A 284,609-nucleotide genomic window follows, 5' to 3' on the forward strand; every position below is an offset into this window, starting at 1 on the left:
TATCTTGATTTGTCGCCCCCCCTCGTCCGTAAATCAAAATCTGCGCCGTGCAGTTCAACACCTGCAGCAGAAACCGACAAAGCAAAGCGCTTACTTTCTGTCCCTTCAACGGGAAAAAAAGTAGAAATATTCTTAGTGTAAAAGAAAAATATCGATTTAACTACTAAGAAATTAAAATGTTATTTCTGTGTCCAAGGTAAATTGCCATTGATGGTTCCAGTAAAAGCTCCAAGAGCATTGATTTGTTTAGACCTGCAGCCTCCAGCGCAAACACTTCAACAGAAGCTGCACAACTCCTGCCATGTTTAACAATGTAATTAACAATCGTATAAACAGCGTAATTAATAATCACATAAACAGCTGTTTCTAATGGATCTATATGACTGCTGAAAATCCAATTCTGATTTTCTTCTTGCGCAATAGGAAAAACTGAAGGCAATCCCGACAGCCCCAACAATTCCACCGCACTGCTGAGAGCTTTGTCAGCCTTGTGGCCAAGACCACTGGCCGGGATTTCCCCTCACCTTGCACAAAATACCACCACATTTTCACTTTAAGTTATCCTAAATCATCTGTTTTCACCTTTCAAACTTCAAGCTGCACCTGAAACCTGTATTTTTCCCTTTTCCCCTCTCCCTGTGTGTGTCTGTGTCTGCAGCCCCTGTGGCAGGACCCAAACACACGATGTGGTTCCCTGCTCTGATAAATGCGTATTTAATTATTGGCTTTTTGCAAATATTAAAATGAATATTATATGTGTTATGTTAGAAAGTTATGCTGTATTCATTTTTTTAAGTAGTGTGTTACATATAGTTTTAGGTTATAACATAAAGCTAAAATAGAAAGTATGTATGTGGGATATTTTTTTAAGAAAGGAATGAGGTACTCGCACCAGATGGCAGCCACAGGACACCTGAATCTTTCAGAGAAAGAGAATTTATTGCTCCATTATCAGAAGAAATGAACTTCTTCCCGCCTTGCTCAGCCATGAAGATGCTGTCAGGATTCGGAGGAAGAAGTTGACTCTGACCAGACAGAATCCTGTGTTTGAATGGAATTTACGCATCATGGTTGAGGTGTATGAATATGCAATAGTCTATTGTTTTTAAGGGTTAATCCTCTGTAAACGTGGGGCCTTTTTCAGGCTTATTTTGCCCAGAAAAGCTACCCAGACTGTCTGTAACTCTTTGTTTTTATTGTCTCATATTGTCCTAATCCAAATTGTCCAAATTTTTATTACTCTAATTTTATTACTATTTTTATAACCATTTTATTACCATTAAACTTTTAAAATTTTAAAAACAAGAGATAGGCGTTGTTAGGAAAATTAATCCACAAACACCAGAGGTTTATGTCCAAAAAGGAGACAGAGGAGTCCTTTGGCCTTATTCGAATAAAGGGAGAGGCCATGGGACATTCCCCTGGGGTCTCTCAATGTTTTGGAGGACGCAGCCTCCCTTTTTATCCCAATTTCCCGGCCACATTTCCCTTCTCTCTTTCCCTGTTGGCTGAGGTACTTGAGAGGTTCAGACTTCCCAAAACGCCTGATACCGGAGATTTCCTTCTAGTGTATAACCCTCCCTTTTAATTTTTAATTCTTATGGAATCTAGGGGTTTTTCTTCTCCATTGTTTCTTTCATCTTTCAAGGTCTAATTTCACTTATCAGCAAAGCTAAAGTTTCTTTGTAAAAGCAAATATCTTTTTCCATTCATCAATCAGTGGAATCCTTCCCTTGTTTCTTTTATTTCCCAGTGCTAGTTTTATCTACCAGCAGACCCACAGCTTGTTTGTAAAGACAAATCCACTATTCCTCTCAGCGTTTTTCACACCTACCCTGCCCTTCCCAGCTATGGCACTAATTCCGAGCCTTTCCATGCCCGGAGAATTCCGTTAAACTCAGCAGAAACGCGGGCACGGGCGATGCCCAGCACATGCTGCTGGCGCCCTTCCCTTGGGAGGGAGCATCTGTTTGTGCTCTTCAAGGTCATTATTCGGCCCTTTCTGAAGGAACAGGGAAAATTCAGCAGCAGGAGCAGGAGCTGGGCGCTGGCAGCTCAGAAGCTGGCTGTGTCCTGGGCTGTGTTCCCAGGAGAATGAGTAGCAGAATCTTCCCCTCTGCTCCAGTTTCCTGAGACCCCACTGGAGTGTTGTGTCCGGCTATGGAGCTCCCAAAATCAAGAAATGGAGCTGCTGGAGCAAGTGCATAGGAAATGATGGAGATGCTGCAAGGGCTGGAGCCAGGCTGGGAGAGCTGGGGGTGCTCACCTGGAGAGGAGAAGGCTCCAGGGAGAGCTCAGAGCCCCTGGCAGGGCCTGAAGGGGCTCCAGGAGAGCTGGAGAGGGACTGGGGACAAGAGATGGAGGGACAGGACACAGGGAATGGCTTCCAGAAGGCAGGGATGGATGGGATATTAAGAAGAATCCTTGGCTGTGATGGTGGTGATGCCCTGGCATAGGTTGCCCAGAGCAGCTATGGCTGCCCCTGGATCCCTGGAAGTGCCCAAGACCAGGTTGGACACTGGGGATTGGAGCAACCTGGGATGGTGGAAGGTGTCCCTGCCCATGGCAGGGGGTGGAACAAGATGGTCTTTAAAGTCCCTTCCAGCCCAAACCATTCTGAAATTCTGTGGTAGCCGTAACAGGCATGAAACTGCAATGTTTTTGCTGACTAATTTTCATAAATAATTACTACCAAAACTAAATGGGCATTTGCTATAGACCCCATCCCATAAGGACACAACCACCTGCCCTCTGAATTTAAATAAAAGCCACGGAAATTTTGGGCTGACTTCACAGCTCTTTCACAATTGCCTTTCCGAGTCCAGGGATTACTGGGAGCTCCTGTAGGAGCAGCCATTTTGGCGTGGCCTCGTTGGCAGAAATGAGCAAATAAGAATGAACTCAATCCTCCTCCCAGCTGTGTTCAGGGCACCTTTGCTTTTCCACGCTCCAAAGGGCAGCTCTGTGGGTGCTGCTGCCGTGTCCTGGGCTGCCAGTGGACACAGCAGGAGTCCCCAGAGCCTGACATTTTTTCCTGAGCAATCTGGTAGTTAGAAACCCTAATTAATGAGCAAACATGCAGCTGACAATGGTGGTGATGTCTCACTTTAAATATCAGACTGGGACTGCAAAAGCACTTTTAATCAATAATCTCACCAGCCAACCTCGCTGAGCCTCACGTTAGGATCACTCAATGTGCAGAAGTAGAAAATTATGAATTTTTGAACTTTCCCCCCTCCCTTGGGCAAATGCAGCTCTTCAGCTGTGTGTGTGGATATGCTGAAGGCTGTAAAATTAATCTCAGAATGGTTTGGGTTGGGAGGGACCTTAAAGACCTTTTTCCAACCCCATGCCATGGGCAGGGGCACCTTCCACTATCCCAGGTTGCTCCAAGCCCTGTCCAGCCTGGCCTGGAACACTGCCAGGATTGAGGCAACCACAGCTTCTTTGGGCACCCTGTGCCAGTGTGGAATTTACATTCAGTTAATTCATCTCAGTGCCACGAATAGGTCTTGGGAAGGGCTAACACCAAGCCCTGGCCACATCCTATTGCAAGATGTTACTTTGCACACTAAATTATGTAATGAAAGAAACATTGGGATGAAACAGTGAATTTAAATTATTCACAAGGGCTGTTTGGTGTAGTAATGTGAGGGCAGTTCTTCATTTCAGGCCTGTACCCTGCCTGTGTGCTCCAAGTGTTGGTCACTCTGTTTTTAGCTCAGCTTCATGTAAATATTTGGGTTGGAAGGAAGCTCTGGTCTAACCTCTGTCTCAGAACAGGGATACTGTCAACCTTGTCTGCCTGAGTTCTGAGTGTCTCCAAAGTCAGAGATTGCTCAACCTCTCTGGATGTTCCATGCCTGGAAACAGCCCCTGTGAGAGCTGCCATTATTCCCTGCATCCTGTCAGACTTTCCCTTGCTGGACTTGTGGCTTGTTCTCCTGGCACGTACCTCTGCCCACTCAGTACCACCCGCCTGGATGGCTGGAGGCTGCCATGAGCTCCTTCCTAGCCTCTCTCCCAGCTCAGAAATACAATTTCCACAGCCTTTCTTCATGCTCTGGCCCCCAGCTGTGCCAGTGGCCCCTGCTGAACTCCCTCCGGTTTCAGCATCTCTCTTGTCTTTCAGTGACAAAATTGGGCATAATTGCCTGCCTCAGCCTTTGTTTTGGGGTAAAAGACCAACAGACAATACTTAAATTGTCTGATTCGGTACTTTTCAGGGACAATAGCACAGATCTTGAGCTGTGACAGGCATCAGAGGCAGGGAACTTTATCACACCCGGAGGGCTGTTCATGCCGTGAACAGTAAATTCAAAGGAACAATAACAATATCTTTGTTGTACCTCCCTTTTACATCAGCCAGTCAGGAGGAACAGCACACAGTGCAGGCATCACTTTGCTATCCAACTCAGAAAAAAAAGGGTTTTTTTTTAAATCAAGTTTAAAATTCAGGAATATAACGTCAGCTTTCATTAAGAAAATGCCAGTCTCTTGCTGATGGGCTGGAACAGTGAGATATAAGATATTAATCTTTAGTTCCAGTGTTGATTCTTACAGGGCGATGTCACTCGCTTTTCAATTCATGCTTCAGTGTGCTCTGTGAACATCAAGCACTCTGAAGAATTAGCTGAGCCACCCTGAAGCTAGATTTTAAAGGATACCAGATGGTATGTTCAGTGCATGTGGTAAGCTTTTATATGCTTTTCCCCTATGGCCAATCACTGACTGATCATTTATTTCAAAACTCTCATAAAATAAATCACTTTGAAAACGACGCTGTCTCTAGTTAATAAGTGCTCTTCCTCAAAGCAGGGGCTCGTTGCCATGAAGATAAAATCATAAAACTGGTTCAAAGTGCATGGGGATGGCAAATTCACCCTATTGAGGAGAGGAGATAAACTGGATTGAACTGGAAAGGAAGCGTAGCTGTCTGCTTGTTGTGAAATTCTGAGCAGGTGAACTGTCATTAAAGGCACTCCGACAGTCACTTTGGTACTAACACATGAGCTCTCTGTGACAACGAGTGAATTTTTTGGGTACATTTTCTTCCCACATTGGTGGATATGTAAAGCCTTGATCATGTGTCAAGTTACTGTATGAGTTTGTTTTCAGGTTTTGGAGTTAGTGATTATGTCTGGCAGCAGAAAACAGAGCTCTCTTCACATTTTTTTTCTTTTTTAGTGAATAAGAAGTAGGAAACTCCTCTGTGGGTGACAGCAATGGAAGCCACCCCATCATCTGTCCTCTCAGAGAGGTGTTCGCCTTCTCCTCACCCCCAAATTGGGAACCACAGTTTCCTGGAGTGATCCAAACCTTTGTCACTACTCTCTGTCATGCAACCACAGAATCATTTAGGTTAGAAAGGACCTCCAAGGTCATTGAGTCCAACCTGTGACTGTCACCTCCCTGTCACAACCAAACAAGAGCACTGAATGCCACATCCAGTCATTCTTTGAATGCCTTGAGGGACCGTGACTTCATCACCTCCCTGGGCAGCCCTTTCCAGTGTTTAACTACCCTTTCCATGAAGGAATTCCTTCTGATATCCAAAATTCCTTCTGATTCCTCCTTCTTGCCCTTCCCCTTTGCTCCACATGGCCAGTCCCAGAGCGTGGCTCCCAGCATGGTGTTGCAATCCTCACAGCCTCTCAATGAGTGTGTGACATTTGCTGCCTGGCTGGCAGCCATGGCTCCAGCAGGCAGATGATAATATAGAATTATGGCCCTTCGTTCTCTGAAGGATCATGTTTTCAAGTGCTCAGTGCTGTGCAGAAAAAGCTGGGAAATTTCTTTATCCAAAACCTTGAAAAGAAGATAAAAGGACCTCTTATTTTATTTCACTCTGATGTTGCAATTGTAAACAAAGTTCTCTTTTTTTGGGGAGAGGGAGGAGGAGGAGGTGAGGAATAACTGGATGTGGAGGCTTTGCCCTGACAGTGAGGGCAGAGTTGGTTTTCCCCGTGGCCCAGATGCTCTGGCAGATATAAACACACAGGCACATTCACACATCCCTGGGGGAGAGATTTTAGAATAGTCACAGTGGGACAGCCCAGAGGTCCAGCTGGCCTCATGACTGTGGGCAACACCACCAGGTCCTCAGGAAGAGGAGAAAGACAAGGAATGTGGAGAGATCCTCCCCTTGCCAAACCTCCAGGCCCTGGCACTTGGCACTCTGGGGTTACATCTGCAGCAGCAGCCGTGGGAGACCCACCCAAGGCAAGGCTGTGGGACAGTGCCATTTGTGCCATGGGATGGCTGCTGCTGATCCTTGCTATCCTGGGAGCAGCTCCCAGCAGGAAGGATGTGCCTGGATTGCTAAAATCTCAATCACTTCCCCGTGACACCAATTGTGGCTGTGTCTTGTGTCTCATTTTTATCTTTCTGTGTTGGGATCTGTTTGCTCACTGGGAGAGGCTTCCCTGCTCAGGCACTTTTCTCTGCAAAGCTCTGAGGTCTCTGGTTTAGCACAGCCACTGACACAAGCCCTGGGGACGTGGTTTAGTGGTGAATTTGGCAGTGGTAGGGTAATAGTTGGACTCGATGATCTCAGAGGTGTTTTCCAACCTAAACGATTCTAGGATTTTGTACATGACATTAAATGATCGATCCCAAGTTGTTCTGCCTGGTTCAGATGTGTATTGATGCTGTGGCCTTACTGGCAAGGTCAATGATCCACTGATGGGTGCCAAAGAACACATTTACAGGCAAATGGCTTGTAGTAATGCAGGGAATGAGGCACGGAAGGATCGTTTGAGCTCCTGAAAGATCTCTAAGTCATTGATGTGACAAAGGTGCTGCTGAAGGGCATGTGATGAATTATCGACAAGAGTATTGAGTAAAAAATACTCTGTGCAAAGTGTTACATCCAGAGCTGATGCAGGGGAGGGGGTGGCAGCGTGGGCTCAGCTGCATTCTCTGCTTTCCTGATGTTCTGGTAATTTCAGGAGTTTTACGAATCTTTCAGGGTGGGAGAATTTTTCCCCAAGATTTCTTCGTTAAACTGGGGTGGGCATTTACCAAGAACCAGGTGCAGCTAAGAGAGTTTATTTCATGCCAGGACTGAGTTTTGTATCTTACCTCTCCTCTCTCTGCTCGGGCCAGGGATTTGATGGCTGCAATTCATTTGCCAGTTTTGGGCTACCTCATCAAAAGAACCCGAATTTCACCCACTGCAACTTCATACAGTTAAATCTTGTCCCTATTAGCCATGTAATGCTCCAAGAAATTCTGTGGGAATAACACCCATGCTATTCCTCCTCCTTCTCCTCTGCTTTCAGGCCCTGATTAAGCAAATAGCTTAAGTGCCAGGCTGAAGTGGTGCCTTTTAGTTGCTAATGCCATGCAAAAATGCCCTGAGAATAAAGCAGTTTTCATGATCACTGTTAAGAATCCACTTCCTTCTTTGGGTCTTATTTTTCCATCAGCCTGCTGGAAGAGTACAGCCAGAAAACAGATTAGCCCGGGACAGACTTCTCAACTAATAAACAAACCACAAATACACTTCTTAGTCATATTTTAGGTCAAATGGATTTGTCAAGTCAATAGTCGCCCAACTATGAAGAAGTCCTATAAATAAATGAGACTTATATATTTTTAATATCTGCCTAGAAGAGATCCTTTAAAGTGCAGATAGAGCTGGAATTAACTGAAGTCAAGATCATTTCCAGAGTCATTAAAAAAAAGAAAAAAGAGAAAACAATAATTTGAACTTTTTAACCTTGGGCTTGTTTCCAGCTACATCTCTCACAATGATAATAAATTCAGAAAATTCCATGAAAATCTTTATTCTTTGGACTCTTGAGGCATTTAGCATAATGTTCTCAGTTCCTCTTTCTCTTATGAAAACAGGAAGAAATTATGCCGGGTAGTAGCTGTTTAAATACTAGAAATTCTCCCTGGGGAGAATGACAGCCATTTCAGTGATAAATTGCAAGTGAGATAACGGAAGGTTGGGAATGAGCCTGATCCAAACTTCATTGCCAAGCTTCCTTACTGATCTCAGGGCTTTTTGGATGAGGTTTGAGACGAGAAAGTCTCAACCCTGCTGAGTTTGAGTGGCAGGTTTGTCTTACGCTGGGGAGTTCTTGTTGAAGCAGGGCGAAATTATGTCAGCTCAGCACTGGATTTTTTTTTTTTTTTTTTTCATGGAAATCCTACATCTAGAATTCATCCCGAGCCTTCCCAGCAGCCAGGCTGCTCTTCCCTCGCCGGAGCAGAGCCTCCCAGCCCCAGGCTGGGAGTGAGCATCATCCCTTACCTCAGCTCTCCCTGCCTGGGGGCCGGCACTCCTCCTCCTGCGAATGTTTGCAATATTGGCTGAAGGAACAGATTCCAAATCCCCACCGTCAGCTCTTTCCTCCCGCCAGGGGCGAAGGCATCCTAATTAATTAGCGGGAATACTCCTCTCTGCAGCCGTTTAGAAAGCAAAGGGACTGACTGTTGTGATAAAGTGCACGGCAAAACATCCCGGGCTGAGCTCTAACAGCATCGCAGGGACGCGAGGCCATAATTGCCTTGTTATTTCCGTGCTCCCCAGGGCTGTGCTGGAGGCACTTTAGCAGAACGGGCGCTTAAAAAGTGCCTCCAGCAAACTCCGCTCCTCGCTGCCTGCTTTCCCAGATCCCTCGTTGCCTTTGCTCCGCTTGGCAGGAGCTCGTTCTCCTCCTCCTCCTCCTCCTCCTCTGGGAAATTCCCGTGCTTTGGTTCCCCATGCCGTGCCTGCAGCCCCGGCCGTGGTTAACGCTGCAGAGCACCGCTCCTGGAGCCACCTCTTGCTTCCCACGGCGAAAAACGCCAATCACTTGGTTTTTAAAATTTTAAAAGTTTAAGAGTAATAAAATGGTAATTGTAAAAAACGCTAATCGCTTGGTTTTTAAATTTTTAAAATTTTAATAGTAATAAAATGGTTATAAAAATAGTAATACAATTAGAGTAATAATAATTTGGACAATTTGAATTAGGACAATATGAGACAATAGAGACAAAGAGTTACAGACAGTCAGGGTACCTTTTTCTGGGCAGCAGGAGCCCGAAAAAGGACCCACGTTAACAGAGGATTAACCCTTAAAACAACAGCCTGTTGCATATTCATACACCTCATCCATGATGCATAAATTCCATTCAAATACAGGATTCTGTCTGGTCAGTGTCAACTTCTTCCTCTGAATCCTAACAGTGCCTTCGAGGCAGGAAGAAGTTCATTTCTTCTGATAAAGGAGCAATAAATTCTTTTTCTCTGAAAGATTCAGGTGTCCTGTGGCTACTATCTCGCTGCGAGTCCTTTCTTTTAAAAAAGTATCCTACATAGCATAGTTTCTATTTTAACATTTTTTATAACCTAAAACTATATTTAACACACCATTACTTTCTAACACAACACATCTAATATTCACTTTAATATTTGCGAAAAGCCAATCATAAAATACACATTTTTCACACCACTCGGAATTTCTTCGTGCCGTGGAGCATCTCCTTGGTTGGGTTGGGTTTCGAGGTCTGCAGCACGGAGCGCCTGTTGCAACACAAATAAAGTGAATAACAGCTCCTCGGTGATGTTGCAGCCCGGTGTGACAGTGCTCGGGCCGGCCGGTGACCTGAGAAAACCAGTCTGGTTCGGGACCCGGGCACACTCCTCCCTTCCCTCGGCGCTACTTCAGCACAGCACATTCTAGGAAAACAACAAGATATGCTGCCAAAATAGCAGAGAGCACCAACTCCCCAAACAGGAGGCCTCCCCCGAGCTTGAAGCGCGGGTTTAATGAAGTAACAGGAGGTAAAAACAACCAGTGCAGGGCTCTTTAAACTTCTGAATAGCTCCTAATCACACACATTGTCTCTGAAGAACACGTAGGTAGGAGCAAGGATTGCAGGATAAGACTCCAGCGAAACCATTATGCTGAAGTGCAGAAAAAAAATCAAAGGCCTCTTTCCCTCAGCAAAGATTTCACCGAGGTTAGGTCAGCTACTGCTAGGAATGACCTTTCTTTTAGGCAATGTATACATTACACGTGTGCTAAAATGTATTTTCATAGTTAAAAACAAGCTGTAATTAGCAAATCAATTTAGTGCACTTTCGTGGAGATCCCCTCTCATTCACTCACTGATTTCCAGTCACTTGTTTGCAATGACTCTCCCTGCTGACAGAAATTCAGACACTTTATAACATTTAGCCCATAAATGCAGAATCACAGAATTGCAGAATCACAGAATTGCAGAATATCCTGAACTGCGAGTGACACAAAAGGATCATTGAGGCCAAGTCCTGGCCCTGCACAGGACAGCCCCAAGAATCCCAACACGTGCCTGAGACTGTTGTCCAATGCAAGAATTCGGTGTTTCATTTAAATAATGCTTATTTTTATTTTGAGATGAGCAAAGCACACATTGATAAATTGGGCTGGGCACTGCCTGAGCTCCTCTTCCTTGAGCCTTCACTTGTGGCCGCTGTGGGATACAGAGGACTTGTCCACATGGACTTTTGGCCAGCCTGGCATGGCCATGGACATGTTCTGCTTTTAGAGAAAACCAAGTCTTGTCTTTGAGTACAAGAAGGAGTTTTGGATGCTCATGACAGCGCTCCAGCCAGAAGGTGATAGAGGGAAGTGTACATGGATTTTTTGCTTTACTTCCTCCCACTGAGCATTTCAGGTTAAGGTGAATAAGACCCACTTGTGATTTCAGCTGTTACAGTATTAAATTTCATTTGCTAATGCCATATGTTATTTGTGGGCTAACAAATGTGCCATTTTTAGCTCGTAAAGTGCTGAATGAATTTATCTGGAATAATTTCCACCCTAACGTGGCCAAACATTTGGCAAACAAAGTTCCAAAGTGAGCTTCTGGGAGTTGTGTTTGATGACAGTGTGTGGGCATCGAAATAATTAGGGGAGCAGGCTGGGGGAAGGAGGACAGAAGATTACAGAGCTGGGACACAACTCATAGCTTGGGAAGCCCTTGGAAAGAGGTGACTCCGGTTCCTCAGTTTCCCTGCCTCCTCTTTCTGCCTCCTTCCTCCCCTTCCTTTCCCCCTCGATAATCCTGCCTGTCTGGAATCAATAGAAGGAGCACATCAGATAAGGCAAGGGGTTATTTCCTTATGCTTTTGCTATTATGTGAAGCACAATATCAAAGTATTCCATGAATCCTCCCAGCTCCTTGTGAAAGAAAGGCTCCTTTTATTCCTTGGCTGGCCTTTTGTCTAGCCAAGTATCTGCCACCCACTCAGGTAATTTGTACCAACAGATCATACCTGTGGTAGCAGAAGATCCTGTCAGGAGGGAATATCCAGCAGAAAGCAGGCATTGCTCATGTGTGAGGAAGGCTGGCTGGAAAGGGGAGGAGAGCTGATTTTTTTTTTTTTTCAAATCCTTTGGAGAAGGGGAAAACTTGGGAAGAGGCTTTTGCTCAAACAGGGAACTTTTTTAAATCTTACCTTAATAAATGTGTGTGTTCCTAGTGAGATGATGAAGTGCCTCATCTGCTGAGTGCTCAAACTCCCACCCTCCCACTCAGTGTCCCCTCGGCCATATCTTCCCCAATAAAATATTCTCTTATTTCCCCTTCATGGGGAAACACCAGATTCCTGGTGTACAAGGACACCAGACCCACCACCATCACACTGGGATATAATTTGTCTCAGAGAGTATAAAAATGACAGGAGTGCAGAAGAGACAGGATGTCCCCATGGCCAGCCCTGTGGTACCGTGGTGGTGGTGACATCTCAGGCAGCTCCCAGCCTGATGCCAGAGTTTGTGCTGGGAAGAGAGGGACAGAACCAGCCTTCAGCTTGTCCTCAGCTTCCAGCTTGCCAGGTCAAAGACATCAAAAAACCACCAGGGTGGAGGTTCCCATTCCCACTGCTGTGAGGCCATAGCCAGCACAGGCTTTTTGCCTTGCTCCAGCTGTTAACCCAGTTCCCCTCTCTTGCTCCTCTTTATCCCAGTCTGGTTATCCTTCCTGCTCCTGCAGACACCCTTCCCTTAGGCTGACAGCACCCTTGGTGTGTTTGTTGCATGAGAGGCTTCTGGAATAACACTACAATGCTGATAAAGAAATTAAGTTTGGGGGCATGTGGGCGGATTAATTTCTAGTATGCTAAAATCATCCAAAAAATAGCCACAAACATGAAATTACCTCAATTTGCAACAGTGCAAATGTCATATTCAATAGAGGTGCTCCCTTTTCACTGCCCCAGTGTTCATAAAGACCTTTCCTCCTTCCCCTGAGTCAGAGGATGAGAAGTTTTGGATGGGTCCAAACAACAGAGCCAGTGCTCAGATTGATTATTCTGGACTAAATTTGCTTAATTTTTTTTTCTTTTTCTGGCTTTGGGTATCAATTAAAAGAACACAACTCTTTTGTCTTGTGTGTTGCTCCCCTCAAAATAATGAACTGTTTAATACACCAGAGGCAATTTCAAATTATCTAGTTTAATGAGGAAGGTTGTGACGGAAGATTTATTACCCGTTCTGATCTGCTAATGTATTTTCTCAACCATCCCAGCAGAACCAATCACTGTATTTTCATTATACACTCTATTTTCAGGGGTTCATTAGTTCTAGACTAAAAATAACAGTGAAGGTCTCAATCTGAAAGCTAATTCAATTTTTTTTAAATTGGAAACAAAATTTGATCAGACAACTTTCTAATCATAACAGCATCAAGCATCAAGACCCTTACTAGGTGTTTTGTCCAATTTGGAACTTCATTTGGCTACACATAAAGACCTGACCTAGAAATACAATCATGTAACTGCTAGGAAGGACAAACCCAGCCTTTTCCTGAACAAAAAAATCCCACATTAGCACAAGCCATGGACTGTGGTCTAGTCCAATTGACACACATTAAAAATAAAATGTCTGGCAATGAACCTGCTCATCCGAAACAAACTCAAGAGATGCTACTGGCTCAACATCAGGCTTAAGAAGTAACTAAGACTTTTTTCCTCCCAAAGAATTAAAAATAAAATTAAGGAAAATAAGATGGAAAAGCTTCTAGATAGCCAAATTATCTCCTGCCTTCATTCTGGATTCAAATCTTTGGGTTGGCATTTCCCAGCAATGTTTGAATATAGGATATAACATAGGCCCAGTGTGCTTCCTTCTGCATCATTTTGATGTGCAAGAACCACAGAAATAACAAGAGGACAGGGAAGAGGGATCCACATTCCCAAGGCCCAGTTTCAGCAGAGGGACTCTGGCTTTGGCCCTCTGCACAGGCCAGACATCCTGGGAAATGATGGTAATTATGTTCTGGGAATGTTCCTCACAGGATCATGGAATGGTTGGGGCTGGAAGGGACCTTAAAGATACAACATTCCACCCCTGCCATGGGCAGAGACACCTTCCACTGTCCCAGGCTGCTCCAAGCCCTGCCCAGCCTGGCCTTGGACACGTCCAGGGATCCAGGGCAGCCACAGCTGCTCTGGGCACCCTGCACCAGATCTCAAACCTCTCACAGGGAAGAATTTCAGCCTAATATCCCATCCAAACCTACTCTCTGTCAGTTTGAATCCACTCCCCCTTGCTCTGTCACTCCATGTTCTTGTAAGAAGTTCCTCTCCATGTTTCTTGTAGGCTCCCTTCAGGTACTGCAAGGCCACAATTAGGTCACCCTGAAACCTTCTCTTTTCCAAGCTGAACAATTCCAATTCTCTCAGCCTTTCCTCACAGGAGAGCTGCTCCAGCCCTCTGATCACCTTGTGGCAACCACAGGAGCCGTGCTTGCTGCAGGCATCCCTCAGGCTGGTCCCAAACCCACTCTGTTCTAGGGATTCTCCACAGCAATAAAATATCTGGATGCCCACACAAGGCCATCCAGAGGGCAGCCATTCCTAAAGGATCCCCACAGGAAGATGCTTGCAATGACCTGCCTGTGGGGAGGCTGGGCTGAGGATGTGTTTTGTCCAGATAACACATCCCCCAGACACCCAGGGGATTTTTAAAAGGGATACAGGGAAGTTATTGCACCTCCTGCCAGCCCCACGCTATAGATTTCAGATGCATAAATTATATATTTACGTTCAAAACTCTATTATTCATAGAGTTGAGTAAACAAGTATCGATTTTTACACTGCAGCAGGGAAGAGTATTTGCAGTGATGCAGAGGCTCCTCTTTCACCCTGGCTACCTCTGACCTCATCGGTGCTTCCTGAGCAAGGAGCATCCTTTGGTGAGGATGATCAAGTTTAAAACCAGCTGGCTGCTGCTGCTGCTGGGAATGGAAATCAATGTGCATTTCCTTCTCAATGGACACTTCTCCCCCACGCCTCATCACGTGCGGCTGCCCGGGATGCGGGGCCAGACAGAGGCGGGCACAAAGCGAGGGAAGGGAGGATGTGTGAAACCAGCTCAGCTCACACAGCAGCCTCGGCTCTCCCGCCTCCCGGGCACAGGCTGTGTGAATAGAGCAGGAAAAAGCAGCCTGAATGCATTTTAAAAGTGATACTACTGCAGAGATCACCTTAAACCCTTTGTGAAAGGTCTTGTGTCAAGATTTCTCTCTATTAAAGATTTCTCTCTATTAAATATTTCTCTCTAATAAATACTTCTCTCTAATAAATATTTCTCTCGATCAAATATTTCTCTCTATTAAATATATGATGCCACCATGCACATTTAGGGGTGGCAGAAAAAAGAAGAAGTCCTCTAACTGCATTTTCCAGTGCTCCACTGTTTCAAAGGTTAACCAAAATCACTTACTTCATGGCTAACTTTGCTATATTGAATCAATGAACAAGTTCCTTATTGGATTTTTATTGCAGATAAAATTGACAGGGAAAATCACTGGGATATACTTAAAAATGGGAAGGAAATGTACGTTTACAATAAAAAAGGTCTCTGAAGGTCTCTTGTTTCATAGGAAGGAAGCTGTCTTTATAGTGCATGAACTATAAAAAATGATTAAAACTGAAGAGAGACAGGAAGCTGATAATTTGATTTATCATCTTAATGGCTATGATTCATGAATAAATAATATAATGGTTTATGTCTCTCTTGTAAAAGAAGTAGAGAAGAGCAATTTGTCTAATAAATGACTTCAAAAATTACAGCTGAGTCTTGTTTGCCACGTTTGTTCTATTTAAAAAGAATGAGCGAGTATCTTATTTCTTATTACTTACTAGGACATTTGTTGTATTATTTATAAGAGTCAAAAACCTTAACTAAAAGCCACTCATCTCTGACCACAGTCTCCCATTAGCTTTAAATTCAGGAAAGAGAAAAGGATTGATCACTAGATCAATAAATCTAACCTTGGATCTGACTAAAAGCTTCCTTTAACCTCCTTCCTCCAGCATCCTTTTTCAAAATTAAAGTATCCCCGTTTTTAATTATTTAAGAGCATGTCAATTTTATAGTAAGGCCCTGTATGACTGCATCATACAAGGATTTCTTCTTTATGTTGGAAGCCCACCAACATCTTTAAAAGGAAAGCATTTAAATCATGATAATTTGTTAGTTTTTTTTTTAAGTTGGATGTGCTGCTATAGATACACATATCCTGCTCCAAATACACAAATTTCTTGATGAAATACAGTGGATTCCACCAAGACAAATGCTAGAATAGGGAAATGGAGAAGAAATGTGTATTCCCAATTATCAGACACACAAAGTACCCCAAGCCCATCAATGGCTCTGCTGCAGCTGAAGTTGTTCTGTATCGATGGCCCCGGGCCAATGAGTGACATTGGTACAGACCTGCAAAAAGTCATTCCAGGCAACAGCAAACTCCAGAGGACACAATTAATGGAAAAAGTGTTTAATTTTTTCTAAACCATCCCATAAAAATTAACTTGTATATGAAGTTTGCCCAGCATTCATCAAGAGCCTGACCATTTCCCTCTCTCTTATATCAAAATAATTTAGGAAAATCAGATCTTTTTTTTAACCAGAAGCTGCTCACACCAATTCAATACACTCTGTTTCCACTGTGCTGCTGTGGGACAACCTTCAAAACAATTCAAAGCATATCTTGCAGACACAATTCCTGATGCAAAGCTGGTTGGGTGACCCAAAACAGGGAGCTGTGACCAGAGTCACCTCTGGGTTTACGACCTTGCTCATCCACTGGCCTGCTGCATAATCTTGAACACGTGGGTTTGGGCACATCTCTGCACCTTCCCTTGTTCCACTTTAAATCTTCATGCTGAAGAATGGGGGATTTCTGTCTTGGCAGGATTTGGGCTGAGAAGAGAAGCTGTGGACTCCTCATCCTGGGAAGGGTTCCAGGCCAGGTTGGATGGAGCTTGGAGCAACCTGGTTTAGTGGAAGGTGTCCCTGCCCGTGGCAGGGGGTGGAACTGCATGATCTGTGAGGTTTTTCAACCCAAACCATTCTGAGATTCTAGAAAATAGAAGTTCTTGCCCTGTTTTTAAGGCTAATTTTTGAGAGCGTTTCAAAACTGAACTCAAGACTTGCTTGTCTTTGGGCCAAGGTGTTCTAAGGTGATACTGGAATGAGCAGCCCTGGTAGGACTGATAATGACAGCAGTGGGAGGAAAACTTTAGGGTGACAATTCTTGGCATATTGTAAAACCAGTCCTGCCAGGTTTATTTAAAACAGAGAGGGAAAGAAGAGAAAAAAAGGTAAATGGATTGAAACAAAATAGACCTTTTGAGTTCTTCTGTTTCATAAAACAGGTACAGTTCATGGCATGGATCTTGCATAGACTGCACGTGTGACACAACTCAAGTGTTGTTAGGGACAAATGTCACACAGGTGGACAAAAATCAGGAAAAATAGTGGGAACTATCACAAAATCCCATTTATCAATACTTTCCACACATGATTTCTCTAAACTAATGCAATTAACTGCCCCCCAGTCCAAAGGCACTATTTTTATGTGCCACACCTTCTTCCCCCAACTGCTGTATTATATAGGTCTCCTAAATTTGGAGTGCTCAAGATGTTTTTGGGGTAAGTGATGCATCAACTCATGTCAAAACAATGTAGGCTGAATCCAGAATGACACTGAAACACAGTGTGTTGGGGAATGATACCCCAAAAAAGGTTCTCTCTTGGCCTGTCATTTTGAAAGGACAAAATCTTTGCTGACTTTGAAAATGACAGTGGCCTTCACTAACTTCTGAAGCACAACTTTTGGTCAAAATCTAATTTTTGAGCTCCTGCCATAAAAATAATTCTACTCCCTATCTAAAATGATGAGCTTTTTTCCCTAATTAGGAGTTTCTGAAAGAGAATTTTAATCAAGCAGACTGCAAATATCTCTGATGTCACTCCAGATCTTGATCCAGAAACTCTTCCTTCCTACTGCAGCCCCCCAAATCCCAGCCCACCATCCCACCATGATAGGCACAGCAGGCAGGAGCAGAGCAATGATGATCCCTATGTTGCATCTGGAAAATGGCACTGACAGGGTAAAATAGACTTAGCAATACAAAGCTGCCCTTGATAAAATACAGTTTATGCAAAATGCGATGAATGGAAGCAGCACAAGATAAAAATTACAGAAAAAAACCAGGGTGATTTTTCTGCCATCAGTCCCACAATTCCATTTGGATATGGAGGAGGGAGGATCTCAGCTGGGATGAGCCACTAGAAGTGTATCAATAAAGCCACACTGATTTATAGCAGCTGAGAATTCGTCCTGGAGTGCGTTCACCCGTGTGCGATGCCACGGATTGATGTGTTAGCATTTTCTCCCTGGAGACTTTGGTTCCAAACCTATTTAAAACCCAGGGAAAACAAACGGGCTGGTCTCTAGGCAGATGTCCCTGGAAATCTGTTTACATCACCACAGCGGCAGCAGCTCGGTGGAAAGGGTTTTATCTGCTCAGGTTGGGGGTAAGGGCAGGGTGGCAGATCCTGGTGGAGTTGCATGGCAAAGCTCCCTTGGTAATTCCTGAGCAGCCACCTTGCAGGATGGATTTGATATCCACAAATCTATAGTAATCCATACAAGGTGAAATAAAAAGATCCAAATAGAAATATTGCTTAGTCTGAGTCTGCAATCTTGGAGCCAGACTCTACAGCACTGTGCTCTACTGCTCCTTGCCTGCACACAGACTCCCAAGGGATCAGTGATGGGTCCAGTCTTGTTCAGCTTATTCACCACCCTGGATGAAGGGACAGAGTGTTCCCTCAGCAGGTTTGCTGGTGATACAGAACTGGGAGGAGTGGCTGACACACCAACAGGCTGTGCTGACACTCAGCCAGACCCAGAACAGGCTGGGGAGATGGGCAGGGAGGAACTCAAGGAAGTTCAAGCAGGGTGCCCCTGTCCTGGGGAAGAACGACCCCATGCACCAGTCCAGGCTGGGGCTGAGCTGCTGGGAAGCAGAGTTGTGCAGAAGGACCCGGGGTGAGCCAGCACTGTGTCCTTGTGGCCAAGAAGGCCAATGGGATCCTGGGCTGCATGAGGGACAGTGTGGCCAGCAGGAGACCCTGCCCCTCTCCTCAGCCCTGGTGAGGGCCCAGCTGGGACTGCTGTGTCCAGTTCTGGGCTGCTCAGTACAAGAAATACAAGGAATTACTGGAGTGGGCCAGTGGCTGTGAAGGTGCTGAGGAGACTGGAGCATCTGTCCTGTGAGGAAAGGCTGAGGGAGCTGGACATCAACTCTGGAGAAGTGACAGCTGAGAGGGAAACCAACCAATCCATACAAATACCTAAGGGCAGGTGTCAGGACGATGGGAACAGACTCTTTCCAGTGGTGCCCTGAGACAGGACAAGGAGCAACAGGCACAAACTGAAACACAGGAAATTCCATCTGATTATGAGGAAAAACCTCTTTACTGTGCAGGCGATGGAGGCCTGGAACAGGTTGTGCAGAGAGGTTGTGGAGTCTCCTACTCTGGAGATGTCCAAAACCCACCTGGATGTGATCCTGTGCTTGAGCAGGGGACCTGGATGAGATCCTCTCCAGAGCTCCCTTCCAACCCCATCCATTCAGTGATAACCTCACCCACAGGTCATTGCTGATTTTTTGATAGGATCCTTCACATACATGAAATTCAACACATTTGTAATTTGACAGGCTTGGGGCTCAGTTTCAAAAGCATTTTGAGAGGATACAAAGGCTCCCTGTAGTCAAAGGAGAGGAAACAATGTGGTTGTTGGAGTTACAATTTCACCATCTCACATTCTTTTGGCGGAGGAGTTCTGGGCCCAGTTTGGGAGAGGAGATAAAGCAGGAACAGGGATCAGAGCTGCAGGTCACTGCTGCCCCTCCTGCAGCTGCACCCCGAGGCCAGCCTGGAGCTTCCTGCCTGAACCCACATCCACTGAGCCTCGTGGGATTCCACCAACAACTCAGCAGCAGATCTGCCTGTCCATGTAATGTAAGTAATGCTTTTAGGAGCATTATCCATGCAGGGTTTTCCCGTACATGGAATTTGGCAGGAAGCCATTCGACCGAATGCTTCACATTGCAAGAAAATCAGCAGAGTTGTTTTCTTTTTAAATTATACTTATTAAAAAAAACAACCCCCCTACTAACAAAGTAGGAAAGTTATTCACCATCACCTCAGGCTCAACCATGCAGAATCAGATGGTTAAATATGTAGATTTTAAAGGAAATATCTTCCTTCCCACCCTCCCACCCTTGCGCTTTATCATTTAAGCAGCGGCAGCTCCTACAGCAAAACCTGGGTATTTCATATAATGTAACAGTAACATAGAAACAGAGTTCCCAAGTCCAAGCCTCATCTATCATGAATAACTACATGATTATCTCTTCCAGACACTGATCAAATCCCAGTTTATGAGCAGTTTGCTTTTTACTGCTATTACACAAAATGAAAAGCTCTTCCAGAACCCTGCTGCTCTGACGATGATGAGTCTTCCTCCTCTCCAACCAAAACCTTTCCAGGACCAGTTTATACATGTTTGTTCCTGCACTCAGTGTTGTCCTTAACTTGAATTGTTTTTCCTCTCCCTGGTATTTAGTCCCCTGATATATTTATAGAAAGATCATATCCTCTTTCAAACTTCATTTTGCTTGGAATAGTAATGTTAGAAATAGACTGACGAATTTACTGCAGTGGATAGGGACAGACAGACACACACACACAGAGGCTAGAGCACTCATTTTAAAAGAAATGCAGAAAATACAGATGAGTCAATCTTTAGTTAACAGTGCATTATTTCAATCATGTCAGCAACACGTGTCAACTACAATAGAAAAGACAGATCAAGTTCAAAACTGATTTTCAGGGGGTTTTAGATCTAACGACTATCCATCTATAGAAATACCAGAAAGCCTACCTGGAATTCCATAAAACTCTAGCCTAGGGACAGTACCAAAAGCCCACAATGAATATAATTTCTAAAAAAGAGAGCTGTGCAGACTCAAAAGTACATTTAAACAGAAACTAGTTTGGGTGGTAAATAATATTCAGAAAAAGAAAAAATAATCAAGTCGCTATTAAAAAAAACCTAGAAGGAAAAGAGATTGAACATACTATTGTCTGTTCGGAGAAAATTTCTTTCACAAAAATATTTTCTAGCTTTGCTGCTCTGGTACATCAATCCTGAGCACTCTAACTTTTGACTTATAATGATATTCCTTCAGATACAGCTTCACCGAGGGAGGAATGGGAAGTGCATCGATACCATCATAAGTTGTACAGTTGCAAATGACTGTTCTACATATATGCTGGAGAGAGAAGGGAAAGGTCCTGTTCAGGGGAGTGGATAAAAGTGGTTCAAAGAACATACAGGAGCTTGGATCTTTGTAGTGTTCTAGGAGTCCCGTGATGTCAGGAGAATGGAAGACACAGGGATCATGGGCATCAAAGCTGAAGTTGTGATTCCACTGCTCTATCCGGGCGTGGAGGGAGCGACTGTAGCGGCGGAAGCTCACGGAGAACAAATAGTCCTCCTGGGCAGAGTCTCGCAACAGGAACGTTCCCTCTGGCTTCCCTTCCAGCAGCGCCTCAGCTGCATATTTATCCATGACTCCCCAGTAGCAGGGGTTGTTATTGATCTGGAGGAGGTCTGGCACTAGGCAGTGGACATAATCAATCTGGGTGTGGTATTTTGGGGGCGTTTCCATCCGGAGCAGCTCGTCATCCGTTTCCCACTTGGGCTTGTTTCGTTTCCGAGAGCTTGTGCACAGGGTTATGACTTCATCATCGGAGTCCATGTCGCTCTCATCTCTACTGCTCCTTGCCACCTTACCTGTCACCAGCTCGGGCCTCGGGTCACCCCGAGAGGAGCTGCTGTCAGTGAAGTCACAGGACTGGGAGGGAGAGTCCATCCCCCCATTGGCAATCTCCTCGTCTCGCAGCTGATCCTCCCTTTCCTCATGCTGGGATAAATCAGCAATTATCCATTCCTCTGCCTTTGGACTTATAGGGGCCGTGTGCCTTTTGATCAAGTGCCAGCGGAAAGCCAGCTCTGAGCGAGGAGGGAAAGGACACTTATCCAGCATCAGCTCACTGATATGGATCTTCCTTTTGGATGGCAGTCCTGAGGCGTGCCGGCTGCTGCAGTTCTTGATGGGAAAGCACTGACCCACAGCATCCTGCAGCTTCTGCTTGAGAGACCGCCCCAAAAACCTGTGGCCACAGGACCGGTCTAGATCCAGCTCGATGGACGAGCAGCTGTACTTCCTCTCTTGGCTCCTTAAATTAGTCCCTGACCTTCCTGCAGCGCTTGCTGTTTCAGGATCAGGACAATGCTCACTTTTCTTGGACCAGGAGAGCTTTTTCCCACTCCAGACATATCCATCCTTTCTGTCTGCACTCCTGCTCCGGCTGCTTTTGGGCCTCACATCTGCGTTTTTCGCACTGCTGTCCTTGTTCTCTGCCATTGTGACAGCTTTGCTTCACGAGTTGCCAGGAAGCGCACAATGTGTTTCTTGTGGGCTTTTTCTACATAAGGAAGCTTCCTCGAGGCACTTTCTGGAAATATCTAGGGAAAAAGAAAACACAGCTCAGTTAGCTGCTATGCACACACACAATGCAACAATCGGGCTGGTGGGTACAAGACAACAGTGACAATTAATAGCTGGCCACATAAAAATCATGGGATCGAGGTGAATTCTGTAGCACACCCCACAAATACAAGATCCCAGAAAAAGCTCTCTTAACCCTTCCTTGGGAAAAGCATCCTCCAGAAAAAAAACTACCTTAACGTATTTGTTGAGTTTTCATTCTGATTATGCAGCAGAGCAGAACGTTTCAGGCGTTGGCAACCCCATTGTGCCAGGGCCCATTTCAGAAGGAAACCCTTCCTGGGGCAGGTGATACTGCTTTAGCTGTTCATGGAGCAAATCCTGCATCTCTTCCAAATAACCTTTCAAGAAGGAACAAACCAGAACAGAAACAAGTAGGTCAGAGTACAAAGAGCTACTGTACCTAGATGATATGCCTGTTTGCTACTAATCCACAGGATGGGATGTCAGAGATCTTTTTCTTAACTGACACTTTTGGGTCACTTTCGGGATAAAAAAAAAAAAAAAGAAACAAACCTAAATTTTATCAGTCACAGATTCTGTCAGTTTCTGAAAGCTGTTTTCCTCTGCCTTTTCAAAGGAAGGGAGCTAGGAAATACTGAGGCCCTAAGGGATTGAAATATCTGGGGCTTTACATACTGAAAAGGATTAAAACAATCCAGCCCCTTACTAAAAGCAATTTTAAAAGGCCGTGAAAGATGGAACTGCTTATTACTCATTAGAGAAGGAAGTTTACATTATTAAAATCAGTGCTGCTTTGAGACCTACGGTTGCTGATTTCATTTTCTTTTGTTTCCAAAGTTATATTGAATTCTCAAATAGATAAGAGGTTTCCTTTTGACTGCTGCACTTTGAAAAAAAGATGAAAAAAATCCTCTTTTGATTACTCAGTTGAAAGTGGAGCAGGATTTTTTCAAGATACATAGATAGCAATATGGTATGGATGCTGTACCCCCTGAGGCATGGCAGGATGTAGAAATACTTCCCATCACTTATCATAATCAGGATATTCTATGATTCTGTGATGCTTCTGCACCAAAACCATGCACAGCTCCTCTGTTGCACTGGGGCTTTTTTTTCAGCTGTGGGTTTTTCTGTGTTTTTTTGGGGTTTTGGACTTTTTTTTACAGCTAATTGACATGGTAAATACTAAGCAGGAAAAGAAAAGGGCATCCACTTCCTCTCTCCATTCAATCCATTCTCATCATCAGGATTAGGCAGCATGACACAACCTCTCTGCAGTCCCCCGGGGCTGCTCTGCGCAGGCTGAGTTCGAGCCTCTGCTTTCAGTAAAAGAACAAGACAGCCTTGCCAAAAGGCTCACATGCAATCTGTGGGCCAAATGCATCCCAGATGGAACTTTCACCCAGGAATTTTTCACATTGCATTCCTTATTTAAAACCTACAGACCTGAGAGCTGTGAGGGAAAGGAAAAAGGCAGGGGAAGGGAGGAGATGAAGAAATGTAGAAGGAAGGTAAGATAGGTTCAATATTGGGAATATGCTGGGAAGGAAAATGGCATCAGAGCAATGCAGATGAATATCATCTCACTGGTACCAAGAGGAATCACAGGAAAGGATCCATATTTCAGCAATTACAAATCAAAGAATAAACTAAAGATTAATTTTTCTTCTCTCAGGGTTTGGCAAATTGCTTTTCAGTGAAAGCATGGCGAGACACAATGAAGACAGGAGAAAGGAAACATGTGCATATGAGACTCAAAACATCTTTATTTAGACCAGGATTGATTCATTGATTGCTTTTGGAACCTTGATATTTTTCATCCAGCAATACCTAGAGTGAAGCACTGAATTTTCTCCACAATTCAAAAAAAAGAGGGGAAAAAAGCAATCTCCTTTACCCTGGTGATAGCCTGAAGTCAGTGAAGACAAAAAGTTTTTAGATTCATCCTGTAGTAAAACACATTAATTGTCTATATATGGGATTTTTAATTGGATAGAGAGATATCACTGAGGTTGCAAAGTCAAGTACTTAAAAATTAGGATGTGACAGTTTGTAATTGCTTTTGAAACCTTCAATTATCTCGTTCTGCTCATCCAGCCCATATAAGGAATAAGAACACGCAGATTTTTGGCTTTTAATTAAAAACTGCAAAACATACAAAGCCCAGAAGTGCCTGTTATCTCCTAACTTCAGCCTTCCAACTGAAAGAAGCTTGGGTTTTATGGAATTTCTGGGCTGCTCTTGTATTGAGCTGTAAAGCCACCTTCCCCTTTGTACCTTTCTCCTGTCATGAATCATTAGTGGTACCTGAACCCTGAAAGAGAAGCTGGGGAAGCAGCACGTGATGCTGCAAAGCCACGCACCATTAGCCAGAGCTGCTTCCCTGGGGTTTGAAGGGCTGCTGGAGCCCAGGCGCCGCTTCTGCCACGTCAGAGCAGGAATTGCTAATCAGACAGAGCACTAGAGCTGTGAAAAGAGCAGGGAACAAATGAAGAAAAAAGGGATGTCATCCTACTAAAGCCAGGTTTGAACCTGACCGTGTGTTATAAGCTGTGTGCTGTGGGAGAGCTGCCTCCCAAATCCCAGTGTTTGGCATTACAGTGAGGGATCACACCTTCACACCCTTCTGGATCAGTGATTCACAGCCCCACCAATAAAATGGGGAGCAAAAATAATTAAAGTGTCAGGAGGAGAAAGGCATAAAGGGCAGGGAAGGCATTCAGTGCTCTATTACCACTTGGGGCCATCCATCTAAAGCAGCTCTTCCTTTCACTGCAGCATCCAAGGGAAATGCCACTACCTCCATTAACGGCCGGAGCGCTGCTGGAAGAGCAGGACAGGAGGGCAAGGATAAAAGAGAAGGAACACTGAGTGTACTTTTCCCTAGAGGGGAAGGTTAAGTGGAGGAGTCCAGCACTGTGCAGCTCACACACATCAGGTCTGAGCTCTTTTTTGGGAGAAATAATGAGTGTTCTGCTTGCAAAAGCCTCCTCCTGCATGCGGATACCTCAGGCATCTCCAATGATGGCAGATTTGACAAAACCCTTATGCTGGGGACCCTTTCCCCTAAGGAAACAGCGAAGATAAAAACACATGGGGGGATGAGCAGAGTTCACTTGGGGCCACAGGACCCGGCTGGTAGTCCAAGGTTACCCAACACTGTCACAGCTACAGTCCCTGAGGACAGGCAGAGAGCTGGGTGGCTTTTGCTGTTGGTTTTGTGTTCACTCCTTCAGAGGTTCCTCTCTCTTGTCTGCGGACAAAGTGCTTTTTCTTTCAGGAGCTGCTGCCTCTACCCTGAGACTTCAAGCCCAGACTAAAACCAATATCCAGTTGCTGTTTGGAGGGATAACAATATTCCCTCCTAGCCGGGATAGGCTGCAACCCACAGCTGTGATAAGACAGCGACAGCCTCACCATATGCCTAATCAATAAAGCCAATACCATACATGTAGACAGCCTTTTTTTTCATTTATTCAATAAATACTTGAACACTGAACTGCTTTAACCAGATACTTCTGTCCTGAGCTACTGGATCCTTGCCTCTAGCCCAACAATCCTCTTCATCAAGCTGCTTCCCTTTCTGTATAAAGAAGGAGCAGATGGTGGGGGGTCTCCAGCCCACCCTCCCACTTGGAGTGGGGTTGCTGCCAGTGTGGGCTCAGGGGAGCCATGGCACGGCCTGTCCATGTCCTGAAAAGCTCCCAGGATGAAGGTTCCATCACCTCTCTGGTGCTCCCTCGCTGCAGAGCACCCTCCTAGTGCAGGAAGTACCTGGGAAGTTTTCTGCCCAAGCACACAAAGCGTTGCTGTATTGTTCCTCTAATTAAACAACAAAAGAAGGCTCACAAAGAACAATGAATCAATTTTGGAATTGTTATGGAAGTTGATTTTGTAGAGCTGATAAAATCTTGAGAGAGAAGAGCAAGCTGCAATAAACTGGAGTACTTTTTCTTTCACAACTTGCATAAAAGTTATTTTAAAACAAAATCTCACTGGTCACAAGCTGCTTTCATTAATTTCACCCAATTAAATTTTGGCCACAAGACCACATTTTAAAACGTGACCTTCCCAACCTACTAAGGATAACAATAAATCTCAATTCCTTTGTCTTAAATTATTTTTCTTCAGTTCTGGCTTTCCTTTGATTTATGATACCATCTAAAAATACCTAAGCTTGACTACAGAGGCCTTTACAGCAAATTAAAGCAATTATCACACATACACACAAAAAAAAAGACTTCCTAAAGGTACAATTTGCAACCTAAATATTTCTTCCTTGAAAATACCTTTGATTTATCCCCAGAACTGTAGGAGGAGGGGGGCCATGCCCAGCTAACCCCAACACGGCGGATATTTTATTCACTCCCAGGAGGTGGAACTGAGCTGGCAGCAGGTGCCAGAGGTGAGGGCTGCTCCTATCTCCTGCCTTAATGAAGCTCTGCTCATTAAGTGTGGCAGGAGAGATTCAGGCAAAGCTCAGCAGCCTCTCCAGCACTAAATCAGTGAAAGCTTTATGGTCCATGACCAACACTCCGTGCTCCACCCAGAAACCGAGGGGAGAGCAGCAATTCCCGGCTCGCAGCCACTCACACCTAATAATCAAGGCAGCAGCAGCCCGAGTGCCCAACCGGATTTAAACTCTTAACTTTGCATTTGGTGCCCTGTCACTTCGGACAAAGCCACAGCGCCTGCAGTGCCCTGGATAAGTGACCACCCCTGAAAAACCTCCCCCTGAAAAACCTCCCCCCGTTTTCCCTCTGCTGTTCAAAGAGTGATCCCAGCAGGCTGCACCTCCAGACAAGGAAATTCGTTGTTACATAGAAGCGAATGTTAAATGGCTTTTATACCGCAAAACACTTTAAGCGCTGTTTCTATCAGAGACTCCGAAAATTAAAGTGATTAGGAAAAATAAACACATTTGACAGGCATTTGTCTCCATCCCAGGCAGCGGCTTGCAGCAGGAATAGCTTGGGCTTCCCACTCATCTGATAAGCAGTTCAGCTCCGAATCATTTCCCTAGAACACATTATCCTCGCCAGAAATCACGATTTACTGAAATATGTAGGATACACCCATGGAAAACATGTCTCTACACAGTTTCCACGAGGTTTAATAATGAAATCTGGCCATATTTCTATAATTTTTTTAAAGAAGTGTGCCTGCTTTGTAATCCTGCCACTTATTCATTCATGAAACTACCAGCAATGTAAGCGTTAGAGAGAAACACATTTCCAATATAAATAAATCACTCTGCTCACCCCAACAACCAATAACCCCGCTGCAGAGCAAAACTGAAGATAAAAGGGCTTTTCCTGGAAGCAATTTTTTCTTAGAAACAGGAATAAACTGGGCCAGATCATTAAGGCTACATAAAGGGAAAACAGATAATGCTGTTTTTCCCTCTTCGTTTCAGGTATCTTCAATTCTAGCATTTTTTTTAATCCTTCAATAGATCAGCCAGGATGCTTCCTTCCTATTTTTCAGCTAAAAAAAAGCTGAATGATTTTTGCAGTGCAATCGCAACCTGCCTGACTACCACTGCTGTCAACTCCACCTCGCACAGGCATCAGGATGGCTGGAATTCCAGAGTAATTCCATAATGACCATAGGGATCTCCAAAGGGACAGGTCCTGCGGCTGGGTGAGCACAGCCCCTCGCTGTTATGGGGGTGCTGCCCAAGGGGGGCGGAGGGCACAGCCCCTCATTTGGGCTTTTCCCCCGTGCCTCTGGAGGAGCTGCCATTAAATCCATACACAGAAGGATAAGCTGCTAATATATGTGCCCCATTTGTGTTCGGGTACACACGTCGGGCGCGGGGTTTTTCAGAGGGGAAGCACACAGACCGAAGCCCCCGGGGACAGAGCGAAGACCCCGGACCGGATCCCCCCGCGGTGCCAGGAGACCCCGGGCTGAACGCCCCCGGTGCCAGGAGACCCCGAGCCCCCGGGCACTGACAGCGGCTCAGACCCCGGGGACAGCAGAGCCCGGACCGAGTCTCCCCCAGTGACAAAGCTCAGCTCCTTGTCGAGTTACCCCGGTGACAGCAGAGCCTGGACCGAGTCCCCCCGGGGCACAGTGCTGACCCCGCTCCGAGCACCGCGGTGACAGAGGGCGGACCCCCGGCCAACCCCTCACCGGTGACCGGAGACACAGTCCGAGCCCTCCGGGGACTGACAGGGCGCAGCCCCGAGCCCCGCCGGTGACAGGAGACCCCGATTTCCCCGGCTCACCCCCGCCTGCCGCCCCTCAGCCCCGTCCCCGCCGGCCCGGCCCGGCCCCAACTCACGGTGGTGCGGCGGGCGCTGCCCGCGGGGCCGGCGCTCTCTCTCTGTCCCCAGCCGGGTGCCGGCGGCTCGGCGGGCTCGGCTCTCCCAGCCGCGGCCCCTCACCCGGCCGCCGCCGCCATCCCCGCTGCCGGGGCCGCCCCGCGCCCGCCCCGGCCCCGCCCCGGCGCTGACGGCTCGGGCCCGGCCCAGCGAGGGCGGAGCGGCGGCGGCGGGCGCGGGAAGGCTCGAACGGGCGGCGGGGCCCGCGGTGAGCGGCGGGAGGGACAGGGAGGGGAGGGATGGCGGGTACGGCCCCACCGGGACCCTGCGGGACCTCTCCGGAGCGGGGACAGCCGCGGGGAACGGGGGTCCCTGCCGGGGTCCGGCGGCGGCGGCTTGTCCGGCCTGCCCTGGGACGGCCGAGGGAGAGGCCCTGGCGTGCCAGGCCCCTCCGGGCCTCGGTAACCCGGGCCCGCATCCCCGCGATGTCCCCATCCTCACGCCCCCTATTCTTGTGTCCCCATCCCCACGTTGTCCCCCTCCTCACGCCCCCTACCCCTGGGTCCCCATCCCCGCAGAGTCCCCATCCCCACAGTGTCCCCATCTCCCATCCCCGCAACATCCCCATCCCTGAATTGTCGCCCTCACAAGTGTCCCCATTTCCTACCCCGTGACCTCATCAGCGTGTCCCTCATCCTCGCAATATCCAATGTCCCCATCTCCTACCCCAGGTCTTTTTCCCGATGCCCCCCATCCCTGTGGCTCCCCCTAACCCCGTGTCCTCATCACTGCGATGTCAGTGTCCCTATCATCCTACATCCCACATCCTTATCATCTCTACAGTGTCCCTATCTCCTGCCCCGTGATCTCATCAGCGTGTCCTCATCTCCCGTCCCCGTGCCACCATCACTGTGATGTCACCATCCCTGCAGTGTCCCCTGCTTCCCTCCCAGTAGTATCTCCATTCCCATGTCCTCATCCCCACAGTGTCCTCATCTCCCATCCTGTGTCCCCATCCCCTTGGTGTTCCCAGCCCATGTCCCCATCCCCGCCGGTGGTTGGATGGGTGGGTGTCCCAGCAGCTCTCACCTTGTCCCCCCCCATCTGATGCTCTTCCTGAAGTGTTTCCCTTTAATTGATGTTATTTCTCCTCTTTTTTCCTCTCCATGAGCAGACAGGTGGGAGCAAAGATGCCATCAAAGCAGAAGCCAATGCGGTACGGCCACACCGAGGGACACACCGATGTCTGCTTCGATGACACCGGCAGGTAACAGCCCCGTTCCAGAGCCAAGAGAGGGCTGGGCTTGTTCCTGTCTGATGCTTTCCCAGCAGTTTGGTATTAGGAAAATTTTCCTCTCTAAAAGAGTGATCAGGCACTGGCACAGCTGCCCAGGGCAGTGGTGGAGTCCCCATCCCTGGGAGGATTTAAAAGCTGTGTGGATGTGGCACTTGGGGACACAGATTGGTCACCTTGGCATTGCTGGGGGAATGGCTGGACTGGATGATCTTAGAGGGCTTTTAAATCTGAATGATTCTGTAAGTTTCTGTATCAGCCACTGCTGTGTGAGATGCTGGGATGGATTTATGGTTCAAGAAATCCTTTGGGTTTTGCCTGTGCTGACAACTGGCTGTGTGACATATTTAGGTGCTCTGATTTTAGAAGTGATTGATTTATAACTTAAATATAAGCATATATATATATATCTCCCCATGTGTATATATATATATATAGTAAGTATTATATATTTAAAAACTCTATGTGCACATTTTATGAGAGTGACTTCATAGATTTTAGCAGAAATCAGTGTAGTGTGGGAGTAAATACGTTTATGTATGCACTAAGAAATTAAAAATATAGTTGAAGGAATGCAATATTGGGATTGCTATATTTTCATCTCTTCCTTGTGCTAGTTCTTGAATGTATAAATACAAACTATATATTTAGTATTGCCTTTTTATAGACTAAAAAGTAAACTAAAAAAACCTCAAACCCTCTCAAAACAAACTCAGAGGATCCGCCTTATATACTGGTTATGGTTAAAGTTCATATTATTTTATTTCTTTCTTAAGTTCATTATCATTGCAAAGCCAATTCATAAGAGATGGTCTGATAACAATCCCTTGAAACCACAAAAAGCCTCGTTTGGCATTCCAAGCAAATGCTTTATAAAGGATGCAGATTCCTGGATGTTAACAAATCCTGTGTCTGTCCACAGCTGCATTGTGACTTGTGGCAGTGATGGAGATGTTAGGATTTGGGAAAACCTGGATGATGATGATCCAAAGTCCATTAATGTGGGAGAAAAGGCCTACTCATGTGCTCTAAAGGTAGGGATGTTAACATAACTCCTCACAGTTGTGGATCTTCCTCCACATTCTGGATCTTCCTCCAGACTGTGGATCTGCCAGCTCAGGGATGCCGCCTCTGTGGGTAACAATAAACAGGAATTACCTCTGACAATTCATTCTACCCCATACAGCTGTGAAGGAATTATAACTTACATTAAACTTCTCTAATGCTTTTTTCCCCTCTTCTTTCTTCACATTCAGTTATATTAATTTCTGACTTTGATCTCCTTTCTGAGAACCAAACCCAGCAGATTAAGCTAATTATGCAGTGAACTTTTTAAGCTGTTTCAGTGTTTTCTCACCATGTGAGTTGCAAGAATTTTCCCAGCATAGGATGTGATCATCAAGTATTAGGAAGAAAGCCAAGAGGTTGTTTTATGTGGGCCTGTGTTAAAGTAAGTCCAAGGAATTATAATCTGTATTAATCAAAACTTGCTTTCACAAAGTGAATAATGGTTTGGTAACACTTTTTTTAATAATTGGTTGATGTTTCACTCTCAAAATTGTTGTTTGGCCCAAAGATGCCTCTGACCCAGTGTCCCTGAAGTGAGGAGAAGATTTATATAATAGAAAATAATTATTTTTACTATGCATGTTCATGTATTTAGCTTGAGAATTGTCACATTGTTTCCTTCATGGCCAATTTTTTTAATATTACATTAATCATAGTGGGTCTAAAATATTGTCTGTGGGGCAATTTTAGAAGGGAAGACTTCCAGAAGCCTTCATCAGTTCTACAGATATTGTGTATTTAACCTGGCAGTGATAAAGAGAAAATTTAAGATAGTTTTTCAACTACTTGTGATTTTGTAGAGGAGTATGAAAGAGGAAATAAATGAGTATTAACATATTTGTATTGTATTATAAGAATTATAATTTGAAATCTTATTCAGAATTATTGCCTTAATTGAATCCTCTTTCTTATGTTCTTTTTAACATACCTCATGTATCTATTCCTCAATACCTGTAAAATCTGTTTTCATCATTGATTTTTAGGGTATTTTGCTGTAGATTTCCCTCACATTAATTATTGTTTCACAAACCAACCACATGACTTGAATGGATTCTCTTAGCAAATCAGTGGCAGAGCCAGAAATTGGTAAATCTGTTAAAGAACAGATGAGAAAAAATCCTGGGAAAAATTTAAAAAGGTGCTCCTAGTTTTGAGGGATGTTTTATTTTTAAGCAGTGGGAGACTTAAATGTCAGGAAATCCTTTTTCAAAAATTACCCGTCATTAATGAAATGCCATGAGGGGCTGTTCTGAGATGTTGTAATCTAGGTAATAAATCTAGTTTATTATATTTTTAGGTTATTCACTACTGACTGCTGCTTCCTCTACTTTCAGGATTTTTAGTATAATTTTATACACCTTAGCAAAAACCCCAACCACAATACTGCCTCCCCTCCAAAAGCACACAATAAAAAGGAAAGTAAGGCATTTCTTTATATTAATTTTAAAATTTTACTACTGTGTACAACTGAGGAATAGTATTGTCACTCAAAGAGGTATTATTTTCCATGTATGGGATAATTATTTTTGTTTTGCACTTTTTAAAATCTGGATTAATTTTTAGTAAACATCTGCCTTCTGTTTTCTGCAAAGAACTGAGCTGTAGTTCATGCACTTCTCTTCTTTCTCTGATGGTATTTAACTGAGAATTCCAGTCCAAGAGTGCCCTCTCCTGATGCTGCAGCAAATCTAAATAGCATGCAAGTTAGTTTGGTTAAAGTGATAAATTATTAAAGTTACTATGCTTGTCTGTATTTTTGGGTGGAAAAAATATAAGTTAAAGAGTATTTCCTGTACTACTTTTACTATTAGACCTTTTTGAAATGAATAAAGAATGAATAAACAAATGAATGAATAAATGAATGAAATGAATATATAAATGAATAATTGGACAAAATATTTGGGACATCAGAGTGGGATTTTTGTCTCTGTGGCATAAATGTGTTTTAAGTGACAGATTTTGTGACTGATTTTGTTGTCAGAATGGAAAGCTGATCACAGCAGTCTCCAACAACACTGTCCAGATCCACACATTTCCTGAGGGAGCTCCAGATGGGATCCTCACTCGTTTCACCATGCCTGTCAACCACGTCACCTTTAGTCCTGATGGCACCAAAGTTGCTGCTGGCTCCAGGTAATGTGTGAGGAAAAGCACTGCTGCCCTTCAGAATCTGGAAATTTCCTCACAGGCTGGTTGTTACCAACGAGGTCATGAACCCACAAACCTCTGAGGGCTGGAAAATGCCTTCAAGGAGGGTGGAGGGGAAGAAAGGAATGAAGAGGAGTTTAGGAAACAATGCTCTGGGAGATACTTGATCCACCAAGTAGTTTTATATGGGAGTCTGGTGTTGTGAAATCATTTCTTTTCTCTAGGAGGCTTGAATGTTTTCAGCACAAGTGTTCACCCTTGTGGATGTCTCCTCTCAGGGAGGGTTTTGTCACTGGGAGCTGAGGACGGTGTCCCAGCTGCTCAGGGTCATGGAGCTGCAGATGAATGTGCACATCTAAAAGTTAGATTGGTTCTGATTTGTGTGAGAGCTTTGAGTCATTCTCTGGCATAAGCATCACTGATCTGCCAAATGATAACAGATGACACTTTCAAGACTTGCCTGAGGGGAATTTAATATGTAGTTTAGTTCTTTTCTTAGGGCAGCATGTGTGTTTTTACAGAATATACTCTAGTCCTTTAACAGAGAAGGCCAAATAGCCAAATAGGTTTTTTGTGGTTTTTTTTTTAGTGTATTTAAGGCTCAGGTGATTCTTAATTGGATTTAGTGAATTCTTTGGGCGGTCATAGCTAATTCAAACTGCCTGCTTGCCTCTCTTCTGGAATTTTGCTCCACAGGGGAGATGGCAGAGATCTGCTTCCTGACTCCTCTAAGTGTGAATTGAACCAGAAAAGCATTTTGGATGAACGTGCTGGACTGTGAGCTCTGGCAGCAGCTCCACCAAAACTGGGAGGCTGGGCAGTAACCACTGTAATCTCCAAATCTGACAGGGATCATGGCTTTGGGCCCTCTGCCAGTGCTTGTTTCTGAGAGAACAGCTCTGCCCCAGGATCCAGCTTTGATTAGAGAGATTAGGCAGACAGCAAACTCTTTGCTGCTTCTAAAACTTTTATAACCCCCCAGAACTCCTGCAGCCTGGCTGGGGCTCCCACATTTTTAGGAAAAAGAGCTCACAAGACTGTCAGGCCACCCCTCAGTGAGGTCTTTGTGCCATACTAAAGGAGAATGGTCAAAGCCATGAAGTGAAGGAGTGCAGCTGAGAAGAATTGCTTTTATTTGTCCCAGATTTCTCTGTTTTTACATGAAATCTTCAAACTTCAGTTGTATATAAATTTAATATCCAACTGGCTGCCAAAGTTCTCATGAGCTACATGAAAAAGGTTAAAAGTAATGGTAAACCCTATAGAATTAGATCCTAAAATGAAATTTCTGAGGGTATTGCAATGAGGTTTCAGAGGGAATGGTACTGGAAGTTTATCACAGGAGCTCATTGTCTTAGAAGTTAGGATTGATATTTTAAGTTAAACTGGAGCATTGGCTGCAATTTTGGAAGAAGGAATGAAATTGTTAAAATTCTCTTATTGTATCTGATACACTAAATAGTCTTAAAAATCCTGTTAAAAAGTCACACAAAATAAACTACTTGAACCATCTTATTTTAAAAGCCACTTGGCCAAATAATTATATTAATGAATATTGGTCCCATTCAGTTGGTAGCTCTTGTTAAATCATCAGCTCTCTGGTATCTGAGCACATATTTTTATTAGATCATGTAGAATATTATATTAAAGAGATATATAGTCTGTGTGTGCATAATATCTTCTTCAAACAACAACCATATTTTATGAACTTTTGACATGAACAAAAATAATTTTCTACTAAAACCAGTCTGGCCTGAGTCCTATTGTAACAATCCTCAAGATTCTCATTTTCCATTGCATCACGTAGTGTTGAGAGCTGTAACTTCCCCAAAAGATACTTAATGCCTATTTTTATTGCCATAAAACAATAGTTTGTCATTGTTAATAGCAATGTTAACAATTTTATGTCATTGTGATCTGCAGTGACTTTATGATCAAAGTTGTGGAGGTGACTGATAGCAGCAAGCAGAAAACATTCCGAGGACACGATGCTCCTGTTTTAAGTCTTTCTTTTGACCCCAAGGATGTTTACCTGGTAAAAATAAACTTTTCTTATTTGCTTTCTGCTTTGAATGTCATTTTCCTTGGGGGAAAAAAATTTGGATATTCTTTTTACCAAAAAAACCAACCAGTGGCTGGGCAGATGAGACAATTTCATTTCATCTGACCTTGCTGGTGATGGAGTCTGTCACAACTTGTTGCCTCCCAGGAGAACTCAGTCTTTGCTTTACTAATCAGTTACTGTCTGTGTTCTTCTAGAATCTAATTTAGAGGAGAAAAGGTGCCTCACTAAAGATATGTAACATCAATTTTGAGCCTCTTTTGGAAATAAATAGCTCACTTGAAGTATGAGGGTTTGTAATTATAGCAGCTTGGAGCTGAGTACAGCTCCAAGATGACAACATTGGAAAGTTTTAAATCTTAAAGTGGTTTAAACAGGGTGGTTGTCTTCTTAAAACTGCCTGTGTATCTTGTGTGTGGCATTGGTTATAGGGATTTTTCAGTTCTGCAGCAGTAATTTCTCCATGTCTTTAATTATTAATTTGTTTACTCCATTCTCTCACCGAGGCCTCGGCGAGCTGTGACGGTTCTGTCAGAGTCTGGAACATTGCAGATCAGGTAAAGGCTGCCCTTTCCACATAAAATCTTTCCTAAGCAATCCAGGATTTCACAGACAGCAAGAAGAGCTGGACTGAAATAACCCTCCTGGAGTAGGATTTTCCTTTTGGGGATGAAATCTAGCTACACTTCACAGAATACTTCTATCTGCTTCTGGGAGAAATTCCAAAACCTGATTATGAAATGTTGCCTGGGTAGCTGTGTTTTGTTCTTCCTGCCTGTGAAATCCCTGATTCCTTCTGTTCATCTCTCCTAATTGGCCAACACTGTAAGTGCCAAGGACAAAATGAGGATAGCAGCTGACATCAGAGTCCTCATTTCAGAATTTCAGCACTGAGGAATTTTGATTATAATAAACAATTTATTAACTGTAGTAAACACATTTAGCCTCTGCTCTTAGAACTCTAAGGAACTTAGGTGAAGGCTTTAATAAGGCAGTTCTGCATATGGATATGGAATTAGTTTTGCTGAATGCCACTGACTGGAATAAGAATCCCTGTGGAATTATTCCTGTAAGTGCAGTTGAAAATATCCCCCCCACACTTGTGGCTTGCTACTTTTTTAAGACACAAGCATAGTTGTGTGAAATTTCATGTTCCAGACTGACAGTGGCTGCCTTCTGGGGAAATTACATTGAGAATGTTCCAGGATTGGGGCAGTTTGATGCATGAATCTGTGCTGGGGTTTGAGATTACAGCCATTCATTCTTTATACAGCTGGGACCATATTCAGGCTGTGCTGTGTCACCTTGCTGCAGTTGATCTGGGTTTGACAAATGCTTTTTGGCCACATTTCTCTATAACCTAAGAATAGATGGGCTCATTTGTTCTGTACTTGGTTAAAAATACATGTTCTGTGATCTTATTTCTGTTACAAGTAGTTTTATTGTCATTAAAATAGTTTCAGGGCTACATTGACAAATTATTTTTAAGGCAGTATGTACTACTGTATTTTTATGAAAGAGATTATTTCAGTTCAGATATATTTCTTCCTTTTGTTTTTTTTTTCCCACCCAAATCCTTTAAGATTTTGTCCTAAACAGCAGATTTTTGCTGAGCTAAAAAGCTTATATTTTAAAATTTTGTTTTCAGACATGCACGACAAGCTGGCTGCTGCTGCAGAAATGTAATGATGTGATAAATGCTAAATCAATCTGCAGGCTTGCCTGGCAACCTGGCACTGGCAAGGTAAGGGGCATTCTTTTATCACATCTTAATCCTTCTTTTGCCTCTGGGTCCAATGGTACAATTCAATCTGGGCAAGCCCAAATTGCACCTCCTGGGAGTAAAGAAAATATTTGGGATGAAGTTCCCTTTTAGGAAACATAAAAAGCTGGAAATGGCTCCTTGTCTAAGCTCCAGACTGAGTTTGGCAGGAGTTCAGCTGTCAACCCTAACCAGCATTAAACAGTCTTGGTGTGCTTGAATAGGAAGGAACATTGTACACGAGGGAAGCAATCAAATTGTGCACAACAGAGCATCAAAGGAGTCCTGTCCTTCTCTGCTTGGAGTCAATTTTGCTCTAGTCAGTAAATATTTCCTCAGTAAGTTCCTCCCTTTCTTTTCACCTGAAGATCAAAGTTGCAGCCAGGTGGGGTCGGTGTCTTCTCCCAGGTCACAAACATCAGGACAAGAGGAAATGGCCTCAGTTTGCATCAGGGGAGGTTTAGGTTGGATATTGGGGAAAATTTCTTCACCAAAAGGGTTGTCAGACGTGGCACAGCTGCCCAGGGCAGTGGTGGAGTTCCCATCCCTGGAGGGGTTTAAAAGCTGTGTGGATGTGATACTTGGGGGCAGGGGTTGGTGGTGAAGATGACATTGTCACATTAATGGTTGGACTTGATGACCTTAGAGGGCTTTTCCAACCTAAGTGGAAAAGATTCCATGATTCTTCAAAATCATTGAAAAGATTCCATGATTCTTCAAAATCCCTGGCTGCTATGACAGTGTTATGTATCAATTTTCCATGGAAGAGTGAATGTCACCCTCAGTACAAATTGTTTCAATATCCATATTGCATAAAACCAAATACTTGCCATTTTTAAATTCTTCACACACGCATATATTCAAAATGTAAGCAGTTGTCTTGCTTCTCTTACAAAGCAAATTGATGGAATCCTAACAAAAACAGATCCTAAAGAAATAACCAGCCAGTAACATCGATGTAGTTTTATGGAAAATGAAATGAGCTGGTTTAGGAATCAGCTATTCAAATCAGATTTATTGAGAAATTGTAACCTGATCAAAAGGAGTTTGGGGAGAGAGGGTAAAGAATCACCTAAGCCTTGTGCTCAGGGCATTGAAAACTATGTGTGTGTGTGTCATGTTGTGATAAATAGGAACCTATAACCTTATGGTGCAGTTTTCTGCCAGAAGGAAATTAAGATTACAGTAAAAACAGGCATGTTTTGCTCTCTGCCTGTGGAAAGCATTAAAGAACCTTGTAATTTAGATTACTTCAGCTTGCTCTCTCAGTTGGCATGGTTGGGATGTTAGAGAGCTGTTAAATCCTGAGGCAGTCACATCTGTGAGGCTTCTGAATGAGGGAAATGTGCTGCTTGAGTGTTCTGTTTGACAGGTAACTTGTTCTAAATGGTGTAATATTTTTCCTTTGAGCAGCTGCTGGCAGTTCCTGTAGATAAAGTTGTTGAACTGTTCAGAAGAGAGACCTGGGATAGTCAATTTGATCTGTCAGATGCTTCCATCACACAGGTAGGTGCAGAAACCAGGGGCTTGTTAAATACTCTGTAATTTAAATGTTATTCTGCTAAAAATTGTCTTCTGCACAGTACCTCTCCCTGGCCCCCTTCTCTTGGTAATTATTGTTCACATTTTCTGTTTAATTTCTCATCCTGTTGCTTTCTGTTGGAAAACAGAGGGCAGAGATGCTGAGTGGTGTCAAACACCTCCATGTGATTCCCCTCCTTCATTTATAGTAACCCACCAGGTCTCTGAAGTCTCCTGGTGACTCACCCACTGCAGCTGAAGAACATCTGTTTCCACAAATTGCTCTAAATACAGAGCTTTTTAGAGAAAATGTCAGGAGTATTATTTCTGTATGGAGCAGAGATGTCACTTGTTCACTTTCTATTTTATTGAGCTGAAATTTAGTAGACCTGACTGTGCCACCTTCTTTCTTTTGGCCTCATTGTGTACTTGAAATTTTTTGGGTTGAAGAGCACCACCTTCTAGTGTTATTAAGATGCAGAACACACAGCCTTGGATTTTAATTTGTGGGTCTGTATGAAGTTCAAAATAAATAAAGCAATGTTTAGTGCTGAGTTTGCAAAATACACTCTGCTGTTTCTGCATGTCTAGAATTGGGTTTTGTTTGGCCTCATGGCACTGTTTAATGACAGAAGATGCATATTCTGAAACAAAAACAGGTGTGCTATCTTAAAGAGTGTTTTTTTTAAACCAACCATTTTTATAATAGTTTTTAAAGAAAAAGAGTTACTTAACCCCATCCCATATACAGGAGGCTGAATATAGTCTGCTAAAGATGATTCTTAATATTTTTATTCCAGAATGTCTGCCTGTTTTAAGCTCCAGAATAGGAATGCTGTGCATGCATTGGTTACTTTTTATTATAATTTGTTTTATTTTTTCCCTTAGCCCTTGAATGTTGTGGTCTGGTCTCCTTGTGGGCAGTTCCTGGCAGCTGGAAGTGTGGATGGGAATGTAGTGGTGTGGAATGTGGAAACCCAGCAGTGCATAGAGAGGTATCCAGTGTTGTTCCATAAATCCCCAAATTCATCTCTTTTTCTCAAAATAGAATTTTATGGTCTTTTCTGTAAAACTTTTTTGTGCAAATGTAGAACTCTACCTCTTGAAAAACTCTGAGATTTTCAGAGTGTTCTGGTTTTTCAGGCACCTTAGGGAAGGGACTTGCATGTGGAATTTGTTCAAATCCCAGAATCTTTCAATCTGTGTATATCTGTTATTATTTTTCAAACTGATGATAGATTAAAGGATGGCTTTGATGGAAACAAATTTTCCTCTCATCCCAGGCCCCAGTAACATGTTTTTTAGAGGGAAAGGGCAACACAGCTCAATCAGTCAGCCATCCTCACCTGTAGGCCAAAAAGGACAGACTGGCAAATGCAATTTGGTTAATTAAAGCTCTTAAAGAACCCTAAATATCCCCCCAATTAAAATTAAAGGTATTATTAAATGAGGTAGAGAAGAAGAGAATTATCTGAATATTCTGAGTAAGAAACATGATTGTAACTGCAGTCTCTATGTCAAGAATTATAGACCGATAACGTAAATAATTAATGGGATGATTTTTGTAAGGATAAAGGGTGGAAAAGGTAGAGGATTAATTTATCAGTTTATTCAAGAGAGACTAATAATGTTCTTTCTATAACTGGATGTTTCTGGAATAAATGAGTGCTGAGGAGTTCCTTTGTCTTCTAAATGTGTATCAGGAAGCTGTTGTTTTAAGAATATGATTCTGATTGATTTTTAAACCTTAAATTATTTTCTTCATAGAAAAGGAAGACTTGCTCTATTTTTATAGCATCTGTTTACTCTGGAGATGACCTATTAATTATCTTATTATGTGTAATATCACTTTCTTGTACTAAATAAAAATTACCACTTTTTGCAATAACTCTTGGAGGGGAAGGTTCTGCCCTGAGGAGCTTACTAAAATCCATTATTTTCATATTCTTTGTAGGATGAAGCATGAGAAAAAATACTCAATTTGTGGACTGGCATGGCATCCTAAATATAAGCAAATTGCTTACACAGACAATGAAGGAAATCTGGGGCTGTTGGAAAATATTGGTGATGTAGAGAAGCCAAATGACAAGGTGCTCAGTGCCAATGACTTCTTGATTGAATTTCATTATTTAGGTTATGTGGAACACTTTGTTTTGTGCTTTACAAGTTCCCTCTTGTGTGTTAATTTATTTCTGGAGTTGCATGTCCAAAGGAAGTTCTGTGCTGATGGCTAATCTGGTTGTAGGTTGCCAGTGCAGTGGCCAAAGACTACAACGATCTGTTTGATGGAGATGATGATGATTATTTAAATGGGGATGTGATTGAACCACCTTCTTCCCCAAAAACTGGAGATCATGAGGATGATGCTGATGACCTTATGCAACCCCCAGGCCATGTGAGACGGGCAGTAATTGATGATGATGATGATAACTCACTAGGTACACAATGAACTGATTTTCCAGAGCTCTTTTACTGGGATGATCTTTTAGCATCCTCTACTCAGATATATTCTGCTTTGTTTTTCCAGAGAAATCTTGACTGTTTTAAATTTTTTTAAACTATATTCTGTCATAATACTGCATGTGAGATTATTTTTTTTTTTTTACTTCTAGATATTGGGTTGATAAAAGCTAGTTCCAGTCTTCTTGAGAAGGAGGATGATGGTGAAGATCAGACTGGTGGCTTTTCAGCTTTGCCACCATCATCTACACAGCGGCCTTTCTATGATGGGCCAATGCCAACCCCCAGGCAAAAGCCCTTCCAGTCTGGCTCCACTCCTGTGCATCTGATGCATCGATTCATGGTAAATCTGTGTGGTTATTTAGATTTAGATGTTGGTTACTTAGATTTAGAATATTAATTTTGTTTTTAATATTGTCCATTTCATGTCACGTTTTAATCTAGTCCAATATTTTTTAATACTTTACAGTGTGAAGCTAAGTAGTGGAAAGTAGCTTTGTTTTCATGCAAGGACTCCATAATGTTTTGGTTTACATTTCAGTTGCTTTAGAAATAAATACTTTGCTTTGAGATAAAATCAAGCTAAGCAGTTTGTGCCTGTGCTACTCAATTCTAGCAAATGCATTTAAAAATTCCTTTCTATGTCAGAACTGTGGATAATTTTGTGCTGTTAAGACTTGTATGTTAATCATTCACTATTTCTTTCTATCTGCAAGTTCTTTACACTTAATTTGATGGGGAGAAAGATGGCTGAGCAGTGAGAGTGAAACTACTTTCTGCCTAATTCAGCTATTTTAGGAACCACAAGTCCTGATTACACAGGTCTCCAATCTTTCTCCAGCCTGCCACCCACTCTGGTTCCAGATAAAATAATTACAACAGGCTGGTTTAGGGCAGTATATCTGATGGATTTAGCACATTTGATTTGATGGGTTTCTTTGGGTGTGTGGTTCCTTCTGCCAGGTGTGGAATTCGGTTGGAATCATTCGCTGCTACAACGACGAGCAGGACAATGCCATAGACATCGAGTTCCACGACACCTCTGTGCACCATGCCACTCACCTCCCCAACTCCCTGGGCCACACCATGGCTGACCTCTCCACTGAAGCCATCCTGCTGGCCTGTGAGAGTACAGAGGAGCTTGCAAGGTAAGTCATGGTCTTGCTCTGCAAAACCCACAATAGGGAGCTGCTTTTAACTTGTTTCAAATATTTCGGCTTTTGTTATCGGCTTCTATAGATTCTGAGCTTTTTGGGTTTTGATCATGCTTTTTATTTATGGGTGTCTTGGTTTGAAAAGCCAGGTGTCTGCTAAGGAAGGCAGGAGCCTTCCTTGAAATGGAAAATGTAAACCCCCTCCCTCTGAATTATTATAATTTTGAAAAGGCTCTCAGGTGAAGATATGGGAGCAGGAATAACAGTTCTTTACTAGGAAAACTAAAAATACAAATGCAATAGTACAAACAAACAAAAAAACCCCAAAACAAACCAAAAATACACTGCCAGAGTCAGACCATGCCCTGCCCCCTGTGTGTCAGGGGGTGGCACAGCCCCATCCCATGGGGACTCAGCCCTCCTGCAGTGCCAGCTGTGCTGCTGCTGGAGCAGGGATCCTGCACAAGGGGGGTGTTTTCCTCTGCAGCTCCAGGGCTGCTGCAGATGGGCCTGGGCTCCTCTGGCAATGCAGGGCAGCAGAAAGCTGCTCCTCTGGCAATGCAGGGGGCAAAGGCTGCTGTGCTGCTCCAGGCTCAGATTGGATCCAGGTAGGAATGCTTGGCTCCTCCCCTGGGCGCAGCATCTCCCCATGGGATGCTGGAATTGGATCAGCCATGCAGGGACACTCAGTGGCCATGGACAGCAGAGATCTCCTGGAGGGAGGATTGGCTGTGGGAGAGATAAAGAAAAAACTGCCCCATGAACAGAACATAGCTGCCCCACCTCTGACAGATGAGAATAGAATACACACCCAGCTAAACCTGAGACAATGGGACCACTCTCAGTGGAATTTTAGCTTCCACCTACTTGAAGCCTTCAAGCATATTGAAAAATGTAATTTGTTTCTTAAAAATTTCTTCTTAATTCCTCTTTCAAATGTATGTATACTGGAAACTTTACACAATGCAGGCTCAAAGGAACTGAACAACAATTTTTCAGTCTGCTCAGACCAAAGATCAATCATAAGGGTTCAGCTATTTCTTTTCACACTGTTGCCAAGGAGATATTTGGAGATACCCATAAGAATTTCAAGTGTGAAGAAGACAAGTTTATGAAACCACAGAAAACCACAGAAAGATTTAAGCAGCTGGGCCAGCTAAACTCTGTTCTTGCATTTAAGAACAGTTTCAACAGTACTTTATTGTTGGTTTCTGTGGAAATATCTTGAAGAAAGAGCTTTTTTCTTATTTTCACACATACAGCCTTGTGGTAAGTTGAAAAGCATCCTCTAAAAGTATTATCTGTTATATATTGGTTATCTCATTTTAAAAATGCCAGTGTTTTCTCAATGTAAATGGGTAACCTCTCAAAAGGCATGATGTCTGTGGATTGGTCATAGGCAGTTTTCAGTTACTAAGAACTGAAATTTCTAATGTTTTTTCCCTTTGAAAAATAGCATAACATGGCTGACTTCTAATGAGGGCTGATATTCAGGGTGCCAAGGAGGTCATTTACCTACTTCCATCTAAAAAATCTCCTCTCAGACCTTTCAACTCTCTCTGCTTCAGGCTTTAGAGACTTTAAATCTACAGTGCTGGAGGTCAAGCTGGCTCTTCAGTTTTTGAATAATAAGAGCAACACCTTTGCAAATGACCACTTGAAATTTGTAGTGCCACCTGTAGTTCCATCAGAGATCTCTGACAAAAATTTGTTATACTGGTGTATTTTCAGATATTGTATTTACTTCATGTTGAGATGTTTGTTGGTTCTTTGTCTCTGCCTTAGCAAGCTCCACTGCATCCATTTTGGCTCCTGGGATGCCAACAAGGAGTGGACTGTGGATGTGCCAAAGGATGAAGAGATTGAGGCCATCTGTCTGGGTCAGGGCTGGGCTGCCTGTGCCACCAGTGCCCTGCTGGTCCGTGTGTTCACAGTTGGAGGAGTCCAGAAGGAGATCTTCAGTCTCCCAGGCCCAGTGGTGTCCATGGCAGGACATGGAGAGCAGCTGATGATTGTTTATCACAGAGGTAATTTTCTCCCTTTTGTCTTTTTTTGAACTGGGATTGTTTTCAATCTTCACCTCTCACTGGCTTCACACACTGGTTCATTTGTTTGTAATCACCAGAGAATGTTTTCTTCTTCTTTTCTTCATGGTGTTTGTCCTTTTCCTCTTCTGGTGATGCTTTTACAAGCACATCCATCACAACCCACAGACCTGTGACTTCTGACAGCAGAGCCTGTGTTTGATATTGGGATGCTGAGATTTGGGGAAGGGGAGAATTTTGCAACAGTGAAATTAATAAATTAAATTTGAGTTTCAGATGTGCCAGAAGGAATTACTACAGGAAATTAAGGAAGTTGTTGTTATGCACATCTTGTGTGTCCAAAATATCAAATAGTTGTGTGGCTGACAGTGATATCCATGGGTAACACTGCATTAGAATTAATTTTTTATTCAAAACTAATTTAGCCAATTCTTCTGTTTTCTAACACAATCATTGAACAACTTCTTCCTAGGTACTGGGTTTGATGGGGACCAGTGCCTTGGGGTACAGCTGATGGAGCTAGGAATGAAGAAAAGGCAAGTTTTGCATGGAGACCCTCTTTCTCTGACAAGGAAATCCTACTTGGTGTGGGTTGGATTCTCTGCAGAAGGTATGAAACACCTGCATGAGAGAAATACTGACACTGCTGGGGGGATTACAGGAAAGCTGGAGAGGGACTTTGGACAAGACAAGGAGGAATAGCTTCAAATTGCCAGAGGGATTTTGGGATTGAATTCTTCCCTGGGAGGGTGGGCAGGCCCTGGCACAGTGTGCCCAGAGAAGCTGTGGCTGCCCCTGGATCCCTGGAAGTGTCCAAGGCCAGGCTGGAGCAGCCTGGGATAGTGGAAAGTGTTCCTGCCATGGCAGGGGGTGGAACAAGATGGTTTTTAACATCCCTTCCAACCCAAACCATCCTGTTATTTTATGGACAAGTTTGGCTAATTAATAACCTTTCAATAATGTAGATCTTAGGAACTGGACTTTTTCTTCCAATCTCCTCAACAACAAAATTCTATTTTTCTATTCTTTCAATATATTTGTCAGAAATCTTTAATATTTTCCCATTCAAATGTTATCAGAACTTGTTCTCCTGATTGCTTTTCCTGCTCAGCCAATAGAAATAAACTCTGTTAATACACCATAAGAGCACCCCAACCCCTTAAAATTAGTAGCTTGGGAGGACCTTTTATAATAAACATAAAAAGTAATTGTATAATAGCTGATTTCCTTTGGGAATCTGCCCAAGCAGTATAAATAAATTCGATTTCTCCATAAAATGTTTTAATTTTGAACCTGCCAGTTGACCAGCAGTGGTGCTGGCTGACAGAAGGTGGCGCATCTCTCCAAGGAAACTGCCTTTGCCAAACTGATTTCTGCTGCATTTGGGAGAGAGGATGTCTATCTGAAATATGTAAACCATCATTTCCCAGCTGTACCCACCACTCCCACCTGGCTGGGCTGTAATTTGCTGCCTGTCAGAGGAAATTCTCTCATTTGTCCCAAACAGGCACCCCTTGTTACGTGGATTCCGAGGGAATCGTGCAGATGCTGAACCGAGGGCTTGGCAACACTTGGATTCCAGTGTGCAACACCAGAGAGCATTGCAAAGGGAAATATGATCATTATTGGGTCGTTGGCATCCATGAAAATCCCCAGCAGCTCAGGTCAGATAATTCATGCTTTGTTTGTCTTGGTCTTCAATCCTAGAGAATCCTTTTCAATCCCCTTTTACAAAACTGCAAACTTCAACTGGTGCTGAAACAGGTGCCTGGTAAATATTCACAGCAAATGGTAACTCCCCAAATTGAATTCTGCATGGAGGATTCTTTATTAAACTGGCTTTGAGTAACTCATTAGAGTTTTCTAATTTGTGACTGATTAATTGGCTCAGAGGTGTGTGTGCAGTTTATTGCAGTTTTTGCTAGAGAAACTTTCTGAAGTTAGGGTGGCTGTTAGAAATCTACTTCTGCTTTTGATGGCTTTGGTTGTTTTTCCTTTTTCTTCCCAAGTTTTTGGGGTTCTTGGTATCTTTTTTCTCCCTGAATGTTTTCCCCTTTTTTGACTTTGATAAGAATCCCATCCTATAACTCATCTACATCATCAGACATAGATAAATCAGAGCTGTCTGTTGTTACAGTAATATTTAAACTGTGGCCTTGAAGAACCATTTTGGATGTAAAATTGCTCAAATATTCAGCTGAAAGCTAACCATTTCTTTATAAAATGTTATACTGGTGTGTCTAAATAACTGTTTCTCTTTAGTGTGACTTGTGTGCTGGACATTTTGTTGCTAAGCTTTATTTGTAGCAGTTTTTATTCAGTGGTCTGTGTCCTTTTCCTACCAGGGCAGAATCCATCATCTCACATATTTTAATTGATATTTAGACTCTCTTACTTTACAGGCATTTGTAGAGTTTGGTGGGAGACTGAATTTTATTTACACTTATGTGGCTGCTTATTTGGAATAGGGGAAATAATTTGATACCTCTGTTAAAATGTCACTTCCCTGCCTGTTTCTCCCTCCTAATCATTATGTTGGCCTCCAGAAAATTTACCAAAAATGTGCAGGTCACATCACATTGATCAGATGGTCAACTGTGAGTCTCTCATCCTGAGTTTTTCCTTCTACTCCAAGAAGGAGAGTGCTGCTCTCTGAATTGTTAAGAACATTTTACTCAAAGCCAGCAGCATAATGAAGATAAGGAGGGGGGAGGGTTGTTGTAGAAACACCACATGCCTTAATTAAGAGATAGCCAGAACACTGATGCTTCCTGTTCTTTTTTTTCAAGTCTCTGGAACAGCAGCTTAGAAACCCAGATGTTTTTGTCAATGCTGCATTGGTGCTGCAGGAAACACAGCTCTTCCCCAGTCAATGGTTTGCTTAAGTGATTGTTACCAGAAATTACTCCTTTAAATATAGTGAAGCAAGAAGTCTGTCCCTTCAGTTGTTCAGTGGTTTCTGATTTTAATATATTGCATTTACTCTTTGTAACAGCGGTTAAATCAAACATTCTGTGAGATCAAGATCAGAGTGTGTTATGTGCCACATTTGGAGTTTAAAGTGTGAACAAGAGCAGCGTGTGCCTAGCTGGTTTTGAGCTCTTTTCTTGCTTGCCATGTAAAGATAACCCTTTTTCATGCAATCTTACACATTGCTGTGTTTAAGCCATTGCTACTTTCCAAAGGACAAATCCTCTTCAAGCATCTTCTTGCTGCTTAGGAGACCTGGTTTGGATGTGGAACACGGGTGAGTGTGGCTGTGTTTTGTTTCTGTGCACAGGTGTATCCCCTGTAAAGGAGCCCGCTTCCCTCCCACCCTGCCACGACCTGCTGTAGCAATCCTGCCTTTTAAACTTCCTTATTGCCAAGTGGAAACAGAGAAGGGACAGATGGAGGTATGGAATGGTGTGGAGTCCACAGCTGGGAGGCTCAGGTGTCCCTGGAGTGGGGGTGATACAAGAGGAACAGTGCAAACCCCAAGTAAAACACGTGGCCAAGGGGTTATTTGGGTTCAGTGTTTTGTGGAACTTCTCTGGTTTGGTTCACAACTGTTCCTAGAAGAGCACAAAACAAAACTGGCAGAGCTGATGCAAAGTTGTATTTACACATAATCTGTCTCTGACCACTGAAGTCTTTCTCACTCTTGTTTTTTTAGTGGGTTGTGATACCAGATTTGAGGATCCCAGTCAAGATGCCCTTGATTATGTCTGAGTTTTACTATTTTAATCATAACAAAATTTTTGAAAGATGTACTAAGTATCCAAATTCATAATCACTGAAAACACAGGTCTTCTGGCTTGGCTTATTTAGAGGCTGGTTGGAGCAAGATGTGCCTGTGGACAACTTCTAGAAAAAAACCTGGTTTTATTCTTCATTTTTTATTGGTTCAAGTATTTCAAACTTGTTATGCTCAGCTGTAATGCACAAAAGAGAAATGAACTTAAAATTCTAACCTCAGCCTTTGAACAGTTGAATGCTATTTGAAATTTATTCTCTTTGATAGAAGTGTAGATAAAAAGTTTCAATAGTGAACACTCTGTCATTTTTAATGAATTCTCCTTCATTTGGTTAAGTGTTTTGTTTTTTATCTAATAGTTTGCCATTCCTCCCTCTACCCAAAATAATAGGATGGGAATGCCAGGAACTGTTGATTTGGCTTGAGGGAATATGTGTAGGTAAAGAAAAGTTATTCTAATACATCTGATGAAAACATACTGGTTTTGAATAAGTTTATAATTATTTTGAAAAAGGCTAGCCTGGTCTAATAGCCATACTTGCATTATAGTTTCTGTTTATATGTCTCTCAGGTAAACTCCCAAGTTTACTGAGTTATTCTGGAACACTTCCAGCTTGCTGTGGGACAGCAGATAAAATAACTTGTTCTAGAATTGTCTATCCTGATAGTACATTGGTCAACATGTAGGTTTCATCCTGCTGTAAGCCTGTAATATAAATCAAATTCAAAATATATGGCAACTATTTGGATCAGTTTGTATAAGTGTGGTTGTTATCCATCTTTTCCTTGATAGCATTGACTTGAAGGAGAATTGTCTGCCCCTCACCCTCATTATCAGAGGAAAGAAATATTAAGGAATAAGTGAATAAAATCCATTGTCTAAATTATTAGACATTATGTTATGGACTATTTTTCCCCTCTGAATTCCAACACTCATCCTTCTCCCTTTTTTTCAGGAGCAGTACTGGCGTTCTGTTTTATTTCACAGCCACTTGGATTACTTGTCAAAAAATGGATATGAATTTGATGAAAATGCTAAAAATCAGGCAGTGAAAGAACAGCAGGAACTTCTAATGAAGCTGTTTGCTGTAAGTCCAAATACATAATAGGAAGAATCCCTGAGATTTATCCCTGAGACTGGAAGTGCTAAGGGCCAGGATGGCCAGGGCTTGGAGCAACCTGGGGTAGTGGAAGGTGTCCCTCCTCATGGCAAGGGGTTGGAATGAGATGAGCTTTAAGTTCCCTTTCAACCCAAACCATTTTATGATTCTATAATTTATTTGTGGATGGCATCTGATGTAAATGCTGATGTGATTCCTCTTCTTAGGAGTCTGGCTGGTGATTGGCAATCCAGCTGGTTCAGACTGACAAAAGGCTGGCTGCAGCGTGAAGCGTGGGGGCAAGAAGGAAATAACAAAGCTTTTTCTTTGATCTGTAGCTCATGATTATTGATGTCTTATCTTTATTCATTCACTCCACCAAGACCTTGATATTCTACTCCTGGAGTCTTGAGGGAGCTGTGGAGTTGAGGTGTGTGACTCCCCAGGCTCCCTCTCTTGCAGCTCTCCTGTAAGCTGGAGCGCGAGTCCCGCTGCGTGGAGCTGGCCGAGCTCATGACCCACAGTGTGCTGAATTTGGCCATCAAATACGCCTCCCGCTCCCGCAGGCTCAACCTGGCCCAGCTCCTCAGTGAGGTGGCTGTGGAAAAAGCCTCAGAGCTGGCAGCAGCACAGGAAGATGAGGAGGAGGAAGAGGATTTCCAAAAGCGCTCGAGCGCTGGGTAAGGCGAATTTCCGTGGCTAAAAACTGGGATGGGTTTTGCTGCTCTGTTAAGGTTTTGATGCATTTCTGTAGCCCACAGTTTGCAGGGTATTTGTGGGTGAAGTGACAGCTTGAGTTGCTCTGCTTGGAAATGATAATTGTGGAATGGCACATCCTTGCTGGTGTCTCGTGAGGGTTCATTAGTCCCAGGATACCAGCACAGAGGGAAATATCTGCACTCCTCACTTCCTGTGTGCTGTGTCCAGCAGCCTCAGAGCCAAAATAGACTCAATGCTAAGTTGCTCTGACTGGAATTTTCTCTTCCCACATTTCCCTACCTTTGGTTGACTCCCACCTATTTTTTTTCACCTCTTTGTCTCAGTCTCTCAATCTTGATTCATTCCACACCTGTCTTAAAATCCTATCTTTCTCCACCCATCCCTTTTTTTTAATATCCCATCTCAGTTTATTTTATTTAGTCTTATTCCCTCCTAACTAATCCCAGCTCTTCAAAGCTATGGAACATATTACAGGTTGGCTTTGCATTCTTTTTCTCTTTGTGCTATCAATCTTCCCTACCTGCATCTGCTTTGTATAACATGGTGAGGCAAAAGGTGTGTGTTTGTGTTTTGGCAGATTTTTTTTTAAATTGTTATGGGGTTACTTTTAAACTTATTTTAATAACAATAATAATAATAATAATAATAATAATAATAATAATAATAATAATAATAATAATAATGTATATTTATATATATTTATTTATATCATAGTTTTGAAAGCAGTGTCTCCCTATAGCAATTTTATGTATGAAGTTTGGAACTAATTTAAGCAAAAGGAAGTGATAAGTCCCTGAACTTATCTGTAGCCTTTCCCTTATTCTTCTGTGTTAAACTGCACAGTCAAAACTAATTTCTAAATATTCTGGCTTGTTCTTCTGGATCCTGTGTGGAAGCTATAATCCCATGTCTGCAGCTTCAACCGCTCTGAGGGCTAAAATCCATCACAAACACTATGTTGTTCTTAGTGCCAGAGTAATCTAATACTGATTGTTTTGGTTGAAAGAAATGGGCCTTTTGTTTATATTATACAGATCTTGGTAATTGGCAAATTTTAGGAGGAAAATGCAAGAATTATACATCCTACTGTATTGGGAATTTAGAGAATAATTAGATTAAATGTTCAAACTTGATGCCTTCAGTATGAAATTATATATCCATGTTTTATATATATATATACACACATACATATATATATATAAATACACATGTACAGGATATATGCGTATATAATATACTGTGTGAGTATTCATGGATGCAGAAAAGTAACCTGATGATACTGGAGGTATATTGTGTTTACATGGAGATTAGAGAAGATCTTTAATATTTGCATTTATATTTGTTGCAAAGGGTTCTGGCAGTAAAGTTATGGAGTGGTTAATGAATCTTTAATCATCACAGTTTAATCAAGGTCTAATGCACATAAATGCCAAATGTTGTTGTCCTTATTGCCTAAATTAGGTAAATGAGCTGGCTATCTGTTGTCTTCAGTTTTCTTTCTGACTTGGTGACCATTTCCTTTCTGCTGAATTCCTTCCTTTAGTTCCAGCAGCTCTGCCACCAAGTGGGGGCAGCTGCCAGGCAGGAATGTTCAGCAGGACCAAGAAGTGGAAGATGATGAAGAAGAAACTGATGCCTGTGAGGAAGCAGAAGAAACCCCAGAAGTGCATAAAGAGAGTAAGAAAAATATATTCTCTGAATAGACTGGGAGTTATCCAGCTAGCTTTTGCAGACTTAATAAGGAATTAAGTGGCTCCATATTCCAGCCTGTGCCTGCAGTCACTGCAGAGAAGATGTGTGTCATCTGCTGTGTCACAGATGTGTGTGCTTTGTGCTCAGTATCCATTAGAGGGGCCCTGGGGCACTTTTTCCTGTTGCCTGATTTTATTCCTAAAGGACTGGCTCACCTTCTAATCAGTTACTTTGATTTCAGCTCCAATCTTGCAGGAGGTAGATTGATAGATGAGTAGTTTGAGCACACTTTAAGGAATAAGCTTAAGGTTTAAGAAATAAATTTACAACTCTAAATCAAGGTAGAGGTGACAGATGGTTTTGTAAAAGTGTTTGTACTGTCTGATAATTTTACTATAATCATGGAATCACAGAATGGTTTGGGTTGGAAGGGACCTTAAAGATCATCCAGTTGCAGCCCTGCTGCCAAGGGCAGGGACACCTTCCTCTAGAACAGGTTGCTGAAGCCCCATCCTTCCTTACTAGTCAGCTTGGTTTGATTTTTTTAAAAAGAATTTATGCTACGTTATTTTATTGTATTTAAATATGTTCTTCTTTCCTTTTTCAGAAGAGCCAAATGGTTTCTCCAAAGGTGTCACTTCAGCAGAGGTGAATACTCCAAAGCCTGGTGAGTAAATAATTCATTCCAGGATAAAAGGATGACACCTTTGTCATTCTTCACAAATCTGCTCCTGTTTTTTATCCTTTGTTCTCCCATTACTACTTAAATTGGCTACATAACAGTATTGTCAAATGGTAAATTCACAGAATCATGGGATGGCTTAGATTGGAAGGGACCTTATAGCTCATTCCACCCCCCTGCCATGGACAGGGACACCTTCCACTATCCCAGGCTGCTCCAAGCCCTGTCCAGCCTGCCCTGCTCACACAGATTGTTTTTAAGAGGTTCCCTATTCCTGTCCTCACTACCTAATGGTGTTCACAACACTGTTCTGATTGCCCCAGCTATGCCAAATGCTGAATCAGGGCCAGCCTGGCTGTGCCATGAAGGCTTTCCTTGGGACAAGGGACAAATGAGAGCAGTGATCAATGGATTTGTTTCACTACTCACAGGCACATTTATTACTTGCAAAGCAGAGAGAGAAATCCTGAGCTAGAGCTGTGAGTGTGGGCAGGCAGGGGCAGAATGTGACCTCCAGCAACCTGCCAACCCTTGAGCAAGAATAATAGGAGTGGAAACGGATTTGGGAGTGGAGGAAGTACTGGGTCTTCCTCTGGGTTTGTATTTTAAGCTGTTGGTCCTGTGTGGCATTTCTGATAAATAAGAATAGCTGAGCACATACAGCATAACCTTCACAGGGTTATTAAAGTGTCTTTCTACTCCTCTAAAATGTGCACATTGCCTCAAAGATTTGGATATATGTGTGAGTGCACATATTTTTACATTCTTTTTTCTCTCCTCTGAAACAGCTCTGGTTGCATCCAGCAGCAGAGGACGAGTGAATCCATTTAAGGTAAGAATTTTGCAGCTTCGATTGTGATGCTCTGAAAATCACAACAGATTCTGTCTGGAGTTTCCAATATAATAGATACCTTGGAGGGGAACATGACAGAAAATAAATAAAACACCTATTTCTTTGTTTTGCTAGGTGTCATCCAGCAAAAAGGAGCCAGTGGTCCCCTCAGGAAATGTTTTAGACAATATGACCAAATACTCAAAGAAAACATCTTCATCTGCCAGTCGAGCTGCAGACAAGCAGAACCCTCCAGTTATAAAGCCTCTGACTCCCAAACCCAAGACCAAGCAGGTAATGTTTGTAGTCTTTCTTGCATCATTTCAGTGAGGAAAGAACAAAAAACTGAATTTTACCAGCTTTTATCAAGTATGAAACCCTGTGAGTAAAGCAGCTTAGATGGCAGAATTCATTTAAGCATAGTGCAAAGACTATGACAGCACATAAAACAGCAGGAAAAAAATCAATTGTAGAAATTAATTTCTGTACTGATCCTTGTGCTTTTATTTTAAATAATGTAAACATCTGCTGTGCTGAATTGGATGGACTAGATACTCTATTAATGGAAGTGATTAATGTGTCTTTAGGAAAGGCTTGGGGTTTGTTAGGCTACATGGTACATGTTGTGTGAGAGTGAGGTGATTTTACTTTTTTCTTTCTTATTCTCCATTTCTGTAGGCTTCAGCAGCCTCCTTCTTCCAGCCTCGCACACCTGCAACTAATCCTGGTGAAAAAACAGTGGAAGAAAGAGAAGAAAAAGCAGGAAATGAGTCCCAAGAAGTCAAAGTCACTGCACAGGAAAACACTGAAAACAGAAGGTGAGAGACACTTGCATCTCAGTGCCATATTCCAATTTTGATAGAAATGCAAGTCCAAAATCTGTTTTATTTCTGAAGATGTTGGACTTGCCACAGAAATATAACATGAAGATTAAAGTTTAGCTCACAAGTTGTCACAGTTGTGAACCCACTTGAAAAATATGGGAGGGAATAATAAATGAGCTGTTCAAAATATAATTTTGGTGCTCTAAGCAACAATTTTTGTGCCTTGATGCTGCTTGTAATGGCCTTTGATAAATGAAACCGTGCTGCTGTGACATTCCCAAGCATAGGAAATAGTGGAAATTTCAACAGCTCTAGAAAATCTCAAAGTCTCAAAGCTAAGGATCTTATGTGAAAGAGAAAAAGCTTTATTTTGGTGGGTTTTTTTAAAAAGAGAAGGTCAACAAAATCTTCAGTCACCTGAGGAGCTCATCTCTTCCTAGCTGAGGCTCTAATCTGTCTTGTTCCTGGGAAGCAGATGTATTTCCTAACAACCCCAATCCTCATGAAACCTGCATTATTACAGTCATGTTTCATTTAGGCTTCATTTAGCTGAGGAAGATGAAGGTAATTATTACTCATTTGGACTGGCATTTTTTCAGTTAACCTTTACAGATGATGTTCCACAACAAGTGGTAAGGAGAGCTGTGAGAAGGATGAGCTGAGCTAATGGATGTGCTCTATTTTTAGCTTGATGGGACCCTGTCAGAAAGGAAGAGAGCCATTATGCTTGGTCATTCTAAAAATGTAAATCTCCATATACATATATCACACTTTCAATAAAAATGCTTGACTTGGTCTTGCCTTCAGCATGTTCTCAGAGCATCCTGCAGTGGGAGAGAGGAGGCTGCTGCCCTGAGAGGTCTACTGAGAGCAAAAATACCCACTTAGGTGCTGCTCAAAAATGCTGTTTTGGGAGGATGTGCTTTTCCTATAATCTTCTTAACCAGACAATTTTTGTGTGCTTGCTTTAGACCAAAGACAGGTTTCCAGATGTGGCTAGAAGAGAACAGAGCAAACATTTTGACAGATAATCCTGATTTGAATGAAGCAGAAGTAATAAAAGAAGGAATGAGTCGATTTAGAATGCTGACATCAGAGGAAAGGATGGTAAGAAAACATTCTCTAATTCTGTGGGTTTGATAATTTTTTTTCTCTCCACTGAATCCCTGGGTTATTTTCTGTTAGGAATTTTTTCTGGAATCCTTCTTTATGGATTTCAATTTTGAATTGTGCCATGATCTATGACATATAATTTGTGAAAATATAAACTGAATTATAAACAATATTAGAAATCAATTTTTCCAAAGTGAGGCTTGTGAGAGAAATGTAATCAATGAACCAGTAACAAAAGGAATGAGTTCAAAGTCACATAGCCAGGCTTAATTCACTGGGGATTAAATTTGTTCTCATTTAACTTGTTGAATCTTTTGGGTTTCTCATTTCTCCAGAAAGACAATTAAGAGCTTCAATTTCATATACAGTCTCAAAAGAAATACAGTTTTGAAGGAGAATGTTGTTAGAAGAAAGGAAAGTGAAGAAATAGTTCCTTACTTAATCCCTGTTAGTTCATCACAGGAATTATTTCAGTAGCTTAAAATCAGAGTAATAATGTGTATAAAACAAAGTGATGAGTTTTGTGACCTAATTTGTAATTTTCTGTTCTCCTTCAAAGGTGTGGACTGAGAAAGCAAGAGGAGGAAGAGTCAGTGACTCAGCAGAAGACAAAAAGAGGAAGCGTCCCCCAGCTGAGGAAGATGAAGTGAAGAAGAGCCAGGAGCAGAAATCTGAGGACACAAATGTATCCAAAAAATCCAAGCCTTTAGATCCATCCACAAACAACAGATTGTCAGCTTTTGCCTTCAAGCAGAGCTAGATGAAATGGTGCCTTCTCAGTGTCTGTGTTCTGAAAGAATTCATGGAAGAAATTCCTCTGTGTTGAGGAGTTGGCTGCCATGCTTGAAGAGCACTGGCAAAAAGAGTGCCTGGCTCCAAATAGTCTGTTAGAAAGTGGTTTATTATCAAATTTTGAGAGGAATATTGAATCCCCTCCCACAATCTTTGACAAGTTCCTGCTCATGGGCCTGCTCCCTGGCAGCACACCCTGAGCAGAGCTGTGTGGCTGTGGTACACCCTGTGTGCCCTGATAGCTGTGATATTGGGTGCTAAATCAGATTAATCCTTCTGGGGAAGGTAAACTATGTCCAAAATCTGCCCTGTGGTTTTAGAGAGCCAAAATAATGGCTTCCCTACCATCCCTACTGCCTTGAGAGTAAGACACTCCAGGAAATGGGTGTGAGGGGGAGAAAGCTGAACACCAGCAACATGTTCAGCTGCATCTTCAACACCTGTGGCATTGGCAGAGCCTGATATGGGCAGGGGTAGAAAACCAGAGCAGAAACTGAATTAGAAAGGTCAGCTGTGCAAAGCCAAACCATTCCAGACTGTGCAAATGTGCTTTCCCAATCCCTGCCTCAGCAGGATCCAGAAACTGCTCACAACTTGTAATGTTTCTAACATTTGTGTCTGTAATGTTTGTCTCTTTAAATAAAATGGTTGTTTCTTTGTTTAAGGTGGTAGAGTCTTCTTTGCAGTTGTAATTAAAGTAAACAGATTTCTACCAACCAGCCCTAAGGCAGTCAGTTGGTTTTACCCTGCTCTGGAGACAGAGCACTATGTCTAATAAATGTATTTGAAGCAAACTCGAATTTTAAAATGTTTTCTAAGATCAGTTAAAATAACGTAAGGTTTTAGCACAACAGCTGAGACTGAAGATTTTCAAATTCATTTTTTGCACAGCCTGTCATGGTTTTCTTTTTCCATCCCTCTTCATACTGGCACAGGGTGCCCAGGGAAGCTGTGGCTGCCCCATGGTCCTTGGAAATGCCCAAGGCCAGGTTGGACAGGGCTTGGAGCAACCTGGGATAGTGGAAGGTGTCCCTGCCATGGCAGAGGGTGGGAAATGGATGAACTTTAAGGTTCCTTCCCACCCAAACCACTCTGTGATTATTACTGAAAATACATCAGTATTAATGAAAATACATCAGCATTACTGAAAATACATCAGTTAGACTTGATCTTGAAGATCTTTTACAACCTTAACAATTCTTTGGTTCTATAAAAGGCAAATGACTTTCAATTCAAAACACATTTTAAACCTTGAAATCTATGGATTGAAGATTGAGTGAGATTTCACTAAAAACCATTAATTTTTACCATAAGAAGTGTTTTATGAGAGTATTTTAGCAATGGCTGTAGGTAATTTTCGAGAAAACAAAAAGAAGAGGGTTGTGGTGTCAACCAGGGATGAGAAATACAAACAGAAAATCCTGAAGACCTGACAACTTCAATATTTCTGTCATCCACAATTATCTATCAATTCACTATTTTAGTGGACAGCAAGTAATATTTAACATAAATAATAATTTTTTGCACTGACATAATGCAGGAAGCATTCTAATTTTTCTGCATTCTTTGGGAAGAAATTATTGTATCAGAGACTGGGATTTATTTTTAGCTAGTAAAGCCTGTTTGGGTGTATTGTGGAAAAAAATGGGGTTGCAGTGGTAAGGAAAACATCCTGATGAAAAATCACTGGGCTTGGTGAACTGAAATGTTTTCTTTCTCCTAGACCAGGTTGTTCTGAGGGTGACTTGAGCACCTTGAGTGTGGTGCTGGGAGGTTTTCCAGGTAATTCTTGTCATCCACATCCAAAATCCATGTTTGGCCTGCCTGTCCAGAGCCCTTTCTACAGACCTGATGTTGGAAATGGGCAAGGAAAACTTCCATGGGATCTGGAGAGGCATCCACTGCTGCAAACAACACCCTACAGAGCATCCAAAGTCCTTTTGGCTCCCAGTGGAGGGAGGAAAACAGCCAAAATAAACTTTCAGGGGAGTTTTCTGGGAGCTGGATGTTTGCAATCCCACAGTTCTTCTGAACAAACACACCAAAGGTCAGTTTAAAAGGAGACTCCTGGATTTAGGGGTGGTTTCATGGAAATCACTGGGGATATTGGGCACCATGCTGCAGGGCCCTGATTTCCATGTGTTTTCTCTCTCTGCATAGCAGTTTTTGCAGTGCAACATTTGTGGGTTTCATCAGACCCAATGTCCCCAGCCTTGGGGTCACAGTCTGCATCTCAGGGCAGGTTAGAGCTGGCAGAGCTGTTTCCAGCAGCAGATTTGAAAACTTGCATCAGAGCTATGTGACTGTGGGTAGAATCAGAATTCCAGAATCAGAATTAAGGTTGGAACAGACTTCCAAGGCCATTGAGTTCAACCATTCCCCCAGCACTGCCAAGGCCACCACTGACCCATGTCCCCAAGTGCCGCATCCACATGGTTTTTCAATCCCTCCAGGGATGGGGGCTCCACCCCTGCCCTGAGCAGCTGTGCCAGTGCCTGAGAACTCTTTCTGTGAATAATTTTTTTCTAATATCAAATTTAAACCCCCTGGTACAACCTGAGGCTGTTCCCTCTGCTCCTGTCCCTGTTCCCTGGAGCAGAGCCCGACCCCCCCGGCTGTGCCCTCCTGGCAGGAGCTGTGCAGAGCCACAAGGGCCCCCTGAGCCTCCTTTGCTCCAAGCTGATCCCCCCCAGCTCCCTCAGCTGCTCCTCTCAGGACTTGCTCCCTGATGATTTTAGGTCCACGGCCCTAAAACAAACCCCAAACGGGCTCTTGGGACCACAGCAGTGAATATTCCAGCTGATCATCTCCCATGAGGCTGCTGTTACATTTCTATCATCAAAGATGGGTTTTGCTCTATTACACAGCTCCAGGCAGAGCTACAAATACATCCTCCATCACCTGGAGCCTTCCAGGGAGCTGTGCTGAGCTGGCCAGGAACGGGGTGCACTCATCCAGCAACAGCAGGACAGGCAGAAGCATAAATCTTAATTCGAGTGGAAATGAAATGCCAGACCAAGAAACAGAAAATGTGGAATGGATTTTCAATTGAAAACAGGTAAATCTCTACTACCTGGTTTTCATTTTTCATTTGTTTGATTGTTTCTTTTAATTTTTTAAAATTATTTTTTGCTAAATAATTCAATAGAATTTCACTGAAGTCTTCAGAAATGTTTGTTTGTCCTGAATTTGCCACCTTTCTGCTGGAAAACCAGGAACTTGGAAACTGTGCCAAGGAATCTGCTTGATAGTTGTTTTTTCTTTGGCTGTGCTGGGAATCCCAGTGATTGAGTTTGATGTTTGGACTTGGTGATCTTAGAGGTCTTTTCCAAGCCAAATGATTCTGTGGCATGGGAGTCAGGATGGATCCATCACTTTTGGATTCTCAGGGTGGAGTTGGGCAAGGGAGAACCTGTATTTGGACAAGATTTCCCTTCTCAGAGGTCCTCTGGCTATGAGATGCACCTCAGCTTCCTTCCAAAATACAAAACTGTGCTGGTCATGGAGTGACCTGGTGGTCCTGGCTGGATAATCCAGGGAGGAGATTAATCCAGGAGATAATCCAGGGCTGTGAGAGCTGCCTGTGAGGAAATTGGGTGCCTCAAGGAGCTCTTTGACAGAGAACAGCAGATCTGGCTTCTCCCTCTGCCTGCTTGCTGCATTGAACGTGCTCAGCTGAATGCTGCCAAACAAATTTAATAGTAAATAATTTACTTCAAGGCAGGCAAAACACAAATACCAACCCAGGCTGTGAAAAGAGCCACTTGATCCTGACTCAATTGGACACAAATGGCAGGGAAAATTTGCAAGAATAGTTTCAAGCCATGTGTTGCCAGGGAACAGCCTGGTCTCCAAATCATATTATCAATATCTTGGGGTAATAACAGTGAGGAGCAATTGAGGGGAGCCATGCAGGGACACGGCTGCTGTTCCCATTTGCTGGGCTCTGAGTCCAAAGCCACCCTTGGTGATGGAATGGGATGGCATGGAGGGACCTAAAGACCATCCTGGCTGATGTCAGGCACCTTCTGTTGGGAATAGGTCCATGAGAGCCAGGAGACTTTTGTCACATGTCTGGTTTCACATTCACAAATATGAATTCACCTGCTGCAGCCTACCCAGCCCAATCCTTCTGATGTTTTCCAGATTTTGGGGAGGAAACACCCATTGGCAAGAGACCCTGTGTCCTTGCTCTGTGAGGGCAGGGAGGGAAACCTGGGGCAGGGCAAAACTGCTGCCTCCACCTCCAGCCTCATCCCTAAAATGTGAGACCCCCACCAAGCAGGCTAAAGTGCAGATCCCACCTGCAGAAAACCCCTCAGGCCCTGGGAATCCTCTGCCCTCATGGAGCAACAAATCCTCCTGTAACAAATTAGCATTTTAGGAGCCTGTAATCAATTTTGCTCGTTATTCTGGGTAATAGAATTAAACTGCTCGTGATTCACTCTTTCGACTGAATCACTGTGATTCCAGGGGCTGATAAATCTCAGGCTGTTTCCAGAGCAGAGGAAGGATGTCTGTAGGCTGGGATGTTGCCATCTGTGGCCTCTGTGGGCTCAGCTGTTATTCCAGGACCACGTTGGGGCCACGTCCTGGCTTGCTGTTAACAGCAGCATTGATCTGCTTTGCTCCTTTGCTGCTTGAGCTGTTGCTGAGGTGCTGGGTTGGCACAGATGGATTCAGAGAGTGGAATTCATCATCTCTAACTTTAAGCTCTGAGCCCAGTCCTGAATGATCCCATTTTGTAGCCAACAGAGGAAAAGCAGGTGTCTTCAGTGCATGATTCCTGTTTATTCTGACAGCTTTTTAGCAGCTGCTGGTGCAGAGATTCCCTTTGAAACTCCTTTTTGATGGATTCACCTGCCCCAGCGAGGACTGCCCAGGGTATTTCATCCTTAGCCTTGGCATGGAGAAGTTTCTTTTGGGGACTGCACTCTTCCAGCCCTGAGAAGCACATTTCATTACACACAGGGAATGATGCTCCAGCCCTTCCCAGCTGGGTCCCACCAAAGCCACGAGGAAGCTCAACAGACTAAAACAGGCCAAGGAGTGGAGCCTGAACACAGACCTGCTCCATCCTCTCCCTTTTTGATATTCTCCACACTTTCAAAGACAAGAGAAGCCTCTGAAGGGCTTTCCCATGGACCTTGGCTCCCAGCAGCATCCCCTGGCTCTCTCAGGGACCCCCAGCACCCTTCAGTGGCTGCACAGGCCTTTCACCTCCTCTAAACCTTATTCTACACTTGAAAATAATTCAAGTTACAATATCAGGATTTTTTTGCACTCCTTGTTTTGTTGATCTTTAAGAAATTCTTCTCTTTAACTGTGAAAACGCCCTCCAAGCTCTAAGCAAGCAGAGGAGGGAAAACCAGGGCACATTCCCTCTAGGGAAGGGTCTGGAGCACAAGTCCTGTGAGGAGCAGCTGAGGGAGCTGGGAAGGGGCTCAGCCTGGAGCAAAGGAGGCTCAGGGGCCCTTCTGGCTCTGCACAGCTCCTGCCAGGAGGGGACAGACAGGAGGATTCAGGCTCTGCTCCCGGGAACAGGGACAGGACAAGGAGAAATGGCCTCAGGTTGTGCCAGGGGAGGTTTAGATTGGATTTTGGGGAAAAATTCTTCACTGAAAGGGTGGCCAGGCACTGGAATAGGCTTCCAATGGAAGTGGTGGAGTCTCCATCCCTTGAAGTGGTCAAAAGCCTTGTGGATGTGGCACTTGGGGACATGGGTGAGTGGTGGCCTTGCCAGTGCTGAGTTAATGGTTGGACTTGATGGTCTTAGAGGTCATTTCCAACCTTAAATATTCATTGATTCCTCTGGTTTATAGTCTGTATTTCACCTTTTTTGGTATGTATTCAGAAATAGCAAAGAAAAACTTATTTGAGGAGGCTTAATGAGAACATGGGGTGTAAATAACAGGGATCTACCAATAAAATCTCATCATAACATACTTCAAACCCCCAAAAGTCTTAATGCTTCCTCTTACCCAGCTGATGTAGGTTGTGTTTCAAAGGGAGAGGACTCCATTGTGGCTGGAAATTGGGCTGTGTCCTTCCACATCCTGGCACAAATCCCAGCTACCTGAACCTGCTAATTCCATGTTGGCAAAGGCCATTAACAGAACTGCTGGCATCAGCTCCTGTGTGTGCAACCCCTGCTCAAACACCCTCAGAAAATGTGGTTTTCTGCACAGCCAGGCAGTGATCACGCTGGTAAATGAGCTGGAAACTGCCCTTCTTGCCCCATAAATAGCAGCAGAATTACAACCAGCTCCCACAGCAGCTCAGCTCAGTCTGTTACAGAGTCGGGGTTGACTCCAGAGGGAGCTTATCTTCTTTTCCAAGGAAACAAAGAGAGCAGAGACTAGGGAGGGCCCAGATGCTTAGATGGCCTTTGCTAACCCCTTTTCTGTATGGCTGGTTAGGTCTCAGCGGTTTGAAGCTCCTCAGGAACATTTCCCAGCCCTCTGAACCGAGCCTGCTCGGCCGGGATCCGAAGGGAAGCGCGATCCCTCTGCCAAGGCCCACGGATGTGTTTAGTGAGGGAACTTGTCTGGTTCAAAGCGAGGATTTTGAACGTCCTCAGAGGATTGGGAAATGAGCTGGGTGTCTGGGGAGGAGCAGAGATGCAGTTCAGGGCTCCAAACCCTTCTGGTGCAGCAGTTCCTGTTCCTGAGCAGAGCCTGGGGCAATAAAACCGAGTAAAGCCTGGCTGGCTGCAGGGCCTGGATTTCACCTGAGTCATCCTGGCTCTTCTGCTAAAACCTGTGACCAGAAACCAAATGATAAATGTGGAGCATGTTACAGCTGCTGGGGTATTTATTTTATTTTTTTTTCCTTTTTCTCTTGCATGGCTTAGTTAAATGCAGCTCTTGTGTCAGGAGGAGGAGGAAAGCCAGTGAGTCACACCCCACCCTCTGACAGCTCCTTCCCCTCCTTATCTTCCCAGCAATTCACCATTTCCTAGGCACAAGAGGGGGACAATTTGTCCCTGTTGCCTTAAGGACCGGTAGCGTGAAGAGAAGGGTTTGTGGCTCCTTTAGATCCTGGCCATTTATTTGATTGCAATCCAGAAAATATGAGTCCCCCTGCTCGTGCTTGGGTGATGGAGCATTCACCCTATGCTCAGCTGAGCCTTTAGACTCAGTTTCCAGCTCATAAATCCCAGAATAGCTCCAGCTGGAGGGGACCTGTGTTCCAAAAATCTGCCCCAGCATTTATTTGTTCACCAACTCTTGAACCCAAGCTGTGCTCTGCCTGCTGGGTTTGCCCCAGAAGTGCCCAGGAGGATGCAGGATGCTCAAACCACCTTTTGGGGTGGCACACCAATAAGTTCCCCACAGAAACTTCAAAATATTTGGTCTTGGTCGTGAGAGTTAGCACATTTCCAGAATCCTGGGTGGGAATATGGAAACAGTGGGACACGCCAGCCCTGCAACAGGAAGGTGTCTGCAGAGACCAGGGGTTTGGAGGGATGGAAGCCCAGCTGGGACGAGGGGGTGGGAATGGTCACCAAGGAGGGTCAGTCCGTGCCTGGGATCATTTGGGTGACTGCATCCCAACCCCAGCCTGGGGATAGCCGGTATCCCCCATAACCCCGGGTATCTCCATCCCCGGGGATCCCCTCGAAACCTCGGTACCCCCGGCCCACGCCTCAGCCCAGGGACCCCCCGCACCCTCAGCCCCGAGATCCCCCCGGATTCCCCCGCACCCCCAGCCCGGCTCCCAGCCCGGCTCCCAGCCCTGGGATCCCCTCGGATCCCCTCAGATCCCCCCAGCCCGGGGTCGCCTCGGATCTCCGCTATCCCCACCCAGTCCCCATCCCGGGGGATCTCCCCTGTGCGGTACCCGCACCCCGGGCACCCCTTCCCCTCCCGCCAGCGCGGCGGCCTCACGGCAGCGGCGGCGGCCAATGGGGGCGGCGCGGGCGGGATAAAAGCGGCGGCGGCGGGGCCGGGACGGGCAGGGCCGGCCCGGGGGCTGCGCGGCTCGGGCACGGCTCGGCCCCGCTGCAGCGCTGCCCATGGAGGCGGCGCGGGGCTGGAACGGGTACGCACGGCGGGAGCCGCCGCCCTCCCCGGCCGCGGCCGCGGAGAAACCGCGCGGGGCCGCGGGCAGCGGGGAAGGGTGGCGGGGAGAGCGGCCCCGCAGCGAGGAGGACAACGAGCTGAGCCTGCCCGGCCTGGCCGCCGCCTACACCTCCATCCTGCGGGCGCTGGGCGAGGACCCGCAGCGGCAGGGGCTGCTCAAGACGCCCTGGAGGGCGGCCACGGCCATGCAGTTCTTCACCAAGGGCTACCAGGAGACCATCGCGGGTAGGCAGCGCTGCCGGGGCTGCGGGGATGGAGTTTGGATTGATGGATTGATGGATTTCGTAAAGCGTCGTTGTCCTGTCACCGCGTCACCCAGCTCCTTATCACCTGGATGTCTGGCTGTCCCCTCCCTCCCCAAATATCTCGGTTTTTTTTGTTTTATTAAACTCTGTGCAGGTAAAGTTTCCATTCTGTCGTAAGCCTCTCGTTTGGGCGAGCAGAGCAAGTGCTTTTGCTTTCTCTCTTCTGATGGAAACTTTTCCAGCCCTGGCGTAGGAACTCGTGGGTTCCCTCCTTCCTCCCTCCCCGGCCGAGCGAGGCTGTGCTCGGACACGGTGGGAATCCAACCCAATCCAATCCAGGTTTGTTCCCACTAGCCGACAGAAGGAGCTTGAATTTTCTCAGGAAAAGTCCCGTTCTGCCGGTGCTTTAATCGAGTGAGGTTTTTCAAAGGTGGGAATGAAACTTAAGGAAGCGAGGTGAGGAGAAAGGAAGAGGACAGGGAGATCCCTTCCCCATCTCAGGGTCCCAGCAGCAAGTGCAGGTGTGGAGGGGAGCCCCAGGCTCACATCCCTGCCCCAGCTGGGTGTCTCTGCTTGCTGGCTGAGGGTGTGAGGAAAGGAACCGGCTGGGATATGTTCTCATCAATAAACTCCAGTGCAGGGTAAATACTTGAAAATTTGTTTTTTTACATCACTTTTCCTCTTCTCAGCCTCTTGGCTAAGGACTGTACCCAGTACAAACAATAAAAAAGAGCCTGGAGAGCTTGGGAATTCCCCTTTCTGCTCCTTCTTACAGTAAAAGGCGAGTTCCTGCCAGTGAGGGATGCAAGCAGAGCCAGCAATGGTCTCTGAGCGTGGCTGAGGAAGGGCTGCTCCTGCTCTGCTCTCTGGAATGCAGCGCTGGGGTGCTGAGCCTGCCCCAGCTCCATCAGGATGCTGTAGCCCAAAGCAAAGGCTGAACTGTGCTCTTGATGGCATCAGGGAGCTCCTGCTGGCACATCAGAGCCCTTCTCTAAGGGCAGTGTGCTTCAACTTAAAGGCTGGGGTTTGTGTTTAGTTTCTTTTTTATTTCTATGCTGTCGGTTCTTTCGAAATCAGATTTCTACAACTTCCAGCATTCACTTACTCGTGGCCAGCTTAAACTCTTGTGCCACTGTTGTGTCCCAGGAACAGATTTCTGCCCTGGAAGTTGCTCTGCCTTTCAGATCAAGCCAGGTTTTTGGTTCACAGCTGGGAGCAGCTCTGGGCTGCAGTGGCCATCCTTGTTCCTCTCCTAATCCTGCTGCACTGTGTATTTGAGGTGAGGTTTCATCTTTTGTTTACTGGGATTAACTTTCCTCATTTTACTGCTGTGAAACACAGGAGGTCTCTCAGCCATCCTGCCAGGCTCTAGCACAGGGAAGGTTTCCAGTGATAATTTGAGCACAAATTTCTCTGCTGAACCTGGATGAGGTTGCTGCCTTTCTTAAGTCCTCTCTTATCTTCCTGCCAGTTCTGTGTGCTCACGTTACCTGAAGTAATTTTAAAAACTTTTTTGTGCTCCAAGGTGGGATCTCTGGGGTCTTCTAATCTCTCACATTCATTAGATTAAGCAGAGTAGTTCTGATACTCCTCTTCTCTGATTATCATGGCAGAGAGCTGTGTCATATCCAAGGATAGAAAATGTCACTGCTCGTGCTCTGCTCCTGGACTGCTTTTTTCTTTTTAGGAACTCATGTGAAGCTGTGACACAAACATTCCTTCCTGTGTCAGGTGGGGAACCCTTTTACTTTCCAGCTGCTCACCCTTTCTTGCAGGATGCTCAGCTTCCACTTTTCCCAGCCAAACAGAAGGAAGAGCTGCAGCTGAAGGACAAGCCCTCAGCAGACAGCAAAGTGGTGGACGAAGAGTTTGTTAGGAGAATCAATATGAGTAAATTCTTCTTACAGAGTTTTAAATACCTGATGAACCCTACAGAATATTTGGGCACAAGAGTAGCTTTGGGACTGCTGCTGTCTCTGCTGCAGCATCCTGTGCTGTTCCCTTGGTTATACTAACCCAGCTCTCTGCCTGGCCAGGCTGGGACCTGGACCAGCAAGTGAAAAAGAAAATGAACCAAAACAAGCCCAAACCCTCCCCAAAAACCTGACAAGAGGCAGCCCTGACCTCTTGTTTTCCCAGGCTTTTTTTGCAGCTTATTCAGCTCCTTCTGTGGAGCTGTCTGGGTAGGCAGAGGCTAAAGCAGGGATTTGCAGGGTGTGTTTTGAGGAGTGTTTCCATTTTATTCCTGCAACAGGCAGAAGATGAGGGGCTCTTACAATAGCTGCAAGTTCCATCTTCCCAAGAAAGGTTCCTCAGGTAAAAACTCAGTGGTGGTGGTGGTGGTTGTACAGCCACATGGCCAGAGGCAAAGTGTGTGTGTGTGTTGCCACAGGTCCCTGCTGAGCTCACAGGGAGTGGAGGTGCTGCCACAGTGTCCAGCCAGCAGGGAGTGACACAGGTGACCCAGGGCAGTGAATGTCAGAGCAGGGACAGGCTTTAAAATCAGCCCTGTGGCCTTGTCTGCTGCAGCATCTGCCCTGGGGAGGGGGAAGCAATTAATGTCTGATGGAGTTTTCATTTTCCATAAAGGAACACAAAGGAAGATGTGACAGATATACACCCAAATTACAGAATTATGTTGGAGAAGCCCTCTAAGATTGAGTCCAACCATTCCCCCAGCACTGCCAAGGCCACCACTGACCCCTGTCCCAGGTGCCACATCCACACAGCTTTTAAATCCCTCCAGGGAAGAGGATTTCACCCTTGCCCTGAGCAGCTGTGCCAGTGCCTAATCACACTTCCAGTGAAGAAATTTTCTCCAATATCCAATCTAAACCTCCCCTGGTACAACTTGAGGCCGTTCCCTCTCCTCCTGTTCCCTGGGAGCAGAACCTGACCTGGCTGTCCCCTCCTGGCAGGAGCTGTGCAGAGCCACAAGGGCCCCCTGAGCCTCCTTTGCTCCAGGCTGAGCCCCTTCCCAGCTCCCTCAGCCTCTCCTGGTTCTCCAGACCCTTCCCCAGCTCTGTTCCCTCCTGAGAGTGTAAAGCTGCTGTGCCCTGCCAGGTCTGTGCTTGGTGTGCTTGATTTTCACCTCCCTCCCTGTTATTGCAGGGGGTTGGACTGGATGGCCTTTAGGGATCTCTTCCAGCCCAAACCATTCCATGAGCTTTTTGGTTTCTGTGTGTCTGAGAACATAATAATAATAATAACTTGGAGCATGGTTCAATGTGCTGTCATTTGATCTCCTGTGCTGGGTATTGTCACTTGGCTTCCATGACAACTGCTTGTATTTGTATGCTTATATTTCCCAGAGCTTAACTTTGTAGTATTGTAGGGAAGATAACACCTGAATTCTGTCTCTCCATTCAGATTTTTGGGCAGCAGAGAAGCTGATTCTGCTTTCCAGCTTCTACTCGGTGTATTTCCTGCCTTGTTTTCAGCAGTGCAGAGTGACTGTTCCTGCCTCACCCTCCACTCATCTCTGCTATCTGTGCTCTGCAGCTGCTCAGGGTTGTGTGTCAGAGCCATTAGCAGAGTTTACTTGTTAAATATCTGTATCTGGCTCTTTCTGTTAATTCCAGATTGTCATTTATTAATCCTGGCTTTACCAAAGGCCTCAACCTCTCTCATTGACAGGATGTATTCAAATGTGCTGTTCCCACTTCTGTAGTACCAGTCATCACACTTGGCAAGAATGCCTCTAGTGATTTCAAGTAAAATCCACCTGGGGACCAGATTAAAATCCTGACAGCTCAGTGCAGACACTCCAGCACTGATGTGGACTGGCAGCTGTTGCAACAGAAACCTCTCAATGTGTTGGTAAGGATGGCAGAGTAGGAAAGTCACCAAAAAAGCAACTCCCGATTTCATGCAGTGCTTCTTTGCCAGCATCCAAGAACATCTGTTCTTTTCCAGGGTCAGATCTATCAGCTTCCTATTTCTGGGTGTAAATTGTATTTCAGAACAGCCCCCTTGGCTGGTGAGGGCTGACAGCAGGGCTGTGAGAGCCAGGTGCCTTCAGCTTTTTGAGAGCTGGTTCAGGCAGTTACCTGCCACACAAAGGTGAAACCTTGTCCCTCCTTTTACTAAAGGCTTCATGGCATGCTCAGAGGTGCTGTCTGAGGGTCTGACAGTCAATACTGCAAAGCACAAATGTGGGCAAAGGCAGTAAATGAGTGTAAAATAAGAATGAGAATAAATGAGAATAAATGGATATACAAGGTTGCAGACAGCACTAACTCAACTGAAGGGTTCAGACCCAAGCAACTGGTAAGTTACAGAAACAGTGCCAGTGATCCTGCCTTTGAAAGGTGAATCACAAATGAGTTGGTTTGGATTGTGTAATCCTGCAGGAAACATTAGGCACAGGGCTGGACGAGCTGCCTGCATCTGCAGGAGGAAGTTAAGTTGTTCTCATCAGCCACAAACACTCAAAGCAAAACTTGTTCACCAGTCTGGGCTTGGTGATGGTGCCAGGGGCGTCTCGCAGCCTTTATTCATGTGAGCAGCTCTCAGGCATGTTGGCAGGCTCACCCATCCTTTCCATGTGTTTAACAGGGAAATGAAAATCAGAAATATTGGGAGGGGATGACTTTGCTTCCTGGACCTCTGAGGTTTGAAAGGCTGCACGTTAGCAAGGCAAGTGACTCTGCTGAGCAGCTTTTATTTCAAAGCAAAAAACTAGTTAGGTCATTTCCTCACTCATCAGTTTATATGCTCTTCCTACACTGAGGGGTGAAAAATTCAACCTTAATAATCTTTTCTACCAGTCTGTGTGGGTTTGGTTTTTTTACAGAGGACAGCAATGGTGTAAGCTCCTAAATTTTTCCAGCCTGCTGGGTTTGCTGTGCTGAGGTGCTAAGCATTGCTGTGTCAAAACACACAGTGCCTTGAGCAAACAAGGCTGTTTGATCAGCAGCCCTGCCCTTTGCCAGAGCTGGGGAGCTGCTGTGTTTTCCTGGAATTGAGGTGCTGCTGCCTCATCCAGGAGGACATGGCATGTGTTTCATGGAACTGAGGTGCTGCTGCCTCATCCAGGAGGACATGGCATGTGTTTCATGGAACTGAGGTGCTGCTGCCTCATCCAGGAGGACATGGCATGTGTTTCATGGAACTGAGGTGCTGCTGCCTCATCCAGGAGGACATGGCATGTGTTTCATGGAACTGAGGTGCTGCTGCCTCATCCAGGAGGACATGGCATGTGTTTCATGGAACTGAGGTGCTGCTGGCTCATCCATGAGGACATGGATGCAGCACTGGGATCTGTCAACAGCTGAAGCCTCAGCACTGCTCTGCCCCAGCCAGGGTAAACCAGAGGGTGGGAAACACAGGGCTGTTCAGAGAGAGGTTTTTTGGGGTTTCTTCAACCTCTGCCCCCACAGAAGGGAAGCCTACTGTGCTGGAGCACACATTAAATGCAGTGAAATTTCTGGGAATTGGGACTTTCCTGGATCATCTCCCCTTCCTGTTAGTGCTCAAGTAACACTAAGCTTGGTTGGGTTTTGTCAGGAATTTATTAAATATTGTAACCTCTTGGATCTGAGCTGTTGCAGGCTTCTGATCTTTCATGTTGCTCTTCTAAAGTGTTTTGTCTTTGATTTTTCCTTTGTTTCAGTTTCAGAAAGAAGTGTGGGTGAGCACCTTCTGTGACATGGGACATTGAAATGGTTATTGAAAAATCTGATACATTTTAATGAGCATCTCCATAATGCTGCTTTCCCCCATATTAATAAACCTCCTGGCAGAGGACAACTTCTAGAACCTAATCTTGGCTTCATCTGTCTGCAGGAGCTGGTCTGTTATGAATAGAGTCCAGTCTCACTACAGCATGGAGGGTATCTCACAGGAAAATGAACCAATCTGTACAAATCACAGCCAGAATTAGCTGAACAGCAATAATGCTGCTCCTTTATCTTTGCTTCTATGAAATGTCCCTTGAATCACATGTCTGGTTCACCTCCCTTCTGGTAACTGAGGGACTGAGCTTTGCTTCTGAAGCAAATGTTGCTGTCTGAAGCTGAGAGTCTGTTTCTAGAATTTTGGTGATGAAATCTGAAATAGTAGCCATAAACTTGTAAATTCTTTTGTGCCTAAGGGTTCTCCTGGCTCCTGCTAGGAAGGTGTGTTATCACAAGGGTTCATTTCTCAGCATCTTTTGAACCCTATTGCCTATTTAAACAGTCATGTGGCATCTCAGGCTCTTTCTAGAGCTCTTCAAGACATCTTGAAGCAAAACCCAGAGCCTCCTTTTCTTAGCCACCTGAAGTCATTCACTTTCTGCAGCAGTACAAGCCCTTTACATTAATGTTTTTATAGCCTGGCTCTCTGAATGCGTAACAAATTCCTGGTGCCTTTTTTATACTCAAAGGCTGCAATAATTTTCTTGTTGCTTGTCTGGATTATTTTCCCTAACCAGTTACCTGTAATGTCATCACCTGAATAATGAGAAACAAAGCCAGGTTTAACTTTACATTTTACTGCTTTACCCAGCAGTAGCTGAGAGGTTTTTCCAGCAGTTCCCTCCCAGATTTCATCCTGACCCTGCTGGTTTCCCTGCCACACATCCAGCTGTTAACTCACATCTGTCCTCAGCTGGGCAGGGACTCTGAGAAAGACAACCAGAAATTTCTGCCAGCATTCCCCAGGTGCCTCTGCCTTAAAGGCCAGTGAGCCCTGGCTGGCTCCTGGTGCTGCTCTTCTGGAGCACCCTCCAAACCATGAACTGCTCCTGGCCCGTGTGAGCTCCCTGCCACTGCTTTGGGTGTAACTCTGTGTTCTGGAGGTGTCTGACACTTTAGTTGTCACAGACATCTTTTATGGAAAATCCTTTCCTTAGGATTTTTCCTCCTGAGAAGCTGAGAGGCCTCAGGAACAAAATGCAAACAATGATTATCTGCTGCTGTGGAATGCAACAGGTGCATCTGTGATTGGTGTCATGTGGTTGTTTCTAATTAATGGCCAATCACAGTCAGCTGGCTCAGACTCTCTGTCCAAGACACAAGCCTTTGTTATCATTTTTCTTTTTCTATTCTTAGCTAGCCTTCTGATAAAATCCTTTCTTCTATTCTTTTAGTATAGTTTTAATACAATATATATCATAAAATAATAAATCAAGCCTTCTGAAACATGGAGTCAGATCCTCATCTCTTCCCTCATCCTCAGACCCCTGTGAACAGTGTCACATTAGTTTGTTTGGGGGGTGTGAATTGTCCCACAGGATGTCATCCTGCCTTGGCCTGAGCCCATTCCTGCCCTGCCTGTGGCAATGTCACTGTGGGGAGCGAGGGACAGTGGGGACAGCCAGGACCTGTGAAACGGGGGCCAGGAGAGCCTTGTGCCTTCTGTCTCTGCCAGGATGGATGGATGAGCTCCAGCAGCAGTGGCAGGGAGCTCCTGAGGCTGCCTTGATCCTGCTGGCACTGAGCAACCTGCACTTCAATTGGAGCTGTGAGGCAGCTTAACACCACAGGGAAGTGCTTAAACTCCTGGTGAGAGCAGCCTGCATCCCTTCATCCCAGCACAGTGAAAAAGGCAGCTCTGGAGTGCTGTGAAGCTGCTGCAGTGCTGCCATCCTTCCTCCCCATCACCTCCCGAGCCCGTTCTGGGTGGGCTCTGCCTTCTCTGGTTGCCAGAGGTGCTTTTGCTTTCCTGTGTCACATTAAAGCCATGCAAATAGTTTCTATAGCAACAGGTGTCTTTGCGGAGCTCTGACGCAGAATCCTGAAAGGTCTTTCTCATTCTGTCTTCATCCAGTCCTGATTTTTCATTTTGTCAACTCTTTTTGAAGATAAAGGGCAAATTAATTCTGCTCTGTTTCTGGAGTTAACTTGCAGCACAGGTGACTGTTTAGTTTCAGCAGCCCACTGAAGTTTCTGCACCAGGAACTGAACTTTTGTCTGGAGGAAAATTCAGCTGGAATAATTTAGAGAGCAGAAACTCTCTGTACAAACCATGAAGTCAAACTAGTGAAGCAGGCAGCATGGCTTGGTAGGTAGAGTGGAGAAGAATGGGAAAAGGGGCAAAAATTTGTCTCCAGCTTTGCTTCTGGCCTGGTTAGTCTGAGACTGTTTCCCCTTCTGTCCTTTCAGCTCTGTTAAATTTTCCAGAACACGTGCTGCAGCACACAGGCTGAGCTTTTATGAGCCCTGTTTGATGCAAATGGAAGAAAATAGAAAAAAATTCAAAAAACCTCTAAAAAACCCCTGACAAATTTAGATTGTATGGTGTTGCCTCCCTGCACAAGGTGTTTGAGTCTGTGCCAGAGAAGTGTCTCCTGTGTGATCACTGCAAACAGCTGCTGCAGTGGGACGCAGGTAGAAGCAGCTATGGAAAGATGCTCTGCTCACTCTGCTTTTGTCAACATGGGCCTGGGCTCCAAAGGGGGAGGTGTAGGGATGGGCAGGCTTCAAGCTGAGCTGATTTGCAGGAAGAGAGATTTGTGAAGTAGAGACTGGAGCAGAGTAAGGGTGGCTGACCACTCAAGACTGTGGCCATTTATTCAGGTGGCGACCTTCAGCCTCACACTTGGCTTTACCTTTGTGTCCTTGCATCACCTGGCACTTGTGGAGGAGTTTTTGGAGGGCCTAACACTGAGCTGGTTTCTTCCTTTGTGGGCCTTTCTTCTCAGGGAGTAGCTGGTGCTGACAAAATCAGCACATCTCACTGCAGGCACAGCTGCAGGTGTTGTCTGTGACCCGGCTGCTACTTGCTGCTAATATTAAATAAATCAATAAAAGGTGTAAAAATGGCAAGACCACTATAAATAAGAAGGTGAAGCTCCTCACAGCTCTGTGGCTGCATCCTTGCTGTGCAGAACTGTTTCTTACCTCTGAAACTCCCCTGGTTGTGCAGGGGCACTGCCCACACTGCTGAGGCTGGGCCGTGGCATTGGAGGGGATGTGTGAGAAGGGTGGGTGCCCTTGGTGCTCCTGTTTGGTTGCTCTGGCCATGAGAAGGATGCAGGATGCCTCTTGTTCCTGGGGTTGCCTGTGTGGTACTTCTGAGGTCACTAAAACATCTCTTTGGCTGAGCTGTGTCCATGATACAGCACAGCTGCGAGAGAAAGTTTGTGAGGACCTACTCATATATATTTCCTCTGTTAATTAGTGTATATCCATCCATATACACATGGATATGAGGCTTCATGAGTGAAGTACCTTCTGTTGTATCTCTGGCCCTGCTCTGTGTCACACACCAGGACTCTTAATGAGAATTTGGCCATTTCTGGCTGTTCTGAACAATCTGCTTTGCTCGTGCTCTGACGTAAATCCATATCTGACATCAGGCTCTGATATGCTCCTGGTGAGGCTGGTGTGACCTGAGCTGGGGTCTAATAACAGCAGCAGTCACTCTGGAGATGCTTCGTGGATCTGTTTGGATTTTGTTTTAATAACTCTGGCCACGGCAGCAGGCTTTGTGCAACCACTGTTTGCCTTTCTGCTGTGGAAATGGCACGGCTGCAGAGTGCTGCAGGAGGGAGCTCAGATCCCAGACTGCTGCTCTGCCTCCCCTTCCCTCTCCCGTGAGCCTGTTCAGATCCTCTCTTTTGGGTTCTCCCTTTGCCTGGCTGAATTCACAATTACACAACTGCCTGATGCTGCCCATGCAATCAAAACCCTCTCCAGCAGTGCTTGGTGTAAGCCAGACCCAGAAATTCAAAGATCAGAATTTATGTACCTTCACAGAGCTCTTCCCTGGCCTTTTTCATGCCCCTATTCCTGCCCTCTGACCTGATCCAAACCCTCCTGGGATTCATCCTGGCTGCCTTGGAGCTCGCCAGCCCTCCTCAGGAAGGATCCCGTGTCGCAGGCGGAGCGCCTGGCGCGCAGTTTCCAGGGTTACCTGTGCAGGGCTGATAGCAGGCAGGAAATTAAAATGCTCCATGATGATGATCCCTTATCAACAGCAGATGGTGGCCATTAGCTGGACGTGTGTGTCAGGGCAAGGCACCAAGGTAAGCAGAGCAGACATCACTGCTGGGTTTGTGTCACCGCCACTGTTGGGTTTGTGTCACCATCACGGTGGTTTGTGTCACCATCACTAGGTTTGTGTCACCACCCCTGCAGGTGCTCCCTGGTGCTTGCAGGGCAGTCCCTGAGTGCCCTGGTCTGGCTGTGGTGTGTGGGACTCTGCTTTCCTGGAAGGAGCCCCAAGGAGCCAGTGTAGCTTCCAGCTGAACTTGTTTGCAGAGTTCCTTGTCCCTGTTATCAGCCCACCTGTACAGCTGGTTCTCTCCTGTAAGTTTCTCCTTCATACCCAGCTTTTCTCTCTTGTTCTTCAAAAGACCTGGGCTCTTGACTTGGGACTATTCTACTTTTAACATCTCTGAGCATGGTTCAAGTGCCTGCAATCTTTGTGGAGAGTGATGTGCCAGGATTGTTTCAGAATTTGTCAAGGGACTGCTGAAAGTGGAAAATCAACCGAGGATCCATTCTGAACTCTGAGATTAGCCAGGTGTCATGTTATGTGTTCCCTTCCTTACTGAGCTTCTCCCTTCTGTCTCTGTGGGGGTTTCTGCACCTCACTCTTCTGCCAACTCTGAGGTGCAGAATTAGCCTGGAGTGTGGATTTGCCTGTTCCAGATCAGGACAGCAAATCTCACTCCAGATGTGTCTCTGATTTCTGTGTGTACCTGAACAGCTGCTGCCTGGCGTGCTGCAGGATGAAATTTGCCTGTAAAGCCTTCTTGGAGACAGTAATGCTGCTGTTAAAGTGTTTGCAGGAACCACTGTGGTGGTTTAGGTTTTCCCTGACCTCGGGCTGGCTTTGCTTGGTGGAAGCACCGATGGAAGCCCACAGTGTCAGCTGTTAATTGCTCTTATGATGTCAGTAATTCTGCAGAGACCAGACCTGTTCTAACCCGTGCTCAAGCTATTAATTAAATAGAACACTCCGGGCTGACTTGTGGTGCAGCACGTAGGCAGGGTGACACCGGGGCAGATGTGGGATTGTACCCAAACCAAAACGTGCTTGTGATGTTACTCCTCACTTCCCTCCCACACCTTAACCCTAAAATCTATAGCCCTGAGAGAGCTCTGCCCTTGCTACAAGCTTTCTCAAGCCCTGGCTGGAAGAGCCTGCCACGATTTTTGGGTTTATTTTTAATGCAAATGTTTGATTTCAGATGTCCTGAACGACGCCATCTTCGACGAAGACCATGATGAGATGGTAATTGTGAAGGACATAGACATGTTCTCATTGTGTGAGCATCACCTCGTTCCATTTGTTGGAAAGGTAACTCTCCCTCACAGAACAAATGTGGGAATGCACAATAAAAGACCTTAAGTACATGTAAAAGACTGTGCAGCTGTAGCTACAAAGCTTTTTAAGGCTGTAAGTACTTGCTGCTTACAGCTACAGTTCTAGAAGTTTAATCTTCAGAATACAAATAAGGAAGGTCTCCTTAATGTGAGGTTTTATTTGAATTTAAGCTCCTGAAATATAATGCTCAACCTTTCCTAGTCTAAGTAATCTAATGGTTTCTGACATTTCATATCAAAGCTCTTCTCCATGAAGCAGCAGCAAGCCTTGAGGGCAGACATCTCGATATTAAACCAGCTCACCCTGCACGCTGGCTCTGTCATGGATTTAGCTCCTGGCTCAGAGCTATCCAGAGCACATCCATCTCTCTGAAACCCCCTGTGAGTGGAACAAGCTCATTAGCAGCCCTGCCTTAATTATGTGAGCCAGGTCAGGGAGAGGGAGGCCAAAACTGGCTGTGCGTGACTGGGGAGTCCTGCGAAAGGGGCTGGTGCTTCAGAGGGTGTTGGAATTGTATTCCCAACAACTTCAGGGAAATAAAATTTCTCCAGTTAACCACTGTAGAGGTGATGAAGAGTTCTGAATGGGAGCTGCACATCTCAGCCTCTTCAGCCCCTTACCAGCACAGAATGAAGGAGCTCAGCCTGAGCCATCTGTTACCATGAAGTGCTCACAGGTCCAAGAGCAGCACGTGCTTGTGTTGTCTGTAAAATTCAATCAGTGCCACATATGTTCCAAGCAAATTGTCTCCCAGTAATAAAATACATGAACAGAAACCAGCTGTTTATTTAGTTGAGTCAATTCAGGTTTGTCTGCTTTCTTTTCTTGCTGTCGGTGTTTTATACTGGAGAACAGGATAACCTCTTTTTCTGTGCAAGCTTTCTGTTGTGCCTGTTACCCCTGGTTGTGTGCACTGTGTATATTCTCCCTGTTACTCCCATGGCAATGTGTGCATTTTTTTTACATCCAGCTGTTTAGCCTGTGTGGTTTGGAGAAATCTCCTCACAAACACCAACTCATCCTACAAATTGGCTTGGTATGGCTCTAAATATTCAGAGTAACCATTGCCCTGCTGGGTGCACCAAACAGGCTGCAAACACTGACCTGTAGGTCCTGCACTTGCAGTTGCACCTTACAGGAAATCAAGAAATCTGCAAAAATATGGGGAGCAGGATTCAAAGCTGATTTCTCAGTGGTGTCTGTCACTTTGTCTGAAATGTTTCATGTCTTTTCAGGTGTCAGTGGGTTGATTGCCTAACAGGAGGGGTAGGAGTGAGCAAGTTAGCCAGGTAATCAGGTGCACTGTGGTGCCTCCACTGCAGGTACAGCAGCACAGGATTCTGAGATGGGGCCTCCAGGCAAAGCCAGAATCCCCCACTGACACTCCCTGCTCTAGCTTGGCTCATTTTCCAAGTCTCTGGTACAAGGACTGGTTTATAATCTGTTATAACTCTAAACCCACTGGAATTCAGTGGATTTCTAAAAACAAGGAGCTAAATGTCCTTCCCTCCATATCTGAGCATTTTTCTGCTAAACTTCTTCCAATTTAATTCAAGGACATGTTCAGCAAATCCATATTTGAGCAGGATGGAAGCTGAGTTAATCACCAGTGATCTCTGATACTAAAACAAGAAAAAATAATCAAATCAGGAAGTGCAGCCTGATTTTTGGTGGCAAAGTACTTCTTGCCACCAGAACTTCCACTGGAAGTAAAGCACAGTCCCTCTTCCTTCCTCTCCCTAAACCCATTGAAGGTCTTGGAAGAAAAGCATGTTTATTTTAGACAAATAGTGCTGTGCTGAGTAATAGACTGCCTTTGTACCCAAATGCAGCAGTGCTCTGGAGCATTCCTGAGACTTGGAACATAAGCCTGGACTCTTGAAGAGCTGTGACTTCTCTCCCCCTCAGGAAAACTCCCCTGTTCTTCACCAGGACCTCATGAGGTGTTCCCAGCCTCAGCTCCACAATTCCCCAGGCTTGCATGGTGCCACGTTCCTCCCACATGCTGACACTTCTGGGCTGTCCCAGAGTTAATTCTGGGGCAAATGCACATCCCATTGTCTGTGCATGAGTTTCACCTGCCCTTTGGAGGCTGGTTTTGCTGCTGTTAATGGTTCTTCTCCCCTGTCCAGGTACACATTGGTTATCTCCCCAACAAACAAGTACTTGGCCTCAGCAAGCTCGCTAGGTAAGTGTTCTAATGAAAGTGATGCTAATTTGTAAAAAGGATTCCAGGCTGTGCTAGCTGTGCTAATCTTTTTAATCTCCTCTCCCTCTAAAGCTCAGCCCACTTTGTGTCCTGGATTTGGATTTAGACCAATCCTCAGCATTGTTTTTTGGTTTTTTGTTTTTAATTTATTTTATTTGTGCGGAGAGGACAGATAAGTGTTGGAGCTGTGTGTTAATTCTCACCAGTGGCTGCAGCAGAGCCCTGGTGCTTTTGTAGGTTCCCCCAGAGCCCTGGGGTCTGCAGGGAGCTCTGAGGCAAAGAACAAGAGAATTTTGTTCTGTTCTAAGGCAGGCCACAAAAAACAGTGAGAATTTCCAGCTTTTTACCACTTGGGTGTAAATTGACTAATAAGAACAAAAATCTGAAAGCTGTAAATGACCACATTTTATGGATATAAATTCAATCTAAAACTCTTATCTCTTAGCTGACTCTTCAGAAAAATGTGACATTTCTTTCTTTCAGTGAACACTTGCTGAGAGTGCTGTGGGGTAGATTTGATAGATAAAGTTCAGCCTAAGAAACAAAGCAATTGTGAGGCACTTGAGAAATCCATTTATTATGTAAAATAGCTTTTTTCCCTCAGCAAGTGCCCTTGGGTCAGTTGTTGCCCTGACTCTTGTTATTAAGTGACACTTTCTCATGCTGGTGAGGAAGAGGATGGTAGATCCTCAATAAGCAGATTATTTGGGATCAGAGGGAAGGCCCCCTTTTTTTGAGAAACAAACCTAAAAATTTGGCTGCACCTCAGAAAGACCACGTAGGTTTTGCTTTCCCTGATGGATCTGTTAATCCTGCTGTAGCTGCAGTAACACTAATGAGAAATTAGCCCTGCGAATCTGCCTGCCTGCTGGGTTTTCTTAGCAGGTAAGAAATGTGTAGGATATGGCAGCAAAATGTCCTAAAGTGAGCCAGATCTGTTCTGGGCTCTGCTTGCATAACAGGGAGTTGGGTTTGGAAGGGGAAGGATCCTTGGAGTCACACCTCACATCTCTGCTGTGGAAATTCACATTGCAGGGAGGCATCTCCCTATCCCCAGCAGTGCTTTCAGGAGTGGGCTTTGCTCTGGTTAAAAGGCTGGAAAGAGGTTTTCCAATGGGTAGATTTTCTCCTGCATGGTTTCTTTTTGTGGCTGTAGGAGCTGCTGGAATTGCAGCCTGGGGTTCTGAGCTGTCAGACCTGCAGCTGCTGGGCAAAGTCCTCATCTCCTGTTGGCCACTCATATTTGGGGATGTGTGTGGCATCCCATGGCTGGTGTTGAGTTTTGGGTGGGTCTTTAGGTGGTGCAGGGCTGGGGGGTTTGTTCGTTGTTGTTGGATTTCTGAAGAGAATCCATTCCTCCTGAAGAGACTGTCCTGAGCTCGGGGTTTCATTTCTGCAGTGCGGCATCAAGGATCACATTTGAAATGTGCATCCACTGGTTTGTGCTTGCTCTGGTCTCTGTTTCTCTCTTGACTGCAGCTGTGAAAAGGAGCTCAAAATGCTTTTCATGGATTTTTTTTAATGCAAATGGGACCATGGTGCTGGAAAGATAAAATTTCCTTTCTGTTTATCCTCAGAATGGAAACCTGCATCAATATGTGCAAGGCTTCCTGCACTGTGCTCAGAGGTTAAATCTTGCCTCTGTCTAAAGTGAGGGTGAAACTCCCATATTCTGCAATAATAAAAAGATTAGATTCTTGTATAACAAAATGTTCTCACTTTTGAGTGCTCACCATGAAGGGGTTTGGGGGCCAAATCGTGCCTGCCTTTGGTGCCCTGTATAATGCAGCCAGTGTTCAAGCAAAGATTTGTGAGGCTGCTGGTGCTCTAGGCCTAATCTTTCATAATAGGATTAGTTTTATGTGCTGAGTTTCTGTAGTTGTGGATGACCTGTATTCAGTAAACAAACATCTTTCCCTGGGTTTTAAGCTCAGGCTTGAAAATGCTCTTTCAAGGAACTGTTTTTACATAAACACCTTGTTAGGACTTCTGTGCAATATCTGAGCATGTTTCCTATCCATATGGTTAATCTAAATATTGAGTTGCTTTGTTTGATGCTGTAACACAACCATTGCTGGAGGGCAGTTTGTGCGTTTAATTCTCTCTCAAAACCAGCAGGAGAGTCTCATTGTCAGGGATGATTCTTGTAAGTGATGCTTGAGGCTGCCAGCCAGTGTCTGGCTTTTGTCTGGTGTGACCAGACAGGTATCAAAGCAACTCCTTTTTGTGGCCACTTGAAGTGTAATTAAGCATTTGAGGTTGGCACGAACAGCCCCTGCAGTTACAGAGCAATTATATGGATTTTGTTAAATGTGTGGATTCTGGAGCTGTCATTGAGTGTCACTTCCACTGCCACCAATGACTTAAATGTGGAATTGTATTGGAGGGGACCATTAAGTGATCCCTGCACTGAAATGTGAAGGATGGGGTGAGATATGAGTGGGTGGAGAGATTCTGTTTTAAATAAGACCAATTCTGTGTCATTGTTCTCAGCTAAATTTGTGGTCAAATGCAAAAATCCAAAATATTTCTTGCTCAATTCCAGCATTCTGGGCATCCATTATGTGAGCTGACCTTAAGGCAGCATTTGGTCTAGTCTGAAGCACAGGGAAATGTTCAGGAATTAGGGTTCAGGGGGACTTTGGACATGAATTCCCCCACAGCTGTGTGATGCAGCTGGGTGGGGATACAAGGAATTCCAGACCAGCAGAAGGAGACCAGAGGAGTGACTGGTTTGCCCTAAAATAGTCCCTGGTGCTGCAGGTGGGGGGAACCTGTCACCCCGCACAGTGATGTGCCAAGGGCAGTCTGAGATATTCCTCACAGCCATGGATTTACACAGATCAGCACAGGGCTCTCTTTTGACAGCCCCAAATTAATTGTGAAGATCAGTCAGTGGCCAGCTGGAAATAACTGTAATATTGCCTTTTTCCCTTCTCCTTTAGGATCGTGGAAATATACAGTAGAAGATTACAAGGTAAACACGAAATTTGGTGTTTGTTGTGTGCTCTCCTCTCCTAGTCAGTGCAGGGGGCTGGTAAATGTAGATGTGGAGTTTAGGAGGGGAGAAAAACTCTTCTTGAAGAGGTTATGTTGTTGTTCTTAGCCCCTGCATTCCCAGTGAAGGTAACTTCTGCCTAGGAAAAGAAATGGAGCCTGGAACTGATTCCAGGGATGAATGTGCTCCAGGTAGAGCTGCCAGGAATAACTAAACCAGTTGGATGCTGCTGGGGATGAGCTCTCCTGCAGAGATTTGGGGAGATGCCTTCAGGAAACCTTGTCTGAGGCAGTGGAGCAAGAGCTGCCTCCTGCCCCTGAGAAGGAGAGGAAGCTGCAGGGTCCAAACCTTGGGTTGGGCTGATCCTGCTGCCTTTGTCCTGTGGTTAAATTTGGCCTGGTCTTGGCAAGAGAAGTCTCACTGTCCACCAGGCTGGTGAATAGAGGGTGCTGGAGCTGCAGGAAGTACAGCTTTGCAGGACAAAGCTCATTTTTGATCTCAGTTTCCTTTCCCTAAGCAGAGAAATTGGGCGTGTGGAATAAATGGTGCAGCAGGAATGTTGGGAACAAACACAATAAAAACTGAAAGAGAGCAGAGAGGCAAGAAAATCCTCTTGCAAAATAGGAAATGGAGGAGCTGGTAGAACAAATTGTGGTTGGAGAGATGGAATGCAAAATGGCTCCAAAGATAAACTTAAGAAAATAAAAGGTCTGTCCCAGGATACAAATGGAAAAGAGGATGGATGGGGCTTGGAGCACCCTGGTCTGGTGGGAGGTGTCCTTGCCCATGGTGGGGGGTTTGGAATGGGAATGAGATGAGCCTTAATGTCCCTTCCAACCCAAACCATTCTGGGATTCTGGGAGCCTGAATTCCCTGTTGTTCCCTCAGTCCAGGAACGCCTTACCAAACAAATTGCAATCGCCATCACAGAGGCCTTACAGCCCGCCGGGGGCGGCGTCGTCGTGGAAGCCACGTGAGTGACCCCAGAGCTCCAGGGTGGGGTCCCAGAGCTCCAGGGGTGGTTCCAAGGGTGGGATCCCAGGAGTTCCAGAGGTGGGATCCCAGATCTGTGTGATCCCAGCTGTTCCAGGGGTGGGATCCCAGCAGTTCCAAGGGTGTGATCCTGGGTGTTCCATGGGTGGGATCCCAGATCTGTGGGATCCCAGGTGTTCCAGGGGTGAGATCCCAGGACTTCCAGGGGTGGGATCCAGGAGTTCCAGGTCTGGGATCTCAGAAGTTCTAGGTCTGGGATCCCAGCTCTATGTGATCCCAGCAGTTCCAGCAGTGGGATCACAGATCTGTGTGATCTCAGGTGTCCCATGGGTGGGATCCCAGCTCTGTGTGATCCCAGGAGTTCAGGGGTGGGATCCCAACTCTGTGTGATCCCAGGTGTCCCATGGGTGGGATCCCAGGAGTTCCAGGGGTGGGATCCCAGATGTCCCAGGGGTGGGATCATGGTCTGTGTGATCCCTGTGCTGCAGGGCTGGTGCATGGTATCTCTGTGCTGTGCTTGGTTAGCAGGCAGAGGGATTAGTAATTACAGTAATAATAATAACAGCAACCCTATTAATAATAACATATTACCAGTAGTAATAAAAAATTAGTGATCCTGATGTGCTGGAGCCCGCATTTAAAGTGGGAGCTGCCTGCTCCTCTGTGGAGATGTGGCAGTGAGGAGCTGTCCCCAGTGCACCAGGTCCATGCCCTGTGCCCCTCCTGCCTCCTGGAGCAGCAGGCATGTCCTGTGACCAGAGTGCACCTTGGGAAGGTGGGGTTTTCCTGGCATCAGAGAGAAGGCAGAGCTCAGTGGCTGAGGATGTGACCCTTCCACAGCTGAGGTGCTGCAGGTGCCATTTCTGCTTGTGGAGGTTTTGTGACCTTCCCAGAACTGAATGTCACCGCGCAAGAACCATCTCCCCCTGTGGGATTCCCTTCCCCAGGAGTGTTCCTGATGCTCTGACTTTCTCTAGGCACATTTTTCTGCTCTCTCCTAGGCACATGTGCATGGTGATGCGTGGGGTGCAGAAAATGAACAGTAAAACTGTGACCAGCACCATGCTGGGCGTGTTCCGCGAGGATCCAAAGACCCGGGAGGAGTTCCTGACCCTCATCAGGAGCTGAAACTGTGTCACCCTCTGGATGCACTCTGGATTGTCCTGTCCTGTGTCACTGTCTGTCCTTGTTCCCACGTCCCAGCTCTAAACTAAATCGTTGTGAATTGTTGTCATAGTCCTTGTGCAGTGAAAGGCTCCTGGTGGCACCTGGGGAAGGTGGGATGAGGGAGGCTCCTCCTGGATTCCCACTGATGCTGATGCCACAGGGTTGCAAGCCGCAAACAGGAGTTTGGAAATGTTTTTCCATCCGTGATGCAGGATTTCCAGCAGTCAGGAGAGAAGTGGGGCTCAGGAGTGAAATGAACATGTGGTGTTTATTAGAATAAATGTGGAGCAGCACAGGAAACACCTGAAAGGATGTGGATCTTTGTAGGGTTGGGATTGTCCCCAATTATTGGACCATGTTTTATTGCAAGTCCTGCAGTGGCTGTTTCAGTAGCTGGATATGTGTGTTATACCTCTGAATTGTTACCTCTGGTGTGTTTTATATTCTTGCTAGTATTCACCTTCCTTTTCTGTGTATTTTTTTGTTTGTTTGTTTGAGAAATGTGTAAACTCCATTTTTGCTATCCTCTTAACAGGCAGGGAATTAACTTCTGAATTATTTGGGGCACAGCCCTGTCTCAGTACAAAGGGGTTTATGCACCTTTTTCTCTGTGCCTCAGAAGGTCTGATCACTTGAACTGTCAGTTCCTTACTGTTTTTAAGGAAACTTTAACAGAGGAGAGGAAAAAGCCCTGCAGAGTCTGTCTGCAGAGTACTGAGGTATCCAAAGAGGTTTTTAATATTTATATCTTGAGCTTTCCTTCTTGGATTTTCACGGGTCAGGCTGAGAAGCTAAAACCAGTCTGATAATGTGAAAATGAAGATTTGCAAGCATTCCAAGGTTTCCATTTCCAATGCTGGACCAAAGGTGAGCATGAAATCCTGAGCACAGCACATGGTACCTCCCCTCCCTGCCCACAGGTTGGGTTATTTCAGGGCAGAGCAACCTGGAATGACAAACAGCTCTCATTTCATAAGAGCAGCTGACAAAAGCATTTCCAGGGCCACCAGGATGAATCAAACCACGTTTTTCCCCCCTCTATGTATGTGGCAACCTCTGTAAGTGACAGAATTGGTACAAAAAGTTTCAGTCCAGCTGGACTTGGCTGAACTTCTGCTTTGTTACCATTTTAATGGGTGTTTTGTAACTCTTAATTGGGAAAAGATGAGGAGCAAGTGAGAACCACCCTCCTCACACTGAGCTTGCAAAAGGGATGTCAGCCAGGGGGGTGGCTGCCCACAGGCTCCCAGGGCTCTCTCTGCTTTGCTGGACATCAATCCAAGATGTCCATGGAGCTCAGGGCAGTTCCTGCTCTGCCCAGCTCCATCTCACCAAAATTCCTCCCTCCTGCTCCAGTTCCAAGCAAAATGAAAATCATGTCTGGTCAGATTGGGCCTAAAGAGCTTTTCCAAGGAGAACAAGCTCATGGGTTGAATTACACGAATTTCACTTTGAGGACCTTCACAGCATTATTGAAGAATCGTGTGTAGGATTAGGTGCTGTTTGTCTCTGGTGTGAACCAGCTGTGCTGCACGTTGCTAAGCCACACCAACTCCATGGCATTTGTTTTCCTGAAAACAAAGTTTTCAGTTCAGTTTGTTACAAATACCCAGCTGAAAAGCCTTAAATCTTTCTTGCCTGAGCTTGGCAGTGAACCTCTCCTTTTAGCTCGACTGGAAGGAGATTTTGGGACCCAAAGAGGCACACACCAGTACACTTATTTCTCTTTCCTTGCTTCAGTTTGGGAATTAAGTCTCTGTAAAACACTGTCTTGGTCCTGAGGCACCAAAAAAGTTGTGTTTTAACCACTTATCTCTATTCAGGATAAAGTTCACATTGCACCACCACTGCTCTTTATTTCCACGTGACCTGTACTCCTTAAAACACACCTCTCTCTACTCGTGGCCTTGGATTTTGTTCCCATTTTTTGCTGTTGTCAATCTCAGTGAGTTTTTTGGAATGTCAGCATTGTTCAAACACAGGAGCTTTGACTACACCCCGTGTGTAAATATGTAAAGGATGTACAGCCCCTGTTGTACTGCTCACCAGTGCATTGTCTCTGAAACATTAAAGCAAAATGTTCTCCTTTGGAGTGGGAGCATCCTTGGGGCACCTGGAGGTGATGGTCCTGCCCAGGGGAAGGGACTGAGCTCTCTTCTCTCATGTGGAGATGGTTTTCACTCATGGATGAGGTGCTGGGTGCTGTTATCCACAGGGAATCCCCAGCTGGTGACTGGGAAGCAAAAAACCCTCCAGGATTGGTTGTCACCTTCTCTTGCTGCGGCTTGGAGCCAGGGCAATCCAGAGCAGATACACTGGAGCAGGGGTGGTGAGGGGCAGTGGCTGCCCCTAGCATTGAGCTTGGGGGGTTTCTCAGACTTCTTGTACCCTTTGTACCCTTCTTGAGCTCTCCTGGACCTCCCATTGTCCTGAGGAAATTCCTGGTTCCTGGCCTGAACAAATAAATCCCATCAGCATCCGTGGCAAGGGACCTTGAAGGTGAAGCCAGGGTTGGGTTGGGTTGGGTTGGGTTGCCCCAGGGTTGCCCCCAGGGTGGGTAGATTGGCTTAAAGCCATTCCTCCTGTCCTCCAGCCTCCCAGGAAGCAGATATTGCTGGGATTCAGGGAAAAAAAAACCTATAAAATGCATGGATCCAAGAGTTGTGAGGAGCAGGGCAGCCCAAGTGCAGAGGGAAGGGGGTCACAGGGTCTGTGCCCACTCTGGGGGCCAGGAAGGGAGAAGGGAGGATGAGTGAAGCCTCCTCCAGCCCCTTCTGTCCTTTTGATCCAAATGCTCTGAACTGTGTGGAATGAAGCTCCTGGGAAGCCCCAGGAGCATTGGCAAGGCCCATCCTTGTGGTGAGGCTGAGCTCTGCCTTTCCCACAGCTGTGCATGAAAGCTGCTGCTTGTGGTGGGAAATGCTCTGTTTGGGAAAACAGGCACTTCTGCAAGGAATTATCTATTCCCTGCCTTTTATTTTTTTTTTAAGGTGTGGGATTGGGAAGGAGTCTGACTGGTTTGGCCATCATGGGAAAGTCTGTTTTCATTGGGGTGAAAAAATATTTTGCTTCAAAGTATTTTGCTTCAAATATTTTACTTTATAGCTCAAAAAAAAAAAAACAACAAACCACCAAAACAAAACAAAGACAAAACCACCAAACCAAACCAAACCAAACCAAACCAAACCAAACAAAAAAACCCCAACAAACACCAGAAAACCCCCCAAAACCTGAAACAAAAAGCTAAAACAGAAGCACCAAAACCTGTTAAACAGGGGGACATCCTCCCAGACCTGACCTGCCCCATTTCCCAGGACTCCACCTGATTTATCATCCTTTCCTGGTGCTCTCCAGTGCTATATGTTGCTTATCAATTTCATTTTGTCAAGGGAAAATATCTGACCAGCTTCTTTGAGGTTTTTTTCTCTCACGTTGGTTATTTTGGGTGTCTCCCACCACCTCCTGCCCCTGTGCTGTGGAGTGGCCATTCCATAAATCCCTGTGCCATGCTCAGCCAGGTCCTGGGCTCTTTGGTCCTCACCCCCTGTGTTCCACCTCTAGGTGCAGGTTCTTATCATGGAATCATGAAATTTAGGAGAAACTTGGTGGCCTCCCTGGCCACCAAGCCCCACACTGCCAAGCCCACCAGGATGCTCCAGTTCAGGCAATTCCTCCAGCTCTGGGCTCCAAATTAGGCTCTTTTTAGACAAAAATCTGCCTTCCAGCAACTGAGTGGCTGCAGGCAAGGCTGGGATCCCCCCAGAGTGTTCGTGCAGCCTCCACAACCTTCCACACCTTGGAGAGTTCCTTAAAGAGCTCCAGCAGCTTCTCAGCTCCTGTTCCTGCTCCTGTTTCTGGAGCTGGGAAGGAGCCTGTGATGAACTGTGCCCTTTGAGCCTTGGCTGAGCCCTTCTGGAAATAACTTCTAGGAAAAGCTTTGCCTTCCAGTTGTTTTGGAAGTTACACTCAGGATTTAGGAGTTGAGGGGGCACAAAACATTAAAGCTCTTGCTAATAAGTCTTGGCCTGGGAGGGACAGAAAATAAATCCCAGTATTCAAAGAAATATTGCTAAAATACGCAAAGAATATAATCACAGGGAATTTATTGCTCATCTTAAACAAGTTTATGTTGTGTCTTTGGTGTTGGGGTGTTGCAGGGGTGGTTTTGGGAGGTATCACCTTCCCTCTGTTTGCTCTTCTTCTCTACATCAGGATTGTGACAGTGAAGCAAAGGTGAAAAACCCAAACTAAGAGGGATCAACTCCACTGCAAAGGCCTGAGAATGATTTTAAAAGTGCCAAGGCAGAGCACAGTGGTGCTGCCTTGGATTGGATGTGTGGGTGGCATGGAGGGAGCAATTCCTGTGACCCAGGCCAGGTGTCTGTGCCCCAGCTCCTCCTGCCCTGGCTGTGGGTGCCTCTGAGCCCTCTGGGCATCCCCTGGTGCCAGCACAGCTCATCCCACAGCTGGCACCTCTTCAGATCCCTCGTCCTGGAGCAAGGCATGGAGCTGCTGGAGGGCTGCAGGATGGCTGCAGGAGGTGACAGTCACTGCTCCAGCCTGAGGTCCATCCATGGGTAGGAAAAGGGCAAAATTTCGGGATGCAGCCACTGGAGCAGGCTCCCCAAGGAAGTGGTCCCTGCACCAATCCTGCCAGAGCTGCACAAGGGTTTGGACACTGTTCTCAGGCACAGGGTGGGGTTGTTGGGGTGTCTGTGCAGGGCCAGGAGTTGGACTGGATGATCCCTGTGGGTCCCTTCCAGCTCAGGGCATTCTCTGCTGGTTTGTGGTGCTGTGTAGGGGCCAGCCTTTGGCTGTGGGCACAGCCCCAGGTGCCAGCCCTGGGCTCGGGGGCTGCACCCCAGCTCTGTGCCCACCTCCTGCAGCCTCTCCTGCGCTGCCCTTCACCACGGGAGAGCAGCTGGGGACAAACGGGGCCTGGCTGGGGAGAAAGAGAAGGATGGGAAAGGTTTTGTAGGGGAGCAGCAGTGGGAGGGAGGGAAGGAGGGAGTGAGAGCTGGCAGGGGTTTGCAAAGGCGCTGGGTGATGCCCGAGGTCAGGGATGTCCCAGGGGCTCAGCTGGTCCCTGTGGTGTTTGAGGGGGTCCCCAGGACGAGGTGAGAGATGAGAATCTGACTCCATGTTCTCAGAAGGCTGATATATAATAATATATATAATATAATATAATATAATATAATATAATATAATATAATATAATATAATATAATATAATATAATATAATATAATATAATATAATATAATATAATATAATAATATAATATAATATAATATAATATAATATAATATCATATCATATCATATCATATAATATAATATCATATCATATCATATCATATCATATCATATATAATGGAATAGAATGGAATATAAGATAATGGAATATAAATTATTATAATATATTAACATAATTATACAATGTATCATTATATACTTTATGTATTATACATAAAAATATATTCTATATAATATATAAAATATATAAGTATATTAATAAAATATATTAATATAATAAAACACAATATATTATACATAAATAGATTTTATATATTTATAATTCTATAATTGTATATTAATATAATAATATAATATGTTATAATATTTTATATATTACATATAACATATATTTTATATATAATATAATATATATTATATATATAAAATATATAAAAATATAGAATATAATATAATGGAATCTAAATTATTATAATATATTAACATAATTATACAATACATTATTATTATATATTTTATGTATTATATATAAAATATATACATAAAATAGAAAATATATTAAGAAAATATATCAATATAATAAAATATAACAATATGTTATACATAAACATATTTTATATATTTATAATTCTATAATTATATATTAATATAACATAGATTTTATGTATAATATATTACATTATATTATATTATACTACATTATATTATATTATATTATATTATATTATATTATATATATTATATTATATTATATTATATTATATTATATTATATTATATTATATTATATTATATTATATTATATTATATTATATTATATTATATTATATTATATTATATTATATTATGTTATATTCTAAAACTATACTAAAGAAATAGAAAGGAGACATCAGAAGGCTTCACAGGAGTGATAATGAAAGCTCGTGACTGACTCCTCAGAGTCCGACCCAGCTGACGGTGATTGGTCATGAATTAAAAACAATTGGCATGGAACCAATCAAAGATGCACCTGTTGGTAAACGATCTCCAGACCACATTCCCGAGCAATCAGATAATTCTTGTTTCCATTCTTTTCTGAGGCTTCTCAGCTCCCCAGGAGCGGGAATCCCGGCGAAGGGAATTTTCAGGGGATATCCCGGCGGCGGGTCCCGGCTCGCACAGTCTGTGGCTCCCTCTGCTGAGCCGGGCCCCGAGCTCTGCTCGCCGCAGGAGCAGCAGGAGCTTCCTTGGGGCTGGGAAGGCGTTTTTGGGAAGCCCCAAAACGGATCTCCCGAATGCCAGAGTGGGGGCGTGGGGGTGGGAGAGGGCAGCAGGCCCTGCACTGCATCCCAGTGCGGGGTGATGCTGCAAACACCCCCTGGACAGGGGTGGGATGGAGCTGGTTTGTCCAAAAGCAGAGGCTACATGCCAGGATGACATTTTAAAAATCTATTATTTAAAATTAGCCCAAAAATATATTTTCTTTAGAAAAGTGGGGATTTTGGCTGAGCTGGACCACATCTCCTCTGACCAGGCTCTGTCAGTGGGGTGTTTCCAAAAAGAAAAGAGGGAAAATCATAGAAATACAGAATGGTTTTGGTACAAAAAAAGAGATTGTCTTCTGTCCAGTCCCCTGCTTGTGTGCAGGGACACCATCCACTAACCCAGGCTATTCCAAGCCCTGTTTAACCTGGTTTTGAACACTTCCAGGGATGGGGCAGCCTCAGATTCTGGGGACAACTTGTGTCAAGGCCCCAGCACCTTCTGAGCAACAAATTCCTTCCTAACCCCTCATATAAATCTCTCCTCTTTAGTTTAAAGCTGTTCCCCTGCTGTTCTGCTGCTCCAGGCAGCTGCTCTGTGCTGGGCTCTGGGAGCAGCCATGGGAGCTCTGTGGGTGCCCAGGCTGATCCCATCCCTGCCCCAGGGTGCCCATCCCAGGGGTGCATCCCTGATCCCTTGGCTGACCCCAGCTAAAGCCCAGGCTGGCTGAGGTGGCCACACTGCTGGCCTGGGCTGCCAGGGCAGCTGGGAATTTGTGTATCCTGGGGGCATTCCTGGCTGGCAGCAGCACCAGCCTGCCTCTGGCACAGCCAGCAGACGTGGGGAATTCATTATCCCTTGATCCTGAGGAGCTCTGCTGGAAAAGCCCTCTCCATCTTACATAAAAACTTCCCTGGAGTGGGAAATCCCTTCCTGCTGGGTAGGTTGTTCCCTGGGATATTCCAGTCAGTGTTAAAAATGAGGAATTTGTACCCACACCAGGAACCAGGTCAGGGAGAAGGGGCAGGAGCATCCCCTTGGAAGGGGCACTTGCCTGGCTCCAGGGCTGGGGCTGCTTCTCCACCTCCTTTTGGAATAGGTGGATATGGAACAAGAGATCCTGTTAACACATGTTCTCCAGCTCCTGCTGGGATTGTGGCAGCCCAGCAGCTGCTGGAACAGCTCCTGGCTCTGCTCCCAGCTGGGCAGGGGCTGCAGCCTCTGCCAGGCAGGAGAAGGGGATGAGTTCCCTGGGCTGGACAGGGCTCAGGTGTGCTGGAATCCAGGTGCACTGGCAGGTAAAGCCTTTAGTGTCTGGAATGGATTCACTTCTGGCAGCATGGAAATGTTCTTTTTCTCCTCCTGCTTTTCCTTTTTTAAGGCTCTTTCCTTTTTCCAGGCCCAGGACCCACAGACTCTCCCTAACCTGTGGCTTCCATGACTTTCCTTGGAGCCTTTTTGGCCCTTCCAACTCCACTTTTCCAACCCAGGTGTTTCTGCCTTTTTCTGTTAGTGCAATAACCCTGCACTGTGAGACCCAGTCAGCAGCACAGGAACCTGGAAAGGCAAATTGTTTGGAAGGAGATGGGGACTTTTTGGGATTTAGGTTTGTCTGAGCTGTGTAGGGAGGCCAATTCCCCACGAGTGCAGGGAGCCATGGCCAGTGGGCTGTGGATGGACAGGGAAATTCAGGTGGGACTGAGCACCATGGCAAATATTTCCCCTCTGGGGTGGCCTGGTCCAAGATGCTTGGGAGCATCCCAAAAAGAAGGAGCTTGAGGACATGGTTTTCGGGTCTTGGCACCATCAGCATTTGGAGAGCTCACCAGGAGCCTCATCCTAGGAGAAGCAGCAGATGAAGTGTTCAAACAACCTGAATAAACCCTGTGTTTGCAAGTTCTGCTCCCCATGGGGGACCTGAGCCACCCTGACGCCTGTGGAGGGACAGTGAGCAGGGCTGGGACATCCAGGAGGTCTCCGGAGGGCACCCCTGGACCTGGATGCAGGAATGGCCAGGCTGATGAGGCAGAGAAGAGCCTGCAGGGCTGGCCTTGATCAGCCTGGAGATGTGGAGGCTCAGTGTAAGAAAACATGGAAAAACCAGGGGTAGAAGGTCCTGCCCTTGGCACTTCCCACAGCAGAGTATCCACGGGAAGTGGCAGCACCAGCTCTGAGCATCCCCTGCTTCATCCAGCCCCAGGAGGGTCGGAAATGTGCAGGTTTTAAGCCCAGAAAGAACCCAGCCTTAAATTCCCACCCCAAAATCTCCACACACACACCGAGGCTCTGGGCCAAGCCCCCATGTGCCTCTGCAGCCTCTGGGCTGCTCCAGCCCCGATTTCCAAGGAAAATCCTGCATCTGAACAGCTCCTGGGGCATGGGCATGGATGTCCCCAAAGGGACAGCGAGGCAGCTGTGTGGGGAATGCCAGGGATTTGGAAGCTCTGCCACAGGCTTTAAATAAAGATCCCCAACCCCCTGTGAACTGTGGAGGGCTCCTCCCCTCCTGCCCACGGGAAGAACATCTATTGAATTCCAATTTTTTTTTTGTGTCAAGGAGTCCAAAGCCGGCTGCCAAGAAGGGGATAAATAAGGAGGCACCACACCCCAGTGTTACAAAACCTTGTATTAATCATCTCCCTTCACTTTCAATATAGAGCAGATATGAAATATAGCCATGGTTCCTAGTTACACGGGAGGAAATGAGTAATAAATACATCGGAGCAAGTGGAAATCACGAGGGTGTTTCACTGGGAACAACATTGGAAAACTGTACACTTGCAAAGACTGGCATCTCCAAACATTAGTATTTCTTTATATCGGGAAGCTTTTACATGTAACAAACATGCTATTGCCGTATATGACCAAAAAAAAAAACAACAACAACAAAAAAAGAAATTAAAATTTAAAAAATAGGCATTGCTCGGCAACATTAACTAGGCAAAAATAGTTCTTTTGTGCACTAACTTTGTACAGAAAAACCAGGACAAAAGGCATGCATGGACAAGGAGAGGCTGCCCGGGAACGGCATGCAACAGAAGAGAGGTCAAAGCTCTTTAAAGTCAGCTTACAATAGGCATAAATACATCAGGGTTATATATATTAATAAGGGAGGAAGTATTCTGTTTAACATTATTAACATTCCTGGTTTTTTTAATGTATTTTTCTTTTTTTTTCTTCCTATTCCTCCCAGAGGAATACACATTCACCTTTAAGTAAAGATAAAGGAATACAAAAAATAAAACTCACTTTGCAAACTCTGATGACTCGTATAAAATCAACTTTAGTGTTATCGTCGCTGTGTGCAAATTATAGACGTCTGCGGGACCCACCCCCTTTCCACCAGGCACATTCCCAAAGCCAAACCCGACATGGAGAAAGGTGACAACAGAAATCGCTTCCCTAAGTGCTGACCCAGCTTCCATCACCGTTTGGGATTTTCCTGCTGGACGCCGCCACCCTAAACCCCTCCGAGGGTTTTGCTGAGCTGAGCTCAACCCCAGCGAGGTTGGTGTCCCCGGGGATGGGGACACTGAAGGGACAGGGTTGGGGACACTGAAGGGACAGGGTTGGGGGATGGGGACACTGAAGGGACAGGGTTGTGTCCCCGGGGATGGGGACACTGAAGGGACAGGGTTGTGTCCCCATGGGTGTCACATCCCCCGGGCCCAAGGCCACTTGTGTGTGCTGGGCTGGCCGGGGGAACAGCACCAGGACCGGGTCCCGGCAGCGCTGGGGGGCAGCAGGAGGGGGGATTTGCCCACCTGACCCCCGGGACCCCACGTTGGTGACATCTCCAACAGGACAGGGAGGGGACAGCAGCGGGGATACAAAAAGAAAGGCACTGCCGCTTTATTACTGAATATTTGACTTCACTCATGCAACTGTTTTTGTTTTTTTTTTTTTTTTTTTTTTTTTTCTATAAATAACTTTTATTTCTTTTAGGATTCAAGCTTTTTTTTTTCCCCTCCCTTTTAAGCTTCTTTCCCTGGAGCTCTGCCACCCGCACTTAGCACCGGCAGGCAGAGCCAGGCAGCACTTCCCCAACACAACTGAAGCCACTTTTTTGTTGTTTTTACTCAAAAAACAAAACAAGAAACAGCAAACACAACTAAGTCATTATTAACCTCTAGACTGTCAATGGAAAATAAGCTTTTTTTCTCTTTTTTTTTAACATCAAAAGGATAAAACAATTGAATTATTTGGTGGTTGTTAATAACAGACATTATCATGGTTCCCAGCCACAGCAAGTTAATAGGTAAAATATCCAAAATAATCTCTCTGAACAATCAGAAAACCTCCGTGTCCATAGTCAGCGAAGGAATAAATAGAATTTCAGCTCTGTAAATACACTGGAGTCTCCCTGAGGGAGGCTCCTGCCACGGTGGCTCTGCTCACACCTCACAAGCTGGGGCTGCTCGGGGGTGACCCAGGTCCCCAGCGCCCACCCTGCTTTGCCTTCACCTCCTCACACCTCTTCCCAACCTCCCTGGCCTTCAGGTTTTCCCTTCTCCACCCTCCCCATCACCCCCTCAACCTCCTGTCTGCCGGGAAGCAGGACACCAAGGAACAGCAAACATAAAACATTGCATTTGGCACTTGGGTTTTTGTATACATATATATATATATAGATATATTTCTTTTTTTTTTTTTTTTTAGAAAAACAACTTAAAAACGCTGCATGACAAAAGGATTCACACGTCTCCCAGCCCTGCCCATGCTCTGGCTCCCCCTGAGCCCTGCTCCCTCTGATCCTGGCACACAATGCTGCCCATGTCCTCCTCACAGCCCATTTTGGAAATATTGCTGCCACCCATCAGCTCAATTAATTGATTTTATATTTGTTATTATTCCATTGGAGGACTCGGAGCAGCACTGGGACTGGGGGGAGCATCACTGCAGGTCAGAGCAGTGCTGGGTCAGATTTACCAGTTTAACACCAAATTTAGCTCCCGTTATAAAAAGCAGCAGTGGGTGAGGGGCAGCCCAGCCCCTGCCAGCCCCACAGTTAATGCCAAGAAAACAAGGCTGTGAAGCTGCATTTTGGTGCCCTTTGTGACTTGGGTTTTATTTGGGGGATCCTCCATCCCTCATTGGCCATGCTGGAAGAGCCCATTACAGCTGGATTTGGGCAGGCTGGGCCAGATGTGTGGAGCCAGGATGCAGGAACCTCTCCCAGTGTCCCCAAATTCAGACTCCCCCAGGACCCTCCTCTGGGTGAGATGCTCCCACTCCATCCTGCATCCCAATCCAACTGGGGTGCAGGGACAGGCACCCCTGACCCTCCACTGCCCTGAGCACAACGCTGCGTGCACACTGCAGATCTCTTGGCTAAACTGAAAGGAAATTTTGGGGTTATTTTATTATTTCTGTTTCAATCTGGGCTCGCCGGGTCAGCCCGCACCCGAAAGCGGCGAAACTCGAGAGATGGGACAGCCGGCCCCGCAGCCCCGGGCAGGGCAGGAATCCTCCCCAAAGGGTTTTTGGTCACACACCCCCACGTGGTGCTCCGTGCTCCTTGGTATCCTCCTCCAGGAGCAGGGTTTGCCCATGGTGAACCCTCCATTGTCAGCACTCTCCTCCTCCTCCATGTGCACCCCAACCTCCCCATGCTGCTTCATCGTTGTCGCTGAGATCTTAATTTTTTTTTGCCATCTTTCCCCCCCCACCCTTAGCATGGATGTAATAAATGACAACACAAATTCCAAGTCTAATGATATGTTCACAAGGACAATCTACACATTCACAAAATTAAAACAGGAGAGAGAGAGAGAGAGAGAGAGAGAGAGAGAGAGGAGAGGAGAGGAGAGAGGAGAAAGGATGCAAGCTATCGCTGAGGCTCCCTCAGGCCCCGACCTCGCCGCTGGACCCGCAGCAGTTGGTGTTGTTGTCCCGCCCAGCGTCCCCGTGGCGACGCCTTCTAGATCGTGGAGGTTCTGTCGACACCATCTGCAAGTGGGAAGGGAGAATTAGGAGCAGCCCCAGTGAGCACTGGTACCCCCCAAGCTGGGGATTTAGGGGATGGACCAGCCAGAGCACCCCCAACCCACAGTCCCTACAGCGAGGTGGTGTTGGGGCCACCCCCACCGCCTCCCATCTCCCCAAGGGGTGCAGAAGGGTTTTGGGGTGTCAGTGCTGTGCTGGTCCCTCTGTGCCACCAACTGTCCCCACCCCACAGCAGCTTCCCCAGGTTGCTGTCCCAACACCGGTCCGAGCCTTCTGCCACAAGCCCACAACCACTTTCCCAGGAGCAGAGGGGGTTTCTGGGCAGCCTGGACTCATCACAAGGCCGGTGACAGTCTGGGACTCTCCTACAGCATGACAAGTTCATGTGTCCCTGACCAGGAGTCAGGGGACAGGGACAGAGCTGGTCCCAGGGGCTGCCTTGCCCACAGTTCACCCAACCCTGCAACAGCTGCAGTGCAGAGGATGCAAAATTTTCCTCCATCTGAGGATTGTGGAAGGACAAAAAGCCCCCAGGCATCCTTTCTGCCTCCCCAGAGCCCCTGTTCCCAGCTCCCTGTGACAGCAGGGATGCATCCAGCCACAGCCCAACCCCAGGAACGAGGGGTCCATGACCCACCCCAAAGCCTCACAACTGACCCTGGTACCAGCAGCCCCCTGTGCCCACCCCCAGGGGCAGAAATCAGCACCCAACAGCACTTCCCACCCTCCAGCCCTGATCCCACCCCCTCATCCCCCACCCCAAAGCCCATCCCCAGGATGCAGAGTGACAGGAGACAGCTCCCAGAGTGGCTGTGGAACAGAGAATTCCCTGTCACCACCTGGGGCACCACAGCCACCTCCCTCCTTGACACTAAAAACAAACAGGTTTGTTACACCTTTTTTTTTTTTTTCTCCCCCGAAAGGTTTATTTTTTTTAAGAGCTATTTATAGCATGACCGGTTTGGAGAGGCTCGGGGAATTCGACCTGGAAAAAATAACTTGGAGGAACAGTACCCTGCAGAGGAACCAGACAGCTAAGCCTGGGCTGGGCACGCGCCGGAGAAACGCTTCGGGTGACAGAAGTGTCCTTGTTTTCCCAGCCAGGGATGCTGCCAGGGCCCTGCTGCTTCCCACAGTCCTTGTTCTCCCGCTCCTCTCCCCAGGAAGGGCTGCTGCATCTGCAGGGAGCCTGGTGGCACTCGTCCTCTCCGAGGGCTCCTGTCCTCAGCCACGGGTCACAGTCCAGGGTTTCCGCAGCAGACCCGAGCCGGTCACCGGGGACTCCGGGCGGCCGCGCTCGTCCCATCGCCGGGGCCATCCCTGTGCCTGGGGCTCCATTGGACACCGGGAGCTTCTGGTGCCAGCCAGGGCGCTGTGCTGCACCGGGCTCTCCACTGCTCTGCTGCTGCTGCTGCCTTTCCATCCTCCCTGCTTGGTTTTGCCCCGCTCCTCCTCCCTCCCCGTGCCCGTTATCCGCCGGCACCCCGGCTGTGTGAGGACTGCCAGCACCAGGGCATGGTGCCCGGCACAGCCCCTGGCACAGCCCCTGGCACAGCCTGGCAGGGATTCAGCCCTGGCCAGAGGAGGGATCCGGTGACAAGAGGGCACAACGCTCCAAAGCCGTGACCCATCCGAGCGCGCTGGCGGCAGGGGCTTTATCGAGAGCTAACGAGAGTAGCGAGCTAACACTAATTATCATTAGCAAGCTGAAGAGTGGCTAATTAGCACAGACTCCACGGCGAGCGCTGGTGCGATCCCTGCGTTCCGCTTTGCCCCCTGCCCCGGCCGCCTCGCCGAGAGAAGCCAACGTTCCCATGGGAGCATCCCTGCATCCAGCCCCGTGCTGCTCTCACAGCCACAGCCTGTCCCAGCTTTTGGGGGGCACGGGGCAGGTGCTGGGGGGCTCAGCAGAGGAGGCGTGGACGTGCTGGAAGAGCCCCAGGAGGAGGGAATGCTCACCGCTGAGTGCGTGCTCCGTCATGCTCAGGCACAGGGACTCCAGCCTGTTGTTGATGTCAGGTTCAGTCACCGGCACCTGGAACTCTGCAGGGACAAAGGGAATAGGAGATCCTGGTCAGGGATCTGGCAGGGACCCTGCCTGCCTGCTCTGTGTGGGAAAACCATCTGAAAAATGCCCCAGGAGGGTCTGACAGGACTGCCAGAAAAATCATCTTCAGCAAGAGACACTCGCAGAAGCAGTCATCACCCCCTGTTATCCATAAAGGATGAATCTGAGGGGGTTCAGGGGCTGATAAGAGATGTAAGGGGCAGCTGGAGCAAGAGCAAACCCCACCCAGGGAGGGGGCAGCCCTGGTCATCTCCTGGGGATGGATGCTGTCCATGCTTGGACATGGGATGGCAGCACAGACCAGCACAGCCACTGTCTGGCTTCTCTGGGACCAGCCTGGCTCCCACTCAGCCGCCCACGTCATTCCTGCCACATCCCTGAGGGGGTGAGCACAAAAAAAGGGACACACACATGAAGTTTGGAGCATTCCAACACCCCTGTCCCAATCTAAACAGCAGCAAACTTTCCCCATCCTGCAGCAAAACCTGCAAATACAGCTTGTGCTACTGTGCTGGACGGCATCTCCCGCTTTCCACTGGCTTACAGGAACATGGGATGAGATCCAGGAGGGTTGAGGTCCCCCCACAGCCTGGCAAACAGTGGTTTGTGAGCCCAGCATCACATCATTGCTCATTTTCCTTGAGACTTAATCCACGTCTTTGGCTCCCTGATCCTCCTACGCCCTCATCCACCACAGGCTGACACGAAGAGAAACCCATTTATTCTCCTCCAGCGCCTGAGAAATGTGCCCTTGTCCCAGTGTTTGATCAATACCTGGGAACAGCTGCTGCTCCTGCTGAAGGGAACATTTGCTGCCCAAATGCTGCAGTTTAACACCACTGGCTGCCAGCCCAGAGCAGCAGGAGTGTAGGGATGAGGGAGAGCTCACTGGGGGATGGATTCCCTGTCCCGAGGTGTAAATGGTGATGGGGCGTTGGGAGGAAAGGGCTCAAAGCTAAGGAAGGGATACACAAAGAGGCTTCCTCAGGGCCAGGATGCTCCAGGTCCAGGGTCCAAGGTCAGAGGGATCCTCCCTGAATCAGAGGATGCTCCCATACACAGGAGCACTTTGGCAGTGCTGGGGAAGGAAGCACTGCCACAGCAGCATTTCCCTTCACACGCACTGTGGAAAGAATTTCCCCTGAGTGCATGAAGGCAGTCCTTCCGGAGCGGGGCTGTGGCCATCCATCAGGAAAAAGTGATGGATCAGCCACCAGCTTCCCTCCTGACAGGAGCCCCTCAGAAATGAGCTGGGCAAGGCACCAGCACTGTAACACACAGAGTCAAGGTGGCACACACAGGGTCAGAAATCCCTCCAGGGACGTGTGTGGTTATCCCAGGAATTCAGAGATACCCCAGTGGGAGCACACTGTGAGCCATGTGGGGAGGCTCACCAGCACAGCTCCTCTCACCTCCCCTCACCTCACCTGGCTGTGGGTGAGTGGAAAAGCCCCTCTGGTGCCTACCTGGCTGCTGAAACATCAGCATGGTCTGTGGGGACGTGTGGACCGGCAGCGAGCGTGTCCTCTGCACCGAGCTGTGGCTCCGGCTGGGCATGCTGTTACTGCCCCCAGGGTTGGCAAACCACAGGTTCTGTGGGAGCAAACACAGGGCATGGGATGCAAAGCAAAGCCCTCTGTGCTGTGGGTTTATATCCACTTTGGGCTTGTAGGATCACAGGGTGGTTTGGGTTGGAAGGGATCTTACAGATAATCTCATTATAACCCTCTGCCACGGCAGGGACACATTCCACTGTCCCAGTTGCTCCAAGCCCTGTCCAACCTGGCCTTGGGCACTTCCAGGGATGGGGCAGTCAGAGCTTCTCTGTGCCAGGGCCTCACCACCCTCACAGGGAAGAATTCCTTCCCAGCATCTCATCAAAATCTCCCCTCTGCCAATTTAAAACCCTTCCTTTCCTCCTACCACTATCCGCTCCTGCCAAAATCCCCTCTCCCTATTTTATAAGCCCCTTTAAGGACTCAGCTTTTCCCCTTCTGTTGCTCCCACCTCCACGTCCCACTGCACACAGGGGAGCCCAACCCAAATGCCTGCAAACCGCTGGAAGAGTGGGAAAAAACCTGGGGATGATCTGGACAAGTCAGAGAAGGAAAAACAAAGGAAGGGAAACGTGGGACAGGGATGGAAGAGCCAGGAACGCTGACCAACCTGTCTGCCTTGCTTGAGGATGGCAGGGCTGGCAGCAGGGCTGCGCTGGGGGGTGCCCAGCAGCCCCGTGGGGCCCAGCAGCCCCAGCCGGGCCGTGGGGAGGTTGCGGGAGGGGATCTGGAACTGCCGGGGGTTCCTCCGGGCCAGCCCCGCCCCCGCGGAGCCGGCGGTCGGCAGCGAGTTGGACTGGCCAAAGCCTCGGCTGTGGAGAGAGAAGAGAGAGGGAGAGAGAGAGATGGGGGTGAGACACTGAGCCCTGACCATCCCATCCCATCAGAGGTGACACACTGAGCCCTGACCATCCCAAACCAACAGGGGTGACACACTGAGCCCTGACCATCCCAAACCAACAGGGGTGAGACACTGAGCCCTGACCATCCCATCCCATCAGAGGTGACACACTGAGCCCTGACCCTGCCATCCCATCAGGGGTGACACACTGAGCCCTGACCCTGCCATCCCACCAGGGGTGACACACTGAGCCCTGACCCTGCCATCCCACCAGGGCTGAGACACTGAACCCTGACCCTGCCACCCCATCAGAGGTGACACACTGAGCCCTGACCATCCCACCCCATCAGGGGTGACACACTGAGCCCTGACCCTGCCACCCAACTGAAGGTGACACACTGACACCCCCATCCCACCAGGGATGAAACATTGATCCCTACAAGAGGGTTCTGACCCTCCCATCCCACCAAAAGGGAGACACTGAGCCCTCCAAGGGGGTCCTGACCCTCCCACCCCACCGAGGTGGTCCCTCCAGCCTGCACAGGCAGTGGCAAGGACGCAGTCCGGGTGTGCAGCATCCTCTCTTCTTCCCGTCTGCCACTCTCCTTCCCGCCCCTCTGCAGTTCTCAGATCCACACTGGTTTTTCTTTAAAGCTTATTTTACTCCTGCAAAATGGGTCTGTTCTTAAATACAATCTAAAATAATCCAGGTAATGCCCCTGGAACTTGATTTCTTGGAGAATTCTCATGAGTGGATTCTCCAGTGTCTAATTTAAGTTCAGCTTTTGCTGTTGCATTTTCTTTCTCCCCTTCTAGGAGGTTTGTTTTTACAAATATGGTCACCTCTGAGACTTCTCAAGTTCTGTAAAATTTGGTCACAATGACCTAATAAATCCAAGTTTTATTAAGAAGGGCTGAGCTAAAAGAGCTGAAATCTCATCCTGGAAGTTCCTATACTCCCAGTTATCTCCACAACACTGTCTGTTTTGGGAATAAAAAACTTGCAACAAACCAGGCTTTGAATAAAACAAAGTGGTGATGTTGTTAAAAGTGATTTAAAAATCTTTTTTCTTGGCACAACCCTGTGATCTCTAGGATCACCTGAAATACAGCATCACCCTGGAAGTGAGCAAACATGGTGCTCCCAACACAGCCTGCCTGGCTCTCTGACTGCACCTCTGGCTCTGCAGAGCTTCCAGCCTTTTTTTCTGCCACCTGTCAGCTTTTGGAGGAAACTCCAGTGCTGATGCCATCACCAAAGGGCAGCAGGGAAAGGGCCCAGTGCTGGGGACACCCTGCACAGCTGGAAGCGCTGGGTTTGGAGCCATGGAGGCAGGGTGGAATGGAGGGAAAGGCAGTGACCACACGAACAAGGACACTGCCTGCTGTGCTCCCTGCCCAGCCAGCACCTGGGATTGCACTGCTGAAGCTTTTCCAACCCTTCCCCTTCCCTAAACACAGCTCTCAACCCAGCAGGACCCATCCCTCACCCTGGGGGGGGGGGTGTTCCCACCTGGAGTGCTCTTGCTGTGGCCACTGCATCCATCCCCCCCTCCTGAAATCACAGAATCACAGAATGATGAGGTTGGCAGAGACCTCTGAGATCATTGAGTCCAACCTGTGCCCTCACACCTCAGCCAGACTCTAGCACCCAGTGCCATGTCCAGTCTTTTTTTAAACACATCCAGAGATGGTCATTCTAACACCTCCCTGGGAAGAGCATTCCAGTACTTTATTATTCTTTTGGTGAAAAATTTTTTCCTAATATCCAACCTACACCTTCCCTGATGTAGCTTGAGGCTGTGTCCTCTGGTTCTGTCAGAGACCAAGCCCACCTGTCTGCAGGAAGGTGTAGAGAGCAATGAGGTCACCTCTGAGCCTCCTTTTCTCCAGGCTGAGCACCCCCAGCTCCGTCAGGGGTTCCTCACAGGGTTTGTGTTCCCAGCCCCTCCCCAGCCTCGTTGCCTCCTCTGGATGTGCTCAAGCATCTCAACGTCCTTCCCAAGCTGAGGGGCCCAGAGCTGGACACAGCACTCAGGGTTTGGCCTCACCAGCACCGAGTACAGGGGCAGAATGACCTCCCTGCTCCTGCTGGCCACACCATTCCTGATCCAGGCCAGGAGCCATTGGCCTTCTTGGCCACCAAGGCACACTGCTGGCTCATATTGGCCACCAAGGCACACTGCTGGCTCATGTTCCCACTGCTGGCTCATGTTCCCACGTACCTCCTCTGCTGCCGATAGCCCGACAGCTCCAGGAGGGATTTCCGAGGGAAAGACCGGAAGAGTTTCTGCACCTGCTGTTTCCATGACAGCAGCCTCTTCTTCTGTATCTCTGTAAACGCCTGCCCAAAAAAAAAGCCAGAGGAAAAAAAGAGGAAATGGATGAATATTCTTCTGGACAAAGCCAGCAGGGATTGTGCATGTGGGAGTGTGGGTAAAGAAAAGCAGCTGGAGAAGGTGATGGGGTGAGTTGAGCACCATCAGAAAGTCCAGGGGGAAACAGTGGTCTTTCCTCAGGATTTGCTCATCTCAGGTGGAGAAAATGCTCTGGCAGCATTCCCTGTGTCCCAGAGTGACAGCCCAGCTCTGCCTCAAGACTGCCAACTCCTTTTGGCAGAGCGAGGCTTTGATGGTGGGTCCAGACGGGTGGTGACACTTGTCACCTGGATGTGGCTCTAGAAATGCTGCCAGGGTGAGCAAAGCTGGGATTTGGAAAGCTGAGCTGCCCCGTGGCATTCTGCATTCTACCCTCCTCCTCAGGGCTGGGCAGAGCTTGGATGTGATCCTGGCACTGACAGGCTCAGGGGAGGTCACCCAGGGTGAGCCTGTCACCCACTAGGCTCCCTGCAAAGGTCACCCTGGCAGTGACAGAGCTGGCAGTGACAGAGCTGCTCCCAGGGCTCCAGGCAGGAGGCGTGGGTGACAGGGACACCCACGTGCCACCACTGCTAACTTTAGACACCCTAGGTCTCTGCTGGTGAGCAGCAGAAGTCTCCAGAGGACAATCTGGAGGCTAATTAGTGCCTGACTTGATTGCTCTGAGCTGCTCAGGAGGAGATGCTCTCTCCTGGCGCTGATTGCGCCAGAGCCAGCGCAGAGGGTGCTCCTGGGACCTGGGTGGCTCTGCTGGGAAAGGTGCAGGCACTTTGGGAAAAGTTCTGTGTCCTCCTGGCTTTGCTCTCTGGTCCTCAGCTTCCACCACTTTTGCTCCCATACAGGCAGGTGATGGAAGCAGCTTCTTCCAGGTACTGCCAGGGCAGGTAGGGGACACTGCAGGACACAAGGGACACTGGCCATCCCTCCTGCCACCAGGCAGGAGCGTGCCAGAGCCCTGTGGCACAGCCTGGGCCATCCCAAGCCATCACCCAGCCAAGGCAGATCCTCTGGGAGCAGGAACAGACGGAAAATCCCTGTTGCAAAATCCCAAGAGCACGTGGTGCAAAACGGGAGGAGGCAACGCCGAGGGATCGCTGGGTCTGTCTGATGGGAACCGCCTGCACGTTCATCCCAGGGTTCCTGCTTTCATCCAGCTGCTGATGGGACTGATTCTTGCTTTCATCCAGCTGCTGATGGGACTGTCACGAGCCAGATGAATTTCCCAGCTCCAGGCCTTGGCAATTAAAGCAGCGTGGGGGGAAGCAACATTTCCATGCACCACGTTGGAGCTACTGCCTGCTCCAAGCCTGCTCTGTCAGAATTACTATTAATACCCCCCAAAAATATTTGTGTTAGAAACCCAGTGGTTTACATAAACAGACACTTTGGAAACAGTTTCCAAGTGATGAGAACAACAGTTTTAGATGATCTGACACGACTCACCTCGTGGATTAGACATTTGTCTATGAGCTGTAAATAGGAACTTATATTCTCTTCGTCGGGTCGGGAAACTAAAAGTTGTGTGCAGACTGGAAAAAAAAAAAGAACAAGAGAAGGGAAATGGGGATGGGGACACCAGGATGGGGCCCAGGAGGGGTCCCACAACCACCTTGGACATCCTGTTTCCCTTGTAACCATGAGTAGGTTTTTCATCAGTGAGAAAAAACGCCCTTCCCCAATTCCTGCCATGCCGTCCTATATTTAGGGCCAGATTTTGTTCTCTGTTATGATGGTGTAAATCCAGAGTAGCACCATTGGAGTCCCCAAAATTAGACCTAAGCAACTCAGGGGCACAGGATTAATCCCTATTCATAGGCAAGAGAGCTCCTTCTCCTATGGCCAAAATCTGCCCCCACTGCAGAGTGGTAAATTCCCATCTTTCCTGATGTATTTTAACCTCTTTTGGAATGAATGTCATTGAAGGTAGTGGGAATGAGCTGACAGAGGAATGAGTTTCTCCTGCTGTAAACCCCTGGGCAGGGATGCCTGGGGGTCCAGGAGGACACCACATCTTGGCAGGGCTTGTGCCACACTTTGACATTTGTTACAGGAATAAAATGTGGCCAAAGCCCCACATGTGGCTGTTTCTGCAGGGAACCAGCTGGGGACAAATTCTGCACCAGGTGCCTGTGTAGAAAAAATCTCAGCTATTTTAGAAAAAATCTCAGCTATTATTTGGCAAGAAAGGTTGGAAATAGAGACAAGGCTGATATTTTTTTTGTGGCACCCCAACGAGGTTCTTCCTGTTCCCAGTCTCCTGCAGATGAGAACCCCTTTCCTCTTCCTCAGGGAGATCTCCCTCCATGCAGCCAGCACTGACACCTCAGGTGCCACCAGCAAGGTTAGGGCACAACCAAGCTCACACAGATTTGCTCCAAGAGCCCTGAATATTGCACAGGAGGTCAGGCCCCACCTCAGCTTGCTCCTGTTACCTCCCAATGTGTTATCCCTGATGCAAAGCTGCACACCCTGCACTCGACAGGGAATGGCACTGGAGTATCCTGGATCCAAACTGGGGCACAAAAAGGGGCTTGGACCCACTGATTTGCACTCCAAATGGCTCATTTCCAGCCCATGCACCACTGCTACCCTGCTCCAAGCAGAGTAAGTCCAAGGGATGCTGCTCAAAACACCTCTGGGTCAGTGGGATGACCCCAGGGCTCTGGATGGGAAGAGAGAGGACATCTTCCACTCCTGACCTTGGGAAAAGTTGTTGTGATTTCTGCCTCTGATCTGGGGCAGGGAGAGGATGCAAGAGGATGCTACACCTTGGACCTGGAGTTTGGAAAGCATGCCATCCACCCTGGACCTTGGGCAGGCAGCTTGGGCCATTGCTGCCCCTCCCCAAAATCCCAGCCTACCTGCCCTATCTTACCTCTAAACCCAGCATGACAGGACCTCAAAAAACCATCACCCTTCAGGCTGGGACCTGCAGGAGCTCAGGGAAAGGTGGGAAGGGAAAAACTCAGGGAAACTCCTCCCTGGTGATGAGACTGGGACCTGCATGAGCTCAGGGAAAGGCGGGAAGGGAAAAGCTCAGGGAAACTCCTCCCTGGGGTGATTTGTCACCAGGTCACAGAGCACAAGAGGCAGCTGCTCACCTTTGCCCATCACTCGGGTGAACTGCCCGGGCAGGTCGCCCTCGGGCAAAGGGGCCCCTCCCGACTCGCCCTCGCATCCCGGCAGATGGTGCTGCTGCATCCCGGCAGCGGCCGCCGAGTCCTTGCAGTCCGAGCCCTGGCTGTCCCTGTCCGAGCCCAGCAGGGAGGAGGGGTGGCCGTGGTGCGAGTCCACCTCCCGGCTGTGCTCCTCCGTGCTCGAGTTTTGGGAGGAGTAGGCTTTGATGGGGGTGAGGATCATTTGGTGCAGCTCCTGCAGCGGGACACGCAAGTTGCCGCCTTCCAGGATGTCCTGTGGGTGGAAGTGGAGAGAGGAGGGTTTGTCTTTGCTGGGACAACAGCACCCCTCCTGTGACCCCCTGAGAATTCCCAGCTTTGCTCCTGCTTCAGGATCCTGCTGCATTCCACAGTCTACAGCCACGTTTCATTCATCAGGTATTTTCTTTTATCAGGGGAGTGCTGCAGGGACTGTGTCTGACTATCCATGGATGTGCTCAGACCTGAATCCTCAAAGATAAATGTGCCCCCATCAACCACTGGGACCCAAACCCAACAACAACATTTCCACATTTCCACCAGGGAAATGGCAAGTCCATGGAAGTGACTGAGCCTGGGAGATTTCGATGCCCAGAGCAGCAAAAATATATTTTAAAATGTCAAGTATTTTGTGTATTTTAAAAATATATCACATCGTTGAGTGCTGAGCTGATAGTAAAAGGAGGCTTTGGCTTTTCCTAAGGAAAAGCAGCCCTTGGAGACCTGTCCCATTGTGCCAGTGAGCCTTGGAAGGAGTCAGATGTGGTTCTGACAGAGCAGATGGCAAAAATATATTTGTTGGTTCCCCAGCAATCCTACAATCCCAACATTTCAGCTCCATTTCACTGGAATTACATTAATATGGGCTCGTTTCCCATTTCCAGCACCACCTTCAAGCCTGGCTCCCATCAACTGCTCTGCCCCTAAACTGCTTGCCATGGCATCCTCATGCTCTGGGATCATCTCAGAGCCCAGGACCATGCTGGGATGCAGGAGCCTGTCCTGTGGCAGCTGTGGGGACATCCCTGTCCACTCTGGGATGGGCTGGGGAGTGGATGCAGAGGGCACTGGGAGGGTTTCAAAGGGAGCAGGTGATTTGTGGTCAGACAGAAGAGAACTGAAACTCCCACAGCAAAACCTTTCAGCTTGGAGATCTTGGGGCAGATCCACCCACGAGGGAGAGAATTTGGGTGCACCCCAGCCTCACTCCTGGTGTGGATCAAGAACTCCATTTCTATGGTCAGATCCTCATCCCACTGCTGGGAAATAAGTGCATTTTGTTTTTAATGTGGCCTGGACCAGAACAGCTCACTGCAGGCTCCTGCACAGTCTGGCTCATGGGACACTGCTTGGAAAGAGGCAACTTTTGGAGTGAATCCTGATGTGCTGAAGGAAGGGACACTAAGTGGGCACATGGGATGTCTGCAAGCCCTGAAAGAGTTGTTGATTCTAATTCCTGCTGCATTCCCAGCTCACTCTTGGACGTCTCAGCTCCATTTCTCACAAAGATCTGGTGTCAGTCTGCTGGGCACTATTTTTCTGGAAGAAAATACTGCCCTGCTAACTAACAGAGAGGGGTGGAGCAGCTCTTTCCAAGAAAGCAGCAGTATTTAGCAGCGAGACACTGCCCAAAAACATCAAGTCCCACACATGCTTTTGTTTAGCAAAAACTGGATGGGAAGCCTGGAAAAGCAGAGACATCTCCTCCCAGGGAAAGCAGCTCACAGGCAGCTCTGAGCCCCAGCAGAGCAGGACAGGGTCACAGTGCCACAGCCCAAACCCACCCCAGAGGGCTCCAAACCAGTCCCTGCCACTTTCCTCCTGTATTTTACAGCGTGCCTGGTTGGCTGTGCCAGCTGAGCTGGGCTCCAGCTCCTGCACAGCACCACTCAATCAATACCAGATTCCCAAATCCCAGTGGAGGAGTGGAGGAAGAGGCTGTGCAATAGCCTGGAAAACACAGGGCTGCAGCCAGCTCCATCCAGCTCTTGGATTTAATAGTTATTATTAATAACAGAGGTAAATATGGCTTTATTAGCTCCTGCCATACTCTGAGCACAAGCCCATATTATAAATAAATAGTGAAGCAGTGAGCTAAGGAAAACACCAATAAATAGCAACACACCACAGAAGTATTTAAAAGCCCCTAGTGGGAGGCTCTGCAAGTTGCTGTTTGAAGATGGTGCAATTAAGTATAATATAATACAGCCATAATAAATAGGGAGAGCTTGGGTGAGCTGCTCCCAGCCAGGCTGTGGTGCTGCTAATTCCCCAAAAGCCCTTCCTGCAGGGTTTCAGCTTTTGTTGAAGTCATAAAGAAGTTTCTATTTATTCTCCTTGGAAATTCAAGTTGTTGTTCAGGCACTGATATGGGTGTTTGGTGTTTTATCCCAGGACAGGGTGCCCATATGATGTTCCAGGAATGATCAAGTCTTTCTGAGCACCCTGGAGCTGGCCAGGGCTACAGGGTACATCCATGCCAGCTGTGAGAGGTGTGGGAGATGCATTAGGACCCACTGTGCACGACACAGCTTTGAGCAATGTGGTCTAATGGAAGGTGTCTCCCTCACCATGGCAGAGGGTTGAGACTTTAAGCCCCTGCCAGCCCAAACCATTCTGAATTCTGTGAAACACATTGCATCAGATCCCCACAATATGTGTAAGCAAAGAGTACTTCACCCCAGAATTAATTCCTGGCTTCTTGAAAACACAAGAAATACAAAGATGGTTGTGATTACTTACCCCTTCTAGAGATTTGAGCAGGTTTTGTCTTTCTTTTAGCTTTTGGATACTGATGACTATTTTGTGTCTTGCGCCTTTGGTAACGTTCTACAAAAGCAGGACAAAACTTGATGTTAACACTTCCACAGGGCAGCTGGCCCAACCCAAACCCTTCCTCTCCTAAACAGAAAGGGCTGCTAGAAATCAGTTACATTTTTGAGTGCAGGGATTTGTGGGGGACATAGAAAACCACCCAGAGACTTGCTGAGGATAGAGATTTCCAGCTGGTCTCTCCCTCCCTGGTGCACCTCACACATGGAGAGCAATGGTGCTCCCATTCCTCTTTATCCCAAGGATAATGCAGATGTGAACCTGAGAGCAGTGGGGGTTGGAACCAGATAATCTTTAAGGTCACTTCCCACCCCAACCAGCAATATTCTATGAGTCTATGACATTTTCAAAGGCAGTCAGTGATCAAAACCCCACTGCCTTTAGGGGAGTTGGCTACCCCTGAAACTCCTAAACTTAATCCCAGCTGGGAAAAAAAACCCCAAGCACAGCTCCCAGTGGTGGGACTTCCATGCTGGGACTCCAGCAACAACAGGGGGATAATGTGAGATTTTTTTCAGGTACAATGCGAAATTATTTCACTCCCCAATATCCAATTTCCCTTTTTCTTCCAACCATGGGAAGACACATGAAGGGACTTTGGAAGTTGTCACCCCCCAGGTGAGGTGGGACATACTTGTGCCTCGAGCTGGCATTCGGTGAGGGCCATCATCTCCTCGTAGGTCATCTGGGAGAAGAGGGCGGCGTACTTGTGCAGCCGGAGGCTCTTCAGCCAGGCTGGGACATCTGCAGCACAAAGGAAGGACAGGAGAGCTCCTCTGAATTCATGGAATGGCACAACCACGAGCAACAGCATCAACATCAACACGAGGGGCATCCCAAGGGACACCTCAATGAGCTTCACGGACCTCTGGGAGGACACAGGGATGTGGATGTGGATGGGAAGGAACCAGCCCCTGGATGGGGACACAGGGCTGTGGATGTGGATGGGGCAAGGAACCAGCCCCTGGAGGAGGAGGGGAACAACAACAACCCAACATCCTCAGAAGTTGTGTTTCCATGGGAAAGCCACTGGGATTTAGCCCATGGGGAGTGGCATTGTGGCACTGCACACCAAGCTCCTCACTGCTGTTTTCCCAGGAACATGGGAAGTGCTGAAGCTCATGGGGTGGTTGAGCTCAGGACAAGCAAAGGGCTGTTTTGTGGATGGCAGACACTGATTTATGGCCTGAGGGATGGTGGCATGTGCTGAAAATGGAACTGGCTGCTTAAATGGAACTAGAGAGATGGGTTTGGGATGGAAAAATGATGTGCCATCAAAGATGGCCCCACACCCTGCTTCAAAGGGTGACTTGGGACCTGAAATGCCCTGACTGAAATGACTTCTTCCTTCCCAGTTGTTTCTGCAGTGTAGCACCTCTATGCCCAGCTGGAGGGGTACCCAAAAATACATTTATCCTCCTGACATCAACATGGTTTCACAGTGAGGGACCTGTGAGGGGAATCCTTCCTCTGTGATATTCAAAACCCTGTGGACTCCATGATGAGGTGCCCTCCATGGAGAAGGCAATGTGACAACAAGCAGCTGTGCAGGGTTTTGAAGGTTTGGGGGTGTGTGGTGACACCCCACAAGGGAGGGGGGCCCTGCAGGTGTCTGTGCTGCAGCACAGCACTGGGCCTGTGACAAGGTTTTTCATTTATAAAGGCTTGAAATTCTTTGCCAAATTGAGACCTGATTTATTCAGCACCTACAACCCCACAGGAGCTGTGCCACAGCCTTCCCAGCTGATGTGCTCTGCTCCCAGCCATGCCTTGTCCATAGTCCTTGTCCCCTTCCCTACCAGTGAGACACTGGGGAGCTCATTCCCACTGCTGGGAATCTCATGGTGTGGGTCCAGAAAGTCCCACACTGTTGAGCACCACCTGCAAGCCAAGGATTGTCCATGACCTGTTCCTGAAGCAAGGCCTCATCTCTGGAAGGGACAGGGCAGGAAGGGCCTTGGTTTGGTTCCAAGGCAATCCATACATCTGCCATAAGTCTCCTGCTGCCCAGGCTGATCCCAAACCCACCCTGCATCCAAGCAGAGGATGCAAACAATCCCAGCATGCTGCATCTTGCTCACAGTCCCCAGATCCCAGACACACAGAAAGATTCACATTTCAGTGAAATTCCTCAAGTGCTGCACAGGAGATCAACCCCACACCAAACATGGGGAAAAGCAATGACTTAGCACAGGTGGGCTGAAATTCAGAGTTTTGGAAAAGTTCTGACATGCAACAGTCCCAAACTCTGCTACCAGCACCCTCTTAAACTGATTTCTGTTTAAAATAAATAAAAACCTCCTAGCAAAAAGCCCCATTTCCAGCACAGGCTCAAATTTCATCATCATTTCAACACAAAACCACAGCATTCTAGTGACAGCACATTAAAAGTCTCCCTGATCCCACATCCCCATGGCACACCTGCCTTTGGCACACATCCATGCCAATGGCAAAGCCCACAGGGATGCTTCCAGAAGAGAGATTCAACCTCACACAGATACTGAACCCTGCAGGAAACCCATCTCCAACCTTTGCAGAAGCAGCTCTTTGCCTTTGCATCAGCCTGTCTGGATCAATTTTGGGGAGGGTGATGGTCCCAGAGCCCCCTGCCAGCAGAGATGCAATGCTGGGAGCAGGCTGGGGAGAAGCAGCCACCCCAGGACAGAGGGAGTGTGTTGTGTGTGGTGAAGCTTTCCCCATTCCCACAGGGAAGAGGCAACCAGGAGGTGCAAGGACATCCAAGGTGATTTCCTGGTCCTTGGAAAGTCAAACTTCCCAGTGCTCTCCACGGATGGGTGAACCACCTGCCTGCAGAGCTACTCTTTAATCAGCAATTACCAGCAGCTAATTGCAAAGTCATGCCACGGCTGTCAGGAAATTTAGAAGGAAAACAACTCACTCTGCAATATTTACACACAGGACACCTTGGATACACTCCCAGCAGAAACTCCTGGCTCTACCCAGACCTTCCTCCTGGTGCTCCCCAAACTCTGCCCCAGGAATCACAGAATCCTGGAATGGTTTGGGTTGGAAGGGACCTCAAAGATTATTTAATTCCAACTCCTATCCATGGGCAGGGACATGGCAAGGGACAGACAGACAGGGATCTATGGAGAACCAAGTGTCCATATTTTCCCCTGGAGAAGAGCTAGGATAAAGCCAAAGGGCATTTTCCCTTCAGCATGAAGATAGATGGAAAGAAATGGGAGCATAAAGATAAACAGAAAGGAAAGAAATAGGTGACACTGGGGGAGATAAACTGGTGAGGCAGATGTGGATCTGTCGTGACATTCCGTGGGTCTGGATCCTCCTGGATGTCCCTGAGGGTGACAAAGAAGGAACCAGCTGAGCAGGAGCAGGGGGGACACCCAGCCACAAGAGCCTGCAGGCACTCAGGGAGACGTGGCTGCAGTTCAGGACTTGGCAGCAGGAGCAGCCAGCCTGGATGGAGAAGGAGGCAGCCCCATAAAAATGCAGCGAGCTGCGCGTTTGTTTCTGCAGGAACCAGCAACGGCACGATCGGAGTGCAGGGAACGGGCAGTCCTCTCCTCTGCTCTCCTTTTTTTTTTTTTTTTTCAGGAAAGCTGTGGGGATACAATGGGTCATATGCAGCTCACAGAGCTTTGTTATTTGAGGACGATGAGCTACACAGCCACAGGAATGCTGTCTGGAGGCAAACAAGCCTCTGCTCTGCTTCCAAGCCCAGTTTTGGGCAGCACACCTTCAATAAAACGAGGACTTTTTGGAAAAAATCCTGGTGGAGAGAAGCAGGCACAACCCCAAGTTCAGAAAACATCATCTGGGAAGGCAGTGGAATGGTTCAGCCTGAAGAAAACCCAGCTGAGGGGGGAGGACAGGGCAGGCAGAGACACCAGAGGTTGTGAACATCTGTTCTGCACGTCCCTGGACAGAGGGACAGAATCCATTTGGCTGAGTCAGCAACGGGACAATCATGTTTGGGGGTCTGGAAAGGGACAGCCAGGGGAAGGGTGGACACAACCCAGCTGCACACAGCAGCAAGGGGATGTGTTAATATGTGGGGGTTATTTAATTGATCATCATCAATCACAGCCTCAGGGTTTTGTGGATTTGGCCACACAGGTTGATTGCACAGCACTGGGAAGTTTCTCTCCACACAGATCCCAGAGCTGCAGCTGTGGATCACAGGGAGCCAAGCTCCCCAGGGTCTCCTCCCCAGCTCCTTCTGCAGAAACCTGGAGAAATGTAGTGTTAAACAGCCTCCCCCAAGAAACACTTGCTCCCAAAAAGTTCTCCCTGGCCAGACAGCCTGCAGGACTCGACCTGCCTCTATTACATTCCCCAGAACCATGAGGGGTTTTTCATGCATTTATTTCATGCACATCAAAGCCATCCAGAGCCAAGCCAAATGCAGTCCCACATCACACAGATTTATCCACATCTCAATTTGTCTGTAATTAGACTAAAATCAGACCCTGTGACTGTTAAAAAATACAATTATTTCCCTATTCTGATACACCACTGGTTTGCACACAATCGAGCTGCTTTGCATTAATACAAATTGGAGTTGTTTAAATCAGTCTGAGAGCTGCAGGGTCATTTTCAGTCTGTTCCCAGGAACACACAGTTTGTGTGTTTGCCCAGTTTTTAGCTGTTTATTCCTCCTCAGCCTGAAGTTTGCTCTCCATCTTTGACTGCAGCAAGTGGGGCTCATTTTCTGCCTTGTTTACCACCAGAACCACATGTATTTATTGCCAAAATCTCTGTGAAATGTAGGTATAACGGGAAAACCAACCGAAACACACAGGTTAAATTCACTGCAAACAAGTACCCCAAGCCAAAACTTCCCCAGACACTTGGTGGGTATCAAACACTGCAATGGCAAATCACACGTGGCTTGCTAAGCTTGCTCTAAGCTATTTTTCACTGTCATAAAAAATTAAAAAAAAAAGAAAGAGAAAAAAGAGCACCACTCGCAGCCAAAAGCCACAGGCAATGGAAAAAATCCAACTTTTTGCAAAGCTGGCAGCTCACAGGGTTTTGGGGCAAAACCAGCCCAGTGGCACCCAAGTGCAAAACGTCAGATCAGGACCAGCTGCTACTTAAAAGAAAACCCAAGGCATTCCCCTAACCCTAAATCCCTAAGGTGGGGAGAAAAGGCCGGGAGGCCCCGTTTGGCCACGAGGATCCTCTCCCCAAAGCGAGCCGGGAGCAGGGGCAGCTCTTCCCCTCCTGCCTCTGGGTGCTGGGGGATGGGGTCTGGTTTGTCACTCACCTTTCATCCCACTCCCTTCCTCCTGGAATGTGTTACGAGCAGAAGGCTGATCTTCTAAATGTTCACTCCCACCACTTCCCGAAGAGGCTACACTGCTTTGTGGAGACAGGGGGGCATGATCGGAAGGGATGCACTGGGGTCCTCTAGCTCGTAAGTCCTCATGAGACATCCATCCATGTCCTAGAGGTTGGTTTGGCACATTCATGGGTGGGGTAAGGGACACAGAGCGTTTCAAAGGGCTGTGGTGTGTCTGGCCTGAGAGAACTGAAAAAAAAAAAAAATCAAAGAGGTTATTCCCCCCTCGCGGCCCGGGATGCAGCAGAGTCCCCCGAAGGAAAAAAAAAAAAAAAAAAAAGATAAAAAAAAAATCAAATGAAATTATAAAATGTGTGGTGGTGGTTGGCCATGGTGCCTGGCTGATGGCTTTGCAGCACCCCTGAGCCCTACCCTGAGCTCTCTGCTTTGCCTCCTGGGAAGCAAAAAGGATGGGAAGTACCTGTAAGGAGATGGGGTCACACAGGCTATGCTGGGCTGCTCAAGGGAAGGTGCTGTGTGGATTCCAGCTCTAGGGAAAAAACATCAATCGAGCAGCTCTGGAGTGTAAAAATCCCCAGGATGGGGATGTCCCACAGAGATCCAAGGGAAGCATCTCTGTCTCTCCCTCTGGGTTAGGACCTGGCTTGTGCCCTGAAGCAGGAGCACTTACACATCTCCCAAAATCACTCCCAATCTCATCCATAGGAATGGCTCAGCTTTGCTGAGTCCTACTAAAATCACAGGATCATGGGATGGTTTGCGTTGGAAAGGACCTTACAGATCTCATTCCAACCCCCTGCCATGAGCAGGGACACATTCCACCAGACCAGACTGCTCCCAGCCCTGTCCAACCTGCCCCTAAACACTTCCTAGGACTATCTCTGTTTTAAGTACTGAAAAAAGTACTAAAAGATTGTTCTGTTTGCTTAACAAAATTCAAATTCCTTCACTCAGAGTCACTAACCTACTGGTCTAACCATAAACGTAGTGTATGTAATTTAATGTATAGATTTAGGATGCAAACCAGGGAAAATTTCCCTGCTCCAGGAAAACCTGAGGGCAGAGGGATTAGAATGACCTTTCAGCCTACAAGAAACAGAAGCAAAAACTTCTCAATTTTTCTTTCCAAACCAAATTTTTAAACTGTACAAAACCTGGGGGAAATTAATTGTTCTCATGGCTTTTCCATCTAAAGCACCAAAGCCCTAAAGCTCCTTAATCCCCTTTTTGCATTTACAGCAGTTCACCAAAACCACTCAGACTCCTCTCCACGTTATTATTTAATATAAATGAGTCTTGGTGGAAAACCCCCAGCCAGGTGCACCCTGCCTCAAAGGTTAAGCCAGGCTTAATTCCCAGCTCAGGCCTGGGGGAAAACCCACCATCAAAGCCATCTTGCTGACCAGGAGAGGCATGAAAATGAGGCACTAGTGGGGTTACAAAAGGGAGGGGAGAGAGAAACACCAGAGCACATTTGCATTTATTAACCACCTGCAATAAGCAGCTGGTACCGCAGGCAGCTGCTGGATGAGGCCAAAAAAACCTGTGGATTTCTGTAATGTTTGAATAATTCCTACTTCTGAAAGGGTTTTCTTGTGCCAACGCATAACACCGACACCACGCTCTGCAGGGAAGCACTGGGGTGGCTTATGGGGAAGAGTTTGTTCCCTTCCCTTTTAAAAACTATACAAACATCTTCCAGAAGTCTCTTGGCAGAAAAAAATGTCAATGAGACCCTGAGATTGCTTCCAGAGCAGTGTTATGCTTCCTAAAGCTCTGATGTGATGCATCCCCATGGGGAAATAGATGGATTTCAGAAGGTCTTGGGCAAGCTTTTTCAGCTCTTGGCTTTGCAATTGTGCCCCCAAAACAGCATCTGTAGAAGCCACATCACCCTCTCAGGAGGAAAATATATTTAGGATTTAAAACCCCTCAAATATAGGGGAAAAAAAAAAGGATAAATTGGTTAAAATGCATCAGCAAGGCTGAGCATTGGCTCTGCACCACCCAGAGCCCTTCTGTGCCTGCCGCCCCCAGCCATGGTCACTCTGCCATGGGGAGAGAATTCACCCTGAATTTGCTGTAGGAAAAACTCTGGTTTGGGAAATATCTGTGCCCCTCAGATGAAGGAGAGATGCAGAGAAGGGGCCAGGAGGACTGAGGTGAATTGTCCCCTTTCAGGAGGCCAAGGGCAGCTCAGCTAATGCAGCTCCTACAGGGTGTGTGCAGACACTGGTACCCAGCAGTGCTTACACCACCCTGCACACAGGAGGGCGTTTTTGGCATCAATCCAGCCCAGATTCCTTCACAAGCAGCAATACCCCTGCAAACTGCTGCTCTTCCATCTTCATTTCATGTCCCCTAATTAGAAGCTGGTGCTGGCTGAAGGAGAAATAATGAACTCCCAAAGATGGCCAGGGACAATTAGAAACCATCCAGTGCACCGGACAAAAATCAGTTCCACTTCTTTCCCCGAGACAATGCAACTCTGGATCCAAGAGAACACCTTTTACTAAGCCAAAATTTTACTGAAGTGTGAGTCAGCTCCCACAGCACCTGAGATGCAGCAGGGAAAATCCCTCTGCAAAGGATGCTGCAAGTCCCCAGCTCTCTGAAACCACCTGGGGACCAAACTGAGATGATTTAAGGGCTCTTAGCACTGGCCTCACTTTAGGGTCTGCTTTTTATTGGTGATAATGTGGTTTCTTGCAACCCCTCTTACCCATTTCCATCAGCCCTAAAAATGCTGAGAATCCTGGGATGGCACCCCTCTCTTACTCTGTAATCCCCAGGGGATCAATAAATGCCCATATGTATTATATTTATTAATAATATCTATTAATAATTTATTAATAATATTTATTAGTAATTTTATTAATGATTTTTATTAATAATATTTATTGATGTTGCTGCTTGTGGTCACACCCTCAGCTTCTTGAAATAAGAGGATGTAGCTAATTATTACCAAAGTGTCTGTTTATTGTAGGTCCTGACCTGAATTTGATCACTCTGTGCTCTTTTTGGATGGTCCAAGGTGAATCCAGGGCTTCTCCTGGCTAAAATAAATGGCCCACGTGGGCTTTAACTTCAGCAGAAGAAAAGCAAGTGTGAGTTTATCACCTTACACTCATGCCTCCTCTTCTTTTAACTACAAAAATATGAAGCTTTAATTTCAAAAGGAAATCTAAAATGTTATTCTGGGCCAAGATAAGCTCCCAGGAGGTGGGTGGGCACGGCTGCCTCTCTGAGTGCTGTGAGCTGGGCAAACAAAGAGGGGAAATCACCACTCCAAAGGGCATCCCACGCTGGCACAAGGATCCCCTACAGCCTGTAAGCATGCCCCACTTCTGGTTTTAAAGTGTTTTCCTGCCCTTCAGGTGCTGCAAGACTCTGCACAGGCACTGCCTGGCCCAGCTCCTTCCAAGCTGGTGTCCAGTGGGACAGGGGCTGGAGCAGAGCATGGTTTTCCCTGGAATCAGTGAGCTGGTGCTGCCTTTTTGCTCAGCCCACACCAGACCAGGTTTCCTTGCAAGAAACCTCTCCATGGTTTCCAGACTGGGATCAAGCTCAGGGTAATATTCCCAGGTTAAAAAGGAAAAGGATGGAGAAGGAGTGATGGCAACAAAGGTCCCCATGACAGGAGGCAGCTGCTGACCACGCTGGGAGCATCCCTGTGGGACCTCCCCAGGCAAATCTGGATTTATCTCAGACCAAACCCTGGCTGGGCTGGCAGGCACCACAACACACTTATAGAAACTCTGAGGCTGCAAGTGCTCTCACCCCCTGAAGCCTTGGCTTTGGGATTTTTCCCTTCTCCCCTCTTTTCCCTTTTGAAGTGGTGCTGCCTATTTTGGGAGGCAAGGGCTGATTTCAAGAGGGTTTTTGTTCACTGAGGACCATGTGGAACAGCGTCAGACATTTGTGTTGTGGTTTCTCAGGGTTTTGGGCCAATTTTTTTTTTCAGCCTGAGAAGGGAAAAGCCACCCATTCCTGTAATTAGAGCTGAGAAATTGGGCTCTGCAGGCAGACCTTCCTCCACACAGCGTGGGACAGCTGACAAGGTGCTCACTCTGCCTCTGCCCTTCATGAAATCTGGCTTAGAGTGCTGCAAAAGTCCTTGACAGGACACACAGGTGAGAGCTTCCAGTGAGAACCAAACCCACCACTGGGAGTATTCAGAATATCTTCAGTCCCCACCACGCCCCTGACACCCAAAGGACCAGCAGTGGGTCCATACATCAGGTTATAATTCCAAATAACATCCTCCTTGTGCCTTGCAGAAAGGAAGAAGCACTGCAAGTTAAAAAAAAAAAGGAAAAAGCACTGCAAGGTGCATACTGAACTCTTTGGGACCTTCTTTTGGTTTTTTTTAGTTTAAAATGGCACTTCTTGGCTGCAAAGCTGTTTATGGTGAGTCCTCAGGCAGCATCTGATCACATCCAGCTCCTTTCCTGGTCTCTTGGTACCTGGAACAGCAGCTTGACCCCAAAAAGTGGGGATGTTTTTAATCCACACAAGGTTTTGTGCAGCCTGGAAGCTCCCCCATGGAGAGGGAACACTGAGCACCCCTCTCACAAAGCAAACCCCAAGTTCAACCCAGTCCTCCCCTCTGCCTCCTCCTTGCCATCCCAGTCACATCCTGTCCTCCAGGAAGGCTCCCCCGTGCTGGCAGAGCAATGCCCAGGGCTTTTCCAGCTTTTCTGTGCCCAGAACCCTTGGAAAGAGCTGCCAGTGGGTCACACTGCCCAGCTGGCACCCAGCCTCCTTCCTGGGCACCTCATTCACCCTCTCCCCAGGCTGCCCCAGGCAGCTCCAGCACGGCCAGAGCAGAACCTGATGGAACATTTTTCAGCTCAACATCCCCTAACCCTTGGAGCCTCTTTTTGTGCCTTTTTTCCTTTAATCTCCCTGTGGTCTGTGGCTGTGACTTCTACACAAACTGTGTTTGTAGGAGCTGGATAATCCATGTGCTGGCCTCTGAACCATGAGCTATGAGCTGATCTAACCCATGAAAGGGTGAAATTCAGGGTCCTAAATGCAAGAGAAGCCACTGGGGAGAAGGAAAATTGTGGTATTAGGAAATTAGCGGTGTTAACCCCTGCACCAGGAAAAAACCCCATACAAGCAGAGTGCTGCCTTGAGCAGGGAAGAAGCACAGACTGCAGAAAAGACTGTCAAGCAAACCTTTTTAAAGAAATGGTGTTTTTAAACACAGTTTCCTGTTGAAGAAACTGGACAGAGAAACAATAACCCGTTTGTTGCTGCTCCCTGCGAGCGGCGCATGCGAGGCTCACAGGGCCTTTTGAAATTCCCTGCATGGCACAAACACACGTGGAGCTGCTGCTCGGCTCCAGCAGGAACTGCTGTGGCTGTTATTTACTCATTTGTGTGGCAGCAGGAGCGGGGCTGCATCTAAAGATGTGTAAATTCAGCCCCTGGTGGCTCCGGCAATCCGACGGGATGCGCTTCTGGAAGGAAGCCCAGCTTGTCTCAGCAAGCAGCAGGAGCTCAGGAGCTGCTTTCAGGCTCCTTCACAGAATCCTGGGATGCTTTGGGCTGGGAGAGACCTTAGAGAACATCCAGTTCCACCCCTGCCATGGGCAGGGAAACCTTCCACTATCCCAGGTTGCTCCAAGCCCCATTCAACCTGGCCTGGAACATTTCCAGGGATGAGGCAGCCACAATTTCTCTGGGCACCCTGTGCCAGGGCCTCACCATCCTCACAGCCAAGAATTTCTTCTTAAAATTAATCTAAATCTCCCCTCTTTTAATTTAAAACTTATTTTAAATAAGTTTTAAAACTTACTATAAATTTAAAGCGTTCCCCCTTGTCCTATCACTATCAGCCCATGGAAGAAATCCCTTTCCCTCTTCTTTATGAGCCCCTTCTAAGTTCTGACAGGTCCTTGCCTCCCACTAGAGCATCCAGAATGTGAATCCAACCAGGATTTAACTGACAGACAAAAGAATGCATGGAATGGTGGCTCAGGGAGGTGGGAATGGGTGGGGATGGAGGATTGGGGGTATGTTGCAAGGAGGTGCTGCCCTAAACCACAAGTCTCTTGGGGTAAACACAATGCCCCAATGTCCAGGCCAATAAATGCATTTTTTTCTTCTAAACCTACACACAAACCACAGAAAATCACTGTTTGTCCCTGGGGAATCCTGGTCCATTAATATCAAATGCTGCTGTGCTGAACCAAGCCTCCCTAATTATCCCAGAAAACAGCTTTTGCTATGGGCTCCTGGGAGAAATTCCTCCCCTGCTCACCAACGAAGCCAGACAAACAGCACTGGGATGCAGAAACTCTCCTTCCCAAAGTCCTTTTCCACCCAAAAGGGATGTCCAAGAACACTTTCATTGCTCAAGCAGCAGCCACTGCCTCCATCCCTGGTCTGAGGAGCATCTCCCTGCTCAGACTTGCAACAGCATCAGCTTCCACCACAAACTCCAGATGGAGAAACCCCTCCACCACTTACAACCATTTCAGGAGGCCAGCCTGGAGGATGTGCATCCTTTACAAAGCAGCCTGTGGAAAACTGGGAGTGAGAAATGGTGGGCCCTAAACCAGTCAAGTGAAAGGGGTGAATGCCAAACCTCTGGAATTGCCCCAAGAAATTGGGATCCAATAATCCCCAGAGTCATTAAAAAGCTGTGGAGTGAGAGCAGGGAGTGTCTCTAGCAGTGACAAAATACATGAGGACAATGAGTGTCTCACGTGATGTGCATCCCACAGTCATCACCCAGACTGAAACACACCTGTAGCCTTTTCCATCCTTGCCAGCTCATTTTGGATTTTCTCCTCCCTTGCCTCTTTTTAGCCACTTTCACTCATTCAAAAAAAAGCCACCCACTCCCCCTTTTTTGTAGGCACCATGGCACAAATTTTGCAAGACAAATTCCTCAGTGTTTCAACCTTCCTCTGGCCTCCACCTCTTGGGAACTCACACATCCCATCCTGAGCACCTTCCCCTTCCATCTGGGCTGGCCATGCCTTATTCCTTCTCCTATTTCTCTTTCAAAAGCATAAAATCTTACCAGCTCCAGGAGAAAAGAGAAGCCTGCTGGGTCTCTGAGGCCACCGAGGGGCAAACACAGCATTCAGCTCCCACCATGAGAAGATGCAAAAGATGGGACACCCTGTGACAATGGCTTCTCACTGCCAGAGGACAGGGTGAGATGGGATTTTGGGAAGGAATTCCTGTCTGGGAGGGTGGTGAGGCCCTGGCACAGGGTGCCCAGAGAAGCTGTGGCTGTCCCTGGATCCCTGAAGTGTTCCAGGCCAGGCTGGACAGGGCTTGGAGCAGCCTGGGACAGTGGGAAGTGTCCCTGCCATGGCAGGGAGTGGAACTGGATGTTCTTTAAGGTCCCTTCCAACACAAATCAGTCTGGAATTCTAAAATTCTCTGACTCCCAAATCCTGAGCCCTGCAATGCTCCCCAACAATCCCCAGCAGCAACAGGACAACCCTGGCTGGCATCACAAACCAAGTATTAATTCTTTCCCATTACTGCTCCAAATTAGCTCAGCTCAGCTTTCCACCTCCTCTACATACCCACAGCAGATGCATCCTAAAAATCTGCCTTCATCATCCTCCAAAACATTCCTGATTGCTCAGATATTGCCTCTCACTGGAGTTATGGCACAGATCCCTGCGCCAGCTAACACGAGACCGCATTGCTCAGCAAACAGGGGGGACCATGGTTACAGGAAAACATCACATCAGAACAACCAGCCTGAAATAAAATTGCATAACGGATGGGAACAGCAAAACTTGAGGGGAAAATAAAACAAAATTTAAAAAAAACCCAACGAAACAGCTACAAGGCTGCCAAAACCGAGCCATTGATTACAGAGCATTTGATCCATTTGCATGCAGAGAGCTTTGCTTTGGAGCTGAGATGGAAACAGTCTTAATATAGCTGGAGAGAAAATATCCTCCTTGCACTCTCCTAACTGCACTTTGATAGGAAGCAGCCACAGAGCAGATGGTGCCTATATATAATCACCAGACCTATTATCCCAGCCTCTTTTAGTAATTTGAAGGATGTGATAACCACAAGGAGAGCAGCAAATATTCCCCCCTCCTCCCTCCTTCCCTTCCCCTGCTAATTAAAATATAAAAAAAAAAAAGAAAAAAATAGGAAAAAAAAGAAAAAAGGGGGAGGAAGCTATAATTATGGTAACGAATAAAAGAATTTCCAAATGAAGTAAATAACTATTTTGTGCACTGCTCCTTTAAACCAGAAGTCAAAAGTTAATTAAACAGCAGCGTGTTACTGAGTCAGGAGAACACAGCAAGTCCCAGTGCAGCGGGGAAGGAGACTGGAGACACTCCAGATGAATCCAAACCACAGCACTTCCATCCCTCCTGTGTGCCCTCCTGCCACTTGTCTGCAGATGCTGTGTGATGGTGAGGGGAAGGACAGCTCATCTCTTTCCATTCCTCTGCTTGCCAAAGCCTGGGCTTGCACAGATTCAGAGGATGAGCAACAGGAAGGGGAATCTCTCCAGGGGTTTCTCGCTGCATAAAGATGCTCAGGAAAACATCACAAAATGTGATTTTAGGGATGCTTTGAGAGAAGGCTGGGGAATGGTGGTGTTGGGATGAGGTCACGGAGAAGCAAGAAAGGTTTGAGGAGGGAATTACTCATAAAGCCCTTAACAGATGTAAGTTAATAGTGGAGGTGCTGAGGAACATCCCTGGCTCCCAGACAGAGCCCTCAGTCCCCTGCTGATGGCTCCAGGGGTGACACAAAGTGCAGAGAGGAACCCACAGGTGCTCATTGATGGCAAAAGCAAAGCTTCCCTTGGGAGAGCACCAAGTTCCCATGCACTCCCATACTGTGCCTGCATCCCACAGGCACCAGGGCAGCTGGAAAAATACCCCCAGCTCTAGGAGGGTCCATCCATCACCCAAACCTCCCAGAGAGAGGAGACTGCCCAGGGGTCTGAGAGAATTACTGGGGCTGTCTGACTGCTCCACAGCCCAGAGAGCATCAATCTGCTGCCCTGGCAGCTTCTGCACCACGTCCAGGTCAGAAGCAGCATTGATTGGTGACAGGAATCCCAGGGACTGTAGGATACACTCAAAACCATTGCTGCTGCTTCCCAGCATCCATCCCTGAGACACCCAGACTGCTGTAAGGAAAGTGGAGGTGGCATCAGAGCCACAAGATTCAATCTCCCCCCACCCCAACTTGCATGTCCTACCCTCCTGTCAAGGGACAAGCAACACAACAGCAAACCATGGCAGGCATTCCCTGCCCTGAGCAGTGATTGCTCTGGGATTTCACAAGCTGAGAGGGTGGGAACATCCCTGGGTGCTGCTGGAATGGAGATTCCCAAATGAGGTGGCCCCATTCCAGCCAGGAAGCTGCAGAGCTGCTCTGTGTGTGAATTTGGGAGCAGAGCTCTGTGACAGCACAGAGGATGCACACTTGGAAGGGACCCAAAAGGAGCATTGAATCCAGGTCCTGGCCTCGCACAGGACATCCCAAGAATCCCATCCTGTGCCTGAAAGTGTTCAAATACTCCTTGAACTCTGTCAGGCTTGGGGCTGTGACCACTTTCCTGGGAAGCCTATTCCAGTGCCCAGCCACCCTCTGAGGGAACCACCTTATCCTTACCCAGCCTCAACCTCCCCTGACACAGCTTCATGCTGTTTCCATGTTGAGCACAGACCAAACCTTGCATAAAGAAGGTCTGGAGGAAGGAACTGTGTGATCCCAGAGGACACATGTGTGACATGCCCACTTCTCCTCTCCATCCATGCACACCAACCAGCACCTCCTCCATGGCTTACCCAACCCAGGGCTTACCCAAACCCAGGGTTTGCAAGGGCTGAGGCAGCCCAGAGCACACAGATTGTTTAAATGCCTGGAAGCACCATTTGGTGTCATGAGGGCTGGTTTAGGAGCACTCACAGGTGTCTGTATCAGCCACACGTGGTTATGAGCCACCCATGGCATCATCACCTGCTGCAAGCCACCACTGAGCAGTGTCTCAGGGTCTGCTCTGCTCTTTTGGAGACCCTTCTGCCTTCTGGTGACATCTCTGCCTCCAAGCACCGTGGCTGATGAGGGGTCAAGCAGAGGCACAGCCACCAGGTCTATCCTGCTGCCCGTGTGAAAATCCACTTGCCAGAGCACACCCATGGGAAACGTGCTCCCTTCACTGCCTACTCACCCTGCTGGCAAGCAGGGATCCCTCACTTGCTCCACACCCTGCTACAGCAGGACCAGCACATCCCAAAAGCTGTAGGCTGCACATATGCCCTTGTGCTGTCACTTGTCCCCACGTGAGAGCAGAGCAGGCACAGCAGTGAGCACCCTGCTCTGTCTCTGTGCTGTCTGATGCCTCAGGTAACATCAGCTCTGCCTTGCTAACCCCATCCCCACAGAGCCATCTGCATCCCCCCAGAGCTATCCAAACCCTCCCTGAGACACCCATATTCCCCCAGAGCCACTCATATTCCCCCAGAGCCATCCATATCCTGCCACAGGCATTGGAATTGAGCCACGCACATCCCCCAGGGCCACCTGTATGCCCTAAAAACCAACAGTTGCTGCTAAGAGACTTCTGCCCCATGGCTGCAAGGATGGACATCCCTATGAGCAAAGCTACCTGTGATCTGCAAGTTCCAGGTGAAACAAAACAGGAGAATCCCTCTTCCAGATAGCCTGAGCTCAGTTCTTCAGTGGTTGATGGGTTACTCTAAGTCACCCTCCTGTGGATTTGTCTTTTCTTCCCTCCCAGGGCAGGTTATGATGTTTGGAAGACAAGAAATAGGGTGAGGCTGGGAACCCTGTGGAGATGACTGAAGGGGGGACCTCAGCATCACAAGGAGCTCTGTCACTCAGCCAAAGGCACAGTGAGACAAGAGATCCTTTGGGAGCAAAGAAGTGAAGGGAATGTGCCAAACAGGCTCAAGGAGGATCCAGATGGGCAGGGGCAGCCAGCCTGAAGGTTCAAGGTTAGAACAGGAAGGGACACTGGCTGTAAAACACACTCAGGAGAGGGGCAGATCCTTCCCAGCACTGCTGACACCTCAGAAGGACACTGCTCTGGGTCTCACCACCCCTTCCATCCCCAGTGCTTGGTGGCCTCCAGGGTGAGGTGGGTGACCACCCATCTCTCTGGCTGAGTGATGCTCTGCAGAGCTGTGGGCTGTGTCTGCCAGGGACAAAGAGCTTTGAATTTACAGAGGGGACAGAAAATCTGTATCTGCTGCTCAGTACTGGAGTAGAAGATTACAGATGGACTCTTGGATCATTCCCAACCTAAGTGATTCTACATTGTTCTCACTCAGAGTTCTGTTTGCTGGTGTATTGATGTACATGGATTTCAGCAAATAACTCTGCTCACACCTGCTCTCCTCATACAACAATTCTGATTTCAAGCTCCAGCATTAGCAAGATTGTGTAGCACTGGGAACCTGACGAAGTGTGAGACTTCTGGAAGTGTTCTCTGCCCGTTGTGTGTGACACCAGAGGGCATGAGCAAGACAACAAATGCCCTTGTCTGCCACCACTGAGAAGCTCAAGTGTAGTAAAGCCAAGGAGCTTTTCTCAGTCTATCAGTAAAAGAGAAGACAAGCAGACATGAGAGGTGTCCTCAGCTGGCACGATGAGTGCCAGGGTGCCAAGTCTCAGCAAGGCCAACTGAGCAGCAATTTTCTGAAGGCAATTCCAAAAGCTCATCCACCCCCAGCACAAACAGGAGATTTGTTTGCTTCACTGCTGTAACCTCACTAAGACTTCTTCATTTTTTCATGACATGTTTTGCTAAGTCTGCATGGGAGGAAATGTGTTCCTCTGTGTGAGGCAAACACAGGCTGAGGACACACAATTCCCTCCCTTCAGCTGAAATCTACACAGAGGACAACAACTTTGAAGCTGCCCATCAACCCAGCACAGATCAGGGTGGTCCTGTGGGTTAAAACAGGCAGATATCCCATTCCCAGCTCAGTTTGGGTACCAGGAATGGCAACAGGACTGTCTCCAGTGGGAGGCAGAGAGCTGCTGCCCAGCAGGGTAGGGAGGAAGAGGCAGGAAACCCACACTCTGCTCATGGCAAGAGCTTTCTTGGTGCTGTTTGCTCCACCTCAATTCCCTGATGACTCGGGCAGAGCTCCAGCACGTTCATCTCCCCTCTCACTGGGGATTCCATAACTGCAGCCAATGTTGGCAAAATCCTGCAGGCCATGTCACACACACATGTTCTGACACACAGCAGCTGCAGATCTGCCTCTAGGGCAGGACCACAGAAAGACTGAATTGTTTGGGTTGGAAGGGACCTTAGAGATGATCCAGTACCATCCCTTGCCATGGGCAGGGACACCTTCCACTGTCCCAGGGTGCTCCAAGTCCTGCCCAATCTGGCCTTGGGCACTTCCAGGGATCCAGGGGCAGCCACAGCTGCTCTGGGCAGCCAGTGCCTCATCACCCTCACAGGGAAGAATTTCTTTCCAAGATCCAGTTTAACCCTGCCCTCTGTCAGTTTGAACCTGGGCTGGGGTTCATGGAAGAAAGAGCCTCGATTTACTTCTCTTCAGCTCTAGTACAAGCGGGAGATTTTTCCTTTTCAGGACAAGAAATTTGCACAGGTGAGTATTTCTCCTCCCTTGCTCTGCTTGTTCTCCTTCTCCTTGTGGACAAACACCACCAGTTTTCTGGCAGAGCCTCCCATGGGAAGGGTGCAGCAGGCCTGAGCATCTCCCCCATTTCTGCAGGAGAGGAAGGGTGGCTCCAGACTGGCAAGAGCTTTGCTGGCCCCAGGATCTCTTTGTTCCCTCTCAGGGGAAGCCAGGCAGTGCAGTGACACTGGAACACCAGAGTGCAACATCTCTCCAGTGTGAACACAGTGCCAAGGATTCCTCTCTGTGGGATATTCCCTGGCAAGGTCTCTGACTCTATCTGTGCCTCACTGACCTGTGACTTTATGGTCCAGATGAGACCAGTGTATCTGCAGTCCTCCTCCTCAGCACAGCTAATGACAGACCCTCCTTTGCCTCTGCACAGATTCCCTCCCAACAGGGTGGAAAACACAGGGCTGAGCTGTGCTTCCACCTGACAGCAAATCCTGCAGTCAGCACTCAGGTGGAGCCAGCTCCAGGGGCAGGGAAGGGGCTGGAGCCCCCACACAAGAAGCTCTTGGCAGCTTTGCAGACAAGCTGCTTTCCTCTGTCCTTCCAGAGTTTCCAGGCCGTGTCTCCATCACAAAGATGTTGTGCAAGCCCAACATTTTGCAGCTGCTGCCTGACCTGGCCACAGAGGCAGGACTCCAGGCTTCACCCCATCCCCACGGGGAGCAGCCCCAGCCCCAGCCCCAGCCCCAGCCCCAGCCCCAGCCCCAGCTCCAGCTCCAGCTCCAGCTCCAGCTCCAGCCTCCTCCCTCCTGGGCTCCCGAGCCCATGGCAAGGCTGTCTGTACTCCTGGAGTGCTAAAGCTTGGTTTAAAGTTGCATCTCAAGCTTTGCAGGAACTGCTGATGCAGTGGGTGGGAAGGAGCACAGGAACATCACAGAATCCCAGAATGGTTTGGGTTGGAAGGCACATTAAAGCCCATCTGGTTCCACTCCCCTGCCATGGGCCGGACACCTTCCATTAGACCAGACTGGAGACTCATCCAGCCTGGCCTTGGACAGTTCCAAGGATGAGGCAGCCACAGCTTCTCTGGGTCACCTTCCATTGTCTGGGGTGAGTCCATATCCTCTGATCACTCCAGACCCAAATTCATCACTTAGAACACTGGTCCCACTCCTGGAGCACCCTCACTGTGGTAAATCCAGAGTGACTCCTTCAGAACATTCCAGACTTGCCTCCTGCAACATCTCCTCAAGCCTTGGCTAAACCTTGGCTAACCCCTGTCAGTGCAGTTGTGGGAGAGCTGGAGATGAACCAACCCTGAACCAAATCTCAAAACTGGAGTCTAGGTTGAGTCAAAGTCAAGGACAGCACAAAGCAAAACATCACATGAGCTTCAGCCACCCCTATTTCAGCCCTGTGCCATGACAGCATTAAATCTCATTGTGCCACAGCTCCAGAAGAACACAGCTCAGGCAACACCACCACATCACTGCTCTGGGAAAGACTCTGCCCCATTTTGGTGTCAGGAACAGGCAGTGCCTTTGCAGGGATGGGTCAGGGAAGGTTGAGCTCTGCAGGGCGTTGCTGGATTAAAGCCTCTGCACAGATAAACACCTCTGAGTAAGAGGGAGAACTTAAAACTAATAACAACACTAAAACCTAAACAAACACTAAGGAGTTGAGGGCTTTGCTTTGGAATAAAAGATTAATAAACAAATCGATTGAGTCAAGGGGCTGGGACAAAGGCTGACAGCCGTGTTTATTTTTTAGCATCTATCTGTGGACTTACCAGGCTTTTGCCCAAGCCAAATATTGTGTTAAGGAAGTTTATGAACTGACACATGAAGTGTGGTTGGGTCACCTCCAGCTCAGCCCACGGTTGTCTGAGCATGGTGCCACCAAAATGTGTCTGCAGGAGTTACAACAGCTTAACACGTGGGCCTGGACTATCACCAGCAGAGGATGATGCAGCCAAGCAAGTGGCAGAGATTGAGGAGGAATTCAAGCAGAAGCCTGGGTAAAATGTAGGGCTGTTGGCAGACCCACAGTGCTCCAGTCCCAGCTGCTGCTGAACACACTGAATTCTGAGAGAACTTAGGAAAAACCCCAGCACTGCAGCAGCTCGGGCACTGCAGTAGTTCAGCTTTGCCTCAGTTTTGGCATCTTGTGTCAACACCTGGGGACCACCACGGGGAAGGGTGGGTCAATGCTTCTGCTGAGAGCAAAGTCTGAGCACAGAAAGGCTCAAAAATCCACCAAGGGGTTTGCGGAAAGAGTCCTTCAAGACCCAACACTGGCAAAGTTCCAGCCACTGTCAGTGATCAACCTGCTGCACCCACCACACCTCCCTGCTTCCAGATCCTGACACGAGGAGCCAGACCCCTTCCATGGTGTGCAAAGCCTCTGAACCACCAGGCATGCAAAAACCACATGGAAGCACCCCAAAAAATAATCCTTGGAGAGGTTTAACAGACTGACTGCAAGCAGATTCATGGGGTTGTTCTCACCCTGCCTCCTTGTTAGACCCTTCCCATGCAGCTCAGTCACCCTGGAACAGCTTCACAGCACAGGGTCTGGCTCTCAGAGAACTGAACATCACACAGTCCCACAGCAGCAGGAGCTGGGGGCTTCACAGACAGGGGATTGGATGGGAATGATAGTCTAGAGCCTGTGGAGAAGCTGAGACCTTTCTGCTAAATCCCCACCTGCCTGCAAGGATGGACACAGGAGAGGCAGGGACCAGGGTGCTACAGCAATAAACCCAGAGCTGTGTTTTATAGTGCTGTTGATTTGAAACACCACTTCAAAAAAAAACCCAATAATTCTTACAGGAGAGAGAAAAGCCCAAAAGCCTTAAGTGACCATTTTAAAGCTTTTAGCTATTTAATTGTGGCTTTCCACACTCTGATAAAGAAACCAGGGCTACTGCCACAAGAAGCCTCTCCTCCCCAAAGTGCTCTCTGCATCCCTGATTTCTAGGAGATGCTGATAAAGCATCTTGGAGAGATTTCTGAACATCCCAGAGTGAAGGAGGACATGCAGCCCTGCAGGTGACATGGTGGCAGTCACTCAAAGGTGTGACAGAGTGAGTGGGTGGGCAGGGGAGCTTCTGAACCCCACTGAAAATCATCTTTTCAGTGTTGCATTCCTGCTTTTCCAAAGAAGGCTCACAGGAATCAATGGCTGCTTTGAACACCAGCTGTAGCTGCACTGCAGCTTCACACAAAAGCCAGTGCTGGACAGATCTCCAGTCATGGAGCTCTCCATGTGTCCAAGCCTTGGGCTGGGCTCTGCACCATCCATCAAAGCCTGGCAAGGTCTCCATGGGGGAAGAACCACCCAGCTCTCCTGGAAAACACTGAGGACTGTCCACTCCTCAGTCAACACCAGCTTCACACCTCTGCACTGAAAATACAAGAGAACCTTTTCAGATACCCTGAAGCTGGTGGATTCCACCTCTGCTTCCAAAACTTTTGCCTGCACTCTTGGTCCCAATCCCATTTATTCTCAGTAAGTCCTCAGCACACTTTTGGACTTGCCTCAAGGCCCCCAGCTCACTTTTGGACATGAAGCATCAGTTTCCTGCTTGCTTTAGGCACTCTTGAAACATGAACTGTAAATCTACACAAAGCTGCACAAAACACAAGGGGTTCCCTTCAGTGAGGCACGTTTTTTTACTCTAACTTTTTCTTACTCTTTGCTGTTTTCCCTCCTCTCCAGCTCTCAGGTGTCACAGACACATTTTATGAAAAATCCTTTCCTTAGCATTTTTTCTCTGGAGAAGCTGAGAGGCCTCAGGAACAAAATGTAAACAATGATTATCTGCTGCTGTGGAATGCAACAGGTGCATCTGTGATTGGTCTCGTGTGGTTGTTTCTAATTAATGGCCAATCACAGTCCAGCTGGCTCGGACTCTCTGTCTGAGAAACACAAGCTTTTGTTATAATTCTTTCTTTTGCTATTCTTAGCTAGCCTTCTGATGAAATCCTTTATTCTATTCTTTTAGTATAGTTTTAATATAATATATTTCATAAAATAATTAAAGAAGCCTTCTGAAACGTGGAGTCAGATCCTTGTCTCTTCCCTCATCCTAAGGGATGTGAACAGCGTCACACCCAGGTCTTTAAGACCTTACAATGCTGGAAGAAAAAAACCCCAACAAGGCAAGCAGGAAATAAAAAAAGCAGGTGAGGAAAGGAAAAATAAAAAAAAAAAGAGTTTTCTATGGCCCAGATGAGTTCAGCCCCTGTGCTAACCACGCCAAAGCAGCAGTTCCTAGTGGGATGGGGGGGATCCTCCCCAGATCCTCCTCCCGTGAGTACTCACTGGTGCTTGTGCTAGTGCCGATGGTGTTGATGGTGGTGGGGACGGAGGAGGAGGAGTAGAGGGGCAGGTGGCCGTTCTCGCAGGCCAGGTTTTTGTCCTGCCAGCTGGAGGCGCTGACGCTGATGCCGGAGTCCCTGGAGTTCTGCCAGCCGTTGTTGAGTTTGTCGTCGGAGTTCTGTCTTTGGTGATAGTAGTGAGCCTGCCCGTAGTCCAGCGAGTCCGAGCGGCCCCGGCCCTGCCCACCAAAGCCCCCCGACGACGACGACGACGATGACGACGACGTGCGGTCCTCCAGGTGGTTGAGCCACATGGCCAGGGCGCTCCTGTCCTCCAGCGAGGTGGCAGGGTGGATCAAGGCGTAGGACAGCAGCTGCCTGCTCTCCTCGATGTGCTGGTTGTGCTCGATGGAGTGCGCCAGGATTTTGGGCAAGAGTTTCATGTACTCGACTTTCGCCTCGATGTTGCCGGGCTTCAGTAAAGGCAGGTGGGTCAGCAAGAGGGAGATCACTTTGTCCTTGGATTCCTGTTGCCACTGATTAATGATTCCTGTGGAAGGAATAAGGACGGGGGGAAAAAAGGGATTAATGAGAAATTGATAAACAGAGGTAATAAAGAAATAACCGGGTCCTGCCAGGGTAAATGCGACATGCCGAAGGGATTTGAACGTGTGGTTGTCACAGACACGTTTTATGAAAAATCCTTTCCTTAGGATTTTTTCTCCTGAGAAAAAATGTAAACAATGATTATCTGCTGCTGTGGAATGCAACAGGTGCATCTTTGATTGGTCCATGTTGGTTGTTTCTAATTAATGGCCAATCACAGTCAGCTGGCTCGGACTCTCTGAGAGTCAGGAGCTTTTGTTTTCATTCTTCTCTTGCTTGCTTCTGATGAAATCCTTTCTTCTATTCTTTTAGTATAGTTTTAATATAATATATATAATAAAATAATAAATCAAGCTTTCTAAACATGGAGTCAGATCCTCTTCTCTGATCCTGGACCTCTGTGAACACCACCATATGTGGTAGCACAGCATGAGCATCTCCCTGGCAAGGGGGTTACTGCTGTATTGCACCAAATAGTTACCCAGACACAGGTTCTTACAGGTCACCACCCTCCAAAACCATTGTCAGGGCAAAGCTTGACAAACTGGATGCCAAAAGTTACCAGATGCTCCTTAAAATCACTGAAAAAAACAAACTACACCCAACTCTATGTGGGGAATGCATTTATAGCCATTTTCCAACTCTACTGCTGTTGCTCTTATTTTAATCAAAATCATGATTTGGCCCAAATTTTTCATATTGTTGCAGATTACAGAAAATCTGCGCTCAGTGGATCAAGCTAACCTTTCAAAAGAACTTGGCTGGAAAATTGAAAAGGTCAAGATTCAAAGGAGACAACAGAGGAGAGAACCCCAGAGGAAACGCAATCACCCATCCAGGGTGTTGGTGCATCCACCAGCCCCAAAGGAAAGGAGGGAAGCAGCCCCAGAGCTCCTGTTCCTCTGTGAGATCACAGCAAATAGGAGAGGTTCCAGAAGACAAGGGAAAAAAAAAACAAGAAACCTAGGGGTTAGATTTAAATATGCAGAAGGAAAAGTCAGGGAAATACAAACTGGTCACTTAACTGGAACTCCTGGAAAACTGATGGAACAAATAATGAAACAACCTATTTGTAAGCACTTAGGAGATAACAAGATGATAAGTGACTGCCGACACCCATTTGTCAAGAGCAATTTGATTTCCTTCTGCGACAGAGCAACTGGCCTGTGAATAGCTGGAGGAGCAGGCAGTGCTGTATATCTTGATATTCATTAGGTGCTGCTGCACATGGCTCCCTCAGCAGCACAGCAGAGAGAAACTGCTCTAATGTGGGCACACAACTCATCTGAAAAACACATGGAGGGAGCTGGTGCTGCTGATTCACTGTGAGAATGGGAGGATGGGCTGGGCAAGGAGACCTGTCCTGGGCCTGGCACCACCCAGAATGTCACTGGTGATAAGGGTGATGTGATAAACGTGATCAGCATGCAGGTATTGCGCTAAGAGAAAGGAAAACACTCCAGGAAACTGGACTAGAGGTCAAACAGTGCTGAGGATTCAAAGGGGTGGCATGAAGCTGGGTCAGGGGAGGTTTAGGCTGGAGATCAGGAAAAGGTTCTTCCCCCAGAGGGTGGTGGGGCACTGACCAGGCTCCCCAGGGATTGGTCACAGCACCAGCCTGCCAGAGCTCCAGGAGAATCTGGACAATACTCTCAAGCACAGGATGAGATTGCTGGAGTGTCCTGTGCAGGGTCAGAAGTTGGATGTGATGATCCTTGTGGGTCCCCTTCCAGCTCAGGACATTCTATGAGACTTGGAGAGATGTGGAAGAACATCTGCATGAAGCAGGTGCAAACATCTGCACGCAGGTGGGAACAAAGGGCTGCGCAGCACGAGGTGGGCAAGAGCCTGGCTTGGGAAGCACCACCTCAGTCAGACACCCTGCTGCACAGAAAAGCTGCACCAGGCAGCCTGACCCTGGCTGAGAGGTGAACACTGGCATGGACAAGCTGCTCTCCACCTCTGCTGCTGCCCAGGGAAATGCTGGAGCCACCATCTCTGGAGGGATTTACCAGCCATGAGGATGCGGCCCTTGGGGACACGGGTCAGTGGTGGCCTTGGCAGTGCTGGGGGAATGGTTGAACTCAGTGATCTTGGAGGGCTTTTCCGACCTAAACAATTCTATGACTCTCTGACTTGAACTGCAGCAAAGATGAATGAGGTTGGACATGATGGAAGTGCCTTCTGCAGGGCAGGGTGGCCCAGGACACTGTGAGATCTCCATCACCACAGGTTTCTCTGAAGAACTGATACAAACTCCAAACACCTACCTAATCTACCCAGATCAGCCAAGAGACACTTCCCAGCCCCAGGGCAGTCTCTCCTCCAGTGCTGACCAAACCCCTCTGTAAAACCTTCAAACTTCCAGCCTCTGCCTTAGGCTGTGCTACAGGAGCAACAACTGAACTGTGTGGTGGTGAACACTCCCTCCTGCTTGCTTTGAACACACTGCCCAAAGCTCCATCAGGTGAAATGCTGAAAATATCCCCCAAAACGTTATGTTCTCCTTCCCTGTCTGCCGTCTTCAATCCATTCCACACAAGAAGCTGCTCTAAATCACTGATTATCCCTACAGCCTCTGTGTGGTTTTGAGCTAGGGCAACTGAACCCACACCACTGAAATGCAGATCCAGATCTCCATCTGTAGGATCATTCATCAGCTTTGCACTTGGGAAGGCACAAGAGCAAACCAATATCCAGCTCAGGATATTCTGTGACCCAGGAACTGGACTCTACAACCCATGTGGGTCCCCTCCCCCTCAGGATATTCCATGATTCCATGATTCTGCATGACCCATGCTGCCAGCCAGCAGCTAACCCAACCCTCCCACCACCCCTGACCCAGAAAAGGGCTGCTAGAGCAGCAACTTCTCCCAGTTAGGGCCAAACTCTGCCCATCAGTTCCTGACACGACTGCGGCAGTGAGCAGCACTCATCCCTCCACATTCACCCTCCCAGTCCCAAGGCATGCAACTGTTTTAATAGGAAGCCACTAGATGGCTTGCTGGAAACACTGGAGACTCTCCCTGGAACTTTCTGCACTGGTATTTACTTCTCCAGAGCTCCCCCTCCTCCAGAGCCACTTCCTGAGCCAGCACAGCGTGCCCGAGCCGTCCTGCACCGAAAGGAGCGAGGGACACGACGTGGCACGGCTCTGGTGGAGAAGGAGCTGCTGTACTGCAGCAGAGGGGGCTTCTGGTGCTCTGGGTGTGCTCCTGTGCCCGTGGGAATGCTGTGAGGTTGTTTTGGTGCTAAAAAAAACGGGATTTGGGAGAGCAACACTCAGCATAAGTGATGCTGTAAAGGATACATGAGTGTAGCGGGACTCAAGGCTCACCAGTGCATATCCATGTTTTCCATATGCAGATGTCCCTGCTCCAGGCAAGGCTTCCTGTTGGGATGAATCTGATTTATCTGTCCCCTCTCTCTTAGTCAGCTGCCTGGTGAGTTGAAAACATGTCTTATTTTCTCCCATCCTCCTGCAGAGAGGGATGTCACACCCTGATATTTTATCATCACTCCCGTGGTGGTTCAGCAGCACTTTCAGGCTGCCACAGCCAAACCCCAGCCTGGCACCAGCTGGGATTCTGCAGCAGCTCAGATAAACTGAGAAATCAAAGACCATTAAAAAAAAAAAAGGCCTGCAATGCACTGCTCAAAGAAGTTGCTGCCACTTAAACACAGGAGCAAAATACACGTAGAAAAAGCCGAGTCTGGTGTAAACTGGGTGCAGGAGAGGAGGAGGAGGAGGGAGGCAGGTGGCCATGGCTGGGCTCCTCCTCCTCACTTGGGGGAGAGCCGAGCATGAAGGTCCCCACTGGGGAAACACAGGATGGCGCCAGAGCTGCTTCTTGGGGACTTTGCCTTGGACCTCCAAGAGATTTGGGGGTTTAAACCACAGCCCCGAAAAGAGAGAGCACTGACCCAGAAACCTGTGGCTGATGAAGGGCTGGGTGCCCTGGCCCAGGCAGGAGCTGGTCTCCTTCTCAGCCAGCAGCAGGACGTGCACAATTAAACAAAAATGGAAAATAATTAGATCTGAAAGAGGTTTGGCTCTCTCTGAGATGGGGCAGAAGGTCAGGCTTAATCCTATCTGCCAGAAAACAGAGGGATCTGGAGAGGGCAGTGCAGGAGAGGGAAGCTGGAGTTGCCTGTGGGCAGGGGGAGAGGGGCTGGCAACACCCCAGAGCCCCCCCTTCAGCCCCTCACCTGCTCCCATGCACTCCTGGCCATCTGGGATATCTCATCCTTCATTGCCAGAACAAACACTCTGGGGCAGCTGAGACTGGGATGTGTTTTGGGATCCCACATCCCAGGGTCCTGACACAATACCTGTGGTGGGTCACAGGCACTAATCTCATGACAGCCTCATCAGCTCCCCTGGATGCTGCTGCAGGGGATGCCTGGTGCTTCCCATCACAAGGATTTCACACTGCTCTGTGCAATGTCACTGGCAAATCTGAGCAGAGAGAGAGCCCCAAAGTCAGAGTCCCCTCCTTGCTGCCTTGAAATCCCCCAAAATCCCTGTCCTGCCCACTGCTGCCATTGAACTGCCCTCTCCTCTGGGAGATGAGGTAAGATAACAACTGACCAGCCCTGCACTGGGAAGGCATGGGAGCTGCTGGTACCCCCAAAGCAGAAAATCACAGTTTTTATTATGGGACATTTTCTTGAATGAGAAGCTGAATGAAGGTGGGATGTGAAACTACCTTCTACTGAAGGATTACTTAACTGACAGGATTTTGCTGCTAGACAGCCCAGCTGATGCATGTGCAGCATGCCTGAGGATAAATCCAGCTCCAAATATAGCTGGGTCCTGCTTCCAAGACTGAAACCTGTGCTTGTGCTATGAATAGGACCAACACCATCCCAAAACTGGGGCTTCTGGCTGGAAAATGAGGTGAAGTTTGTAAATTTATTAAGCTGTTAAGGGATTTCTATGTGACAAATCTGCTTAATCACTGCTGGATCCCTGCAAACTGTTAATTTGTTAATTGCCACCATGTCCAGTGGTGATGGACCCACCCCTACTGCTGTATTGCAAGAGACACCTTCCTGCCTTTACTTGAACCTGCCTCCTGAAGGGTGAAGGGGTTATTTCAACCACCAGCAATGCCCATGGTGATGATGTCCTGGGAATAGTCACAGTTTTCCAAATGTAAAGCCAGACCAGATGGACAAAGGCAGGGTGGACACAGTCCCTGCAAAAAACAACGCGAGTAGCACGCTGGTGCCTGCATTTACAAACCCTGAAGGGCCAAACTGCAGGGGTTTAATCCTAGTTTTGGTTTTTGTGAACAGGCTTCTGGGTCAGAAGATTCCAGTTTAAAAACACCACCCCTGCTGAGAGGGATGGCCAAGAGCAGCTGTCAGCACAGGAGAAGAACCTGTGGGTCTCACCAGGTGACTTGTCTTCAAGGAACAACGATAATGCCAAGCGCTCTCAAGCACTTGAAGGAACCCAAAAACTGACCAAACCCATCCAAGACAAACTATTTCATTTTGAAAGCAGAAATTGGGTTCTACTCCTGTTACTATATAGAACTTCACAGTGAAGCCCAACTCAGGTGAAGTGTCCAGAGGAGGCCATGGAGATGCTCCAAAGCTGGAGCCAGGCTGGGAGAGCTGGGGGTGCTCACCTGGAGAGGAGAAGGCTCCAGGGAGAGCTCAGAGCCCCTGGCAGGGCCTGAAGGGGCTCCAGGAGAGCTGGAGAGGGACTGGGGACAAGGGATGGAGGGACAGGACACAGGGAATGGCTCCCATTGCCGGAGGGCAGGGATGGATGGGATATTGGGAAGTGGGAATTCCTGGCTGTGAGGGTGGGGAAGGCCCTGGCACAGGGTGCCCAGAGAAGTTGTGCCTGTCCCTGGATCCCTGGCAGCGTCCAAAGTCAGGGTGGACAGGGATTGAAGCAGCCTGGGACAGTGGAAGATGTCCCTGCCATGGCAGGGGGCTGGAATGAGGTGGTCTTCAAGGTCCCTTCCAATCCAAAGCATTCCAGGATTCCATGAATTTGCTGATTGTGATTTTGGTGAAGTGAGTGAGATGAGTGATATGTAACTTATAAACAGACAACAGCTTATCCTGGGCAACAAGGACACCAATTTAAAGACTAGAAGTGTTTTTAAAACTGCCCAAGGATTTTCCAAATAACAAAGAGGACATTCACACAGGAGGTTTGGTATCATTGCCCCTCAATGCCAACTCAGTGCACTTAAGGGCTCCAGCTTGTCAGCAAATTGCTCTTAAATTACTGTTTTATTATGCCCTTGTTTTCAGTTTTCCATAAAAAGTTCTCAAAAGCCCATTCAGATAATTTGCCCAAGCAAGAAATGACTAAGAGAGGGATTCATAGGATCATTAAGGTTGGAAAAGACCTCTAAGATCATTGAGTCCAACCATTAACCAGATGCTCAAATCTGAAGGGCACCCTCTAAGCACCTTCCCAGAAGGGTTGAAATAAATTGCACTCTCAGATGTATTTGGGGAGAAAAACCAGGAATTTGCACTAAAAGTTTAGGTTGGGATCCTTGATCTTGCAAAGTGACATACAGCAGCATCAGGGACTGGAGAGAGGAGCTGGGTGCTCCTGGATGGCAATCAAGCCCTTGTGGGGATGGACAACACCAAGGTTTTCATGTCTTGGATGGCCAACAGCAAAAGAGAAATCCAATCCATGCTTAGGCAGCTGGCAACTGCTTCCAGTGAGCCTGGAATCAGTGGCCACAGAGCAGGAGATGGCTATTTCTGGGTCTGCAGGAAGGTTTTTCAAGAGGCTTCCTCAGCAGCTCCCAGAAGAGGCTCCCATTGTTCACAGTTTCCTGGATTATGAATGTGAAACTGAATCTGGGTGATGGGCAGAGCTGTGTGGAGGGCACCCACTTTTTATTGTCAGAGGCAGAAAAATCAGCACCTGGACTCATCCTGCTGTGCAAAGACCCAGCAGCACATCACCACCCACCAGTTTCTCCACACATCCATGGGAGATGCTGCACTTCCATCAAAAGCCCCCAAATCTGTGGTAAACGTGGTCATATCCATCAGCCCTGGGATCTCACACCCATTCCAGCTGCCTGGATGCCTTCACCAGGGCAAAAGGGGTCAAGAAACATGACCCTGCATATGAACACAGCCCAACAACCTGAGCTTGGCCACAACATCATCTCCCAGTGAGTGACCATCATCAGACAAACCTGAGTTCTATGTCTAGTTGTTCCAGTTTCTCCCAAGCACTTCTGTTTGCCTCCATTTCCAGTTGAATTTATCTGGTTTTATGCTTCTGAACTAGATGATCTTTAAGATTCCTCCCAACCCAAACCATTCAGTGATTCTATGAGCGAGGTGGAGAAACCACACCCCACCTCACACGGGGCAGTTTGCTGCAAAGATAAAGCAGGGGAGCAAAAAAATCAAGAGATTTCACCCACAAGTCTGAATTTGCACCAAGTGCATCAACCAAGGGCAGGTTGCTGCCAGTCCCAGCCTCCCCACAACTGGGTTTACTGGTCTGTGAGATGGACCAGCTCCCCACCACCCATCACAGAAATCCACTCTCCAACAGTACTGCAGACACAAACCCCTGCCCTGGCTCCTGCTGCAGCAGCTCGATTGAAGGTGAAGCACAAAGTGTTTCCAGCTGAAGGGATTTAAATTATTATTTGCAGTAATTAGCACCTGCACGTTGACCCAGTCACAATACTTTGTTTGGGCAATTTTACATCATTCCCTTCGTAAATCAGCCTCACTCAAGAGGCCAGCATGAAGGAAAACAAAGCAAGAACCCCGTTGGAAACACTCTGTACCCCATCCAGGGCACATCAATACCTTCACTGTTAAACCTGGCAGCCCTCTCCCTCCACCAGAGGCCAAATAATCAAAATTTCAGCATGTGCCTCCTCGTTATTGCGACTGGCGCTAATTAAAAGGAAAAACATCTCGGTGATAAACGTTACTGCTGACCTGCCAAGTGCAGCAGGCAGAGAGGCTGCCACTGAAACACTGCTGAACCTGAATCCTGCTCCTCATCCCCCCAAGATTGATGCCAACACAGGGGAGAAGACACCTGTGATGCTTCCAAGCACCTCCACGTCTGCGAGGCTGCGGTGTAAATCCCAACAAGGAACCCAAAAACCAACCAAACCCGTCCAAGATAAACCATGGTCTCACCAGGTGACTTGTCTTCAAGGAACAACAATAATGCCAAGTGCTCTCAACCACTTGAAGGAACCCAAAAAACAACCAAACCCATCCAAGACAAACCATTTCATTTTGAAAGCAGAAATTGGGTTCTCCTCCTGTTACTATATACAACTTATTTCACAGTGAAGCACAAGCCAAGTGAAGTGTCCAGGAGGCCACAGAGATGTTCCAAGGGCTGGAGCCAGGCTAGGAGAGCTGGAGGTGCTTATCTGGAGAGGAGAAGGCTCCAGGGAGAGCTCAGAGCCTGCTCCAGGTCTGGATTTATGCCTGAGCAGGGCTGACCTCAGCAGGGTGGGAGGACCTAATGCCACACGTCTGGAGGCAGCAGGAGCTGTGCCAAGCAGCACTGTGCCTGCTGGACCCACAGCTGCTGGCACCTCCCAGGGGAGGCCAGCTCTGCATCCTGGGAACAGATTCCTCACAGGTCACCAAAACTGCTCACCCCAGTGGATAATGTGGGATCTGACAGAGGAAAAGCCCATAAACCCCCATGGGTGGCTTTTTGCTGTCACTCCCATTCAGGTCTAACAGCCCAGCTTGGGGAGGAATTGGTAAGCACTGGGGAAGCTCTTGCCTTGGAACAAGTCTTTGCTAGGAGCTGGGAACAGCCTGCAAAAAAGCCCTGGACACTGGGAGGGCCTGGGGACTGCTGTGTGTGGGTTAAGGGCTTGCACTTCCCCTCCCACAGCACCCAATCCCACAGCTTTGAACCTCCAGCTCCAACACACTCAGTGCCACCCCAGCATCTTTGGTCTATAATGAGACATAAAAAGGCAACCACACAACTCCCCTTTCCCTGACTGGTCACTTTCCTTTCCTGGGCAGATTCAAGGGTGGACAACCTCTCTGAAGGACAGGTGGACCTTTTGTCTACCAGCACCAACAAGGAGAGGACAGACAGACACCACACAAGGCACATGCAGCCACATCCCACCTCACACCCCGGCTCCGTCGGAGCGCGATGGAAAATCTGCCAGCGATGCACAGCAACCTCTGGGTTCACATGGTGCTGGCTCCCCTCCGTGTTTCCAGCAGCTACATCACACTCTAAGAGGCTAAAAATACATTAGGAAAGTACTTAATGTTTCTTTTCCACCCGAGCGGCTGCTGCAGAGAAGCTCCAAGGGGGAAGGGAGGTGAACAGACCAGAGCGGATGCAGGGAAGGGAGGCAAAAAAATGGAGCAATGTGGGACAGCACATCCGACAAAAAGGGGTGACCTGGGAAATCCCCACTGGTTCCTTGGAAAACACTGGTTCCTTGGAAAAACAAAGGCAAGAGCCACATAACCACGAAAAGCAAAGTGTTTCTGAATACAGAGAGGATTTAAGGCCAGGCTGGACAGGACTTGGAGCAACCTGGTCTAGTGGGAGGTGTCCCTGTCCATGGCAAGGGTTGGAATGAGCTGATCTTTAAGGTGCCTTCCAGCCCAAACCAATCTGTGATTCTGTGGTTCAGCACTGACAAGAGCACAGAAGAATTCATGAAGGAGCATCTCCTCCATTCCTAATTACCAAGATTAAGGAGCTCCATGTAAATTAATTACACAATATTCCTTTTTAAATGCAGCAGTGAATATTTAACCACCAAACCCAATTATGTTCCAAAGAGATAATCTTCCTGCAATGGCTCCCAACGTTCCCCTGTGTGCCACAGGTGAGTCCTTCACCACCCAGGGCTGAGGCAGGAGTGATGGGTTTGTCAGCACAGCTGGGTGGCAAGAGGCACATGGGCTGCTGCTCTTCACTTTGGAAGAACAGCCAGTTTCATGGAATTCTGGAATGGTTTGGGTTGGAAGAGACCTCAGTCTCTTCAAGACCACACAGTTCCAACCCCCTGCCATGGGCAAGGACAGCTTCCACTAGACCAGGTTGCCCCAAACCCCATCCAACTTGGCCTTAAATATTTCAGGGATGGGGCAGCCACAGCTTCTCTGGGCAACTGTTTCAACAATTTCTCACAATTCTTCTTGGGATGCCAGGCGAGGGGCAGGTGACATGTAAGTTCTGAGGAAACAAAAAGCAAACAACCCCTTGCTCCTGTCTCCAAAACCCCTGTGTGGGATAAGACACGAGTCCTACTCAACTTGCTGCCCTTTTAAAGGCAGCTCTCCTTGGGCAGAGAGTTCAGCTGTCTGTCACTGGCAGCTCCCCTCTCCATGATGCTCTCCAAAGCAGCAGCAGCCCCATCAAGTGTTAGCAGGAGTTGGGAATTTCAGCACTGCCTCGATCAGAACTTCCCATCCTGTCACCCCAAACAGGCTGATGAAACCCCACCAGCAGACAGAGCACCTCACCACCCAATTTGTAAACTCCAAATGGGAGCAGAATGCCCAACAGTTTGGTCAGATGCAGAGCAAACTGGAATATTTCTCACCAAAACATGCCTTAACTCCCACAGAGATCCACAAGCACAGAAGAGCCCAGCTCCACTGTGAGTAGAAATGAGTAAGATTTTCATATTTTTGCCACTATTTTCCCCCTCTGCCTCCTGAGCTTGCCAGAGCTCCAATCATTAGGAGGCTGTTTGTACAAACCCAGAAGTGATGTATTTTTAGCACTGGAGAATTGCATGGCACGATCATTAAGGAGCTTCTGCAGACAGCAACAAGAGTAGGGATTTTTCCTTCTCTAAATTGGCTCCAGCCACTACAGTTTTCAGCCCAAAGCAGACTTTCAGGAAATTCAGGAGGAGAGGGAGCCTTTTTCCATGACATATTTAATACTGAGCTGAAGTACACTCGATTTTCACACTGTGCATCCGACGGGAGGTTTTATGGATTTGTTTTCTAGGCTGTACTGTTGCACACTTTTGCTACAGAGCATAATACCCTGTATTATCACAACACTCCCTAGCAACAGGACTTTAATTTAGTGCAGAGATTTCCAGTGCTGAGAGCATTTCACTGACTCAGAGCAAAGACGACACGCTGGGAAACCTTATCAAAAGCCCCACGGGTGCCAAGGGAATCTACATCACGTGAATGATGGCATTCGAGCTTCCCACCACAACGTGGCCAGCCCTGGCACACAGAACACCTTGGGAAACAGGAATTTGCTTCACTGATTTCACAATCCACAGTCCAGCCAGCGTGGAGCGATGTCTACACTGATGGCAGCAGTGTCAGTGGGTGGGAGATAAGGTGAAAATCCAACAAGTGCTCAGGCAGAGAAATGTGGGGAATGGCTCAGTGGCACAAACGAGAGCTCAGAGCCAGGGGGGACATCAAGCAGGACAAGGTGCCACCTCCTGCTTCTCACCCCAAGGTCAGGAGGAGGACAGATGCTTGGCAGACAAACCAACCAACCTCCTGCAAAAGCTGTCCTGAAGAACGAAGCCAACCTGACACTGGACAAGAATGCCCAGTGCCAGTTTCCCTCCACTCACTGGAGCACCCAAGCCCCTGAGCATCACAGGTATCCTGTTCCCAGACCTCAGATGGGGAGGATGGACTTTGGGAAGCCCAGGAAAATGGTGCCAGGGTCCCACCTGACCACAGAGAGCATGCAAAGGTGCAACAGCCCCACCAGCACTGTGGACACTGTCAGGTGAGGTGCTGCTCCACCTCTGCCAGCTGGGGCAGAAGGGAAGGAGAAAGCAGGAGCACCATCCATCCATGGGTGGGTTGAGAAGGCTCTCACAGCAGCAATGACACCAAAACCACGTCCCTTGTGAGAGCAGAGGGGAATCCATCAGCCCTTGTGCATGCAATGAGCAGACAGGAACATCAGAGCAGCCGTGCCAGGTCTGATGGATGAAGATACCCCAGTGAGACCCTGGGTCAAGTGGCTTTTGTTGGCTCTGTGCAAAGCCAGCTGAGCTCAGCCAGCCCATGGCAGTGGCATGGGTCAGCAAGGATTAAAAGCATAATTAAACAGGAGCTGCAGATTGCTTCCAGAAGCCCCATCACTCCCTGGAGCCCATGAGCTCAGCCACGGGAAAACACTGCTGGTTCTGCTGCTTCTGGGAGCTGGGGTACAGGTGGGAAATGAGTTCACTGCCTGCTTTCACTGACACCACGGTTGTATTGCTCACATGCCTCCACACGCCCTCAAATCCAGATTTTCAGTGGAATTTCCCAGGATGCAGGAAGCCAAAGAAATAAAAGATGCAATTTCTGTATCTCTTTTTTGAGCTTAATCCATAAAAACACCTGAATCTTCCTGACTTTCAGTGAGGAGACTACAGGCACAACCAGAGGCATGGAGGAAATACTCCTCTGACTTCTTGATTTCAATTGCAAAAAGCCTTTTACCAAAAGCTTAATTGAAATGCAGATAAGTTCCTTCAAAGGCTAAAATAAATATATAAAAAATCATCTGAATGTCATAACGGTGTTGCCTAAAATGGATAAAGGATTTAGAAGGGGGAAAAATAATACTAAAAATAAGTTATGAAGGGTATGCAAGGTATTGACATACAGCGCATGGTTTAAACTGTTAATCATTGAACAGATTCCAGTGTAAAAATAAAGAGACTGAAGCTGCACATAATGGAGGAGTTGCTCTATTTATAAACTTCTCTGTGCAAAGGGCAGCGAGGGCCAGGATGAGCCAGCAGTGGAGGCAGAGGGACACTGCTACAGAGCCCATATTTGAGGGAAAATAAACAAGTTTTTTTAATTTTTTTTTTCTAAATTTTAAAAACATTGTCAACAAAATCAAACCGAGTTGCCCAGGAGCCTGTGTACCCCAGCCATGTGAGCAGCATTTCCAGCCCTGGCATGTGACAGCTCTCCCAATTTAGCCAGTAACTGACTCCCTCTGACCTGTAATAACACCACTCCCAAATTAGAGCCCTCAATTTGACTTGGCTCTGGTCCTTCCCTCCCAGCAACATAAAGCATCCTTTTTCCCCCCCTCTCCCCGAACATTCCTAATCCTGTCCTTTTGCACTGCCAACTCAAACTCCCATTTAGTCTTTTCCTATTTTTTCTGGGCTGGGGGGGAGTGGTGGTTGTGGAGGGACGAGGGGGTGCAGGCAGCAAAGGGCAGGGAAAAAAAGACCGGTGGAAAAACACCAAGAGACAAAAACAACAACAAAATCAGACAAAAAATTCCAAGTTGGTGACATTCAGCTGGAAAAGCTCAATGACTCACATGCAAATAAAATCTGCCTAAATTCACTGTTGCATGACGCAGGCCACTGGCTTCAGCATGAAAAGGGCCGGGATGAAATCATCCACAATTAAATGGGAGCTTGGAAGGCTGCAAAAGCAGCAGCATCAGCGCTGCTCCCTGGGCTTAATAGGAAACACAAAGGAAGGAAGTTCAGTGGAGTGAGAACATCCCCCTTTTCCCCTCCTCCCCACTGACACCTCGCACCATCAGTCATCCCCAGCCCTCAGAGTGGCTCCTCCAGCATCACACGTCCACACTCAGCTCCAGCAAGCTGCTCCCCAGCAGCCTGCTGCCAGATTTTAATGGGCTTTCCTGGAATACCAGCTCAAAAGTGAAATAAAAATAAATGTGGCTACGTAGCAAGGCAACCCCCCCCAACCACCACCAGCGAGCAGCTTCTTCCAGAGATTTCTGTGCTGATCTTTGCACAATGGTTTGGAGATATTGGAGAGTTAACACTGGGAAACCTTGGACTGAATCCAGTCGTCCCCCCCCCCCAACATTTAAATCTCAGTTCTCAGGTTTGCTCTTGCATTGCAACAGTGCTTTAAACCTTATGAGTTCTCAAATACTGTCTGAAGTCACGTTATAGGAATGCACTCACAGGGAATGGGGTGCCAGGGTTTCCCCTGGTGCCAGGATGAGCACCAGGCTCTCCATGCAACCCTTCCGTGGGGCTGTGCCATGAACCAGGTCACTGCCCTCCTTCAAGCCCAAAGTAACTATGTGAGGGGGAAGAACAAACTGAAAAAGGTCATTTTAACCTGGACTGGGAGTCACAGCATGGTTTTCAAAAGGCTTTCGGCGCTCCAGCTAAGAAGGGAAAACAAAGCTGAGAACAAGAGCTGGCCACCCTGCTGCTCTGGGGATCACCTGGTGGGTGTTGTTCCTCTGATCTGCTCTGGTGAGATCCCACCTGGAGTCTGGCATCCAGCTCAGGGACCCTCAGCACGGGAAGGACATGGAGCTGCTGAAATGAGTCCAGAGGAGGCCACAGAGATTCTCTCAGGGCTGGAGCCCTCTGCTCCTGAGACAGGCTGGGAGAGCTGGAGGTGCTCCAGGGGAGAAGAGAAGGCTCCAGAGAGACCTCAGAGCCTCTTCCAGTGCCTAAAGAGGCTCCAGGAGAGCTGGAGAGGACTGGGGACAAGGGATGGAGGGACAGGACAATGGGTAAAGACTTTTCACTGTCAGGAGCAGGGCCAGATAGGATACTGGGAAGGAATTCCTGGCTGTGAGGGTGGTGAGACCCTGGCACAGGCTGCCCAGAGAAGCTGCGGCTGCCCCATCCCTGGAAATGTCCAAGGTCAGTTTGGACAGGGCTTGGAGCAACCTGGTGATTGTATGATCCACCTGGGAAGCAGGAGGACAGCACCCCAAGCATCCAAGAGTGGCCACAACCAGCTGTGAGGCCATTGAGAGAGAGGCCTTTGCGCCTCACTTCAGCTACAAAGTGAATTCTCTCCCACAAGGAGAAATCAGGCGATCTCCTCCACATTCATTTGGAAACTGGGTGCTTCATCCTTTCTGGACTTCCCTTCAGGCTGGATGTGCCTGTCCCTGGGACTACCCCCAGAGCTGTGCTTTTGGAAGATTCCAGCCTGAGCTGAAATCCTCAGCACTGCTCACCCCGGGCTGTAGTGGCTGCAGGAGCAGGGTGTGAACAGGTCCATAAAAGGGAACTGGGAGACTTGAGCCTCCTGCCAGTAAAGCCTACATTTGCTCTGGAGGAATCTGCACCTCCCTGGGAAAAAAAAACCAAAACCAACAACCAAACAACAAACTATAAAAATAATATATTGAGGGCTACAAGTGGGGAAGGGCTGCAAGTGCCTGCAGGAGGACATCCGACTGTGCCTGGGCCATCTGGTCACCCACCCTCGGTGACACTGCCCTCCCTTCCCCACCAGATGCTAATTCCTTTCATCCTGCCTGGCCCTCCACTGGTGTAATTTTAGGCCTGTGAATAGGACCATCTGCCTTTGAGATGCTCGTTTATTTTTGGCTGAGCCCTCCCTTTCACCACTCCCTCCTTAAAGGAAGTCCAAACCAGGCACTGTTGGGAACAGTGCTCCTTGTCTGCTCCTCTAATCACCAGGCATTAACCAGCTATCTAAGGATGTTCTGCACCACTGTCACTCGTCAAATTGGGGGTGTCATTATCTTCAAAGCACTTTGCAAACACTTTTTTCCTTCCTCCCCGTGTTGCCACCACAAAGTAGTAATTATTCACTTCTCTCTGAATATGGTGGGCTTGGTCCAGCATCCTGGAGCTCGGCCAAGACGTGCTCAGCAAAATTCAACATGGCCAAAGTAAAGCTAAAACAAAGTGGTTCCTATCTTTGGATGCTGAGGACTGCTACCCTTGCTTCCTTTCCCACAGCAGACATGGAAATGGCAAAAAATAAAAATAAATGCTGGAACCACAGCAGCCAATAGTGTAATTTCCACGTATTAAGCGATGCCTGGACAAAAAGGGAGTTTTGAGGAAAGTTCTGCTTTTATACACATCTAAGTGCTATGAATGAAAGTCACTGTCACAATTATGGAAAACAGTAATTAGCAAAATACTGCACAAAAATGCTGAAAGAAATGCTTCTGGCTGGGGTGACCATGTGGGTGCTCCCAGCCAAAGCTGCACATGGATAAACCCTGGGAGCACAGCAAGCCCAAGGGCAACCCCACCATGGCAGGGGCTCAGCCCATCTCTTGGGATGGGTGTTGGATCCATCTTTTGGGATAAATGTGTGTCCTCCTACATGTCCCAGCCAAAGGAATTGCAGACTGCTTGGGGGGATGCAGGCAGGGTGAGCTAACAGGCTGAATCTGTGCATCTACCAGCCACAAAATCACTGATTTTCCTCCTTTTTAAGAGTTTCACAAGTGTCTAGGACAAGGAGGAAGAATGGTTCCAGGTAAACCCTTCCAGAACCAATCAGCTTGATACAAATCCAGGTTGTGCAACGCTTGTGCAGCTCTACCAAAATTTGTTGGGTTTTTTTTTTTAAAGATGAGGATGGTTGTGGTTCAGTCTGAGGTTTGAACAGTTCTCTGCTCTGTTATGAACCTCCAGGTGCTACAGGACGTGGAGCCTATTGCTGGAAATCAGTATTAGACCCCAGAGAACATCAATACAGGGGAGCCCCCCTCACTGTGTGCACCCCAAAGGCTGAAGAGAAGATCCTGTTATGCTGCCAAGCCCCTCACAGGGAAAACATACCCAGGGCTTCAAAGAAGCAAATTTCTGTGTGATGCTTGAGGTGTTAAAATCAAGCCCTGCCTTTGGCTGGCCACAACTCTCTGCCCTGCAGGAACCTGGGGAAACACCTGGTTGTTCATTGCTTCAAATTCTCTGCAGTAAATGAAAGAAAAAGTAACTTAATGGATCTGATCAGATGTCAGATTTGACAGGATTTCCTTCCTGGGTAAGAACTGACCCATTTTGCTTTGCCTTGAAGGTATGAACAGCAAACTCCCCGAGCTGGGCTGTGAAGTGAGGACAAGCAGCTTCACCCCCACGCTGGGGTGAACTCCCAGGAGGAATTAGGGGATGTAGACATCCCTCCCCTCCCCTCTCTGCTGCTCACAGCCCAGAGCAAAGCACTTGACCAAAGCCAGCGATGAGTCAGTGCGAGGAGGAGACTTTCTAATTTCACCCGCTTTGATCCTGCCCTGAAGTGCCAACGTCAAAGAGGAGGGAGGGGAGAGCTGGGGCTGACTCAGGGAGGACGGGAAAATCTCTGCATCTACAACTGAGACGTTCAAAGCAAAGTGAAACTCCTCTTTTTTTAGGAAACCCCCATGAAAAAGTGACACAAAGAGCTGGCTCTCCCCAGCTTGTACCAGAGCAGCAGCACTCAGCTGACTCCCTGTGTCTTTCCCAGCTGTACGAGCACTCAGAAGGTTAAAATACACCTTTCCCTGGGTAATTCACCTTTCCCCGTGGAATTCACTGCTGCCTGCAGCAGCTGGCTTGTCCTTCCTTTATTACCAGCCTCACATTTTGTTTCTCATGTACCCACGAAGTGCCGCAGGACCTCAAAACAAAGAGCGACGTTGTTCCTTCAGAATAAAACCTCTGTTCGCCCAGTTTTTATTGATATTTCACAAAAAACATCCTAGGAGCTGTAAAGATTCGTTTTGGGGGGGGCAAAATGATGTGTCAAGAGTCACAGCTTTTTTTCCATAATCCCTTTCCACACATGAAATGGGTAAATGTGGACACTGAATTTAAAGGACAGATAACACAGGTCCTGGCAATTACACATTCCCACTGCCTGGTTCCTCTCCCAGAACTGCTGATGCTCACCAAAGGCACCACAAATATGCTGAGGAACACAACTCCTGTCCCAGCTCTGAGCAATAATGAGTTTGACACTTGTTAGTGCTTGAAACATGAAAAGCTTTCCCAACTAATTCAAGTTTTCACTAAACCAAAATCATCCTCCTCCCCTTGTCTGGCTAAAATGTCTGTTTCCAGCTATCAGAAAAGCCACAAAGAGAATTTGAGATTCCATTTTCTTGACCAAATTCCGTAATATTTGGGAAGAAACTTCCAACAAAATGAGAATTTTGTATTTCTGTGGAGAGAGTGAGAGGAACAGACCTCCCTGCCGAAGAAAATTCCCTCCCCTGCATCTTGTTTTCCTCTGAGGAGCAGCAACGCATTGCAGTTACTCACAGGGAAGGATTCAACCTCCACAACTCAGAAGGGATGAACAGCAGGAGTGACAGCATTTCTGGAAGCTGACGACCCCTCTCTCACCCTCCAGGCTACTGATTCCAGCTAATTGGAGCCTCAAGTGGCTCTGAGCCAACTGACAGCAGCACAGCAATAAATGTGCAGAAATCCACTAAATTCTGAGAGATACACAACACTGGCTGGGGTCCAACAGCCTGATCCATCCAGGGATGATAAAAATTAAAAGAATATTGTTAAGGGCATTGTCCAGCTGCCTTTTCAACACTGACAGCTTTGGGGAATCAGTCACCTCTCTGGGAAGCTTGTCCCAGTGTTTGATCACTGACTTGGTCAAGAAATCACAGATTCACAGGTTTGGGTTGGAAGGGACATTAATGAACATCCTGTTCCACCCCTGCCATGGGCAGGGACACCTTCCACCAGCCCAGGGTGCTCCAAACCCTGTCCAGCTTTGGACACTTTCAGGGACAGGGCAGCCACAGCTGCTCTGGGCAAGCTGTCCCAGTGCCTCATCATCCTCACCAGAAGAAAATTCTTCCTATTATCGAATCCAAACAACTTTTACTTTAAAGCCATTGCTCCTTGTCCTTCCAACTGAAAGATTCTATTCTATTCTATTCTATTCTATTCTATTCTATTCTATTCTATTCTATTCTATTCTATTCTATTCTATTCTATTCTATTCCATTCCATTCCATTCCATTCCATTCCATTCCATTCCATTCCATTCCATCCTGATGCAATTCCATGCAGCTGGGCTCTGCTGCAGGCAAATCCTGCAGAAACACCTGACTGCTGAATACCTCCAGCAATTCAGAGCCTGTCTGGAGAGGTGCAAACTGCACCCATCCAACACAGAAGAGCCTTTTCCATGTCATGATGCAGCAACAGCATCATCCCACTCAACCTCTGTGGCAGGGGGAGGTTTACATCCCAGCTCCCCACAGGAAAAGTGAAGCCCCCAGCTCAAAAGGATTCCTGCAATTGCTCAGACATGCCAGGTTTCCAACTGTCTTTGTGTGGTGTGAAGGGAAAATTCAGTATTTGGGGATTTACACAACTCTGAGTTATCCTCTGCCACCTCCACTTTCCCACTGTGTCTCCTCCTGGTATTTGGAAGGGAAATGTCTCAAGCAGAGGGGAATTGGAGGCTGCAGCTCTCTGGCAATCTGTTAAAGACAGGCACTCACACAGGCAATGCTTGCAAAGCCTCTGCTCCTCTTCTGGGCCACTTCACAAGCAGCAACACAGCAAGGGACTCATTAAAGGCAGAAAATTGGGCACCAGGAACAAATTCCCTGCCCTACCACCTTGCACAGCCCTTTTGCTGCTGTGGAATATGCACATCCAGCCACAGGACAGCAACTGCAGCTCCCAGTGTGTGACAAGGAAAGCTGCAAAGTAAACACTGAGGGGTTTATGTGGAAACACAGCAGGAAGGAGTGTTATTCCCAGAGAATAACACTTCTCCATCAGATGCTGACAATTGGTTCAGAGCATCAAAGTGTCCCAGCTCCAGCAGGACCAGCTCCCAGCAGCACAGGCAGGAGCTGGCAAAGGTGGTGAGAAGCCCTGGCTTCCCACTCACACCACATACCCCTGGGAAAAAACTTGGAAAACAGTTTTTGGGGAGAGATCAGAGATGCAGAAAATTCCTGTCTTGATAAAGCAACCAACGTGTGGCCATGCTCAGCTTTCAGGCCTTACAACAGCCACTGCTGCTTGCAGAAGGAAATTATTTTGGGGTGAAACCTGAGCAGCTCCCAGGGCAGCAGCACAAAGGCTGGGAGAAGCATCTCCCTGCTCTCCCTGGGATGCAGCTGCCAGGGAGCTGCCTGAAGCTCAGGGCTGGCACTCCTGCTGTCCCTCTCCTGGCCCTCTGTGTCACACAGTGCCAGCCTGTGCCACTCACACCGACCTGGACGGGATCAGGATGCTGAACACAAGACAGAGAAGTAGAGTAGAATAGAAGAGAATAGAGTTTATTTTCTCCCAGTATCCCAGAGAACTCTCACTCCCTGCATGACTTCCAAGAGTCTTGTCTCCTCCACCACACCAAGAGCTCAGAGTAAACAGCGAGGATTCCTCCTTGCTGGCAGAGACGGACAGATCCCACTGGAAAAGCCATGGAGCTGCAAGGCTGGAGCTCACAGCCTGCCCTTCATCCTCAGCCTGTCCTTTCCTCTGTTTCAAGTGATTTTGAGAGGAATTTAAAGCTTCCTACACCTTTAGGAGGTGTGGAAGGACACCTTGTAAGAGGAAGATGAGTGGCAAAGCCAGAGCTCTCCCAGCCCTGCTGTCCTCCTTGACATCAAGGTTGACATCTCCCACTGCTCCATATCCCAGTGATTTTCTACTACACCAAACAAATTAGAACTGGGTTTAAAAAACCATCCCCGACCCCAAACCAGCCCCACTACCACCAGTGCAAGGAATGAGGCAGTGCAGAATCATCTCCGTGTGACTCAGAGCTGCCTCCAGGTGGGTGACATCCAGGAGTTCGCCTGGATTGCTGGCCAAGGTGTCACCCACCACTGGTGTTTCACTGGAATTCACTGCTGATGGGACTGGGAGCCTCCCTGCTCAGGTTAACACAGGTGCTCATCAGCCAAAACTGTTCCTGCAGCAACTCATGCCTTCCAACCATGACCAAAAATCACCTACCCGAGGAGAAGAATGCAAAAACAGAGGAGAAGAATGCAAAAATAATGTGGTTTGGGATTTGAGAAAGGAAAACAACATTCAAATGTTGGATGAAAACAAAATAACCCCTGAAAACACTGCTACTTTTATTTAGTTTGAGGCACTTTCTGGGTAATTCCATTGAATCAGAAGTACCCAAAGGCCCAGCAGCTGCTGTCTCCTGTGCAAAGCTTGCATTCAAGGAGGTTTTTCTTACCCCCAGCTCTTAAAACAAAGTCTGTTTCTCCAGCCTGCCCAAACCACTTCACCACACTGCAGTGCAAACCCACTCCCAGCTCTCCAGTGCTGGGGATCACTGGGTTACAGACCCATGGCCTTACCATACAAACCCAGTTTCCTGCATACTTGCACCACAGCCTCTAAATTCTGTTGTGGTCTGGACTTCACAGGCTGCTGGTCTTAATCTTTTCGGATGCTGGAAGCAAGGCAAGTTCCCTGCAAATCCCAGCCATTTTCTTAACCTTTTTTTTGGTTTGGTTTTCCTTTTCCATGATGCTGTGGAAGAGACACAAGCCATGATGTGGCAGGACACAAAGGTGGCTCTGGATGCAGCTGGGTCCTTCCATCCCTGACTCTCAGCAAGCAGTTTCTAACAGATGATGCCTGAAACCACAGCTGCTTCCAACCTCTTTTCATGAAAAGACCAAGTGAAGGTACATTTCATTACGTAGATGTGTCTATTACCAATATAATTTATGGCTTGGCATTATTCAGGGAGATTAATGAAGTGTCCTTGCTTCTAAAGATAAAACATCTTTCCAAATCCTTCCCATAGATGTGCTGCTTGCTCAGCATCCCTGCATTATTCATTGGTAACATCAGAGCACTCTTGCAGTGCCTTTCCCACAGCAGTGCCCTCCAAAGTGGGCCACTCCAGGTGGGATGAGGAGAGCCAGACCCACCTCCTTTTCCTGAACAGGGCAGTTTAATAATTGAATAATCCTCTAGGATCACTCAGATGAATGGGGCTGTGACTTCTGTACACTCTTTCTCCCCAGAAGCCTCCCAGCCTTTCACATTGGGGTTTATCTTCCAGCCTCCTCCTAAAGGATCATTTAGATTTGAAAATTCTTAAGATTCAGGCCTGCCATTAACCCAGCACTGACAATGCCACCTTTAAACCCTGTGCCACATCCACACATCTTTCAAATCCCTCCAGGGATGGGGACTCCACCAATGCCAATTCCAATGTGTGGCCTTTGCTCCAGTCTGATGCTGGGGACTCTCTGGGTATCTTGCCAGGCAAATGTCCCCAAAGTTCGTTCTATGAGAAGCTGAGGCTGCTGACACGAGCAGTAGCATCTGATCAGCCAACGTGTGATGCTGAGTAAGGACAGGTTTGTCATTTCTCCTTGGCCTGCTTCACAAGCTTTGTGGCTACTGTCATCATGCCCCAGGCACCTTCACAGTGCATGGGGTGAGGCCTTAAAGGGAAAGGAAAAAAAAAACCCAAGGTCTGGGGAGGTGATTGCAGCTGGGTTCAGGGATCAAGGCTGTGGGCAACAACTCCCAGGAAACTGCAACACCAACAGGCACCCAGACCTCACCCAACAGCCAAAACAGGAAAGAAAACATTACTGCACATTTGAATCAGAGCCTCAATCCTGTACACCCTAAAAACCATTTATTTTCTGATAGTGCTGTGCCCTTTGAGCTGATGTGGGGAGGCAGGACCCATCTGACTGACCACGATTTTAGGAATGGCCAAGCCATCCAAGACCACCAAGTCAGTGCTCCCCTCTCAGTGCAGAACACAAAAACAGAGCTCTGGAGATCTGGAGCTGGGCACACAGATCCCACCCTGATCACAGAGCTCTGGAGATCTGGAGCTGGGCACACAGATCCCACCCTGATCACAGAACTCTGGAGATCTGGAGCTGGGCAGAACACACAGATCCCACCCTGAACACAGAGCTCTGGAGATCTGGAGCAGAACACACAGATCCCACCTGATCACAGAGCTCTGGAGATCTGGAGCAGAACACACAGATCCCACCTGATCACAGAGCTCTGGAGATCTGGAGCTGGCCAACGTTGCCTTGCATTGCCCAAAACCAGCCTCTGGTTCAACACTGGGCACACTCACCACACCAAGAGAAACCCACCACCAACCCCACTCCATCTCAGAGAATCTCATCCCCTGCACACTCAGAACTCCAGGAAACCCTCAGTGCTGGCAGAGGGCAGGCCAGGAAGAAGGCAGCAAATACCTCTGTCCCTGTATGAAAACACAGATCCTCAGCAAACAGCACTCAGGAACTTGCTTTTGATCTCAGGTTTTGCCTGTAGCATCTCCTTGATGAAACCTGTATTCCATCAACAAATCCTAGCCCAGGGGATAAACTAGATAATCAAACATTTCAGCTTGCTGCTGAATTTCCCAAAATAAACAGCAGGTTCATAGTATCAACCCAAACTTTGCTAATCCTCCCAGCTATCACCATCTCAGCCATGTGAACACTGGTGACCTCCATGGATCTTCATCATCCTCCCTGAAACAGTGCAGCAAAACAAAAGCTGTGCTTCAGCCCAGACCTCCCTGATGCCAGGCGTGCTGCCACACAGGAGAGCAAGGCAAGTATTTCACTATGGGAGTGAAAATCAGAGCTCCCACAGAATTATTTCTAATTCAGGCAGGGAAGTGCAGCTCCCTCACCCTCCCACCCACAGCCCCAGGTGTCCTGCACAATCCAGGGCTCCCAGGGACTTTCCCTGCTCTTGCAAGGGCAGGTTGGCTTCCAGAAAATGAAGGCTCAGTGCAAAGTGGTGGAAGGAACATTATTTTTATACATCAGGGGAAATTTATTTGCAATAAGGGCTGTGGACCAAGGAGGCAGGACAATCTTTTTCAGAGGACAAGCTTAAGAGCAGAGAAGACAAATGTGCCCAACACCACCAGTGCAGAGAGAGAGAGGTCACCTCAATGCTCTTTCCAGAGGTCTATACAGGAGATATTTTCAGTACCTTTATAAACGTTATAAATATAAAAACACTCATTCAGAAAATTCAAAGTTAACCAGTCCAAGGGACATCTCCACCACTTGTTCTTCCTGAGGCTCCTGCACACATCAGCTGATGCTGCCCCTCCAAAGAAAGGGAGGGCTGTATCACAGAGTCACAGAAGGGCTTGGCTTGGAAGGGATCTTAAAGATCATTTCGTTCCAACCCCCTGCCATGGCAGGGACACCTCCCACTATCCCAGGCTGCTCCAAGCCCTGTCCAACCTGGCCTGAAGCAGGTCCAGGGATCCAGGGGCAGCCACAGCTTCTCTGGGCACCTGTGCCAGGGCTCCCCACCCTCACAGGGAAGGTTTTCTTCCCAAAATCCCATTTATTCCTGCCATCTCTCAGTGGAAAGCCATTCCCTCTTGTCCTGCCACTCCATCCCTTGTCCCAAGTCCCTCTCCAGCTCTCTTGGAGCTCCTTTAGGCATTGGAAGAGGCTCCCAGTTCTCCCTGGAACCTTCTTTTCTCCAAGGTAAACAATCCCTGAACACCTTCCCATGGATCTTCTGCAAAGGTGAAGCTGAGCTCCACCCCACACAGAGATCTCCCTTGGCTGAGCTGGACTGCTGAGCAGCTCCCCATTGCTCAACAAAACCAGGGCAATTCCCACCTGCTGGGACACTTTCTCACCTCTGGCAGATGAAGCCTGTTGGAAGTTTACAGTCAACAGGTTTCTCCCCCTTCTCTGCAGCTCGGTGAAATTGTTTTAAAGAGCTTTTGTCTAGAACAACACAGACAGCAATATTTACTTAAAAACAAACAAGTAGGACAAAAAGTGCTTTTCCTGAGCTTCTCGAGGCACGAGGGTTTGACTGGAAGGGGCAGGGCTGGCGGGGAGGGGAGTCTTGCTCAACAGCTACAGTAGGTGATACGACTGAGCACCTGAAAGGCTGGAAAAATAGCTTTAGAAAGCATTAGCTCCCACACTTTCATGTAATCAGATACAATGCTAGCCAACAAAATCCTGGGTTTAATAGCCAATCCAAGTTTTCTTTGGCTGGCAGACAAAATTTGCTTTCTGTTTTTTAACTCCAGCATAAGTCACTCTTGAGAAACAGATTTTGCCTGCATCGTATTTTAAACAAGTCAATATGAATGTGATTTAGAGGAGCTAGAACTCAAAGGCTGGGGTGCTGTCTTTCCATTTCTTATTCCTGAGCAAATGTCCTACTCCTGTCTGTCTGTCTGTCTGGCCTGTAAGAATCCTGTCTAGGGCAGCAATGTGTGATCCCCCCAGTGATTTGTGAATGATTTTCCATCACTCTGAGCAGATTTATTCTGGTTTATAGCCATTGTATTGACATGCTCATTGTATCTCACTGCCCTGGCCCTAAAGATCTCCACGTGTGCACAGGTAAGAGAGCAGCTGCAGGTGAGACTCTGCATGGAGAAAAAAGGGCGTCCATGCCAGTGATTAAATGTATTCAAAAAGAGAGGAATCAGGGCATACATATATACACATATGCATATATATATATATATTTATATATAAAATATTTTAGAATGTTACCCTTTTGGATAATTGGCCTATTCAAATCTGGGTACCAAGATTCTTTCTGAACTGGCAAAGCTGCACAGTTTAGATTCCCCTCTCAACTGCTGAAGGACCTGTTTTCCAGTTTTCTAAACCCACATATGCACAGGAAATAGCTGACAATTTGTGACCTAAAGGTGAGTATTTTACAGAGTGTTGGTTGCCTAAGGCAGCAGTTGGACTTGATGATCTTTAAGGTTTTTTCCAACCTAAACTATAAATCTACAGGAATGTATTTGAATAAATACACTGGTTTTGCAAGAAAAGATTCTTCTGAAGACCAAGAGCAGGTATTGCATTGTATGGTTACATGACATTACTGCAGGATGCATTATTACAAATGGGATTTTTCTGTCTTCACAGGCCAATTAAAAACCCAACAGGTTGCTAAGAGGCCTTTAAGGCTTTATTTCTAAACTTTCTTTAAACCAGCCGTGCACAACCAGGCACAGGAAGCTGTTGGTGAAGCCCACACCCCTGTGCCCAGGCAGGCAGGAGGGACAGGAGCACATCAGAAACAGCAAACACATGATCACAGCTCTAAAAATACACCCTGGTATCACAAGGCCAGGAATAGCCCAGGAAAGGGGGGATGGATGGAGCCATCCTGACAGGATTTTCTTTGTTTTATCTTTTCACACCTCCCAAAGGCTGCAACTTTGAAAGATTAACCCTGTGAGAGGAGTCCAGGTGCTTGGCTCCAACCATCGCCCACACGGGGCAATCCCTGGGGAATGGCAATCCCTGGGGAATGGCAATCCCTGGGGAATGGCATCCTTGGTGAATGATGGTGGGGCCAGCAGCACCAGGTGAGCCTGCTGCTACCAGGACCAGCACTGGGACAGGCTCCTTGGGCATCACTGCCATGCTGCTGGGGCACTTGGGGACAAGATTTAGTGGTGGCCTTTGCAGTGCTGAGGGAATGGTAGGACTTGATGGTCTTGGAGGGTTTTTCCAACCTAAATCATTCAGTGATTTTATGATTCCTGTGACGCTTTTTTACTCTGAGTGTCTTCCCTGGCTGAAGGGATCAAAACCCCTATTGGAAGCCCAGTTATTGATCTGCTTGGGAAAAGAGTGCAACCTGTCTGGAATGCACAGAGCTGAGCTCAGAGAGCCAAGAAAGGTCCCTCCAGGCTCTGCATAAAGGGAACTTCATGGGGAGGAAGTGAAGAGAGATCACAGCCACTGCCAGGTAACCTAAGGGCCTGCCAGGAGGCTGGAACATCCTGTCTTCCCCCTGAAAAGGGATTGGAATTTTCAGAATGTGCATTCTGAGACAAGGCTGAAGCCCAGGGAAGAAACACAGCAGGTCTGGGGAGAGACAGAGATATGAAAATGAACCCACCAAAAACCCACACTATGAGACCATTCACAGATTCATCAATGCCAGCCTCAGGAGGGGCTGGACTGTGGTCATTTATTCCAACTGACTGAATTAGAGGAGGAAAAATAATTTTACATTTGGGGAGCCCAGGAGCCTGGCCTGCAGCATCTCCACCAGCAACCCTGTGGGAAGCTGACATTCCCAAATTAAACCCCATGCAGAGCTCACCCAAGTCCCTCACAAGCTGCTGCAAGGGTTAATCACACCACAAGCTACAAACCCAAACCCCATCTCCAGCCTGAACACCTCCAGCATCCATTTCCAGCCCTCTGAGTTTCCAAAACCAGCTACCGCCCTCCGCTGAGAGCGCCCACGTGGGTATTTATACACGGATGGATCAATTCCTTGTGTCCTCCTGGATAAACAGAATGACTGAGTTTCCTTAATCATTCCCCTGAACACAGGCTGCCACAAGCACTTCTCCCAGAGCACTACCTGCTGACAGGGACTAACTCAGATTTATCCCCCGGGCAGCACATCTTTCATCCACTGTGTTATCCCTGCCAAAGAGACCTGGACCTCCCACATCTTTGGTAAAGGCCACATCTTACATCTTCCTCCAAGGAACTGCTGCTTAATATGCAAACTAGACCAAGCAACTTTCCATTCAAATTCATCAGCATTTAAATGAGGGTGAGTAGCTGCTGTGCACAGCAGGGCTGGGACTCACAGGTCTAAGGGTAAGGGGAGGAATTATGGTAAACAACACCCATCGTATTGATCACAAACCCAGCAGGTCTGTCACTCTCCAGATTACTGTCCCCAGCAGCTGGTCCTCTCCTAACCTACAACCACATCTTTCCTAAGCCTGGGTTTGCTGCAGGGGGATTTATTACAAGATGTGGAAGGAAGAGCACTCCCATCCTTCCCTGCTGAGGGCATGATGATTAACAGAATCATTTAGGTTGGAAAAGCCCTCTAAGACTGAGGGCAACCATTCCCCTAGAATTCCCAAGCCCACCACTAACCCACATCCCCAAGTGCCACATCCACATGGCTTTTAAATCCCTCCAGGGATGGGGACTCCACCACTGCCATGGGCAGCCCATTCAAACGCTTGCCAAAAAAAAGATGTTTGCAGAGTAATTCACAAAGAGAGGTGAAAACCTCGCTCCCAACCTCCCCACCCATGTGGCAAATTCAATTTATCTCCTCTCCTTTGATGGAGGGTTTTGCACAGCCCCTCGTGGCCTCCACGAGCACCCCCACATCTCCTCCCCATCCTGGGCTCCCTGTTTTGTCCTGCCCAGTGGGTGAGGTTTTGCCTCCCATGCAAAACCACCACAACCCTTCAGCTGTGACCCTGGGTGCTAGCAAGGGATGGATGCAGCACCAGAACAGTTCAGGGCACGTCCTGTCAGCACAGGGAATTAGGGAGAAGTCCAAAGCAGCAGCTACAATTAGGCTGTGCAGGGACTTGCTTTGTATCTGAACTTCCAGGTGAAGAACTGAACGCCGCCATCCACAGGCGAGCAAGGAGACGGGGATGAAACAGGGCTGGGCTCCTTCTCCCCCCCTCCTTCTCCTTCAAGTGCCTGAAAATAGAACATTTTGTAATGGCAAAAGAAGTAAAAGAAGCAGAACTGGGTCAATCAGCAAACGGGCTGATTTAAGAGAGAAATCGCGGCGTTCGTAATGGGCTAAAAACGGCGCTGCTGCGTTGCCGAGAAAGAATATAATTAAGAGGCTTTTTAAAGCGGCGCTTCCCCACCCCAGCCACAGAAATCACAGCTCACACTACCAGGATTGCTTCCACCTCATGGAGCAGGAATGCGCTGGCGTGCCGCAAGCTGGCCCAAGAATGCGGAGTTTCCGTGGGCTGGGAGAAGATCCCGGACGGCCGGACGGACGGCAGCGGTTCCCGGCATTCCTTGGTGGGTACATCACTGCTGTCCAGTTAAACAGCACAGCCACAGAAACTGGGCTGGGGTACATCACTGCTGTCCAGTTATACAGCACAGCCATGGAAATGGGGTTGGGGTACACCACTGCTGTCCAGTTATACAGCACAGCCATGGAAATTGGGCTGGGGTACATCACTGCTGTCCAGTTAAACAGCACAGCCACAAAAATCGGGCTGGGGTGGGCAGGGGGGAGAGCTGATGTTTTCATTCTTTTGGTATTTAAGGAGGGGGGCTGGGAGAGCTGGGGAGCCCAGTGGGTAAGGGAATGAAAATGAGGATTAAATAAATGGATGGGTGATGGGGTATCTCTCATTGGAGGCTCTTCCCAGGAATGGCCTGGGAGGACCTACAATGAGTACTTCTATAAGGAACACACTTTTCAACAGCATTCATTCAAGAATGAGCTTCTTGGAAGAATATCCTGCCCTAATTAGGTACAGATGGCCCAATTTGAACAGGCAGCAGGCGTGGAACTGCCAAGGGGAGATCTGTGACCCTGCACTACCCAAAGGGTCATGACAGCAAACTCTGCCTCCCCTTGGACACCAAACCCAAACCGATGCCTCAAAGCAGAACGGGACTTTCCTGGGTTCTCCCAGGGCTATATAATAGAGTAATAGAATTATTCAGGTTGGAAAAGACCTTTAAGATCATCAATTCCAACCACAAACACAGCCCAGCATGATGCTGTGTACCTCAAAGTCTGCTGGAGACAAAGGGCAGAGAGCTTGACTACAGATCCTGTAGCTCTGGAAACCCAAACAGCTGGGGTGAAGCCACTGCTCCATGTCCAAGGACACCGTCACGCTTTGGGAGCATCTCTGGGGACATCCCCACCCACCCTGCCCTGCCAGAGAGGAGCGAAGTGGATGAGTCAGTCCTAGAAAGTTCATTCCTTCAACTTCTGCTCCTTGCTCTAATTAATCTTTGGGACAATGAGATCAGCAGCCCTTCCTTTAATCTTGCCCAAGCCAAACTGCATGTGGTACCATCCACCTTGGGGTGGTCACCCAGAGCTGGGATCAAGGAAAGCTCCACAACCACTTGGGATTGAGGAAAGCTCCACAACCACTTGGGATCGAGGAAAGCTCAAAATCGACTGGAGGTGACAGGGAGAGAGAGGGTCAGAGGAAAAGCCAAGAAAGAGAAGCAGAGAGAGCTGTTCCTGTTGAGAAACCCCAATTAGCCCAGTTTGAGCTATTCCACCTCCCCCTAAACATCCAACGAGGAGCCGGCGCATCGGGCGTGCCAAGCCCCAGCAGCTCCCCGCTGGAAAATTTTGGCTGGTGCCTCCTCCTCCCTCCCTCCACACAAACCCTCTCTTGCAGGCACACACAGGGAAAGGGAGGGAGAGCAGAGCAAAAACCACAAGCAAATGTTCTGGTGCAGTATTTCCCCTCGTCAGACCGTCGCACTCGAGATTCAAATCGTGTTTAAGGAATTTAAAAAAAAATTTAAAAAAAAAAAGCCCTTCCCCAATGCTGGAGGCAGCTCCAGTGGGACACACTGCTCTGGCTCACCAGTGCAAACACAGATCTTTCCACAAGAGCTTAAACAAACTGGAAAATAATTAAACATTACTGAGAAATTTTGTATTTTTTTTAATATGGAAAAAATAATCGCGGTAGACGATATACGCTGGGAAACCTCCAAGAGTTTGACCTTTAACTGAGCAGCTAGGACAGTCAGACAAGTATGCCTCAGGACTGCATATACATGCAAAGAAGCTCCCAGAGGGTTTTCCAAAACTTTCACAAACAAACTACGAATCTCTTAAAATAAAGAAAAAAAAAGACAAAAAAAGAAATGTTTTGTTCTCCATTTGCCTGTTAGAGGATGCTTAAGTCCGTGTTACACGTGATATTACCCAACCCTACACTGCACTCTGGGAGTTTTTATTTCACGTGGACTCTCAGCTGAATAGGAGGAATGAGCCCTCTCTCCTGATTTTAAAAGGAAAAAAGAAAAGGAACATGAAGAGTTAGATTCCTCATTACTCCAAGGAGTCTTTACATTGCTCTGACAATGAAAAAGAGTGTGGGGAAGTGTGCAGAAGAAACCCATTCATCTTCTGAGGGTCCTTCAGTCAGCCAAAATACAATGATTCAGCTTAAACACAAAAATCCTTATAGCAAAGAGACAACCAAACCTGTTTTGTTGCAGAATAATGCAGGGGACTCAAACCTTATCTCTGGAAAACTGGGATCAGAGGTAACCAACCTGATGTGGCTGTTTCCATCCTGCCTCCCCTACAGTGGCTGGAGCTGCACAATGTTTCCAGCGCTTTGGAAAAATAGTTTCAGGTTCTGCTGCCTCTCTCTTGGCACCAAAACCAAGTTTCCATTAGTGAAAGGCTGAGGGATGATTTCACTTCAGAGCTGAAATGGGGAAACCAGCAAAATGAGTAAGATGTGGCTAAATGTATGCTGGGGTCTTTGTCATAGGCCTGTGTTGAAAAATGGGGGTTTATCCACTTTTTTAAGGGTACAAAACACCCGAAATTGAAATGGCAGATGCTTTTAAAGAGGATTTCTGAGCTGTGTGCCAGCTAATGCACCAGCATCAGGGATCATCAGGGATGGTGTGGGACAGCCAGAATAGAGGAGACACCCCCAGGAGGGTGCAGGGGTGCCCCAGGATGGGCAGAGCCATGGGGAGCAAGGGATCCAGCCCAGGAAAACACCCTGGGATGCAGGAGGGTCTCCCCAGGCAGCAGAGGTGCAGGAATGCAGCAGGCAGGGAAGCTGACCTCCAGCTCGCTGCCAACGAGCGCCGAGGTTATTCACGTCCAAACAAATAATTCTGCTATAAATAACACGGCTGCTCCGACTTCCTGAGCAAAACCCTTCTCCTCTGGAGCTCCCGGAGGTGGAAGGAAATGGCACCAGCTTGGGAGCTCATGGCAGGAGGAGGAACTCCACAGAATTCATGGGAGTGGATCACAGACTGGCTCCTCCACACGCTGTTCCCGTCCCTCTGTGTGCTACACGTGCCCCAGCCAGCACGTGTGACACTCACAGCAGAGCACCCCACAGACAAAAAATACTTGTTTTCCTTCTTTCCCGACCCCTTCCTGCTTTTTATGCCCCAACAAGAAGGTTTGCAGCTCAAGCCATCAAGTGACAGCTCCTCACTCCTGTTAAAGATGCATTTTTTAGGCACCACTCCTGTGGCCGAGCACAGCAAAGGCACCTTGGAGTCAAAAGCACCAAGGCACATCCTCGGCCAGCAGCCAGGACATGCTGCCAGCATTCCCAAGCAGGAAGGATGCAACAGGGACTCAGGCCAGGCATGCAACAGAGGGTGGGAAAGGTGCAGGTCCTTTTCCTGGGTCCTCTTGTTTTTGGCGCATCTCGGTCCATCTTGCTGCTGGGCTGCCTGAAGGAGCCTCCCACAGGCGTGGGTGTGAAAACAGCAGAGCTTGGGTGCACCTGAGCCCTGCCCCGAGGGAGCTGTTCCCAAAAACCTCCTCCTTCCTGAGCCAGAGCCATCTGTCTAGACTGAGGACATTCCTCAGCCCTCCTTCAGCCCAGTGCCTGCTATGAGCTGTGTCCTCACTTGTCAAGGGCAGGATCCATGGTGAAATCCCCCAGGGCAGAGCCCTCATCCTCCCAGGAGAGCCAACAACGCCTCAAGAGCTGTTTTGGCACCTGAATTCCCTGGACCAGGAAGGATTCAGTAGAATGCTCAGGCATCTCCTCCAGCCCCAGGAGCTCTTCATGGAGAGGCAGCACCTGGCAAGACACCTTGGAAAAGCCAAAGCCTGTCTAGGTGCCCAAGAGGATCCTTGCTAGGGTGGAAACATCCCTGGAAGTGCTCAAGGAGAGGCTGGATGGGGCTTTGAGTGGATTGCTCTAGTGGAAATTGTCCCTGCCCATGGCAGGGGGTGGGATGAGATGGTCTTTAGGGTCCCTTCCCACCCAAATCAGTCTGTGATTCCATGAAACCAAGGCCCCAAGAGCAAAGGAGGGATCCTGCACCACTGCCCAGCCTGAAGGCACTGCTGCAGCTGGAGATGTCAGGAAAAGTGAGCCAGGGCATCTCCAGACATCCCTAGCTTCAGAGAAAAACACACAAGATCTTCTCTAAGAAGTCTGACCCGCATCCTCTTCTCTGCAGCCAGGAGAAAACCAGCCCAGGTGATATTTCAAAGCAGAAAGGCAAAATCAGGTTCCTTTCCCTTCTGCTTTTAAGGAAAACCAGACATCACAGACACACAGAAGCCTGAGTGCTTCCTCCCCATGCAGCTGTTCTGTAACTACAGCTGCCCACTGGTTCCCAAACCTTTCAGCACTTGAGTCCCACTGACTTGCAATAGGTTGCAGACATGAAGTTATTTAAAGCACTTTTAAAATATTAATTGACATTTGCCTTACAGAGGGAAAAAAAAAAAAAGGAAGAGACAGAGATAGGAACCCCAGGGATCCAGACGATCCAATTTCAGGCACCTAATTAAAATTAAATTTCAATTAATTTCCAATTACTTTAGTTTAAACTTATTTTGTATTTATACTTCTTTTTTTTTTTTTTTTTGCTAGTTGCCTAAAAATGAATCTGTCCCTTTGGTTGCTTTTCAATTAAATATCATCTTGACACACAAATTAATGTTTTTATTTGGTAACTCTGAGGTTATTCAAAAATCCCTACACATTTGATTCAAGGACTTCAGGAGAACTTGACAGACATTCCCCACCTCCCTTTTTCACTACAGTAGGAATGATGAATCATTATATTTACTACAAGCTCATTTTCTGTAGCAACGTGTTAAACTTTGCTCAAGTGGAAACTGAGGAGTGGAATGACAAGGTGGCTTCAGCACTGAGGAATATTTATGGAGAAAAAAAGGGGATCAAAGCTTATTTTGCTTGTATTGTGCTACTACTATTATTATTATGTTTATTATTATTATTATTATTTTATGGTTGCTCTCAAGTATTTTTCCCCAGCCTAGGGGGTCCCTGTCCTTGTCTCAGCCCCAATGACTTTCTGTGTTTTTAAGGGACCAGCCATGGAACAGAACTGGTCAATTCAACCCAAAAGGAGGCAAACTTAGCACTTCAATAACCTCTTTACAGATACTTTGCTATAAACTCCCTCCCCCAAGAGCGTGACTTGAACACTCTGGCAGCAAACAAGCAGCACTTGAATATTTAATATGAAGCACAGCAACTCATGGTGGTGTGTTTTTATACTAACACAGGTTGTCATCGTGTGAAGTCTCATTTTCATTCTTACCAAAAAAAAAAAGCTTTAAACAATAGAAATTTCTTAATTTTGATTTATTTAATCTGCCCTGTTCTGTATTTACAACCTACACTTTGCCTGAGTTTCCCAGCATTATGCAAAGGCTGGGAGCTGCAGCAGAGAAAACGGATGGCTGATGCTGGGATAAATACCTGTAGGCTCTCTGCCACCACTAATGAGAGAAAATATGTACAGAAGTAGGAAAAAAAAGCTCTCCAAAAGTTGGAGTTACAGCGCTCATTTCTGGAAGGATTCCCACTCATTTTTGGAAGCGTGCATGCCAGGGGGGAAAAAAAAGAATCCAACAAAACCTGTGGGCGTCTGAAGCCACCTCAGCTTTGAGAGACTGAAGATCTGGTTTAAAATTGGCAAAAACATCCTTGTGCAGAAAGACAAATGGCAGACAGGCGCGATTCAGTGCTGCCTGGGAGAAAACCTGGACCAGGAATATTTGCAGGGAAAATAAGAGAAAGAGGGGACAAGAAGTGCCGCAGAACGCTCTGAACAGGACTCCTTCCACTTTGCAATTGGAAATCATTTTTTTCCCATTAAGACATCACTGACACATCATGTATTTCTCCTCTGCCTGTTTCCCCCCCCCCCCAAAAGAACCCCAACAGAGCACTGGTTTACATCAGAGCTGCTTCTGTTGAGAACAGGGAGTTCCTGGTCCCTTCAAATCTGACGTCCATCCCTGCACTTGAGTGGAGCCACTCCGGGGTCACAGTGACAGATGCAGTTGTAGAAAAAAACCCCAGAATATCCAATAAACAACACAAAGTGACTCCTCCACGCCAGTCCATTCCATATTGCCCCGGGCTGAGCTCTGTGCTGCTGCACCAGGCTGGAGCCCAGGGCTCCTGCTGGAGCTGAGCCAGGCTCGCAGGGAGCTGCAGGAGCCAGGGCAGAGCATCAGTGACTTACCCAGGGGCAGGCAGGGGCACTGGAGGCTGCTGACAGCCAATAAAACACCCACACTGAGCCCAAAACAGGAGCACCCACCTCAGGGAATGAATGAATGGTGTCTCCACACCCTCCCTGTGTACAGCTGAGCGACACTATCAGCTCCAGCATCGCTTACACACAGTTTGGAATTGCCTCTCTACCTTCAGTGCAAGAAGCTGAAAGGTTCCTGGCACCAGCACATGCCACAAATCCTGCATTTCTTGCCCCCAAGGGCTTTTCAACCCCTGGGACACCTTGACAGCCAAAACCAGGCTCCTGGTTTAGGGCACAGCCAGTTCCCCCCATCAGCACAGTGACCACCCTGCTGTAAATGATCACAAAAGGGAAAACAAATCCAACCATCCCATGCAGCAAAAATGGGTCTAAAAACCAATGGAATAGTCAAGAAGTTACCACTGGGCTTTTCAACCCCTGGGACACCTTGACAGCCAAAACCAGGCACCTGGTCCCCCTCCCTTAGGGCACAGCCAGTTCTCCCTGTCAGCACAGTGACCACCCTGCTGTAAATGATCACAAAAGGGGAAAAACCCAACCATCCCATGCAGCAAAAATGGGTCTAAAAACCAATGGAATAGTCAAGAAGTTACTACTCCCTTCAGATCACTCATGCACAGCCTGAGAAATAATGTCAGCAAAACTGCAAAGCAAATGCAGGTTTTTGTTTTTAAGCTGTGCAAGCAGTAGTTCTTAAAAAAAAAAAAAATATCAGCTTTTCTCCAGTTTTGTTTTCCTCTTGAAATCCGTCAGTTTGAATCATTTTTCCGGATCAGGAAAGTGCTTTATGATCCTCCATCCCCAAACCCAACAGCTTTGCTCGTAACGCCTTTAGAAAGGAAGGGAAAAAAAAATCTTTCTGTTCTCTTTCTCCATCCTCAAAGAGGCTGGTTGGATTCCTGATGCTCCAGCATATTTCTGTCTTTTACCACACTTCAAGGCTATTTTTTCCCTGCCAAAATATGCAAGGAAAAGCAACACAAGCCCTGCAGCTTTGGGGGAAGGGCCAGCCCTGCAGCTCTTATTATCTTTGGATGGGAAAAGGGAGACAGACAGAGACACTGTTGATGCCTCAGATATTTCTAGATCCTACCACTGCCCTAGCAAGGAAGTCTGAAACACAAAATGCCATTGGAAACATCATGGGCCATTAAAAAAAAACATTCTAAGAGTCTAATTTGCTTATCATCAGCATTTGGAGTCTCTTGGATGTAAGCAGCTTGAAGACTGTGCTGGTTACAGAGCTCACGTGCTGCTCTACACAATTTAAACCAGCACCAAACCTTCACCTGGGGGCTCACATCCTCCTAACACATCTCTGGTGTCAAACATTTTATGGACTTGAACATTTTCTTGTGCTTGGGATGTGACCTGACATCCAGCTGTGCATCCAGCCAGGGTAGGAGCAAGCCAGGGCAGGATTTGGGGTTTTTGTGCTCCTCTCTCACAGTTCACAATTTGGCCCACAGTTTTGTGACCCAGCAGATAAAAGTTTGGCGTTGACCAGTCCACAGCTGTGTGATGGTTTGACAGTACAAAACTCAGAACTCTTTATTTTGTGGGATCAATCCCATCCCCACCCTGCATAAACCCTGCCCAACAAAGGCAGAATTGTCAAGTGCATCAACCCAAAGCACCATGGCTGTGATGATCCACCATCCCAAATCCACAGTTCAGCACTGTGGATGCTCTTCTCCAAGGATACATTTAAAATGTGGGTGATATTAATTGCTCTGCTGAAAAGTCAGACAGAGAGCAAGCACAGCTTCAAAGATTTATTTAATTCCCCCAGAAGAAGACACAAAGTCCTCAAGTCTGTTTTCCATTAGAAAAGAAGTAGCCCAAAGAGATTCCCATTGTTCTCCTGCTTTCTGGGGTCAGTTTCCTAAACTTACATCTCAGCACAGTGGGTCTGGATGGAACTCAAGGAAGTCCCCAAAAATGCTGGGCTTTTGGGAAATGAGAGTTTATAAAGCATCACTTTTAGGCCTTGTTACTGAGAGGATTTCCCACAAATCCTCTGCAATGATCCCAGCACAAATTCCCTGTCAGGCTGAGGATGTGGCATCCCATAGATCACAGGTTAAGGGATACAGCAAGCACATGGGAATGGCAGCAGCTGGACAAGGCACACACAGCCCAGCTACAGCTCCCCAATTTCAGCACCCAGTGTCCCAGAGACTCAGGGCACAGAGCAGGTGAATACAATCAGAGAATGCTGGAATGGTTTGGATTGAAAGGGATCTGATGCTTTCTCATTCCACCCCTGCCATGGGCAGGGACACCTTCCACTGTCCCGGGCCGCTCCAAGCCCTGTCTGGCCTGGCCTTGGGCACTTCCAGGCATCCAAGGCCAGCCACAGCTGCTCTGGGCACCCTGTGCCAGGGCCTGCCCACCCTCACAGCCAGGAATTCCTCCCCAATATCCCATCTATCCCTGCCCTCTGGCAGTGGGAAGCCATTCCCTGTGTCCTGTCACTCCAGGCCCTTTTCCAAAGTTCCTCTCCAGCTCTCCTGGAGCCCCTTTAGGCTCTGGAAGGGGCTCTGAGCTCTCCCTGGAGTCTTCTCTTCTCCAGGCTGAACAGTCCTAACCCTCTGTCTTTCCTAACAGGAGATGCTCTCCAGCCCTTTTATCACCTTCCTGGCCCTAAACTAACACCAGCTCCACGCTGCTCACATCCCTGGGCCATCCCCAGCCACAAGCCCCATCCAGCAGAACCAAAGGAAAGCTGTCAGGTTTTCATCCACAGCTCCACAAAACAACGGGCATCTGTTCCCCGACTCCACCACGACACAAACCCAGACTTTACAGAGTTTATCCAGTGCAATTCTTTCCAGCTCAGGAAAACCAAGGCTCCCTGGCTGAGGGACAGGCCCTGCTGCTCTGTGCACGTTGTGTGTCCTGCAGACTGCCCTGAGCAGATGGCAAAAATGCTCTTTTTTAAAATCCCTTTGAGCAGCATCTCACTGAGATGGTCCCACAGGAGGAGCTCTGGAGACCACACATGGGTCTGACAGGAACAGGACTTGCTGTGCTGATGGTCTGGGAAATCCCTCCCACCCCTTCACAGATGTTCCTCCAAACACTCCTGCTGATGGCAACGACACCTCCGTGTTCACATGAGCATATGGCTGTACCAGCACTGCTTTAATTGTTCCTGCAAGGTGCTTTAAGGACAGGCTGGGCCACAAAGGATCATTACAAACCTTTTTATGAAAAAACAGCCTCCAGGGTTTATTTTTTCCCCCTGCAGAGCCTGACCATCCCTGCAGTGTCTGGGTATAAGCCTTGGAGCCGTGGTCCAGGTGCTTGGCTTGAGGACACAAGCTGTCCCTGCTTCCCTGGGAATCCAGCTGGAAAAGGTCCAGAGAGCTCTAATTAACCAAACTGCTCCTTTACCTGTACAGAGCTGCTCTTCCCAAGGGCTCCCCTGGAGATGAGGGAGAGATGCTGTGCCCTGTGAGGACAGATGGATGCAGAGCTGTCAGCTCACACAGGTGCCACTGTCAACCAGCCCCACCAATGCTTTTATGGCCAGCAGGACAAGAAGGAGGGTTGAGAACACAAAAGTTCACTGAGACAGGAGCAGGTTTATCAATCTCACAACCACACCAGGAAAGGGTTTGCCAAAGGATGCTCCTGCATCCCAGGCTCACAACAGATCACTTCTTTCCTCAAGGCAGGTCTCATTATACATAATCCCAGCTCTTCTCAAAATGAGGTTTTACCATATGAAAGAAAAATAAAATTTAAAAAAGCACTAGGAAAAAGGACCCTCCAGGTAAGACTCTCTTCCAGAAGGAGACAACCCAGCTACAGAGCCATGAACAGTTTAAGGGAACAGGAGAGAACATGGATAACAGGGAACACGTGGGCCAGAGAAAAAGGGGTCTATGGCTAGAAATAAATTTTAAAAAGGAAAAGGCAGGAGAGTGGCACCAAAAAAGAAACCCCACCAGGAGTGATGCAGAGCTGCCTTTCATTGCTCCAGCCCTTGTGTTTTCTGGCCTTGAAACACAAATAATCCAGCCTTCTCCGTAAGCAGCCAGATCCGGTGGAATTACAGGTCTGAAAACTCTCAGTAAACAGAGGCAAAGCTGTGGAAACACAGCTTAAGGCAATGTGCATTAACAAGGGGGCCTTTATCACTCAACCTGGCTCAGGGAAGCCACTGGCCCTGGCTGGAGTCCCTGGTGTGTTCCATGGGCTGCAGGCTGGGGATACCCCCAGCTCATGATCCTCCCTCCTCAGGATGCAGATGGGACCCACTGGGAACAGGCAGGGAGAGGGGATGCTGCTACCCATCACTGTCCCCTCACTGGGCTGGAGAAGGGATGGGGAGAGCAAAACATGTAGGAATCACCCTCCCACTCAGTGCTGAGCATCTGCCTTCACCTCTGCATAAATCCCTGCAGTGACACTGACATGCACCAGGGTAGGCACAGAAGAGAGGATTTCCAGCCATGGGAGCTCATCACCCACTGCAAAGAGCAGCAGGCAAGAGCTGACCCCATTTCAGGGAGCTGATGGGAAATGCCAAAATCAAATCCAGCTCACCCAGAAAGCAGGAGCTCAGCTGCAGGAATGAGGGAGAGCAATTGTCTGGCCAGAGCAGAGATCAGCATGCTCCCTTCTGGCTGGAGGATCTAAGGATACTAAAGTATTTTCCAGACCAAAAACATACACATTTATTTTCAAAGATCTGCTGTTAAGGAGAGCCCTGTTCCTACAGGAACAAATTCCCACCTCTGCCAAAAAGCTGCTCCAAGCCTTTTGCAAGGAAACCCCTCAGGGCAGAGGGGTCTGCAGAGCATCTCCCCCTTTATCCACATCTGGATTGGTGAGGCAAATGCTCCTTGCATGCAGAATGAACAGAGGGCTCACAGTTTCTGGCCAAGATGGTCACATCAGGCACCCCCAAAGCAGAAATCCCCACTCTCATCTCTCCCTCCTTTACTCACATGAAGGGTGGCAAAGCCACTGCAGCCTCCTGCTTCTGCAGTGTGCTCAAAATAAATTATTATAGTCAGTCCAAATAAATTACTGTGCTCAGCTCAGACACCTCAGCTCTTGTTTCCAAGCTATTCTTGACCAAAAAGAAAATAACTCAGAAAAATTCAGGTGGAGCTTTATTGATTTTTTTTTCTAACCAAAGAAACTTTCCTGCTACTTAAACCTGCCTGATGACAGGAGGGGAGTCAGGGCTCCTGATGAAGAGCTGCAATCCTCTCTGACAGTCAGATAAGGAAAAATAAAGAGTCTTCAAATGCATTTCCTGAGCAGGGATCTGTAATGTGTGACCACAGAACCCGAGGGTGGTTCGGGTTGAAAGAGATCTTAATGATCATCTCATTCCACCCTCTGCCATGGCAGGGACACCTTCAACTATCCCAGGCTGCTCCAAGCCCTGTCCAGCCTGGCCTTGGACATTTCCAGGGATCCAGGGGCAGCCACAGCTTCCCTGGGCACCCTGTGCCAGGGCCTGCCCACCCTCTGAGCAAATAATTTCTTCCTAAAATCTCACTGAAACCTGCCCTGGCAGTTTAAAATGATTGGATGGTTTAGTCCATACAGGACTCAAACAGAAGGATGGGAAAGGCAAGGCTTTGCTTTGAAAGCTGGAGATTGAATATTCTTCCTGCATTTACCCTTGCAGCTGTACAGGTGCCTTTTAAAGCCACACTGAAAGACACCAGCACATTTTTCCAGGCAGGTTAAGAGGCACCATCCCAGTGCTGTGCAGCCCTGAGCTCACACCACACTTTGGGCTCACTGCAGCATTTTCCATCCAAAGACCTCAGAGTGAATCCATTCATCCTCCCAGTTCCTCTTACAGAGGGAGGAGAGGAGCAAGAAACAAACCTGGGCTAAAGATGAAACCATCCCAGCAGGATGGATCAATCCCACCAGGACTGCCTTCAGCACAGACCCTACAGAGTTTTAAATTCTTTCCCCCAGACTGGCAGAGAAATGTGTTTGCAACAGGGAGCACACAAAAGGTCAAGCATCAAGTCAGATGCTGATGCTCTGACTCCAACCTGTGCCTGCCCAGGCAGGAGCTGAGTGCTGTCCAAGCCCATACCAATGTGATTTTTGAGCCCAGAAGATCAGATTTTAGCATCTGAATGCAAGTACAGGACAAGGTTGGGTATCTGGGATGCAGAGATGTGGGTCACAGATCTTGAGACCCTGCAAGAGCTGCTCTCACCACTTTTTGTCTTCCCCCAATATCTCCCCTCAGGCCCTACAATTCCTGATGATTTGACTCAGAAGCAGGAGCAGGGATGTCACAGGTGAGGTGGAAATACACAGGGCAGCAGATCTGGTGAGAGGAGGAGCAAGAGGAGCAGCTCCAGCCACGGCAGATGCCTTGTCCCATTCCTGCCCCAGGGCACAGCCACTTACCCTGTGCCTGCAGGAGCCAGCTCCTAAATTTAAAACAGCCAGAGAGCAGCTTTGAAAAAACAGCCAAGCCTCTGGGATGTGTGTGTGTGTGCCAGAGGAGGAAGGGAACACATCCCCACTCTTTCCTTCAGCCTCTCTCACAGTCCTGGATGTGGGGAGCAGCTCTGGCACCCACCAGACAGTGCCAACATTCCCTTTTTCCTGCTGAAAACAGCACAGCAGCAGCTCCAAGAGATCTGGATTAGGGGCATCAGTTCCTAGTCTGTGATATGAGGGATCCCACAATGAGCAAAGGGTCTCCTTGGAGCCATCTCACAGCAAGCCTGGGTGGGCAGGCACCTTCTCAGACACCCAAAATTCCCATCCATCCCACTTCCAGACTGGAACCGTGCAACAGTTCAGGTTGGGAAAGACTTGAGACCCAACACTGGCACAGCCACCAATGAACTGTGGCCTCACATGCCACATCTACACATCCCTGGAACACTTCCAGAGATGGAAGCTGGAATTCAACCACCCCCCCTTGTCTGCACAAGGTCTGATGCTCTACTGAAGGGTCTGCAAAAGACTCCAGGTCAGAGCCAGAGGGGACCCCTCAGCTGAGGAAAAGGAGGGAGAGGTGGGGTCCACCTGTCAGAAAAATCCCTGGACTGAGGCTGATGCACCCTGGTCCTCTGGGATGTCAGTGGGGAACCTTCCACAGGAATCCTGGCTGGCACAGGGACCAATAAGAAGAAGAAATAAATGCACAGAAGAAAGACATAAATGCACAGAATGGGTGGTGCACTGGAAAAAAAGAACCCAAGAATCCCAGAATGGTTTGAGTTGGAAGGGACCATAAAGAGCACCTCCAATTCTTTCTTTCTCTACACCAGGTTGCTCCAAGTCTGAGTTCCAGTTGTTATTTCAGAAAGAAAATGCTTCTTCTTTCATGGCAACACAATAAAATGAGATATTTCTGTGGCTTCTGCCTTGATGGGAGAATGGCCAGAGCTGAGAAATGAGTGGCCACAATGAGCCCTGAGTGAGCCCTTGCCTGGCTCTGGCACTAAGGACACAACACTGTCCTTTAGCCCCAAGCAGGATTTCCTCTCCTTTTCCATCCTCATTCCCAGACATCACCAGCCACAGGAACATCTGAGAGGAAGCCAAATTTTTTTTTTAACAAAAAACCCCAGGTTTTTTTTGTAAAAAAGCTGGTTTTTTTTCAAAAACAGTTGGAATATCACACAGCCCAATTCATCCTCTATTTGATAGTTAAGAGGAAACCAAAATCCTTTGGACAGAGAGAGGAGAACTGCAGCAGCTCCAGCCCCAACTGTCCAGTTCCATCCCACAACCCTGAAGGTTTTTCCTAAAACCACAAACCCTTTTTGCTCAGGAGTGAGGATGCACAGCCCATGCCACCATAGCCCTTATTTCCCTAAACACACCCCTGATGTGATTTAGTGTTTCCACCCTGCCCAAAGCACCTAAAGCCTGGGAGAAGAGGGGCTGCAGCATCCCTGCTCCCTCCCTGGCATGCAGGACACAGCAGGTCCCTTGTCCTCTGGTCCCTGTGCAGGCTGACAGGGAGGAAAGGAAAATCCACAGTTACCAAATCTCCATCCTAAACAAGCAGAGAGATGTAGGATGGAAGAAGCTGTGCCCAGGCTGGGTGCACAGGAACCTCACAAGATGCCAAGAAGATGATTTGGGACCCGCCCACAAGTCAGCCTCAGGAGAACACAACAAGAAGCAGCAGTGCTAAGAAAGGAGGGAAAACCACTGCACACATTCCCCAGTTTTTTTACAAGCTTTTCCCAACTGCTAAAATAAAAAAATCCTGAGCAAATTTAGCAAAACATGTCAACAAGTTCTATGTTATAGCCCAGACACACGTGCTCTCCTCAGTAAGTTGCATTTTTAGAAACCTTCCTTTGCAAAACCTGGTGTTGGTGGGCCTGGTGTTGGGTTTGTTTTCTTTTCTAGTTCCAAGTACTCGCAAGCACCCTGGAGACTTAAAAAAAAAAACAACAAAAAAAGGCCATTTTTAGATTTGCATGTGCAGAGAAGACTAAGAGAGTGTCACCATGTGTCTGAGATGTTAAATCCTCCAAAACCATATGCTGATGATTGCTCTAACAAAAGAGACTGCAATGATAAAAGGAAGCCTTATGTTCAAGTACCCGTTAGTCGTGCGAGATTAGAAATTACCTCACAACCCAATCTTTATAAAAAGGCTTTAAAAGCACAGGATTTCTCCTTAATATGAAAGCAATGAACTGATAGCTACTCATTATTGAATTACTCATTCAGATTTAACAGCAGCACAAAGTACAAAGCTTCTCATCTTCTGTGTCCTCTTGACAAACTACAGGGGGAAGGACAAGAGGCAAATATTTCCCATGGGATTCACTCCCAGAATCACAGAATGGCTGGAAAAGACCTCTGAGATCACTGAGCCCCACCTGTGACTGTCACCACCTTCTCAAGCAGACCAGAGCACTGAGTGCCACATCCAGTCATGATGGGAATGAACACCTGAACACTTCCAAGGATGGTGAGCAGTTCCAGGGATGCTGAAAACCTCCAGGGATGCTGAAAACCTCCAGGGATGGGTTCCACAGAAACCTGGGCTGTGCTGCTGAATGTGAGGTCAAGGATTTACTGGCTGATCAACACAGCACATCCCCAGGGCAGGAGAAGCTTAATTATGGAAAAAAATGGGCCACATATTAAACAGAGTGCCAAAACTAGTGCTGATCAAACACAAAGGAGTGGGTGGACACCTCCATGCCCAAGACCAACGTGGCCAGACAAACCATTCCCTGAAATAGCTCCTTCTCAGCCTCCTCCTCCCAAACCTGGCTTCAGTTTCAGCTCCAGCTGTTCCCTCACAAATTGCTCCTCCTTAAATAGTCTCCATTCCTCCTTCCTAGGGGAGGATTTACCCCACAGGATGACAGCAGGCTGAACTATCAGGAGAAAACTAAAATAGACTTTCACAAAGATTAATGTCCCACTAGCAGCTGCATTACAGTGAAATGCAGCCACCTGGAGGGTTAATAAATATACAGATGGATTAATACAGAGACTGAAATTTATAAATAGACTGAACACTTCATTTCTGCAGCAAATTCCCCAGGAAGGAGGAAGGTGGGAGCACCCACAAAATAAGGAATACACCATCCAGGCAGAACAGCTGTGCACACCATGAAGCATCAGGAAGAAATTCTTCTGTTTGAGGGTGGGCAGGCCCTGGCACAGGGTGCCCAGAGGAGCTGTGGCTGCCCCTGGATCTCTGGAAGTGTTCCAGGCCAGACTGGATGGGGATTGGAGCAACCTGGGATAGTGGAAGGCATCTCTGGCTATGGCAGGGGGTGGGAATGAGATAATTTTTCAGGTCCCTTCCACCAAACCATTCCTGTAATTCTCCATCTGCAGCATCAACGCTGGAGGAGTGTGAGGATACAGAAGCAGGAAGGAGCTAACAATGTTCTCGCCATTTACCATCCAATGCACAAAATTAGAGGTGATGAAGCAAATCTGAGATGCATTTTTGGGACAGAAGGGACCAGAAGGTGCTTCAATACCCTAAATGAGTGTCCTTGCACACACCCAAGGTCTTTCCAAGCAGTTTCTGGAGACGTGGCTGCTGCAATCTGGCTGTCTGCAAGTAAGTGATGCAGATCAAGCCCTCAGCAGCACTGCAAAACCAGCTATAAACACACCTGCCACCTGAACCTGGTAAATGGGAAAGAAAACTAACCTGGATATTGAAATTACTCTTGGAAAGACCAACTGTCCCTTCCCCTCCACCAGAAGTAACAGCAACGTGCTGCGGCGCAAGAAAGGAATTGTATTTATAAAGTCAAGCTAAAAGAATGAGTTTGTGCTCAAGTTGTGGTTCACCACCAGAAAGACCCATCTCAGGAGCAGCAGAGTGCTCAGGGCAGGATCAGATCCAGTTATCTCCACAAGCTGCACTGTTATCTGCTTGCACACACAGTTCCTCCATAGGATACGTGGTGGTGGGATGTGATAAATGGCAAAGCCATCCTGAGCAATGTGAAGACATCACACCTACAGAACACCAGCCTCGTGTAACAGAGCAAACACACAGTGGCAAAAGCAGCTGGTGACATGAGGGAAAAAAAGAGGGGGAAAAAGCCCAATTCCTTGAGAGGATTTATTTTTAAATGATGGTTGCTCAAGCCTACTCGGGGATTCAGTACGTGCAGCTCCTGTGCATGAGGACGAATGGTGACTCAGCAGGTAAAAGCTGTCAAAAACACATCCAAGATTCAAATTATAAAATAAAAATCAGGAGGAAAAGCTATAAATACCTCGAGCAGTTTTGCTTTGTGCACTGGTTGGATGCCAGGGGAACCCCATTCCCGTGCCCAGCACCCACGGGGGCTCCCCCCTCCAAAGGCAGAGCCACCAATGGGATCCCCAAGGCCAGGAACCACTTTGGGATCTGTGTCTGCCCCAAATACAATGTGCCAGGGATCCCATCACCACTGAATTTCAGTTGGGATGCTAAAGGCAGCCTTGCACCCCAAGGCACACCCTACTCCAGCCTTCATTGCATGTTGCTCCAGAGAGGACAGGAGTGAGACTTCTTAATGCACATTCAGACGAAAATACTTCTTTTTTTTACACTGCCTTTTTTAAAGTTTTAAATAAAAGTCAAAAAGCCCAGCCAACATGAAAGGCTGGATAAACACTCCTCCTTTCCCCAGCAGAAATTACAAAAATGCCTTTGAATTTGTTTTGGCAAGAAACAATGTTTTTTATGAAAGAGCTTCATTGAAAAGTCACAATTTGGAATGTATTCATCTATTCTACATTTTTAAAAAAAGTTTTAATTACCACTTTAGGAGTATTTTGACATAGTTTATGGTTTGTTAGATTGTGCTGTGTGCTACAAATGCCAAACACACCTTTTGGAAGTGCCTCATTATTGTATTAATGCAAAATGTTGGGTTTGTGCTGCCGAGACTCGTGTCGGCAAATGAAAAATAATAAATTAATTCCATTTGGAGAAAATGCTGCCATTTATAACCCAGCAATTAAGAACAGATTTAATTTTAGATATTGCTGCACCCTTCAGCTTAGCAAGTTATTCAGTACCAACACTGGTACTATCAGTGTATGCTCAGTTCTTTAAAAAACAGACCCAGGCCAATTTCTCACCCCTTAAATTAGCGATGCTAGACATGAAAAGTTAATGCTGCTTTCCTCTCTCCTCAAAGTTGCAACATATGGATTCTGTTGGGGGAAAGAAAGAAAAAAAAAGGCAGCACATGCTGGGATTTCTACTATAACAGGCCAAATTTTATCAGCCAGGGGCATGTAAGGAGTTAACAAAAAACCCCAAACCTCAACGGAGCGAGGCAGTGTTTGCAAACCAGGGGGTGCAGATATTTTGAGGGAGAGGAAAACAGCCCAAATCCTGGCTCTGGAGAGATCCCCAGAGCCCCATGTCCCTGCCCAGGGCCAGGCAGAGCTGCAGCAGGTAGGAGATGGAGAGAGGAAAACCCTTTTATGTGGCTGTGGCTGTGCCAGCAGGAAGGTGATGCCCAGGCAGGGCTGGGCTGCGGGCACAGCTCCAGCTGGCACCGAGGGCAGGGCAGGCTGCTGGCTGCATCCCACACAGCAACACTCAGAGGGACCATCCCTGCATCCCTGGCACTGATGGGACAAGCCCAGCACTCCATGAGAACCAAAGGCTGCCAGGAAATGGGACCTCAGTGTCCTGGGTGGCTCCCAGCATAAAACACTCACTGCCACCACCATGAAAACAGACTGTGGCCAAGGGAAGGGAAACAGGAGCAAGGACATGGGAACTCCCCTTCCCCCACGTGTCCTGGCAGTGTCACAGCTCCCAGTACCTCCAGCCCCAGCAGGAGACCACAATGTACGGAAAGAAGGGACACACAGGGGCTGTGGCAGCAGGCCAGACTTGGAAAGCAAAATTAACACATGTGGGAAGGGACAAGGAGGGAAGCAGCTCTCTGATGATGGCAGTGGGGCCCAGGGCATCCCCTGCAGCACTCAGGTGACACAGTGACACCTCTCTACTGCTGTCACAGCAGCACAGCTGCCAGGACACGCTGTGGGATCCCCAAGGGTGGCCTGACCAAAGCCAGGTGTGTTTTTGTCACAGGAATGCTCTGGGCTTGCTGCAGGAAAAGCAGGAGAATGCTTTGGGCTTCTTGTTACACAGGAGGCCAGAACAGGCAGCACACCCAGAGCTGTGTGAAAATAGCCAAGTTTGGGGGTTTTTGACATCGAGATGATGAAGATAACAGTCACCACAGTAAGTCTTAATAGTGCAACAAAAAGATTTTGTGAAACGCTAAGGGGATCCCCCCCAAAATCCCAGCACCAAACTGGGACAGAGCAGCAGAGCTCAGAGGAAAGCTCTCTGCATCCTTGGGAGCCTGCCTGGGTAAACCCAGATAAACCAAGTGACAAACACTCAAAACCACCAGAGGGATTTGCCAGCCCCCAAAAGATCCAAGGGCACCTTCACCACACCTTGACCTGCCACAAACCCTCTTGGGGCACACGTGAAAGCAAGCAAGACTAAATTAAACCTTGGCTTTTATAGGGCTCCTCCTTCTCCTTGGACAAAAAAAAGGAAAAATAAAAAATCCCCAAGCACATATTTTTATTTATCAAGATTCCAGCAGTCTCTTTTCCTGCTCCATCCCTCTCAAAGGCTGTACTGAGGAGGATTGCTGCACTAATTGTAAGTCTCTGGAGAAACAGGCTTTCCTCTGCTTTCACACTGGAATTAGTTACGCTCAGCCTGACCTTGCATTATTTTTAAGCTCTGCAACATTAAAAGAAAATTAAGAGAGACTTGTTAAATCCCTTAAAAGGTAAAACAACCCTACTGCCCCAGGTTTACACACACAAAAAAACTCAAACCCAAACCAAAAACGAGCTCTTAAATCACAACTACCCCTTTAATGTGGTAGGATTTAGTCTTACATTTTAAATTCATTCATTTCTCATTCGCTCAAACAATCACACCAGCTTTAATGAGCTCTCCCTATGAAAACTCCAACTACAAAGGATCACATTTGCTCTTGTTCCAGAGCTCCACACACCTCGAAAGGAAATCCTAAAGCATCCTGTGCTTCTTAGCAGCCAGATTACCAGCTTTTAATCCTCTCTGCCAGATGTATTTTTAATCTTTTTGCGTGTAATAAAGCAAATTAGTGTAATTGTATGGGTAAACTGAATCAAAATAGGCACATAAGATTAAAAAGCCCCTGAATTTGGTTATGTTTTGCAGATCTGGCAACTAACAGAGCTGGGAGCTGAATCAGCCCTGCAGGCACTGGCAGAGGGAGAAGCTGCTGCAGGGTGAGTGAGGAGCTCCATCAGCCCTTGGCCACAAGTCATGGGCTTGTTTTTCCTCTGGGGCCCATATAGGGACCACACCAGCTCCTGGGTGAGCAATCACAGCATGGTTTGGGTTGGAAGGGACCTTAAAGGCCATCCAGATCCACCCCCTGCCAAGGGCAGGGACACCTTCCACTATCCCAAGGGAGCTCCAAGCCCCATCCAGGTTGCTCATCCCTCCAAACTGCCACTGCTCTGGCTGTCTCAAGCCACCACTGTAACTCATTATGTGGGTTCTCTGCTATCAGCAGGTTAGATGGGATATTGGGAATAAATTCTTGGCTGTGAGGGTGGTGAGGCCTCAGCACAGGTTTCCCACAGAAGCTGTGGATGCCTTTCAGGTATCTTCTCACAGAAGCCACCCTGCTACCAAAACCTTGCCAGGCAAACCCAACACAGCCCAGGGAAATGGATTCTGCTGGAGTTCAGCTGGGCTGGACCCCAGCTATCACACACTGAGATTACTGACTGCTCAGGGCAGTGGCAGAAGACATCAAGTACTCCCACTTTAAAACCAGAAACCAACTGAACACCAATGCTGACATCCAGCCTGGCTTCAGGAGGGATTTAAAGAACTTGGGCTTCTTCATTCCCTAATCCCACACCATTCCCCACTACCAACCAGGATTGATTCCTAACAATGCAAAAGCATCTGTGCACATTTTTGTAATTATTTCAGACCCAGCAGAGAGCAGCCTCCCCTTTCTGTAGGGTTAATCTAAAGAACAGTTGCCAAAATGCTGAGAACACAGAGGAACAATAGCTCCTCTGATGAAATTCCTCCACTCCATAGAGAAACCAGTATCCTCCAGCTGCTGTGGCTTGTCCAGAGAGATCTCCGAGTGTTTACCGGCTCCCATAAATAACAGGGGGAAAAAAAAATATTACAAACTCAAAGATTTGAGTGCAGCTTGCAAATAATGACTGCAGAGCCCTGCCATCTAACCACAACACAAGTTTTATTAATGCAACATTTGCTTTGTGTGAAATATAAACCCAGGACATCAGTGGAGGGAGTGCAGGGTTGGCCACCTGTCCCGGGGGTAGAGACTCGCTAAACTTATCAGCACAGAGACCACTTCCAGCAGCTCCATCCCTTTAAATCCTCGTTCTCAGTGGAATCTCTGATCAGTCATTTATAAAAGCTGGGAAGCCAGGCTGGACAGCTGAATTACAGCAGCTATTATCCACATATGCCTGAATACCAGCAGACACCTTTATTTATAAAGGCTCTCCGGCTGACCGAGATTTGACATCGGCTACAAAAAGCACTCAGCATCCAACTGGCTGCTCCAGAAGAATGTGAGGAGAGGTTGGCAAGCAGGGGCTAAGCAGACACCTTTGCACAGCTTCCCTGCTGCTGCCATGACTCCTAACCCAGCAGGTTTAAGTAATTGATTTCCTGAGCAGACACACAAAGTTGCACACCTCTGCCTCTTCTGCTATGCATTCAAATGCCTCATGCCTAATTCTAAAGTATTTGGAGTATTTTATCAGGCCTAGCCTCTCTCTTTTTAGGGTCTCTGCACTTTCCAAGATGCTGTTTGTTGTTTGCTCACCTTTGGGCTCATCCTCACTTGTGAGCTGTGAGCTCATTTTCCATGAAAACTGGGAACTTTGTCGGGTAATACAAAGGCAAGGAAATGGGAAAGAAGGTGATAAAAAAATCCCAGTTGCTCTTGGCAGATTTTCTTTAGCTCTAACGGTCTCACTAACAACCCCTGATAGCAGGTGACCAAAGTGTGAATTCTGCTTTAAACTGACAGAATTCCCAGGAGCAACACATGCAAACACAGCCCAGGGGCTTAGGTACCCATCACACTCCTGATCTACTGCCCTAACCTCAAACAGGAGCTGGGTCCAGTCCCCAACAGGGCTCCAAGGGCTGTTGCAAGAGCCACTGCAAAGAAGGGTTTTCCTTGCCTCATTCCTCATTTTTTAAGCAAGGACCATTGAAAGCATCCTCCTTTGACCTCCAAAAGCATCCTTGTTCAGCTGGAGAAGAGAAGGCTCCAGGGAGACCTCAGAGACTCTTCCAGTGCCTACAAAAGTTATGAGAGAGCTGGAGAGGGGCTTTGGATCCCTTCACAAGGGATGAAGTGACAGGACAAGGAGCAATGGTTTCCCGCTGCCAGAGGGCAGATGGATGGGATTTTGGGAAGGAATTCCTGGCTGGGAGGGTGGGAGGCTCTGTTACAGGTTTCCCAGAGCAGCTGTGGCTGCCCTGGATCCCTGGAAGTGCCCAAGGCCAGGCTGGAAAGGGCTTGGAGCAGCCTGGGACAGTGGAAGGTGTCTCTGCCATGGCAGGGGCTGGGGCAAGGTGAACTTTCAAGGTCTCTTCCAGCCCAAATCATTCTGGAAGTCTGTGATCCTGATCCTGATCCTGCCCCCAGCACCCATCCCTCCCTCCCAGCCAAACCCCCAGCACCAGACTGAGCCTCAGCACAGCTCCCCAGCTAAAATTCCCTACAGATGATGAAAATTAGGGAGCTGAGAGCAGCAGGAGCAGCCAGGTGACCTCGGGCATCCCTCACAGCACAACCTGGAGCTCTGGGAGGTTTTCCCAAGGAGATGCTGGATGGGATCCCCACGGGGCCACCCTGAAGCCCCCAGGAGCAGTGTCAGGAAGGAGCTGTGTGCTGTCCCTGCACTGCACAGTAAGTTGTTATGGTTACTGAAGGGTTTGTTGGGCTTTTTTTCCTCCTCTTCTAAAAAGAATTCTTATCAGTTTAACATAATACCACCAGTCAATAACAATTCTTATCTTAAAAGGTCACTCAGGTAGTTATAACTCAACATTTCATCTATGTTTGCATTATCTGGAGGGAAACAGCCAGGGGACTTTGTATTTTTTTAAAATAATCCACTTCTTTGCAACTGTAAGATTTTAGAAAAACCCTACCCAGAACCAAGCTGACCCTGTGGCAACTTGAGCACGCTGGGGAACAGTCAGAAAAAAAGGTAGAAAAATCATATTGATGTTTGCTGCATGAGAAACAAGAGGAATATCCCAACAGGAAAACTGAAAAGCAGGAAAATGTATGGACATAGACTGCAGCTGCTGCAGAAACACACATGTTCTGCCTGTAAATGTCAGACCAGCCAAGTTTCATCACAATAAAAGTTGTGGGGTTTTCCCTCCACATTTCTCTCCCCAGTTTCTTCTTCAATTCCCACTGCTGATGGGGGACAGAGAAAAGGGGACAACAGGAAAAACCCAGTGACAAAGAGAACTGATCTGTGATGTTCAGGGTTAAAAACACAGGAAAAAAAAAAAAAAAATGCAGCAGCATGGAAAGTGGGTTTTAAGACGCTTCTGGCTAAACCTGGATAAACCCTGTTTTATCCACCCACTCAATTTCTTCTTATAACAACAATGAAAACTCCAAACACAGCACATGCCCATTCCCCACCAGGCAACAGCACAGCCAAGGAGCAGGAGAACTAACTGGTTAAAAGAAAGGCAGGTTTGTGGCTTGCCTGAAACAAGTTGTATTAAAAAAAAAAAAAAAAGGCAATCTGGAATTAATTATTTGTGAGGATCAGTAACAGAAGAGAAGCTTTTTGAAGCACCCCACGCTTCTAAAGCAGGGCAGCCTTGGTTGAGAGCAAAGAGTGGAGCAGAGCTGCTGAATCCTGCAGAGGACAGTCACAATATTAACATTATTTTAAGTAAAATAACATCTCCAGGCATGATAGCTCAACAAGCTGGGCCACATCCAGCTCCTGCAAGTAACAGGGAAGGCTTGCAGGGGCTGTGGCAGGAGCTGGCTCAGCCCTTGTGCAACAGAGCTTTCACAGTATCATCCATCTGTGTTTTCCACCTTGGACAGTCCCTTGTCCACAACATAAAATGACCCTGGATTTGTGGTAGCACCTTGCTCTGCCCTGTGGATTATTCTGACAGAATACAAGAAAGTGTTTGCACTGCAGCTCAAGCACGGCAAACACCCTGAGAACTCAGCCAAGGGCAGCAGCCAGGGTTAATGGCAGAGAAATACATGGTTTGCACCCTGGGTTCAACTCAGAGAGCAGAAATCTACAGGCACCCCCAAGCAAGCTGCAGACAGGAGTGCTGAGCCCAGGGAGCCTCAGCTGAGGTGCTGCAGCACACACCTGCACAGAGCCCAGCAGAGAAACCAGGCTGAAATCCAGACACCTTCACCAAAACCCCTGACACAGCCATGCCACGGAGTCACTGTGCGTAAATACATCCATAAAACCCCACAGTGAACAATAAAACCCACACTGGCATGATGGGTGAGCCTGTGCTGGAAAATCCTTCACTTACAGCTCCTCCTGCTTCAGCCAGGTGTGTTTGTCTCCTGCAGGGAGAGCCAGGAGAAGCTCATGCACTTCCAAACACAGCCAGCTCCTGCCAGGTACAGAATAAAGTACTGTCTCAAGCTGCACCAAGGGAAATACAGGCTGGATATCAGGAAAAAGATTTTTACAGAAAGAGTGATAAAGTTCTGGAATGGCTGCCCAGGGAGGTGGTGCAGTCCCCATCCCTGGGTCCTGGATGTGGCACTGGGTGCCAGGGGTGAGTTGAGCTGTTGGGGCTGGGTTGGACTGGATGATCTTGAAGGTCTCTCCCAACCCAGTGATTCTGTGATTCTGGGTTTCTGTCTCTGCAGCCGGCCCACTCACCCTGACCAGGCTCATTTTCTGCTCAGCACCCAGAACCAGAGCAAACCAAGCTGCTGCCATGGATGAGACCATCCCATGGTCTGCTCCATCAGAGAAAATCCAGCTTGCCATCCCCCAGTGCCAGAAACACAACTCCCTCTGCCCACAAAACCCCTGCCAGAGAACAGCCAGCAGCACCTTCTCCACCAGAGGATCCCAGCCTTGTTTTGATGAGATCCTGCCCTTCCACTTCATGCATCTGCTGCGGAAGAGGAAACTGGGAACGGATCTGCTCGCTCCAACCTCAACTTTATTTGTAATTACTGGGCCAAGATGGAAAGCCACTGCCTTGGCTGTTTGCCATTGCCCAACTCACACTCAGCAATGACCTCTGGAAATCTCTGTGTCTCTTCCTAGGACCAGAGCACTGGGAAGACAAACACACCATTTCTGAAGGGAAAAGGGATGAACGTGCAAGCCTGGGGATCCCTTGCATCAGACCTGCAGCCTCTTTTAGATCCCTCAGCAGCTCTTACGTAACCAGGGGTTAGTAAAATAGTGATGGTCTTGTTTGATTGGTGAAAACAGGAAATACAAAGGGCACACGGACACTCAGAGGCAGATTTGCACAAACACACAGTTCATGTGAGGGCTCGTCCCACCACCCCTGTGGCCTTTCTGCAGGCAAAAAGGGCTTCAAACACAAGGACCTGTGCTTGGTGTGGGCTCCTGCCCTCAGCTGGCACCGTGCAAGGAGAGAGGAGGACACTGGGGCCAGCAGGTGGGAGCCCCAAAACACAGCACTGCAGTACAGCAGCTCCTCCCCTCTCTGATGAGCCCATGCCAGGGCTGGGGGGCAGTGGCAGTGCCAGGGGTGCCCTTTCCCCCAGCAGTTATCTGTGGTAACACTAGACACGAGCTCGACGCCGGAGCGCTGAAGCACTGACGGATGCATCCTAAAATAAAGCTGGAGCTCACACTAATTACTATTTCAGTTACACTGATTGCAAACATAATTCCCAGCTCAGGGAGAAGTGGCTTTCACGGGCCACAAATGAAACCAAGGTGGTCTTTTTTGATGGAGCATGAGAAAAAGAAAGGGCAGAGCTTGAGAAATTGTAGGGAGATGGGAATTTCTGCCGTCATCCACAAGCTTCAACTGCTTCAGGGGAACTCTGTGGGAAAATTCAGCTGACTGGAGCATCAACTGCTTTAAAATCAACTGGCCTAATTGCAAATATATAATAGGTGAAATGGGCGTGCAGCTTTGCTCAGATTTTGAGGTCTAACACGCCAAAGGATGGAACAGTGCAGAGGATGATCCAGCAGCAGCAGTGTGAGCTGCAGGCAGAGCGCTTTCCCCACTCATCCATTTAATCTCGTTTGCAGATAAGTGTATTCACAAACTAGATTATTTTAATTGATGGCTCTACAGCTGGTTCCTATTCAGCTCTTGATCTAAAGCTGTCCTCGACCTCTCCCATCAATCTATATCCTGATAGTGATGCTCTGTGTGCTTCCTCTCCTCCACCAACATCCTCCCTGCTCCCACTCTGGTAGGAGAGGAAGAACTCCAGCTCTGCTGCTTTTCCAAGCACAAATACAAGATATGTGCACAGAAGGAATCAAGGAACAAGCTGGTCCAGGCAGAGGATCCCAGCTCAGGTCTGTGATGATGCAGGAAATGCTTCCCTGCCTCTTTCACATGCACTCCAACAGTGGGATTTTTCCCAACTGAAGTCAGTGAGGAAATTAACCCTGGCACTAACCCTGGCATCAGGCCCCTCCCTGAACTACCTGAGAAAAGGGTTAAAAGGACACTGAAAAGTATGGAAAGGTCTCTGGGGAACAGCAGCCCACCCATGAGCAACCCTCTTGCACCACACCATGCTCCAGGCAGCAGAACAGGCTGTTACCATTAGTTAACTTTTTCCTTTCCATTTTAAGTATTACAGCCTAAAAATTACCACCCAGGCAAGCTCTGCCACCCCCCATCCAGAAGACCTGGCCCTCATTAGCTCTGCCAATGGAGGAGACTTTGTCATTCATGCTGGCAGAATTCTGGGAGCAGGCACAGGAGTATCTCCTTACTGCAAGGGACACGTGCCAGGAATGACAAGGGAAGGAGGTTTTAAACAAATAGGAGAAAATACAGAAGAGCAAAGTGCAAGCCCAGGAGAGTCTCCTGTAGGTCCCAGCACTGGGGTGAGGGGGACAGCAAAGGGGAACCTTTGTAATGCCACACCACAGACCTTCCTGCAGCCTGCAGTGCTTCCCACAGCCACTCTGGAAAGCATCCCTAAAAATAAAAATAGCTTTGAATCACAAGAGAACACTGGGTGTGTAGCCTGGCTCAAAGCCCCTGGCTAACAGCACTCTGTACTTCTGTACCCCTACCCTTAATATTTCCCAAAATCCCAGCACTGATAGCTTTTAGCCCTCAAGTTTGCAAACAAAACCTGGGAAAGGTGTGTGGCAGCAGGTCAAGCACCAGCAGGCAGGTTAAAGCAAGTGTCAGCTCAGCAGATCTGAGCTTTGCCCAGGTCACCCAGAGAGGCTGTCCCATCCCTGGGAGTGTTCAAGGCCAGGCTGGATGGAACTCTGAGCTGTCCCTGTCTGAGGGGTTTCAACAGGATGAGCTTTCAGGTCCCTTCCAGCCCTTCTCTGATTCTGTGATCTCTCCATTTAGGAGTCCCAGCTCCTAACTTTTAATGAGCAGAGCCAGCAGGGTTGCTCACATCCCTCTCCAGGCAGACACAAATGTGTGGAATGACCACACAATGCCAATGTCCAGCCCTGCACTCAGAATTCCCCATCAAATCCAGTAAGCACAGGCTCAGCTCCACACCCCCTCCCCCTCCTGGGCTCCTCCAGTCCCACTGTGTGACAGCCCAGCAATGCCCTCACACAGCCCAAGGACATTTAAACCACAGCTCAGCATTGCAATGCAACTGCAAGCCAAGAATTTTTTTTTTTAAATGGGAAACACCCTCCAACTGGGCACTGAATGATTTGCCATCAGTGGGGTAACTGAGGATGAACTACAAAATTTGCACAGTGCGGGGGTAGCAGCTTCCTGATGGGCTGGGAGACTGTGGCTGGGGTGGCAGCAACAGATGCAGGGCTGGAGCCACAGGGAGCTAAGGATATAAGCAGCAAGGTCTGCAGGAATATGTAATACCTTTTAATAGACCAGCTGGTACAGTTGGGAAAAAAACCCACAAGCACACAAGCCCTCCTTTGAGCTGGTGCACCTTCATGCCTGGCCATTTTTTCCAGCTGCATCACTTGGTCTATTAAAAGACATTACAGCTCCCTGCAACCCTTGTCTCTTCCTTTGGCCAGTCCTTCCCAGGATGAGGAATCTAGGTCATCCTGATGATACCTGTGATACCTGACAGCCTGCTGAAATGAAATTAAGATTTTGGCCCTAACACATGGAGCAGTGAATGTCCTGTGCACAGGCCAGAGGAAGCTTCTTGTCCTTTAAGGCCAAGAGCTCAAAGCTGTCACTGCTTCCATCAGTGCACATGGGTGTTTGGACACCTGGAGGACCTACAGGAGTCTTTGGGCACTTGTGTCAACCTTGCAGGAATGAGAGAGCCAGGGCTGGTGGGGTGGGATGTGGGACTGCTTTGGGAACAAACCACAGAGGGATGCTGGAGTGGATGAAAGCAGATTCTGCACTCAACACCCATGTTCCATGGACAAGCCACACATCTCCTCACCGGGTCTGCAGCCCACAGAGCAGCCACACCCAGCAGCGCTGGGTGCCCCAGGAGGAGCACAGGTCCCATTCCCACCCCACTCCTGCCTGACCTTTCCTGGAAGCTCAGTGGAGGTTGTTGTGTCCTGACGGCTCCGAGCAGCTGGGACTGAAGCTGCCCAGCAAGGCCAGGCTGGAAGGAAGGAAGGAAGTTATAGCAGGCTTTTAAATAGTGCTGTGCAATACCTGAAACTTCTATTTCTGTGCACAGATAATACGGTTTCCATATTCTCCTCCTTCTCAGCAGACCAAGCCACGCACGCTCCAGTCGAATTAGCAACAACCCACACTCTTCACCAGTTTAAACCATTAAAGCTCAGTGAAGCCACTGTGTAGGCCAGTCCCAAGCTGTGCATTTCACCTAATGAAGAATCTATAGATGTCCTTCCAAGTCTACTTCCCAGTCCTATTTTCCCTTTATATCTAAGCAATGGATTGCAGGTGGTCTTGCAGCCCCCACACACCAATGCAGCTTCCTGCAAGACACCTGAGGCTGGCAACAAGGTTACATCCACCCCTCCAGGCTTAGGCAGGGAACCACGGAACCAGGAGGATCCTCAGGGCTTCCTGAGGTTCATACACAGCTGTACACAGCACAGCCACGTGGGGTTTGCAGTACTGATGAGGACAGCTTGGCTGTCATTATGAAAACACCCTCACACTTGGAAAAAAAAAACATCACCAAAATAGAGCTCCTCCAAACTAAATATATTTGCTTCTCTGTGGCAATTAACCAGTTAAAAAATTCTCTTCCTTGAGTTTTCCCATCACATCTGCCATTCATCAGACCTCTCATCTTGAGTCTACCAGGCAAGAAACAACCTGGACACCTTTGCTGAAATGGGTTTTCCTCCACACGTGGTGCACACACCTGAGGGCTCTGAGCCCAGCACCACCAGGCAGAGAGGATCTCTGAGCTCTGGGCTGCCTTTGGGACCCTCCTGATCTCTGCTGTTGGTGATAACAGTTCCAAAGATGGTGCCCATCCACCACAGATCACAGCAGGGCTGCCACTTACTCCTAAGAACCTAGGAGTAACATTCCAGTTTTCCCACCTCCCCACGGGGCTGGGACAAGTAACAGGTCCTGCATGTATGAAACAACTCAATTCTCACAAGGTCCAGTGTAATTCCAACACCTGCTCCAGGACATTAGCCCAGCAGTTACATTCAGCTGGTGACACCACTTCCCAGACAGTGGATTTCATGGAAAGGGAACATCTCCTGCCCTACAGCCCCCACCAGGGATACCAATGGGACACCTACAAGCAGTGAGCCACTATTTCCAAGTCAGCAAACACCAGGAAAATGTACCAGGAGCCACCTCAGGCCCCAGCCTGGGAAAGAATCGAGCCCAAATCCAAATCAGTAATGTAAATACCAGGATTCAAAGAGTAAGAAGTAATGCAAGGTGATTCCATTGCCAGGGAAGTGACAAGTGCCAGACTGGCAAACAGGCGTGGAACAGGAGTGATTTAAGGAATATAGGTGGTTTTAGGAAAGCAGCACTAACACAGGAGACTAAAAGCTATTTCCTAACTGAGCCTGGTTACAAATCTCAACTAACCTTCCCTGCACTGCAAAAGGATTGCCTGCAAAAGTGCATGTCCTGCTCTGCAGGATGCATGGATTTGCCCATCCCAAGGGAAAGCCATACAGAGGGGATGCTCGGTGAGAAAGAGGAACTCAGTGGATCCAGGTTTTGGCACCAGAGCTATGAATGCCCTGGAGGAAGAGATCATTTTTGGAAGGCAGGCCAGGGAGAGCTCAGGCAGCTCCACCAAGGCAGCAAGGGCCAGGCAGGGGCTGGGTGCCAAGCCCTGCACGCAGGAGAAATCCTTGTGCCAAGCAAGGTCACCAGGATTACAGGGGCAAACAGGGATTGCTCGCACGAGTGGAGATGGGAAGGGCCCAACCCTGGTCTGCACCCAGCCTTACACTGAGAAAATGCCACCACACAGGCGGCCCTACATGACTCTGTGTCCAGGACCTCTTCAGAACCCTGTTTTCCTTCACAATTTGCCTTTCCTGGTGGCAGGAGGCAAATCACCCCCCTCCAATCCCCTGGCCGAGCGAGGGGACACAGCTGCTGCCAAACCCAGAATGAAAAACTGAGACGCTGATAAAAAAAAAAAATTAAAAATATATTGCTCACACTAACTCGCAGAGGGAACCACAGCAAAGCTGTGCTGAGGCTGGCACGGGAAGCTGCAGATTCATCCAGGAGCAGCCGAGTTTGGAGAATGTGTTCCCTCCCGGCCCCCCCCGGGGCCTCCCCACCCAAAGGGATGGATGAGGTTCATCCCTTCAGCTGTTTATAAAAGCAGCAGCACTGCGCCCAGACGCACTCGGCAGCATTCCTCCCTCTCATTCCTGCGAGCTATATAAGGGAACGGCCAATTCCAGCCTCGCTCCCCCGTAGCCAGCCCCGATCCCTGTGCGCCGGAGCAGCTCCAGGCTCGGTTTCCTGCAGAAGGACTTAAATCCGTCCTCGGTGGAACACGGCGCTGCGCTGGACCTTGTCATCAAATGGCAGCGCAGGCAGCTGCCAAATCCTGCCGGCTCGGTGCTCTAATAGGGAACAGCTGGAGAAGGAAGGACCCTGCATTCCTCCCGCCCCGTCCACACCGGGGGCTCCGCTCGGGATCCGGCCGCAGGATTTCCATCCATCACGGAACGCAGCCGGCCGCTCCCCGGCACTGCTCTGCCACGCACAGCCCAACACCCGAGAGCTTCCAGCCCCCTGCGATTTTGGGGCTTAGGAATGGGGGTTTGCTTTGCTTTTTATGGGATTTTTTTCGTTTGGGATTATTTTTTTTTTTTTGAGAGGTGTTGGAGAAACAGAACTGCGCAACTAAATGACATTTCACCTTCCCTGCTGGCCCTCTGTGTTACAAAAACTCTGCTTGAAGCAACTTGCATCCCTGCGTACATCCACGCTTAGGAACACACACATCTGTAACACACCCCCACAAATAAATACGGGAACACACGGCGCAATTCGCACGGAGCCTGTGCCATTCCCATCCTGCTCCAACTCCCATTTACTTTGGAGGAGTTGAGCAACTTGTAATGACAAATAAATAAAAGAAAAATACACTTTCGGTAGCCAAGCACATTTGCTGTCCTGCACCCTGCACGCTCAGTAACATGAAACAGTCCACTCATATTTTCTCCGAGCTCTGCTGAAACACAAGGGGGTATTCAGAGCCGCAGGAAAAAAAATGCGTCCAAACAGGATCTGAATGATGAAATAGGAATTGCCACATTTAACAGGAAAAAAAAAATAGGATAACCCAGTTGTCCAGACCTTTATACAATAACAGTTCGTCTGAGGTAGCGATGGGCTGCTTCTGCATGTTGCAGAGAGCAAAGCAAGCCACGTTGCCCAAAAGAAGCCTAGAAAATCCAGACTCTACGTGACCTGACTTACTTATTTCACAGGAAACTGCATGGAAGGAGGAAGGGGGGGCACGGGGGGGAAAGGGAAAAAAAAAAACCCACCAATCATTCATGCTACCGTAGTTACACCACGCCATGGAGCGGAGTAGTTTGCTGCGAAAAACCAAACTGAAATAAGCCAAACCTCGTTTGGAAAATAAAACGCGAGCAGAGAACCGAGTTGGAGGAGCCCCCGGCTCCCAAACCGCACCCGTTTCTCGGGTGTATTTTTTTTTTTTTTAATTTCGACGGCATTAGAGCACTGCCCGAGAAGGCTCGCCAGCACTCACCGGGGTTGTTGGCCTCCCCTTCGAGGATGTGGAGCTCGGTGCAGTCTGCCAGGGAATGCTCGAGGCAGAGCTGGAGGAAGCGAGCCTGGGTCCGGCTGACGCGTTTGAGCAGGGAGAGCAGCGCAACAGTCTGCTCGCACTCGTTCCAGCCCTTGAACCACCCGGCCAGCACGCCAACCTGGTCTCGGAACATCATGGTGAGCCGGAGGGACAGCTCTGCGGGGAGAGAATAAATAACCGGGACAGCCTCCCTGCCCCGGTGCCGCTGCCGCCACCGTGCTCGGGTCAGGGGTATTAAAAATAAAAATAATAATAATAATAATTAAAAAAAAAATTTCTCCTTTGCGACGCGAAGGGCGGGTTTGGTTTCTGGACGCGGCTCTCGGCCTGGGCTGGGTTTTGCTCCCTCTCTTCTGGCTCCGGTGCAGCGCTGGATTCCTGGAGGGAGGGAGCGAGGGAGGGAAGGAGGGAGGTGGTGGGGCCGAAAAAAAAAATAAAAAAAAAAGCCAAAAAAAGGAAAATCCCAGCGTCAGGGCTGCAGCCAGCGAGGGGAATGACCTCCTCCCGGCGGGGGCTTCACACCTGGAACACAGAGAGGAGGGGGCGTCAGGGGGGCTGCGGGAGGACGAGGAGGATGGAGAGGAAGGCTCGCACTCAGCCCGCTGCCTTCCTCCCACTGCTCCAGCGCCACCGCGATCCCCCCACATCCAGCACCGCCATTTGGGATGGGGGGGAAAGCACCCAGCACAATCCCCCCCACCCCACTGCAGCACAGTTCCCACCCCCCCCCCCTCCCAAAAGTTCTCCCCCGCACACACACTCCGTATAAAAACACACTCACCTGACTCATAGCGGCCCCGGCGATCGGGGGAGGAGGGGGCGGCGCGGCGCTTTAAGGTGGCCGTGCCATGTCCATGGGATGAAGGGGGGGGAAATGAGGGAAGGAGGCGGGAAAAGGGAAAAGGGAAAGAGGGGAGGGGGGGGCGCGCGCGCGCTCCGCGGCGCGAGACTGAGCCCGGCCGCGCGCCGGGCCCCCGCTCCCCCATGTCGCTCATTTGCATACGGGTGACGTCATTGGAGAGTGGGCGGGGCTGAGCCGCGCGGCGGAGGGGGGAGCCCGAGGGGGACGCGCGTCCCCCGTGTGTCCCCTCTGTCCCCCCCACCACCATCTCTGCCACTCCCCCCGGGGATTTTGGGCGCTCCTCCTGCCCGGGGAATGCTGGAAAACACACTCCGGATCCCCTCCCTCCCTCCCCGCGCCGCTGTGGAGCTCCCGCTGGAGGAAACCACCCTCTAGTGGGCTGCGGGGTAATGGCAGCGGGGGATGGTTTGCGGGGAAAAAGCGCCGCTTTGGGCTCTGGTGAATGTGGCCTCGTCCCCTAATGGTAATTTTTAAACTTTTTTTTTTTCCCCAGCGTTTTGCATATTAGATATTAAATATGCATGGATTTAAGCCCGTCAAGCTCCAAGTGTGCAGGGACAGGATTTGTGTTTGGGTTATCATTTCCTGCGCAGATTTTATTTCCATTTCCCATTTCTCATTTATTTCCTTCCTTTTTTTTTCTTTTTTCTTTTTTTTTTCATTTATTTCCATCCTATTTCAAGGGGTGAGTGATACAGGTATATACAAGAAGGGAAATGGGGGAGAAAAAACCCTAAGCACAAGTGTTTGCAAGAAGGCATCGAATACTGAACATAATCAAACATTTTATAAAGCAAAAATAAAGGTGTAAAGTGATTTTTATCTGTGGGCTTTACATTTGTGGGAGTACCAGTCAGTTTTAAGCCATTTCTTCTTGTCTTGTCACTCCAGGCTGTTGTCCAAAGTGCATCTCCAGCTCTCTCAGAGCCCCTTTAGGAGTCCCCAAAATACCTGACCCATGCTCAGGAACAAGTGACACTGCTACCTGTGCCCAGGGCAGTGGTGGAGTCCCCATCCCTGGAGGGATTTAACAGATGTGTGGATGTGACACTCGGGGACAGGGGTCAGTGGTGGCCTTGGCAGTGCTGGGGGAATGGCTGGACTCGATGATCTTAGAGGGCTTCTCCAACATTAACAATCTGTGATTCCATGATTCTGCCTTTGCAGCATCTCCCAGTCCTCATCACTCTGAGAACAGGGAAGGTCAGAGATGGGAGACGTGCCCAGGTGTCAGGACACGGTCTGGGAGGGTGGCATGATGACATCATGGCAAAAGGGGGGGCTGAACCCCTCCACCAGTGAGCCACAGAATCACAGACGTTAAAGCTCATTTCATTCCAAACGCCTGCCATGGGCAGGGACACCTCCCACTGTCCCAGGCTGCTCCAAGCCCTGTCCAGCCTGGCCTTGGACACTTGCAGGGATCCAGGGGCAGCCACAGCTGCTCTGGGCACCCTGTGCCAGGGCCTGCCCACCCTCCCAGGGAAGAATTCCTTCCTAATATCCCATCCATCCCTGCCCTCTGGCAGTGGAACCCATTCCCCCTTGTCCTGTCACTCCAGGCCCTTGTCCCAGGTCCCTCCCAGCCCTCTTGGAGCCCCTTTAGAAATCCATCCCCTACAAGTGGCTGTGTGTTCTGGTGGGGGCTGGAGAAAGGAAAACTCCATGTTTGTGAATCCTTTGGTTGCTTTTACATGTGTCTGAATCTGCCCCTTTTGGGGAGAAATAGTAGTGGGGAACCAAAGGCCACCCAAAATCACCAGGAACACCTGGTCCCATGTGCTGGAGCATCAATCCCACTGCAGGATGACGAGATGAGGATCACCAGGTAGACATCAAGTGCAAATGGTCCATCTTACCACACTTGGAGTTTGCTTTTAGCTCTCAGTCTGTCTGGTGACTAATTAAACAAACAGGACTTCCCTGCCAACAAACCCCGGCCATCTGCCCCATCCTCCAGCTCCATCCCAATCTATGCTCCACCAAGGAGCCCCTTTCTCCTCACCTAAGGTGCTGAGAGCCCTCCTGCAGTCGGGGTGTGCTCTGGAATGGCCGTGGAGCCGTGAGGATGCACCATCTGCCGCGCCGGGTGCGCGTCTGGCGCGGGAGCACCAGGAGCTCCGGGTGGGAACGCTCACACCCCGCTGATTTAAGGGTTGCCAAGCTGGCTGTGCCAAGAACGCCTCCCAGGTTTTGCATTTTGCACGTCTAAAGTGGGAATAGCAGCGATGGGAAGGATATTTAGGGATGAAGCAGTAAATGCATCCCGCTGGGAGGCTGGGAAGGGCGGTGGGAATGGTGTCCCCCCACACCAGCAAGCTGTGGAGGAAAAAAGGACCAAAGCCACGGTTTCTATCCTGTGCTCCAGGAGACACCAAGACCATGCTTAGTAATTAATCCAAAAATAATCCCCCACCATTTAGGACCCCACAGTTCCTGTTCCCCAGAGTGTCCCAAGGAGGCAGCTGTGGAAGAGTGAGACCCTGACGTAACAGCACACGCCTGATGTTTGGAGGTTTCTATGGTAATTAAAAAACAGATCTGTGACCCGTGGAAGAAATTCCTTGCTGCATTCTGGGCTCTGCAGGGCGGGTGCCCGTGTGATGGAAGGATCCTCGAGCTGGCTGGGAGCAAATCTCCTTCCCTGACTGCAGTGGGGGCACTCACCAACACCCCCGTGGCCACCTCTGTTCCCTGCAGATGGAGAATCCAGAGTGCAGACCACATGTCCTGGGGGCAAAGACACCCCAAGCAAAACACAAGGCAGATTGAGTGCAGAAGCAGGGTAATTCTCTTTTATAAGGTAATTCCTGGGGGACCTTGGGGTCTCTGCAGACGCAGCTGGAGCATTTCTGCAGGGCTGCAAGTGCCTGGGTAGGAAGCAGAGGCTGTTAGTGGGGCTGTGCATTGTTATTGTGTTGTTGTGGGCTGGGGTGGGTCATGGAATCACAGAATATCCTGAGCTGGAAGGGATCATCCAGTCCAATTCCTGGCCCTGCACAAACACCCCAAAAATCCCACCCTGTGCCTGAGGGCGTTGTCCAAACATCCCTGGAGCTCTGGCAGCCTTGTGGCTGTGACCATTCCATGGGAAGCCTGTGCAGTGCTCCACCACCCTCTGGGGGAAGAACTTTTCCTGATATCCAACCTAAACCTGCCCTGGCAGCTCCAGCCATTCCCAGTCACTGCCACTGAGAGCAGAGATTGAAGCTGCAGCCTCCATGAGGTCTCCCCTGAGCCTCCTCTTCTCCAGGGTCAGTACAGCAACATTTAGATTTGTGTTTACCATTTCAGAGGGAAAACAAGAGGCCTGTGGTTATATTAACCAAGCAGGTGGTCCAAGCAAATTAGTGAATCCTGATGATTCCCGAGTTCAAAGGAAGCAGTTGCTCATCTCTGTGGAAGCTATCTGATAACATATTTAGCTGAAGAAAGGATGAGTGTATCCACCAGCACACAATGGCCCAGATTTCCTAGCTCATTAAACCCAAATATTAGTGAAAATACCATGGTAAGCAGGCTGGGATAATTAAACACAACATCACTTCCATTTGTTCCTAAACACAGTGTGGGAATTGGCCAGTGGGATGGCAGAATTTCTCTTACCTTGGGTGGTGAAGTGGAGCTGTAAAATTCACAGAGAAAAACACCCTTCAAAAAGCAAAAAGAAATAGAGTAAAGTTAAAAATAAAAAGTAAACAATAAAACCTATGTGGGTCTGTATTTCCAAACTGGATAAGGCAGATATTAAAAAATCACAGAATCCTTGAAGGATTTGGGTGGGAAAGGACCTTAAAGACCATCTTCCAACCTTAACATGACCTTCCACATAGACCAGCTCTCAGTGTGGATGTACAACCACTGCTTCTTAAGCCCTGTTAGTAGCAAATGAAGTGTTGCATAGCCCAAATCCTGGTGAAAGCAGCGTGGGCTGACTCCTCTGATGCTGGAGGCAGTGATCACTGGGTGATGGAGGATCAGGGCTGGTAGGAAAAGCACATTTAACCCTCTGGCTTGAGCTGTGACTGCAGATCTGACAGGGAAAGAGGAGTGGCAGCATCTGGGTGCAAACACCTGGGGAAAGGAGCACTGGGAAATACTGGTTAGCATGGAAAGGCTGCTCACATTGTATTTGTTCAGCCATTGTCAAGGGGGTGCTGTGAGAAGATCCCATGTCCTCTCTGAAATGCCGGGAGTGCACAGACATCGCCTCTCCAGCAGTGTCAGCTCTGCCCTGCACGCTGGATGAGCTGGCTCACAGGGACCCCAGGGACACAGAGCCAACAAAATAAATCAGCTTAACTAATGGTGCTCAAAAAACCACCCCTGGCAAATGTATCACAGGCTGCCCTCGTGCCTGGAGATGCCAACAGAGTGGTGATGAAGAGGAGCTGAGGGAGAAGGGGATGCAAAAGGTTTTGAAGGATTTCCCCTAAGTTCCACTGGGCTCTGCCAGTTTCAAAGAACCCCATGAATATAAACATTGCAACATCTGATCAACAGCAAGTGAGTATTTGCAGAATGTGCCTTTGCAGGACTGAGATCTCTGTGAGTGTTGGCCTTCAGGGCAGCCTGGTTATCGGTGCTGGATTGTGGGGCACACCAGACATGTCCCATTCCATCCTTTCCAGCCATTGGCACGGGCATGGAGAACAGCTCCACTCACAGCTGGCATGGATCTGAGTAGCTCTGGGCCCCTCTTCATGCACACCAACACCCCTAAATGCCTGCCAGCACAATAACTCCCTGCATGGCTGTATCCCATAGCCAGCCTCATGTTTACCTACAACACTTGGATTTTTCCAACCATTTCCAGCCAGCACTGAGAGCAGCTTGTTATAGGACTTGGAGCTGACTGAGGCTGTGTTGCAAGCAGATGGCCCTGATGAAACAAGACACTGATCCCCAAGGAGGCACCGTGCAACGGAGCTGCTCGACTCCCCGGCTCCAAGGCAGCCTTGGAAATGTGCATTAGCACGCACCATCGAGGAAATTGCTTCCCTAACCACCCCTCTCAAGAAACTCTCTTTGGAAGCCTGGTTCCAGCCTGAGACACGTGTCAGCAGCACTGACACTGTGGCAGTTTTCCTCGTTAGTTATTAATAATGGAGCAGCTGACAAAATTAGGGTAATTTAAGAATATCGTTAAAGGAGAGAGGAGGAGTTTGCAGGCTGGGTGAGCGTTTAGATGTAGCCAGGATGATGGGGTGGAGGAAAACCTCAATGCTCACACTTGGTGAAATGGAAGAGGATCCAAATGTGGAAGATAAACACAGAAGAAAACAGCCCTCATTGATCCTCCTGCTCTTGGCTCCAAACAATTTCAGCAAAATCCAGGGAAGTGCCATCTAGGGCTGGATGGACTGACAAGCATGTGTGGGCACAGCTGGAACAGATGTAAATGGAGATGATCCACTGAGACCTCTGAGGGCTGTTCTGCATCTTACCCAAGCCCTCCTAATGACAGAGTGTTGAATGCTGTGAAATTTGATGGAGACTTTTTCATTAAGAAGTTGGTGCCGAAAGGGAAAACTGGAGCTGGCAGACTCATTCACACATTTTTGTGTCTCTGGGAAGACACTTAAGAGATTGAAAGACTGGGAAAGTTGTAGTCATTCTTTAATGGGAATTTACCAGCTCTTGGCAAATACTTCTTTTTGGTCCTATAGCAAAATGTAAAGGTAAATTCTTGTGTCACTCAAGCTGTCTCAGTAGAGGAGGGTTTGGATGATATTGCAGCCACTGCAGCCAGGGTTTGGTACCTGGGAGGAGGAGAAAGGCAGCAGCTGGCTCACCAACCTTGTCTCATGTATGACAGCATCTGGTGAATGAAAACCACTGCTTTTCAAGCTGTGCTGTGCCATAAATCACTGCCCTGCTCTCACTTGGATCAATGGAATGTGCTGCCCACAGGGCTCTGCTCACCCTGGCAAGCACAGACCATGCCATGTCTGACTCCCTCAGGGCTCCTCACTTGCCATAATCATCCCCAGCCTTGCTGCCAGCAAGATGCCACCCCAGGCTCCCTCCAAGCTGCTGCTTTTTGAGCTGGCAGTCTTTCCCTACAGGGAAAATCCTTGAAATTGAGGACCCTCAGGAACTGGAGTGAAGAAAACCAAATGTGGTGTCTGTGCTGCACGTGAGCAGGGAAGACACAACATCTGTATCTCACACTTCTGCTGGCAGGAGGCTGATGCCTGATAACCCCTGGTAGGAGCTCTGTTCTGCCTCCAAACTCAACAGCATCTGCAGAGTTACAGGGAAAAAAAGAAGAGGGTAACTATCAAAATAATTCACAAGTTAGCAATCCTCCCTTCCAGCCTGCTTGTCAAAGTATTGTTCATGAGGAGCTGATACACACTGGAATAAACAGCATGTGGAGAGAGAGAAGTGATGCATTAGACCTCTCACCAGTCCCCTGACTGCAGCTACTACTGAGAAACGTGCCAGGAAATATTAGATGTGAAGTGGCTATGCAATGGGAGAGCAAAAATTATTAGGAACTGCCAAAACCCCTCAGCTGATGAAGACAAAAAGCTGGAGGAAGCATTTAAAACCTAGAAAAGCTTTTAAAGTACAAATCTTCTGCTGATCAAAGGTCGCTGCAAACTGAGGATAGAAAACACAGGTAGCAACTAATTGTTCTGATAATTACTGCTGGTCCCACAGAAGCAGTTCTGGGATTCACTCAGATCTCAGGAGGATCCAGGTAGTGCAGGTGTTTTCTAAAGAATGAAAATCAGAGAATCCCAGAATGGTTTGGGTTGGAAGAGACCTTAAAAATCAACTCATTCGAACCCCCTGCCATGGGCAGGGACACCTTCCATGTGAGCAGGTTGCTCCAAGTTCCACCCAGTCTGGCCTTGAACACTTCCAGAGGTGTGACAGAAATGCAAATCCTCATGTCACAACTGTGACAAACATCCCAGTGTTGCCCTTTCCGTGTCTGAGGACTGCATGTGCAGAGAGAAGGAACAAAAGGAGTTTTTTGGGTTTCCCAGGCCTGATGAAGGCTCAGTAACCTCAGCATGAGTTTATGATGTCATTGATCTCCAAAATTCTGTGGGAGAAACACAAAGACTCCTCACTTTGGACATCAGACTCTGCTGATGGATTCATTTATTCTTAAGACTGCGTCTACATATAGTATTTTTATTCTTTTAAATCATTCCCATTATGAGATGGGGTAATTAAGGCAGGATCTCTCCAGCTCAGCTGCAGCAGCACAAAGGTGCCTTTATGTTGGTCTTGCACATTCCCAGGAATTTATGGAATCCAACCAGTGTCAGGCCCTTTTTACAGCTATATCCACACTGCACTACAAGCTCTTGTCTCTCTACACACATTGCTCACACAGAGTAAAAGCAACACAGAAACAATTTGCAGAGCTGCCCCAAGTGACTCTGGAGTGCTCAGCAGACACTTTTTGGCCCCCTCTGTGGTTCTGGGGGATGTTGTGGCAGATCCTGCAAAACCTGGGACTCTCTAGTGCTCAGCTGTGGCCTTGTAGCTGTGCTCAGGTTTGCACCTGCATCCTTGTGTGCCATCAGAAATGGTGGTAATACCAAACTTACCCAGAAATAAACCCCTAATCCAATTTTCTCTTTTTTCCTGCCCAGCAAATTCCAGCAAGGCAACACCAAGCCTTTCTACCAGCTCAGTTCAGAGGACTTCTGCTGTAGCAGATGGAATTCAGCTATCCCTGGTATTAATTACATCAGCTCCACACACACAGGACACCAGGGACAGCCTCTGCAGGGGCTGCACGTCCGCTGCAGTGACAGAGGCCACTCCTTGTTTACTCTGGATGTGAGAACAGCTGAGCAAGTGGTGCCTGGTGCCTGCAGAGACCTCCAGTGACAGATGTCAGCCCCAGACCTCCCTCACCTGGCAGCGTTTCCTCAGGGCACAGGGAGCCCCAGCAAGGTGCAAATCAGCAGGAGAAACTCACTCAATTCCTGTCTGCTGTTACCATACTTGAAGTTTGATGGTAGCATGTAAATGAGGCATTTAAATCAGATTCACACAGAAGCTCATCTTAAAGCTGAACAAAACATGTACCTGGGCAGCCTGTGGACAGTCTCACCACCCTTGCAGTGAAGAAATTTTCCCTGATATCCAATCTAAACCTCCCCTGCTGCAACTTGAGGCTGTTTCCTCTTGTCCTATTCCTTGATTCTTGGGAGAAGAACCCACCCTCACCAGGCTGCACCCTCCTGTCAGGGAGCGGTACAGCAGCCACCTGAGCTGAGGTGGATTTTCCCTACAACCATTTTCCCTTCTACTTAGGAGGCAGATAAGGCAGAAAGAAGATCCTAGGACAGCAACTTTCCCGACAGAAGGAAGATGGCCATGTCACAGTCCATTGGCACTTGGAAAGACACCTTGGGACATCCCTAAATAGCACCACTTTGTCTGATCAACCATTTGGAAGCCTCAGCTCTGATTAGGGTTGATGAATCAAAGCAAACCAACCTCTCCTAGAGCAAAAAACATTATGAATCTGAAACACCCCAGTGCTGCTTAAAAGAACCAAATCCCATTGCCAGAAGTCTTCCAATGTTCCTTGATGTCACCAAAACCATAAACATCATCTATAATGAGCAGAAAAGGAATGTTCTATCACCTCTATTACAACAGGGTGACAGAGCAGAACAGCCTCTGTCAATACACTGTGTTTTTGTGGGTCACAAGAAGATTTTATTTCTCTCTTACAGCCTTGAATCCCTGCTTTAAGACAACCAAGGGAAACACTGGGCAGCTTTAGAGCTGCTCCTTTTCCTTCTCACCTGATCTGTATTTTGGCATGGCTTCTCAGAAGAAGGCAAATGTAATAAGGCAGCTACTGCACTTTTTATAACTCTCATCAGGTCTTTCATTTGGGCCAGCAAGGAAGCTTGTTAGAGCAGAGAAAGCAACTAAGCATCTTTGGAAAATGCTATTAAAAGAGCAAGTAACAAATGAAAAGCTGGGACAGACTTAATGGTAAATACATGGCCTGGCAGATCAGCACAGCTACATCCTGCTTGCCATTATTATTTAATACTGGCATCGATTGAAAGATGAGGCAGACCAGGCAACTCTCTGTGGGGTTACTTGAATACCATTTCACATGAGATTAAATAGGCCCACAGGTTTGGATCATGCTGTTTGATGGGAGATTTTAATTAATTGATTAAATATCGGTGACTACTGTGGTGGAGCACTAAACAACACCTCCTTCATCATCTCCGTGGGCAAACAAGTGCCTGCTAATTATCAGTGCCCAGCTCCAGGCTGGAGCAGCACAGCATTACCCTGCTCCTCTGGGATAACAAACTGCCCAGCCACTGTCCCACATGCTGGGTGAGCTGCTGGTGTGGAAGCAGCTGCTGCCATGGTTCAGGCACAGCTCCATCCCCACAGACACCTCAGGGTGTCATTCCTGGTTCATACACAGTGCAAACAACAGCCTGGTTTGTCCAGAAGTTTATTCCCAAGTTGTCCCTGGCCAGGATGGTCACTTTATTATCTCACAACCAGCCTGCTGATCACTGGCTGGAAATCTGTGGCTATGGGCATCAATTCCCCACTTCCATCTGTCCTTACAACTACCCATTACTCTTCCCAACAGCACCACCTAAATCTTTTCCTCAGAGGTAATTGCCAGGAGTTCAGAAGCAGGGTCACAACAAACAATATAAAAAAAGAAGGATGGAAAGGTGAACTTGGAATACCTTTGAGTGGGGGAAGCTTCCTTCCCTGCTTTGGAGGCGTGCAGCAGCTTGTGTGTACCCTGGAGCTGCAGGAGAGCAGGGCTGAGGATTGTGGAGCACAGCTGTCCCTGCCTGAGCCTGAGCAGCTGTCCTGGGACTGGATGTGGAGAAAAGCTGCAAGGGAACAAAAGGGAGGACAGAAAGCAGCTACTCCCCATTTCTACAGGTTCTAAGGAGCATTCTCCCTTATATAAGCAGATGTGAGACTCAGCCCATTTGTCCTTAGGAGAATTTGTCTGTCTTTAAAGAAACAAACCACTTTCTTTTCTCAACAGGCATTTTTATTGCTTTTGACATACACCACTGGAGTGAAAGGAAATAATTTTCTGCTATTCTTTAGCTTCTTCCTTTGTTAGAGCAGGTACATTTCCTGGGACTATTGGTGAGGGTAACTGGTTAACTTGTTACTGGTCATCCAAGCTGACCATGCAAGGGAAAAGAGTTGGAAATCCCTCAAAGCACCACAAAGCTGCCACCACTCTGGAGAGTGATTAACCAACATTTGCATGGAGAACAAGTTCTTACAGGCACTGCCAACAAGACTGAAAGTCTGTGCCACAAGATGTCATCGCAGGGGCTCAGGCTTGAAAGTATCATCAACATGCAGCACAAGAATCATCAACAAAAATCTTTCCAAAGGGCTTTGGCTGAAATCCCTCACACACAAGTCCTTCAAACCAGCCAGAAACAGTGTCCTGAGCCCCACCTTCAACCCCCAGCTCCTGCCACAGTCCAACCTTCAGCTACCAAATAAACACACACAGGGTTAAGGATGAAGAATATTTACTTTCCTTCATATGGTACATTCTGTAAAGTGCTAAGTTCCTAAATTATACCCAGTTAAAATGATATACAGCTCTAGTATTTTAAACACAATAAATATAGAATGAGCCTTGGGCAACTGCACTTGCAAGTTTTATTCTTTTTTTAGTAGACAGCCTAAATTTAGTAGTCAAAATAGCCTCCAATAGTGCTCCAAGAAAATAGGAAGCAGTTATAAATAAATTCACATCCTTCAGAGCTATCCTACGCACTTCTCCTGTCCACATTGCACGGGGAAGCAGCGCTCCTGTGAGCATATGGAGCGAGGAAAAATAAGGAAGCTGAAAATTACCCAACAAAAAAAAAAAGCAAAATCCTACAAGTTAACACTACATATCCTCCCATAAATAGTCTGGCTTCCACATTTAATCTTAGTGCACATAACCCAGGTCTTTTATTTTTAACTCCTGTTAAAAAACTCTTCCAGGAAGAACATCTTGCAAGACACGGGTCGATTCATCCTCATCTTGCTCCTTTTTGCTGCAAAGTGGAAAAGACTCCTGCACGAACTGCCTGCACATTGGGCACTGCTGGAAATACCTGATGCAGCCATCACACAGGCACGTGTGTCTGCAGGGCAGGAGGACCCAGTTCACAGGGCCATTCTGACACACAACACAGTCTTTGCTGTTTTCTTCCTGCAATTCTGGTTCATCTCCAGCCAGCCCAGCCTTTTCCAGCAGCCCTCTGTCAGTGCTGCTCTCACCAGGGAAGGTGTCACTGCAGGAGGGTGCAGGACTATTTGCAGACATGAAGAGTTGCTAAAATACACATAAACACAAATATTTAGGAGTGAAAAAACTCTTCCCCAATCTCTGCACATGCACAGGTGCAGTAGAAGTTTCACTGGATCCATTCACTGGGTTAAACAGTGCCAGATTCTATGTGGGTCCTGGCAGCTGCCTGGCCTCCAGTTAAAGGCATTTCAGAAACAAGAAATTACATAAAACAGTGGGAAAATATTAAAGAGAAGTCCTCAGACCTTGCTTGTATCAAATCAATGTCATGCATGAAATTTAACAGAAGTGCTCAGGTTTTGAGCAGCTCGGGTTTGTTTCTGGTCCATCAGTCTCTGTGCCTAGAGGGATCCTCTATCTGTTCCTACCAAAATTATATCCACCATGCTGTCAAATCTGCTTCACTCAACCCATTCTGCTCTTGCTCATATTCCAATCCCCTGCTCCTTTTTTTGTCTTATTTTATGTGAAGTGCAAATTCTTCTGGGCATGATTCCTAAGCGTAGTGCAAGAAAAAGGAATTTTTAAAAAGTAAGTTTCTTCTGAGGCTTTCCTGATTAAAAGGGAATTTTGAAGAAAGGAAATAACAATTCTGGAAAGAAGAATCATTCAAGAGTGAATTTTTCCTACTGCTTCACTCAGTGGACACTAGGACTCCTAGATTAGAAGCAGTTCATTTCTCTGGGAAATCTTGAATATTTTAATGGAAAATATTTCTGTACAGTAAGTTCCTGTGGCACTACTTAACTGATAAAATAATTTAAACTACCATCCAGTTCTTTGCATGACAATAGAAGTCTTGTACTAATTTAGGCTCCTGAAAGCCTACACAAGCTAAAGTTAACACTGTCATACACATGAAACCAGACTCTGTGCATGGCTTACCTTCAGGTCATGGTATTGACCTTGAGCTAGGAGGAGATACTGATACAAAATTCGGCAGGAGAGTCTGTAGCTTTCATCAGGAACGTGAATTACAGCTACCATTGCAATCTACAAACAGACAAAAATTCTATGTTTAATAACCTTACCACTCAGGCTGAGAGAACTGGGGGCGTTCACCCCAGAGAAGAGAAGGTTCCAGGGAAACCTTAGAGCCCCCTCCAGGGACTAAAGGGAGTCCAGGAGAGCTGGAGAGGGACTTGGGACAAGGCATGGAGGGACAGGACCCAGGGAATGGCTTCCACTGCCAGAGGGCAGGGATGGATGGGAGATTGGGAAGGAATTCTTCCCTGGGAGGGTGGGCAGGCCCTGGCACAGAGTGCCCAGAGCAGCTGTGGCTGCCCCTGGATCCCTGGAAGTGTCCAAGGCCAGGTTGGACAGGGCTTGGAGCAGCCTGGGACAGTGGAAGGTGTCCCTGCCCATGGCAGGGGGTGAAATATGATCTTTAAGGTCCCTTCCAACCCATATTATTCCCTGATTCTCTGATTTGCTTTGGTACAGCTTCTGACCTGCTTAATTCCTTAGACAATCAGGAATTCAACAATGTTGACTTGAAGCACCGATTAATTAAAAAAAATAGAGCAGACAAGGGATAAACAGGATGTGGCACAAGAGAGCCCTTGGTGCTCCTTCAGCTTCCCACCCTGCTGCCCCATGGAGCTCTTCTGCGGCCAGTTTATAGCAGAGCCCTGCTCTGGCTGCTCCCACCTCATGGAATTACACCCCAAACTGCAAAGGCACCTGAGCAGTCTTCTCCACTTTCTCCCCCTTCCCTCAGAAACACACAGACTGCAGATTTTAGCCTCCAAAAATCACTAAGAAGTGATTGGCTTGTAATCTGAGCAGGCAAAAGACAAATTTCACTGGAAAGGATTCTGAACCCCCACGGGCTGACTTCAGATAATTCCTCTGGAAATACAAGCACTCCAAGCTTGCATGCTGTGCCTAACAACCCCCACCCTGCCCAAATTACGTAATAGCCTCTAAAAAGCTGGGAAAAAAAGAAAGTGAAATTCAATATTATTGTAGTTCCCAGAAGCTGTCAAAAGAGAAATGAAATATAGAAGCTGTTTTGCTTTAAAAAGAAATTTAAAGGCAAATTAGACTTGCACTTCAAAATCCACACATGGCTAATTAAATACAGAGTTCAAATGTGTATGTACCTACACATATGGATTTATAAGAACTGATTTCACTATTCCTTGGCAAAAGGGTCTTTTTTTTTCTGAATCACAGTGCCTGAGATCTAAGCTTTCACTTTAGCCATGACAGTCTTCCAGTAATTTCTGTACATTTTATATATGGTCATGCTAATTTTCTGGATCTAGAGGAAAATGATGGCACAAAACCAAGTCAGGATGATCTTGCCACAAAACCAGTTAGGATAAAAATCAGATGACCTTCTCCCCAGGAAAGAATCACTGAAACACCATCCACAGTGATGGACACCCACACAGACCCCCCAAATATAATTCAAAATGGTAATATCACACTGGCAAAGATCCATTTCCACATTCCATTTCTATTTTACAAGTTTGTTTCAACAAACCAGACCCAATTCTGACATTTGTCTGGCAAGGAGCTCAGGTGGAGTTACTCCTGACTGGATTTACAGATGTGTCCCTTTCCTCCAAAATCAGAGGAAAAATACCTCCACCACTCTCCTTCCACCCCTTTCTTCTATGTTAAGGCTCAAAAGAGAGGTGTTACAAATTCATGCCCATGCTAATGTCAAATACATTCAAATATTACATTTAGAGTCTCTAAAAAAAGGTATTAAAACATTAAAACATCTCAAGTGGGGACAGGAGGGAGGAGGGCAGTCCTAAAGTCAGGTGACAAGAAGCCAAGGACAGCCATCACTGGAAAGGGGACAGATTTCTTAGGCACTGGTGTGATTACAGCTGGCAGGTGAATGCATGGAAAAGTGTTCAGTGGATTTAGGCAATTTGCTTCTGAATTCAGTTGTGCTACTGTTCAAGGAGACAGTGCAAGCAGATTATCAATCCAATGAAAAGATGGGAGATAAAAGTGTGTCTCAAATCATTCAGAGTTCACCAATTATAAAGGGTATTGAACAGCATGTGGCAAGGCTGAAGCTGCTTTAATAGCAAGAGATTAGGAGGAGAGCATTTTTGAGGAGCTGAGTATCTCCTATCAGCCTCAAGCCAGACTTTCACCCCTTCCTGGAAATGCCCTGGAGTTGGCTCCTGTGAGACACAACCATGACACAGACCTGGGGCAGAAAGGTAATTTCTAAGTTTCTAATAGCCAAGTCAGCAATCAGCTCCATATCTGTGCCAGACACTTATTAAAAAACCCTCCTGCCTTGCCAACAGAATCCAAGAATCTGTGTAAGTGCAAGAGCTCCACCATATGCCCATGTGATCCCAGAAATCAGAGTAACAGGTTGCTAAACTGCCCCAACCCTCACTCCTCAGGGACATTGGCAGGCAGAAGCTTTGGGGAAATCACAACCATCTTTTAAATGCTGTAGTGAATAAGTAAAGAGTAAGCAATGTTTCCCCATTGCCTTTTCAAAGACTGAGGTTTGGAAGTTAAAGCTTTGAACTGCTTTATTTTAGAAAATAAGAAAGTGAGGGACCAAATTCTAGGGAACAGGAAAGTGAAGCTGCTTTTTTCAAGCCTCTCTCCTGAAACATTGACACCTTAAACACAGTGACCCTGAAATATACTCTGATATTACTTACAATATCATATATTTCTCTGTCTTCTTCATCTGCTAACGTCAGCAGTGCTACCAAGGGATAGCGAGCTCTAGGCACGGGGCCAAAATCCACAACTTGAGCATCTTCTGGTAACTGACAATATTTCCCTGCCTTGTCGTTTTTTTTAATGCTTTGCCTGTGTCAAGGTAAACAATCAGTGGCTGCAATTGCAGACAAACATGACGTTTGCATAAAGAATACTTCTCATCGTGTTTGTTCATAAATGAATCGTGCCAAAATCTGCAGCGCATTTACCATCCTCAATGCTCCCCGTGCCAAAAAAATCAACATATTTTGTCAAAACAATTCAAGAAAAGGATACAAGTACTGCTGTTTGTAGAGGTATTCGTTGTAGAGAGCATCCTCTAATGCCTGAGGAGTCTTTATTCTGAAGCAGTAGACGTGTTTCTGCAGCGCTTCGTGGAGTTTCTGGACATTGCAGCCCCAGTAGCAGGTAAGGACACAGTCCTCCAGGCAGTCAGGTGTCAGTGTTACACCCCCTTGGAGAAAGGAGAGGGATTTCATTAACTCACCACGTGCAGGAATCCTGGAATTGCTAAGTCTAGATGCTTGAAGAGCTACAAGCAGAAAACAACTTCAGTGTCACAGATTTTTGTCACAGAACCATAAAATCATAGAATGGTTTGGGTTAGAAGGGACCTTAAATCTCACCTTGTTCCATACCCTGCCATGGCAGGGACACCTTCCACCATCTCAGGCTGCTCCAAGCACTGTCTGGCCTGGCCTGGAACACTTCCAGGGATCCAGGGGCAGCCACAGCTTCTCTGGGCACCCTGTGCCAGGGCCTCACCACCCTCCCAGCCAGGAATTCCTTCCCAATCTCCCATCCATCCCTGCCCTCTGGCAGTGGAAGCCATTCCCTGTGTCCTGTCCCAAGTCCCTCTCTGTGCAACCTGTGCCTGAGTTTCACCACCCTCACAGGGAAGGATTTTTCCCACTATTCCATCTATCCCTGCTCTCTGGCAGTGGGGAGCCATTCCTCCTTGTCCTGTCCCTCCAGGCCCTTGTAAAAGTCTCTTCTAGGCTCCCTTCAGATACTGAAAGGCTGCAATTAGGCCTCCTCTAAAATGATAAACATTATAAAATAACAAAAACTATTTATCATTATAAACAAATCTTTTGATGATTTAGATTCAGCTTAGTGTTTATGGAAGTCAGTGGGGATGAGGAGGTGGGTGTGAGGAGATAAAATGGCTGATTAAGCTCACAAAAATACCACATGCATTTTATGAACGGTAAATTTTAACTTCTGGTAACACTTTAGACACTCATTGGCAGATCCAAGAGCACAACCTTAGCCCAAAGTCCATTCTCTCCTGAGATAATGGCAGTAATTAGATCACTCATCTACAAAACTCTCTGTGCTCTCAAAGAATAAGGCTCTTGATCATGCAGAGGGAGGAGCAAAAGGGCATCTATGCTCTCCATTCCTTTTTCAAAAACCTGTCAACTTCTAAACACTTCCTGCACAAACAGGAGCAGGAGTGCTCAAAGCTCCTGAGAAATCCCAGTTACCTGAATTGTTGGATTTGTTGTGGTGAGGGGGTTTTATGTTGAGGGAGGGGGGAAGTCTGCTGCAGCCTCTCCTCATGCATGGGAAGGCCCCACAGCTGTGGGGTGGAAGATGCTCAGCCTTGCTCACTGCTCCCCAGTGATGCAGGAGGACATGGATTCCACCTCCTCTCTGGGTGATTTCAGGAATTATAGAGGTGGCTTGAACTCTGATCCAAACAGACACTTAAATTCAGTTTTCATTGGAGAACAGATAGAAAAAGAGAGTGATGATTTATTTATCTATTTATTAAAAATAGTGCACTTCCAAACCCTGCTGAAGATCTGGGCTTAGATTTAAGTGGGTGGCACATATTCCATAATGAATTCTGTACAATTCTACAATTCTGTGAAATTTATAGAAACGCCCACAGTGGTTGGTAATCTGCAAATGTTTTAGTTACTTACAGATCTGTAATAGCAGGAAGTGTTCCATTAATGACAATTAAAATGTACCTTCATATCCAAACATTTCACTTTTAAAAACACCACATTTCTAAACTGTGTAAAAGCTTATTTCTGTTGTAATGGAAGTGTATTTCTGTGAAATTATGATAGACAAAAAGGATGAGAGCAAAAAGATGATCTTTAAGGTCCCTTCCAACCCAAACCATCCTATGATTCTAGGCAGAAAATGGAAAGTACCAAGTTCAGGAATGAAAGTTGATGAAAACCATATAAGAAATCCACTGACTTGTTACTGAAGCTGCAGCAGGATTAGTGATCTCCAACCCAAAAGGATTTTTCACTTGTCTCATCCGCTTTTTCAATACCCTTGTGCTGGATTCTGTCTCTTCTGAGTTCCTCAGAATAACAGGAACACCCAAACCAAACCTAGGAGACACAAAACAAGAATGAGTGGGTTCAGTGTTAGTGTTGACACATTTGATTTTTTTTCCAGCTCTAAATAGCAAGCAGCAGAACAAAAAGAGGTATCTTGGCTTTCCAGAATATCTGCTAGGATGCATGGATAATATATCCTGCCATTTGGATTTCAGCTGTTTGTCAGAAGGCAGGAGTCTGCACAGTGATGCAGGGAATCTTTAAAGGAGAAATATTTTGCTCTGGGTTTCCACAAAGGGAATAAAATTAATGAGAGTTGTCAGTGCCCTCTAGTGGTAAAGGGTTAGGCCAGAATTTGTTCCCATCTGAGTCCGGCAGAACTGAGCACATTCCAGCCTCCTCCTGTGACAAGGGACACTCTGCACCAGCCCAGGCTGCTTCAAGCCCCATCCAACGTGGCCTTGAACAATTCCAGGGATCGAGGGGCAGCCACAACTTCTCTGGGCAATCTGTACCATGGCCTCATCTCCATCACAGCCAAGAATTCCTTCCCAATATCCAACTCAAGCTGCTCTCTGTCCGTTTAAAGCCATTCCTTTCATGGAAACATCTGCATTTGTTCAGTGGCATCATCGAAGGCTCTTGGCCATGATTGATTTGAGCACAGCTCAAATCAGCTCTCTCTGCCACGAGGGAAAACACCCACAGTGACATCCCTGGGGCTGTAGGGGAGGGAATGTCCCAGTTGAACATCTCACAAAGAAACCAGAGGTAGCAGCTGTTTCCCTTCCTCAATACCCAAATCTTAACAGAGCCCATCTCTGCAGTCCTGTTTTATACCAGAATCTGATCAAAATCCCTGTTCCTTGGAAATTTTCTTCACTGCATGAAAGCAACAGGATTATCCTCATGAAAAGCAGCAAGATAAAAGAGCCTCTGGCACAGTTCTAGCAGCAGCTGAAGGCATGGAGGCCTTTCTGTTCCACAGTCAGGTGTGGTTTTCTGTAAATTTTAAGTGTAGGAAGTGTAGAAATGATAAATAAAGATACAGTTTTTATTTTATGATCTAACAGTCCAGATCATTAGCTGGTAGAGAACATTAATTTCTTCAGAGCAGTGCTAGCTTAGAAAAAGCAGGAATTTCCAAAGATTTAGTTAATGAATGAATGTTTCTGCAGAGCCAGACTTCCAACAGGTGCTGAGCCTTCAGCTCCTCCTAACAGGAGCATTCCCCTCCAGCTAAAAATACAATGCCCAGGTAATCAGGTGATGTAAATTCCACTTCACCCCTGTGCCCAGGGCACCTGTGGGACTGGCTCTGGAAGCTGCCTGTGCATTAACCTACTTGGACTGTGAGCAGAGCCACAGGCATGCAGAGCTGACACAGGAACAGACGCTCCTCCCATCACTGCAAGGCCTGACAAATGAGAACATGAACATTCCTCAACAGTTGGTGTTTTTCAGGCTGACTGACACCAACACAAACACATCATTAAAGAAATTAATGCTGAAAATTATGGGGGAGCCCAAATGCCACTGCAGCAATAGATCAGGTATGCTGTGCTCTGGAGACAACATTTGCATTTACAGTGCTCTGTGTGGCAAATGAAGGATTTGAGTTGTCTTCCTGGGCAAGTTCAGGAGCACTTGAGCTGTAACTGCAGCTGCAGGCATGGGAAAATCCTTTGGAGGCTCCTGGATATGGCCATGGCACAGGAGAACTCCAAGGGAGCAGCAAATACCCCTGAGCAGCTGCCCACACATTCACCTGCTGGTACGTGCTGAGCTCCTGGCTACAGCTCGTCCTTGATCAACAGGCCCCAGGTTTGAAGAAAAAATTGCATATATTTCCATAAACTGCAGTAACACCTAGTGCAGGTGTAACTGGAATCTGATCCTGAAAAAAAAAAAAGCCTTTGGACAGTCCTCTGTACAGCCTGTGCCCAAAAGACACCAGTGCATACATGTTAGGATCTCGTAGCACACATCTATTTCAGACCTTTTCGAGCAGGAGACTGCCAGAATTTACTACAAGTAGAAAAATAATGATTAAATTGGCAAAAGGAACAGTGGTTAGGGATAGACATGATGAAGATTCATCTAAATCATGGTTCAGTATGATCATTTTTTAAAAGATACCTTTATCACTAGCACTTTGCAGATATTAATGTGGAACCAATGAGAGGAAGTTCAACAGCTCCAGTTTTATTTTCACCACAAGCCACACAAGTCTGCTGTAGCCACAATTTCTACATGAAAGACTTTGATTGCCAGTCAATGCTCTGCTCTTGGCAAGTACCAGTATTTACATTTACAGCTACTCCTGAAAGCTAGGGACATTCAAGGAGCTGTTTCTGAAAAAGGCAACAGTGGCATTTCTTTGTCATCCTCTCAAACACAAGCAGAAGCCCTTTCACTCACCACCCCTTGAGACACTTCAGGAGATCAGTTCACAGATTCACAGAATCCTTCAGGTTGGAAAAGACCCTGGCTGCACGCAGGGAGGTGTGCAGAGCCACAAGGTCCCCCTGAGCCTCCTTTTCTCCGGGCTGAGCCCCCCCAGCTCCCTCAGCTGCTCCTGGCGCTCCAGACCCTTCCCCAGCTCTGCCCCCTTGCCTCGATTCACACATAGCTCAGTACATACAAATGCATTGTTTGCCAATATTATGAATGATATCATGAAAACCATTAAGAAAATACCTTGGTATTACTAAAATAGAAACGAGCTTAACAGAAATACGTATAATTGCATTTTAAAATTATTTTTATTGCTCGTTTAGAAGCCTAGGAGTGTTTGGGCTGGAAGGGACCATTCCAAGCCCCTACCGTGGGCCTGGCCTTGCCTCCCCTCAGCACAGCCCAGGCCCCCTCGGCCGAGCCCCACCGGCCCCCGAGCACTGACCAGCCGAGGACGAGCGCGCTGGTGACGAGGAAGCAGACGGACACCAGGGCGATGTAAAACAGCGGCGAATACTCGTACAGCGTAACCAGGAACACGGCAGCCATCGGGCTGGCCGCGCCGCCCTCAGCCTGCGACTGAAGCCGCTGCCCTCAGCGTGCCAGGGAAAGGGAGGAGCCATGGCGGCACCGAGTGCCTCCTCCCTGCCAAAGGGCGGGCCAGGCGCCCCGCGCTGCCCTCAGCCTGCCAGGGACGGGGCCGGGCCATGGCGGCACCGAGTGAAGGCGCTGCCCTCAGCCTGCCAGGGCAGGGTGGCGGCACCGAGTGAAGGCGCTGCCCTCAGTGTGCCAGGGATAGGGTGGAGCCATGGCGGCACCGAGTGAAGGCGCTGCCCTCAGTGTGCCAGGGATAGGGAGGAGCCATGGCGGCACCGAGTGAAGGCGCTGCCCTCAGCGCGTGGCCAGGGGCAACGGGAGGAGCCATGGCGGAACCGGCGACGGAAGGCGCTGCCCTCAGCGTGCCAGGGATAGGGAGGAGCCATGGCGGCACCGAATGAAACCACCGCCCTCAGCCTGCCAGGGACGGGATGGAGCCATGGCGGCACCGAGGGAAGGCGCTGCCCTCAGCCTGCCAGGGACGGGGTGGAGCCATGGCGGCACCGAGGGAAGGCGCTGCCCTCAGCCTGCCAGGGACGGGATGATGGTCTGCAGGAGGAGAGAGACAATTTGTGTTGCTTTGCACAAGAGTTGCACCCGTGTGTTATTAGGGAATAGCCACTGCTGTTGTGCCAGAGCGCTCGAGCAGGGGTGAGAATCTGGTGTCAAAGTGTGTTCATGAGCTCCATGTTGCACGGGACACCCATGTCCAGGAATACAGAACAATACAGAACAATTTGGCTCAGATGGGATCTGCTGGGGAAAGGACCCCTCTGGTTTTCTCTTTCATGGCGCTGTTTGCGTGCAGAATGTGGGCAGATGTAACCTTGTGGTCCTCCTTGTCATCCTTGGGTTCCCCTTGCAGAGCCTCAGCCCCTGCGTTCTGTCAGGGCCCCTGGGCAGGTGGGACATTCCCAGAGGAGAGGGGCCTGCTGTGTCCCCATTGCCCCTGTCCCTCATGTCCCTGTGTTCAGGAGGGCACAGAGAGGATGGGCACTCCTGCCTGCCCCGTGCCCTGTCTGCCTGTCGGGCCTGTCCCAGGGCAGCGGGGCTGTGATTCCTGTCCTGTGTCCCCCTGTCCCTGCTGTCCCTGCTGTCATGGCCCACTGCAGGTTCCACACCCTCCACAGCCATGGTGGCTCCTGAGCTCTGCAGGGACCTAAGGGACAGTCTGGGTGGTGGCACTCCTGGTTTTCTTGCATTTGGCATCCCGCAGAGCAGAGGCTGGATCCCAGCACCAAAGGAACAGCTGCCAGAGGGGAGGAAAGGAGCCTCTGCATGGCCCAGGGGTGCTGTGGTGCCCCTGTGTCAGGAATTCCCCACAGCTGGCACCTGAGTCCAACGTGGACACTCACAGACACAGCGTTTGTTCAGGCATTGCCTTTATTGCATCTTTGCAGTGACTGCAGCTCCCAGAGGGAAGACACTCTCCCAAGAGAGCAGGGCAGTCAGTGTCATTTTCAAAACACAATAACATATTTTAAACATTGAAATTTACAAATTGTGATTATCGTCAGTCTTATCCTAAGAGCAATCTATATACGATGAAATATTCATAATAATAATACAACAAATAATTATTTTCTAATGAAGAGTATTTAAAATTCACTGTTTAAAATAAAGATTAAGCATAATTCACTTATGCTTAATAAGTATAATTCCTATTATTTGGAATAATAATAGTTAATCTATAAAGTAAAAAATTACATCTGTTACTTAACTATTGCTTATTATTACCATTAAAATGATATTTTACTTAGGGATTATCCACAATTAAAATTATTAAAATCAGGAAAATATTGCAAAATATAGGTATTTGAAGGTAAAATGGTAAAAATACTGAAAATACATCAAAACTATTTAAAAATTTGTATCAGTCTCCAGGCATTGGGCCCGATCCTCCTTCAAATGGTGCTTTCCTCGAGCAAGTGCAAAGCCTCTGCAGTGGGCCCAGCAATGCAAGCCCCGGCACCCAGCAAGCGCAGCCCCTCTGGGAGGGAATGGGCCCCAGGGGCTCCCTGCACAAAGCAGGCAGAAGAGCCCGGACATTTTGTCCAAGGGAAAAGAATATAACTGATAATGTTGAATATGATACATAATATCAACTATGAGAGCACCAGAGGTGCTTCTCTGATGGCACTGGTTTTTCTCTGAGTGGAGTCGGTGAGGGTGGCTCAGGTTTTCCTGCTTGAGTCTTCCCAGATCCAGCCCATCCAAGAGCTCTGTGAAACCTTCCCATTATCAGGCATCACTGAGATGGAACAGTAGCCAGACCACCTCCAGGCCCCTCTAGATCAAGCAGCAGCACACGGCTGGTTCTGGCAGAGAATTTCAGCAGTTTTGTACAAGAGTGGCACAAATTGACCCCTGGTGCTGTAGCGGAACAGCTGAGCAAGGTGCAGCAATCTCAGGTCAGAGCGCATCCATGTGCTGCAGCTGGCAGGGCCTCAGCGCCCGCCCTGTGCCCTCCCGCACGCAGGGACAGGCCGGGCCCTGCTCGCTGCCCTCACGGTGGCACTCCTGGCCCCAGCGCTCTCCAAGGGCTTCTCCAGGGGCACCTTCCTGCGGCCTTTCAGTGCCTGCCCCAGGCCCGGCAGAGACCTGCAGAGGGGCTGTTGGCAAGGGCCTGCAGGGCCAGCGCCAGGGCCAATGGCTTCCCCCTGCCACAGGGCAGGCTGAGCTGGGCTGTGGGCAAGGAAGCCTTGGCTGTGAGGGCGCTGAGGCCCTGGCACAGGGTGCTCAGAGCAGCTGCGGCTGCCCCGTCCCTGCAAGTGTTCCAGTCCAGGCTGGATGGGCCTTGGAGCAACCTGGCCCGGCCAGAGGTGTCCCAGCCCATGGCAGAGGGGTAGAACTGGATGGCCTTGGAGGTGACTCTGGTCACTCACAGACACAGTGTTTGTTCAGGCACTGCCTTTATTGGAACTCTGCACTGACTGCAGCTCCAGAGGGAACCGAATCCCACAAGAAATGAGGGCAGGCAGTGTCCTTTTGAAAATCTATCCATATATTTTAAACATCCTCAGTAACAATTCACAATAATAATCATCCTTACGTTAAGAATTTTTTTCTATAGTGTTATAAAAGATATATGGATTAATAGAATGACAATGGTTTTTGGACATTGTAGAGTGTGAAAAGTTACTTAGTATGACAAAGATTCAACATATATCAATTATGGTTCATTGACATAATTCGCAGTTATTATTACAATTAATGATAATTACTATGTAGTTGAATGTAGAATCATTCTAATAGAATTAGTAGTTGTCTCTTATATAATTACTACTAAACTGTACAGTTTTTATACTATACAATGAAATTATTTTTAGATAAAAAAATAATATATCCAAATTATTTCTAAACTAAGTATGAAGTTAAATCAATGTCCATCTAATGCGTGCCTCGGCCACATTTCGGGGTATCCCCGTCTGGCTGTGGCTGCTCCGGACAGCACAGTCCTGTCCAGCACAGCCTGCCTGGACTCCTGGGCAGCTTCCAGCCGCTGGCTGCCTTAGCAAGCTCAGCTCATGGGTGATATCAGCTCTTTAGTGATTATCAGCTCATTTGTGATTTCAGCTCTTTGGCTTGCTAAGTGCCCTGGGCAGATGCAGGGAGAGAGAGGAGAAGGCTGTGTGAGGTTCCGCAGAGATGTCCTTATTGGGATCTTCTGCGAAGGTTTTCAGGGACAGCGTCTTCTGCCAAACGGGGCAAAGGAAAGGTTTTTATAGCATACAGGGGTTTTAGACATTGTTCAATAGTAAGGGTTGAGGCGAAAGTGACCTATAGTCTTAGAGAGAGATAAGCAGGGGTCCGAAGGCGGAAGAGGGGCATCTTAGGCCCAGCCATCATGACTCAGCATTTCCTATCTTAGGCTGCTGAATGCCAGGGAGGCCTTGCAGGCCCTGTGCCTGCTCCATCCATCCATCCGGCCCAATCCTTGTTCAAATGCCTCCAACCTCGAGCAAATGCAAAGCTTCTGTATGGAAAAGGGTTAAAATAGATAGAGTTACCACAGATGCAGTAAGAGAGAGGGCAGAGGGGCAGGGTGTGTCAGGAGCCCTGAGGCTCTGCCCCGGCGCAGGGCTGTGCTGGGCAGCAAGCGCAGCTCTGTGCACTGGCTGCTCACAAAGGTGAGCGGCTCACCTTGGCCAGCCCAGAGAGCATCCTGCTCACCTTCCTGCTCATTCAAACCAGCCTGGCCATTTTCTTCTTGATCATTTTCATGATCCTCCGCATTTCCTTCAAGTCCTTGCATGTCCTCTTGAAGCGAAGCCTTCTCTGCTCCATTTCCATCCTGCGCCTTCTGGCCTCTTCTTCAGCTCCCCAGGCTGCTGCTCTCTGCTTCATGGCCGCCCTTCTGCACCTGAGCCAGAGGAAGAAAGGCAGGAACAGCAGCTCAGCAGCAGCCCAGTAGGGCCCCTGCTGCACGGCTGCCCAGAGCAAGGGTCCCCAGGCAGGCTCACGTGGCTCTGGGGTAGCCTGCTCCAGGTCCTCTTCGCTCAGCTCTGCATTGTCCTCTAAACCGATCACCACGGGCCGTGGGAAGTGGAAGAGGAGCAGCACCAGCAGGGCAAGGACTGATTTGGACACCATGGTCTGCAGGAGGAGAGAGACAATTTGTGTTGCTTTGCACAAGAGTTGCACCCGTGTGTTATTAGGGAATGGCCGCTCCTGTTGTGCCAGAGCGCTCGAGCAGGGATGAGAATCTGGTGTCAAAGTGCATTCATGTGCTCCATGTTGCACGGGGCACCCGTGTGCAGGAATACAGAACAACTTCCCTCTGAAGGGATCTGCTGTGGCAAGGCCCCTCTGGTTTTTGCCTCCATGGAGCAGTTTGCATGCAGAGGGTGGGCAGATGTAGCTTTGAGGTCCTTCTGCTCATCCTTGGGTTCCCCTTGCAGAGCCTCAGCCCCTGCGTTCTGTCAGGGCCCCTGGGCAGGTGGGACATTCCCAGAGGAGAGGGGCCTGCTGTGTCCCCATTGCCCCTGTCCCTTATGTCCCTGTGTTCAGGAGGGCACAGAGAGGATGGGCACTCCTGCCTGCCCCGTGCCCTGTCTGCCTGTCGGGCCTGTCCCAGGGCAGCGGGGCTGTGATTCCTGTCCTGTGTCCCCCTGTCCCTGCTGTCCCTGCTGTCATGGCCCACTGCAGGTTCCACACCCTCCACAGCCATGGTGGCTCCTGAGCTCTGCAGGGACCTAAGGGACAGTCTGGGTGGTGGCACTCCTGGTTTTCTTGCATTTGGCATCCCGCAGAGCAGAGGCTGGATCCCAGCACCAAAGGAACAGCTGCCAGAGGGGAGGAAAGGAGCCTCTGCATGGCCCAGGGGTGCTGTGGTGCCCCTGTGTCAGGAATTCCCCACAGCTGGCACCTGAGTCCAACGTGGACACTCACAGACACAGCGTTTGTTCAGGCATTGCCTTTATTGCATCTTTGCAGTGACTGCAGCTCCCAGAGGGAAGACACTCTCCCAAGAGAGCAGGGCAGTCAGAGTCATTTAAATTAAAAAATGGTGATTATAGGCATTCATATCTAAGCAACTATCTTAGTATTTGTTCATATAGATATTATAAATAATAGATGCTAGATTTTAATATTTAAAAAAAACTTAAGTATATTAACCATGAAGATTATGTAAAATTCACTGTTAAAGAAAAAATATAGTATACTTCAATTTTGTTGCATTAATATAACTTATACTCATTTTGACGTATAATAGTAATTACATATTATAATTTAAAGTGGTGTAATTTAAATAATACCTATTATTCCAATATTGATATCTCACTATATTACTTTTCTAATATAAAAGTATTAAATATTGAAAAATATTTTAAAATAAGATATTGAAAAAACTAAAAATAGTTTTAAACTATTTAACAATTTGATTCAATCTCGAGGCATTCGGCACGATCCTCCTTCAAATGGCTCTGTCCTCGAGCTAAGGCAAAGGTTCTGCATGGAAAAGTGGAAAGAGAGACACTAATATAGATACAGTTCATATAGATACAGTGAAGAGATAGAGCAAAAACAGGCAGGGTGTGTCAGGAGCCCTGAGGCTCTGCCCCGGCGCAGGGCTGTGCTGGGCAGCAAGCGCAGCTCTGTGCGCTGGCTGCTCACAAAGATGTGCGGCTCGCCTTGGCCAGCCCACAGAGCATCTCCAGCAGGAAGCTTTTCTTCACACAGCCCACTGCCTGTGCTCCTCCAAAAGCCTGCCCTGCCTACCTTCAGCATCCTGTTTGTATCCCTATTCATTCGAATCAGCCTGGCCATTTGCTTTTCGATTTCTTTCATGGTGCGGCGCATTTGCTCCATTTCTTTGTATCTTTTCTTAAGGAGCCGCCTTCTCCGCTCGATTTCCACCTTCCTCCTTCTGGCCTGTTCCTCAGCTCGCTGGGCCGCTGCTCTCTGCCTCGTGGCTGCCCTTCTGCGCCTGAGCCACCAGCCCAAAGGCAGGAGCAGCGGCTGAGCAATTTGCCAGAGCTGGTGCAGGTAGCGCAAGGCAGCCAGGAGCCGGGGTCCCCAGCCAGGCTCAGGCGGCTCTGGGGGGGCCGGTTTCATCTCCTCTGCACGGTGCTGCACATCCCCACGAAATCTGTTCACCACGGAAAGTGGGAAGGGGAAGATGAGCAGCACAATCAGAGCCAGGACTGCTCTGTCCGCCATGGTCTGCAGGAGGAGCGAGACAAGGGTTTCACTGGGGCTGCCAAGGGAGCTTGTGGGGGCTGAAGTGAGGCCCGCAGGCGCAGGGATGTGAGGGCAGGAAGCAGAGGGCCCCAGGCAGCTGGCAGGCAGCAGGGCCTGTCCCAGTGGGCCAGCAGCAGCCCCGTGCCCTGGCCAAGGCGCCGGCCCCAGGGGCTGGCCCTGCATGCAGGGGGACAATGCAGGCCCGGCTGCGGCGCTTGTGCCCCGGCCCAGGCCCAGCCCGGCCCCGCCACGCGCGCACTCACCGCTTGCCCAGGCTGAGCTGGGCCAGCGTTACCTGCGGGGGCCTTTTCCAGCTGCCCCCATTGTGACACGCTGCCCCTGATGTCACACGGGCCAGAGGCATCACAGCGGGGGGGGGGGGGGGGGGGGGGGGGCCGGCCCCCCGGCGCGGGCTCCGAGTGGGCCCAGCAATGAAAGCCCCGGCACCCAGCAAGTGCAGCCCCTCTGGGAGGGAATGGGCCCAGGGGCTCCCTTCACAAAGCAGGCAGAAGCACCCCCAAGCTCTTGTCAAGGAGAAACAAACATCATCAATCCTGCTGATTATAATCAATAATATTATCTATAAAAGCACCAGAGATTCTGTTGGGATGGCACTGGTTTTTCTACTAGAGTGGGTGAGGGTGCCTCTGTTTTTACAGCTCGACTCTTCCCAAATCCAGCCCCTCTAAGTCTTCTTGCAAATCTTCCCATTATCAGACACCTGCAGGCAGGAATTTCCCAGTGGGCAATTCCCTCTGCCAACAGAGAGTCTCCTGCATGTCCAACAAGTTCAGGTTCACAGTGCCAAGGCCCTGGGCAGTGTCTGGGATGTAGAGACTCTTTGTTGCATCCCCAGTGAACACATGGAAGTCACAACAGCAGTGCCTCTTGCCTGTTCCCTGCCCAGCCAGACCTTCCAGCCCAGGTGAGATGCCCAGCATGGCCTTTGAGCACAAAGGGATTGCAGAGCAAAAAGCATCTCTGGAGCCACCATGGTCTTCAGCAGCCTCTGCACCGGGGAGGCCACTGAGAGAAGGCCACTGCTGCTCTTGTCAGAGCGCTGCTCTGCAGGGATGTCCCTTGCCCCGCTGAGTCCCACATCTGCCCATCTTTTTGCCTGTGATCTGAGGTCAGGTGGATGCCATCTGCTCTCAATCCAGCTGCTCCTTGATAGATGCACAGACATGAATCCAAAACCTTGAGTATTCCCTGAGTAGGCAGGCATTCAACCGTTCAGTTCATGTTCTCCTTCCTGAAGCCTTCTCCACTCGATTTCCATCCTGCACCACAAAACCTCTTTTCAAGCTCCGGTGCTGCTGCTCTCTGCCTCATGGCTGCTCTCCTGCGCCTGAACCACAGCCCCAAAGGCAGGAGCAGCAGTTCAGCAACAGCCCAGAAGGGGCTGCCCCAAGGCAGCTGCGAGCTGAGCTCCCCAGCCAGAGTCAATTGGCTCATGGGTGCCCTGCTCCAGGTCCTCCACATGCTGCTGCCACACAACCTCATCCAATCTTTATGTATGATTTTTGCTTAATATTGCAAAACTATATATATTACACAAATATTTATATATATACTTATTTTATATATACATTAAAAAATTTATATGTATAATGCAGCTGGTTAAAGATAGATACAGGTAATTTCTATGCATTTCATATTCACACTATCATGAGGCAGCTCAGCTGCCATCAGACAGCCCTGTGCCTCAGCATCTCTTTCAAGGGCTGCAGAACAGGAGTTGTTTGAACCCATGTCACAGCCCAGTGTAATCATGGATGGCCTCAGCGTGGGCACCTGGATCAGGCACCAGGTGCTGGAAAAGCCTTGGAGGTTCAACCACTCCAAAGTCTGTCCCCAGGCCGATCTCCACAGGAAGCCTGTCGTTGCCTACAACAAAGTGCTCAAGGTCTGTCTTCTCCAGGCAGCGGTGCAGGTGCTCCAAGATATCCAGCAGGAAATCCCTCCTGAGCCACCGTGGCAGGGGTGCTCAGGAGGCACATCACAACCATCTTTAAAGTCGAGGTGGAAAAGCCTTCGCCCACCAGATGCAGGTGAGGAGCTCCTGCATTGGCAGTGCCAGCTGTGCTGCTGGGCCTGCCCTGCCACGTGCCTGAAGAACTCAGTCTCTGCCACAGTGTTGTCTCAGGACACGTTGAGCTTGGCATGTGTCAGAAACTGAAATGTTATATTTGATGATTTAAACTTCTCTGGCCATTTTCTTCTGCATTACTTTTCCTGTCCTCCACATTTCCTTCATCTTCTTGAAGCTCCTCTTTAAGCGAAGCCGTCGGTGCTCGATTTCTAACCTGCACCCCAAAGCCTCTTTTAAAGCTCTGCAGGCTGCTGCTCTCTGCCTCATGGCTGCTCTCCTGCGCCTGAACCACAGCCCCAAAGGCAGGAGCAGCAGTTCAGCAACAGCCCAGTGTCACAGACATTTCTTTTATGAAAAATCCTCTCTTAGGATTTTCCTGCTGAAGCTGAGAAGTTCAGCAACCAGACATAAACAATAGGTTATCTGCTGCTGTGGAATGTGGCAGGTCTGCCTGGATTGGCCCAGTTTGGATGTTTGGGGTTGGTGACCAATCCAGAGCTGAGATCTCTCGGACACAGTCTGGGAGAGCTGGTTTTGTTATTCATTCTTTACTTTCTATTCTTAGGTAGTTAGCAGCTTCTGGAAACTCTCCTTTTCTTTTTCTTTTTAGTATAGTATAATAGATGTATATATCATAACATAATAAATCAAGCCTTCTGATCATGGGGCCCATCTCGTCTCTTCCTTCACCCCGAAAATCTTGTGACCAACCGACGACAGCCCAGGAGGGGCTGCCTCAAGCCGATCTCCACAGGAAGCCTCTTGTTGCCTAGAACAAAGTGCTCAAGGTCTGTCTTCTCCAGGCCGTGGCACAGGTGCTCCAAGATATCCAGCAGGAAATGCCTCCTGAGCCACCGTGACACCCATACCACCCACCCTCCACCAGCTGTGGGGACTGGATAAGGCTTTAGAAAGCAAGAGAAGGATTGTTGTCCCTACATCCTCTGCATTGTCCAATCCCACAATGCCTTTTCTGTGTCCTAACCCTTCCAAGAACTCTGTGAAACCCAGAGGAGAGGAGCCTGCTCTTCCACGACTCCCCCTGTGTGTCAATGTCATATGTTCTGAAAAAGCCCTTCACCAGGATTTCTTCTCCTGGGAAGCTGAGAAGCCTCAGAGGAAAAAATGAAAACAATAATTATCCAATTTGCTTCTCTTGTGTTTTGCTGCTTGGAATGTGGTTGGAGATTGTTTATCCAACATATGAATTGTTTTTACTTAATGACCAATTGTGGTCCAGCTGAGTCAGGACTCTGGAGAGAGTCACAGGTTTTTCATTGGTATCTTGCTAAGCCTTCTGTAAGTATCCTTTCTCTACTCTTTACTATAGTTTAGCATAGTATTCTTTAATATATATCATAAATTAATAAATTAGCTTTCTAAGAACATGGAGTCAGATTCTCAATTCCTCCTTTGTCCTGGGAACCAAGCAAATACCACACCTGTGCCTTAAGTCCCTGTGTTCTGGTGGGCACAGAGAGGACAGGGACTTGTGCCTGCCCTGCGTCCTGTCTGCCTGTCTGTCTGTCAGGCCTGTCCCAGGGCAGCTGGGCTGTGATTCCAGTCCCCTGTCCCCTTGCCCTGCTAGCCCCCAGCCCTGCTCCCTGGGAAGAGCCTTTATGCCTCTGGAGGAAACTGGCCCTTGTCACTCTGGGCTCTTGGCAGAGTGCTCAGGCTCCAGGTGTCCTTTCAGGTCTGTAGAGCACCAGGAGGGCTGATGCTGTTGTGTGCTTACACAGAGAGCTCTTGGAGCCACAGTGGTGGCACTCAGGGCAGGATTCAGCTTTGCCATCCTGGAGAGCTCAGTGTGCCTCAGCATCGTCCCTGGCAGCTGCTGGTCACAGCTGCAGTGGCAGTGGCTGTGAGGTGACCCAAAGCCGTGTCCGTGGCTGCACATGGCTGTGCTTTGCTTCCTCCTTGAGCTGGAATGGGGGTTAGATGGGCTGTTGGCAAGGAATTGCTGCCTGTGAGGCCTGTGAGGCCCTGCACAGGCTGCCCTGAAAAGCTGAGGCTGCCCTGAAAAGCTGAGGCTGCCCCATCCCCTACAAGTGTTCAAGGCCACATTAGGCGGGAATTTGGAGCATCTTGGCCTAGTGGAAGGTGTTCCAGCCCAGAGCAGTGGGGTAAGAAGTGGATAATCTCTGGGGTGCATTCCAACCCAAACCAGACTGTGATTCTGTGATTAGGTGGGATATCAGAAAAAGGTTCTTCCCCCAGAAGATGGTCAGGCACTGAACAGGCTCCTGAGGGAACGGTCATGGCCCCAAGACTGACAGATCTCAATGAGCGTTTGGTCAATGTTCTCAGGCACAGTGTGGGATTTTTGGGGTTTTCCTGTGCACGGCCAGGAGTTGGGCTCAATGATCACTGTGGGTCCCTTCCACCTCAGGATATTCTGTGATTTTGTGTGAGGCTTCAATAGCTGCGCAGCAATCTCGCATTTCTGCGGTGTTTGCTAAGCCCTTGGTGAAAATCTGCAGTTTTATCTTATAAATTTGCTGTTTAAATCATTAGTATAATCCACTAGAAGTTGTGTCTGAGATGTAAAGGCTGCATCTGTCCTTTCATGCTGAGGAAAGCAATTATATTCTTAAATCTGTTATGCAATCCCTTAAAGTGCATTTTTCTCTGCTCTAACAGCATCTAAAATTGTTAGTGGCAGAGAAAAGGCCAAATATTCACTCCAGCATCAGGAGAGCTTCACACCAAGGCCCCATTATGAACAAGCAGCGTGTGCCCAGCTCTGGCTGCTCCTATTTGTGCCTTGTGTGCTGGAGACCTCACATGACTTCCAGAATTACACTCCACTTGTACACACAAGCAGCAGAACTTCTGATGCATGTCACGCTTCAATTCCAGGGTTTAAACCTTCAGTCCTTGCCCTTTTTAAGGTACATTCAGAGCTGTAAAGCCGAACCCACCCCATCCCGTCCCAGTTCCCCCAGATCCCCTTAGAGCGAAATGGCGCCTGAGGGCGAGCCCGCGAGTTGCCATGGCAACAGCGAGGGGCGGGGCCCGGGCTGCAAGGCAACTATGGGGCGTGGCGCGGTGGGATCACGTGATCCTGCGTTTTCCCGCCCTGGGCGGCCTTGAACCTCCCCGCTGCCCGTAGGCGCGTGACACCGCCCCGCCCACTCCGCGGGAGCGCTGATGGTTGGTCGGAGGGCCAGGGAGGGGGCGGGGCTTGCGCCGCGCAGGCGCGGTGAGGGAGGGGGTGCAACCCAGTGAGGAGGCGGCGGCGGCGGCGCGCGAGCGGCTGCTGTTGGTGCGCGCGCCAAGATGGTGAGGGGGGAGCGCGCGCCGCTCCCTCAGGGGGGACACGGCGAGATCGTGAGGGGAGGGGGGGTTCGTCCGGGAGGGGGCTCACCCCGCTGAAATGGTGCTGCACAGTTAGGTGATTCAGAAAGATTCGATAGGGAAATGATAGAATACTCAACAGGAAAACGCGTTATCTGACCTCTGAGGAACTGATTATGTGTCTGTGAAACGACTGATGGTTTGATCGCGCCTGGTTGTTAGCTGTCTTGTAATGTTTCGAGCTAATTCACTGAAGAACGTCTGATTGTTGCTCATTGAAGTCATTCACCCGAGTGGTGAATTTGAACTTGAGCTGTGATTGCTGTTTGGAACAGACCTAGAGAAACAAGGACTGGTGGATGAATGCTGTGGGGTACTTTGCATTAATATTGGTTAATGGGTAAAGTAATAGTTGTGGTGAAAGGAAGAGTCATGCATGTTGCTTTTAGTCAAGGTTTGGGTAGCTGAACCCTCCTGTGGAAGGAGCAGTTGCAGAGCAAATTTGATCAAATCTTGGGCTGTTTTGCTGTGTGCCTCTCTGGTGAGAGCCGTGCTTGAGGCACTTCGGGAGATTTATGTTTACTTGTCAGTGTGAGGGTGAAGGGAGGGGGTGTCCCGAGGGGGATCTGCTCAGGAGGGCCCAGGGAGCAGCGGCAGCAGCAGCCCCTCGGCGGCGCTGGCAGGTGTGCCCGTGTCTGTGCACCAATCCTGCCTTGCCTTTCCTCACTTTTTGTTAAGCCAAGCGTTGGTGAGCCGGCTTAGCCCCGGTAAACAGTCTGAATCTGATGTTACCAAGTGTTTTCCTTCAGATCCCCTCAGGGATTTGTGTTCCTGTGGCTGCACAGGTGTGAGCAGGAGCATGGCTTGTCTGCTGGGAGAAGCTGGTGAGCCCAGAGGATTGGGAGAAAAGCTTCCTTCACAAAAGAGCATTTTATATGAAATACAACCTCAGCTTTGAAATGCAGCCGTGAGTCCTGTTGGGTTTTTAAATTGAGACCCCTGGGTGAGTGAGAGTGGGTGTAAGTGACATTTTATACGAAATACAAGTTCAGCTATGGAATGCAGCCCTGAATTCTGTTGTGTTTTAAAGTACTTTTTAGGGTTTTTTCCCTGAATGAGTGACAGTAGATAGTAGGGATGTTTCAGAGAATGAGTTAGGTTGGAGAAGACCTCTGAGATCATCGAGTTCAACCTGTTTGGGTCAGAGGGACTGATCAGAGGGAGCCAAGGGTGATCTTTGACGTTTAGGGGAAACAAGCAAAATCAGGGACACTGTACAGGCGGTGCCCGAGCTCTGCTGTCACAGCAGAGCCTGATTTCCTCTCCAGCTGTCCAGAGGAAGCACAGGGATGAAACTTTGTGCAAGAATTTGATCAAGGTGGAAATCTTTTTAGGAGCAACAACAAGCATGGGGTATTGGAAGTGGGGAAGCAGAGCCACCCATCTGCTTTTTTGGGGGAAATCTCACTATGTTGAACGTGAGGAGACAGAACTGGGGGCTTAAATAGTAACGTTCTGTGATTTGGCTCAATGCAAGAGCTCTTTATTAGAGCTTTTGATTGGTAATCTTGCACCATTTTTTATCTGAGGATTTTTTTAAGGAAACCTTGAAATACAGTTACTTTGGTACAAAGTTCTTGATGCCTTGGCAGTTCACAAATACAGTTTAAGCTGCAGATTTTAAGTAACTTCTTTATCAAGCTGGCTTGAACCCCTTGGTGATGGAGGTTGTGTGTATAAAATGTTGCTCAGGAAATGGCAGTGGTTGGCTTGGTGCAGTTCAGAAATTGCTTGTGTAAGGGAAGATAACCTGCTTGGCTGCTTGTGAAACAATAATTTCCTTCCTCATCTTCAGTGGGATGACTAATATGTTACTTGAGCATCTCTGAGAGCTTGGTGTGCACAGGGGGAAATGGCTGCATGTTTTTGGGTTAAAAGGTCTGAAACTCTTTCTGTGTGTGTGAATCTCAATATTTTTGTGAGTAAAAATAAACAAGGACAGTGTTGTTCTTAAATATCAATAGTAGCTCTTACTATGTTAAATGCTTAAATTACTTGATCCCATTTGCTGTCATTCTAAGGGACTCCCTTATTTCATTCAGGGCTTGGTAAATGAAGTGTGAAATTTACTTTGTAAGTGTAGAAGTGTAAAATCTACTTCTGAAGTGTAAAGTTGACTTCTAAGAGCTCTGAGAATAACCCCACTTCAGGAGTAGTTAATAAATACTCCTCGTTCACTGTATGGCTTTGAAGAGGGAAATTAAAACAGATAGATAAATGTTCTGTTAATGTGGTTTAAAAAAAAACAATTTCCTTTCACCCACGTTTTTTCTGGTTTCTGTGATGCTCTGAAGATTTGGACAAGCTGCGTGCAGGCCCTCTTCAGTATTTATGCACAGATGTGGGTGACACAGGGATTTTTTTGTCTCTTTCACTTTGTGGAAGGATTTATCTCTCCCTCCCCTGTGCCATTTCCTTTTTGCAGAGTGAATCTCTGGTGGTGTGTGATGTTGCCGAAGACCTGGTGGAGAAACTGAGAAAATTCCGATTTCGCAAAGAGACCAACAATGCTGCCATTATAAGTAAGTTCCAAACATGCCTGACAAAAATTGTCAGAAAATCCTCTCTCCTCTTTTCTTCCCTGTGTAAGATTGCTGCTGTATCAGGTAAACATGAGCCAGGGGAGTGTTTGTTCTCTGAGCTGCAGAGCTTCCAATTCTGCCTGTAATTTTAACAATAAAACAGTGCTGTTCTTAGGATTCAAGTCTCCATCTGCTCTTAGCAGAGTATTTATATTTAATTATGGCTCAGAGTCTACCACTGTTTGTAAAATGATTTTGGGAAGTCATGGGATACACTGAAGAAGAAAAACAGAATCACAAGGACTGTAATTGTTGAGTGCTAAAAAGCTTCGTGCATCCATTGTGTAAATCGATTGAAAAAAACATTGATCTGTGTTTTATTTTGATTTATAGTGAAAATCGACAAGGATAAGCAGTTGGTGGTGCTGGATGAGGAGCATGAGGTTTGTTAAATGAATTGTAAATAAGAGTATCTTCAGCCTGCAATGTATTGTTGTCTCTAAGGTACTGCCTTAGTTTCAAATTGTTATCAAACTCTTAATCTAATTTGGGTCATGAGCTTATTTAAATGCATGGTCACTCTGCATGTAAAGCACAGCACCATTAATAGTGAAACTATGCAGAAGCAATTGAGTTGACTAATTAATTGCACCAAAAAAATAAAGTTATTTTAAAGCTGTTTTAACAATGTAAAAAGCATCTTTGGCACCTGCTGGCTTTTTGAAGAGATTTCTGCTGTGTTTCCACATAGATCTGCACATTTGTCTCTGAGCTGGTCTGCCATCAATTAGAAGCAGGATTGCTAATCCCCTGCAGACTCTAAATTTGATGGGTGGCATAATAAGGTCAGCCCAGTGTGTGGTGTTTCTTAACGGTCCATAGGGCAAAATTAAATCCTTCCCAGGGATTTGAGCATTAACCAGAGCTCTTGGTCCCTAGAATGTAGATGTTAATGTAACACTCAAATGTAATGGGGAATCTTTTTTGTTTGCTGAAGAAGGAAGGACTGAATTTTTCAAACTTTTGATTTATGTAGCTGATTTCAACTTACTTTATAGTGTGTGCTTACTTATTTGAGTTTAGCACTACGGTTGGCAAAGCATGGTAACTGCCAACTAAAGCCAGAAATGTTTGCTCAGCTTATTATGCCTAAAATAGGGGTGATTATTCATGCTAACATTAATTCTGTGTTTAGTCATAGGAGTCTATTGGCACACAAATCTTCCTAAACTGCTGTAGTAATTTGGGAGGTCCTTATCAGTTCACCTGTAGATCAACATCTGCCCTACAGATGTTTCAGTGTCCATTACCCTGCTTTAACCTTCCAGTGTGAGGTACTTGCTCAAATATTGCTTGTGTTTAATGTCACCAGGGTATTTCTCCTGATGAGCTCAAGGATGAGCTGCCCGAGAGACAACCTCGATATCCTTTCCATGCTGCTGCCATTTGGACTTACTCACTCCTGGAAGCTGTTCAAAGTGTTGGACTTCACCTTTTTAGGCCAATAATTGCTGTAGTGTGATCTTGCTGATCCTTTATTTGTGAAATAACCCAGGGATCAGTTCTCAGGCTGCACTGAACTGTTGTACCACTTGCTGAAACAATGACTCATTTAAGCCTTTCCTGACATTTTATTTCCTTTTACACTATATAATGTTTGGGGAAGTAAAGCAAAGCCATGCTGCTGGTAATGTAAAGAAGTGAGTAAAATGTACCAGTCAGTGGCTACTTCTAAATATAGGGCTCTGCCTGTGTAACTCTGGATTTGTTTTGGTACTTTCTCAGGATGTGGCTGTTGTTGTTTTGCTGCAGTTACTGATTCTGGAATTGCTGTGGGCATGTGATCCAGGGAGGAATCCCTGTTTTGAAAAAAAGAACAAAAGAGGGTGAAGTAAATTACTCTAACCAGTGAAATAAAAGGGGTACTTAAGTTACATGTGAAGAAAATACCTGCCCTATTAGCCTCAAGAGCTGGCTGGCACCGTTCCCTGTGCTGTTCTGAATCTTGCCTTTCATGCCTACAATGCAGTGGGAGGCTGTAAAACAAAAGTCCTGGCTAAAACTGCAGTTCAAATTGAGCAGAACACCTGAAACAACGAAGTTCTTGGTCAGCAAAGAAAGAATTTGGCTTTCATTAAAAGCCAAAACCACGCTGGTGGGTGTGGGAAGTCCTTTTACAAAGTTGGAAGAGGAATATTTGTGATGAGAGGGTGATTTTTAGCTCTGATGTGAAACATTACTACAGAGACAGCGCTCACATTGAGGCAGGGCCAGTTCTGAAAGTCAGATGTGGAAGTGAAAACAGAACAGTGAGGTTATTATTGCCAAATTAAAACATCATCTAAAATGCAACACTGACTTCTGCCTGCATCAAGCTCTGATAACTGAGGATTATATCCCACTAAAATAATTGATTTCTTAGTTTCTTTAACCTCAGAAAAAACATTTATTGTGTATAGTTACAAGTACCAGCATGAAGATGGAAGAGTTTCCTATCCATTGTGCTTTATCTTCTCCAGTCCAGTTGGTGAGTGAACTCTGTAGCTACTGTGTGTTGTAAATTTGGGAATATTCTCTTCTAGGGAAGATAAAACTGAGTTCTTAGTGCTCTCAAAGAGGTTTTCCTGCCTTCGAGGTTCACATTTAGGGCACTTCAGATGTCTGAGAGAAGAGATTCTCTCTTTCCCACTTCTGAGGGCTGAACTGGAGTGTTGGTTTCCTGCTTAGCTGGCCAAAAGGTGTGTCTGCCTAAATGTGCCTGTTCTCAGTGTGCTCAGCAACCCTCTGAAGGGCAGGGCTTGGAGCACTCTGCATCCACTCCTGGAGGTTTAACCTCATTTAACCTGTTTACTCCTCAGAACTTGGGGAATCCTCAAAGCATGACCCTGTAAGGCTCAGGAAGTGAGCACAGAGAGGGCTGGAGGACACTGCCTGTGTTCCTGAGTGATTCTGCTCTGCTGTCTCTTGCTATTCACACATAAGTGACTGGGAGGGAGGCAATTAATCTCAGAAGGACATGGGAATCCATTTCTTTCTGAGGATCTTGGAATCCTATTCCTTTCATTCTACCCATGAAAGGAACAGGACTTTAGGAGGGTTAGGATGAGATTTGAGAGGAGTTTTCGGGAGGTCTGGGTGTAATGGGCAGCAGTAGAGGATGCTGTGAGGGGACAGTCTAAAGGGCTGTCACAGCTGTGGGGGAAAAGGAGGAAGAGAGGGCTCCCTAACTCAGATCTGAGCATGTGAAAGTGCTGAAACAGACTGTTCCAGGAGAAACAGACTAATCCTGGATCATCCCAGGTTTGTAGAGAGCAGTTTAGAGCATCCTCTGCTTGTGTCACAGCAACCCTCAACATCAACTTCCCTGCACAGGTCACTGTGTCATTTTAATAGGAGCCAGATAACCTGGGTCTTGGTTTGGGCTTACAGAGCTGAATTGCTCCTGGGCTTCCATCTGTGTTCTGAGTTGTAGTAGTGTATCTTGCTGGTATTACTGGATTATCCTTGTTATCCCCTGGAAGAAGATAAACTGATTGCATTGTTTTACCCTTCATTTCTCAAAGCTAGAGTAACTAGGTATATAAAAGAGTTTAGCAACTACTGAGTATATTCTTCTGTAGCTACCTGAGAATCTTCCTGTGAATATCTTTAGCTTTCAGATTAGAATTCTTAAAAAAACCCCAAACTTATTTTTGAATTGTTGCAGTCAAAATAATTAAACAAAATCTCTTTTTTTTTCTTCCCATAACTTCAGGATGTAAGCCTGAGCAGCAGATGATGTATGCTGGAAGCAAGAATAAGCTTGTACAGACAGCTGAACTCACTAAGGTATAACTGGCTTTTGAAATAACTCCCCCTTCACTGCAGGTTGTTGTTTTGTGTCTTGCTTGAACCAATGGCAAGAAAGATTTTATGAGAGTTTGTGATTACAGTGAACAGAGTTTGCTGTAGGAAAGCTGAAGGAGGAGTATGTGTGGAGATTTCTGTACCCTAAAACACCAGGAGGAACAGTGTTCTCTGAAACAAAAATATCCCTCAGTAGGATGGACATCTTTGCTGTGGGGGAGGAATTTACTGATGGGAAGAATAGACTGAAGCCTCAGTGTGGTGTAGATCAGTTTAGCTGGTTCCTGGGGCTGCATGCTTGCAGAACAGCCTGCAGAGTAAGTAACATGTGCCAAGGGGTGAACAATTTCTTCCTGTGTTGGGTTCTCCCAGTACTGACACCAGAAGAAATCACTGCATTCACTAGGTCTGGCTGTGTGTATATTTTAGAAAAGGAATGTCACCTGTTTTCCCTTTTGGAGATCTTTGAAATCTTTGCCTAATTGACACCTAGACTCCTTTTTGCCCCAAGCTGTAAAGCTTAATAGAGTCAGTAGCTGCTTCAGGTTTTTCATACCATGTCAAATGACTTCAGCTCTTCCCACAGCACTGTTCTCTTCATTCCTTATCCTGCTGAGTCCTTTAACATCCCAGTAAGAATGTCTGTTGGGCCAGTAAGAGAACTATGAATCACAGAATGGCTTGAGTTGGAAGGGACCTTAATGTTCATTTGTTCAAACACCTCCCACCAGACCAGGTTGCTCCAAGCTCTGTCCCTCTTTTGCCTCTTCCAGCTGTACCTTGTAAGAGAAGACACCTCTGTTCTAAATTAGACCTCAGGTTGACAGGAGTCATTAGGAAGGCAGCAGAAGATGGTGGAAACAATCAGCATAGCCCCAAGAAATCTTTTTTTAGATCTGTTGAGACTTCATCTTGGAGGCCTGATAACTGTGATAGGAAGGAGGAAGACAGTTTTCAGTAAGCAAGAAGAAGGGACTGGTGAGAAGAAGGTGAAAGCCTGAGAAGTAGCTCAGTTGGAGTTCCTATCACTTCTGACATGGGAGAAATTCAGCCTGAATGGCTTTTGAATGCAAGTCCAGGACTGGGTTCATTCATCTTTCCTGAAGGCAGAGAACACAGGCTGTCTCCAGTTGGGATTGCCTGCTTGCTCTTCAAATGTACTTTATCCTTGCCACTTGCTGAGCTGTGTTTCATTTTAACTCCTGCTGTGACTTCCTCCTGGTGTGATTTTTGCTCATGACTCAGCTGAGTTCTCTCAGTCTCCTGTGACTTGCATATTAGCTTGGTTCCTGTTAAGCTGTTCTCTTCTTGTAACACTGATTTTTGGGGTTTCTCCATTTGAAGGCCTGTGAATTTGTAAAATTACCTGACTTTTGTCTTTGGGCATCTCATGGACTCCAGTAATCAATCATAATTAACATTGTTTCTCTTCAGGCTATTAAAAACAAAACCCAAACCCTAACCAGTTATTTGCCCACATGGAATGTAAAGAGTATATTGGTGTTTTGGACCTTGTTTTCTGCTTCAAGGCTTCATTAAAGATTTCACAAAGCTTTGGGTTAGTAGTTTTTAGATTGTTTTGGAGGTTTTGCCCAGAGATGCTGTGGCTGCCCCATCCCTGGAAGTGCCCAAGGCCAGGTTGGATGGGGCTTGGAGCAACCTGGGATAGTGGAAGGTGTCCCTGTCATGGCAGGGAATTGGAACTAGATGATCTTTAAGGTCCCTTCCAACTCAAACCATTCTGTTCTTTTAGGATTTTGTTGGGTTTTTTTCCCAAGTTTTCTATTTTGAGATATTTTACAGGTAAAACAATACCCTACTGGCTACTATGAATTTATTTCAGTTGAAAGAAAAAATAACTGTGTGTTGGACTGAGTAAAATTGCTGAACTTTGGGCTTAAATCAACCCAGATATTAAATTATTTGTATTCTTCAAAATACCATCTTGCTGAGATAGTGCATGTGAGATGGGGCCACTTCAGGGTTATTTTAAAATGTAGTACATGTGCTTTTCTCATATTCTTAAGGGATAAGAGTAAAGCCTAGAAATAGCAATTACAAGATTCTTGTTCATGTTAGTGATGTTTTTTGCCACTCAGTCTTGTGTATTTTCCTCTGATCTGATGCTTTTAAGAAAGCACCTGAAAATTGTAGGTTGGTGAGTGGTTTATTGCAGCTCAGACAATGTGTGTGGAAAGGTGCTGATGCATTGTGTGCTTGTGCCTTTCCAGTCCCATCCCTCAGGAATTGATGCAATGCCATTTTGTTTAGGTATTTGAAATCAGAAATACAGAAGACCTAACTGAAGAATGGCTGCGTGAGAAACTGGGCTTTTTCCACTAAGGAAAACCTCTAAGTATTTATGTACCATCCTGGTGATACTGGAACCAGACATGAATACTTACATCCAAGCAATGCACTGTATTCACAGCTGTCTCCTGCAGTATCTCTCTTGTGCAGAGTTTGTGCAAAGAATAGCAGGTCTGTCTCCTTGAAGTAACAAATCTTTGCAGGTGTTTCCTTATTTGTACCTGCTAAAAGGGAATACTCCTCTGCAGGGACTCCTTTTGCACTCCTGTGACTAATATTTCTGTAACTAAAATAGTTCAGTTCTGGATTTATAACCGTGTACAAACATCATTTGGAAGCTGACGCTAACTTTTTCTGAGCTACAAATGCATCCTTATGACACACATTAGCCATTTATATGCAAAATTTATGTACTGTCACTTACCAGAGTAATTTTTGACTTAATGTCTTCTCAATTTTGAAGCATTTGTTGGAAGCTCCCTGGAAACATTTGTTTGGTATTAAAAAGTCAAAATCCTTGTACTGCAAATCCATCCATTTATCTTTCCATTGAGTCCCTGTGAACTGTCTCAAATTCTTGGAACTAATTTTTGTCATTCCAGTAATTCCTCAGTTGCCTGAGTCAATCTTCCTAAATTTCAGGGCAAAGCTTTGACTGTCCAGTTCTCATGCTAATACAGTCTCACAGGAACTAGCTGATAACTAAGGGCTGAACTACAACTCTGGTTCCTCTTGTACCAGATTTCTTCTTGCATCTCTGTTCTGACACTGTTGAGAAGTTTACCTCTGCTCATTTCCTGTTATCTGAACGCCTGGTGATACTGTGTGCCTTTCATTTGTTAGCTTTAAAAGGACTTGAGAATTTTACACTGCCACTTCTTACAAATTTGGTAAAAACTTTGTTAAAGAATCCAAGTAATATTTGTTCCTAGTGCCTCGTGCTGCAGTTGACATCTGTTAAAACAAAAAGCCAACCTCATTTTCTTTGAAATTCCAATCATCTGCTCCATTTGTAGGAGTCAGGAGGTTAAAGCTTTTCATGATAATGAACGATTTATATCTCTTTTGTTATAAAAGTTGGCCACACGTAGCTTTTGAGTACTTTAATTACAACCTCTAACTTTCTTAATGGCTTTTTGGTCAAAATTACATTCCAGATGAAGCTTTTGCATAAGTGATCATTTGATTTTCATCTACTTAACGGTTCATCTCTTTGAAACAGCAAATCTAATGTGAAAATAGTATTTAACTTTTATAAATGACCAGTCTTTTTACAGGTCTGTTTTATATTGAATAGAGTAGTTGTGTGATGTGGGCCACGTTCAGCACGTGCTGGCAGGAGGAGCACTCACGGGGCAGTCTCTCCCTATCTTGCTCATGAGTGTTTGTTGTGCTTCTGAACAAGTGTCTGCGTAAGAGCAGCTTCCTGTTGATAACATACCTTAAAATACAGCTGCCCCAACCAATCTGCTCGCTGGGAAGGAATGCAGTGTTAAATTTGGAGGCCAGTATTTCATGCTGTGAAAACCTTTGCTGAAAGTGGGGTTATTTTTCATTTGTCAACGTAGGTTGTGTTAGTGGTAAAACACTAACTCCTGCAAGATCACAAGGAATTCATTTGCAAAGGTCTTCAGTGTTGGTAAATCTCTTCCTAGTTTGATGTTATTGCTCATTTATTTGTATATAAATCTGACTTGAGAGGAGCTTTTCAAAATACATGTTGGAATGATCCAATTAAATCGATCTTTTGGTGCGGGAAAGAAGTGCTTGTAATTAAATTTCTGTGTTAACGTACTGAACTGGAAAAACAATTTCATTTCCCTGGACGAAAAAATGTTGATTATGAACTGTTGCTTGATCGTTCTGTACTGCAGATCAATAAAAATCATGTCTTTTGTGACAAACATTGTATAAACAAGACTTTGGCTTAAAGGGTAGTGTCATTCCAAGCATCAGTCTGGGAACAGCAAGAATCTCTTTTGAGGTTTTTTTTGGGATTGTACTAAAGGTGAGGCATGTCAAAGTACAGTGTGGGCGAGAGGGCAGCTGCTGCTTGGAATGTTCAGCTTGATTTGCAGTGGGGAAAAACTGGATTAATCATGTCTGTTGTACTTTGTACACTGGTGGGCTGCCAGCAGCCAACTGCTGCCTGCACAGGTCTGCAGAAAAATAACTGTACAAGAGGCCTGTATCAGGAGGGAAGGGAGGAGCTGCTGCATGAAATGATGAAATTTGACCTTTCATCTCTGGATTGCTCCCCCTTCTGCCAAGAAAACATTATTCCTTACAGCTGAGTCTTCAGCTGAGTTCTTCCACTCCACATGTTCTCGTGCCTCACTTAAGCACTTTCTGCCTTGGGTGCTGCCCCTCCAGCCTTGCAGGGAGCAAACAGATCCTCGTGCGAGTGTTAAAGCCCAGTTTCTCCTGGAAGGTGCTGTTGATGCTGCTCAGCCCACCAGTATTGCTCTTCAGCCAGCCCTGCCTGGCAGCTGTTCCTGCTTCCCTGGCTGAGCTGTAGAGGCAGCTGCAGGTTCTGGGAAGATGAGTGTGCAGAGGGTGTTTGCTGTTCCAGCCTTGTTTGTGTTCTCTTTGGTCTTAATGCAGTGTTTTGACACAACTGGCTGCTGCTAATTGTCCTGGGCTCTTGAGGTGTAGGTAGTGCTAACACTTGATTAAACAAAGACATCATTATGTCCAGGTCTTTGCTGCACAAATAATCCTTGTTTTCATAACATCTTTCCCCACCTTATCTGTAGAACTGTGTGTTCTGTGCTGCTGCCCCCTTAGGCTCAGTGGGAGGCAGATGAGTCCGTGTTCAGGCCAGTATGTTCCTGCTGGGCTTTGCTGGTGAGTTGCCCATCTGTAATCACACATTTGTCTTGAATTTTCAGACCTCTAAAGAGACATCTAAAGGACAGCATAAATTAGCCTAGGGGAGCCTTTGTAGCTAAAGGTCTGAGAGTCAGCATTTTCCATTGGGAGCTCCTATTTTTCAGGAGTTAGTAAGTTGGCCATAAAATCCTTGGTCGGGAGTTAAAGGTCTGTCCAAGGGAGACTTCTGCCACAATTAATCAGGTTTGCTTTAAATATTGACTAGATGGCTGGGATACAGCTCTTTTAATCCTATTCACTGATGGTAAGCTGAATTTAAGCATGAGTTTGCATGTCAGCCCATGAAATAGACTTGTAGTGTTTTGAATATTTTTAACAAAAAAATGTAAATGCTGGTATTTGATGGTTTAAGTGTATTTCTAGTATCATGAATACTGTTCTGATCTATTAAAGGAGGCAATAATGCAGGTGTTGACACCTTTTTCACTTCTCCAAAGGAACATCTTTGCATTTGTACCAGGAATCCATTTTTGTATCTTTAACTGTAAAATAACTGGTCCAGAAACGATGTTAAACTGATGACGGGTCTGACTCAAACAGGCAGAAGCAAGAGAATTCAATTCCTTACTTCAGAGCATTCCAAAAATAAACATCATGAACATTGTTTTTATACATACATGTAGTGACTGTGAAGTGGAGCCGTGGTGGGACGTGAGAAAGGGCTCAGTGAAACTCTTGTGTTTGTTCTGTGGTCCAGACTTGTCTTAAAAGGTGTGAGAGGTTCACGGCCGGATTTGGGAATTTGGCAGTTCCATGAAAATACCAGTAACCAGTACAACTTCCATATGCTGTTTAGTCTCTGCTACTTCACATTGCATGTTTACTTTAAACCAAATCTTTTTTTTGCTAAGCATGGTGCTTGTATTGGTTTAAATAAAATGTTTCATTAAGAGGTTGTGTTGGTCTGTTTTAATTGCAAAGTGGTCCCTGTATGACAGGGAAGATCTGGTGATGCTTGGTATGACCTTCCTCCTTTTCTCAGCTTTCTGGAGTTTGTGTTGGACTTTAAGGTGTCTTCAGTCTCAACTGCTCCCTCATTTGCTGTTGTATATAAAATTCCTGTTTCCATCTGCTGTGTTGGGGAGGAGAGGAGCTGTTGGAATACTGCAGGGAACTGCTGTGCTCTGCTGCTTGGCACCTTTGTGTCACAGACCTCCCACTGCCTCCAGATGAGGTGCAAGGCAGCGTGGGGCTCCGTGTCAGCCTGGAATGCCACATCAACTTCCCTGTTCCACCTCTCCCACAAGGCTCCTGGCAGAACCTGGAGCTGTGGAATACAATGCAGAGTGCGGGTGCTCACTGAACAGAGTCAGAGTAGCTGTCAAGGAAACCAAAGCTTGATGGAGACAGAGGAACTTCGTTTTTTTTACCTTCCCACAGTCATTGACTTATCTCTTTCCTGCCCAAGAGACCACTGCATTAATTTGATTTAAGCCCTTTTTTCTGCATTCTTGCTGTTTCATCCTGTCATGATCTTTGGTGACTTTGATTCCTCTGTTGTTGAAAAAATTGCCAAGTATAACCCCAGGAATTCAGCTTCAGTACCTGCCATAGATTGTTTCTGTGAACACCAAAGAACAGCATTAATGGGCCACTGGTTAAACATGACAGAAATAAACCCCTTTGCTCCCAGGTGAGAGATCTGTGAAGGAGAAAATGCACAGCTGCTTCAGCACATCTGGCTCCTGATGGCATCTCAGTCCCTGAAAGGCAAAATCTATTGCCAAAAGCTCGGGGGAAAAAAGCTGCTAAGGGAGAAGAATGGTTTTCTAGAAAAGGAGAAAAAAAAAGGAATAAATAGCTCTCCTATGGGAGGAGAAGGTCCCCTGTGGGGTCCTGTGGCATTCTCTGCTCGTCATTGAGCGTGCTTCACTAGGAAATGGGCAATAGTTCATTGGCACTGCCACATCACAGGCCATAAAAACAGCAGAGTAGAGAGAATTGCCAGGAGATCAGGGATATGAAGTGAAGGGCAACTGCCTCCATTCAGGAAAGGTCAGTGGCTTCTCATAGTTCTGATGAAAAGGTCAATTGAGTGGTGATAAGTCAAAGCAAAGGGGGAGTAGGAATCAAAATGGGAAAGCTCTGCAGAGCAGGACCAGCCTGCAGTGTACCTGCAGCCTGAGCATCTCACAGTGCTGCTTTCCCTTCCAGGGCTGTGGAGACAGCTTGCCCAGGGCTGGCAGTTTGCTAAGGAGATCTGTGGCTTGGCAGAGTGTCTGGGAATAACAGAGAGGAGGAGAAATGTAATTTGTTCTGGAGGAGCTGGAAGAAGAATCACAGGATGGTTTGGGTTGGAAGGGACTTTAAATCCCACCCAGTTCCACCCCTGCCATGGCAGGGACACCTTCCACCATCCCAGGCTGCTCCAAGCCCTGTCCAGCCTGGCCTTGGACACTTCCAGGGATGGAAGCTGGGGCAGTTGCTGTCTGTGTGTGACAGTGTGTGACTGTGCCTGTGCCAGCTGTTCATGGGTTGTTGAGTTGACTGGAATACAAGCTGGCTCTCCCAAGCTCCTCACAGTGAAGTTCCTGCAGTTTCCTGTTCAGGTGCAGGTGAGGGTGGGAAGCCAGGCACAGGCAGTGAGATTCTGACAGTGCCACTGAGAGGCAGAACTGACATGGAGCAGCCTTGAGAGGGAGGGCTGGTGGGGCTGTGGGAAGGACATGAGGCACTCTGTGGTGTAAGAGTGGCTGGAATTTGTTCAGCTGCACTCCTGTATGGCAGGGCTGAGGATTTAAGGTGGGCCTCACCCCTTGGAACAAAACTGAAGATGTGACAGGTGGGTTCATCCCCTGCACTTGTCAGTTGGCACAGTTGTGTCAGCTGCAGTTGTGGTGATGTACTACAAAGTCTAAAGAAATTAAGCTCAGCTTCCTGTGGGAAAGCCTGCACAGAGAGGCTTATAAATGCTGGAGGTGTTGGATTTGGCTTCTACATGTGTAACTCCAGTTTGGTTCCATCCTCTGCAGGGCTTTCCTTAGGGCAGGTAACTGCTTCTCTGCCAGCAAAGCAGAGCTGTGGAGATGATGTCATTTGTTCCCACCTCCTCCAGAAGGGAACTGAGCCCAGGGAATTGGTCTTGTGTGCTGAGCTGGCCTTGAGGCTGGTCTGGGAACACAGTTTAAATGACAACTGCTGGGGAAGAGAGAGTTTTTCAGGCATCTCAGAGGCAGCCCTGGTGTTCTTGAAGAGCAGCCTTGAACTGCCAGACATGCAGACACATGGGTTCCTACAGTACAGCAGGGAGAAGGACTTGTAGTTCTCAAAATATGTATCTGGGATCATCCTCTTGGGGAATTGGCATCCTCTCTCTGGGCTGCACTGGCTTGGTTTGTGCTGTGTTCAAGGCATTGGAAATGTCAATTCCAGCATTGTTTTAATAAATACAGTTCTGAAGTACAAGGACCCCTGGCTTTAGCTTTTAACTTTTCAAATTAATACACATTTGTATCTGGTTTCTATATTGAAAGGTTGAACATAAGGCTGAGCAATTGCATACCTCAAGTTTTCTATTTTCATTTTGTGGGAAGTAGCAAAGGGTGAAATACTGAAGTGAATATCCTCTGTAGGTGGTTAGCACAGTGCTGGCATGTCATCAACCTGGCTGATCAGAGGAATAGAGCATCTCTGCTGTGAGGAAAGACTGAGAGAATTGGGATTGTTCAGCCTGGTGAAGAGAAGGCTTCCAGCACCTGAAAGGAGCCTACAAGAAAGATGGAGAGAGAATATTTACAGGGGCCTGGAGTACCAGGACAAGGGGGAATGGCTTCAAACTGAAAGAGTAGGTTTAGATTGAATATCTGAAAAATGTTATAACTGTGAGGGTGGTGAGGCACTGGCACAGATTATCCAGAGAAGCTGTGAATGTCCCATCCTTGGAAGTGTTTAAGGCTGGGTTGGACAGGGCTTGGAGCAACCTGGGATAGTGGAAGGTGTTCCTGCTTAGGGCAGGGGGATTGGAACCAGATGATCTTTAAGGTCCCTTCCAAGCCAAACCATTCTGGGATTCCATGGTTCTGAGTTCACACCAGTGTAAACTTGGGCACTGTTCCCCTCCCAGGTCTTGCAGGCTTTTTTCCATGTCAGCTGTTCCTTTGGGTGCTGTTGGATGCTGTGTTCCTGTGTGGATAAGAGGCTGTCTGATGCAGTGTGTGTGTGCAGCATCCCGTGCAGCCTCACTGTGCTCTGTGTAACCTCCCTGTCTTTTCTCTAGCCGTGGAGCCAAGGGGATGATGTCGATGCCTTTGCATAGATGTGGTTAATCAGAGTGGCCCATTGTGTCCCAGCATGGGGGGATCATCTCCTCTGGACTGTCCTGTCGTGTTTCATTCCGTCAGGGACTGTAAACATGCTCTGGGTTAACCCTGTTCACCTCTGGAGCAACGTGACGTGTCTCCTACAGAACTGATGGAGCTGGGCTGAAACTCCCCTGACAGCTCTCACAGCTCCTCAGCAGGGGACAGAGGGGAGACAGCAGCAATTATCATCCAAGGGACTCTGAATGCAGAACAGACGTAAACACTGCGAGAACAGCACGTCTGTCTTTCACGGCAAATTTACTCCAGGGAAGTCCTGTCCAGGCTGTTTGAAAGGCACACACTGTCACCCCCATTCCTGCTGTTCCATGCCATGAGCCCCATGAATGCAGCTTCTCTTCCCTCTCCTGGAGCCCTTGGCTCAGCAATTAATATAATGCACCCTTGAAATCCCTGTGCCAAACAGCAGCTGGTGTTGTCACCTCATTTCTGTGGAAAATGGGAAGACAGCAGAAGAAAATGGGGCAGAAAACGTTCAGTTGAAAGGGAAAGGGGCACCAGCCATCCTGTACTTTTGCTGAGCCTTAGAGCATAGAAGCAGAGCAAAAATCAGGGGTCATTGTCCCTATGGAGCTGAAGAAGGAACAAGAGAGATCTAACATTTGTTCAAAATAATGTCTAATTTTAAATGTCCACTGTTGGAAAATGCTGCTGGATAATTGGAAGGAGAACGTGCCTGCCTTGCTCACAACTGCAGTCTGCCTGGCCATCTGCTCTGCCAGCAACAAATCCTGGATTGATCTGCGAGTGTGATTAATTCAGTGAGGACGACAGGATCAAGGGATCAGCCAGAGACAATATTTATACCCTACCTCCAACTGTGAATGTGCAATTGTTTGCTTCAGGAGTACAAAACAAATTGTATAGCTGTATTACTGGGAGAATAGGAAAATAGAAGCATCCACTCAAGAGCCCTTCTTCCTTGGATGGCCCCATTCCAAGGTCTGTAAGTACAGTTTAATACAAGCCAGTTCCCTGTCTGGGAGGTGAACAAAGCTGTTCTCATCTACAGAGAACTTTTGCATCTCTACTGCTGCTGCCTCATTCCTGTGGTTTAGTCCTAAAACCTTGGAGGTACTGGCTGTGTGCCCTCATGCACACGGGCTGTGCATGTGGAGGGTGAGTCAGCCACTCCACCCAGCTCCCCGTGCCTGAGGTTACTGGTGGGAGCCACAGCCAGAGCAGAGCTGGACTTTAAATATCAAGAACAACCAGTGGGGTGGATTTCTAGCACTGGTATAGCTTTGAGCTGATTTGATAATACGGATGTATCTGGAGAGATCAAAAGCAAGATTTGTGAAGGAATTTAGATGTGGATGGAGGCTTTTGAAATCCTATTTAGTGTGATTTAGGAGTATAAATACACATTGGGCCTGAAGGTGCCATACTCAGGGCCACAAGGGATGTGTGTGGGAGAACAGGAAGACCAAAGTCAGAGCCCTCCACAGCTTACTTTTTCTGATACAAAGCTGAAGTTGTGTGTATGTTGCCTCCTTTTGGGCAGAAACAATAAGGATGTTAATCCCTGGAGGTGTCCCAGGCCAGGCTGGATGGGACTTGGAGCAACCTGGTCTAGTGGAGGGTGTCCCTGCCAATGGCAGGGGGTGGAACTGAACAATTTTAAGGTTCCTTCCAACCCAAGCCATTCTGTGATTCTAAGAGCTAAGGACTAAGGGTGACATTTTTGGAGCCACCACTGCTACAGCTAGGCTAATGCAGAACATTTTGTAAAATCCCCTCTGTTGTTGATGAGCAGCCAAATCCCGATTTGCATTATAATTATTTTTTTTTAATACAACTCCTGGTCTCTTTTCCTGTCCACACACTGTTATCATGCTCAGAATTGTGTGGAAAGCCATTAACAGGAGCTCTACCCAGCATGAGAAAAACAAACCCTGTTATTTATGAGGACAGGTTGAGTATTCAGTATTTAGCCTATTAAATGGAAACTGTTGCCATCTGACCATGAATGTTGGAGGGATTGAGGCCACGGGTGGATTCTGTAATGAGTCCTGGTGAGATGCCTGGCAGCACCCGTGTTCTGAAATTGGGTTTTAAATGTGATTGTTTCTCTTGAGACTGGCTTTCATGTGCAGTGGAATTTATCATGTTAATTTGTTTATGTGAGCACTACTAAATGGAAGAGCCTAAGCAGGGATTCTGGAGTGAGTTAATTAGTGCAATAGGAAAGGGTATTTGCCAGTGAGGATGGGGAGTTGGGGCACTTGCAAGTGCAGGGATCTGTTCACCCTGCTGATGAAAGACTGAACCAATGTCTGTTAAGGATAAGTGGGTGAGGAGTTCTGTGCTCTGGCTGCTCCTGATGTGGATTTACAGGGATGCAGGAAGGTGACCTTGGCTGGACTCTGTTAGAGATACTCAGAGAGTCTCTGCTAAATTCACAGAATCACAGGATGGTTTGGGTTGGGAGGGACCTTAAAGCTCACCTCATTCCATTCCCTGCCATGGCAGGGACACCTTCCACTATCCCAGGGCTCCAAGCCCTGTCCAACCTGGCCTGGAACACTTCCAGGGATCCAGGGGCAGCCACAGCTTCTCTGTGCAAGGGCCTCACCACCCTCACAGGGAAGAATTTCTCCCCAATATCCCATCCAACCCTGCCCTCTATCAATTTGAAGCTGTTCCTCCTTGTCCTGTCACTCCATGCCTGTATAAAAAGTCCCTCCCCCTCCTTTTTATGAGCCCCTTAAATTGTAGATATATACTCAGTTTTTCCTCTCCTGAAAACCCAGTAAGTCAAGTCTATTAAACTCAGTGGGATTTTTATTACCAAGTTCAATAGTATTAGATTTCTCCTTGATATCTGTAACTGAAACGACAATTTTTAATGTTGAAGGATGTGGTTAACCTGTGCATAATTCAGAGAAATTGCTCCATAATCTTTCCTCACAGTTCTCTGCCAAAATCTTCCTCATGAGCAGCCTGTAACACACTGAATTGTGACTGATTATACGGCTGTTTTCCAATAAGGACAAGTACTTGAGAGGGATTTAAGATGAAGGCAACAGACACTGACATTTTCCCTGGGGATTCCAATCAGGATTAAACTCAGTGTGTCCAGACTAACGGGAAAGTGCATTAAGAGCTGTGGGCCATCTCCAGAGCTCCTCTGTGGCTTCCTGGCATTGTTTTCAAAGTTTAATCAGAGAAGATACTCAGTCATTGTTTGATTTGAGATACCAAATGGATGTGAAATGAGAATTGATTAGACCATTTTCTACAGAATTTACTTTTCATTTCCTTTTGTGTTATCTTTAAAAAAAAAATAAAATCTATAATAAAGAAATCCTTCAGTGCAGAAATCTTTGTTGTGCAAGATTACAGCTGCCTTCCTCTTTTCCTGACAGGATAATTGCAGTTGAATGGTATGCCAGCACCCGAGGGAATAAAACACTGCATTCCTCAAGGCAGAACCAGGATTAATTGCAAATGCAAGTATGTGACTGACACACCTTTTTACTTCTGAGACTGCACATCCCTGTTGCACAACATTTTCATGTACAAGAAATCATCAAATACAGAAACATCTACCTTGAATGGATCAAACTGCAGTGGAAAACCTGCATTCCCCAGCCCCAAGGTATAACAGGATCTCTGCACACATCCTGTTTCTCTACCTCCCACAGCTCTTGTGAGGCAAACTGGCTTTGGATGGCTTTGGAAAAAACAGGGAGTTTTCCAGCACAGTCCAGTCCTATGTCTGTGGGAATGAGTGTGTGGAGTGCAGCTCAAGGGCACTCCAAATAAGAAATAAACAATTTGCAAATAAATAAGGCTAAAGAAGCATCAAGTGATATGAGGAAAGCTGTTATTGCAGAGGGATTGCAGAAATTGTTGTTTCTGGCTCCTCAGGAGCGAGGGATGAGGAATGTTGGAAGGTGGCTGTGATGCACTGCCAGGGCCTCTCTTCCTAACCCATCCTGTCACCCTGAGCTGGAAGGAAACAACAACAGGCTCTGCCCTTCCTGATGTTCTCACTGCCCAGTGGTCTTGTCTGTCCTTCTTGCAAGGCAATGGGAAGGCTCCTGGGACAGAGCTGGGAATGGCTCAGAGCAGCTCTGAGTACCCACCCCACACTCTCCTGGCCTTGTGTTCTCTCACCTTCTTATTAATCTCAGTCACAGAATCATAGACTGGTTTGGGTTGGGAATCCTCAAATCCCATCTTGTTCCAACCCCTTGGCACAGTACTTGAGAGGGACACCTTCCACTAGAACAGGTTTTTCAGGGCTCTTCAACGCTGAAATTTATTTTAAAATCTGTTTTCTGAGTTTCACATCAAAGTTTCATGGGTCATAATGACGCCACAGCACTTTTACTGGGAGTAGTTTGTGGATGAGATGAGTGATTTTATACTGAAACATCAACTTTATCTTTGCAACAGCTGATTTCCTAAAGACAGCTCATTTGCTACAGCTTTTCCTGTATTTTTGGTGAGGGAAATAAAGTTTCTGCTCGTCTCTCATTGTGACACTCCATTAATTGTGTATAAAGCTTTCCAGCAGATAACACTGGAAAATATTATTTAGTTTGGCAGCTGTTGGTTTTATGGAAATCATCTCTCACTCTGCTCCAGAGGAAATGATTGCAGCAATGTCACCCCAGCTTGCCTTTACTGCAAGGTGTCACTGCTTAAACTGGAACAACTTTTACATGACCTTTGAAAAGGAGAGTGGGGTGATCTTCTCAAACTGTTTTCTCATCTTGCTGTTTCCTTTGGGCAGGCTCCAAGTTGTATTGATTTGGGATTGTATGAGCAGCCCTCCCTTCCCCAGGGCTCTCACAGCACAGCCTTCTTCAGCATTTCTTCCTATATTAGCCATCTCCCTTTTCTCCAGATGTAGCCTGTGCTGAGCAGGGAATTTTACATGATCAGGTAGGGATGGGACACAGGGGAATGGATGTAAACTCAAAGAAGGAAGATTTAGATGAGAATTAGGAAGAAATTCTTCCCTGTGAGGGTGGTGAGGCCCTGGCATGAGTTGCACAGAAAAGCTGTAGCTGCCCCATCCCTGGAAGTGTTCAAGGCCAGGTTGGACTGGTCTAGTGGGAAGGTGTACGTGCCCATGGCACTGGGTTGAAAATCGATGTTTTTTAAGTTCCCTTTCAACACAAACTCCTGGAAAAGCTGTCAGTCCATGGCTTGGACAGGTTTACCCTAGGCTGGGTTAAAAACTGTTTGGATGGCTGGGCCCAAACAGTAGTGGGGAATGATGCTGCACACTGGTGGTGCCCCCAGGGATCAGTGTAGGTCTCAGTGTTTAATGTCTTTATTGATGATCTGGCTGAGGGATTGAGTCTACCATTAGCAAATTTGCAGACAATGCCAAATTGTGTGGGAGTATGGATCTGCTGGAGGGCAGGAAGGCCCTGGAGAACGACCTGGACAGGCTGGATCAATGGAGAGACCAACAGTCCAAGGTTGAGTAAGACCAAATGTCAGGTCCTGCACTTGGGTCACAACAACCCCATGGAGCGATCCAGGCTGGGGCAGAGGGTCTGGAGAGTAGGAAAGGACCTGGGGGTGCTGTTTGATAGTGGCTGGACACGAGCCCAGGTTTGGCCAGGTGGGCAAGAGGTCGGTGGCCCTTGGCCTGTGGCAGCAGGACCAGGGCAGGGATTGTCCCCTGTGCTGGGCACTGGCGAGGTCACCACGTGCTGTGCCCAGTTCCGGGCTCCTCAATCCAGGAACGACATTGAGGGGCTGGAGAGTGCCCAGGGAAGGGAATGGAGCTGGGGAAGGGGCTGCAGCTCCAGCAGAGGCTGGGGGAGCTGGGAAGGGGCTCAGCCTGGAGCAAAGGAGGCTCAGGGGCCCTTGTGGCTCTGCACAGCTCCTGACAGGAGGGGACAGACAGGGGGGTCGGGCTCTGCTCAAGGGAACAGGGACAGGACGAGGGGAAATGGCCTCAGAAAACCTCAGGGGAGGTTTGCATTGGATATTATGGAAAAATTGTGCATGGAAACGTGGTCAGTCATTGGGAAAAGGCTGCCCAAGGAGGTCTGGAGTGCCCATCCCTTGAGGTGTTCAAGGAATGACTGGAAATGACACTCAGTGCTGTGTGTTGACACTCACAGGAGTCATTGAAGTCGATGATCTTGTAGGTTTTTCTAAACTAGATTCTGTGACTCCATGATTCTAAGCCAACCCTCTCTCACACCGCGCTCCACAAACCGCGATCGCACTCCCTCCTCCCACACTTTAAGGTGAAAACTCCGGTATTTGTCCCATCCCCTCACACCCCCCCTCACGAAATGGCGGCGGCGGGCGGGGCCGGCAGGGGGCGCTGCGGGCGCGGCCATGGCGGCTGCGCGGCGGCTGCTGAGGCGCCCGGCAGCCCCCGCGCGGCCCCGCCGCCATGGCCTTCACGTTCGCCGCCTTCTGCTATATGTTGGCGTTGCTGCTCACGGCCGCCCTCATCTTCTTCGCCATCTGGCATGTGAGTACGGGCACCGTGAAGGGGGGGACCGCCCGGGGAAGGGCCCCGGAGAGCCCCCAGGGCGTCCCCGGACAGCCGCCGAGGGAGCGGGGAAACCGCATCCGGAACCGCCCTAGGAGCGGGAATCGGCCTCTCTGCGGATAAAATGGGTTTTTGTACGGGCATGAGTGGTAGGACAAGGGGCAGTGGCTTCCCGCTGACAGAAGGCAGGGATAGGTGGGATATTGGGAAGGAATTCTATGTGAGGGTGGTGAAGCCCTGGCACAGGGTGCCCAGAGAAGCTGTGGCTGCTCCTGGATCCCTTGAAGTGCCCAAGGCCAGGCTGGATGGGGCTGCGAGCAGCCTGGGACAGTGGAAGGTGTCCTTGGCCTTGGTAGGGTTTGGAATTGGATCTTTCAGGTCCTTTCCAGCCGAAACCATTCCATGATTCTGTGATTTGCTCCTCGAGGCTGGCACTGGGAGAGCAGCCAACAGGACCCTGCCTGAGATGAGCTGCTCTGAGGGAGGGTGTGATGCTTGGCAGGACATTTATGGTGTAAAACTGCCTTTTGTACTTCATGCTGCATCTTTGTCTTTATTTTTATGTCAAGAAAAATACCGGTGTACATTTTTTAAAAATTTTATTTAAAAAATGAATACTTTTGGAGGTATAACCTGCTCTGTGTGATCCTGCTTTGGCAGGGAAGTTGGACTGGATGGTCTCCAGAGGTCCCTTCCAGTCCCAACAGTTCTGTGATTCTGGGATGTACGTGGCCTCAGCATTTGCTTTGACAATGAGGAAAAATATCTGTTGGCTTTTAAGCTTGCTCTTGCTTTTTCTGGATTAAGGAACCCCATGCCAGATTCCTGCTGGTCACCAAGAGAGTCCTGGGTGAGGCTGGGGTCTGCACAGCAAGTGGGGCTGAAAACTGATAAAGGGGATGTAGGAAATTCATTGCAGGGGGGAAGATAAAAAGTTGGGGAGTAGTCAGAGGCTTTTGAATATCTGATGAAATGACTGCTTTTGTATTTGTAAAACCTGTTCCACATCTGTCTTACCTGTGAGTTGTAGGCAGAACTTAGGTGAAATGTTACTGAGAACAAAGGTAGCAGCTCTGTGCCAAAATGCTACTTTTAATGGATAAAATACAGAATTGATCCTGGGGAATCAAAACTCTTTAATTTTTTTTCCCTCTAGATTATAGCATTTGATGAACTGAAGACTGATTACAAGAACCCCATAGACCAGTGTAATACACTCAATCCTGTAAGTAGCACACCAGACATTTTGTTTTGCTAAATAAATACATGTAAAATGCTTATTTTTGGTGTTATCTTGATGCAATCGGCCTGGGCAATAGAATTGCATCTGGGTTGAGAAGCCCTCGCTGTTGGTAGAAGTTGTAGGGAAATTCTTTGTCTGATTCTTTAGTTTCAAGTTGAATATTCTGACTGTTATTAATCTGATGGTGATCTTGTCAGCTGTCATACTAACATTCTTTCAATCTGCTTTCCACATTTTCGGCACAAAGACAGTTGAAAAGGTCAAAAAGATTAAAAGAGTCAAAATTGCATTAAAGGTGTGTACTGCTTTTCAGTTTCATGTTTTTGATCTTCCCTTTCATTTTGTTAGGAACATCTGTAATACTATTTAGCTGTTTTGTTTAGTCTGCCTGTTCATCTGCTCGTTATTTGTTCGTTGGGGTTTATAACAACCTCATGGATTTCCATATTTTGTGCCAAACCAATTCTGCTTGCTTACCCAGCAACTTGGGGAAAACTGTTACATGCCTGTTAGGTGTCAGAAAATAACTTCAGGCAGAAATAAATTGTGTTTTTCAAGTCAGATTTACGAATTCAGATTAGAGGAGAATACTTGGGTTTTTTTCGAGCATTGACCAAGTCAGTTCTGATCTTTTTTGGAGGATTTGGGTGAATGGAAGGTGATAGGTGCTCTCCTCACTTCTCTGTTCTGTGTTCCAGGATCAGGGATGTGTCCCAGTGTCCTCTCTTGGATGCGACTCAGACACTCCTTGGCTTAGGAAAAGAATTTGAGGCAAACTGTTTGCCTGCATCTCTGACAGGCCAGCAGCATCAGGGAGGCTTGTTAAAGAACACAGAGCTTGATCCTGCAGCATTCTGTGCCTTTCTTATGGCTTTTCGTTTGTGTGTGCCCAGGCTGAGGGAGGATGCAGGGGCAGCACAGCAGCGTGGCCTGAGCTGTAGCTTTAGTGTGTTTTAAGTAAAATACACAACAAAAAATAAATTTGCTGTAATTGGGGGTGGAGGAGGGGGCAGAGAGTGTGTTCTATGTACAGCACACGAATGAAAGTGAATATTTCAGTGTGAGGAGGGGAAGAGGAGAGGAGGTTTGCTGCTAGGAGAGCTGTGCATCTAACAGTTTCCCTTGCTTGGTCTGTTCCAGTCATCTCTGCTGCAGTGTGGGAGAGGCCAACTCTCATTACATCGATGCATTATGACCTTACTGCAACCTTTGTAGTGTAAAAATGTGCATGTTTAACTGAATATTAACCTTCTGCTGCCCCACGTGCATGGAGTGAGTGTCCTTTACATGGCAGCTTTGCAACTGAAAGTCTGAAATAATCTCATATTTGCTGTTCCTGTGGAAGCAGGCTAGTCCCCAAAAGTGAAGTTCAGGCTCTTGAGGGGATCTGGTACGTGATGCTGGACAAACACATGGGTGTGTTGTTTTCCTGTAGAAAGAACCAAAGATCTTGGTAGGAATTGAGGCACCTCAGTGGAAAGATTAGCCTAAAATAGTAACTCCTGAGTACACTGCTGATTCCTTCTCTTCCCTGCTCCTGTTATAGTCGTGTCTTTTCTCAGCAACCAGATCCATCCTCCCTCACTTCTGTGATAAATATGGTAGGAACTGATGTAATTCATTTTTCTTTAGGACAGGCAGGGAGGATCAAGTGGGGGAGATTAGAAAGAGGCAGAGATCCTGGTGTGGGAGTAGGGTATAATAAACAAGAGAAAAGAAAAACACATATTGAGATATGTAGGTAAATAAATACAGATTTTTCAGGCCTGGTGAATCTGTCTGAGCAGGCTGCCAAATGCATCGTGTGTTGGACAGGGTGGTTGTTCTGCTATAAATAATTCCATGTGTAAATGGTAAGTATGCAAAGAAGGATCTGGATGAAAATATTTACTTGAAATATTTTGTGTCCAACAGCTGAATTTTGGTGGTGTTGATGCAACTTTGCTTTGTTTGATATTCTTCGTTTAGAGAAATAGAATGTCAGCAAAGTAGGTGGTGAGTGTGTTTGTTGGTAGGTTTTAGGTTTCTAGGAAGATATTCTGGGGTTTTAAAGGAAGAAAAAAAATTGGAAACCACTGAAACTTTGATGTTACCATCCCATGCAATGTTAATCATACTGCACAAAAAGAGGGCAGAGTGTGTTGTGTGTGTACATGCACACACACAGAGACAATTTAAGCCTTTGGGTAAAATTGGGGTGTTTTCCTTGAGGAGTTTTACAGGGCTGAGTTGAGAAGGCAAAAGCTTTACAGATCTTCTGCTTCTACTCTGGAGCCAGGCTGGGAGAGCTGGGGGTGCTCACCTGGAGAGGAGAAGCTCCAGGGAGAGCTCAGAGCCCCTGGCAGGGCCTGAAGGGGCTCCAGGAGAGCTGGAGAGGGACTGGGGACAAGGGATGGAGGGACAGGAGCCAGGGAATGGCTCCCAGTGCCAGAGGGCAGGGATGGATGGGAGATTGGGAAGGAATTCTTCATAATGAGAGTGGTGAGGCCCTGGCACAGGGTGCCAGAACAACTGTGGCTGCCCCTGGATCTCTGGAAGTGTCCAAGGCCAGGATGGACAGGGCTTGGAGCAGCCTGGAATAGTCAAAGGTGTGGAACTGGATGAGCTTTCAGGTCCCTCCCAACCCAAACCAGTCTGATTTGTATGATTCCTTCTGAACCTGGTAATAAAGAATAAATAGCAACACTTTGGGGTGACTTGTATAAAACTTAACTCCCGTGTTGGGTGTGAGATTCCGCAGCTCTTTGCATGTGTTTACTCTCTGTACCTCTCCATGTTGTTCCTATTAACAACACTAATCTCTGCAGCATTCCATGCTTCCTGTGACTCCATGGTACCTGGTACTGAGCTCTGTGGGCTTCTGCTGGAAGCATGATGCTGTAAAGCATGCACAGTGGGAAGCTGTGAGGGAGAACTGTCTGTGCAGAGCAGCTCCTCTGGGCAGACCTGTGTGTGCCACCACGTCACCGCTGGTTTGGTTGGGTAAAGCTCTGCCTGGGGTGTTACATTTTGGGAATAATTCAACTTTGGAAAGTTCTGGATCTGTAAAACAGGAAAACACAAACATCTTGTTGCCTATAAACCGTTCTGCAGAGCATGTTTGCTACTGATATTTCTCTGTTGCATGAGCAGAAATATCTCAGTGACCTCTTCTGAGTGTCACCCATAAAGTGTGGAATCTGTTAATTTGATAGAAGCAATAAAAAAATATTGATCTGACCATTAAATCTTATAAAGTTTTCTCCTTGGTTCATGAGTAGCATGTGAAAACAGCAAGGCACATAGTGCTGGCTGCTGCTTTCACGTTCACCAGTCTTGTTCTTGTTAGTGTTGATTTTAAATAGTATTTTTAAGCAATTTTGTGCCTCCAAAGTAGCTGAAATGCCACGTTTTGCACTGTGCAATCGAAACTTCTAACTCACCTTTTTCTTTTCCAGCTTGTACTTCCAGAGTACCTCATCCATGCATTCTTCTGTGTCATGTTTCTCTGTGCAGCAGAGTGGCTCACACTGGGTCTCAATATGCCCTTGTTGGCTTATCATATTTGGAGGTAATTTTGGCGAGTCTGTTATGCTCAGTGAATTGTTACTCATTCTCCTGTTGCTGTCTTCTGTCCAGTGTTCTGTGTCTTGGGAAAACCCAGATGCTTTCTGGGAAAGTCCAGGTCATGGCTGTACAGTAAGAGCCATCACCTGGCTTTCTTGGGTGGTTTTTATTCTCTTGTGCTGTGTGGGAATTGAGTTGTGTGTGTTAAAAGTCGCTGACATGCCAGAGGTGCACTGAGACAATTCCCAGTGTGGAATGCCAGTTGAAATAGCAATTCCAATTTCCTCTGCCATTCCTTAACACATGGGAATTGAATTGCTTCCCTGTACAGGGTGTTACTGGTGTCTCAGCTGTGGCATTCCCTGGTGGGTGGGGCAGGACCCAGGTTTCCTGTGGCTGTCACCCCACACCTGCCTGTGCCTCGTTCCAGGTACATGAGCAGACCCGTGATGAGCGGCCCGGGGCTCTACGATCCTACGACCATCATGAATGCAGATATTTTAGCCTATTGCCAGAAAGAAGGATGGTGCAAATTAGCATTCTACCTTCTATCTTTTTTTTACTACCTATATGGGTAAGTTTTCCTCTTCAGTCTGAAGCTTTGGCTCAGTGCAGAGAGAAATACTGTCCATAGGAATATGATCCTTCTCGTGCTGGAAGGGAGCCTGTGAGAGCTGCACAGGGACTTTGGACCAGGGTGTGTAGTGATAGGCCACGTGGGAATGGCTTCCCACTGCCAGAGGGCAGGGTTAGATGGGATACTGGGAAGGAATTGTTCCTGGGAGGGTGGGCAGGCCCTGGCACAGGTTTCCCAGAGAAGCTGTGGCTGCCCCTGGATCCCTGGAAGTGTTCCAGGCAGGGTTGGAGGGGACTTGGAGCACCCTGGCCTAGCCAAAGGTCTCCCAGCCCATTGCAGGGGTTGGAGTGAGAGGATCCATAAAGTCCTTCCAACTCAAGACATGCTGGGAATCTGTATGGTCATCTACAGTGCCAGCTTTCCTGCAAAAGGATCCACATTCACCCCTGATTCTGCTTTAAAACACAAATCCTAATTTGGTCAGAATGACTATTTTGAATCTCTGTTCCATGATTGTAGACTAAAAAGCTCCAAACTTTTCTTCTGTTAAATATAATACAATAAATCTCAGGGTATTTTAATTAAGAAGCTGAAACATTGTTTTCAGAGGAAAGTGTGTGATGTAAATGTGATTTTGTTGAAGTCAGAAGTAGAAGAGTCATTTTGTCAGATCTTCAGTCACAATCCACATATCTCACATGGACTTGTTCCTTACAGTAGACCCTGTTAGAATTAAATATGTAACACTAATCAAAATGATGCATCTTAATTTTTTTTTTTTCTTCTGCAGCATGATTTATGTTCTGGTGAGCTCTTAAGAAGACATTCAGCAAGCTTTGTTCCAGTTAAGTGCATGCAAAAGCCACAAAAAACATGGATTCTTTACAACAAGAACCTCTGACCAAGATTAAATCCGGAATCTGATGTTCACAATTGAGTTAGAAAACAATGACTCCCCTATTTTTAAAATATTTCCACATTTTATACTTGTGGAAAGACTGTTTTCTTATATTTTACTGGGACGCTGAGATTAATGAATTATGTGTAAATTAATATAAAGATGACTGGGGTTTGAAAAGTTTTGACTTTGCACTCCATAAGGAACAGCCATAACCTCCAAGTAGGTGTTGGTTACTACTAGCCTTAGTACTCTAGGGATTTGCTGTAGGATGGGCTTTGTAGTGGTTCACTTGAACTTGTGTATCCCACTCTTGACTAAACCAGCCCTGGCTCCAAGTGCTTGGGAAGAACTGGAATGCTGTGTGTTTTGCCCATAGGTGATGTTGGACTTAGGATGTTAATTCATGGACACAAAAGCAAAAATAGTTCTATTTTGGTTTATTTTTTTTATTATCTGGTTAGTCTTCCCCTGTATGTGCATCCATAGGTCCAGGTCTGTATCTTCTCCAAACATTAACCCTGCTTTAATCTCGAGCCTGTGCCATTGTGGTAGGAGAAGTTGAATTGTCCATGAAGGAATGAATTTAAATGTGTTTTTTTTTAATGTCTGTGCTGATTAACAAATGGACAAACCTCCAAAGTTTATCAAGTCCAATGATGAAAACACTCTTGGGTTTAAGAGTACTAAATACTACAGAATTTTTCAAAGCAGAAGGTGAGATTGTGAAACTGCCCTGCTGTTCCTTAGTGCAATAAATGATAATAAAAAACAAATTTCAAATTCAGCAACATTTCTTTTTATGTGGTGCCTTTTGTTTTGTTTATAAATTCAACAGATCCTCACTGTGTTCATCAATTGTTTTACAGTGGATTATTGCATTCCCTTTAAAAACAGAACACAGAATTGAATTACCTCTGGAAAAGGAAGCTCTGATTTCCTGCTTTTTTTCCTGAAGTTAAATAGCAGATAGGGCAGAGGAAAATGTTTCAGATAAATATTGCATTGTAAATTGTGACTGTGAACAGCTGCTTAATTTACAAGTATTAATTAGGGATCTTTTTCATTTACTGTGCTGGAGAACAATGCAGAGTTTCCCCATTCTAGTAAAACTTTTTTTTTGCATAAACTGTGTATTTGTTCACTTTGGGTCTCTTGGGTATTAGGGGCAGTAAAAATTGTATGAATGGCTGCACTGGGTTCCACCAGAAACCCAGATGTTCCAACACTGGTGTGTTGGGCAGTGGTAGTGGCTGAGGAAAGGAATATGAAACAGGGCAGGTGTTGAGTATCTGCCTGAAGAGAAATTTGGGAATTTGTGTGTTACAGATGTCCTGAGTGGGCTTTGGCATTTTAAAAAGCTCTGAATGGCTTTTGTGCCATCACTTCAGCTGCTTTTAGAGCACTTTTGTAGCCTGGTCTGGAAGGCCACGGAATCCCAGAGCTGTTTGTGTTGGAAGGGACATTAAATTAAATCCCTTCTCATTCCAGCCCCTGCCATGGCAGGGACACTTTCCTCTATCCCAGGCTGCTCCCAGCCCTGTCCAGCCTGGCCTTGGACACTCCAGGGATGGAGCAGCCACAGCTGCTCTGGGCAATGCTGACAGTGAGTTCTGCAGTGGAATTGCTGTGTGTAAAAAACAGGCATTTAACAGTTCTGCCAACTCCACTGAGTGGCCCTACACTGTTCTTTTTTAGGATGTGGTGAAAATGTTCCCCCTTTCCCCCTTATTTGTGCTGGGTGTGAATGAACAGACTTCACTCAAGTCACCTGTCACAGGGGCTAAGTCTGTTTGGTCTCTGGTTGGAAGTCCCTCCACAGGTTTGGGACTGTCCTTTCTCCTCCACAACCTTCCCCTTTTCTATTATCACACAAAGTTTGGGTTTCCAGGGGATGGACAGTGTTAGTTTCTAGGTTTTTTTTAATATACTGGGGATAAGAGAATTCAGGCTGTGATAACTTCAAAATTCTCTTTCCTAAGTAATAATAGTCCTGACAGTTTATTGCTTTATACATAAAATTGTTTTTCTCACATTTCCTTGCATTGATTGAGCATTTCCCATGCCCCTACTGCTCAAGCATTCCATGATGGTTTTTTTCCTTGTGCAGCCATAATTTTTAGCTTTTCACGGAAGAATTTTTGAAAGGCTTTTTTGGAAACTCATGAATATTGTTCTTTTTAGATCATTTTTATTTTTCTGCTGCTTGGCTCTTCCGAAGATGTAAGAGATGACTTCAGCCTGTGGAAGCAAAGCTCATTAAACCTTTCTTATGTTTGTATATTTATTAATCCATTATGGGAACAAGACTGGCTGCTTGTAGCCCCTGGCTCTCCTCAACCTTCTAAACAAATCTCTTGTTCCCTTGGCATTTGGGCTGGTTTGAGCCAAATGCCACACTGCAATAAACAATGCAGGCCTGACTGAGCCCAAGTGACAGCTGCTCCTGCAGCCCCTCCAGCTGCGAGGGCCCAGCAATATTTACCCAAGTGTTTGCACTGTCCTGCTGCTGAGCAGCTTTAACTGGATGTGTGGGGTGCACATGAATATTCCCAGCTGCCCAGGGGTGTGGATAAAATCATCCATGTGCAGCAACATCAGCCTCCTGTCCCAGGAGTGTTGGAGTAGCCCTTGTGTGATGCCTTGCTGGAGTACCAGGCCTTTGGCATTCAAAACGTGGACCTGCTCATTTGTTTTGGAGTTCTAGGAGGCAAAAGATTATGGAGAAGATAAAGAACACTTCTCTCGCCCTCAGCAAGCTTCCTGCTGAGTCATTTGATAAATATTTAATATCTGAAAACCATTAGTTGCAAGGATTAAGTACTGAAGCACATTTGGGGCAGGATAGTTGCTGTAAACTATTCTATGCTGTGGAAACTGGAAAAGTTCCTGTTTGCTGTAAGAGTAGGGAAGGGAATGGCAGTAAACACAGTAAATCACCTTTGTGCTCAAAGTTCAAGTGTTAAAAGATAAATTCTGAAGTTCACAAAGCAGGGACTTGTTCAACTCCAGCCCCCTGGTGCTGTGTGGAGTCTTGACTTGAGATGATCCTGAACTTTAGCAAAATCCTGAACTTTATCAAAAGCCAGGAGCTGTTTCATCTTGCTTTTATGAATGGATATAGTGGAACAGGAGGGCTGGGGACTGCTAGAGGACTGTTCCTGTGAGATCCTGCCAGCCCCCAGCTGATTGTTTGTTTACTCTCAGTGCTGGCGGCAGGCAGAAGGGCTGTGCCAGCTCACCCACGCTGCTGCAGCAGTGTCTTCCTGCCACAGTCACCTACAACCCCCCTGCTGGATTTGTCACAGATTTGTGGTGCAACACCTCCTGCTTTTGGAATGAGGAGACTCCTTCCCAAATAGCCCTCAACACATTGAGCAGAACTGTGACATTTTGGAACGAGTTGTTACGAGCTCAGAAGGGGTGAGAACTCCAGCCTGATTTTGCTTTATAGCAGAGCTGATGCTGTGAGGGTGTTTTAAACAGCTCCAGAGATGGAATTTCTACCCAGCTCCATTCTCCCAGCAGAACAGCAATGGACACAAACAGACTTGTACACATTTTTCAGGCAGTGAGTATTAAAATCACCAAAGAGGGGGAAGATGCCACATGTTCTCTAGGATTTCTTCCCCATCCCAATACTTTACACACAGATTTGGAAGGCAGCAGCTGTGTCACACAGGCAGTAGCACTGAGGAAAGGTCAGGAGAGAAGTGTCTTGTCCAGGAGTTTTCCACACAGACACTGTGGCAGGATCAGCTACCGTGACGCCGATCTCAGCACCGGGTCCTTTGTGGCCAGGTGTGCAGCCAGCTTCTCCCGGAAGTCATGGAGGAAATTGTACTGCTGGAAATGCACAACCAGGCCTGCAGTGAGTGCTCTGTGCTTTAGGAAGAGGCACCACCTGTGTTAAAAAGCTGTTTGATACCCCTGGATGAAAACTGCACCCTCTGGTCCATTTGTTCTTCGTGTGCTTACTCCACACCCTCTGGGATTTTTCACTGTCAGACACAGATTCCATGGATGTTGACCTAGATCCTGTGGTTCCCCATAATGGCCACAGGTGATGCATTACCCCAAGGTAATGCAAAATGTGGTCCTCAGAGGTGGGAGTTGTCAGAATTCAAAGCTGCTTTATCATGAATCATGGAATCATTTAGATTGGAAAATCTCTCTAAGGTCTTTGAGTCCAGCCATTCCCCCAGGACTCTAAGGCCACCACTACCCCATGTCCCTAAGTGCATCCACACGGCTTTTAAATCCCTCCAGGGATGGGGACTCACCCCTGCCATGGGCAGCTGTGCCAGGGCTGGACAACCCTTTCAGTGAAGAAATTTTCTCTATTATCCAACTTAAACCTTTTCTGGCACAACTTAAGGCCTTTTCCTTTTGGGAGAAGCTGTTTCTTGAGAGCAGGAAACAGCTCAAACCCCAGAGAGCAGCTGTTGGAAAGGCAGAGGTATCTCTGGGAAGTGAAGGAGGGGACTGGCTGAGCTCTCACTGGTATTTAGACCCATGTGTTACCTGCTGCAGCCCCATTACCTTGATGGTCTGTATGGCCCCTGATCCTCTCAGGTTCCTGAGGCTCTCTATCACCTGCTGAGGTGCCAGGGTGTCTGAAAGCTGGAGCAGGAGACAGGCAGCCACTGCAAGGGAAAGTGTTTACACCTGAATGCTGCTGAGCACCTCTGACTGCACACAGCCACTGGTTTGTCCCATGAAAACCACCCTGGCAAACCTATCTGGGTCCTAGAGCTCCTGGGTCTCTTGCAGAACCCTATTTCTGTGCCCTGGCCCATCTCCCTGCTGCTCCTGGCCTAAGCCTATGGGCTTTAGAAATAGGTGAAAACCCTCCCACTGCCTTCCCAGCATCATCTGGATGCAGTCCCTAGGCTTTTCAGGAATGAGTGCCAGTACACCCAGTTAATTCCCCTTTGTGTCTTCTGGCCATATCCCCACCCCTTCCTTCTGGGAACACCCAGTAACTAACACTCCTGAAAGCTTTAAGGGGCAACACTGGGTGAATCAGATGCAGAGGAATTGGTTCATGTCCTTTCCATTAACCAGGCTGCTCCTGGCAGTGGCAGTTTGGATTGCATCCACAGAGAAGATTCCAGCAGAATTTGGCTCTGTGGGTTTGTGGGATGGAGACAAATGCTTACCAAGACAGGAGCGTCCAAGGCCACCATAACAGCTGGGAGAAAAGAAAACATCTGGTTGGAATGAGCTGTAGCAAACTGCAGCACCCAGGGATCCCCCAGCACATAAAGAGATGGACACAGTTCTTGCCTTAATAGAATCAAGAGGAGCAGTGGTACAAAAAAAGCCAGAACAAGAATTTCTACATATTTTCTATAGTCTATTTCTATACCTACAGGGATATATCCTATTTATTCTCCAGACCTTCTGTATCTTTCCATGGAAATTTCAAATTTAAAGTTCCCCTTCATTCCTGCTAATAGTCCCAAAGGCACAGGAGGACAGGAAACAGTAGGAGGATGGACAATTTCGAATTTCTTTAAATCCTACTCCAGATTAAGGGTTTGAGGACAGTTGTGAGAAGAAGAGCAGGGTTCTGTGTCAGCAGAAATACCAAGGACTCAGTGGATGTCTGTACAGGAAGGTGTCAGTGGGATCATTCAGGGAACATGGAATTTGGAAAGTTCTTCTCTCTTCTGAGCTCAGCTAAATAAACTCCATTAAACTCGTTCATGGAAATCAGGAGTGAATTTTGCACTGCTGGAACCCACTGAGTCCCTGATAAATAGTCCAGGGAAATGTTATAGACTCAGAGTGATTTGGGTTGGAAGGGACCTTAGAGTCACTTCATTCCACCCCCTGCCATGGGCAGGGACACCTTCCACTGGATCAGGTTGTTCCAAGCCCCAGCCCTGGCCTGGAACACTTCTAGAGATGGAGCAGTCACAGCCTCTGACAAAGGAGTGTTTTAGCCCTCAACTCATTCTGTACACCTGATATCCAGGTAGGCTGGGAGCAAGGAGCCCCGTGGTGCCACTCAAAACACACCTTAAAACTCTTGCTGGACAGAGCAAGGGGAAATGGGACATTCTAATCTTGAAATGGGACATTCTGATCTTCTGAAAGGAAGAATTCCCTCCAAATAGGTGCAGGAAGAGGAACAAGCAGACTTCACAGCATGAACTAACCCTAAAGAGTGCAACTGCCTTTTCACACTATACTATTGCCCCTGCTCATACACATGGAGAGAAGCTGGCATCCTTTACAGGAACATGGGGGGATGGGGAGGCAGAACCTACTGTATCATTGTTTTCTGCTTATTTTCCAGGCAGGTTCTGAGCTCTTCCAGGATCTTGCAGCAGGTGGCAATGTCAGGAGCATTGCCATCAGGAATGGGGTGGTGGTGCACGCACATCCCGTGCTGCTGGTAGGTGTCAATCAGGTTTGGTACTCGGTATTTTGAGAGCTCTCCTCTGGTACAAAGCACAAAAACATCCTGGATCCCATAGCTCTTTAGTTCTCCTGCCAATGGATTAAGACACTTGCAGATAAACAAAAGCCAATCAAGCTTAAGGATAAACAGATAAGGACCTTGGTCCTGAGTCTCTTGTTTAATCTTTGGAGCTAAGAGAATAGGAGTGAGCAATTTTGGTTTGAGCACTTTTTCTTCCACTGAGTCTCCCCCACATTTCCCTTCAGATAATCCAGGACAGGAATTTTATCAGTTCAGAAGGAATCCTGAGAGAATCTCACTGGAGAACACAGCAGCACTCAGGACAGCCTGTTATCCACTTAAGGATGTTTCTGTCCCATCTCCAGTTAAAATCACAGAATCCCAGGATGGTTTGGGTTGGAAAGAACCTCAAAGCTCATCCCATTCCACTCCCTGTCATTCACAGGGACACCTTCCACCATCCCAGGCTGCTCCAAGCCCTGTCCAACCTGGTCTTGGACACTCCAGGGATCCAGGGCAGCCACAGCTGCTCTGTGCCAGGGCCTCCCCACCCTCACAGCCAGGAGTTCCTTCCTAAGCTTGACTTACCCAAACACTGGGGATTTGCTATTGGTCTCTGCTCTTTAGTGCTCACAGCTGAATACTCAGCGCAAATCTTTACATAATTCCATCTTTTCTATCCCAATTCCACTTTTCTCTGGGAAAAAGGAAGACTAAAAGTTTGTAATTCATCTTGATCCCAGCTGCTCTGAAGATGCCTCATGGGTACTGTGCAGCTCCTGCCTGGAAATATCCTGACTATTTATTCCATAGTCATAGAATATTCATGGAATTGCCCTTGGCACAAACAACACTCACCTATATCTTTCTGAAGATTTCTTCTGATATCCTTAAACCTGCAACCTGAAACAAGTTATGGACAACAATTACCACTGCAGGTAAGTGACATTTATGGGATGGCTGCAGCAGCAGAACAGAGCACAGGCAGCCTCCCCCCAAAATCAAGGCAAGGAACAAAGCTACACCCTGAATAAAACACAGTTCTTGTTTTAGCAGGTAGATCCCTGGTGCAGAAGACAGTTTAAACACCATTATCTGCTTAATACTGTAATGTAATAGGATTAAGCAAAGAAATCTGCCCAAGGTTTTAAGGTGCTTTGTGTTTTCCAGATGAAAAGTTTTGGATATTTTAAATCAGAGTACAGCATAAAATCCCCCCACAAAACACAAAAAATCATCCAACAAAAAAAAACGCTGAATAAAGATCACTTAAGAGTTGAGTGGAGAGTCACCATGGCTGCAGTTCTGGTAGTTAAAAATGCAGACAAAGTTTATATGTTTACTTTTTTGACTTTAAAAAACGTGATCTTGCATTAAGATATTCTCTAGATTAGCTTTGGTGTTTCCAAAACACTTATTCCAGGGGTAGATTACAAAAGAAATCACCCACAACACAGAAATTTGGGGTACAAGGTATTACCCCTCATCAGCTCTCAAATATGCCTGCAAATTTCAGTGAATGCTTCTTACCTGGAAGGGAACATAATCCCAGGAACTCTGAAGAGTAGAGAGGAGACAAAGACAACCTATCAGAAAATAAAAAGTAAAATAAATAAAAATCAGAAGGGAAGATTTCAATTATAATTTAAATATATAAATGTCTTTAGAGGAGTGTCAAGAGGGTGGGGTCAAACCTTTTCACCAGTGTCTGGTGGGATGATGAGGACCAACAGGAACAAAATGAAACACAGGAAGCGATTATGAGGAAAAATGTTACTTTGAGGGTGACAAAAGGTTTGGGTTGGAGGGGACCTTAAAGATCATCTTGTTTCAATCCCCTGGCATGGGCAGGGACAATTTCCACCAGCCCAGGTTGCTCCAAGACCTGTCCAACCTGACCAGGAACACTTCCAGGGATGGGGCAGCCACAGCTTCTGTGGGCAACCTGTGCCAGGGGCTCAGCACCCTGTGAGTAAAGAACAGAGGCCTGGAACGGGCTGCCAGGGAAGTTGTGGAGTTTTAAATGGAAACATTTAAAACCCACCTGGACGTGATCCTTGGCTCCTGCTGTGGGTGAGCCCTTGGGCCGGGCGGTTGGAGCAGCCCCAGAGGCTCCTTCCAACCCCAACCCCATCCACTGACACCTGCCCAGCACCACCGGGCCCCCCCCAGCCTGGAAGGTCACCAGAGCCCGGCTGGGGTTTTCCTTGCGGAGAGAAAACCCTCTTGTTTCTCAGAATAGTGATTTAATACAATTTCCTCAGAGAAAGGACCCCGCGGGTGCCGCCTCACCAGGAGATGTGGAGCGGGCTCGGGTCCTCCTCGCCGGCCTCATCGTCTGAGGAGGCGAAGCCGTCGGCTGGCGCCACAGCGGGCTGCGGGGAGAGCGGGGGGCTCATCGTGGGGCCGGGACCCTCGGCGGTACCGGGATCCGGATCCCGATCCCGATCCCGATCCCGATCCCGATCCCTCAGCGGTTTCACCATGGCGCCGCTCCCCGCCGCCGCCCGTTCAAATTGGCCCCACCCACCGGCCCATTGCCCAATGGGAAGCTGCGGCTCAGCGGGTGTGGGGAAAGTCGAGCAGGGCTTTCCCCCGGCTTCGTGTGAGGAGCGCTCTGATTGGTGAGCAGCGAGGAGGGCGGGCTTTAATATGCAAATATGTGTGGTGATCTCCGCGCTGATTGGGTGGGGCGGCGAGGCGGGAAGGGACGGTCTCGAGCGCCGGGGGCGGGGCTCCGTGAGGGCTCCGCGAGGGCTCCGTGAGGGGCGTGGGCGGATCCCCCGCCCCTAATTCCATTTTAAACCTCTCTTGGGGGTGTGCTCCTAATTATCCTATTCCTGATAGTGCCAGTGTTTCTTAAAAGTGATAGGCCAAGCGGCAATGAATTCACAAAGATATATGGCAGGGTTAGATGGGATATTAGCAAGAAAACTCTTCCTTGTGAGGGTGATGAGGCCCTGGCACAGGTTCCCCAGAGAATCTGTGGCTGCTGTATCCTTGGCAATGTTCTAAGGTGGGCTTGGAACAACCTGGTCTAGTGGAAGGTGCTGATGGCAGAGAGCGGGTGAACTGGATGGGCTTTAAATTCCCTTTCAACTCAAAACATTCCGTGATTCCATGATGAAACATGGAGATGGATGTGAACCTTCACTTACAGAATATGCAAGAGCAGGGATGATCTCAAGCAGGTGCTTTGTGGGGGTTTTGGGTGGTCAATTCCATGTGTAGAGACCATAAGACTTTCCAATAGTAAAAAGTGAGCCATTTCTGCTCTTTTAAGCCATGAACTTGAAGTCAAATATTCTTGTCATGGTACTACTTTCAATTGAGCTGTAAAAATAGTTTTTGGAGGCTCTTGCATGGAGTTTTTATCTGAACATAACTAGCATGAAGGATCGCTCCAGGGAGGAAAAAATATTTTGGCTCCCTCTTTTTAAGAGCTGGGCTGTTGCCCATGCTTAGGAATTCCAGTAGATCTTTTTTTGCAGAATTTCTGGTTTATTCTGTGAGTAACTCTGGCCATTAATCAGGAAGAAAAAATACATCAATTACCAGTGTGGGATTTTGTTTATTAAAATTGTATTAAGGCATTTCTACAGCCTGTGTTTAGACACACAGGAGCTATGCTGTGAAGGATCCAGACACAAACAACGAGTTTTGGCATCAATTTAGAAGGTAATGCCATGGAGGCTTCCAAAGATATTCCAAGTCAAAGGAATGGCTGGGCACAAGTGGTTTGAGCTCGGTAGGATTCCCAGTAGGACCAGTGCAAGATTTCCAGGTGTGGAGATTTTAAATTTTAGCCCTACATTAGTAACTTTGGTTCCACAGCTGGAAGTTTTATTGAAACCTGCCCGAGAAGGATTGTAGGAGCAAATTGCTTGAAATGGCAGGATTGAGGATGGGTGCAGGGAATGAAGAAACAGATGATGAGAGGATCAAGGAGAAGACGAGTTTATTAAAAGTCAGAATATGATACAGAGGTACAAAAATTACATTACTGAGCATAATGGGGAATTAAAACAATCCAGATGTTGCAAACCATGATGAACTATGGGAAGAAATACATCCTCAGGATTGAGGCAACATGAGGACAGCCAGTCACTGTAGCTGCAAACATGATTTTAATAACTCAGGAAAGGCACAAAGGAGCAGGTATGTTGTTAGCTTTTGTTTTTAGCTGTGGTCCCATTAGATATCATGTGCAACACTTGTACTCTGATCAAAATGTGAATTTTGCTGTATTTTTTCCCCCCTGTTATTGATTTTTTTCTCTTCAGGAGAAAGTTATTGCAGACTTGAACTCTGGGGATTGCGGCTTTATGGAAGCAGCAGCATGGGGCTGATAAATAAATATAAAAAGAGCAACAATGGTAATGCTCCTGGTCGTTCTTTAAAAAGATCAGAAGAATTCTCAGGAATTTGGGTGCCTTCATGTAGTGGAAATCAAAATGATATTGCATGGAAAATGATGATAATGGCAGTGGCAGAAATAAATAGGGATAGTAAGTGTGAAATTTGAACTAGATCTAGGAAAAAGGTTGGGAAAAAGAACCCCAAATCCAGACTTTGGGGAAGTCCTGTGAGTTTCCTTATTGCCCTTGGCATCTTCCAGAGTTAAATGACAAATATTGTGTTTATTGGCTGGTTACCTATCAAGGTGGTCTGCTTATTTCTTAAATTGAGCTGTTGCCCAGCACATCAAATTGTTTGTTGTGTATTTTCTAGGAAAGATTAGTTTTCTGCCAAAAAGTGTCCTTTTGACATATAAAAAGGAGAGCATCAACATCAAGGCTTTACATTCTGGAAGTCTTTATCAGTTCATGGACTGGGGACCTGTGAAGTGGGTAAAAGACATAGGTCGAAATTTGTCATTTGGAAGATTTAGTTGGTGAAAGGTATGATTGAATCAGAATTTTAATTGAGCTTTTAGATAATTGGCAGGGCCAGGACCTGCAGGCAGATGTTCCTCTGGGTATACCTGGCTCTTGTGTCTGCCTGCACCAACCACAGTGAAGAGCTTTATGTCCCAAGTTCGTAACTTTTCACACCAGCAAAGTGTTGAAATTCCAGACATGTACAGCCAAGCCTAACCTGGTTTTGCTGTCCCTGGGTCACGGGAAGAGCTCTCATCTCTGGGGACAGTGGAGTGCTGCACACATGTGACATCTTCTATGTGCCATTCAGCACTCAGGTTTCATGAACAAAATAAATAATTGATTTACACCAGGTAAAAGCTTGGAATGAACGTGAGTGTGTGGCAGAGAGAGCCAGGGAAGTGGTGTGAAACAAGGAGGGGAGGAGATTGAAAGTACATCCTCTTAGGTAAAGATAAACCTTGAATAAACAAGCTCTATAAATGTGATCTTTCCTTGCAATGAGATATAAAATCAGATCTGAAATATCCAAATCATCAAAATAATTTGAAGAACATTGATAACTGATAACTCCAGACAATCATCTGTGATGCCAAAGACATGTCACTTCTCATTTCATATCTCAGTTTCTGGAAGTTTTAGTAAGCCCGATTAATTCATGTGGTCTCTTTGGGAGCCCTCCACCAGTCATAGCACCACAACATCCCACAAGGAATCATTTTACTTTTCCAGGTTGTTGTTTATGGAGGGTAAAAAACAATAGATGGAACAGATCCCTGGAAGTGCCCGAGGCCAGGCTGGATGGGGCTTGGAGCACCCTGGGGTGGTGGAAGATGTCCCTGCTTTGGCAGGAGTTGGAACGAGATGAGCTTTAAGGTCCCTTCCAGCCCAAACCAGGCTCTGCGATCCTCACTCGTTTTCCTCTCTCCTAAACAGTAGAGGGCGATCTTGTATTAAAAATTTAGGTTTTACCGCCATCGAAGCCTGTCCCTTACGAATTATTGTCGAAAGAATGAAGGTTTTTATCTCCAGAAACATACGGGATCAGATGTCTGTATTATTCTGTGTAAATGTTATCTCTGTTAGGGATACTCGCAGTAACTATCAGGTTTTACACCACACAGCAACGTTGCTCTATAGTAAGTGAGAATTACTGAAGTAAAACCTTTATGATACTAATGGACCAAATAATAGAACTCACTGTGCAAGAACACTGTAGAAGTCTGGTGTGTTGAGTAATATTCAACAAGTCTTTTGAAAATATTTTTTTTCGATTTAAGAGAACAGTTATCTGGTTTAGTATGTTACATGAAGATTGAGGAAACAACATGCTAAATGTATTCTGTGTTTATTTCAGTCTGGGAAGTGTCTGCCCTTCATCTGATGCCTGACTGCAAACGGAGGTGCTGAACCAGTCTCCAGCGCTCAGGTGGGGAGCCCTGTTTACACAGACTGTTCTTGTGGCCCGTCTGCCTGAGCTAAAGCTCACAGATTTTTGCTTCAGTTGCTCAAATGCAAAAGATATGAGGCACGTGACTGGGTAAAGAAGTGATATTATATTCTTTGGTGAGTTGGAGTTTTTGAGCTGTTTTTTAACACTTTTATTTTGTGTAACAGCTTGTATCCCTGACGCGTCACCTGGAGTGCTAAAGCATTTGGTCCCCGTGAAGGAGAATCACTGAACTATTGCAGATGGCCTGGCTTGATAAACTTCTTTGTCAATTAATCTGTTGCAAATGCCCTCAGTCTTCTGAATGGGTTTTCCTCTCGCAGCCCTGTGATAGTTCCCTATGGCTCCGGGATGGAACAATCCTGGGCAGTAAAGAGATTGAGATAATGACAGTCCATGGTGACAGCAGGGCTGGCAGAGCCAGCCCGGGGGAAGAAAGACACATACTTGCCAATAGAAATACCTCCATCCTTTGGGAATTGTGGCTTGGGAATCAAAGCTGACCTCATAGACAAGAATGATGGAGAACAAGCTTTTGATTTATGACTGGATGAAGCTCAAAGTCTGCCCTTCTGATCCTTCTTTACAACACACCTTTTGTATTTTATATGAGGTCTTTCACTTTATTCTCAGAATGTTATCTCCTGGGGTATCATTTTTAAGTCTTTCAGTGTTGTAATAGTTCACTCATCTCCTTCATAGTAGTTAGCTTTTGTTTTTAATGAAGCTAAAATCCCCTTTTAGTATCACAAGTAAACTGTCATTTATATTTAACATGACTGATCAGCTGCTTTGCTTTTTTATTCTTTCTTTTTTTTTCTCTGAGTTTCATGAAAGCTAAACCCATATTTACCTTCTAGACCACAGCTAGGGAATCCCATTTGCATTCACTGGTGCCTTGGTTGCCTCAAGTACTTACCTGCACTGGAATATGAAAAAAATTTGCATTTTTGGTACTGGAATTTGTGGGTCAGATCCCTGGTAAATGTTGAGCTCTGCTGAGTTTAATGAAGCTATGCTGCTTTTCACCACCCATCTCTAATTAAAGGCATCCACTATAGTGATTGTAACACCGTGTCCCTCTCCTGGGAATTCTGCTCTCTGCTACCTGCTCACTTTGCCTCAGAGGCTTTGAGCAAAATTATGAATTCTCTGACAGTTTTACAAATATGAATCTGGGTCTAAATCTTCTGAGCTTGTTCTTGTGCAAGTCATCCATTGTCCCTGTTTTCCAAATCTTTGCTGTGCCCTCTGTGACAAACCATAGAAAGGGGCATAAAAAGCACTTATGTGCCTTTTATAACTGGGAAGGACTGTGACAGCACAAGATCAAGTGCAGCTCTCTGCAAAGGAACGTTCTGTGCATCAGCTCTGTGGTATCTGTGTTTGGGGTGTTTGTATCTCCATATATCTGTCAGTCTGTCTGTCATCTGCCTCCCTGTCCCCCTGACTTATGTGGCTGTTGATAAATACCCTCCGTTGGTGATTAAAAGGAAGTGACCTCATCAGTTTGTCTTTGCAACCACAAAGGTTTGGTTGTAACGTGACATTCCATCCTATTACTCTGGTTTACACCAAATTCAACAGCTTGTGGCCTGCAGATACTCAGGATAAAGAGCAGAAAGAGACTGACCTTGACAACCTCATTTCTCATTCCTTTCTTGTTATAGGTAATATAGCTGAAAATGTGGTTTTAATTATAGTACTAATGAAAACTGAAAATCCAGACAGACACTTGACAAACTCTGGTACGCTTTATATTACATTTGTGCTAACTACAAAGTATCCAGCTGGGTGTAACATTATATCTCTTTTCCTTGAGCATCCGCCTGACTTAAGCTGTATAATTAATGTGTACTTTGGCTGCAGGTCAGCTTACAGTTGGTTTTTTAGAATTTTTACATTTTTTAAGATGTTGTAATGAAACGAATATGTTTATTACCTCTGTGCCTGCATTCCCCAGAGGGATTTAATACCTGTGGAGGAGCACTGGCTGGGAGAACTTGAATAAAATGCCTCTGCCAGCTGAGCCTGATGCATCAGAAGCCTGCTTTGAAAAGTGGGTGTAAGAAACAGAATCAAAGAATGTCATGTCCACAGATGTGTTTAACTTTGATTCACCTCCTTTGTATGGTTTGTTGATTTTAAGTTACGACACCAATACACAATTGCCCGAAGTAGAATTTGTGAAGGGATTTATTTCTTTTCTTTTTTCTTTGGAAAGAATTTTGTTTTCAGAACTCACCAATGAGAAACTGATGTTCTCAGCTAGAGCCAGAAACACTAAAAGCAGGTTCCCTGCCAAGCTCCACCAGTGCACCTTCATCCTGACCTGTCTTAACTCTGCTATTCCAGTCAGGCATCTGCCTGCACCAGCATGTGCATGTAATCGTGTTAAATAAAATCCCTGTTTTCATGATATGGACAAATGCTCTCTTGGGACAGAACTGAAATTAGCTTTGAAGGAATTTTATTCTGATGTAAGGCAAAGCTGAAATTGAGTTACAAATGGTAAAAATCTGAGTACTTCCATTATGCTGCTGTTCTCAAGGACCTGCTGCGGAACCCAAAATTTTTCTTAACAAAAGTATTAGTGTGTTTCTCTTGCCAAACTTCCAAAAAACATTTCTGACATAAAAGGAAATAGCTGCAGCACAACCACACTCACAGCAGGGACCACAAGGTGTTACTTGTAGAAATGAATGCATAATGATTTTCAAATGAACTTCTCTGGCATGTTCCTGTGGCCGGTAATGTGGTTTGATGTTTGTGTGAGTGCACAGAGCTCATATCTCCAAAACCTATCTGCAGCTGTGCTCTAAACTTGTTTGGGGATACAGATCATCTGAGGCAAGTTTGATTTTTCTCTAACAGCCTCAGATTGCTTCTACTTTCTGCCAAACATGGATGTGAAAAAAAAAGCTTCTTATAAAAAATTATTCATGAGCAGCTTTGCTAATGTTTAAACTGAGTTTTGAAAGACAAACTGAGTCCAACGGGTCAAAAGGTCTCCCCAAAAGACTGTAGCAACAGGTGATTGTTTTTAAAAACTGCATTTCTAAAAAGGATTGCTGGGTAGAGTCCCTTAAAGGCTGTAACTTGTTCTGGGAGAAATCTTGGAAGACATAATGCTAAAGAGATACACTTCCTTTGTCCAGAGGAGGGTAGGGATTTTGGAGTTAGCCAACTTGTGCATTTCTGTTTCAAAAAAACTGAGAAGCTTTGCATGGGCTCAGGCTCTGTCAGACTAAGAGCACAGTTAGCCACAGCTTCTGTTCCAAGGGCCTGTGGTCTGCAGAGGCACCATGGGCAAATCCCAGCCCAGCTTCTCCCACAACTCCACTGGTTTTCATGGGGTCTGCTGAGTGCCCATTTGGCACCAAGGAGATACACTGGCAGCAATTAAAGGCATTTCCCATCTCAAAGAGGAAATAACACCTGGTCTCCAGTTAGCAAACAGCTAAAAATGAATTAAGCCAGATGTGCTGAGCTCTTGGTATTGACACACATGGCAGTGCAGCCTTTAAAGTGTCCCTCCTGTGGCCTCTAGTTATACTGAGCTCTTATTTCCCTCCTATAAACATCATGGAGAATGATTAAGCAACAGAACCCCATTTATATCCCACATTGTGCCAAGAAAAGTTCATGGCTGTGTTTGTCAAGTGACAGTGCAATGGGTGGGTAATGTTCTGACACTTGTTATTCCATTAATTGTGCTAAACAGACTTAGAGGACAGAAGTACCTGGAAGAGTCTGATGTTTAATATTGTGCATTATTATTATTTGGCTTATTTTCTCCCTGTGTTAATTTGGAGTCTATTTCTCCTTCACCTAAACCATTCTACTGATTAGTCCCATCAAGCCCAGTGGAATTACTACCATGAGTAATGCTCTGTTAGGTAACACTGGCTAGGGAGGGAGGAACTGCTTTCTTAGCCTTTCCCCCAAGCAGTCAGTGCCTATAAGTGATAAATCCTCATCAGTGGGTGTGTTAAGTGGTTCTGGTGTGGAAAGAAGCAGGAGCTGAATTTCCTGGATGGAAATATTGTCCATTACTTCAATGAAGTCTTCAGTCACAAGTGTTCTGCATTTGTATATTATCAGTCCAGGATAAAGCTGTTCTGGAAACATGGGAAAAAGTGTTAAATTTTCTGATTTGCCCACTCATATGTAACAGTATTTTGGTATTATGCTTGTCACATGCTATGTGTGGTTTGGATTAATTGTGGTTTTTTAGAAGGTGCAAATAGAAGAAGGAGGGTCAGCATGACAGTACCTTTCGGTTTAAATGTTGGTTTGTTGACATTGACAAGGTGTTTGTGCATGGAATTTGCTGGGGCAGTTTCTCAGATGGAGCAATGTTTACCATTTAACATTTCCAAGAAAAGGCTGGAGGAAAGCTGAGTTTTCTTTGATAGGAACAATATCAGAAACCAGTTAGATATGTCTGGAGTAAAACCAAAAATCTACATTCCGTACCTGTGCCATAGCTGTCTAGGAGATGAGGTGTACCTATGCATGTTCCTGGGTGTTTTGTGTTTAAACCTCTGACTTATTTGAGCTTGCAGATCTGTGGAAGTAGATTTTTAAATCTGCTGCTGTTGGTTTGTTGTTTGATGGTTTCTGTCTGTGTGCATGCACTGTCCTGTGCCTGTGCACATGTGTGTGTGCTCAGCTGAAGTGGGGATGCTGGGGCTGCTGACTGGCAGATGCACTCAATTGCTCCATCCCCTGACAGGAGCTTCACTCTCAAATAACACCCTGCAAAGCTTTATCTGCAGATATCATCAGCTACTCACAAATGGACTCACAGAGAGGAGGCAGGATGCAGTTCCAGTTAAATTGGAAAGAACAGTTTGGGCAGCCAGACAGCTCCTTTTGACCACACAACTGAAGGGGATTAAAAACTGGAATTACCCCAGAACTGGAATTACCCCCAAGTTCCTGACACTGGCTGCATATTCCACAGTACAGAGAAAAACATTAGAGGGAAAATCCCTGAGGAGTTTACAGGCTAGATTACTGAGTGTAGTATTCTATACCAAATGCCATATTAGTTTGAGCCTAGAACTTTCTCTTGATCCAATTTGTGCAGATTGTTCTCTCCTAATTTACAATAATTAATAATCATACAATACTTGAGAGAGGATCATGTGAAGGGCACCGAGCACATTCAGTTCTAGAGCTGTAACTTCAGAGGACAGAAATATAATGGTCCTTAAATAGAACCCTGGTCAAGAAAACATATATATACATACATTTCATATGTGTATATGTATACACACACACACAAATATATACAAAGTTCTCAAAAGAGTAATGCTGGAAGTATAGCCATGAATAATGGATCTAAGGATAGGATTTGTCACTAAACACTAACCATGGTTCTAATCAGTTTATAGGAAGATTTAGAACCAATTCAACCTTTTTAAAATTAGGGAAAAGAGGCACTATAAAGTAATAATCTTCTCTCTGTGAGACCTGGATGACATAAATGGTGAGATCCATTCCTTCAGCTGTGAAGTGCAGTGTACATCCAGCATGGCAGCAATATATTCCTGATGTATTTCTGATACTTGGAATTATGCTACATGTGGTGGTCCTGAGTTGTGAGTGGAATAGCTGTGATACAGCCCATGGGCTGGTTTGTACCTTGGATGCAGAGTTTTTATGATGGCCAATACTCTGAAACTCATTCAGGCAATAAATTTACTTGCCTTTGAGTTTACAAGGCAATAAACAGTTGAGGCCTTTGACCTCAACATTTACCAAATACATTTGCAGCAGTTGTGTTTATTGACAACTATTTATAGGGAAGTATTTTATATGGAATTTCACATGTGAAAGAGAACAGCTTAATTTTGCAGCTTTATTCTTTCTGATTTCCATCTTCACTTCCTGTCTCCTTGACTTACTTTAATAGCTGGAGTTGCAGGTTAATGCTGAAAAATACTCATCTATTGATGAAACAGTTAATTCAAAGCCTTGTGACAGATTTTTAATTTTCCTCTATTTGTATTTTGGATGACTGAGAAGAAGGTATCTGTGTGCTACATTTTCCAAGGCATTATATAAGTTTATTTTAAATTCTCTCAATTATCTCAATAGCTATTTCCTAACTTGAAAATATTTCCCATAGTTAAATGGGTGACTGTCAGGCCTGAAATAACTGGAAAGCAGAAAGGTAATAGCACTTTCACCCTTTCTTGAGACTGTCAGCTGAGCTCAGACCAGATACACCTGAGTAACTGTTCCCAAAACAATCCTGGCTTTTGGAGTTGTCACTTTTTAAATGTCATTGACTCTGGCCCAAATCCTTGAGTTAATGTTTAATTTCAGGCCCAAAGCATGAGACTTCAGTGTACTGCTCATAAGCTTAAAGATAAGGACATGCTCAAGTTCCTTGCTGGAAAACAGCCAGCATGCTTTTATCTCACAGCATCATGCCTGTAAGATACTCATTTCAATCTGGAGAGCCCTGGTTGCCTGAGTTCTTCCAGAAAAAGAATTTCAGGTCCTGTGGAATTGCAGCCATTCATACCTAAATAGCTCACCAGACTCCTGCCACCTGTAAGTTGCTTTATGCCAATTTGCAGCAGTTCAGGATTTGCTGCAGAATTTTGATCAGGAATTCTTTGTGCCCTTCTGTAATTTGACTTTTTTCCTTACTGCTGAGGTTTTTAACATTGGTATCTTCAAGCCAAGTGCAGCAACATTTTGAAACATATTAGAAAATCTTATTTAACCAGATGGTCAGACTCTCAGGTGGGTTACACAAAATATGTTTAGAAAGCAGTGTCTTAAACTTCAATAAATCACCATAAATGGGTCCGCAGTAGATTGTCATCCAATGTTGATTTTCATTCATGTGACATAAAAAAAATGGGCTGATTCTCTGGAGTGGGTCTGTCCACACAGGAAGAAGTTAATAAACAAGATATTTTATGTATTTGGTGTGTTGAGTGTTTAAAGGGGTAAGAAATACAATTTATCAGTGCGGCCTCAGCTTGCTTTGTGAATTATGTTTACAGCCCGTATCCCAGATTCACACCCTGGAGATCTGTGGAAATAATAGGAAACATCACTGGCTCACATTGAGGTGGTGACAAGTTGGAGTTCTTGGGTAGGACAGCACTTTCTTGGCACCTCCATGTCAGCTTGATGAGGTGGCAGTGACACTGGGCTGGAGCTGAAGTCCTCTGATAGGACACTGTGGGGGAAAACCCTTTGCTCCATGGGGTTGGGTTTGGATGAGCCCCAGAACTCTCTGAAGGAAATCCCATATGGGGATGCCTGGAAGCTGCCTCAGCGTGGAGGTTTGGCTGAGCTTGCTGGGAATGCAGAGCAGGAATAGGGCCCTCAGTCCTTAGGGATGGAGGTGTGGAGCTTTGTTAAATATGAGTCAAAGAAATAAAATGGCATGGAGGGGACAAGGGCGCATGAGCAGCCTGTGACAGTGTGAAGGGCAGCTCCAGACCTGTCAGCACAACTGTGAGGAGCAAGCCAAGAGCCTGGATGCTGTTCCTGCTGCTCAAAGCCTCTTCCACACATCACTGCTGGGGCCTTCAATGTAAATCCTGCCCCACATGTGGCCAGGGGAGACCTTATTCCTGCCTAAAGTAGTGAACATGAGGAAAAGGAGGAATCTTGTGCTTACTTGAGCTCACTTATAAATTAAAACCAAATTAATTTGATTTCATTTCAGTCAATTTAAAAGTGGGGAGGCGCTTTGTACGACTTACTGGTTTACATGTTTAGGTAGCAGCATCTGCTTTCACTGTCCACATGTGCCTCAGCCATCATCCTCCACAAAAATGCTCATTTCTAAAGAGCTCATTTCTATTTTATTTATAAGAAATAAATATATTCATTTTAAAATGAATTGTACACTTCTCATTAGCTTAACTTAAAATAACTCCTTTATCTACTTTGTCTTCCTTTGCTTTTAAAACAGATTCCCTTTTTTCCTTTGCACATATCTGTCCTAAAGCATTAGGCTTTCACATCCTGGGTGGAGGAGTCATACTTGAGAAGAGCCTTTGGAGGCCTGTGAAAGGAAATCCCCACAAATAAAGCCACAGAGCCTGGAGGAATTACAGCATCATTCCTAGATCTCACTGGCTGTCCTCTGGGATCATTCTGTGTTTCTATCAAAGATGCTGTTCTTTGTGGCCCACAAGGATTTACTCAGAAAAACAACAATAAGGAAACTTAAAATGCATCCAGAGTATTCATGATCAGAATTTGCTGTTGACTCTTTTCTGATAAAACATGTAGATTTTGGGGTTTTATGTTGAAAATGTCTACGTTTGTGGAAAGTTTTGACTAAATCACAAAAGACGTTTTATGCTGAAAATTTATTTTTATATTCTTGGGATTTTATTGGTTGAAATTAATTATTTTCTACTGGAAATTTGTCAGAAATATCTACCTTTCCTCGACATTTTTAGCAAGGGGAAAAATGCTATTTTGTCATCTTTAATAAACTTCCAGTATTTTCCTGCTATTCAGTATTTTTGGCTTTTATATTTTCATTGTGACCCAAAATCTGGGGGATGAGGGAAGAACTAGGTACTCAAATAGCTGGAAGAGAACAGAACAAAAGCACTCTTGAGATTTCCTTTGGGAAGCTTCCCTTGCTGACTGGAGTTGACTCCCAGCTGCCAGGAATGTCACTGGTGCTCCAGAGAAACTGCAGCCCTGGAAGGTGCCCAGAGGGAAGAACCTTTCTGGGCAGCGCCTGCAGCTCTCAGGATCCTGCCAGCCTGTGCACAGCAGCCTTGTGCCATGGGTTTTACACTGATATTCCTTCTTTTCCAGGACAGCTGGCCACCAGGAGTTACTGCAAGGTTTAACATACCTTTGCCTACTAATCTGTATTACTTATCCTTAAAATCAAGGAACCTTATTCCTAATTTTTTTTTTTAAATCTCAATTGGCATCCCCAGAAGAACTGACATGCTTTGGGTGCATGTTGCACTGATCTCTGTTGCAACTTTTAAACTGTTTTTGATTAGCAACACTACTCTCAATCTACTAGAAATGCTTTAATGAAAAAGACACTGTGTAAATCAAACAAACAAATAACCCACAGGCAAACCAAAGGTTTGTCCATTCTCATTGTGAGCCCAAGCAGGCTTTGGTCAAACACCTGAAATCTAGCAGGAAAGTTGTTTTGATATCAAATTGAGATCTTTTGGCATCCCTATAAAATTTTTTCCCAAATCTGGCCAAGCTGTATGGCTCTCAAAAGATTTTAGTTCACAGATGTTTAGTAGAGGTTTTTAGGGTTTGGAAGCCAAATTCTCTGAAGTTTTCATTTCATAATTATTTTTCTTTGCTTCTAGATCTGTCTCTCAAGTACATACTTGGGATAAATAGTAGGAAGAAGCACTTGATGGGAATTCCAATGGAGAAAATGGGAGGGAACTAGAGGTATCAGGAAACAACAAATGATCTGAGTGGAAGCTGTTAATTCTGTTCTCCCATATCTGTTGTGAAGACAAACTTTTTATCCAGTGTGGTGTACTTGGATGTTTTGTCAAAAGAACCCTAGGAATGCCTGTGAGGAAATGGATAATTCCATATTAAATGTGGAGTTTAAGGCCAGGTACAGGATAAAGCCTGGGGCTGCATCTTGAATGGAAGAATAGAAAGAAGTTGAATAACTGTGACCGTGTTCACAGGGGTCTCAGGCTGAGGGAAGAGACAAGGATCTGACTCCATGTTTCAGAAGGCTTGATTTATTATTTTACGATATATATTACATTAAAACTATACTAAAAGAATAGAAGAAATGATTTTATCAGAAGGTTAGCCAAGAATAGAATAGGAAAGAAAGATAAAAAATGTTTGTGGGCTGTGATTTGCCATTAATTAGAAACAACCACATGAGCCAATCACAGATGCACCTGTTGCATTCCACAGCAGCAGATAATCAATGTTTACATTTTGTTCCTGAGGCCTCTCAGCTTCTCAGGAGGAAAAATCCCAAGGAAAGGATTTTTCATAAAAGATGTCTGTGACAAATAACAGTTTTGACATCAGTGAGCTGTCTCCTGGACAGCCCTAACTCTTTCCTCACAACAAATGAAGTGGTGGGTTGGTGGAAAAGAATTGTGCATGATCATGCAATGGACACCTGACTCAAAAAAGGGCTGAATGCAGTTTGTGGCATTTCCTAACTTTTGGATTCTTGGCATTGCATTGTCACTGTTATATTTTTTTAGGCAGTGTTTGGATGTCATAAGTAAAAGCAATGCTTTCAAAGCCTGTATTCCATCCTTAGCTCCAGATTCCTAATCTCTGTCTGAATTAGCCTAGAGGGGCTTGTTTGTCAGACTTGCAGTCAGTGACAAATTGTTCACAGCAGCATTTTAGAAAACAAACCTCATGCCAAGTTTACAAACGATCCTCCAAGAGCTTGGGACAGTCACTTCCACACTTAGAAGACATTTCCATGCAGAACTCAGGAGGTGAGATGTACAGTAACGTAGCTGGGATGTCCGTGTGGATTTGAGTGGCTTTCTTCTGGAAACTGCATTTGGATTTAATGCTTGAAATCTCATGAAAGACCACATCCCATTTCCCTTGTAGTAAAAGGGCCCAGTCCCTTTGTCAGTGTAGAGGGAGCACTAATGAGGGCCCTGGCTCAGGGCTGCCATCTGTAAAAGAGTTAAGCATATTCTGATCGTTGTTATATCATTAAGGGCATACTTAACCCCACCGACTTAATGAGGAACATACAGCCTTCAAGGTAATCACATACATAAGTGCTCTGCTGAAAAGGGATTGATTTAAACCTGATACAACTCTGTAACTCATCCTGTTCACCAACCACCTCTTCAAATTCCTTGCTTAACTAGAGGGTGTGTGTACACCTTGTGGACATGGCTTTGAGCAGCAGCAATGTGGAATTGAACTGCTTCTCCCAGAGCTGCAGTAGCAAAATATGGGTGAAAAACACCTGCAGAGGTTCTTGATCACCAGGGTGCTCCGCTGTGATCCACAGGCTGCAGTAGTGCTCACCCAGAGGATTAAACCAGTTTGCAACCTGCTCCTTCTTTTCAGGTAGCAACTCAGGAGCACAGAAAGTGTGCAGTGCTGGCTGCCAGAGTTGTTTGGATAGTGAAAACCCAAGATCAGGACTCCTGTATTCCTTGTGGGGTTCCTGGACTTGCATTCCATGAGGTGCTGCTGCCAGATGTGAGCTCCAGGGAAGAATATCAGCAAGATGTAGGTACCCTCTCTGGGCAGTTCCTCTGGCTTGCAGTCTGCATCTTCCCAACAAGGCAACAGCTGGGGACAACTTCATCAAACAGATCCAGCACACATTTGTGACTTCTTTTTTTTTTTTCCCAAGGGAATGCTGTGATTCTTAGAGCTTTTCTGCATGTATGGAAAACTGAGAGACTCCAGGAAGTGCCATTCCTGCTATTTGTACACCCCAAATCTTATAAGGGAATTTCAGGAAAAATGATTGATCCAGCCAGAATGTCTGAATACCATTCACCTAGTTTGCTTCCTTGCCATGATGGGACTGGCTTTACCTACTTTTTCCTGTCAGTTTTGTGTTTATATAAGTTTTTTGTATAATTTTAAAATAATTACTGCCCTTTTTAAAATAGTGTCTCAGAACAAAGGTATGAAATTTTCCTCCTGTGTGTTAATCCAAGGGCAGCAAGCACAGTGTTACTGTGTGTGCTGTATCACAAGGCAGAGACACATTTGGCCAGCAGACTGTGAATCCTCATGGGAAGTGGCACAAGGGTTTTCCAAACCTCAGAATTTTATGTTGAAAATAATTGTCTGGAAGGCAATAGTCCCCCAGAATGGACTAATAGCCTGTCAGGTTTCACGTTTCCTTGAGTCACTTTTGAATTCATAAAACACTCTGAAATACTCTGATCCAAATTTGGTGCTCAAAAATGTCAGCTTCATGTGGGATGAAGCTTTTCACTCCAGGTTTTATCTGAGGAGGATTCCTGTTTACCTTTCTCCTTTGGATTGCTGCAGACAGCCAGGTGAGTCAGTTTGTGTTTACTGTCAGCAGAAATTCTGTGAAAGCCCTAATGAGGCTGTTGGTGCTGTAAGTGTCCAGCTGCTAAAATACAGATGTTGCCCAACTAAACTGGATTGATCCAGATCCAGAATGGTATTTCCCTGGCAAGGTTTAGCATTCTTAATGCAAAGTGAACCCTCCTAGCAGGGCCTCTTATACTGTAGGGTTTGTATTTTAATGAGGTAGATATTTAATCAATTTTAGGGTATACTGGTATCTGCCTTTTGCACATGTTTCAAATAACAATGAAATTTATCCGCAGATGAAGTAATTGAGGCATAGCCCGATTTCAGAAGGGTGCACAGCCCTTTCTGCAGAGTAATTCTAAGAGATTGGGGATCAATCAAAATGTTTTAAAATTAAGAGTTTTCTGCAGCTGGGACACTCCCAAGTTGAGCTACTTTGGTTTCAGTTTATAGCTCGACTTTTTTTCCCCAAGTCAAATGGTTTATTGTACCCAGGATTTTTTAACTGTCACATCTGAAAATGAAAAGTATCTTTAAAAACCCCGATATCCTGTAGAGATCTAAACCCATATTGAGCTGTGTGACCCAAACATACCCTGAACTTTAATGGCAAGAAGTTTAAAATTGAAATCCAGGTCCACATTTCACATGAGTTCCTATCCTTGTATGTCAGAATTTCAACGCCATATTCAGCTAAAATACCTTGGAGTTTGCCTTTGCTTAACTGCTCTCACATGAATTACAGCTCTGGTAATTGTTTATTGCCTCTAAGCATGATTTTGGTGATTATTTAGAAAATAACTCTTTGTGGTGGTTCATATCACACCATTTGGTTTATATCTTATCTGTTAAGGTTGAAATATTGAAATCCAGATATGGATTGTTGGGCCAGAACTATGGCCAGATTTTCAAAGGGTTGCTTTACAAATCCTGCTGCTTTTGTAATGCATTTTCAAACTTTCTTTGTATTACTAAGTTTTCCTCTGAGGTTTGGTTTCTGATACATTTTCTTGTAGTAACACCACCTTTTTGGACTGGGAACTGTTCATTCTGGGAATGAAACAGGACAACTTTGGCAATCAAGGTCTCATCCAAGACCCATGAAGTACAATGGAGGTATCTCATTCCTTAGCAGGGCTTTATATGTGGTTGAAGAATAGGATAATCAAGTCATCAAGAGTAAAAGTTAAGACACATTGCATTTAACTGTAGTTAAACAGTTCATTTAACTGTGTCTCACAATGATGTAGGTGGTTTCTGTTCTGGATTCTGAACTTTGTAGTTGACAAATTATTTGGAATCTTTCTGCTAACAAAGAGTCTTATCTGACAGAATGTCAAATCTTAAATGCATTGCTCAAATATTCCTAGGTGTGTTTAATGAGAGAATTCCAGGGGGGTTGTTACAGGATTGGGTCCTGTAGTATGGATCCTATCACACACATACAAATGAAACTATATTGAAAGAACTACATTGAACAGGAAAGCATAGTTTAGTTTTAATGATATTTTCAATGATTTGGAACAAAACACTTCAAATGTTTCAGTGTTTTTTTGCAAGTTTTTATATGGTTTTGTATTAAAATTTTCTTTCCCATTTGAAAGAATTTACCTGGCATCCTTCTTATTAATTCAAACTGCTTTGAAATTGTGTTTCAGTAGGAAAATCTTCAACTAAGCCATGTGCCATATTTTTCAGAATTCCATCCATGAGTGGAGTCATTAGATGTAGGATGCACATTTTCAGAATTCCTTCAAAAAGTGTTTGTTTGAGGATGATGCGTGCAATCCAGAGATAAATTAAAAATTACATCTTTAGATCTTGATTAGCCGTAAGCATCAATATCAGGTTCTGTAATGGGACATAGCAGCTGGCAGCTAGCATGACACTCAGTGCTTATCACTGTTTCTTTCTCTCCCTGGAGTTATTATTTATTTAGTTTTCCTCCCTCACCTGCCTCTTACTCAGCCCACAGTGTCCCACACAGGTTACACCGGGAGCAGGTGGGAGCCAGGCTGCCCTGGAGGCTCAGATTCCCTCCCTCTCCCCGTGGTGCTCTGCACCCTCTCCTGCCTGCTCACAACAGGATTATTTTTTGAGCCCTTCTGTGCTGCTAAGGTAGTAAAGAGATGAAATTGGGGTCACTCCCCTCTGGATACACTCACTAAACCTTCCAGTTCCTGATGCAATGGTGGCTGTACTTTAGAAGGACTTTCCATGAGCAAACTTCTCCTATAGAATATTATTTGCAGGGTAAATGATGGTGTAGTTAAGTAGAGAAAAACTCCAAGTAAACCACAGCAAATTATTTAGCAAAACAAATATTTGGAAAAGTGATCTAAATTGTTCCCTTTTGTGAAGCATTAATGGGGTTATGTGGGGAAGGTGAAAACACATTGTGGAATCTCTTCAACTTTAAAAAGGAAGAGTAGAAGTTTTAAAGAGAAGTTTTCCTCATGTGAAATATCTGACAGAAGTTACTGATCCCATACATGGGGAACACAAGGGTTGGAGATGCAGTGTTTAGAACAGAAGATTCTCTGTGTTTTGTCTTTTCTATCAATCAATGAAAATAGAAGTTTGTGGTTAGAATATGGCTTTAAGTGCATAGATAAGAGCCCAAGTAAATACTAGCACTCCTCCATTCCTGAGGGAAGTTGGTGGCCTGCCCATATAATTTGCTGATAAAGTCCCATCTGTTAAAACAAAGTCCTGAAGCACAAGTAATAAATTTCAGGCAAAGACCATGAGAGGTTATATTTGCATGACAGTCTTTGCTGAGCTTTATTTTAAACCAGAAAAAGCATGTGAAACTGAAATAAAGATTATAATATTGGCTTTATGTTAGCTTTACACTTTTGGAGGGCAAATGAGAAATCCTGCTCTGCTTTATTTCCCTGGTAGACAGTGTGGCATGATAAACTGTGAGGAGAATAAAGTCATAAGGAAAACTCTGCTTCACAAATGACATACGTAGAAAAACAGCAGATGTCTGATGAAGTAAAGACCCAACTTATTGCCAAGTCTTTGGAAAACAAAATTAATTTCCTTTCGTCTTTGATAATGATGATGTAATGTAGTTAATAGGAAGAGCCTGCCATGCTCATGGAGTTATTAAAGAAGAAATGTTAGACATGCAGCAGGTCAGAAATATGGGTTTACTTACCAGGGCCTTTTCCATGAGAGCATTTATAGATGTGGAGGAAAAAGAAAGATGATAGTGATGTAGAATGTTTCTTTATGTCTTATTTGAAGCATAAGATACATGTAATGAAACAAAACTTGTGAACCTCCTCTTAAGAAGTTCAGGATTCTAGTGATCTGTGCAAAGAAAATGATTTTTGTTAGGCAGCTTTTCCTGTTGAGATATTACTGCAAGGAAATATATTTTTCTAGAATGGAATTAAAAAATAAATTATTTACCCTCTGATTTTCCCTGATAAGAGTTAAACCAAGTAAAGATTGTGGGTGAATGGACATGGCATTGGCTAATTTAATGTGTTGAAAATATCTCATCAGCCACAGCAACAAAATAGATTTGATTTTAACAAAAGACCGTAGGAAATAGATGATTGTTTATTTGCAATATCCTTTTTTAGTCGCTAGATGTCCCTGCCTGCTGGGAGGAACAGGGTGAGGTACCTGGGGAACGAAACAGGTGAAGCTCAAACCGAGGCTGGGCAGAGTCCTTGCGGGTGTGGGATCATGGATCATTTAGGCAGGAAAAGCCCTCTAAAATCATCGAGTCCAGCCATTAACCCACCATGTCCGAGGTCACCACTAACCCCTGTCCCCAGGTGTAGGGAGCTGTCCTGTTTAGGGATATTTTTGATCTTTTTGTGCACTTAAATGGCAGAAGAGGTAGTGCTGGAATGTATTTTTATTGGAGATACAGGATGAAAATTAGATTTGTTCATGAAAACTTTTGAGGAGCTACTTACTGCAATGGTTGAAGCAATCAAGCTTGGCTTGGCACAGCCTGGGTGAATCAGTCTCCTCCCCAGTGATTAAAAAATACAAAATGCTTTTACTGTAACCATAAAGGTGCTATTTAAAATTGGAGTTTAATTGCTAGGACATGAAAATAACTACAATATACATACATATATATACAGGCATGTGTGTGTATGTGTATATACCTGAGAGAGATCCCACAGCCCTGCCATCTTTGGGGCTGATGTTTGTTTTAACAATGTCCATGACAACAACCTCAACAATAAAGTTTTGTATCATACAGCAGATTTTACACTGTGTGACATGGCTACAAGTAGTCCCTAATTAACTGGAAAGCTAATATTGAAGAAGATTTGCATCTATTTCTAAAATTTCTCCCTTTCAGTACAAAAGACACACATTTTGATGAATGTGGCTGCTGAGCTCCACCCTGGTGTGAGCAGACACGATGCTGGAGTCTCGTTCTCATGCAGGTTGTGGAATTGGCTTTTGTCTTTCCAGTAACAACCCGTTTGCTGCAGATGGAAGCCAGGACTCACTTTGTGGAAGGTCAGCTCCGAGGAGAGCTGGGACAGATGTTGTTCCCTCGTCAAGACAGCTTTGGACTTTAAATATTTGACAGTTGAGTGCAGATCACAAGTACAGAAAGCAGAGCAAAACACTGCAGAAGTGATTGTGGTTTCCAATTAACAAGTGAAAAATAGCGCCTGAGTTGAGTGTAAAATACCAAACATAACTCTCCAGAGAAAAAAGCACGTGACTGAAACAGTTCCCTTCAGCTGAAACGTGGGCATGGGGACTGCTAAACAGCTTTTATTGTAGGGTTTTATTTTTTGCATATATGGCTAAAAGTTTATGGGCATTTATTTAGGCTTTAGTCTGCCCTATTCCCGATTTGACTTGCCACAGGTTGTTGTAAAAATAAAATTATTTTGGGTTTTTTGAATACCTACAAAATTGTTATGGTTATTAAAACACACACAAGCTGATAGACTGCATGTTTATTAAGCTTGGATACTTGTCCCTTTGGAGCCCACCTGCCTGTGAATATTTTGCTCCAAAAGAGTCAGTTAAAGTTCAACAAGTTAATTTTGTAGTGGGTAAGTCATGCAGAGATGAGAGCTGCAAAAATGCCATCAAAATGTTGAGAGCAATCATAATTTGCTTCACTAAGCTGAGTTTCAGCAGTGAATTTTATTGATGTTGCAGACTCAAGGAAGTATCTTGTCCTGGAAAGCAGCTTTCCTGCCCATGGAATTCCCAATCCTTTTAGGAAATGAAAATCTGAAGGTTCTTTGTCACATACCTGATGATTTCAAACCACTCTGTCCACCCACCTCCCCTCCCACAAATACTTTGTGGGTAAAAGAATTCCAAAGAATAATTTCTATCTTGATATATTTGTTTAGATTAGGGGAGCCAGGGTTATCCAGCTGAACAAGAGTTCTTAAAATAAAATGGATCCTTTGAAATTCTTGCATTTTAGTACATATTTGGTCTGATTTCAGCTGGATAACGAATTTTTTTTATTGTGCTAATGGGCTGTTATGCATATGTGGAAGCCATTTACTGTATGTCCTAGGTGGAAACAGACTCATATTTCATCTCTGAATATTTAACACTTAATAAGGTAACCACCTGCTTTTAAACTTATTCCAACATATTTGAATGGCCTTTACTGCTCATTGTGAACACCAAGATTGTTTTTGATGTCCTATAATGAAACAAATAACCAAACCAATTGAAGCACTTTAAAAAAATTTAGCCCCTCTATTTTTCACTAATTCAAACCACTTTATATTATTATAAATCACTTAGAAGGGGTTCTGTAACTTTAAAGCCAAGGCTGCACATAGGGAAAGTTTGTCCTTCTCACCATGACACAGTGAAACCACAGAGAGTGGAGTGGGGTGAGGGCAGGTGCTGAGCTCTGCCTGTTCCCTTCAGCCCTCACCAAAGCTGTCTGGAGCATTCCTGTTGAAACCTCAAACCAGGAGAAACTATTCCCTGCATCTGTTCCACTTTGCCCCCAAATTTTGTCATGGCTCATGAACCTGCATCTGGGGAGGATGAAATTGGCAGGGAGGCAATGCATATGTGGCTGGAAGCCATGTACTTACTCCTCACTTTGGAGCTGGCTGCTCAGGACTTCAAACAGCTTGAGCAATCTAATTTACTGGGATTGGCATGGCTGGGGAACAGGATTAGGTTGGAGTGGTGGTTTATGTGGGGGAAGTGTTACCTTAATTCAGCATTTCCTGTTCCTCTTGGTTGTGCCGTTTGATTTTGATGATGACTGTACAGGACAAGAACATGATTAATACCATATTATCAAGCTCTGAGATGCCAACCTTCTTCAGGCAGTGCCAGCAAGGCTGGGGATTACTGAGCTAAGTTTTCCTTCTGGGAATAGTCATCCACTTGCCATTCCCTAGTGCAGTCAGCTGCCAGGTTAACACTCTGTTGGCTGCTTCAGTGCTTCACTTCTGGTGATTATTTGCAAAAACCAAACACTTCTTTCCAGTTTCAAAGCATGGCAGTGCATGGATTGTGTAACTGTGGGAAGGAAAAGGAGGGAGGACTGCCTTTGGTTTGCTGTTTGTTGCATGGGTTGAGCAGTGCATTTTTCCTATGGAAAGGAAGGTTTAAGATGGGCTTGCATAGGAAAGGGAAAGTGCTTGTGGTTGGCTTGGGTACAGCAGAAATTGTTCTAGACCTGCCTGGCAGCTCTATTTCCAGGGCAATGATCCTCATTTTAATATCAGCTGTGGCAGTATCCTTGAGACAGGATCTATGGAGGTGGCAGTAGGCTTCTGGACCAGTTTTCTTTAGGCCACTTGGTCCTTTGAAAATAAGGATGAGAACTTCCTTCCAGTCCAGAACTCCCTTTACACCCTTCCAGAACAT

At 46.9% G+C, this 284,609-nt stretch overlaps 8 protein-coding genes across 14 annotated transcripts; 4 read left to right on the forward strand and 4 right to left on the reverse strand.

Moving 5' to 3' along the window:
- Window positions 1–9,590: 9,590 nt before the first annotated feature.
- SOCS4 (suppressor of cytokine signaling 4) lies at window positions 9,591–28,308 on the reverse strand. 3 transcript variants are annotated; one of them, XM_030949398.1, is made up of 3 exons: window positions 28,173–28,308; window positions 20,680–21,876; window positions 9,591–9,673 (listed from the first exon to the last, which is right to left on the reverse strand). In XM_030949398.1, coding segments are annotated over exons 2-3 (1,098 nt in total). In that variant the 5' UTR covers window positions 21,776–21,876; window positions 28,173–28,308; the 3' UTR covers window positions 9,591–9,671. The 3 variants fall into 3 exon arrangements, with proteins under 3 accessions (XP_030805258.1, XP_030805257.1, XP_030805256.1); XM_030949397.1 differs by lacking the exon at window positions 9,591–9,673 and adding an exon at window positions 22,094–22,260 and having other exon boundaries at window positions 20,037–21,876; window positions 28,173–28,302; XM_030949396.1 differs by lacking the exon at window positions 9,591–9,673 and having other exon boundaries at window positions 20,037–21,876.
- Window positions 28,309–28,371: 63 nt separating this feature from the next.
- Window positions 28,372–55,818, forward strand: WDHD1 (WD repeat and HMG-box DNA binding protein 1). Its single transcript, XM_030950402.1, has 26 exons — window positions 28,372–28,420; window positions 29,327–29,419; window positions 30,369–30,480; window positions 32,496–32,647; window positions 34,586–34,697; window positions 35,231–35,281; window positions 36,373–36,468; window positions 37,900–37,992; window positions 38,896–39,002; window positions 39,962–40,097; window positions 40,253–40,445; window positions 40,620–40,810; window positions 41,431–41,615; window positions 43,407–43,648; window positions 44,139–44,276; window positions 45,174–45,330; window positions 46,947–47,061; window positions 48,359–48,490; window positions 48,965–49,182; window positions 50,766–50,899; window positions 51,522–51,581; window positions 52,385–52,428; window positions 52,564–52,722; window positions 53,107–53,246; window positions 54,224–54,359; window positions 54,925–55,818. The coding sequence occupies exons 2-26, from the start codon at window positions 29,343–29,345 to the stop codon at window positions 55,123–55,125; spliced, it is 3,381 nt and encodes a 1,126-aa protein (XP_030806262.1). The 5' UTR covers window positions 28,372–28,420; window positions 29,327–29,342; the 3' UTR covers window positions 55,126–55,818.
- Window positions 55,819–63,132: 7,314 nt separating this feature from the next.
- GCH1 (GTP cyclohydrolase 1) lies at window positions 63,133–84,190 on the forward strand. 2 transcript variants are annotated; one of them, XM_030949467.1, is made up of 6 exons: window positions 63,133–63,466; window positions 74,609–74,718; window positions 76,878–76,933; window positions 79,900–79,931; window positions 80,841–80,925; window positions 81,947–84,190. In XM_030949467.1, the coding sequence occupies exons 1-6, from the start codon at window positions 63,175–63,177 to the stop codon at window positions 82,071–82,073; spliced, it is 702 nt and encodes a 233-aa protein (XP_030805327.1). In that variant the 5' UTR covers window positions 63,133–63,174; the 3' UTR covers window positions 82,074–84,190. The 2 variants fall into 2 exon arrangements, with proteins under 2 accessions (XP_030805327.1, XP_030805328.1); XM_030949468.1 differs by having other exon boundaries at window positions 74,609–74,652.
- Window positions 84,191–92,772: 8,582 nt separating this feature from the next.
- On the reverse strand, window positions 92,773–191,887 carry SAMD4A (sterile alpha motif domain containing 4A). Of its 3 annotated transcripts, XM_030948867.1 has the most exons (13): window positions 191,720–191,885; window positions 190,879–191,460; window positions 129,590–130,135; window positions 112,638–112,901; window positions 108,018–108,127; window positions 107,294–107,380; window positions 104,498–104,807; window positions 102,840–102,925; window positions 101,244–101,362; window positions 98,788–98,989; window positions 98,088–98,214; window positions 96,513–96,596; window positions 92,773–94,556 (listed from the first exon to the last, which is right to left on the reverse strand). In XM_030948867.1, the coding sequence occupies exons 2-13, from the start codon at window positions 191,072–191,074 to the stop codon at window positions 94,528–94,530; spliced, it is 2,160 nt and encodes a 719-aa protein (XP_030804727.1). In that variant the 5' UTR covers window positions 191,075–191,460; window positions 191,720–191,885; the 3' UTR covers window positions 92,773–94,527. The 3 variants fall into 3 exon arrangements, with proteins under 3 accessions (XP_030804727.1, XP_030804728.1, XP_030804726.1); XM_030948868.1 differs by lacking the exon at window positions 112,638–112,901 and having other exon boundaries at window positions 191,720–191,887; XM_030948866.1 differs by lacking the exon at window positions 92,773–94,556 and having other exon boundaries at window positions 95,384–96,596; window positions 191,720–191,887.
- A 10,434-nt stretch (window positions 191,888–202,321) lies between these two features.
- Window positions 202,322–212,173, reverse strand: CGRRF1 (cell growth regulator with ring finger domain 1). The gene is made up of 6 exons (XM_030949508.1): window positions 212,043–212,173; window positions 209,052–209,191; window positions 207,108–207,285; window positions 206,768–206,915; window positions 204,000–204,107; window positions 202,322–203,138 (listed from the first exon to the last, which is right to left on the reverse strand). The coding sequence occupies exons 1-6, from the start codon at window positions 212,144–212,146 to the stop codon at window positions 202,788–202,790; spliced, it is 1,029 nt and encodes a 342-aa protein (XP_030805368.1). The 5' UTR covers window positions 212,147–212,173; the 3' UTR covers window positions 202,322–202,787.
- A 12,001-nt stretch (window positions 212,174–224,174) lies between these two features.
- GMFB (glia maturation factor beta) lies at window positions 224,175–236,789 on the forward strand. Its single transcript, XM_030949882.1, has 7 exons — window positions 224,175–224,252; window positions 226,753–226,849; window positions 227,243–227,292; window positions 228,222–228,271; window positions 229,294–229,376; window positions 230,604–230,677; window positions 232,967–236,789. The coding sequence occupies exons 1-7, from the start codon at window positions 224,250–224,252 to the stop codon at window positions 233,036–233,038; spliced, it is 429 nt and encodes a 142-aa protein (XP_030805742.1). The 5' UTR covers window positions 224,175–224,249; the 3' UTR covers window positions 233,039–236,789.
- A 9,736-nt stretch (window positions 236,790–246,525) lies between these two features.
- CNIH1 (cornichon family AMPA receptor auxiliary protein 1) lies at window positions 246,526–253,751 on the forward strand. Its single transcript, XM_030950186.1, has 5 exons — window positions 246,526–246,673; window positions 247,851–247,919; window positions 251,375–251,487; window positions 251,914–252,057; window positions 252,851–253,751. Exons 1-5 carry the CDS (start codon window positions 246,593–246,595, stop codon window positions 252,876–252,878), a joined length of 435 nt encoding a protein of 144 aa, XP_030806046.1. The 5' UTR covers window positions 246,526–246,592; the 3' UTR covers window positions 252,879–253,751.
- Window positions 253,752–255,203: 1,452 nt separating this feature from the next.
- CDKN3 (cyclin dependent kinase inhibitor 3) lies at window positions 255,204–261,887 on the reverse strand. Of its 2 annotated transcripts, none has more exons than XM_030949663.1 (7): window positions 261,684–261,887; window positions 260,922–260,977; window positions 260,250–260,294; window positions 259,237–259,459; window positions 258,121–258,152; window positions 257,501–257,604; window positions 255,204–256,801 (listed from the first exon to the last, which is right to left on the reverse strand). In XM_030949663.1, the coding sequence occupies exons 1-7, from the start codon at window positions 261,875–261,877 to the stop codon at window positions 256,718–256,720; spliced, it is 738 nt and encodes a 245-aa protein (XP_030805523.1). In that variant the 5' UTR covers window positions 261,878–261,887; the 3' UTR covers window positions 255,204–256,717. The 2 variants fall into 2 exon arrangements, with proteins under 2 accessions (XP_030805523.1, XP_030805522.1); XM_030949662.1 differs by having other exon boundaries at window positions 255,204–256,804.
- Between the last annotated feature and the right edge of the window lie 22,722 nt (window positions 261,888–284,609).

Source organism: Camarhynchus parvulus, chromosome 5 (assembly GCF_901933205.1).
Source record: "Camarhynchus parvulus chromosome 5, STF_HiC, whole genome shotgun sequence".
Taxonomy (NCBI): Eukaryota; Metazoa; Chordata; class Aves; order Passeriformes; family Thraupidae; genus Camarhynchus; species Camarhynchus parvulus.

Excerpts from the sequence above, each read along its gene's own strand:
- SOCS4 (XM_030949396.1), bottom strand. The coding sequence starts at position 21,775 with ATGGCAGAGAACAAGGACAGCAGTGCGAAAAACGCAGATGTGAGGCCC.
- WDHD1 (XM_030950402.1), top strand. The coding sequence starts at position 29,343 with ATGCCATCAAAGCAGAAGCCAATGCGGTACGGCCACACCGAGGGACAC. Across the intron at positions 34,698-35,230 it reads ACCCCAAGGATGTTTACCTG|GCCTCGGCGAGCTGTGACGG; the intron begins GTAAAAATAAAC and ends TCTCTCACCGAG. Across the intron at positions 43,649-44,138 it reads GATGATTGTTTATCACAGAG|GTACTGGGTTTGATGGGGAC; the intron begins GTAATTTTCTCC and ends ACTTCTTCCTAG.
- GCH1 (XM_030949467.1), top strand. The coding sequence starts at position 63,175 with ATGGAGGCGGCGCGGGGCTGGAACGGGTACGCACGGCGGGAGCCGCCG. Across the intron at positions 74,719-76,877 it reads TCGTTCCATTTGTTGGAAAG|GTACACATTGGTTATCTCCC; the intron begins GTAACTCTCCCT and ends TCCCCTGTCCAG. Across the intron at positions 79,932-80,840 it reads ATACAGTAGAAGATTACAAG|TCCAGGAACGCCTTACCAAA; the intron begins GTAAACACGAAA and ends TTGTTCCCTCAG.
- SAMD4A (XM_030948866.1), bottom strand. The coding sequence starts at position 191,074 with ATGATGTTCCGAGACCAGGTTGGCGTGCTGGCCGGGTGGTTCAAGGGC. Across the intron at positions 104,808-107,293 it reads TGCTCAAATCTCTAGAAGGG|GACATCCTGGAAGGCGGCAA; the intron begins GTAAGTAATCAC and ends TTCCACCCACAG. Across the intron at positions 98,990-101,243 it reads GGCTATCGGCAGCAGAGGAG|CCGAGGCTTTGGCCAGTCCA; the intron begins GTACGTGGGAAC and ends CTCTCTCCACAG.
- CGRRF1 (XM_030949508.1), bottom strand. The coding sequence starts at position 212,146 with ATGGCTGCCGTGTTCCTGGTTACGCTGTACGAGTATTCGCCGCTGTTT. Across the intron at positions 207,286-209,051 it reads TGCTGCAGCTTCAGTAACAA|GGGGTGTAACACTGACACCT; the intron begins GTCAGTGGATTT and ends CCTTTCTCCAAG. Across the intron at positions 203,139-203,999 it reads GTCAATACCATGACCTGAAG|CAACTCTTCATGTCTGCAAA; the intron begins GTAAGCCATGCA and ends TGTGTATTTTAG.
- GMFB (XM_030949882.1), top strand. Across the intron at positions 226,850-227,242 it reads CAACAATGCTGCCATTATAA|TGAAAATCGACAAGGATAAG; the intron begins GTAAGTTCCAAA and ends TTTGATTTATAG. Across the intron at positions 227,293-228,221 it reads TGCTGGATGAGGAGCATGAG|GGTATTTCTCCTGATGAGCT; the intron begins GTTTGTTAAATG and ends TAATGTCACCAG.
- CNIH1 (XM_030950186.1), top strand. The coding sequence starts at position 246,593 with ATGGCCTTCACGTTCGCCGCCTTCTGCTATATGTTGGCGTTGCTGCTC. Across the intron at positions 246,674-247,850 it reads TCTTCTTCGCCATCTGGCAT|ATTATAGCATTTGATGAACT; the intron begins GTGAGTACGGGC and ends TTTTCCCTCTAG. Across the intron at positions 247,920-251,374 it reads AGTGTAATACACTCAATCCT|CTTGTACTTCCAGAGTACCT; the intron begins GTAAGTAGCACA and ends TTTCTTTTCCAG.
- CDKN3 (XM_030949662.1), bottom strand. The coding sequence starts at position 261,877 with ATGGTGAAACCGCTGAGGGATCGGGATCGGGATCGGGATCGGGATCGG. Across the intron at positions 259,460-260,249 it reads AAATCTTCAGAAAGATATAG|GAGAACTAAAGAGCTATGGG; the intron begins GTGAGTGTTGTT and ends ATCCATTGGCAG. Across the intron at positions 256,805-257,500 it reads GGGCCATACAGACCATCAAG|CAGTACAATTTCCTCCATGA; the intron begins GTAATGGGGCTG and ends GTGCATTTCCAG.